Genomic DNA, 288,358 nt, shown 5'->3' with positions numbered 1-288,358 from the left:
ACTACTGATAGGGATAGTTAGCAAATGAAAGATATTAATAGAGAACAAACAATGTATTTACCTTGATAGTCATAATATACATAGCAGTTCATGACAAATTACAAAACTCCGCCATCTCTCTCCCCACATCCACCACTGCTGGCGGCTCACCTCCAACTGCGCAACGCTACGCGCTGTTAACAGCCCAGCTGCCCAACACTACAATGGCGAGTATTACAACAATGCAAAGCAGCCACAGACTGCACACAGCACAGCCAGTGATTTTCACACAGAGGTGGCGTTACCAATAAAAAACCTAAACAGCCTACTTACATAGCCCCCATGCTCCCCACCAAAAATTTTACAAATTGGTTTGGGCAGTGGCCAATACAGATTTGAAAAAATTTTTCATAATTACAATAACAAAGAAATCAAATGCACACACTTATTGATACAATGTTGGTCAAAAGCTAAAATTTTGTCACAGTTCATAAAGACAGTCCTGATCATTCATCATAATAGTAATTACAGTTTTTTTTCGCAAAGTCTCATTAGTAAAAGAAATTGCACACAGAAGTAGTGGATTTCCATGCAGTCTTGAAGAAGTAGTGTTGTCCTTCCAATGGAAAGACAGCGCTGACTCTCGACATGCAGACAGGTAATGGGCCACAACAGAGCAAACCCACAACAGAGTCATTCGAAGTAGGTCATCACAGAGCAGACCCACTGTAGTCCTGGCAGAGATTACGGTATTGGTGGGCCACCAGAGGTGCAGACCCACTGCAGTCCTTGTAGAAATAATGGTATTGGTGGATCATCAAAGATGTAGACCCACTGTAGTCCTTGTAGAGATAATGGTACTGGTGGGTCATCAAAGATGCAGACCCACTGTAGTCCATATAGAGACGGCCAACAGCCATCTGTTGCGACTGTGCAGGTGCACAATCACCATCGAAGAGTCTTGCGGAGAATATATCAAGTCCATAAACCATCACTTGTCCACTCACGAAATTTTTGGAATTGTCCTTAAAACCAGCATATGCTTTTATCCAGTCCCTTGCTGAATTATTAACACATGTGCAGACACTAACAGTCCCTACTTCTCACATATTGTCCATATACTATGACCAACAAAAACGTGTGCAGTGAAATGTAACTTACAAGTTACTTAATTTGATGAACTAGTGTCAATTACAATTTTATAACATAAGAATACAATAACAAAGATACAGAAAACATCATTAAAAATATAATAATACAGATAACATTTGTAGTAATACAGGCTTTACAAAACAATCGAAATAACATATACATCAGTGTTACAGGAATTATAAGTACCTACATAAAAGATCAGAATAACTTTTGAAACATCTACTTCATACATGAGCAACAAAACAGAACAGATAAATAATGTCTAAACATCTTTACAAAGTAAATAACATATTATTAATGCAAATTATATTTGAGGATAACAGTATTCCTCATCATAGTGAATGTAGCTTAGTATTAGAAGAGAAAAAAATTCTATGAAACAGTACACAGAGACAGGAAGAAAACAAATACACAAGGGTACACAAACACATAGGGGGATAACACAAAAGGAAAGGACAGGGTTTGTTTTCAGTGTAGCATTTGGTACTGCAGTATTTTGCGAAGAAAACCTTTTTTGTTCTTGGAGATCTCCCTTCGTTCATCATTATTCCCAAAAAGTCCTATCTATACCTCTTTTCTGTATTCTAACCATACTTCTTTCAAAATAATTATGGCTCATTGTACAATACTCATTTTGGCCCAAATCGTTTTCATATAACTTTCAATGCATTCTTTCCCTATTCTCCATAGTTAGGTTCTTATATAGTCTACCCCTCTTAAGCTAACTTAAATCTACTGAGCTCAGATGCTAAACTAAGGGATGAGGCAATGCAGCAGCACAAAACAATCAACACAAACATCAATGACAAAAAAAATGGAAAATTGCAAAGCAAGCTACAGTAAATCTAAATTACCAAGCAATGCAACATTACAACTAATATGAGCCAATGTGCAGCAACAAGAAAAATAAATCAGTAGTAAAACTAGCTTAACAGAGTAATACAAAGTGAAATTTAGTAGCACTATGCCTGCAAACAGCAGAAGCAAAGGTAATAAATTATATCTAAACATGACAAAGCTCAAGCAGAAAAATATTACAGTAAAAATGGCCATGACTAATACCTATGTCACATCTTAACACTAGAGTGATGCATCACGAGAACTTACACTAGCAGATAAGTTAGCAAATCGTAAAGAAATTATTTATGCAATTCCTGTGAAGGGAAATGTCTATTTATGTGCCCTCGTTTTCTTGGAAGTAGATCATTAATTTCTTATTGACTGGATCTGTAGGCATAAAATAACTATATTAGTACATATATTAAATTTTATTTTAACCAATGCTGCAGTGCAGCTAGAAACTATGTATTAAAGAAAAAGAGTAATCTCTCAACTAGAAAGACAATGGATGAAAAATGTTTCTCATCATTTCATTAGGCATTTTAGTAAATATCATACATTAAGAGCTCCACAGTATAATTATATGTTTTCAAGTTTGAGCGTGTCGTATTTGCGATGGTTTCTACAAAGGAATGTCGATAGCGAGGATAATGGCCTCCCTTTTTTTTTTCTTCCTGTGCTCTGAAAAGGCACGCGCTAATGGCTTTTTCTCCAGGCGTCTGACACAGCTGGGTGCCCACGACGCATTACGTGCAGGTGGTCACTTAATTTTCTTACGGAAATATTTACGACAGCAGTTTCCGCTACACTGGCAGTCTCATATAAAAAATTTCAGAGGTCGAGAATTTGCGTTGCAAATGTGTAGATACAAAATCTTATGAATATAACAGTGTCCAAAAAATTTTCGCCGGCATTGCGATACATTCACGCATTTACACACATTTCATAACTCTTAAAGTACGATTCTTGGTTTCCAACATCCTTTTTCGCAAGTCAGAGTCCCTAACCACTGTTAATTACTCCTTACCTTATTACACATATACATATTTGTCGTCGTAAAAATAACAACAAAACAACTCAGTCAACTCTCAGAATCGTCGTAGCTTCCTCCAATAATTTCAAAACCTAAAAAATTCTCTGCTCATGTCAAAAGTGTCATCTGCCTCAAACGCACTTTAAAAATCATGATCCCATACCAAATACATCATTCAAAGCTCTCATAGTATCACCATGGTTCTGAAAAAATATGAACAGTTCACAAAGTACAAACAACATACAATTTTGTAAGTGTGAAGTAATTACGTAAACGTCTGTCACTGATGTAGTAAAATAAATGTTTGTCTCTCTCAGGTAAATAATCAGATAGCTGTGTAATTCTGTGTTAGAGAAATATGGTACCGATGTGTAAAGTTGTATAAGCAAATACCATATTAGCTAGGGCTCCTTGTGCTTGCCAAACACATGGTACACAAAGTAAGCGTGTACCCCCCTGAGGATCAATGTAATTATACCCTCAGGTGTTACAGATTACACCAATGGAATGAAATGTATCACGGAAAAACTTTGTATCATTGTACTTCAAATATGTTTAAAAATAAATGTTTTAAGTATAAAATTAATCACTCAAATACGTGTCCTTTAGCGCTAAATGTGCGTCTTGTTGTAAGATAATTCTGTGGAAGTGTCGTAATTATCGTCCGCCGAAAGCTAAGTTCTGCAGAAGTCAATGTACTTACCCCATCATAAACGAAAGTGAAATGCTTTGTGTATAGATATCGTAGTTATTACGTGCATTACTGTGATCAAGAAAGTACTATACTGTAAAGTATTGTTGTGCTACGAAAAAGGCTCTCACATTGCAGCTTACTACTAAAACATGTTTTGCTTTCCAGAAGAATTCAGAAAAACTGTGCAGATATAAAACAGATACACCGCAAAAACAACATTGTAAATTGTCACTCATTAGTAGCGTCGTGATATAATCGTGTAGCTGTCAAAGAAACCAAATGCTAAGTCATCATTAATTCCACAGAAAGTACTTTAAATCCAGAATGTATTTTCAAGTAAACCAAAATGTTGCATTAAAATCTCATTAGCAGTACTGGTAAATGTTCTAAGTATGTGAGCCTTATAGTCATTACGTAAACGTGCAACTAACAAGCAAGAACGTACATACACAATAACACTGTGTCGTCTGTTCACAATAACAATGCATTCGTAATTTCTGTTTAAATAAGTTCTCTTGGTTCTTGACTGGATATTTAACTTCAAACATTGTTGCATATTAACAGATTCTAAGTCTGACAAAGCATACTAGTAATGTAAAGTGAAAAGTTATATGACAAAGACAAAGTTAAAAAGCAGATTATCTTTCAATAAACGGTTTTACATGTGAAATGTGGTGTAAACCTTTACTCTTCCTAGTACGCAGAGTTTCAACTTCAACACAATTATCATGTGGTATACGTCGGATTCTGTAAGGTCCATTGTAAACTAGAAAGAATTTGTGACTCAAGTGTTTCTTCTTATGTGACAATGAATGAGCTTTAATGAGAACTTTCTGACCAATATACAATTTCTTTGCATTTGCTTTACCGTGTAGTTTTCTCCTTTTGTCTGCTGCAGATTTTATATTTTTAAGAGCCAAATCAATTATGCCTTTGTGTCGAAGTTTACGTGTATTCGGGAAAAGTACAAGCTCTCTGATTCTGTTCGGTGGTTCTTCATTCTTTAGTACAAGAGTAGGTGGTAAAGCAGTGGAATCATGAGGCATTTCATTCAGCACGTTTTGAAATAAGTGTAAATATCTGTCCCAATGCTGATGCTTTCTGTGACAATAAAGTCTGCAAAGCTTATTGATTTCTTTCATAATCCGTTCAGACGGGTTACAATGTGGTGAGTACAATGAAATAAAAACAGGTTTGATTTTATGGTTGCGAAGCATGCGTGACCAAACAGCAGATCTGAATTGCGGTCCGTTATCTGAAATGACTTTACTAACGTGTCCAACTTCACGTAAGAAATTTTTAACAAAGGCGTTGGATACAGACCGTCCAGTGGCTTTACGTGACGGTGTGAAAGAAACAAATTTTGAAGTAAGTTCAACAGCGACTAGAACGTACAAAAATCCATTAGATGTTCTGACAAGCGGTCCCAAGAGATCAACAGCAGCAAATTCTTTTAATTTGGAAGGAATAATAGGAAACAACGGAGCACGATGTGAGACAGTAGATGGTTTCGCTTTTTGACAAAGTTTACAAATAGACAAGACTCTTCGAATTCTCTTTTCCATATTGTTAAAATAACAAGTCGTTCGAAGAATATGATAACATTTTCGTGGACCAAAATGTGCGTAGCTGAAATGAATGTACCAAATGAGATTATTAACAAAATCGTCTGGAATGCAAAGTACCCATAGCTTGTTATCAACAGTGGAGCGTTTGAACAGTATGTTGTTTCTAACCAGATAATAATGCCGAATCTGTGTGTGTGTCTTTTCACGCCATTTGCTCTTGATGTCTTTCCAAATCGGATCTTTATCTTGTTCATGAGCAATGTCCTTTAAAGACGTGGTGATGAAGTTTTCAAAGGCGACTTTCTGAATGTAAAGAATACTGAAATTTTTCTCGAGGTTGCCTTCTGTGTTACTTTTCTCAAGCCCAGCCGGTGCGCGTGACCAACGCCACCTAGGAACAAGGCCTCACATCGTGAGTCTAAGGAACCTGTGACGTCACGGGTAGGGGTCTGAGAAGCTAGGAACCGACTACCGACACACGTGATTCGTAGCGTTTCCATGTTGTACTTTGTGCTGTTCGTGAGTGGTTATTTGATCTATACTCAGTTACGATGCCCCGAAGCTGTTGTATGCCGAATTGCAGGGGCAATTACGATAATGGCTCTAAAGTCAGCGTATTTTATTTTCCATCTGACGAGAATTTAAGACGAAAATGGTTATCGGCTGTTCACAGACAAGACTGGACCCCGAGTAAGCACTCTGTTGTAAGTATCAGTGTATTTGTTTGGTTAGTGTGTCGTAGTTACTTGAAATGTAGTACAGCTGAACAAAATACAGTAAACAGAAGAACATATTTATAATCTCATACCTCGTTAATTTTCGTTATATGTTTTAAAGAGAACTGTATGCTTGTTTTTAGATATGTGAACTGCATTTCAACAAGGACGACATTTTAAGCAGTACCAGTATTATGACCCGAAAACTGGTATACTCTTGACAGCACCGTTGGATCGTCGACGCTTGAGAAAAGGTGAGTTACGAAACACGCTCTTAGTAAAGTACAGTGGCATAAGAACTATCTTTATTTCACTTATATGCTGTGAGATCGGTTTCATACTTAGTTATTAATTTTTTCAGATGCTATCCCATCGAAGTTGCCTGGATGCCCATCTTACTTGTCGAGTCATCAAACTGCAGTACGAGAGGACCCAGAAATTCGTAGGGGGCGTTTAGAAAATCGTGCTCTTCAAATTGCTATCCAAGAAAGTGTGGACACACATGCGAAAATGATTGATGCGATATCGTTTGATAGTTTAGAACAAATGAAAACAAAGTTGAGTGAATGTGAAAAGCACAGTAACTGGGTAGTGATAAACAAATCTGACAGTGTGAGACTAGTGTTACTAAAGCATAATCCTTACCCAAGAATTTTTTGCCACGTAGTTATAAGCAGTGGTTTATTACTCAGTGTCTTCAATAATGATATTGAAGTGAAATGTATTGGAAACATGAAATTTCCCATGAAAGTAAACAACATACAGGTGGTAAGTGATGTTCTTAAGAACATTTATCTTCTGTATAATAGTTCTGAGGCTCCTGTAGATAACATTTTGTCTTTAATTGACCAGTTATTGCAAAATTTATTAGAAAAGTTGCCAGGAAACGAAACTAAAATTACATTTTTGAAGGAACAGATTTCATTTTTGAAGTGCAGAAGTTCAACTCAATTTAGGTATGATACTAACTCTATGATAATGTGGTCATTAGTACATTCTATAAGCCCACATGCTTACAAATTTTTGAGGAACACTGACAGTTTTTCTATGCCTAGTCCTAACACCCTTTCAAGGCTTTGTAGTAAACTCTCAACAAATCCTGTCATTGAGCAACAGGGTCATCAGTTTATGAGCTACATCACAAATAAAGTAGGTACTTTATCCTCAGATGATAAAACTGTGCTCCTGTTGATGGATGAAATTCATCTGAAGTCTCAGCTTGATTACAAAGCTGGAAATGTTGTAGGATGTGCTTTTAACACTGAAAAATTTTTGTGTGCAACCAGCGCCTATGTTTTTATGGTTCAGAGCATGGAATCACCTTACAAGGATGTGGTATCTATTCTGCCAGTTCATACTATTCAGGGTGATGTTCTGTTCTCTTACATTAAAGCAGTCATTGTTAAATTAGAAGCAGTTGGATTTGAGGTGGTTGGTATAGTAGCAGACAATAATGCAATTAATAAGAAAGCAATGTCTAAGTTTTCTACTCCTCCAGATGTGAAAATAAAGTATGATCACCCTGTACAGTCTTCTCCAAATCGCCCATTGTATTATTTTGTGGACACTGTCCATATTTTGAAGTGTATCCGCAATAACTGGTTTAACCAAAAGGAGCAGATCTTGTGTTTTCCTGACTTCAGTGACAGTTTGAAGGGAGGTTTGTCTTCTGTTGGAGCACTGAAAGAATTGCACTTGATAGAAAAAGATGAACTATTGCAATATGGCAGTTCCTTAACTTTGAAGTCTCTATTTCCTAACTCAATTGAGTGCCAAAATGTCAAGTTAGTGTTGCGTATTTTCAGTGATACAACAGTTGTTGCTTTGGACACATTTGGTTCAAAGAAAGCAATTAGCAACTGGGAAAGTACTGCAACATTCATAAAAATAATAAATCGTTGGTGGGATATTGTAAATGTAAAAACATTACTCAAGGGACAGAGGTTAAGAAATATTTTCCAAGAACCTGTGAATAGTAAATCCCATCACATACAAGAATTCTTACAGTGCTTCATCTCATGGTTATGTTCTTGGGAAGAGTGTAGTGATGAAAGAAAACTTACTCGAGAGACACATAGCGCTTTGAAACACACAACTGCTGCTTTGATAGACTTCAGTGACTACTGGCTTTCTGAGAAAAACAGATCATATTTGCTGTTAGGAAAAGTACAGACAGACAGTTTAGAAGACAGGTTCGGCAAATACCGCCAGCTATGTGGGGGAAATTATCATGTTTCTCTAAGACAAGTTTTTGAAACTGAACAAAAACTAAGGGCACAGTCTATGTTTTCCCTTGTGCTTCGGTCGAAAGTAGTTGGGGATGTTGTTATTAAGACCACTGATATTTTTTCTACTCATACTCAAATTCAGGGATTAAAAGAAACATCAATACCAGAATTTTTAAATGTAGCAGTAGATGAAAATGATGTTGATGGAATAGATGAGAATACTTGGCCACTGTTGCATTACATAGCAGGTTACTGCTCACACCAAGCTATTAAAAAAACCATTGTGAATATTGTAAGGTATTCCTTACTACAGATGAAATGAAGCAGGGTGGTGATGATTTGATTATGGTAAAAGACAGAGGAGGGTTGACATATCCTGCAGATGATGTAGTAGTGTGTGTGACATATGTCTATTTAACTCTACAGAAAATTCTGAAAGACCAGGTAATTTTATTTTTAGAACAGGCAAATCAGAGAAATGTACTTGTGAAGGTAGCATCCCACAACATTCCCAGCAATCTTTTTTATGGGTTTCACTGTAAAAATAAACACTCAATTGATTCAGTCATGAATTGCATACTGTTTTGCTGTGCAAATATTTTGCTAAACAATTACACCAAGAGGAGAAATGATGTAACTACTGTTAAAAATGTAACTGCATACAAAAGATTGAAAAAATGTTAAATTATACTGTTTGGGGCTTGGGAAGATGATGTGAAATAAATGTTTATTTCTATTTCCTGTTTTTATTTCATGCACAGTATCCCATACATCTTGTTGGTAAATGTTATGTATTGGACCCCTTCTGCTCTCTTCGAAATGGTGCAGCCGTAAACACGAGGCTTTGCTACAGATTAATTTGTTACCACAAATTCTCTGTGAAACCCCAATCTCATAGAATTAGGGGAATAGTCTTTTCTGTTCATCAGTAAATATATAATTAATGCTGCTCCTGCTCTGTGGTTGACAAGTTTTTGTATATATTTTTGTCCAATCAGTAAATTAATTATTCTCACAAGGAGAACAATTCATTGCTAGTATTAGCATGCTAGTCTGCCATCATAAGTAAATATTAATCTGCAGAACAGGTCCAGTCTGTCAATACAACCAATATTTCGGGGAGGGGGGAGGACAATATATAACTTAAGCCATTCTTCATTTGAGAGAAATTGATAATGTTTTTGGAGTTTGGAATAGCAGTGCTTTTTTTCCTCTGGGACAACATTAAATAGTGAATAGTAAAAGAATTTAATTGTCATTTAGCTATTGCAGCAATAGACAGTCAAATTACAAATGTTTAAAAAGTATACAGCATGTATACAAAAATTACTTTACACAAATTAAAAAACAATGTTACAACAGATTTTCCATAAAGTAAAATATTCAAGCTAAAATGATTTGTGTAGTACATCTTAAATTGAAATCATTAAGGAAATTATGGTACACTCACCGAGCAGTTATCACTGTGATATTTACACTCATACATTCAAGTGAGTAGGGAGGATTTACTGATAACCAACTGTACTACTTGTGCTTGAATAAATCAAATAAAGCTTCTACCCATTCTAGAGGCAGTTTGTTGAACAGCTTCATACTCACTACATTGCTGTTCTATGATTTAGATAATCTGCAGTAAGGTATGTGAAGATGTACACTATTTCTAGTTCTGGCATTACTGAAGATTGGGATACCACTCATCTGCTTTCACAAATGGCACTATAGATGACATTTTAAATTTTTACAATGCTGTAATACCCATTGCCAATGATCAGTGTATCAAATGACAAGTATTTTAATTAAAAGATGGGGATCAGTATGTGGATGGGTGAATATAAATGGATCAGTTTGTACAGTAAAAAGTAATAATTGGTTCTTAAGATATGTCGTTACATGAAGCCGATGGGTGGTGTCCCATTCTTCAGATAAACCTCAGTTCCATGAGAGTGTAAATCCTGCCTAAGCTGGTATTCTGTTAAGTTAGTCTTTGTATACAGTAGAACAGTGAAAATGTGCAAATTTATAACAATTAATATTTTCAAGCTGATAAACAATGGCTTACAGTGGGCAAGTTTGTCAGAGTTTGTAATGATTCTAATGTGTGATTCCCATGTCAATTTATAATACCTAATAACTTAACACTACCTAGTCTTCTACTGGCAAATCTCTTAAACTAAGTAGTATGTAGAAGGTTCAGTGAAGTTTACACAAGTTTCTGTACGGTAATGTTTTCTTAAGTATAAAACTGTAGATGACTGCCAAATGAGGTATCTGTCATACGAAACTAGAATTTGACATAGATACAAGTCCCAGAGTACCTGCTTCGATAGATTGTCAGTCTTTCCAATTGCGGTACCTCATTTTAAATTAAATTATGCAAGGTGACATACACGGTGAAAATAGTGCTGTCAGAGTTATGGAATTAGAAATTCGCATTTTCAAAACGCGAGTGACGGAAATTAAAAAGTATTTTCACCTTTGGAGCTATAGTTTACGAAATTTGAACAATGTAATTCTCCTGTGAGAATGATTAGCGTTTGTTTACAGATTTGTGTATAAAGCAGTGAGTAGTCTACCAGGAAACTGTTTAATGTTTTCATATACGTGGCGTAGAGCCTAACAAGCCGCTCGGTATTTCGGACCCCTAGTCGTGACGTCACGAGTCGCGTTGTGAGGCCTTGTTCCTAGGTGGCGTTGGCGTGACAGCGCGTCCGCAACAATGTTCTCCTTGCCGGGAATGTAGACTATTGTGAAGCGGAATTCTTGCAGAAACAATGCCCAACGTTTTAACCTGTCATGATTTAATTTTGAAGACATAAGAAATAGTAATGCACGATGATCACTGTATTCTTTTACGTGCTTACCAGAAAGAAAGAAACGGAATTTGTTAAATGCTCAAACGATAGCTAAAGCTTCTAATTCAGTAACGGAATAATTTTTTTCAGATTTTGTTAGCACTCGGCTAGCAAAAGCAATGGTTTTCTGAACAGTAGTGTCATTTTCTGTGGCTTCTTGAAATAAATGGGCACCAAGACCGACTTTAGAAGAATCCGTGCTAAGGCAGAAATCTTGTGCCAGATCTGGATGAGCTAGTATTGGCGCGTTAAGTAGCGATTCTTTCAAAGAATTGAATTCCAACTGTGCTTGTTCGTCCCAGTTCCAAATAGTATTTTTTCCAGTGAGAGAACAAAGTTTTGATGTAACAAGAATTTGCATATTCAGAAAACGACGGTAAAAATTTACGAGACCTAGAAAACTGCGGACTTGTCTTTTTGTGGATGGAACTGGAATGGCTCTGATTGCTTCTAACTTTTCAGGATCTGGCTGAATGCCTTCAGAAGAAATAATATGTCCCAAAAACCTCACCTTTGACCTACCGAATTCAGACTTTTCCAAGTTAACTGTAATTCCAGATTCTGCAAAAATACGTAACAAACTGTTGAGGATGCGATTATGTTGTTCCCATGAAGCTTCTGCTATTAGAATGTCGTCCACATATAAGGTGATGTGACGTTTTAAGAACTCAGGTAATATGGAATTTAGCCCGCGAATGAATGCTGCTGAAGAAATGTTCAAACCAAAAGGAAGTTTCCGAAACTGATAATAAACGCCGAAACAAAGGAAAGCTGTGTATTTTCTACATTCTGGATGAAGTTCGATCTGAGATCAATGGAAGACAACACTTTTACACCATTAAAATTTTGAAGAAGTTCTTCCAACGTTTGCGCCCTGTCTGTTTCAGGAATAATGATAGTATTGATTTGTCTCGAATCTAAGACAAGCCTGATCGATCCATTTTTTTCCTCAACAACATGTAATGGATTGTTGTATGAGCTTACTGCAGGCTCAATAATGCCCTTGTCAAGCATAGATTGTATTTCTGTTCTAACACGGTCCCTATAATGTGCTGGAATTACATATGGTCTAACACAAAATTTAGTACGCTCACGAACACGAAATTGGTATTGACATCCCTTGATTGTTCCTGTTTCATGAATAAAAACTGTGGAATGTGCTTGTAAAATCTCAAAAAGGTCCTGCCTATCAGTGTCATTACAATTCTCAATTGTTTGAATTTTATTCTGAATTAACTCATTAATTTCAAATATGCCGTCGATATCATCCCTGTCAGTACTTGCAGAGTGATTGTTAGTGTCTAGTTCCATAGAAAATTCCGAACTGTTGTCCAACAGAAGGTAAAGCCGATTAATTTCTTCGTCATGGTTTGAGAGCCAATCTTCAAATATCAAAGCTATTGACTTACCTTCCTTCTCTAAACTTATTTCAGCATCGTGAAAGTTTAAGATTGCTTTGTATTCATTCAAAAAGTCTACTCCCAATATAATTTCCGTCGACAATAATGGAACAATAAGAAAGCTCATAGAGAAGCTGTGGCTTTGACAAAAGAATTCTAAGTTGGTTTGTTGGCGTACATCTACACTTTTTCCAAAGATTGCACCTTGTAATTTAATCTTACGTAACGGAAGTGTGGGACAATCGTTCGATTTGTTGCATTTGCTAAAGGCTGTTTCACTAATTACTGAAATGGGACTGACAGAGTCAAGTACTGCCGTAAATTTTACGTCATTTACTGTAATGTGAATCACAGGATATGCAATGTTGTTATGTTTTATGTCGTGTTCCTGGAGTAAGATGTCCCTAATGTCTTCCATTTTTACGTAATTACTAGCTACGGCAGCTGCGTCGTCAGTTTCATAAGTACGTTTTGTGGCTGCCAGCGGTATGAGTCATTGCCTATTGTGTCTTTGTTGGCGCGCGTCGCTATTGGGGTTTGGAGACCTAACTTCTACAAATTCACTTTGTCGAGAGGGCTCTGCTCTGTTTGAATCCCGCCAGTTCTGATGCAATTCAGGTCTGTCGTTACGATCATATCGTCTGTCGTCATGTCGGTAGATTCCATAGTTCCTTTCTTGTCGGTCACGTGGTGGAGAATTTCTCCCTGAATCTTAACTGCGCGCTGGACCGTTGCATCTGAAGTTATTCTGTCTCCCTTGATAATAATTATTTTGGTTCCCATATTGCCTGTTTCTCTGATTGTCTCTGTGATAGTCATTACCGCGGAGAGGTGATCTTTCCCTGTAATTATTACTACTCTGCCAACGATTGTCATACGGGTAGTGTCTGTTTTGGTCACGATTTGCGTTGTAAGAATAGACTTGTCGTGTCCAGTTATTGTTTCTGTCGTCACGGAATTGTGACGGATGTGACCTGTAGTGATTGTTTTCCTGTTTTCGTATCCCGCGACTGTCTGTGTCGATTTCTAATTCTTGTAACAGTCCCTGAAAAGCTTCAATGTCGTCTTTGCAACGTCCTGCTAAAATAATATGTCGCAAATGTTCAGGCAGTTTGATTAAGCAAATGCGGATGAGTTCTGAGGGGCTGTATGGGTTTGACAGGTACTGATTCTTGTGCAACATGTCTTCAAAATATTTCACAAGACTGGAAAATTCAGATTGCTCGAAATGTTTCATCATTATGATGCTATGTTTTAGTCGGTCTTGTGTAGCTTGAGACCAATATGCTGAGAGGAAGGCATGATAAAAATCTCCTTCACTGTGACAATCGTGAATGACCGATCGCATTCTTTCAGCTGGTTCATTCTCTAAGTAGCCACACATAAATTCTAATCTGTGCTCTAACGACCAGTTGGGAGGAAAACGATGAGAGAATTGGTGAAGCCAAGCTTGTGGATGAATGTCATTGCCAGAATTCTTAAATGTTTTGAATTTACGTGTAGTAATGAACAGCTTATAGTCAAAATCATCGTGTCGGCGAGTCGCATATCGGTCATTGTTACGTTGTTTCGGTGGTTCCATCTCAAAATTCTGTGTGCCTTGCCAATTTCTTTCATAATTTCCGAAGTGCCCTGAGTTATTATTTTGTGGTTGTTCCGTATTTCTAAGTCCCTCTTCCCGTATTGGAGCGCGTGTGTCCTCTGAAATACGTAATTCTTGTATTACCTGTGTCAGCTGATCTTGTACTTCCCGGATTTCTCTTTTGTGTTGCGTATTAATTTGATTTTGATTTTGTTTGAATTTCTTAATTTGTTCATACTCTTCTGTGTCAGTGATGGCTACAGGTCTTGTGTCATTCAGATCATCATCTACCTTTGTAGATAAGTTAGTGACCTGATCCGAAAGTTCGGCTACTTTCTCCGATAGTGAACACATTTCCTCAGTGTGTTTTTCTGAACCAAGTTTCAGAGTGTCCATTTGTGTTGAAATCGAATCTACTGTGTCCTTCAAGTTTTCCTGAGTTTTTGTAAGTTGCGTAACCGAATCGGTAGATGCAACTGAGTCAAATTTAGCTTGCAAGGTCTCATGATTTTCATGAACAATAGTTTGCAGTTCTTTTATGGCTGCTTCGTGATTCTGTAATGCATTTTCATGCCGCGAAAAAATAGGTTTAAAATGCTCACAAATTTGTGTTTTTACGTCATTACAGACTTTTTGACATTTCGATTCAATTTTATGTAACTCAGTAGTTAAATCTTCACGTGTTTGTTCAAGTGTGGTGTCTAACTTTTGAAGATTTTGTTCCATTGTGTCTAACTTTTCAAGCTTTTGCTGTGTTTGTCTCTGAATTTGTTCCATTGTGTCTAACTTTTGAAGCTTTTGCTGTGTTTGTCTCTGATTTTGTTCCATTGTGTCTAACTTTTGAAGCTTTTGCTGTGTTTGTCTCTGATTTTGTTCCATTGTGTCTAACTGTTGCTGTGTTTGTCTCTGGTGTTGTTCCATTGTGTCTAACTTTTCAAGCTTTTGGCCCATTTGTTGCATTAATTGTAATAACAATGCACTGGTGTCTGAAACATGTTCCTCAGTGCTTTTCGGCAGTGAATTTGCACCGGCAACATTCACATTTTGACAAGCGAAAAATGTGTCCTGACTCATTTGAGAAAACGGTGAGAACGCAAAACCTGAATCTACAGTATTTGCAAAATTGTGTCCTGTCATTTCGGATTCCTGAGGCGAGCTGTTGCCGAGCGATCGATCGATAACGCTTCCCTGTTCACTACCTGTTTCACTGTCTACGCCATTGTTTGCAGCCCGCTCCATTTCCCTATGCACAGTTACCAAATTACTACTTTGAACATTAGTTAATTCATTACTCGGTGGCGCTAACACACTGCTTTCGTCTTCACTGTCATTTCTCAGTTTACTTTGGAGCCTAGTATTACGTTTTTCACACGCCATTATTGTCACAATATTTCACACGATAACACAGAAAAACACAATTTGAAGAGCAACAATAAGAGAACACATTAACATAGCACTGAAAATAATATCTCGTTAATTGCAAGCGCAGCAGCGAAATACTTGGTGCACATTAACATACATGCCACAACAACAATGAAAGACTGCAACTACAAAGGAGATCCTCTCTACAATTACGCGCTAGCAATAAACAAAAGCTACACTAATTACACAAACTACAAGAAAAAATCGGAAGATTCCAGTGAGGTATCCTCGGCTAAGGGTCGACATATGAAACGTCCCCTTTGAAGAATTATACACGACTGTCCTTAACCTGACACACAATATTTTTAGTGCAACGCAATCTGACTTTCAAAATCCCTACAAAAGAATGGCCCTGACTAACATTAAACTATACCTTTCAGAAATCACTTACCTCACAAAAATCTTCGTTACTCGAACTACTGCAATACAGCGAGCGCCACTACTGCCAGCTAAATAAAAGATTCAAACTACGGAAGGCACTAACTACTGATAGGGATAGTTAGCAAATGAAAGATATTAATAGAGAACAAACAATCTATTTACCTTGATAGTCATAATATATATAGCAGTTCATGACAAATTACAAAAGTCCACCATTTCTCTCCCCACATCCACCACTGCTGGCGGCTCACCTCCAACTGCGCAACGCTACGCGCTGTTCACATCCAGCTGCCTAACACTACAATGGCGAGTATTACAACAATGCAAAGCAGCCACAGACTGCACACAGCACAGCCAGTGATTTTCACACAGAGGTGGCGTTACCAATAAAAAACCTAAACAGCCTACTTACAAATTGTGTATTACAGCACTGAGGATGGTCACTAAGTGACCGAAAATCGATTTTGCGGTTAATAAAACAAAAAAATACGACCAATGCTGTCTCTCCTTCTAAGTATATCCATTATCTGGTCGTGGTGCACAGGACACTCCATGGAGTCGCCAATCAATAGAATTTGACGTGCTTAGGGTGACCAGACGTCCGGATTAATCCGGACATGTCCTCTCATTTAGCTCATTGTCCGTGGTCCAGGCGGATTTTTACAGTGTCCGGCTTTTTCGCAAAGTTTAGCGTAATACAGTTACATTTAATATTCGTTCTGTTATATTGCTCTTTTCTTAAATACTTTAACTATTGGCACAGCCTTCGTGATGAACACACACGAAGGCCTCATTAGTAGGTGGCATCAGGATCGTGGATGTTATCGTCGATCGACCTATACGCGAATGCAAGTATCGATTATTTAAAATTTTCGTTTCGTATCTTCGCTTTGTGTTGGCTTGGCTTGCTGCAGTGCACGTGTGATTTGTGAGTGTAATTTTTAACCGAGTCAGTTACGTAAAATATTTGGCTAAGCCTAAACGAAAGTGTACATTTTCTGGTGTCCTTTCCTGCAAATAACCGGCTTTCACGAAAGGGTAAAATGAATTTGAAGAGGAATGTAAGATATGTGGAGCTGGAATGTACGTCTCAGTGGCCAATAAAGGTAAGAAATAACTCGACAGATTAACTGTCATGATTTTCTTTCATTGTTTCATAGTCATTCAATTTATTTGTATTCGGAAGGTTAAAGTGCAGTTTACATGTCGTCAACTGCTGCTTGAATTGTAGATGTTGGTAGCGGTGCGTCGAATGAAGGAAGGTGAATCGTCTTACGTTTTTCGCTTTGTAAACAATTCCGCGTATTTCACATAACAAAACAATTGACGCCACACTGTCACCACAATCAATGTTTTTGATTTAAAATAAAGAAAAATATTGTTCAGAGAATCACCACCTGACCACCAGTAACAATTAACTACTAGTTTTACCGGTAATTCCCGGCAGTCACGTGACTTGTCCAAAGCTGCAGTTGACCGTTTGATGCGTCCTCTTTTTTCTTCCTTTGTCCTCCTTTTTGAAGCTGTTTGTTCTCCTTTTTAAACAATTGTATCTGGTCACCCTACACATGCCGGTACATTAATAACCGGTGTAACCGCCAGAATGTTGAGTGAAAGCAAGGAAACGTGCATGCTTTGTGTTGTACAGATGCCGGATGTCAGTTTGTGGGATGGAGTTTCATGCCTGTTGCATCTGAACCGTCAATACAGGGACTGTTATAACTGTTTGCGGATGACGATGCAGTTTTCGACCGATACTGTCCCTTATGTGCACGACTGGAGTCAGATGTGGTGATCGAGCAGGCCAAGGCAACATGTCGACACTCTGTAGAGCATGTTGGATTACAACAGCGGTATCTAAGCGTTATCCTGTTGGAAAGTACCCTCCGGAGTGCTGTTCATGAATGATAGCGCAACAGGTCGACTCACCAGACTGACGAACAAATTTGCAGTTGGCGTGTTTGGGATGACCACGAGATTTCTCCTGTTGTCGTACGATATACCATTCAGGCGATAACTCCTGTTGTAGATGCTGTGTGACCATATAGTCTCGTGACCACCGCTGCCAGTAATCATGTGCAGTGGCTCCATCCTTACCAAGCCGAACTGCAGTATCACAAAAGGAACATCCAGTTACTCGTAGCCCTACCACACAACCTCGTTAAAACTCAGTGACGTGTTGATAAAGGCGTCTTTGTCGCCTTAAAGGCATTCTTGACTAACATCAACTCGCCACGCCTAATCTCAAAGGTATATAACTCTCACGACTGTTATAGCGGTTCTAGGCGCTTCAGTCCGGAACCACGCAGCTGCTACGGTCACAGGTTCGAATCCTGCCTCGGGCATGGATGAGTGTGATATCCTTAGGTTAGTTAGGTTTAAGAAGTTTTAAGTCTAGTGTTCCGATGACCTCAGATGTTAAGTCCCATAGTGGTCAGAGCCATTTGAACCATTTTTTTTTTTTTTTTTTGTTATAGTGTGTGTTTAAAGCGAACCTGATTTGCATCGTCATTGTCGCGCTACTAGCGTCACTCTTATGCGATTGGCGTGATATTCTCAACAGGCATCGTCTTTCAGATGTAGAAACACACCTACCAACTTTCGTTTATTTCGCACAACTCCTTCTCGGTGCTGCGATTATTTTCCGTCAGTGTATCTTAATCACGTTCTAAATACGTAATATGTTCGATAAAATTCTTGTCTTTCTAATTGTTTTGTGTACCGTATCTCCTCGAAATAATTTACAGAAAAGACGTTCAGAATATCTTCACCCAGGAAATCCTGTTTCCAACACCAGTTTAGATTTCTCTCAGTCAATTGCTGTGGGGTTTCTGCTTTCTTTGACGAATTGAAGAAATTTCGTTTAATCTGCCTCTATGAGTACTAGCCTTTTGCAAGGTACCCGACCCAGCACCTGTTGCATGCTGTTCCGTTCACAATGCTCGCTAGCAGGCTGGTTGAGACAGACCTGTATTCACCGACAGCAGCAGTTAATGTTGGGCTTGAAACCGTTTTCACGGGCAAGGTGTAAGCCTCAGTCTGCGATGGAGATTAGATTAGATTGGGTTAGATTAATTATTCATTCCATAGACCCGTAAAAAAGGGACTCTTCCTGGGTGTGGAACATGCCAGAAAACACATTACAAACTTGAGTTTCATTAATTTTAATGATCCTCAGTCAATAAACAGTAAAATTATGTACACGAATTAAATTTAAACTTCTAATATTTGCAGGTTTGATACTTACATCTGCTTTCATTAAATCCATCTTTCAGACGTTTGCTACTTTCTTGGCTATTACAACCAAGTATTGCCAAAAATTAAAGTAAATTATTGATTTCAGGGATCCTCAGTTAAGAATAGTCAGATTGTGTACAAGATGTAAAATTTAACTTCCACTATTTACAGACTTAAGACTTACATCTACTTTCCATACATCCATCATTCACACAGTAGGTAGTTACTCGGCTGTTACAACCAAGTATTGTCAAAAATTAAAGTATAATAAATGTTCATTAAAATGGTCTACTGCACGTGTTGAGAAACTCATGGATGGAATAGACGGAGTTGGCCACCAAAAATTCTTTTAAATTCTATTTAAATTGTGCCTTGTCTGAAACTAAACTCTTAATGCTTGCTGGTAACTTATTGAAAATATGCGCTGCTGAATACTGGACTCCCTTCTGGGCAAGAGTAACTGATTTTAAATCTTTGTGTATATTGTTCTTATTCCTAGTATTGATACTGTGTACTAAGTAGTTAGTAGGAAAAAGAGATGTAATATTTACAACAAACTTCATTAAGGAATAAATATACTGAGAAGCTGTGGTTAATATGCCCAATTCTTTGAATAGGTTTCGACATGATGTTCTTGGATTTACACTACTCGTTGCTCTTATTATACGCTTCTGTACTCTAAAACTTTTTTCTCTGTTTGTGGAGTTACCCCAAAATATGATACTATATGACATAGTGGAGTGAAAATAAGCTAAATATGCCAGTTTTTTTATATTTGTCTCTCCTATGTCTGACATCATTCACAATGCAAACACATACTTGTTTAGGCGGTTTAGCAGTTCGTTAGTGTGTTGCTCCCAACTGAATTTATTATCAAGTTGTAATCCCAAGAATTTTACACTCTCAACTTCTCCTATTTCCATGTCATCATATTTTATACACACACCAGAAGGAAATCTCTTGGAAGTTCTGAACTGCATATAGTGGGTCTTTTCAAAGTTTAATGGCAGTGAATTGGCTATGAACCACTTATTAATGTCAGTAAAAATTTGATTAGCTACCATTTCTAAATGCCTGTCCGATAGGATATTTTTGCGACCACTGCTCGTACACCGCGTTACGTAGCTGTGTGTGGTACACCACTCCTTGAAAAGAGACATGGGGCAATCAGCAGAGACACGTAATCAAATCGGGTAACTTATTCAAGCTGTGTGTGTGAGTATTGAATTGGGGACCTAGAAACGACGGAGAGGCTTCATCCCGCCGTAGCCCTCAGTGGTTCACGACCCCACAGCAGGCCACAGCAGTTCACCCACCTCACCGCCGCCCCACACCGAACCCAGGGTTATTGTGCGGTTCGGCCTCCAGTGAACCTCCCACCCCATTGGAACGACGAGTGTAACGCCAGTGTTTGCGTGGTAGAGTAATGATTGTGTACACGTACGAGGAGACAGTGTTGGTGCAGCAATTGCCGACATAGTGTAACTGAGGCGGAATGAGGGCAATCAACCCACACTCGCCGAGGCAGATGGAAAACCGCCTTAAGAACCGTCCACAGGCTGGCCGGCACACCGGACCTCGACACTAATCCGCCGGACGGACTTGTGCCGGGCACCGGCGCGCCTTCTCCCTCGGGAAGCAGCGTGTTAGACCGCGCGGCTAGCCGGACGGGCTATTCAAGGTGCGGTCATGTGCACGTCCGAAGACGATAGCTTCTTCCTTTCAGTACGTCACGTACCCATGTTGATCTATGCTATTACGTTTTTTGCAGTCAACCGGCTGTAACATATACACACCACTTTACTGCCGTGATTTCTGCTAGTGGTGGATAGTCATGTCACGCCAATGTAACAGTCCCACACCGTCTACCGTGCAAGAGTGAGTAGGAAACGAGAAGGTGCATTCTGCTCGCTGACTTGCCATTACAATTGCCACACCAAGAAGAAATGCAGATGATAAGCGGGTATTCATTGGACAAATATATTATATTGGAACTGACATGTGATTACATTTTCACGCAATTTGGGTGCACAGATCCTGAGAAATCAGTACCCAGAACAACCACCTCTGGCCGTAATAACGGCCTTGATACGCCTGGGCATTCAGTCAAACAGAGCTTGGATGGCGTGTACAGGTACAGCTGCCCATGCGGCTTCAACACGATACCACAGTTTATCAAAAGTAGTGACTGGCGTATCGTGATGAGCCAGTTGCTCGGCCATCATCGACCAGACGTTTTCAATTGCTGAGAGATCTGGAGAATGTCCTGGCCAGGCCAGCAGTCGAACATTTCCTGTATCCAAAAAGGCTCGTACAGGACCTGCAACATGCGGTCGTGCATTATCCTGCTGAAATGTAGACTTTCGAAGGGATCGAATGAAGGGTAGAGCGCCGGCCGAAGTGGCCGTGCGGTTAAAGGCGCTGCAGTCTGGAACCGCAAGACCGCTACGGTCGCAGGTTCGAATCCTGCCTCGGGCATGGATGTTTGTGATGTCCTTAGGTTAGTTAGGTTTAACTAGTTCTAAGTTCTAGGGGACTAATGACCTCAGCAGTTGAGTCCCATAGTGCTCAGAGCCATTTGAACCATTTTGAAGGGTAGAGCCATAGGTAGTAACACATCTGAAACGTAACGTCCACTGTTCAAATTGCCGTCAATGCGAACAAGAGGCGACCGAGACGTGTAACCAGTGGAACCCCATACCATCACGCCAGGTGATACACCGGTATGACGATGATGAATACACGCTTCCAATGTGCGTTCACCGCGAAGTCGCCAAACGCGGATGCGGCCATCACGATGCAGTAAACAGAACCTGGATTCATCCGAAAACGTGACGTTTTGCCATTTGTGCACCCAGGTTCGTCGTCGAGTACACCATCGCAACCGCTCCTTTCTGTGATGCAGCGTCAAGGTTAACCGCAGCCATGGTCTCCGGGCTGATAGTCCAAGCTCCTGCAAACGTCGTCGAACTGTTCGTGCAGATGGTTGTTGTTTTGCAAACGTCCCCATCTGTTGACTCAGGGATCGAGACGTGGCTGCGCGATCCGTTACAGCCGTGCGGATAAGATGCTTTTCATCTCGACTGCTAGTGATACAAGGTCGTTGGGGTCCAGCACGGCGTTCCGTATTACCCTCCTGAACCCACCGATTCCATATTCTGCTAACAGTCACTGGATCCCGACCAACGCGAGCAGCAGTGTCTCTATACGATAAACCGCAATCGCGATAGGCTACGATCCGACCTTTATCAAAGTCGGAAACGTGATGGTACGCATTTTTCCTCCTTACACGAGGCATCACAACAATGTTTCACCAGGCAACGACGGTCAACTGCTGTTTGTGTATGAGAAATCGGTTGGAAACTTTCCTCATGTCAGCACGTTGTAGGTGTCGCCACCGGCGCCAACCTTGTGTGAATGCTCTGAAAAGCTAATCATTTGCATATCACAGCATCTTCTTCCTGTCGTTTAAATTTCGCGTCTGTAGCACGTCATCTTCGTGGTGTAGCAATTTTAATGGCCAGTAGTGTACAACGGATGCCTACGTAGGAGGGCAACGGGGTCCATGATATCTCTGCAGTTTTCTTTCGCCAGCCAACGATGCGGAGACGTGCTGTTCGATAATAAACGTCTGCTTGATCCTGTACAGAACACCGCAGGTGACCTCCTCCTAAAACATGAGAAATCACCAACTTTTGTCAGACTGTTTTGAGGATCATTCCATGAACATCGTTTGCGTGGCTTCTGAGGTCACATGACCCTGACTTTAATCCTATTGATCACGCCGCTGTGTAAGGTTTCCCAGCTTTGGACTCAGTTCTGACCAGTCAGAGAGAGCTGTGGTTGATGGATGTGTGGTTATGACTCAAGATGGCTGCTCTACGCCTTCTTTGTCTCTTGGAATCTGTGCATTGATAGGTCACAACCGATATCATTAGGATCAGGAGTTTTACGTCCAACTTGGTAGGACCGAAAATTGTGTTTCTCATGTGTGCACACCCTCTGTGTTTCTCTCTTTAAGCGTAGTCAAAATGTCGGCACGTAAAACTTTTTTGATGGTACTGTCAAATCGGCGGGAAACACTGAGTAACCTTTCTCAAAAGATTTCTATTCAACGGTTCTACGTTTTGACCATTCTTCAATACGAAATTCTTCCAGTTTCTCGCAGATTACTGTGTGATGTTCAACGTTAGATGCATGAGATTTCTATGTAATTTATCTGTATATGAAATACTGAATGAGGTCGTATTCAACCTTAAGAGATCGTGTTTAACTGCTGAGCAGTACTGACTGACTATTGGTTGGCCCTGTTCTGTCAGACGCGTCACAGTTCGTAGTAATTGATGGAAAGTCATCGAGTAAAACAGAAGTGATTTCTGGCATTCCCAATGTAGTGTTAAGAGGCCCTTTGTTGTTCCCTATCATTAACGATTTTGGAGACAATATGGGCAGCAGTCTTCGGTTGTTTGTAGATGACGCTGTCGTTTATCGACTAATAAAGTCATCGGAAGACCAAAACAAACTGCAAAACTATTTAGAAAAAATATCTGAATGGTGCAAAAAGTGGCAGTTGACCTTAAATAACGAAAAGTGTGAGACCATCCACATGAGTGCTAAAAGGAACTTGTTAAACTTCGGCTACACGATAAATCAGTCTGATCTAAAAGCCGTAAATTCAACTAAATACCTAGGTATTACAATTACGAACAACTTAAATTGGAAGGAACACACAGGAAATGTGCCTACACTACGCTTGTCCGACCTCTTTTATAATTCTGCTGTGGGGTGTGGGATCCTTACCAGATAGGACTGACGAAGTACATCGAAAAAGTTCAAAGAAAAGCTGCAAGTTTTGTATTATCGCGAAATATGGGAGAGAGTGTCACAGAAATGATACAGGATTTGGGATGGACATCATTAAAAGAAAGGCGTTTTTCGTTGCCACATAATCTTCTCACGGAATTCCAATCACAACTTTCTCCCCTGAATGCGAAAATATTTTGTTGACACCGATTTACATAGGGAGGAACGATCACCAAGATAAAATAAGGGAAATCAGAGCTTGTACGGAAGGGTATAGGTGTTCATCCTTTCCGCGCGCTATACGAGATTGGAATAATAGAGAATTATGAAGGTGGTGAAAGGTGGCTACACTGAGTCACAGCGCCAGAGATTGCGCCAAAGAGTTTTATTCCGCCGCCTCCACTGGCAGTGCTTGTTCAGAAGTTGTCGTGGGCAGTGCTTGCTGAGAGGATGTCGATAGCTGTACTAGTTAAGGCCATGTCGTGTGCAGTTGTTTTGATGGGCTAGACAGCAGATGTTGTTCGAATGGAGATGTTGTAATGATCAGAGTGTATTTTTCGTCAATATATATGAAGTTAAAAACATTTTTTTATTTTTTTTTAAATTTCCTAACTAACAATGCCTCTTGGTCACAGGTTCAGTCAACAAAGCATCTGGCTTGGTTTCATGTATTATAGTGTAATTCTGGTTTCTATGTGCACAATGTGAACAGTTAACTACTAAATGTGTCAATACTGAAACTCGAGTCGCGGCACTTACGGAAGACGTAAATAAACAGAAAGAACAAATAGGTGACTTATCGGAAAGAGTTGAGGAGATTTCAGATAAATTGACAAGTCTTAGTTTAAATGGGGACAGAGATTCAGATGATACAGCTCCATTGCCATTTGCAGAAACCGAAGAGTACCAGAACATAAATAAACATGTTGAAAATCAGGGAAAATTTAATGAACGCGTTAAAAGGAAATTTGAGGCGTTACGAAAGCAAGTCAAACAAACTGAAAGCGAAATCGTAGGAAAAGACAGTAGAAGAAATTTAGAATCACAGATAGCAGAGGGTTTTGAAGAAAATAATTTGTTGCATTTACGGGATGCAACAAGAGAGCGCCAGGCGCGCGAACTTAACAATAATTGACATTCGGACTGGGACAGACGCGGTAGGTCTTTGTCGCCATGAGGCGAAAACTATGACTATAAACACCTTTTAACTGTTCGGAAATTTAAGATTTTTCGCAATTGTAAGAATGACATACATCCATGTTCATGGTTGGATCAATTTATACACGCACTTCCACCAAATTGGCCAATAAGTCACAAACTGGAATTTATGTGCGGCTATTTAAGTCCTCAGGGGATTCACTACACTAAGTGAATATGTGCCGTAGCGTGCACAGGGCCCCGAGCTGTAGTGGTGCTATTTCCCTTTTAGTTTTCTGCACCGCTGCCTACTCTTTTACTATCCTTTGAATCTATCAAAAGAACTCTTCAACTATCAATCTATCTACAGAGTCGGTAAAGAATAACCGGATATGACTATTTTAACCAAAAGTGATTTCGGAAATTACCATTTGGACTTACTATATCTTCTGCAGCATTCATTCGTAGTTTAAACAAAATTTTACCTGTTTATCTTCGTGACAATATTACCTCATATGCTGACGATATTCTTATTGCTAAACGTTCTTGGAGCGAGCATAACAAAATTTTGGATTCATTATTACGTATTTTTGCAAGAGTTGGCATTACAATGAACTTGGAAAAATCTGAATTTGGTCGTTCTCAGGTGAAATTTCTTGGTCATATTATTTCTACAGAAGGTATTCTTCCTGATCCAGAGAAACTAGACGCTATTCGTAATTATGCTGTTCCTACTACAAAACGTGATGTTCATAGTTTCCTTGGTGTCTGTAATTTTCTTAGACTCCTTGTTAGACTGGACAATTTGGCCACACCTCGTTTATGTGAACTATCTGGAAAGAATTCTAATTGGTGCTGGGATGAGGAAGCTCAATCAGAATTTGAACAACTTCGTGATGCTTTAGTTGCTGCTCCACTTCTTTCACATCCGGATTTATCTAAAGATTTTTGTTTGGGGACGGACTCATCATACAAAGGCCTAGGTGCCCATTTATTTCAAGAGATAGAAGAAAACGGCGTTGTAGTACAGAAAACTATTGCATTTGGAAGTCGTGTTCTCTCTAAATCAGAAAAGAATTATTCGATTACGGAACTTGAAGCCTTGGCTGTTGTTTGGGCTTTCACAAAATTTCGCATATTTTTGTATGGCAGACATACTAAGGTTTACACCGATCATCGAGCTCTGGAATTTCTTATGTCAACAAAATTAACTCATGGAAGATTGTCACGATGGACGCTGTATCTACAGGAATTTGACTTTAGTATTGTTTACATACAGGTTTCTTCAAATATTATTGCTGATGCTTTATCACGTGCACCTATGGGTTTGAAACAAAGTGCTGAGGAGGACTGCAAGGAAAACAATTATTGTTTGATGTATATTCAAAGTGTTGCGTTTGAAAATTTTATTTCGTCTTCGCTTCAGGACATCACTAAGGAGCAAAATAAGGATCCAATCTGGAAGGACATTAAGGAGAAGTGGAGGAGAAAGGAAAGCATAGCGATTATACAGTATTATTTAGTTCGCAATGATATTCTTTTTAAACTAAAATCGGTCGACAGCTCTGTTTGGTTAGTTTGCATTCCTGATGAGTGGGTTAATAAATTGATTTAATATACACATTTCAGTTATGCACACTTTGGTCCCAGAAAATGCTTTCATAAATTAGGAGAAAATTGCTACTTCAGTAATATGGAAAAACGTATTCGATCTGTTCTTGCCAAATCCAAGTTATGTCAAAAGGCTAAGCCGCCAACTATTTCTCACAGAGCACCGTTGTTTCCTATCATTCCAGCGAAATTAAAGGAGATGGCTGCAGTCGATTTGTTCGGTCCAGTGGTTCGTTCTACTAATGGTTTTGCGTACATTTTGGTAGCAGTGGAATTGACATCAAAATATGTGTGTTTTACACCTTTACGCAAAGCAACAGCTCGTTCAGTATCTAACGCTTTCATCAAACATTTTCTTAAAGAAGTGGGTCATGTTGATAAGGATATATCAGATAATGGATCACAGTTTCGCTCTAAAATTTGGCTTCGTACTCTACGGCGTCATAAGATTAAACCAATTTTCATTTCACTTTTTCACCCTCAATCTAACGCTTCAGAGAGGTGGATGAAGGAAATAAATACATTGTGTCGACTTTATTGTCATCAGAATCACAGAACATGGGATCAGTATCTTCATATTTTTCAAAACATTCTGAATGAACTCCCTAATGATTCAACTTCTTTACCACCTATATTGATATTAAAAAATAAAGCACCGACAAATCGCATTTCTGAAATCGTTCCTTTTCCGCCTTCACGGAAACTGCGGCACTCTGAAGTTGTCAACCTGGCTCTACAAAATATTGCATCTGCGGCTGCTAGAAGAGAGAAATCAGCTAAACGTCCTGGTCGTTTAAAAACCTTGTCAGTTGGTCAAAAGGTGTTAATTAAGTCTCATCGTCTGTCTCACAAAGGAAAAGGCTTGGTTCAAATGGCTCTGAGCACTATGGGACTCAACTTCTGAGGTCATTAGTCCCCTAGAACTTAGAACTAGTTAAACCTAAGGACATCACAAACATCCATGCCCGAGGCAGGATTCGAACCTGCGACCGTAGCGGTCCTGCGGTTCCAGACTGCAGCGCCTTTAACCGCACGGCCACTTCGGCCGGCCGGAATAGGCTTGTGTCGCAAATTTTTTCTGCTTTTTAACGGTCCGTATAGAGGCCGCAAAATTATTCATGATAACACTGTTGAAGTAGAAACTCTTAAATCTCGACGCTCCAAGGGAATACATCATATATCGAACGTTAAAATTTTTGTGGAATGACATACTTTTGAGAAACTAACAGTTTTACGTAAACCCACGGTGAGTACAAGAATGTCGCGCCGTGTTCCGGCGGCGGCACATACTCAAAGCAACAGTCAAGTCTGCGCAACGCACAAGGCAGTCGCTGACTGCAAACAACTACTTCCTACCTCACGCGTACCTACAGCTGATCGAGCGCTCAGTGCGAATGCACTGACAGCCGTAAACAAATACACAGTCTAATTTCTCTGATTAAATTCAGTATAAAGCTATAGTGACTTGATAAATTATGTTATTAACGTTCAGTATTTTTCAGGATACGGTTGTATAAAATATTTAAGACCTTCAGGTAAATTCTGTGTGTGTCCGACGTTAAGAGGACTTGCTATCGAGAAAATTTTCAGGAAGAATGTAATTTCGAAGAAGAAACTAATGAACTAAAAAGGTAACTATTAACTGAGTTTATTTTTGAGGTAACATATTTCCATTTAGGTACGTACTTTAGACGTAATTTGCTGCTCGCGATTACGTGATTTATACTTTGTGTTAACTGATTTTGACAATGATTGATTAATGAACAGGGTTGTTACTTATGTATATTATGCATCGCTTGGCTGCTCTGCTTTTTCACTGATGTCACATTTTTTTATTATGTGCCTGCTGTGCCTATTTATTTAAATTATAATTGTCACCTGATTAGTCGTGCTGATAAGGTTATGTATATAAGTCATACTTCGTGATTTATCTGCTTGCGCCTTCATATTTACTTATTAAGATTACATATGAACATTTATTTGCTTATGCTGATATGATGCTAATGACCTGTTTATTATGTAAGATATATATTTGCTGCTTTGCATATGGATTGCATATTTACACATTTCTGTTTTGTTGTCATAACTACTCTTTAATCTGGTATATAGAAATCCTGATATACTGTGTACGAACATGGAGTTTACGTCACACTATCGTATTAATTATAGATTGTTCGCTTGGCAGAGCCTCGTTGTAGGGCTACATCCACTTGTTGACATTCTGTTCTCTACTGGTATATTTACTCGCTATTGGATGTTTTGCTTACGCTCAGTGCTTTATATTTTAAGATAAGAAAATGAACTGCTGTAATTCTACAAACGACATTGGTACAAAAAAACTCCATTGAAGTCACATGAGCTGGAGGTTTTATGGAAGCTGTATAAATTTATGTTACTAGGAAGGAAGCTAACGACATGACATACCAACACTAGGTTTAGACCATTGACAGTTATTACACTGCATTCTTCGTGAGCAATTGAAATAGCAAGTGACACTTGACACAAGAAATACTCCACATGTTTGCTTCTGTTTTGCCATGATTCTTGAAGTGGTGTACACACTGTGAAATATTACGATCATTCACACTCTGTACTCGTACTTACTTACTGAAAGTTATTCAAACTAAAGGCTGTTAGAGGTCATGTATGCATTTCTTACATTTAATGATGGACAAGGTAACCAAAATATATTTTATAATTCATAATGAGTAGAAGATATGGGTCAGGTGGATTACACAGAGGTTGTTTGTGGACATTGGGTCTTCGGATTGTAAGGCATGATGAATTGAAGTTTACACTAGGATTTTATCTGTACTTGTTCGAGAAGACTGACTAGAGGAAAGAGTTGTTATGGAAGTGAAATGATATTGGCGATAAGGTTTATATGTATCGACGTATTGAAGAGGTATTATTGAGGTATTGAGATTGTGTGAAGTTGATGATTATTGGAGTTTTGGTGGACAAGAGGTAAGGTAAATGACATTGATGATGAGGTTTATATGTATTGACGTAAGAGGTATTATTGAAGTATTAAGATTATGTGATGCTGATGATTATTGGAGTTTTGGTGGATAAGAGGTAAAGTAAGCGAGGAGCATATTTTTTTGTTGGTTTATATGGAACAAGGAGGATGAAGATGGCAGACTAGAACACTCAAGTAGAAGGAAGATTGTCTACACACATACTTTGTTAAATCAATGAGCAGTATATACTTTTTTCTTTTTGGAGGGAGGAAGTATTTGCATATCTTGGCACACTGACAGTTGTTCAGCAACCGTACATTTGATTTGGCTTGGCAAACATTGGTCTTGACATGATGACTATGACATTGACTAACTATTATTGACTGTTATACACTGCTGCCACTATTACTTGATACACATGCCGAACATCAAATTTTTGACAGAATTGCATTTACACAGTTAACACTATTCAATTACACAGTAGTACATAATGTGGATGAAAGATGAGTGAGTGTGTTTTGTGTGTTTTCCTTTCCTAATCCCAAATAATTGGTACCGACCTATCTCCTAAATATTATTTTACTTGTTTGTTGTGGCTTGCACTGACACCCATAAATGTTATAGGTTTACTGTTATTTGTGTATTGTAATAGTTAATATGACAATTATCTGATATCATTTGTGTGCTTGTTATAATTTGTATGTTTAGTGTAAGAGCATTGAGAATAATTTTGTATAAGCAATTGTGTGTGCATTCAAACTGTTGTTCATGCCTGCACCTGTTCAACATTAATGGGTGCCACTTAGAAATGTTTAATTTCTGCTGATGAACACTGATGAACTGTCTGGTTAGTGATAGTGAATATTATGGACTGTTACCTGCACTTGTTCAACATGATGGGTGCCACTTGGAAATGTTTAATTTCTGCTGATGAACTCTGATGAACTGTCTAATTAGTGACAGTGAATATTATGGACTGTTACCTGCACCTGTTCAACATTACTGGGTGCCACTAATGGAACTGCTACTACTGATGATGTCACTTGTTGCTGTCTGCACCTGTTCAACATTGCTGGGTGCCACTGATGGAACTGCTTCTACTAACATAATGTCACTTGTTGGTGTCTGCACCTGTTCAACATTGCTGGGTGCCACTGATGGAACTGCTTCTACTGACATAATGTCACTTGTTGCTGTCTGCACCTGTTCAACATTTCTGCCTGCCACTAATGGAACTGCTTCTACTGAAATGATGTCACTTGTTGCTGTCTGCACCTGTTCAACATTGCTGCGTGCCACTGATGGAACTGCTTCTACTGACATAATGTCACTTGTTGGTGTCTGCACCTGTTCAACATTGCTGGGTGCCACTGATGGAACTGCTTCTACTGACCTAATGTCACTTGTTGGTGTCTGCACCTGTTCAACATTGCTGGGTGCCACTAATGGAACTGCTTCTACTGAAATGATGTCACTTGTTGCTGTCTGCACCTGTCAACATTACTGGGTGCCGTTTATGGAACTGTTTCTACTGAAATGATGTCACTTGTTGGTGTCTGCGCCTGCTCGCCATTTTTGGGTGTCACTGTTGGAGCTGTTTAATTACTGCTGATGAAATGTTATGAGACTGCTATTTGCACCTGTTGACCATTGCTGGGTGCTACTGTTGGAACTGTCAACTACTCTGAGGAGTGCTACTTGTTTATTGAACTATTGAAAAGATTTTATGTGAATATTTGTATAAACTGTTTTTTTTGTATATTTACTGTTTGTGAAATGTTATGAGACTCTTACCTACACCTATTTGTCATTGCTGGTGCCATTGATTGAATGATACTTGTGTAAACTATTATATAAAATCACATGTATGCAAGCATTTGTATTCCTTACTGTATTTTATATATTAGGTTATTGAAGGGTTAGTGCAAAGCCAAAATTTATTTAGTTATGTGGTATTTACTTATTAATATTACCTTTTATATTTGTCTGTATTTTTTTTTGACGAATTTGGTGGTATTTTCACCACCAATGCTGGCAACAATACCATCAAATTCCAGCCCGTGGAGGAGGGGCATATGAATGGTGGCTACACTGAGTCACAGCGCGAGAGATTGCGCCAAAGAGTTTTATTCCGCCGCCTCCACTGGCAGTGCTTGTTCAGAAGTTGTCGTGGGCAGTGCTTGCTGAGAGGATGTCGATAGCTGTACTAGTTAAGGCCATGTCGTGTGCAGTTGTTTTGATGGGCTAGACAGCAGATGTTGTTCGAATGGAGATGTTGTAATGATCAGAGTGTATTTTTCGTCAATATATATGAAGGTAAAAACATTTTTTTATTTTTTTTTTATTTCCTAACTAACAATGCCTCTTGGTCACAGGTTCAGTCAACAAAGCATCTGGCTTGTGTTCATGTATTAGAGTGTAATTCTGGTTTCTATGTGCAATCATAGTATTTCTGTTTTTTTTTAATTACTTCATTGTAAATGGCGTTTATAGCATCTTGTCGTATGGAGGAAGAACCGTGCCATATGTGTACATTGAATCACACTTCCACACACAGAACAGTTACACTTGTGCTTTGTTGCGTAGCTTTTATAGTTGCCGGGGACTTAATTAATTAATTGTGTAACGGAAATTTCCTTTCTTTCTTTGTTGTTATTCTATGCAGTCAGATTGCGTGCTAATACTAGTCAGGGCCAACCGGTTACGAGACTTCGTAGCCGGACATACAGTTACTAAAAATATTTGCGTTCTAAATAATTAAGCCCCCATGCAGTGGTTCGATGAACCCTCTGCCAGGCACTTAAATGTGCTTTGCAGAGTATCTGTGTAGATGTAGATGTAGATGGTCTGCGCTTGTGAATAGTATCGAGAAACAAAACTTAAACCATAGTGAAATGCTGAAGTTGAAATAATGAAAGTGAATTTAATTAAATCCCAAAAGAAACTAGTTGTGCTGAAACTCAATACTGATGTACGTTATGAAAATTACGTAATATTAAGTGCAATGTCTAGCTTGAAATATCAACAAAATAAAATAGTGTTCATTGCGGTAGAAAATAATTGTTTAAGATTACCTTCACAGTTCACTGTAAATTAATCTGCTTACTTAGTACAACACCTGAAAATTCTGACCTTATACCGTTTGCTCACAAGAATGCAACGTGAGATCTAACCTCAAAGAAAAGTAGCTTACCTCTTGCTCAATATACTGTTTTGTGTCTCGGGTACCGACGTTCTCGAAAGCCAATTGAAATCAGCAAATGAAGCAACTGAAGAAAAGTAACCTACACGCTACTGAATTTGTCCTTGTTTGTCAAAAACAATCTGTGGCTGCGTGTGGCTTAAGGTGCAATCCACACAATACAAGACACTTAAAACGTCACTAAAAATGATGGAGGAGTGTTTTACTTCCAAAAAAAGCGTTCTTGAAAAATTAAACTCTGATTATTGTTAAAAAAGAGTGTACAACACAAGATGACTCTAACAATTACGAAATTCTTTCATTAAAAAAATTACTGACATTTAAACCAACTGTGTAATTTGTGACACAATGAAAGCAAAGAGATCAAATTAACACTCATTATGAATATTATTAGTTGTCTAAGAGACAAAGATTCCCTTCTATTAATAGTTCTGACAAACAAACATTTGTTTCTTGTGTGTGCACTGGTTATCTTGAAATATTCCTTCACATATCTTCTGTATCCATGCACTCAAGAAAATATCTTTACGAACGAGTTTTCATCTTCGTAATAAAGTATTTGAGCTAATTTCTCCCAGATTCATAAATATCATATCTCCTCTAAAACTCAACCGATCGCTAAGTGCCTCTAATAAGAATGCCCTAGCGCTGTACAACTGACTGCCGACCAAGCGCACTACATATTACATTAAACACAGGGTCAAGAATTTTATCCACTACTAGCGAGCGCGCTTATGCCTCTTTATCCCAGTGCAGTGAAGGTGGAATATTTACAATGGCAAAAAACATATGAAAACCTTACAACTGTACGTAGCCTTTTACAGAACAATGGCGGGATGGGTTGTATGGAACACCCTGTATGAGTATTTGAGAGACAACTACAAAATTTGAGGATTTTTGTTCATGTAACAATGATCTTATCGAATTTTAGTGTAATAATTGAAAGGACCTATTTTTGACTGATAATTATGACAGCCGCATCTGTAATGTACCTACATGCTCGAAAGATTTATGATGTTAGGTGCAGATTTGTGACGTTAGGAGCTTAATTATCGTATTAACGATAAGGAAAGTAAGCGATCTGCTATTTTTGTAGATGTTGCAGCCTGCTGCAGCTTAACATTCCATCAAAGCCTCCCCCCCTCCCCCTCTTCCCGCCCCACAAATACCAAACATATTCACTGTTTTTCTGTTCTCCTGCACGTGGTCGTGGAGAAGAACAGAGGTAGATACCGAGAGCTGGGTGGAAGGCAGCCTGTAACATACTGTACAGCTATAAATGCCAAACTTACTTGCCCCACTCTGTGGGAATCTCCCGCATCGTTAAACATAACCACAGAATTAAAAAACGTTGTGAATGCGGCACCTGATATGAAGGAAACCAAGAAAACATCAACTCCTATTCTGCCTCAGTTAGATAAAAGAAAGAAGAAAGATGAATGTCATGTGATTTCTTTTTCCAAGTAAATGATAAATATTTGTGAACAGCCCGTATGCGTGAATGAATTATTCATGTTTCTTGCAAGATTCCTCTGGAGATGATCTTACGTTTGTAAAAACGAAACATTAAATCTATTTTGGAAGTAAGAATTTGCTGGGAATTAAGTTTGTCGGGTTTTAAACGTGTATTATGTTAGGAAAGATTGGCAGCAAAATTAGTATTTATCTGCGGGCACATCGACGGCACGGCAGTTGAGAAATTGCGCGGTGTTGCGGGTACATGCCGAACGTACCAAGAATTCACCGACGCATTTCTCGGAACGTATTGGTCGCGCGAAATGAAAGACCGAATAAAACAGGAAATCATTTTGTGTCCAGATCTGGAGGCGTCATGATACAAGAGCCCCACGAAGCACTTTGAGGCTTTAATTAAAAAGAACCAGTTTCTTGATGTGCCACATAGTGACGGTGAAATAATTAAGTTCTGTTTCGCGAAACTGCCAAGCAACTACCAGCAAGTGCTTGTAGGAAAGTACGGATCGAATATCGAAACAGTCAAAAGCCTTCTGCCCGAGTGGGAGCTAATTTTTGAAAAAAGAAGGAGCACATGATCGAAGGAAAGGGCAAAATAACTATTACAATGTCGACTTTCGTGGAACACCGCGCAATAACAACATCCATCAGCGTGATGGAAGATCCGAGAGGCAGGACTATAAGAGACAAAATTGAGGACGGCAGAATTACTGGCAGAGGCAAAACGATACCCGCCAATACGACACGAACTGCAGGCGCAGAGATTCAGATGAACAACGGGATGAGTCAAGCGAAATACGTTGTCCGAACCCGAGTTCCAATCTCCAAAACAGAAACGGAGGGCGAGATTGACGCCAGGACCGTGCGGTTTAGGCTCGCGGAAAATCCGCACAAATACTCGGACAGAGCCGTGTACAAATGTTGAAATATGTGGACATATCAGAGTTGCTGCTCAGGGAGCAAGAGACTCCCACCAGAAAGGATCTCTATCCTATGATTACTGTGACAGTAGGGGGCGTACGACTACACGGAATTCTGTATAGTGGCAGTCATATAATCTCTGATGCAGCATTTCAAAGAGGCTCGTAGAAGGAAAGCTGGCCCACCTTGGCCATGAAAAAGACGAACATCAAGAGAGCGCTAGCAGAAAAATGCACTGAGGTCAACAAGCAGACGAGGTTAGAGTTTACATGTCAGGGGAACAGGCTAGAGACAAATTTCTTAGTCGTGCCGAATCTGTCCATCGACCTGATAGTAGGCATGGACATTCTAAATGAACGCCAAACTGACCTTGACACAGGGAGCGGAGAGATTGTGCTACGGAAAGACAAGATCTGTGATAGTCGCTACTTTTGGCTACATTGAAACAGCAAATAGTTTACACTTTCAGCCAGAAGGCGAATCCTTGTTTATAAAGAATGATTAATGTATAATAAGGCGTCGCATAGCGACGGTGGAATTTCCTAAATCATGTAATTCGTCGTCTTTGAGCGGCAATATAAACTGAGAAGAATACGGTTCAATATGCTATCTCTCACTATTTTGTTCGCTGGAGAACTAATAAAGACTTGAGCGCTAAACACTTGTATTATTTTTCTTAAGTAAGACGGACGCAGATTTGTGGCGTCTGATCGAATTTTTACTGTTATTGTTGTTGTTGTTGTGGTCGTCAGTCCTGAGACAGGTTTGATGCAGCTCTCCATACCACTCTATCCTGTGCAAGCTTCTTCATCTCCCAGTACGTACTGCAGCCTACATCCTTCTGAATCTGCTGAGTGTATTCATCTCTTGGTCTCCCTCTACGATTTTTACCCTCCACGCTGCCCTCCAGTACAAAATTGGTGATCCCTTGATGCCTCAGACATCAGCATCCTCTTCCTATCCTGCTACTTTTATCTGGCAGCGACAGAGCTGAACAGACCCCCTCTGCATCAGAACCCACCATGCTTAACCCTATAATGACCTCTTCACTGAATGGGAATTCTTGCAGGCTCTTACCTCTTCACATTACGTGGCCCCAGGCCCATATTCCAACCACACCCAGTTGATCTAACAATTGGACATTGCCCAGAGGCAATATCTACTCAGGGTCTTCAACTGCATTTGGCTCATGTTATCCCGTTACACGCAGGAAGAACACACGGTCTCTCGACAGCTAGTGCCCAATTACCCTCACCATCATACTTTGTGAACTACTCGAGAGGATGGTTAGCTTCCAATTATGTTGGGTACCCATACTTCTGTCTCTGTATCAGCGTGGCTTCCAGGGAGGACGATCTGCAATTGACCTTTTATTCAGGTTGGAAACAGCAATCCGACAGACTTTTGCTAACCACTGGCATCTTCTCACGGTCTTCTGTGAACTACAGAGGGAATACAACACATCTTGGCGCCATCACACTTTACATACTGTCCATGACTGTGGCTTCCGCAGCCCCCTTCCAAATTTTATCCTCGATTTTTTATCCAAGCGGATCTTCCACGTTGGAGTTGGCACTTCACTCATTACCCCTCGTATTCAGAAGAACAGCATCCCACAGGGTTCTGTGTTGCGTGAGAAACTCTTTGTCATGGAGATCAGTGAGCTTGCATCCTCTGTTACCCCAGCATTGTATGCTGACGATTTTTGCACATGGAGTAGCTCCCACTTGGTAGCGTCTGCTGAAGGCCGGCACCAAGGCGCCATCTGACGTGCCTCTGCATGGGACCTCTCCCATGGCTTCCAGCTTCCTCCTTCTATAACACGGATTATGCATTTTTGCTGCAGACCCACAGTACACCCCGATCCAGAACTTTATTTAGGTGAACAGCCTGTGGATTTTGGAGCACAGTCCTGTTTCTTGGGCCTTATTTTTGATAAAAAGCTGATATGGCTGCCACATCTTCGCTATCTGAAAACTACATGCATGCACAAACTTAATGCTCTCTAACTCCTGGCCCACACATCTTGGGTTGCAGGCTATGCAACTCTTCTCCATTTTTACTGTGCTCTGGTTTTGTCCTGACTAGATTCTGGTGGTCAGGTATGTGGCTCAGTGGCTCCTTTCACTCTGAAATTTGACCGTGTTCATCATTGTGGGATGTGTCTGGTTATTGGCGCCTTTCATGCTAGTCCCGTTGACAGTCTCCTCACAGAAGCGAGGATTCCCCATCTACAAATATCATGTAGCGTATCCTGTTTACTTACGCAATCACCATTCGATGATTCTCTGACCATCCCATGTACCATGTCCACTTTGTACACGATCTCCTGATACCCGCTCCTGGGTGGGATATTTGGCTGGAATAGGTCTCTGTCAGGATCTCCATTTCCACTCACCTGAATGTGCCCCATGTATTTCCTCCTGCACTCCGCTTTGGACAGTGCCTAGACCACACATTAGAACTGACCTATTCCAGGGTCCCAATGATTCTGTCACCCATATAGTCTTCTGGGGTCTTGTACGTTCCATCCTTACAGAGTTCCAATATCTTCTACAATGATGGCTCTAACATGATAGATAAGGCAGGATACCACAATGGAATTTTCACTCTGGAACAGAGTGTGCACTGGTATGAAACTTCCTGGCAGATAAAAACTGTGTGTCGGACCGAGACTTGCCCTTCACAGGCAACTGGTAGAGCACTTGCCCACAGTTTTAACCTGCCAGGAAGTTTCAAGGCGGGATACCTTTTCACGTCTCTTACTGGCTTAGAGCACCATTTACTGCCAGGATTGGGGCAAGGAGAGCTTCTGGCCAGTACCAGGCTCCTCTATTTTGTTGCTCAAGGGTCCTTCCACAGTGTTTTAATATGTACCAACTCAATGGGCAGCCCGCAGGCTATAGAACGATGCTAGTCCCGTCACCCTTTGGTGTCTGCTATCGATGACCATCTCTCTGCCTTGACTATGCCAGCTGTCCTGTTGTCTTCCTGTTGTTCCCTAGTCAAGTGGGCCTCCAGGGAATGAACTGGCTGACCGTTTGTTTAGAGAGGCAGGTACTTACCCTCATTCCCTTCCATCAATCCAGGTGCAGGTATGTGGATCCACATCAAATCTCTCTTTGCCCAAATGTGGAATGACATCTGGTGCACTACTTGTCTTGGTAATAAACTCTACACGATCAAAGAGACTACAGCTGTTTGACCCTCTACCTTGCACCCCTATCAGAAGGAGTCCATAGTCTTATGCCATCTACACATTGATCATGTCGGGCTCACTCATTGCATAGCAAACCACCCTCACATCTACACATTGATCATGTCAGGCTCACTCATTGCATAGCAAACCACCCTCACAATGTGACTGTGCAGACAGAGTGACAGTATCCCACATATTGGTGGAATGTCGCCTTCTTTTGACCCTTCATACTAAGTATAGCCTTCCAGATTCTTTGTCTTTAACACTGACAGATGTTTCACGGATGGTTCAACTGGTCCTCAGTTTCCTATGTGAAACTGGTTTTTATTTTCAGATATAAGGTTTTGCTTTACTTCTGGGGTAGGTTCAGAGTGGTTGTGGTCTCTCCTCATGTTTTCTTTGTCCGGGACCCATGACCACTTCCCCATGCGAAGACTGCTCTTTTATCCCTGTTTTTAAATTTGTTCTACTGCTTTATGCCTCCTGTTCTGTGTTTTTTTAACTTTTTCGTTTTATAGTTTGACAACTCTGACTGGATCTGTCCACTTTTAGCAGACTCTCACTCTTCTGCAGGTAACTTTGGTATCATTGGACTGATGACTTCCCCATTTGGTCCCATAACCCAACTCAGTCAATCAGTTAACCAATCCAGTACATCGTATTTGTCTAAAGCATAATTGAAAGCCTTATTGATGTTATATATCTTTTTATTATGATCTTCTATAGCACTATCATAAACTGTATTTCTTTTATTGAATTGCATTAGAATAATTTCGTATGCAGATTTTATAACATTATGAATTACCTCGAAGGGAACGATCTATTGATACGTAATCAGAATGGTTTCAGAAAACATCTTTCTTGTGCAACGCAGCTAGCTCTTTATTCGCACGAAGTAATGGCCGCTATCGACAGGGGATCTCAAGTTGATTCCATATTTCTACATTTCCGGAAAGCTTTTGACCCCATTCCTCACAAGTGACTTCTAATCAAGCTGCGGGCCTATGGGGTATCGCCTCAGTTGTGCGACTTGTAACACCTCCGTTTTTATCCCGACCCGATCTGATCGAAATTTTTTTTTTTTTTTTTTTTTTTGGTCATCAGTCTACTGACTGGTTTCATGCGGCCCGCCACGAATTCCTTTCCTGTGCTAACCTCTTCATCTCAGAGTAGCACTTGCAACCTACGTCCTCAATTATTTGCTTGACGTATTCCAATCTCTGTCTTCCTCTACAGTTTTTGCCCTCTACAGCTCCCTCTAGTACCATGGAAGTCATTCCATCATGTCTTAGCAGATGTCCTATCATCCTGTCCCTTCTCCTTATCAGTGTTTTCCACATATTCCTTTCCTCTCCGATTCTGCGTAGAACCTCCTCATTCCTTACCTTATCAGTCCACCTAATTTTCAACATTCGTCTATAGCACCACATCTCAAATGCTTCGATTCTCTTCTGTTCCGGTTTTCCCACAGTCCATGTTTCACTACCACACAATGCTGTACTCCAGACGTACATCCTCAGAAATTTCTTCCTCAAATTAAGGCCGGTATTTGATATTAGTAGACTTCTCTTGGCCAGAAATGCCTTTTTTGCCATAGCGAGTCTGGTTTTGATGTCCTCCTTGCTCCGTCCATCATTGGTTATTTTACTGCCTAGGTAGCAGAATTCCTTAACTTCATTGACTTCGTGACCATCAATCCTGATGTTAAGTTTCTCGCTGTTCTCATTTCTACTACTTCTCATTACCTTTGTCTTTCTCCGATTTACTCTCAAACCATACTGTGTACTCATTAGACTGTTCATTCCGTTCAGCAGATCATTTAATTCTTCTTCACTTTCACTCAGGATAGCAATGTCATCAGCGAATCATATCATTGATATCCTTTCACCTTGTATTTTAATTCCACTCCTGAACCTTTCTTTTATTTCCATCATTGCTTCCTCGATGTACAGATTGAAGAGTAGGGGCGAAAGGCTACAGCCTTGTCTTACACCCTTCTTAATATGAGCACTTCGTTCTTGATCGTCCACTCTTATTATTCCCTCTTGGTTGTTGTACATATTGTATATGACCCGTCTGTCCATATAGCTTACCCCTACTTTTTTCAGAATCTCGAACAGCTTGCAACATTTTATATTGTCGAACGCTTTTTCCAAGTCGACAAATCCTATGAAAGTGTCTTGATTTTTCTTTAGCCTTGCTTCCATTATTAGCCGTAACGTCAGAATTGCCTCTTTCGTCCCTTTACTTTTCCTAAAGCCAAACTGATCGTCACCTAGCGCATTCTCAATTTTCTTTTCCATTCTTCTGTATATTATTCTTGTAAGCACCTTTGATGCATGAGCTGTTAAGCTGATTGTGCGATAATTCTCGCACTTGTCAGGTCTTGCCATCTACGGAATTGTGTGGATCATGCTTTTCCGAAAGTCAGATGGTATATCGCCAGACTCATATATTCTACACACCAACGTGAATAGTCGTTTTGTTGCCACTTCCCCCAATGATTTTAGAAATTCTGATGGAATGTTATCTATCCCTTCTGCCTTATTTGACCGTAAGTCCTCCAAAGCTCTTTTAAATTCCGATTCTAATACTGGATCCCCTATCTCTTCTAAATCGACTCCTGTTTCTTCTTCTATCACATCAGACAAATCTTCACCCTCATAGAGGCTTTCAATGTATTCTTTCCACCTATCTGCTCTCTCCTCTGCATTTAACAGTGGAATTCCCGTTGCACTCTTAATGTTACCACCGTTGCTTTTAATGTCACCAAAGGTTGTTTTGACTTTCCTGTATGCTTAGTCTGTCCTTCCGACAATCATATCTTTTTCGATGTCTTCACGTTTTTCCGGCAGCCATTTCGTCTTAGCTTCCCTGCACTTCCTATTTATTTCATTCCTCAGCGACTTGTATTTCTGTATTCCTGATGTTCCCGGAACATGTTTGTACTTCCTCCTTCCATCAATCAACTGAAGTATTTCTTCTGTTACCCATGGTTTCTTCGCAGCTACCTTCTTTGTACCTATGTTTTCCTTCCCAACTTCTGTGATGGCCCTTTTTAGAGATGTCCATTCCTCATCAACTGTACTACCTACTGCGCTATTCCTTATTGCTGTATCTATAGCGTTAGAGAACTTCAAACGTATCTCGTCATTCCTTAGTACTTCCGTATCCCACTTCTTTGTGTATTGATTCTTCCTGACTAATGTCTTGAACTTCAGCCTTCTCTTCATCACTACTATATTGTGATCTGAGTCTATATCTGCTCCTGGGTATGCCTTACAATCCAGTATCTGATTTCGGAATCTCTGTTTGACCATGATATAATCTAATTGAAATCTTCCCGTATCTCCCGGCCTTTTCCAAGTATACCTCCTCCTCTTGTGATTCTTGAACAGGGTGTTCGCTATTACTAGCTGAAACTTGTCACAGAACTCAATTAGTCTTTCTCGTCTTTCATTCCTTGTCCCAAGCCCATATTCTCCTGTAACCTTTTCTTCTACTCCTTCCCCTACAACTGCATTCCAGTCGCCCATGACTATTAGATTTTCGTCCCCCTTTACATACTGCATTACCCTTTCAATATCCTCATACACTTTCTCTATCTGTTCATCTTCAGCTTGCGACGTCGGCATGTATACCTGAACTATCATTGTCGGTGTTGGTCTGCTGTCGATTCTGATTAGAACAACCCGGTCACTGAACTTTTCACAGTAACACACCCTCTGCCCTACCTTCCTATTCATAACGAATCCTACACCTGTTATACCATTTTCTGCTGCTGTTGATATTACCCGATACTCATCTGACCAGAAATCCTTGTCTTCCTTCCACTTCACTTCACTGACCCCTACTATATCTAGATTGAGCCTTTGCATTTGCCTTTTCGGATTTTCTAGTTTCCCTACCACGTTCAAGCTTCTGACATTCCACACCCTGACTCGTAGAACGTTATCCTTTCGTTGATTATTCAATCGTTTTCTCATGGTAACCTCCCCCTTGGCAGTCCCCTCCTGGAGATCCGAATGGGGGACTGTTCCAGAATCTTTTGCCAATGGAGAGATCATCATGATACTTCTTCAATTACAGGCCACATGTCCTGTGGATACACGTTACGTGTCTTTAATGCAGTGGTTTTCATTGCCTTCTGCATCCTCATGTCGTTGATCATTGCTGATTCTTCCGCCTTTGGGGGCAATTTCCCACCCCTAGGACAAGAGAGTGCCCTGAACCTCTATCCGCTTCTCCGCCCTCTTTGACAAGGCTGTTGGCAGAATGAGGCTGACTTCTTATGCCGGAAGTCTTCGCCCGCCAATGCTGATTATTTATCAAAATTTGAGCAGTGGCGGGGATTGAACCCGGGACCGAAGACGTTTTGATTATGAATCAAAGACGTTACCCCTAGACCATGGGCACCACGGGATCGAATAGCAGCCCAATATTTATTATTAACATGACTGTGAACCTAATGGAGCTGGTAATTGGAATTGACGGCTACGGAAGTTGTTACTTTCCAGTTCGTCCTGTTCAATACTATAATACTGAATGTATGGAAATAAGGAACACCAACACAGTTTTACTAATTACGAACTTATATTCTTCTCAAAACACAAAACAGAGACAGCCACTGCCTTCGTCATACATATCTAATTACGGCTAATCTCAGCACAGGGTTTCTTCATTTGCCATTATAGTCACACGCTATTCCATCACTGCCTCCAACACTAGAATCCAAGGTCAGGCCGGCGCGGTAGACGCGAAACTAAATATTGGCACTAGTAACGTCACTGATCACTTTTATAAAGATACTTCATCACTTTCCCGGTATTCATTTATTATTTAGGGGTCTAACCACGGCGATGGTGACACCCTTCTCGGTTAAAGACCCTGTATTCCAATAATGGCCTCCACAGACACACACACACCATTCCCGCCAACCCCTCTGGCGCATCTAGACACTCGCTCTCGCAACATGTAACAATCGATTGTTCGCCCTGTCGACCTGTGCCGAGTGCGAAGTTACAGTAAGGGCCTATGGACCCCTAACATCACCGCCCTAGAAGACTTCTTTGGAGCCTCTGGCATAAAAGAATTGCCAAAGAAATTAGATATTATTACATCTGAACAAAACACACAGTGTAAATAATTAATGAAACTATAATTTACCAAACAATCCCTTGACTCTGGTAGTGGGCTGCCTCTATAATAATATTCTACAAAAGATTATTACATCTCACAAACATGGCATTGTCCAAATCACAATTTTCCATCAAGCAGCAATAATCCTCTACAGTCCATATTGAATGTAACACACAACATATAATCAAAATTATTATGTGAACACATGACATATGAGTTATTATATTACAATTGAGTTGTTACAGGTTTTACAGCTTTTCTCAAGTAATTGTCGATATGAAATATGAAGCTCTATTTATAATACATCAGAAAATACAATGCAAATAAACATTCCCCTTTTTCAAATGTCCGATTAACAACTAAATGTTCCAAACATGTCTTACTCAACTACATCATGGAGCTTGAACACCCCATTTCAGACATTCGCCCTAATCGAATTCCACTTCCTCATCTGGGTTATCCCTGTTCACGTCTGAGTAGTACCTTTTTATGTTTTCCACATGCTCCTTACCATGCACCCTCTTTGTCCATGCATATTCCAACTCCACCGTGTTAGGATGCCCAATTTTTATAATCCTGTATGGTCTCTTATAAACTTGGTTGAATTTGTGTATTTCAGAGTTTATTTTCTTTGATTTTGCATGAACCTTTACTAGAACCAAGTCTCCCACTCGGTAAGTTATTGGTTTCACTAGCTTGTCGTGTCTTTCCTGTCTTTTACTATCCTTCTCCTTCACATTTAATTCCACTAGTTCCAATTTCCTTTCCCAGGTCAATGAACTTCCTGGTGGGTACACTAGCAACTCGCGAAAAATACTGTCGGGTTCTTGATTGAATAATACTTCACATGGTGCAAACCCTGTAGAATCATGCGGGAGGTGATTCCTGACCTGCTCAAATTCTTCCAAATATTCTTTCCATGAACCATGCTTCCTATGACAGTATGTTCGGCATAAATGGTTCAATTCCTCCATTGTTCGTTCTGCAGGGTTAGAAGCTGGCCTATACCTACAAATGGCAATTTGCTCTATTTTATGTTCATTAAGCATCTCTGTCCACTCCTTTGACCTAAATTGTGACCCATTATCACTGAAGATTCACTTAGGAATACACCCCTTTTGAAAATAGTCTTTCTCAAACTGGTTAATTATGGCTCTACTAGTGGCTTTCTTCAATGGGTAAAATTTTATATACTTGGGAACCAGATCTTCCACTACTAAGATTTGTGTGTAATTCCCTCGTGAGGCAGGAAGTGGCCCAAAGAGATCCACTGCTACTATGTCCATAATCGCTGTTGGTACAATTGGGTGCATATATCCTTTGTGTTGTACTGTAGTCGTTTTAGATTTTTGACAAGTATCACATATACTCAGTATCTTATCTATACGCCTTCCCATGTTGTTGAATGCACAATCTGACTTCACCTTTTCCAGACACTTTTTCGATCCATAATGCACATTACTATAGTGCGTATACCAAATTAATTTCTCTACCACATGCTCAGGCACACAGAGTTTCCAGTTCTCCTCACTCTTCTTGTTTCTTTTATAAAGTACCCCATTGTCAATATAATAAAATGTGCGAATTCTTTCTTCTCCTGCACACCTGTATTTGGTTTTAATTGTCTTCAATTTCTCGTCCTCGTTCTGTTCCCTGCACACATTCTTTAGGAACTTCCTTACTAATTCTTCATACTGTATTCCTTTCATCAGGTTAATTCTAGCTCCTCCTCCTTCCAGCCTGTCCGCCAACATTCCTATCGAGTCAGCTGGTAATCTTGACAAGGAATCACGTATTATATGGGTTGCTCCTGGCTCATAAATTATCTCGAAGTCATAGTCCTGTAGTGCCAGGGCCCACTGCGTTAGTCTGCTATGCCTCAATTTGCTTGTGGTCAGAAATGTAAGGGCCTTGTGGTCAGTCACCACTTTCACATGCCTCCCTGCCAAATAATAACGGAATCACTTAAACCCTTATATGATTGCCAATGCCTCCCTTTCAGTAATCGAATATTTCCTCTCCCAAGCATTAAACTCCTGCTACCAAACGCTATTGTTCTTACTCTTTCACCATTTCTGCTCCTCTCCATTTGGTACAAATGTATCCCCAGTCCATAGTCAGAGCTGTCTGCTCCTAAATAAAAGTCTTTGGAAAAATGTAGGTGGTACAATATGTCTGCACTATATAGTGCTTCCTTGATATTCTCAAACTCGGTTTGGCACTCTGCACTCCAATGCCACGGCATCCTCGCCTTGGTCAATTCCCTCATACTCGGGGCATTAAGTACGGACCCCTTAACAAATTTTCTATAAAACTCACAAACCCCAAAGAACGCTCGCAACTGCTTCTTACTATGGGGGGTCGGAAAATTTTAACAGCCTCCATTTTACTAGGATCAGTATAGATATCCTCCTCTGATATTATGTGGCACCAGAAATTTTATCTTTGATTTGCCAGATTCCGACTTGTCCAGGTTTACGGTTACCCCTGCAGTTTAAAAAGCTTCCAAGACTGCATCCAACCTATCCAAATGTTCTTCCCATGATTCACTTGCTATCAAAAGGTCATCCACATAAACAGTGACTTTCTTAAGTAACTTCTCGCCCAGTATCTTATCCATTGCTCTTATGAATTCAGACACTGACACATTAAGCCCAAATGGCAACACTCTAAATTGATAGCACCCCCCTCCATAAGTAAATGCTGTATACTGGCGGGACTCTGCGGCCAATGGTATTTGCCAGTAACCAGCAGTTAAGTCGATACTACTAAGCACCTATGCTCCTCGGAATTTTTGAATCAGTTCTTGTATAGTCTCAGGCTTGTTCTGCTCCAGCTCGATGATCTTCTTCACCGACCGTGCATCTAAAACTATCCTCACCATTCCATCCTTCTTGTCAACAACAAATAGGGGGTTGTTATATAGACTGTTGGCCCTTTCTATAACACCAAGGTCCATCATCCTCTGTATCTCCTCATCCACTGCTCTTCTTTTCGCCTGGGGAATGGAATACTGTTTTATATTGAACGCTTTATGGTTCTTTATCTTTAGCTTACACTCCACCCCTTTCATGATACCTGGCCGTTGAGGAAATACCTTACAACGCCTGTATAATACTGTGGCTAATTTCCTCTTAATCTCCTCATCTAGGTGTGTCATTTCCTCCAACTTTTTACTGATCTTATCCTCTTCATATCAATCCTCTCGTGCTAATCTCTCAAAGTACACCAACACTTCTTCTTCTAGTTCCTCTTCCCCATATACTACTGTGGGTTCCTCTTCATAACACAAACTTATCCTTTTAAATTCTTTCTCTTCTTTTATTGCACTACCCTCAGCAAACTTCAACTCCTTCTCTTCTCCCTTTCTTCCTTTGACCTTGATAGTACCTTCATCAAAATTCACTATCGCTTCAACTTCATTCAACCAATCTATTCCTAAAATAATTGATGTGTTCAGTCCAGCCACCACCAAAAATGTTGCTTCGTATTCTTCTCCCTCTATCTCAAAGATAATCAACACATGTTCTTTAATAGGTTTACTCCTTGCACCCAACGCATTCACAATTCTCACTCCACTCACTGGTAAACTAGGCAAGCTAATGTTTGCTTTCAGTACCTGTTCATATAGCCTCTTGGATATTGCACATGCTTCACTTCCTGTGTCAACTAATGCCTCAATATTCAGTCCACATAGCTTGATCCCTATGATGGGTAGTATGGGTTCTTTGGGAATCCTACTTCTTTCCTCCAGTAGATCTCCTCTTAGATCTTCACCATTGTCGTGTCTTAGTAGGTTTATTCTGGTCCTTGTAGCTCTCACTCCTGAACGGACCTCATCTGGAGTGTCATTCAGTTTCCCGTCTCTCCACCTCTTCTGTATGCACTGTGTCATTCACTCGCCTATCCCTTCCTCTCTTATGATCTCTCGGTTCTTCACTCCTTCTCCAATCATTTCTCCATTGGCATTCACCACCATGGTTCCTATATCTATGGCCACCACCTCTTCGTCTATAATTAGACGAATTATTAAAATGATTCCTTTGGTCACTACTTCCCTCTCGGTTTTGATGATTAGCTTGGTTGTGTTCCTGTGATCGAACAGATTCCAACTGTTCCAGTGTTTCCATCAAGGCCTCCCTATCTTTAATTAGGCTCCCGGATACAGTTTCTAGCATTCTCTGGCTCAATCTTCTTTTTATCGCTGATATCATTATGTCATCACTCAGGGGTTGTTCCAAGGTCTCGTTTAATTCCCACAAATGTTCGGAAAACTCTCTCAACGTTCCTCTCCATGTATTAAGTAACTTGCGGTGTATTAGGTCCTCAAGTGGTGCACACTGATGACTTTTGGACCAGTATTTCTTCAAGAATTCCCCTTCAAACTGATCGTAATTAGTAATCCCTTCCTTCTTCCTGACTCCCCAAATGAAGGCCTCACCATCCATCCTATCTATTGCAAATTGAATCTTGTCTGCGTCTTTGAAATGTGCTGGAAAAACTCCTTTTAACCATTTCATAAATATCGTTGGGTGCAACCCTCTTTCTGGTTTATACTTCTGCCCTGTATTGTTTTGGACATACCAACTATCACCACTCATCAAGGTAACGACTCTACCTTCCCCAACGGTTAAAGTTGCATAGCTAATTCGTTTATCAATTTCTTCTGTCTTGCTCTCCAATTGTTGCACTCCATGTTCTAATTGCCTGACCTCCATTCAGACCCTCTCGTTATCCTCTTCTCGTTGCACGGCTATAGCATTTTTCAGATTGACAGCCAGTTGGTTTTGCCTTTCTCCTATCCCCTTAACCGCATCATTGCGTTGTTTCTGCATCTGCATCACCTTGGCAATTTGATGATTGCAATTTGTTTCCACTTCGGTGATCCTTTCTTCCAATTCGGCTTTAGTTTCTTTAATATCGTCTTCTATCCGTTTTGTTAACTTTCCTTCCATCTCCTCCGCGTCTACCTGGACTTGGTCTATGCTCTTCTGTAGCTTACTCTCTCTCTCTCGTTGATGTCCATCTTCAGTCGTTCTTGTAACTCCTGCATTTCCTTCTTCAGATTATATTCTATCTTCCTTTGAGATGTTTTGATCTCTAGTGCTAGAGTTTCCTTAAATGATTTTTCTAAGCTTTCTTTGGTTTCTTGTAAATCTTCCTTTAATGATTTGAGGAACATTTCTTCCCTTTCTTTAGTTTCTTGTAAACCTTCCTTTAATGATTTGCAGAATGTTTCTTCCCTTTCTCTAGTTTCTTGTAAACCTTCCTTTAATAATTTGCGGAATATTTCTTCCCTTTCTCTAGTTTCTTCTAATTTCTCTTTTGTTGCCTTGGTTTCCTTTAGCAAGTCAGCTAACATCGACCGTATATCCTCACCCTCTGAAACTGGCTTATCTCTCGTCATTTGTCCCGGTGTCTCAGGATAACTAGTTGAATGTGCTAATGGGCTTTCTAATGACAATCCATAATCACTGATTCCTGAATCATCTCTGTCTTCCAGTCCTATCCCTTTCCTTTCAGCTACTCCCTCACAAACATGCTTATCTTCGGTAGACATGTTTGGTTTATTTTTAATGCACAGGCAAGTAATATAAAATAACCTCTCTTAACCGAAAACACACCTAATTCCCGCTAAACTAATCAAACAGTAACTGCAGTATCTTCAGTTAATCCCAAAATTGATACAATACATATGAGTACTGAACATAACGACTCTCAAAACCTAATAAATTCAAATATCAATTTTGACATACACAGTTTATGTAAAATGTTTTAAATAAGACAAATCACACCATTCATTAAATCTATAAATGTAAAATTTACAAAAACAATGAGCATATCTGTATAATCACTGTTTAGACAGCGCAGTATGCATAAATAAGCATGCCATATTTCAGAGTATCTTTCATAAAATTCTCTGAAATTACTGTAATTGGGCACTTTTCCTAAGGCAAAACACAGTTTGAAACTGTTTATTTATTGTGGAGATAGTATATTGCAATTTAATGTTATGCTAACCAATTGTCTTCACTCACCAACTGACGTTTGAAGTGGGCGTGGCGCTTTTGTGACGTGCTGCTGTACTGCCGCCGGAGCCGCGTGAAGTCGCACTGAAGATCTGTGGTGAGTCGTTGTAGTTCTCAGTCGGCTGCTCCGTGGCGTTGCAGGTGGGCGTAGTTTGTAGTTTGGCCGCTAGGTGCCGGGTTGGCGCTCAGTGTCTCGAAGTCGCACTGGTCGCTGTCCAGTGCAGTGCGTCTGCGTCTGACCTACTCCTTGCACAGGAAGTTGTGATGATGTGTGAAATCACCTTGCGAATCGAAGCTCTTTGGCACAGCTGCTGCACGGGTCTGCGTGATGTCATTCAACAATTGCGTCGCCACATAAGTAGTCGCCTGTATAACACTTTATGTGTCCAAGTGAAGTTGCTCGATTTTCATCATTCAAAAAGCAATTTCGGTCATAACATTACTATTAAACACTTCTGTAAAAGCTTTCGTGACGAATTCTTGGCTCGTTTTGTTGTGGTAATGTTCACACGTGTCTTTCTTTGGTGTTCACTTTTCACAGTTTTTCGCGCGGATTTACGCGTTTGCACATTATAACACAGTTTATCGACACTGCTACTCTTATCTAATATGGCGAAAAAACAGTTTATTCATAATCGTAAGATGCTATTACTTCGTATTGTTCGAGATGCACTGTTTCTTGTCGCGATTTTTAATTTTTCAAAACGTGGCATAGACATTGTCCACTGTCTACATTCGTTATGGTTACGCAGTTTTAACTGCGGTAATCATTTATAAGGTCCTACACATTGAAACACTGTTTTAAAGTTTCAATTTTGCATCTACCTATGCATATGTAACTTAATGAATTTATTGCCACAATTTTAAAGTGTACATACTGTCTTCATCCGAAATTGGAAAATATTTTCTCACGTTAAGCAAGATAAAATTACCTATTGTTCATTACTATTCGTCCGAAGATTGCACTTGTCCTGTCACGGTCGCCAAGGTGTAACACCTCCGTTTTTATCCCGACCTGATCTGATCGAATAGCAGCCCAATATTTATTATTAACATGACCGTGAACCTAATGGGGCTGGTAATGGGAATTGACTGCTATGGAAGTTGTTACTTTCCAGTTCGTCCTGTTCAATACTATAATACCGAATGTATGGTAATAAGGAACATCAACACAGTTTTTCTAATTACGAACTTATATTCTTCTCAAAACACAAAAAGGAGACAGCCACTGCCTTCGTCATACGTATCTAATTACGGCTAATCTCGGCACAGGGTCTCTTCATTTGCCATTATAGTCACACGCTATTCCATCACTGCCTCCAACACTAGAATCCAAGGTCAGGCCGGCGCGGTAGACGCGAAACTAAATATCGGCACTAGTAATGTCACTGATCACTTTTATAAAGATACTTCATCACTTCCCCGGTATTTATTTATTATTTAGGGGTCTAACCACGGCGATGGTGACGCCCTTCTCGGTTAAAGACCCTATATTCCAATAATGGCCTCCACACACACGCACACACACACACACACACACACACACACACACACACACACACCATTCCCGCCAACCCCTCTGGCGCATCTAGACACTTGCTCTCGCAACACGTTACAGTCGATTGTTCGCCCTATCGACCTGTGCCGAGTGCAAAGTTATAGTAAGGGCCTTCGTGATTTCCGGTCAGGAAGGTCGCAGTTCATAGTAATAGACGGCAAATCAGCGAGTAAAATTGAAGTGATATCAGGTGTTCCCTAGGGAAGCGTCTTGGGACCTCTGCTGTTCCTGATCTATATATATGACCTGGGTGACAATCTGAGCAGTTCTCTTAGGTTGTTTGCAGATGATGCTGTAACTTACCGTCTAGTAAGGTCATCCGAAGACCAGTATCAGTTGCAAAGCGATTTAGAAAAGATTGCTGTATGGTGCGGCAGGTGGCAGTTGATGCCAAATAACGAAAAGTGAGGTGATCCACAATTCTACAAGAATTTGCTGAAGGAAGAATTTCCCAAGTTACACAGAGAAGCAGCGAAGATTATTTCTATGTTTGGTTCTACTTGTGTATGTGAAAAGTTTTTTTCTGTTTTGTCTTGTACAAAAACTAGATTGCGTGCAAGTATTTCTAATTGTAATTTACAAAATTCTCTCAGAATTGCTGTCAGCCAATCTCTCGTTTCAGATCTTAGTAGCATAATTGCAAATAAAATAAATAGCACATAGGAAGATACATTTGTGTTGAAACCAAATTTAAAATTGTTACCATTACAGTTATTATATAAATCTCTCTTGTACCGGTACAACAAACTAAGCTCTCCACCTAGTGTACATTAGTATTTGGCAATGAGGAAGACAACAGGGTAAAAGCTTTGAAACAGGTCGAGACAGGCTGCGTGAGCGACACAAGCTAAGGAAGTGAGAGGCAGTGCTGTCGCGCAAAACCGAAGAGTGGGGGGTCTGCACCGTCGTCAACATAGTACAGCCGTCTTCTGCGCTCTGCACTGTGCGATGCACTGGTGCATGCACCTTGTGCGGCCCTGGTGTTGAGCATGGCAGGTTCAGATAATTGAATCTTACTCTTCCCACATTGACTGCTGAATTACTCAGTTACTTAATCATTGCTGATACACAACAATCATGCAAAAGTCTACATTTTACAATTGTCTTACCTTTGCAAGTGATACAGTTTGTATATCACAGAATAGTTGCGTAATTTCACAATGAAATTAGATACCTCACTTAAAATTACTTCATTATATATGAATATTCAAACTCATGTATATACACATAGTCTTACCTTAGTGCACAAGCTGTGCTGCTCTATGTATGTGCATTTGTCAGTATAGCTATAATGAACTTAGTAAGTGGATGACAAATCGAATATTTTGATACAGAGAATAACTTATGCATCAGTTGTAGTAATACAAGCAAAATAACTCTAATATGTTTTCTTTCACAAATATATTACCTCAAGAATTGGCATATATTAATGATTTAATTATTGTTGCAAACAGTAATTAGCATATTACTCCACAATCTATAACTAATGTATGTCTTAACTGTAATATTAACATGCTGTCCACCTGAAATGTATAAGGCAATTTTTCTTGATATTATTATGTGATTATTGTACATACACATGGATACTTATCACAGATTAGGTTAAATATTTAAAATCACAACAGTTGAATCTACTATTGTCTAATACAAGGCTAATTTATGTAGTATGCAATAATTTTTTAAAATAAACGTAATTAATCACAGAAATATTGCATATGGTTTCGGAAGTCAGCATGAATTTAATTGCCTTGTACCCTATGAATCCTTCATTTTATATTATATCCATATCTACTCCCCACTCAAACAGTGGAACGTATATGCTGTGGTTGGAATCTCTCTCTCTCTCTCTCTCTCTCTCTCTCTCTATCTCTGTACACACACACACACACACACACACACACACACACACACATTAACAGTAGTAGTAAGTGGGTAAATTCAAAACAATTGGTATGTTTTTAATACATAACCTTCTATACAAATTAATTACATAAAATTATATTATAAATACATTAACATAATATAATAATTAATTTAATTAATTCATAAAAAGATTATGCGTTACAAACATACCAAGTGCACTAAACGCACCCACTTACTACTATTTATAAAAATCCAAGCCAGTTTTGAGCGCACTAATTAAAATCCACAAAGAATGAAACAAAATTTTACTCAAAAATTGAGGCGATTTTGAGTCTACTAGCATTAACTGAAAACATTAGAGATGTGTTTTTATTCCTAATTAAAATCCATATTCAACGAAATAAAATTTTAGTTTAAAAATAATGGGAACTTTGAGCACACTAGAATTAATGTAAAAAGTAATTGGAGACACAAAATTATACAAAATTTCATCCAAACCTTTCGGTGCCTTCTGAAAGAAAACCTGGAAAGGTTTATTCCGGTGGCAGTCTCTTTATTGCATTACGTCATACAGCTTTTTTTTTGTTTTCCTGAATGTCACCGTTGGACTTTGACTTGGATGCTAACTGTTGTCCATCCATCTTCTTCCTTTATGCTGCCTTGGTCAGTACACATTGGCATGTACAGAGAAGGGCTGCTGAGAGCTGTGTTTCGTCTTCTTTCAGCTGAGCTCGTGCATTGGACGATATTAGCTGATAACAATAGTATTGACTGACCGAATCAATCCCTTAGCTATTCAGCTGTGCCTCATAGGGCAAGGAAATAACGTTCACAAAACGAGTATATAGTTGGTTTTTGAGGAAAGAAGTTGTTTCGAGAACAAAAAGATATCTCTGTTAGCGATTTATTGAACCAGGTCCAGCTGCTAAACCCATCCAGAAAATTGCGGTTTGATAGCATGGGGCAGCCTTCTGCTAGCACCAGACAGCGATAGAAACTTCAGCCAGTCGTCAGCCACTCTAGATACAGGAGCTACGCAACATTTCCTGCCAGCTGGTCTGCTGACTAGATCAATTTTCGTTAATTTCTCAGCCAAATGTTAACCGATTTTCAAAATTCAAACTGCTATCGTAATCTTCATAAAAGAGATATCCAGAAAAATAATAATAAATAAAACCGGAAATCATTAGATATTCAGTTTTTCAATTTAAAAATTCTCAGTTAATATTGTGTGTGGTGCATCAAATGTGAGCTGCTTCTTTCGATGTATGAATGTGGCACATCGTCTCACAATAGACCTCTGAGCAGTAACAATATTCTATATGTGAGTCATATTAATCATGTAGATAGGATAGTCCGTTACAAAAATAATTGGACCTATACTAACATAGCTCTTCGACTGCGTAACTCGCTTAAAACGAAGGAATGCATCACATGTCTTCATATCATTGTTTTTGTGGATCCAAATTCCACACTTCTTGAGGCAATATTTCATTCCTTCTATTTTTAATGCAAATGTTCTGAAGTTAAATATGATGGTTTAGTGACAAATAAACTGGCCCATTGTTGTTACAATTAGTTTGAATCACAAAAAAAACTAAATATGGCAGATCAAACTCTATTGAATTTTAGTAATTTGTGATACATAACTCGAAATTTAGCTTGTTACCTAAACTACCAACTTGTACAGTTTGCAATACATAGAAAAATATTGGAATTTGAGGATTTTTCAGTATAGTTTCTCATTGTTCAAGCTCATAATACAGTTCAATTTAAGAATAGGTACACGCATTTCGATAGCTCTACACTTTCACCTTCTTTTGCATGTGTATCTTTAATTCAACTCTGGCATTATTGTAGTCAGTCCATCTAAGAAGAGCATCTCCAGCACTGGAACTACAAGTAAAAATTACAGTAAGATCCCCCTCCAAAAAAATTTCTTTGTAGTGCCTACAGAAACAGCCAAGCATATTCAGTGGATAGAAAACTTCACCTCTCATAGTCTTTACTTTATCATTATTAAGTATGTGTTCTTCCATCCTTATTTTACTACTGAGATATGAAGTCAAGCACAACAAAGCTGATGATTAAAAAAAAGGAAGCTCTATTCTAGACATAACATTATTTGCTTTCTTTATGGTTGTAAAATCAAATAGCTCTAACACATAATTAACAACTGATTTTGTATTAGAGTTTTCATCATAAGTTCTACAGGGTATTACAAAAAGGTACGGCCAAACTTTTAGGAAACATTCCTCACACACAAATAAAGAAAAGATGTTATGTGGACATGTGTCTGGAAACGCTTAATTTCCATGTTATATCTCATTTTAGTTTCGTCAGTATGTACTGTACTTCCTCGATTCACCGCCAATTGGCCCAATCGAGGGAAGGTAATGTTGACTTCGGTGCTGGTGTTGACATGCGACTCATTGCTCTACAGTACTAGCGTCAAGCAAATCAGTACGTAGCATCAACAGGTTAGTGTTCATCACGAACGTGGTTTTGCAGTCAGTGCAATGTTTACAAATGCGGAGTTGGCAGATTCCCCTTTGATGTATGGATTAGCACGGGGGAATAGCCGTGGCGCGGTACGTTTGTATCGAGACAGATTTCCAGAACGAAGGTGTCCCGACAGGAAGACGTTTGAAACAATTGATCGGCGTCTTAGGGAGCACGGAACATTCCAGCCTATCACTCGCGACTGGGGAAGACCTAGAACGACGAGGACACCTGCAATGGACGAGGCAATTCTTCGTGCATTTGACGATAACCCCAATGTCAGCGTCAGAGAAGTTGCTGCTGTACAAGGTAACGTTGACCATGTCACTGTATGGAGAGTGCTACGGGAGAACCAGTTGTTTCCGTACCATGTACAGCGTGTGCAGGCACTATCAGCAGCTGATTGGCCCCCATGGGTACACTTCTGCGAATGGTTCATCCAACAATGTGTCAATCCTCATTTCAGTGCAAATGTTCTCTTTACGGATGAGGATTCATTCCAACGTGATCAAATTGTAAATTTTCACAATCAAAATGTGTGGACTGACGAGAATCCGCACGCAATTGTGCAATCACGTCATCAACACAGATTTTCTGTGAACGTTTGGGCAGGCATTGTTGGTGATGTCTTGATTGGGCCCCATGTTCTTTCACCTACGCTCAATGGAGCACGTTATCATGATTTCATATGGGATACTCTACCTGTGCTACTAGAACATGTGCCTTTACAAGTACGACACAACATGTGGTTCATGCAAGATGGAGCTCCTGCACATTTCAGTCAAAGTGTTCATACGCTTCTCAACAACAGATACGGTGACCGATGGATTGGTAGAGGCGGACCAATTCCATGGGCTCCACGCTCTACTGACCTCAACCCTCTTGACTTTCATTTATGGGGGCATTTGAAAGCTCTTGCCTACGCAACCCCGGTACCAAATGTAGAGACTCTTCGTGTTCGTATTGTGGACTGCTGTGATACAATACGCCGTTCTCCAGGGCTGCATCAGCGCATCAGGGATTCCATGGGACGGAGGGTGGATGCATGTATCCTCGTTAATGGAGGACATTTTGAACATTTCCTGTAACAAAGTGTTTGAAGTCACGCTGGTACATTCTGTTGCTGTGTGTTTCCATTCCATGAATAATGTGATTTGAAGAGAAGTAAAAAAATGAGCTCTAACATGTAAAGTATGCGTTTCCGGACACATGTCCACATAACATATTTTCTTTCTTTGTGTGCGAGGAATGTTTCCTGAAAGTTTGGCTGTACCTTTTTATAACACCCTGTATAACCTGTATCATCAGCTCCAATAATACTAAAGCTCATGTACAACTGAGTTTTATCAGGATGAAGCCATTTGTCTCCTATATTTATGTTAATATTTGTGTCTCTGTTAAGTATATTTAGATTCTTTTTTGATTTCCCATTCTCAGGCAATGAATAGAACTGATGGCTCTCTGTTTTGTTAACTATTGATTAAAGATAAAAATTTGTTAGACCATTTCTAAAATAACTGTTACAGAGGCACCATTGAAGTCAATCAAATCACAATTTTCTTCAGTTACAGTTAGATCTAATTCCTGTATAATATTAAAAAGTGGAATATATACAGCATAATGTGGTTCATGAGCTGTTGGTCCACCAAATTCAGCATTGGACTTGAATGAAGCAATAAGCCTAGTTTCTCAATGAAAATGATCAGTATGCTCCACAAACATTCCATCAGCTAGGTTAAAATTCATACTGATGAATTCAAACAGAATAAATTTAGGAACATCATTAGTAACGGTTTTTCAATAATTTGATTACTGAATTCAAACACACTTCTAATACTAAAGTTTATATCCATATATAATTATGTCACACTCAATAATAAATCTATTTAAAATTTCACACGATTTAATGTGATTATTTGGCTTTGTTGAATGAATAAATTTTTCCAAACTTTCCAAATTACATTGGAAAACAGGAATTTCTATCGTTTCTCCATCGTAATACAATTTATTATTTTTGTGCAATATATGGAGTTAAAAATGTATAAAACCCAACTACAGCAAATTATTTAATTTTTCTCACGCAAGTACAGTCAATCTTTTTTGAGAACAGATGAGTTACCACTCCACTGAAATAGTGACTCATGTAATGTTAATAAAATTTTATTTAATTATATGAAAACAGGTTGCAAACCAAAAATAAGAATTCCAGAGTGAAACCAGAAAATATGCATGGAAGGCTTTTACCTAAATTCTATTCCATATGCTGTAATAGCTACAAAGCTGAGGAAAAACAACATTAATGATTGATATTTATATTCTAGCTTCAGGATGGTTGAACTGGAATAAGAGAACTCACTTAAAGCTTATATCAACCACAACATCAAGAATTTGTAAAAATGTGTAAGAATGTGAAGATAAAAATAATGAGAAGATTACTATGTTTATCAAAAACATTGACGAAATTAGAGAACTAGATCTATATTTTACATTGGTGCTGTTGAGGAACAGCAGTCAAAAAACGTATAAACACTTTACAAAACTTTAAAAACACAAAATATTTTCGTCTTTTTAAAATTATTAAAACAAGCTATCGTATATTTCAGATTGTAATTTAAATACTGATATTTGCTGTTTTTTAATTTTAAAAATTATAAAAAACCTTTAAATGGCGGTCTTCATTTTACTAAATGTATGCAAAGAGTAGGTGGCGTTTACATCCATATACAATTACACCACTCTCAATCATAATTCTGTTTAACATTTCACCTGCTTAAATGCGTTTTCGAAAGAATGTGGAGTGAAGAGTTGAGGAGGAGGACCCAGAAAAGTGGTTTGGGATTGCGAACTGTAACACACACATGAAAGCAAGAAGAGACTTCTGTTAAAGATGGAAGGATGGGTGGATCTCTGGATGGGATTTCGAGGGCAGGTTGTGAGAGGCGATTAAATTTTTTTTGGAATTGGATGTGGAGCGCTTGTAGGTGTAACAGGTGGGGGAGGGGGGGAGGAGGTAGTAGGTGGATACAGAGAGCGAGGAGAGTTGCGTAGTATCATTTTTGGGGGAGTGTTAAAATTAAAGGTGTGGGTGTAAGGGGGTATAAATCCAGGTGACGTTGGAATAACAGGATTAGTCCTCAGATTAAGGCTGTTAGTTATGCAGCGTGTAGTTTTAGTCTATTGTGAAATTTTGTTTTCTTTGGACGGCCAGTGTTTCTATGTTGGTTTAGTTTGGTATAGCGTTTATTGGATAGGGCGGTCATAAATGGTTAGACAGAAACCATGAAGATGGACGTGGTGATGGATCCTGCAAGTAGTTCGTCCAGTAATTATTGCCTGCGTCTTGTAAAAATTGATTCTCAGGAGTCGCTAGTTGCACCAGAGAGTAAATTTATAATCTAATCCTGGTCAGCCTTAGTTTTCGTGCTACTGTTTACAGATTTGAAATAAAGTTCGACCTGCACTGTTAACCACTCATAGCAGGCCGAGCTAGTCATGCAAGACGTCAGCAAACAGAAGTCGTAGGCTGCTAGCGTCGCATTAACATGTCAGCTGCTACTCTATGCCCAGTGTACAACTACACTGTAAGGAAGTTCTGGAACTCCTTTATCCTGTGGCGTACTGAAGAGGTGGTTTTGGTTTCCAGCTCCAGTAAGGTTGCCCTCTGCCAAAGACGGCACCATCCCTTAACGTCTCTGGCAATCGCTGCATTGCAGATTCTGGTAGGAACGACACAGAAAACGCTACCATCAGCTCGAGGGCACAGAGGATGGCGAAGGGAAGTCGCTTGTCATTCTGCGAAAGGAAAACATACTTGTAAGTAGTGAGAATGAGAGACACGAACCACAGATACGTTTCCACGTGAATTAATACGGCTCTAAAACTCCCTTGACAACCATCCAACAGAAAGCATGCATCAGAATGAGATTACAAAACCTATTAACTGAGCGAAAAGGGGATTGCACCCCTGCACTATCCTCGTCCTGTTCCATGATCCGACCTATAGTCTGCTATGCCAGTGTTGCACTGATGTATTCTCCACCAACGTTCTATTACTCCCTCTAAATCGGTGAGCGTCATGCACCCTGTTCTCCCTTTCAACATCTACTTAGTTTCCCTCATTGTACCCTTTACCACCCTTATCAAATTCCCACCTCTCCTGCTACACAATGAGCACCTAAGCACATCCAACACTATCTGAAAACTCAACTTCAACATTCATATTATCTCGTCTCTAATTTGCAAACCTGGTACATCCTTGTACCGACATTCAGTGTGAACCATATAAACCTGAACTGCTTTATTGAGTCGTAACATTTGAACCTATAATGGGACACATTTACAATTTTGAGAGACAATATACAACATACATACATGCAGACATACAAGTTTCTCACAGCAAATGCTGGAAGTGCCCTTCACCAACATCGATGTACAACTGTATTCGTTTCACCATATTCCGCAGCATTCTGCGACGTGTATCCTCACCAGTGCTGTTTATTTCGTGACTCATGGCCACACGAACTTCTGCAGTTGTCCGTGGCCTGTTTCTGTAAATTCCGCCTTTAAGATATCCCCACACGAAAATATCTCGGGAGCCTGACGAGGGAGTGGGGGGGGGGGGGGGGGGAGGGGGGGAGGAGGGGATGTTGGTCAGGTGATCGGGGAGGGGCACAAATTTTTTGAGATCATCGATCACCATAGACACATGTTAAAAGTTGCATGGAAGCGCTAGACATGTGTCATGTTGCTCTATATTGTTGTAAAATACCTGTTTTGTTTCGACGTCATCCAGCTGCTCCACAAATGTATTGAAGATGCCCTTATAAACTGTAGAGTCTTCAGTCATATCAAGGAAAACGGGGACAACAATTCTGGAAGCTGACACACTCCAACCTTTTCATCATGCAGTGCTGTTTCGTGGACGATGTGGGGGTTAACACCAGCCCAGCGTCTACTGCTTCGTGTTTTGGTGTAACCTGGAAGATGCAACCATGCCTCATCTGTAAACTAAGTTATGGGGAAGCTGTTGAATTAGAAACCCCTGAAACCATCGGCAGTAACGCATTCCTTTCTGGTGATCTGTGTCTTGTATCGTTGCATCACGTGTGTGGTCGCAATGCTCTCTGACATGCACCATATGAAATGTTTGTCTCCTGGTTCCTTGGAGAGAACTTCTCTGCACATTATCAATAAATTCTACACTAAATGGTGGTCTATGTTTACAACCGTAACCGTTTAGCTCATCGGTTGCCAACAGCTTTTTTACACCTGATAAAATTGTTAGCTTTTCTGGAGCATCGCGAAATTTGAATTTTCTCTGGAGTGTCCGTCATGTCGTAATCAACGAGTTTGTCTTTCAGTGTGTTTTCACAATAACAACTCGCTCTCGAAGTGTGTACTCCATGTTCCAGCCAGTTAAAGACTGCGATCGAATCGCTAATTTGCTCGTTGTTGTCGCGCGACCCGAACTGTACACTCACAGACTCCACAATCCGTGACCAACGAGGCTACAAACGAAGTAACACGAGGCGAGAAAGCGCGGCGTTATACCGGACAAAGGACAACATGGGCAGGAACAACAGTCAACTTGGCAGAAACGGGCAGTACTTCTGGTTCTCTCAGCGCTACTGAGGTCATTAAGACAACTTCCCCGTATTTACGAGCTTTCCGAGGAAGTAGTTCATATTTATATGAATCACCCTGTATTTCACGACTACATGCCCCCCCCCCCCCCCCCCACATACGTTCCCAACCAAATTTCCTACCATTTCTCTCTCTCAGCAAACGAAATCTGCCCCGATATTTATCCGTCTATCCGTCCTAACAGCTATTACTCTTGCATACCTACACCACCCCATATGAAGGACGTGCCTTCTCCCTTCCCTCTCTATCTTTCCCTGTACCTTCTCCTCTTCATATTACAGCCATACCCACGCTTGATACTCCTCCTTGTTTGCGATCCCTCGTCCACTGCGTCCACTTCAATACATACTTACCCCCACAGATACTATCAAACGAACATTTATGCTTACAGCCATACCCTACAATTTTTTCCTGGTTCAAGTTCTTCAGCTTTTTGTGACGGTGCAGGTTACTTTTTAACATCTTTATCCGTCAGCAACGTCTATTAAATTTTTTTTTTTAATTTTTAGGGTTTCATGCCTCAACCTGTAAACACGGTAGTCTTATAGCCTTGCTTTGTCGTCTGTCTTTCTGTATGTCTGTCTGTCTATCTGTCCGACTGTCTACAACACTTTTTCTCAGGAACAAGTAGAAATATCAAGTTCAAATTTACGTCACGTATTAAAGTCTGCAATCCCTTTGTGGAGTGAAAATTTAAAGCTTCTTAGTCAATGCAATCAAAAGTTAAGGCCATATATATTACGTATTTTGATACTCGAAATCTCCCCCTTCAGAACGTATAGGGATATACCGTTGGCCTGTTGACCTAGAATAGCGAAATTTGGTAAGAAGCAAGGTTTCGCAGTACAAGCAATGAAAAAAAATCAGTCTGTCCGTCTGTTACCGGCTGGGGTGGTCGAGCGGTTCTACGCGCTACAGTCTGGAACCGAGCGACCGCTACGGTCGCAGGTTCGAATCCTGCCTCGGGCATGGATGTGTGTGATGTACTTAGGTTAGTTAGGTTTAAGTAGTTCTAAGTTCTAGGGGACTGATGACCTCAGAAGTTAAGTCCCATACTGCTCAGAGTCATTCGAACTACACTCCTGGAAATTGAAATAAGAACACCGTGAATTCATTGTCCCAGGAAGGGGAAACTTTATTGACACATTCCTGGGGTCAGATACATCACATGATCACACTGACAGAACCACAGGCACATAGACACAGGCAACAGAGCATGCACAATGTCGGCACTAGTACAGTGTATATCCACCTTTCGCAGCAATGCAGGCTGCTAATCTCCCATGGAGACGATCGTAGAGATGCTGGATGTAGTCCTGTGGAACGGCTTGCCATGCCATTTCCACCTGGCGCCTCAGTTGGACCAGCGTTCGTGCTGGACGTGCAGACCGCGTGAGACGACGCTTCATCCAGTCCCAAACATGCTCAATGGGGGACAGATCCAGAGATCTTGCTGGCCAGGGTAGTTGACTTACACCTTCTAGAGCACGTTGGGTGGCACGGGATACATGCGGACGTGCATTGTCCTGTTGGAACAGCAAGTTCCCTTGCCGGTCTAGGAATGGTAGAACGATGGGTTCGATGACGGTTTGGATGTACCGTGCACTATTCAGTGTCCCCTCGACGATCACCAGTGGTGTACGGCCAGTGTAGGAGATCGCTCCCCACACCATGATGCCGGGTGTTGGCCCTGTGTGCCTCGGTCGTATGCAGTCCTGATTGTGGCGCTCACCTGCACGGCGCCAAACACGCATACGACCATCATTGGCACCAAGGCAGAAGCGAATCTCATCGCTGAAGACGACACGTCTCCATTCGTCCCTCCATTCACGCCTGTCGCGACACCACTGGAGGCGGGCTGCACGATGTTGGGGCGTGAGCGGTAGACGGCCTAACGGTGTGCAAGACCGTAGCCCAGCTTCATGGAGACGGTTGCGAATGGTCCTCGCCGATACCCTAGGAGCAACAGTGTCCCTAATTTGCTGGGAAGTGGCGGTGCGGTCCCCTACGGCACTGCGTAGGATCCTGCGGTATGGCGTGCATCCGTGCGTCGCTGCGGTCCGGTCCCAGGTCGACGGGCACGTGCACCTTCTGCCGACCACTGGCGACAACATCGATGTACTGTGGAGACCTCACGCCCCACGTGTTGAGCAATTCGGCGGTACGTCCACCCGGCCTCCCGCATGCCCACTATACGCCCTCGCTCAAAGTCCGTCAACTGCACATACGGTTCACGTCCATGCTGTCGCGGCATGCTACCAGTGTTAAAGACTGCGATGGAGCTCCGTATGCCACGGCAAACTGGCTGACACTGACGGCGGCGGTGCACAAATGCTGCGCAGCTAGCGCCATTCGACGGCCAACACCGCGGTTCCTGGTGTGTCCGCTGTGCCGTGCGTGTGATCATTGCTTGTACAGCCCTCTCGCAGTGTCCGGAGCAAGTATGGTGGGTCTGACACACCGGTGTCAATGTGTTCTTTTTTCCATTTCCAGGAGTGTATTTTGTCCATCTGTTAGGACCCCTCTTTCTCCTGAACTGGTTGGTGTATCATATTCAAATTTATTTCACTGACTAATTGTAAGATCTATGGTTTCTTGGATCCGTAAATGATTTAAGCTTCTAAGTCAATGCAGTCAAAAGATTCGGCTATTCATGTCACATGTTTTGATACTGGTAAATTCATTCATCAAAGCCTATAAAGTACTTCTTGTTACTGTTGAATGACGAAATTTGGCAAGAATCAAGATTTCACAGTACAAGTAAAGTAAAAAAATCACAAAATTATTGAAGTGTAATTATATTACATAAAAATTTCCTTGGGTGTCGGGACAGTTCCATCAGACTGGACAAAAGCAGTAATCACACCAATCTTTAAACATGAAAACAGAAAAGATTGTAACAACTGCAGAGGTATCTCTTTAATCAGCGTTGTGGGTAAAATCTTCTCAGGTATTGCCGAAAGGAAAGTGCGAGTATTAGTTGAGGACCAATTGGATGAAAACCAGTGTGGGTTTAGGCCTCTTAGAGGTTGTCAGAACCAGATCTTTAGCTTACGGCAAATAATGGAGAAGTGTTATGAGTGGAACAGGGAATTGTATCTATGCTTCATAGATCTAGAAAAGGCATATGACCGTGTTCCTAGGAGGAAGTTATTGTTTGTTCTACGAGATTATGGAATAGGAGGCAAACTTTTGCAAGCAATTGAAGGTTTTTACATGGATAGTCAGGCAGCAGTTAGAGTTGACAGTAAATTGAGTTCATGGTTCAGAGTAGTTTCAGGGGTAAGACAAGGCTGCAACCTGTCTCCACTGTTGTTCATATCATTTATGGATCATATGTTGAAAACAATAGACTGGCTGGGTGAGATTAAGATGTGTGAACACAAAATAAGCAGTCTTGCATATGTGGATGACTTAGTTGTGATGGCAGATTCGATTGAAAGTTTGCAAAGTAATATTTCAGAGCTAGATCAGAAATGTAAGGACTATGGTATGAAGATTAGCATCTCCAAAACGAAAGTAATGGCAGTGGGAAAGAAATATAAACGGATTGAGTGCCAAATAGGAGGAACAAAGTTAGAACAGGTGGACGGTTTCAAGTACTTAGGATGCATATTCTCACAGGATGGCAACATAGTGAAAGAACTGGAAGCGAGGTGTAGCAAAGCTAATGCAGTGTGCGCTCAGCTACGATCTACTCTCTTCTGCAAGAAGGAAGTCAGTACCAAGACTAAGTTATCCGTGCACCGTTCAATCTTTCGACCAACTTTGTTGTATGGGAGCGAAAGCTGGGTGGATTCAGGTGACCTTATCAACAAGGTTGAGGTTACGGATATGAAAGTAGCTAAGATGATTGCAGGTACTAGTAGATGGGAAGAATGGCACGAGGCTGTACACAATGAGGAAATCAAAGAAAAACTGGGAATGAACTCTATAGATGTAGCAGTCAGAGCGGACAGGCTTAGATGGTGGGGTCATGTTACACGCATGGGAGAAGCAAGGTTACCCAAGAGACTGATGGATTCAGCAGTAGAGGGTAGGAGGAGTCGGGGCAGACCAAGGAGAAGGTACCTGGATTCGGTTAAGAATGATTTTGAAGTAATAGGTTTAACATCAGAAGAGGCATCTACATCTACATTTATACTCCGCAAGCCACCCAAAGGTGTGTGGCGGAGGGCACTTTACGTGCCACTGTCATTACCTCCCTTTCCTGTTCCAGTCGCGTATGGTTCGCGGGAAGAACGACTGTCTGAAAGCCTCCGTGCGCGCTCTAATCTCTCTAATTTTACATTCGTGATCTCCTCGGGAAGTATAAGTAGGGGGAAGCAATATATTCGATACCTCATCCACAAACGCACACTCTCGAAACCTGGCGATGAAGCTACACCGCGATGCAGAGCGCCTCTCTTGCAGAGTCTGCCACTTGAGTTTGCTAAACATCTCCGTAACGCTATCACGGTTACCAAATAACCCTGTGACGAAACGCGCCGCTCTTCTTTGGATCTTCTCTATCTCCTCCATCAACCCGATCTGGTACGGATCCCACACTGACGAGCAATACTCAAGTATAGGTCGAACGAGTGTTTTGTAAGCCACCTCTTTTGTTGATGGACTACATTTTCTAAGCACTCTCCCAATGAATCTCAACCTGGTACCCGCCTTACCAACAATTAATTTTATATGATCGTTCCACTTCAAATCGTTCCGCACGCATACTCCCAGATATTTTACAGAAGTAACTGCTACCAGTGTTTGTTCCGCTATCATATAATCATACGATAAAGGAGCCTTCTTTCTATGTATTCGCAATACATTACATTTGTCTATGTTAAGGGTCAGTTGCCACTCCCTGCACCAAGTGCCTATCCGCTGCAGATCTTCCTGCATTTCGCTACAATTTTCTAATGCTGCAACTTCTCTGTATACTACAGCATCATCCGCGAAAAGCCGCATGGAACTTCCGACACTATCTACTAGGTCATTTATATATACTGAGAAAAGCAATGGTCCCACAGCACTCCCCTGTGGCACGCCAGAGGTTACTTTAACGTCTGTAGACGTCTCTCCATTGATAACAACATGCTGTGTTCTGTTTGCTAAAAACTCTTCAATCCAGCCACACAGCTGGTCTGATATTCTGTAGGCTCTTACTTTGTTTATCAGGCGACAGTGCGGAACTGTATCGAACGCCTTCCGGAAGTCAAGAAAAATAGCATCTACCTGGGAGCCTGTATCTAATATTTTCTGGGTCTCATGAACAAATAAAGCGAGTTGGGTCTCACACGATCGCTGTTTCCGGAATCCATGTTGATTCCTACATAGTAGATTCTGAGTTTCCAAAAACGACATGATACTCGAGCAAAAAACATGTTCTAAAATTCTACAACAGATCGACGTCAGAGATATAGGTCTATAGTTTTTCGCATCTGCTCGACGACCCTTCTTGAAGACTGGGACTACCTGTGCTCTTTTGCAATCATTTGGAACCCTCCGTTCCTCTAGAGACTTGCGGTACACGGCTGTTAGAAAGGGGGTAAGTTCTTTGGCGTACTCTGTGTAGAATCGAATTGGTATCCCGTCAGGTCCAGTGGACTTTCCTCTGTTGAGTGATTCCAGTTGCTTTTCAATTCCTTGGACACTTATTTCGATGTCAGCCATTTCTTTGTTTGTGCGAGGATTTAGAGAAGGAACTGCAGTGCGGTCTTCCTCTGTGAAACAGCTTTGGAAAAAGGTGTTTAGTATTTCAGCTTTACGCGTGTCATACTCTGTTTCAATGCCATCATCATCCCGGAGTGTCTGGATATGCTGTTTCGAGCCACTTACTGATTTGTTAGCACTGAATAGGGGATCATGGAGGAATTTTATAAGGGGGCTATGCTCCAGACTGCACGCTGAAAGGCATAATCAGTCTTAAATGATGATGATGATGAAAAATTTCCTTTTCGGAATTATAACATAAATTCCATTCGTCATCCATCAGAAGCATAATACACAAACACTACTGCATGCAAACATAAAATGTAAGTTATACTTATGTTTTATAAGTAAATAAATTATAAGTAAATAAATATAAGTAACCCGAGGGGGAACCTGTTCCCCTACCAGGCGCGTCCCCAGGTGGCGGATAGGGGAAAGCTCTACAGATATGTAGGGTAGGTGGGAAATAAAATACCACCCGTGGACCAACACAGGACCAGAAATCCAAAGGCGACTGTCTCACATTGGGCGGTCTTTGGTCAGCGTCTGTTCCCCAGGTTAGGGGCGGCTGGGAAAAACCTCCAGGGCTAACAACCGTGGTTGTAAATTTGTGGCTCGAAGAGTCACCCTTTACATAACGCTATCAATCATGGAAGAGTGTAATGTGAAACAAATTACCCCAGGTGGACAATCCACCACACCAAGGTGCGCAAGCAGACTATCGGATTCTGGGGAGTCTGCAGCATTGCACAGAGATGAATCGGGACATGATAAGACATCAAGCAAATTGAAATGTAAAAAAACAAGTTACATAGCTACTTTCAATGTAAACTCTCTTTTAAAAACAGGAAAATTAAAACATCTTACAGATACCCTCAAACATCATAGAATACTCATAACATCACTACAAGAAACTCGATACATAGATGAAAACAATTTTGATTCCGGAGGTTTCAGAATATACAAAGGAAAGGTAGGCAAAAGAATAATGAAAAACACACCCCACCTCGGGACGGGCTTTATAATAGATAAAAGTATTTTAGACTCCATTATCAGCTTTCAATCACAATCGGAAAGACTCTCCACACTCACTTTTAAATCTGCTAATAGAGTATACACAATTGTGAATGCACATGCCCCCATAAATGAAGACAATAGGAAAAATAAGGAAAAGGTGGAACGTTTTTGGGAACAACTAGATGACGTGGTGCAAAAGATCCCAGACAAACACAACATCATACTTACGGGGGACTTCAATGCTCAAGTAGGAAAAGAGAAGAAATACAAAAATATTGTTGGAAACTACCCAGCGCACAATAGAACTAACCAAAATGGAGTCAGATTAGTAGAACTCTGCCAAGCGCATGGCTTGATCCTGAAATCCACAGCCTTTAAGAGACTACCCAGAAAACAGAAGACATGGACCTCACCAAACCCACACTTGGGTGAATTTCAACTTGATCATGTGGCGATAAAATGGAAACACCATACAGAAATACAAAATGTCAAAGTACTCAGAGGAGCAAACTTGGATTCTGATCACTATCTTTCTAAAATAAAACTCAAAATTATCCCCAAAAGGAAAGATAGAAACAGTAAACCCAAAAGCAGAAGATACGATCCAGAAAAGATAATGAATTCGAAGGAGTTTCCCCTCGCAACTCAAGATATAAGGAACCAAAATTGGGATCAAATGAAGGAAAGCCTACTAACCTAAGCTGAACAAATAGCACCTATAACCAAAATCAAAAAACACGCATGGTGGACAGAGGAATGTGACAAACTTATTGAGCAAAGAAAGAAAGCATGGCAACAGATGCAATCTCAGAAAAATGAATATAATAGGCAAAATTTCCTGAGTGTAAGAAAACTAGTGAGTAAAAACCTCAAAAGAATTAAAAAAGCACAAGAAGATCAACTCCTTTTGCAGATCAACGAAGACTTCAACAAAAACAAGACTAGGAGCTTTTACAGAACTTTTAAACAAAAAATAACCAAGTACAGCCCACCGACACTCCAATTACAAGATAAAAATGGTAATATTGCACACAACAACATGGATAATTGCAAAATTTTGAGGGAATATTTCAGAAACCTTCTCAACTGTAAAGAACCAATTGAAAAAATGGATTTCAGCAACTCAACTTCAACAAGTCCTAACTCAGAACCACCCACCGTCGAGGAACTACAATCAATCATTTTGAATCTCAAAAACTATAAGGCTTCGGGAGAGAACCAAATTACAGCTGAACTGTGGTAAAAAGGTCAATAGAAATGCCATAGAATCTCTCCAAAACATATTTGAAGAAATATGGAAAACAGAAAGAATTCCGGATGAATGGAAGATGGCCCTCATTCACCCAATTCATAAGAGGGGATCCAGAACAGACCCCAACAATTACAGAGGGATTTCGCTCCTTGACGTAACATACAAAATACTGTCTAAAGACCTTTTGAACAGAGCAGAACCCCAGCTAGATTGTCAACTTGGAGAATACCAGGCAGGCTTCAGGAAGGGAAGATCCTGCCCAGAACAAATTCTAAACCTCAAAAATCTTATGGCCTACCAAAAATCGAGAGCAAAAGCGTATGTCATCACATTCATTGACTTTCAAAAGGCGTACGACTCCATAGACAGGGAATCTCTAATCTCCATATTAAAAGAATTGAACCTAGACAATAAAACTACAAACCTAATTAGAGAAACCATCACCAACACATACTCCAAAATTAAATTTATTGGAGAACTCTCAGACCTATTTGAGATAAAAACTGGAGTACGACAAGGTGATGGACTCTCTCCATTGTTATTTAACTGTGCCCTAGAAAAAATAGTAAGAGAATGGAACAAGAAAATCAATAGTGGAATCCGACTAGGAACAAAAAACAAAGGCATCAAGGTTAATTGCCTAGCATTTGCAGATGATATGGCCCTACTAGCTGAAACATGGGAAGAAGCCAAAGAACAGATCCTCGAATTACAGAAACAAGCAGAGAAAATAGGCCTTAAAATTTCTTTTGAAAAAACCAAAATAATCACAAATATAAAAAAGCCAATGAAATATCTTAAAGTAAGAGACCAAAAGATCGAAATTGTTAAAGAATTCAAATATCTTGGTGAATGGATTAGCTGGAACGCCCTTGAGAAAAAAGCAATAGAATTAAGAAGAAACAAAGTTGAACTAGCCTTTCAGCTTACTAAAAATACTTATAATAAAAAGTCCCTCTCATGGAATTCAAAAATAAAACATTACAACACTGTCATTAAACCAGAAGCACTATATGCAGCTGAGACATTATCTATCACTAACCATGGCCCAATTGAAAGGCTAGAGATCAAAGAAAGAAAAATATTGAGAAAAATTTTAGGCCCCAAATTTCAAACTAATTCATACCAAAAATGAAACACTCTACAAAACCACAGAAAACTTTCGGATACAATGAGGAAAAGAAGAATTGAGTTTTATGGGCACATTCTCAGAATGAACCCAAATATACTTACAAAAAGAATGTTTGACTACTTCAGGAATAAAAAATCCAAACCAAATTGGTTTATCCAAACAGAGAAAGACTTAAGAGAACTACACATCACAGAAAAAATGCTCACAGACAGGACCGCAAAAATGATAAGCAAAGACAGAAAAGAGGGATTCCAGCTCCAAAATAGAAAGAAAAGAACGATTGTCATCTCGGATGAGGAAAGAAAAGCAAGATCAGAAAGAATGAAGCAGTACTGGGCGAAAAGAAAGGCACAGAACACACAGAAGTGATTGATTCAACGTACCCCAAAGTTGGGTGAAACGAAGAAGAAGAAGAAGAAATATAAGTAAATAATTATAAGTAAATAAAGTAAATGTGTAAGTAAATAAATTATAAGTAAATAAAACATATTTTATTAAATCTTCTGTATCTACATATACACTCCTGGAAATGGAAAAAAGAACACATTGACACCGGTGTGTCAGACCCACCATACTTGCTCCGGACACTGCGAGAGAGCTGTACAAGCAATGATCACACGCACGGCACAGCGGACACACCAGGAACCGCGGTGTTGGCCGTCGAATGGCGCTAGCTGCGCAGCATTTGTGAACCGCCGCCGTCAGTGTCAGCCAGTTTGCCGTGGCATACGGAGCTCCATCGCAGTCTTTAACACTGGTAGCATGCCGCGACAGCGTGGACGTGAACCGTATGTGCAGTTGACGGACTTTGAGAGAGGGCATATAGTGGGCATGCGGGAGGCCGGGTGGACGTACCGCCGAATTGCTCAACACGTGGGGCGTGAGGTCTCCACAGTACATCGATGTTGTCGCCAGTGGTCGGCGGAAGGTGCACGTGCCCGCCGACCTGGGACCGGACCGCGGCGACGCACGGATGCACGCCAAGACCGTAGGATCCTACGCAGTGCCGTAGGGGACCGCACCGCCACTTCCCAGCAAATTAGGGACACTGTTGCTCCTGGGGTATCGGCGAGGACCATTCGCAACCGTCTCCATGAAGCTGGGCTACGGTCCCGCACACCGTTAGGCCGTCTTCCGCTCACGCCCCAACATCGTGCAGCCCGCCTCCAGTGGTGTCGCGACAGGCGTGAATGGACGGACGAATGGAGACGTGTCGTCTTCAGCGATGAGATTCGCTTCTGCTTTGGTGCCAATGATGGTCGTATGCGTGTTTGGCGCCGTGCAGGTGAGCGCCACAATCACGACTGCATACGACCGAGGCACACAGGGCCAACACCCGGCATCATGGTGTGGGGAGCGATCTCCTACACTGGCCGTACACCACTGGTGATCGTCGAGGGGACACTGAATAGTGCACGGTCCATCGAAACCGTCATCGAACCCATCGTTCTACCATTCCTAGACCGGCAAGGGAACTTGCTGTTCCAACAGGACTATGCACGTCCGCATGTATCCCGTGCCACCCAACGTGCTCTAGAAGGTGTAAGTCAACTACCCTGGCCAGCAAGATCTCCGGATCTGTCCCCCATTGAGCATGTTTGGGACTGGATGAAGCGTCGTCTCACGCGGTCTGCACGTCCAGCACGAACGCTGGTCCAACTGAGGCGCCAGGTGGAAATGGCATGGCAAGCCGTTCCACAGGACTACATCCAGCATCCCTACGATCGTCTCCATGGGAGAATAGCAGCCTGCATTGCTGCGAAAGGTGGATATACACTGTACTAGTGCCGACATTGTGCATGCTCTGTTGCCTGTGTCTATGTGCCTGTGGTTCAGTCAGTGTGATCATGTGATGTATCTGAGCCCAGGAAAGTGTCAATAAAGTTTCCCCTTCCTGGGACAACGAATTCACGGTGTTCTTATTTCAATTTCCAGGAGTGTATAATATGAAGACCCCTGTTCGCTTCTCTTGGTATGTCCAGCCTAGAATGAGTAACTACTGTTGAGGTTTCGGCATGGTCTCAGAATTCCTGAGGCTCATATATGGTATGGCGGATAAGGTGGGCAGCAATCAGCGGTTGTTTTGCTGATGATGCTGTGGTGTACGGTAAGGTGTCGAATTTGAGTGACTATAGGAGGATATGAGATGATTTTGACAAAATTTCTGCTTGGTATCATGAATGGCAGTTGGCTCTAAATGAAGAAAAATGAGTTAATGGGGATGAGTAGAAAAAAAACTGTAATGTTCGGATACAGAATTAGAAGTGTCCTGCTTCAGACTGTTACTTCGCTTAAATATCTGGGCGTAAGGCTGCAGCAGGTACTGAGAGATGAAGAAGCTAGCACAGGATGCAGTAACATGGAGAGCTGCATCAAACCAGTCTCAGGACTGAAGACCACAACAACAACAACAACGTTGCCAAGCGATATGAAGTCGAATGAGTACTTGAGGATAGTAGAAGGGAAGGTGAATGGTCTACTTCGGTTTATTGGGCTAATTCCAGGAAAGTATCGTTCATTTGTAAAATAGACTGCATATAGGATGCTAGTGCAACCTATTCTTGAGTACTGCTCGAATGTTTGAGATCCATAACAGGTCGGCTTAAAGGAAGGTGTCCAAGAAATTCAGAGGCGAGTTGCTAGGTTTGTTTGTTACCTATAGCATCGAACAACACGCAAGTGTTACAGGGAAGCTTCGGGAACTCAAAAGGGAATGCCTCAAGGGAAGGCAACGTTCTTTTCGAGGGAGACTACTGAGGAAATTTAGAGGGCCAGCATTTTATCTGATTGCAGAACAATTCCGTTGCCTGCAACATACATTGTGCGTGAGGGCCACAAAGATAAGATACGATAAATTAGGATTTATACGGAGGCATATACCTACTCTTTTTTCCTCTCGTTCTATTTGGGAGTGGAAGAGGAAAGGAATTGACTAGTAGTGGCACAGGATATCCTCCGCCAAGCACCGTAATGCGGATTATGAGGTATCGATATAGAAGTAAAAAAAATGTTTTGCTATTTATCACGGTATATACACTCCTGGAAATGGAAAAAAGAACACATTGACACCGGTGTGTCAGACCCACCATACTTGCTCTGGACACTGCGAGAGGGCTGTACAAGCAATGATCACATGCACGGCACAGCGGACACACCAGGAACCGCGGTGTTGGCCGTCGAATGGCGCTAGCTGCGCAGCATTTGTGCACCGCCGCCGTCAGTGTCAGCCAGTTTGCCGTGGCATACGGAGCTCCATCGCAGTCTTTAACACTGGTAGCATGCCGCGACAGCGTGGACGTGAACCGTATGTGCAGTTGACGGACTTTGAGCGAGGGCGTATAGTGGGCATGCGGGAGGCCGGGTGGACGTACCGCCGAATTGCTCAACACGTGGGGCGTGAGGTCTCCACAGTACATCGATGTTGTCGCCAGTGGTCGGCGGAAGGTGCACGTGCCCGTCGACCTGGGACCGGACCGAAGCGACGCACGGATGCACGCCAAGACCGTAGGATCCCACGCAGTGCCGTAGGGGACCGCACCGCCATTTCCCAGCAAATTAGGGACACTGTTGCTCCTGGGGTATCGGCGAGGACCATTCGCAACCGTCTCCATGAAGCTGGGCTACGGTCCCGCACACCGTTAGGCCGTCTTCCGCTCACGCCCCAACATCGTGCAGCCCGCCTCCAGTGGTGTCGCGACAGGCGTGAATGGAGGGACGAATGGAGACGTGTCGTCTTCAGCGATGAGAGTCGCTTCTGCCTTGGTGCCAATGATGGTCGTATGCGTGTTTGGCGCCGTGCAGGTGAGCGCCACAATCACGACTGCATACGACCGAGGCACACAGGGCCAACACCCGGCATCATGGTGTGGGGAGCGATCTCCTACACTGGCCGTACACCACTGGTGATCGTCGAGGGGACACTGAATAGTGCACGGTCCATCGAAACCGTCATCGAACCCATCGTTCTACCATTCCTAGACCGGCAAGGGAACTTGCTGTTCCAACAGGACTATGCACGTCCGCATGTATCCCGTGCCACCCAACGTGCTCTAGAAGGTGTAAGTCAACTACCCTGGCCAGCAAGATCTCCGGATCTGTCCCCCATTGAGCATGTTTGGGACTGGATGAAGCGTCGTCTCACGCGGTCTGCACGTCCAGCACGAACGCTGGTCCAACTGAGGCGCCAGGTGGAAATGGCATGGCAAGCCGTTCCACAGGACTACATCCAGCATCTCTACGATCGTCTCCATGGGAGAACAGCCGCCTGCATTGCTGCGAAAGGTGGATATACACTGTACTAGTGCCGACATTGTGCATGCTCTGTTGCCTGTGTCTATGTGCCTGTGGTTCTGTCAGTGTGATCATGTGATGTATCTGACCCCAGGAATGTGTCAATAAAGTTTCCCCTTCCTGGGACAATGAATTCATGGTGTTCTTATTTCAATTTCCAGGAGTGTAGTTTCGATCTTACGCATATTTTAGACTTTTCAGCTATTCGTACCGCTGGCAGCCCAATGAGGAGAATGAAACAATGAATCTTTTTTATTCTGCAGACCATATTTCCTAAGACAAAGTGCGTCACAGAAAAGAACCAGAAAAGACATCTTAAAATCACCAGAAGTTGTTATTTTAACAATTTTTATTGTTTTCTACTAGTTTCGATCTCAAGTGATGGTCATGTTGACAAATATTATCAACATAACACGAGGAAATGGTTCAATGACATCAAAAGTATAGCGAGAACACAGAAGCTCCTATACCAGCGGTTCTCAACCTGGAGGTAATAACTCCCTGAGGGGTAAAATGAAATTTTCTGAGGGATAAAAAGTAAACGATTTGATTCTGTTTCAGTCACTAAACTAAATTATTTTCAAAAGATCATTACTATTATCACAACTTTGTAAGACTCTAATATTGATTATATAAGTCATCAATAACCACTTTTTTTCAATTAGTAGTACTAATGTGGTGGACGTTACAGGTTCCTCACGTGGTCTACCCACTACACACGTATGTTGTGCTTTGTCCTGTACATCGCTGATGATAAAAGAGAGACATATACGTAACCAACGATAAATATTTCAAGAAAATGTTCTCCAATTTAAAGGTAGAAACTGCAGTGATTCAGAAACTGCTTCATAACTCGCTTTGAAACAGATAAATGAATTAATTGACAGCACAACAAGCCAGTAACTATAAGTTGTGCACTATAGTGTTGTGCACAGTTTTATTATCATTTTTATAAGAGTGGTTAGATTCAAAGCATTAACAGCCTGAAGTCGTCCAAATCTGCCAGTTCAGAAGTAAGGAGCACAGCAATGAAGTGATTTAGGAACAGTAACTATAGTGCACACATTTGAACTTGTTTGATTTAAAATGGAGTTGCTGCGAGCAGGTCAAGAAAGTGCCACAATGGAAAGCGGCAATGGAGGGGGAGCATGCTTTGTAACAAGCGTCTGCACTCACTGTAAGTAGTTAGCTTTCCTTTTCTGAGAAGGAGTTGTGATGCACCGCGAATTCCTCACACATGCACATATGCACATACAAACACACATACACAAACTAAATATAATTCATCTTTTATCATTTTAAAAATAAAAGTGTTCCGAGAAAACTCTTTATTCTACACTTTAGTTAGGTGCTAAAGTTGATGATAAGGTTGGGTGTGGGGGAGGGGGCAGCAGATGGCAGGCCGTGGGGATGGTGGTACTAGCTAATGTCTGATTCCACTAAGAATGGTTAGAAATCTACATCTACATCTACATCCATACTTCGCAAGCCACCTGATGGTGTGTGGCGGAGGGTACCTTGAGTACCACTATCGGTTCTCCCCTCTATTCCAGTCTCTTATTGTTCGTGGAAAGAAAGATTGTCGGTATGCCTCTGTGTGGGCTCCAATATCTCTGATTTTATCCTCATGGTCTCTTCGCGAGATATACGTAGGAGGAAGCAATATACTGGTTGACTCCTCTGTGAAGGTATGTTCTCGAAAATTCAATAAAAGCCCGTACCGAGCTACTGAGCGTCTCTGCTGCAGAGTCTTCCGCTGGAGTTTATCTATCATCTCCGTAACGCTTTAGCGATTACTAAATGATCCTGTAACGAAGCGCGCTGCTCTCCGTTGGATCTTCTCTATCCCTTCTATCAACCCTATCTGGTACGGATCCCACACTGGTCGGCAGTATTCAAGCAGTGGGCGAACAAGTGTACTTTGTTTCGTATTACACTTCCTTAGGATTCTTCCAATGAATCTCAGTCTGGCATCTGCTTTATGGACGATTAATTTTGTATGGTCGTTCCATTTTAAATCACTCCTAATGCCTATTCCCAGATAATTTATGGAATTAACTGTTTCCAGTTGCTGACCTGTTATATTGTAGCTAAATGATAAGGATCTATCTTTCTGTTTTCGCAGCATATTACACTTGTCTACATTGAGATTCAATTGCCACTCCCTGCAGCATGCGTCAATTCGTTGCAGATCCTCCTGCATTTCAGTACAATTTTCCATTGTTACAGCCTCTCGATATACTACACCATCATCTGCAAAAAGCCGCAGTGATCTTCTGATGTTATCCACAAGGTCATTTATATACACTCCTGGAAATGGAAAAAAGAACACATTGACACCGGTGTGTCAGACCCACCATACTTGCTCTGGACACTGCGAGAGGGCTGTACAAGCAATGGTCACACGCACGGCACAGCGGACACACCAGGAACCGCGGTGTTGGCCGTCGAATGGCGCTAGCTGCGCAGCATTTGTGCACCGCCGCCGTCAGTGTCAGCCAGTTTGCCGTGGCATACGGAGCTCCATCGCAGTCTTTACCACTGGTAGCATGCCGCGACAGCGTGGACGTGAACCGTATGTGCAGTTGACGGACTTTGAGCGAGGGTGTATAGTGGGCATGCGGGAGGCCGGGTGGACGTACCGCCGAATTGCTCAACACGTGGGGCGTGAGGTCTCCACAGTACATCGATGTTGTCGCCAGTGGTCGGCGGAAGGTGCACGTGCCCGTCGACCTGGGACCGGACCGCAGCGACGCACGGATGCACGCCAAGACCGTAGGATCCTACGCAGTGCCGAAGGGGACCGCACCGCCACTTCCCAGCAAATTAGGGACACTGTTGCTCCTGGGGTATCGGCGAGGACCATTCGCAACCGTCTCCATGAAGCTGGGCTACGGTCCCGCACACCGTTAGGCCGTCTTCCGCTCACGCCCCAACATCGTGCAGCCCGCCTCCAGTTGTGTCGCGACAGGCGTGAATGAAGGGACGAATGGAGACGTGTCGTCTTCAGCGATGAGAGTCGCTTCTGCCTTGGTGCCAATGATGGTCGTATGCGTGTTTGGCCCCGTGCAGGTGAGCGCCACAATCACGACTGCATACGACCGAGGCACACAGGGCCAACACCTGGCATCATGGTGTGGGGAGCGATCTCCTACACTGGCCGTACACCACTGGTGATCGTCGAGGGGACACTGAATAGTGCACGGTACATCCAAACCGTCATCGAACTCATCGTTCTACCATTCCTAGACCGGCAAGGGAACTTGCTGTTCCAACAGGACTATGCACGTCCGCATGTATCCCGTGCCACCCAACGTGCTCTGGAAGTTGTAAGTCAACTACCCTGGCCAGCAAGATCTCCGGATCTGTCCCCCATTGAGCATGTTTGGGACTGGATGAAGCGTCGTCTCACGCGGTCTGCACGTCCAGCACGAACGCTGGTCCAACTGAGGCGCCAGGTGGAAATGGCATGGCAAGCCGTTCCACAGGACTACATCCAGCATCTCTACGATCGTCTCCATGGGAGAACAGCCGCCTGCATTGCTGCAAAAGGTGGATATACACTGTACTAGTGCCGACATTGTGCATGCTCTGTTGCCTGTGTCTATGTGCCTGTGGTTCTGTCAGTGTGATCATGTGATGTATCTGACCCCAGGAATGTGTCAATAAAGTTTCCCCTTCCTGGGACAATGAATTCACGGTGTTCTTATTTCAATTTCCAGGAGTGTATATTGTGAGTAGCAACTGTCCTACGACACTCCCCTGCGGCACACCTGAAATCACTCTTACTTCGGAAGACTTCTCGACATTGAGAATGACATGCTACGTCAAAGCGGTAGGTGGATCAAAACAAAATGTTCAGACACTATGTGACCAAAATGGTACTGCAACAGAGGATGACAGACTAAAGGCCGAAATACTAAACGTCTTTTTCCAAAGCTGTTTCACAGAGGAAGACTGCACTGTAGTTCGTTCTCTAGATAGTCGCACAGATGACAAAATGGTAGATATCGAAATAGATGACAGAGGGATAGAAAAACATCTAAAATTGCTCAAAAGAGGAAAGGCCGCTGGACCTGATGGGATACCAGTTCGATTTTACACAGAGTACGCGAAGGAACTTGCCCCCCTTCTTGCAACGGTGTACCGTAGGTCTCTAGAAGAGCGTAGCGTTCCAAACAATTGGAAAAGGGCACAGGTCATTCCCGTTTTCACGAAGGGTCGACGAACAGATGTGCAGAACTATAGACCTATACCTGTAACGTCGATCAGTTGTAGAATTTTGGAACACGTATTGTGTTCGAGTATAATGACTTTTCTGGAGACTAGAAATCTACTCTGTAGGACATTTTCTGTTATTAAAACAAATTTCAGAACAACACATTTTATTACACAAATCTGTACTCGTTACTACTCTGAACAAACATTAGACTTTATAGCGCAGTTCTGGAATAGAAGACAGTCACTTTAGTCTCAACAAAACTATGCCACAAACAATACGTTCTTTCTTTATATTGTTGTTTCTACCGATAGCATCTTCCTGTACAATGTTTTTGCCGCTACCCGGTATAAATTGAGAGCTTGTGAGTTTATGATAGCTAATCCTTAATAAAGTATGGGTTAAAGACGAAGAACCTACAATTTTAACAGCGATTAGGAGGAGCAATATTGTCTTCTCTAATTAAGAGGAAAACCCATGTATTTATTGTGCTAAAGTTGTGTGTTTGTTCCCAAGAAAAGTAATATAGAATGTCGCTTTCGATAAATCACACAGACTTCAGCGCTCACTTCCCTGTTAATTCTGAGTTACGAAAACATAAATTCAGAGACTTGACATCTAAATTGCCATTTTACAAAGTCTGTTGTGTTTTAGCGAAAAGAGAAAAGCCTTAAATTATGGGGAAGTAGTTAAAGATGCAATGATCAGTATCACGGAATCTCTGTTAGACAGTCACAAAGATAAATTTGCGCCTAGAACAGATTTCTAAAAATTTAGAATCTCAGTTATATCAGGACTTGAAAGAGTATGATTATTATTCACTTCTGTCTGATGGAAGCACAGAAATTTCCGATATAGGGGAGTCGTTTGTTTTTTAGGATGGTCTTTCATGATTTCGTGTTAAGAAGGAGTTTGTAAAAGTCTTGCCACTTCATGAGCGTGAGACATATTTAATACATTCCTGAAAGATGCGAGAGGTAGCCAAGTCTCCTGCCTAAACTTGTTGCTGTAACAACAGATGGGCTGCCCTCAAGGACTCGAAAGAGTAATGGATTTCTTGCTGCTTATGCTAAGGATGGTTCCAGAATTTCTAGTAACTCCTGTAGAGAAACTACAGCCGATGGGCAATAAAATTCTTTCGAGCTTCCAGCAGCAGCGAGCGGTTTAAAATCCACGAGCTTTCGGTCCAGTAATCCTCGGCCACTGTCAAGTGTTGACATTCTTTTGTTGCTTTTGTCGTCCTTCACATAGCCGCACTGCCTTCCGTGACGTCACATTTTCACTTATGAGCAGCGTCAAGGAAATATCGATCCAGCCTGACAGACTCACATTTAGATGACACATTAAGAACAGCTCGTTCCAGGTACACATCAGATGTTTCTGAACTTACAGCGATTGTGCAGTACTAAATTTCACGTTAATTATGTAAGTTGTAAATCCAAGCTATTTTAATTATAATTCTTTGAAATACTATTATAGTACTATACGTTTGTGTTAGCAGCAATTGCAGTAGAAATGCTAAAACAGCGACTATGCTCACGGCAGCAAAAGCCTCACCTTAGGCATGAGTTAAATGTGCTAAAACAATAAACACATAAGAAAGTTGGACAGCACTGATGTACACTGTTGTTCAATTTCTTGACATCAAATGAACAACTTATGAGTACCCCACGAAAGCAGCTCCGAATTACTGTCGGAAAACTGGTAAACATCGGAAAGCCACAAAATTGTTTACCAGTATACCGTTCACTTTTAAGTATGAGGCCAAGCCAGCCCGGTTAGCCGTGCATTCTAACACCTGGAGGATTAGTGTATATTGCTCCCTCCTACGTATATCTCGCGAAGAGATCACGAGGATAAAATCAAAGAGATTAGAGACCACACAGAGGCATAGCGACAATCTTTCTTTCCACGAACGAGACTGGAATAGAAGGGAGAACCGATAGAGGTACTCAAGGTACCCTCCGCCACACACCGTCAGGTGGCTTACGGAGTATGGATGTAGATGTAGATGTAGATGATTAACTAAGTGCCAGGGCCGGCACCACAACTATATAAGCAAAGTGGCGAAGAGAAATCCCGTAAAAGAAGCGAACAGTGCAATTCAAGTACATGTGTAAAGGAATGAAAGAACTACAAGTGTGTAGTGGTCGGGCTCATTAGCCGGAATCTGACTTTTCTTCGGAGAATTCGCCCTAGGAGGCAATATAAAGAAACTTAATAATTTTTTCTTATTGATAAATGTATAGATAATTATTCGACTCTCATACCGAAGATTCATTTGAAAAGTATTTAACACTGCCATGTTCCGTAGATCATTTTCGGGGTTATTTTATCGATATGATGTGGAACAAGTCAGATTACAAGATATATATACACACATGAATAGCTCTAATATTAATATTACTGAAATTTTTAGTTCTACACATGCAATTACATTTAGAGGTACTTTTTTTTTTTACCAGTTCAGAAACAGAAACTCGTCCATGAAATAAAAGGAGTTGTCCAAAAGGAATAATTTTAAGCTAGATTTAAAACTTGATCTGCTACCTGCCAGACACTTTATGTTGTTGGGAAAATGATCAAAGATTTTTGTTGCTGCATAATGTACTCCTTTTTGAGCAACTGACAGCTTCAATAACGGATAGGAAAGGTCATTTTTTCCTCTAGTGTTGTACATATGAACATCGCTGTTCTCACGAATTGAGTGAATTATTTATAAAGAATTTCATTAGCGAATATATATACTCTGATGGTGCAGTTAAAATACGTAACTCCTTGAATAGGTGCCCACATAACATCCTTGGGTGAACACCACTAATTGTTCTCACTGCTCTCTTTTGTGCAATCACCCCAGAAAACTATTCCATAAGACATTATCGAGTGGAAATATACAAAGTACGTTAGGAGGCTGATCTGTTTATTACCAAGACTAGTGATTATACGAAGAACGAAAGAAGATGAACTTAATTGCTTGAGAAGTCCAGTAATATGCTTCTTCCAGTTCAGATTGTCATCAATGTGAACACTGGAAATTTGGAGAAATCTACCCTCTTAACTGAACCCTGTTCATATGCTACATCAATTTTCGGTATGGCTCTGTTTGGTGTACTGAACTGGATATAGTGAGTTTTTTTCAAAATTAAGGGAGAGTCCATTTTCTGAGACTCACTTAATAATTCGTTGGAAGATATCCTTAACACTATTTTCAGCTGCTTTTTCTGGAGTGGGATCTATTATAACACTTGTGTCATCTGCAAAAAGTACTAGTTCTGCTTGCTGAATGTTAAGTGAGAGACCATTCACATGAATGAGGAACAGCAGATGACCCAAAATTGAACCCTGTGGGACTCCCTTTGTGATAACTCCCCATTCACTAGAATTTACAAACCTCCTAAGATTATTTGTGTTATTCAGCACAACTTTTTGCTTTCTGTTTGTTAAGTATGATTCAAACCAACTTCGTGTCTAGCCTTCAATTCCATAAAAACTGAGTTTTTCTAAGAGTGTGACATGATCCACACAGTCAAATGCCTTGGAAAGATCACAAAAAATACCAACTGGTGATAATTGGTTATTTAGGGCTTGTGCTATTTGATGGGTAAATGTGTAGATAGCATTCTCAGTCGAGTAACCCTTCCAGAATCTCAACTGTGACATGCTGAGTAAATTATTTTCACTTAAATGTGAGACTACTTCTGAATACATAACTTTTTCGAATATTTTAGAAAATGAAGTCAGCAATGAGACCGGTCTATAATTATTTAAGTCACTCTTGCCCTCTTTCTTATGAAGAGGTTTGACAATTGCACATTTCAATCTGTCTGGAAAAATTCCCTGTGTCAGCGAAACATTATATATATCACTAAGGACTCCATTTATTAAATTAGAACAACACTCCAATATTCTGTTAGAAACCCCACAACATCACATGATCTCATGTTTTTCAGAATATTTATAATTCCCTTAATTTCATTGGGGGGTGTTGGTCCTATTTCTAAAGGCCTAAAGTCCTGGGGAGTGACATTTTAATACATGAAACTTCTCATTCTGGATTTTAATACATTTTTTTTTGCTTCTTCAACTTTTACCCTATTTTTGCTGCTACATTCAGAAAGTGATTGTTCAAAGTACTTGCAACTTGTGAATTATAACTCAAAAGATCATCATTAAGCATTATTGCTACGGTATGCTGTGCATTGTCAGGCTGACCAGTCTCCCGTTTGACAATACTACATTCAGTTTTAATCTTATTATCCGCATTATTAATTTCTGTCAGAACATTACGTCAGCACATTACTTTTAATACTCAGTGGCTTAGTTTCCACAGTTGACCTTTACCTCTGTCGCAACGGCACTTCACACGAAATATTTATTACGCGACATTCATACTAACTCTCACTTCAAAATTATGAGACCAGCTGACTAAGTTTTTAACAACTGAACAGGGCGGTTACGCGTCACTCTTTACACCTCCTCAAGTGTCACTTTGAACTGACTACTAAAATGGATGGGTTAAGAACCCCTCATAGACCATTGTACGCCATTATTTTTGACTCCCTACGTACAGTCACTGTGGTATTACTTTGGAACTCCCGAGTGATTACTTCAACTGATTTCGTTGTACTCTTGAGGATTACACTCCGGAATGCTCGATGGTCACAGTTCGTCAGTACATGAGGTCTGATTAAGTCTGTCTGATTTCGGTTTAGCTGCGGTTGTCCATTCGTGTTTCCACTTCACATAATCAGGTGAAAGCCAGTGGATAGTCCGCCTTCTAAGTCACTGAGCTCTTCCGACAGTCCAATTCTGCTGTTCCTGCTTCTCTACTGACAACGCAGGACTCCCTGCCTCGTTTTATAATGGCACGTCAGCCTCTCATGACATCCAGTGGTCGATTCCGCTTTACAGAAGGGGGTCCTGATAGTTCAGATAGTGTACTTATGAGGAACTAATAGTGTACTTAGTGCTTCTTCGATCGTGTGCTCCAATTTTTTACAGTAAATCATGGAATTCCTTTAGATAAGCTAAATCATTATGGCTTGAGTGGGGCAGTACACAAATGGTTTAATTCATACTTAACTGGAAGAATGCAGAAAGTTGAAATAAGTGGTTCATGTAATGTTAAAACAACAGCTGATTCCTCAAACTGGAGGGCTATCAAGCACGGGGTCCCACAGGGTTTGGTCTTAGGTCCTTTACTGTTCTTGATATACATTAATGACTTACCATTCCACAATGATGAAGATGCTAAGTTAGTTCTTTTTGCTGATGATACAAGTATAGTAATAACATCCAAAAACCAAGAACTAAGCGATGTAATTTTAAATGATGTTTTTCACAAAATTATTAAGTGGTTCTCAGCAAACGGACTCGCTTTAAATTTTGATAAAACGCAGTATATACAGTTCCGTACAGTAAATGGCACAACTCCAGTAATAAATATAGACTTTGAACGGAAGTCTGTAGCTAAGGTAGAATTTTCAAATTTTTAGGTGTGTCCATTGATGAGAGGTTAAACTGGTCTGCTGAAATGTCTGAGTTCAGCTACGTATGCTATTAGGGTTATTGCAAATTTTGGTGATAAGAATCTCATTAAATTAGCTTACTGTGCCTACTTTCATTCACTGCTTTCGTATGGCATCATATTCTGGGGTAATTCATCGTTGGGTAGAAAAGTATTCATTGCTCAAAAACGTGTAATCAGAATAATTGCTGGAGCCCACCCACGGTCATCCTGCAGACATCTATTTAAGGATCTAGGGATCCTCACAGTAACCTCACAGTGTATACATTTACTTATGAAATTTGTTGTTAATAATCCAACCCAGTTCAAAAGTAATAGCAGTGTGCATAGCTATAACACCAGGACAAAGGATGATCTTCACTATGCATGATTAAATCTGACTTTGGCACAGAAAGGGGTAAATTGTGCTGCCACAAAAGTCTTTGGTCATCTACCAAACAGCATCAAAAGCCTGACAGATAGCCAACTAACATTTAAAAAATATTAAAAGAATTTCTAGATGACAACTCGTTCTACTCATTGGCTGAATCTTTAGACATAAATTAAGGAAAAAAAAAAACAACTTAAACATTAGTGTCATGCAATATTTTGTGTTATGTAATATCTAGTACAGACATCTTTTATTAACCTGACATGTTCCACATCATTACGAAGTGTTGTATTCATGATCTATGGAACAAGTATTAATCTAATCTAATCTATACTTCTGTACCATCCGAAACACCTCCCATGCAGCGTCTGCGACTGAACTTGGACGAAAAACCTCGTAATCGAGCAGTAAGGCTTATTTCCACCTACTGATGTGCAACGTCTTACATTTCACGTACCATCAGCGCCAGGTAGGGCAGGGAAGACATGGAAATTCCAGCAACGGCAAACTCGACACTCGTTGCAATCTGGCGGAGGCAGGTGGGGTGCAACTCGATGCTCTGCAGGTTTACCATGCCTACACCGGCGACGGCGCTGAACTGCATCAGCATGGTCGCCATCACGATGGCTACACCCGTGATGTGTTCTGTGCAGGAAGAGAAGTTTTGTGTGTTCAGTTCTGAGAGAGAGATATACGTTCACCCGCCAATAACAGAGCGAGCTAACATATTAACCTCTTCGTCATTCCCCTGGAAAGCGATTAAACAGGAACATCACACCCTTGCTCTAATACACTGGAAGACACATTATGTACGCCACATGTCTGTGAATTTTGCAAACTTTGTTTCAGCAGTTTTGTTTTTAGCTTTTTGTGTTGCTGTAGTTCGGATGCAGACATGTAAACCCAGCCTGGCACAGACCGACATAAGTGTGAAGAAAGAGCTGAGAACTACAGCCAGGCTGTAATTCACGATATGGGCAACTCTTTTGACACTTTACTTCATTTTGCTACAGTTTCCAGATGTACATTCATAATTTAATGATAACAATTGAAATTTGATCAGTATGGATTTGTTAATCAAATTTCAACTCTAAGATTCCTTTTTTTTTATTAAATGTTTGGATTCCTTTCTTGATATAATAATCTCATTTTAACCCAATTTGTTTCTACATTTACATTATATTCTGTCTGTGTTACTAGCAGTCATAGTGTTACACTTTGCAGCAGACTCTTTACTATAAAAGTTTAGGTTAGATCAGATGCACCATTTCACTTCTTCTCCATTTTTACTTCAACTGTTTCTGCTTTTTCTAAGTGTAACTACAGTTATTTAATCCTGTCAATAGCTCCAAACAGTCAGTATAAGGAAATAAAAGGTACCATAATTATCTTAAAATAAATAGTACGTTCATTGAACTATGGAGTTAATTTATAAGTATTCAACCTACAATTTTTTTATTATCTTTGTATCGCAACACATCAAGCAGTTTAACAAATTGTAGCAATAATGACTGGAAGATACTATCTTTAAATGTATATCTGACAAGTATTTGGTATATCATGAATAAATAAACCTATGATCGAATAATATAGGAATAATATAAATTCTGCAGAGATTCTACAGCATTTTCAGTATTTTAGATTAGGTACAAAAGCACTAATCATAACATTTATCTCTTGTAAACGTATTATCCAGTTCTTTAATATGTGATCACATTTTTTTGTTTCAGTACACACATTGATAATGTGTCTCTATAAACCTAACAACCTAGTGTGATACAACATATAATGTACATTTGCATCTTCAAACAACAAATTATATTTCTATTAAGAAGTATACCCTAAAATAAATTGGGTTCCAATTCTGAGATGTTATCTGATAAAGTTTATTGATTTTGAGTATGCTTCTCAGATAATTATTATAACAAGTTCAGTGGTGTAGTCCTTATTTTCAAACAGATGCATATTACAAGAAAACTTCATCTTATTATATGTGGGCATTCATCCTTGGTTACTAACAAAATGGTGCTTAACTTGTAAAATAGAGTAACTGTTATTCCTCTCTTCTATCTGAATTTCATACTGTTTCTTAAATAACCACTTTATGTATAATTATAATAAGCATTGTCAACAGCTTACAGCAGAAAGAAATTATAATTACTTGATTTTGTACATTTTCCAAGCAAGAGCTTTTGGATTGAATCCATGTTTCTGGACTTGAGTTTAATTATGAGCTGTGGATGGTCTCCACTTTCAGAACGGATTATATTTTGTAGCTGTATATAGTGCTTGCACCAAACAGTTACTTTAACCAATGGCATGTTCCTCTGATAATGTACTTGGAAATCATAGGGCTGATTATGGGTCATCAGGCTGGTAATTCGCCTTTGTCAGTTCGTGTAGATCGCGTTTCATTTACAGAGCTATCTGTGGGCCAACAACAGGCAACAAGCAGAAGTTGTGAGCCACTAAGACTGCCATCTAGCATCAGCAAACAATTTTTTCCATAATTGATATGGATTTTTTCTCTCATTTTTGTTCTTCCCCATTGTCGAAGTGGCTGAATATTGACACAGAGAGTACTTACACTCGCTTATGAGTTAGGTCAAATTTCAGCATATTTCTGTTTAGTTTACTATTGATCATATTGTCAGCATTTTTGGTATTCTTTTCGAGCTGATTAAATTTATGAATTAACTGTATAGCTGTACATTGTATTAATCAGCATATTTGAGTATTTTATGTGTCCAGTTAGGACAGTATATCGTTTTCGCACTTGTTGTATTGTATTCCTCATAAAATCTGCTATCCCATTCATGATCGATTCAATTACTTACAATGACTTATTGCTGTAAATAGGAAACTAAGTGCATTACCCCTTGCTCAAAGCAGAATAGTTTCCTACACTACACCATTAGGCCAAGGTGAATAAGCACCACACCAAATTTGCGTTGGGGATGGTATTCTAAACATTCGAGTGTGTAACAGCGTATATTAATCATCATCACATGTTACTGTACTTGGTCATTTATTACTGAATTTCGTCAGTGTCTAACAGGTGGTTATTAATTATGCCACAGTCTATGAGCAATGGGAAAAGAGACCATTCTTTTATGAAAATATGTCCACTGCTCTTTCAGTTTTACCCATCTCCAGTCTGTTAGTATCACTCCGTCATAGTCTCTACACAAGATGACTGTATGAGGTGCATTCAAGTTCTAAGGCCTCCGATTTTTTTTCTCCGGACTGGAAAGAAACATGCGCATTGTTTTAAAATGAGGCTGTGTTCATTGTCAATACGTCCCAGAGATGGCAGCACCGTACGGCAGGTGGAATTTTAGCGCCAGCGGCGAGAATGAGAACTGTTTTAAATACTTAAAATGGCGACGTTTTCCTTACTTGAACAGCGTGCAATCATTCGTTTTCTGAATTTGCGTGGTGTGAAACCAATTGAAATTCATCGACAGTTGAAGGAGACATGTGGTGATGGAGTTATAGATGTGTCGAAAGTGCGTTCGTGGGTGCGACAGTTTAATGAAGGCAGAACATCGTGTGACAACAAACCGAAACAATCTCGGGCTCGCACAAGCCAGTCTGACGACACGATCGAGAAAGTGGAGAGAATTGTTTTGAGGGATCGCCGAATGACGGTTGAACAGATCGCCTCCAGAGTTGGCATTTCTGTGGGTTCTGTGCACACAATCCTGCATGACGACCTGAAAATGCGAAAACTGTCATCCAGGGGGGTGCCACGAATGCTGACGGACGACCACACGGCTGCCTGTGTGGCACGTGGCCGAGCAATGTTGACGCGCAACGACAGCACGAATGGGACTTTCTTTTCGTCGGTTGTGACAATGGATGAGACGTGGATGCCATTTTTCAATCCAGAAACAAAGCGCCAGTCAGCTCAATGGAAGCACACAGATTCACCGCCACCAAAAAAATTTCGGGTAACCGCCAGTGCTGAAAAAATGATGGTGTCTATGTTCTGTATGTTCTGGGACAGCGAGGGCGTAATCCTTACCCATTGCGTTCCAAAGGGCACTACGGTAACAGATGCATCCTACGAAAATGTTTTGAAGAACAAATTCCTTCCTGCACTGCAACAAAAACGTCCGGGAAGGGCTGCGCATGTGCTGTTTCACCGAGACAACGCAGCCGCACATCGAGCTAACGTTACGCAACAGTTTCTTCGTGATAGCAACTTTGAAGTGATTCCTCATGCGCCCTACTCACCTGACCTGGCTCCTAGTGACTTTTGGATTTTTCCAACAATGAAAGACACTCTCCGTGGCCGCACATTCACCAGCTGTGCTGCTATTGTCTCAGCGATTTTCCAGTGGTCAAAACAGACTCCTAAAGAAGCCTTCGCCGCTGCCATGGAATCATGGCGTCAGCGTTGTGAAAATGTGTACGTCTGCAGGGCGATCACGTCGAGAAGTAACGCCAGTTTCATCGATTTCGGGTGAGTAGTTAATTAGAAAAAAAACGGAGGCCTTAGAACTTGAATGCACCTCGTATGTTGGCTTTGCTCCATTTCTACTGATTTCATTATTGACCCAGCTAGTTACCACAGCTCCCTTCTCTGACTGTTGGACAACTAACTGTGATCCCTTATGATTTTCATCCAATTTTTAGACAAAATACAGGCTAAATCAACAAAGACGCATGGGTGCAGCTCACCAGTCAGCAGGCAGAAGATGAGGAGACTGGCCAGTGCAGCCAACAGTGCACTCCCTACACTGGGCCAACGGCGACCGAACCTCGCCGCAAAGTAGTTCACCATGAAGTGGGCAGGCAGCTTGGCCGCCCCCTGCGCCACTATCCCCAGGAAAGGGTTCACGCTCAGTCGGCTCACGGCTATCACCAGTGAGTAGATAGCCAGCATGTGCACTGAACTAGTAACAGCCAGAAATGCGCACATTATTCCGTATCGTTCAAAGAGTCTCAACATGAACGGATTCCTTTAAGTGGGCTTACGATACATTCTTTACTGTGCAGTCTGTTTAAAAATTGTCATTAAGCGATGTTTGTACAAAAAATGAACTTAAATATACGATTTTACCATCGTCATACAAAGAAAATTATCAAGATTTTACACAGATGTTAGATGGATTTAATGGTTGGTCCACATATAGTATGACAGATGGATGGTCAGTCTGAAGCTCCTTTCTCAACAAGCCCTCTTGATCTGATGTTCTTAGTAGCTACAGTAACGTGGATTGTCAGTTCTATTAATTTAAGGGCATTCCATTTCCTGATATATACATTACATAAGTTCACAACCGAGTTCATCCTTCGCATCCAGACCATTTTCAGGAGTAACTGAAAATTGTGCTGTTGTGAAGCAACTTCAAGCATCCAGTGTGATGTATCCTTTGAACGTGGAGAAGCTAATAACCATCGGTTCTCACAGAGTGACATCGAAAGATGGAACCTCTACCTCGACATAGCCCCACTGGAAGAACTGGAAGAACTCGCATACTGAAAGACTGATCAGGTAACCCGTTGTCAGAAAGGGTTGTGTGCAGCTGATAACTGAATGGTTCATGAGCCTTGTAGATATACACAGTGTTTCACTAAATGTGTTTGCATCTGTAAGTTACGAAGTAACAGGCGACGGAAATACACTCCTGGAAATGGAAAAAAGAACACATTGACACCGGTGTGTCAGACCCACCATACTTGCTCCGGACACTGCGAGAGGGCTGCACAAGCAATGATCACACGCACGGCACAGCGGACACACCAGGAACCGCGGAGTTGGCCGTCGAATGGCGCTAGCTGCGCAGCATTTGTGCACCGCCGCCGTCAGTGTCAGCCAGTTTGCCGTGGCATACGGAGCTCCATCGCAGTCTTTAACACTGGTAGCATGCCGCAACAGCGTGGACGTGAACCGTATGTGCAGTTGACGGACTTTGAGCGAGGGCGTATAGTGGGCATGCGGGAGGCCGGGTGGACGTACCGCCGAATTGCTCAACACGTGGGGCGTGAGGTCTCCACAGTACATCGATGTTGTCGCCAGTGGTCGGCGGAAGGTGCACGTGCCCGTCGACCTGGGACCGGACCGCAGCGACGCACGGATGCACGCCAAGACCGTAGGATCCTACGCAGTGCCGTAGGGGACCGCACCGCCACTTCCCAGCAAATTAGGGACACTGTTGCTCCTGGGGTATCGGCGAGGACCATTCGCAACCGTCTCCATGAAGCTGGGCTACGGTCCCGCACACCGTTAGGCCGTCTTCCGCTCACGCCTCAACATCGTGCAGCCCGCCTCCAGTGGTGTCGCGACAGGCGTGAATGGAGGGACGAATGGAGACGTGTCGTCTTCAGCGATGAGAGTCGCTTCTGCCTTGGTGCCAATGATGGTCGTATGCGTGTTTGGCGCCGTGCAGGTGAGCGCCACAATCAGGACTGCATACGACCGAGGCACACAGGTCCAACACCCGGCATCATGGTGTGGGGAGCGATCTTCTACACTGGCCGTACACCACTGGTGATCGTCGAGGGGACACTGAATAGTGCACGGTACATCCAAACCGTCATCGAACCCATCGTTCTACCATTCCTAGACCGGCAAGGGAACTTGCTGTTCCAACAGGACAATGCACGTCCGCATGTATCCCGTGCCACCCAACGTGCTCTAGAAGGTGTAAGTCAACTACCCTGGCCAGCAAGATCTCCGGATCTGTCCCCCATTGAGCATGTTTGGGACTGGATGAAGCGTCGTCTCACGCGGTCTGCACGTCCAGCACGAACGCTGATCCAACTGAGGCGCAAGGTGGAAATGGCATGGCAAGCCGTTCCACAGGACTACATCCAGCATCTCTACGATCGTCTCCATGGGAGAATAGCAGCCTGCATTGCTGCGAAAGGTGGATATACACTGTACTAGTGCCGACATTGTGCATGCTCTGTTGCCTGTGTCTATGTGCCTGTGGTTCTGTCAGTGTGATCATGTGATGTATCTGACCCCAGGAATGTGTCAATAAAGTTTCCCCTTCCTGGGACAATGAATTCACGGTGTTCTTATTTCAATTTCCAGGAGTGTATTTACTGTGGTAGCTCACCATAAGAAACGTTACACTGTCTGCGGAGCTATGAACATAGTTTACTGTGTTATTTATCCAAAGACTTACAGCAAAAAGATACAATTTTTTAAATGGAACAATAGTTGTTTCTATCATGCACTTCAATCAGTAACACCAGCTGTGTATACATCAGTTTAAATTACACTCCTATCACTTTTAGTTTGGGAGCTACAACCCTTCAAAGTTTCAGGGGCAGATACCACACACGCTGCACATAATGCAATGCACCTTCTAAATATGGTGCGGCCGAGTTCTAACGTCGCTGGTGTCACGGGGCGAGAAGCTTCCTCGATGCGCTGTTAGACTGCCGACTGTCGCCGCACACAGCAGTTCGACCCACACAAACAAACGGGGCTCAATATACCACAGTTATTGATGTCGGATGAAGATGGCATACATGAACAACGGGTACGTTGACATGTTGCTGACGCTTGGCGAGTGCCGACACGATGCCACTGAAGCAGCCGTGGCGTACGTCGTAAGATATCCTGGGTGATGAGCACTGGCAGCCATTACGTTCTCACGTGCCGAACGACGACTTCGGGAAACTGGCAGCTTGGTAATGCGCCACAGTAACAGACGAAGAACTGCAAGAAGTGAGGAGACGGAGGTGTTTGTTTTAGCTGCAGTACACCAAGATCCTCATGTCAGCTTACGAGCCGTTGCTGCAGTCGCTGGCGTCAGTCTCACATCTGTGTGGCGCATTGTACACAGTCACAGGTTACACCCGTACCGCCTGTCACTGACCCCGGAGCTGCATGGGAACGATTTCCGTGCGAGAGTTACATTCTTTGGATGGACCATGCGTAATTTCACGCTGGAGTCTTTGCAAGGTGTTATTGTTCTCTGATGAGTCCACGTTCACAAATTATGGTGCAGTGAATCGCCATAACGTGCACTACTGGGCCGCAGACAATCCTCGGTGGGTGCGACCTGTCGACGGTCAACATACGTGGTCTATTAATGTACGGTGTGGAATCCTTGGGGATGAAATCATCGGTCCACACTACTTCCCAGGTACACTGACAGGTGAATTATATCGCACATTCATAGTCGACAGTTTGGGTGGTCTCCTTGAACATGTGTGTATGCACGAGGGTCCATATGCGGATGCAGCACGATGGTCACCCAGCCCATTCTGCGCGTGCTGTTGTGGAAGAACTAAACAATAGGTTTGCAGGAAGGTGGTTGGGCCGCCATGGCCCTCATTCATGGCCCGCAAGGTCGCCCGACTTAACACCATTAGATTTCTTTTTGTGGGGATATCTAAAGGATCGTGTTTATGTCACTGAGCCCACATCCCTAGATGATCTAAAACGGCGCATCGAGGACGCATGTTGCTCCATGACACCGGCGATGTTACATCTCGTCCGCAGATCCTTTAGAAGGCGCATTGCATTGTGCATTCACGAACATGGACACACATTTGAATATCTCATTTAAATCAACTTCCCACCTCCAGAACATCCATCACCCACCACATAGCCATGTATTATGTACAGCGTGTGGTTTCTGCCCCTGAAACTTTGAAGGGTTGTAGCTCCTAAACTAAAAGTGATAGGAATGTGGTTTAAATTGATGTATACACAGCTGGTGTTACTGATTCCAGTGCATGATAGAAACAACTATTGTTCCATTTAAAAAATTGTATCGTTTTGCTGTAACTCTTTGGATAATAACGCAATAAACTATGTGCGTAGCTCTGCAGACAGTGTAACGTGTCTTATGGCGAGCTACCACAATAAATATTTCCGTCTCCTATTACTTCGTAACTTACAGAGGCAAACACATTTAGTTGAACACCCTGTATAACTACGGCCAGATAAGCAGCGAGGCGAGACACTTCGCACCGAGATATCAACATGTCCACGTCAGTCATGCGTGCCCTGTGCTACGGATGACGTCAAAGCTAGGAAGACTTGCATGCGTTTCCGTAAAATTTGGAAGTGAACTAGCGAGGACGTACACCGTCTTGGATCGCTTAGATTTCATGGAAGTAACAGTCTCTGTGCCACGAACGATGTTGACCCCCCCAAATTCTATCAGTCCCTCCAGATCCTTGAGCGTCATGCACTCCGCCTCGCCTTCCGTATCTGCCTCCTGTCCCCCACGCGGATCCTCTATGATCTCATTCCTTTCCCCCATCTGCTCCTATTCCTCGAACATATCCGCATCCTCTACACCTCCCGCCGTCTTGAACCCCCTCACCCCCTGGTTGCTCCTCTCCTCTCCCGTCCCCGCCCCCTGCCACGTCTTCACCGTTGTGTCCCCCCTACCCTCCATCTCTACACCCTCCATCTCCTTTCCCAAGGTGGCTTCCATCAACTCCCCCTCCCGGATGATGCCCTCTCTCCCTCCATTTATCCTTCCTATCAACTCTGATCCTCAATCCCCCTCCTTTCCTCTGTCCTTTCCCTGGGCTCCCTCTTCCCCCCCCCCTTCCGTCCTGTTTTCTCCCCACTAAACCTCTCCCTACCTCCCTTCTCCCCCCCAGTCCTTTTGTATTCCCCTCCTCTGCCTACCCCACTCCCTGTCGCGTCTGTCCAGCGCCCCCCACCCCTCTTATGGGTCCTCATCCTCCTTCAGCTCCTTTCCCGGTTCCCCCCCTTCGCTTTTACTCTCCTTTCCCCCCTTTTTTGTTTTCCCATCTTCTGTCCAGTTTCCCCCCACCTGCTCTCGACTGTGGTGTCACATTTGCCAACTTTTTAGTGCAGTGTTCCAGTGACTATTCAGTGTTGTTTGTCTTCTCGTGTTGCGAACAAAAACCATGCTGTCGCTAGGTGTGAATTTTATGTCCTTTGCGAACAGAATCCAGACTGTCGCCGTGTTTTTTTAACTGTCTATTGTTTTCCCTGTCTGCTTCGTATGTATTTTTATTAGCGTCATCATCCATGTATTGTTGTTTTAAGTTCCACGATTTCTTTTCGCCTTGTTACTCTCTAAGTCTCCGATTTTATCGCCTGTTTTTTATTATTTGTTCTCTTGATCTTTGTCACAAAATCTGTCGGCTGAAGAGCGGCATACTAAGCTGCTGCCAGCCCGCCCCCTTCGGGGGGAATTGAAATTCAATAAATGAAAAGAAAAAAAAACGATGTTGACAAACCGTGTGCCATGGGGCGAGATTAATTTTCCACTTTCAAGGTGAGCAATCAACTTTTGTTGATTAGAAGTCAGAACGATAGACCATTTGACTTGGGACTGATGACCATAGATGTTAAGTCCCATAGTGCTCAGAGCCACCATTTGACTTGGAACTTCCTGTAGAAATAACCTCTGAACTGTTAATAGTGCTGTTTCTGATAGGAATATTCTTATTTTTACTAGTGATGTTATTATATTTTGTGTGTGTGAAGTTTTAAAGAACATACCAATCAGTTAGAACGCAAAACTTTTATTTGTAGTCATAGTGTCTGATCCTGCTGAGTAAATTGCAAGAAGGAACTTGTTTTCTTTCGGTGAGCTCGAAGAGTTGTGTGACCTTGCAGACTGGAAATTATGATCAGTATGCTTTCTGACTGAACGCAAAAACAGTTTTCAGGCTTTTTTAAACGGCGAAGGTAGGTGTAAAGCACCCACAGACAACTTAAGTGCTTAATATAACGAAGTAACGACAGTAAAGTCTATTTATCCACTACCCCAGCACTGCTCTGTGGACATTTATGTCCACATATGTAATTTTTTCTAGTTGTTCACTTTCTGCATCTCTGCTTCTAGTAGCAACGGCCATTCAGTTAGTTGGTTTTACCAAACAAATTATTAGATCGTTTGTAGTTGTTATTATTTGGAAGAAAGCAAGCACATGATCGTCTTTAGCACTTGAACTACACTGGCATACTGTCACAATCAAAGTACATCAAAACCAGAGAAAAACAATAAACTATTCAAAATTCAGCAACGTTATTTAAACCATTGATGAGTATGGGACGTATTTCAATTCTGCTATGAAAGCAGCTATACATTTAAATGACAGACACGCACCGCAAAAACCCTCACTTCATGGACTTGGCGAATTATTACCACAGGTTTGCACCAACATTTTCGGCAGTAGCACAAATATTCACTCATCCATTAAAAAAAGGGGTGAAGTATTACTGGTCATTGGAGTAGTTGCTGACGTTTTTGATAATTGAACATTGAGATAAGACTGAGGAATTATTGAAGCTGTCTGTCAGCTGTTTCCCAGTCAGCTAGAACACGTAGTCTCACCTGATAAACTGCTTCTGCCTTGACCGTGGCCGACAAAGGGCCCGATTTCATCTACCAGAGGTTTCTCACAGCTAAAAAGAACATTTGTAGGAGGTAACAGGGGAGTTATACTAACCAGAAAACATACAGATCACTTAAAAATTTAAATAAAATGTTCAAAAACCACACTGAAATCCGAGTTAGCCTGTTAGAAAATAATCATATCAAACCTGGCATGTAAATATCTGGCTCCAGGTCAATAAAGCAAGTGATTAAAATGAGTAAGTCCTTCAGCCCCTGTTTAGATAGAGTGCACTCAGAGTTATGTTAAAATGATAAGTAGCCGAGAGAACTGAGATGTCTGAATCCCAGGCAGGCGCAGTAAAAAATTACCTATAGCGAAATTTTACTTAGCGTTATCATGCTTCCAATTGGGATGCTAACAGTAGCATCATTATGATAATAACAACCGAAATACTTCTGACAATATTACTGATCAAAGCTCACCAACATGTGCTGTACGTTCCATAGCTGCTACGAAGCACAAGAAGCGTGTGCGCAGAGATGAAAATGTAGGAAACACCCTTGTTAGTGAGAATAACGACCTGCTCCAATCTACTGCAATGGTGCACAACTTCGAAGTGTCTTTCCATGAGTTTAATAAACACAAGAGATACATATAACAGAGATTTTAGTCACCAATAATATGAGTATGTTCTCCTTCACTAGTTAACAACAGTCTGCGAACGCTGGGGTAACTTCTCGATTCAGCGTCTGTAGAAATCACGTGGTTTTGAGGTGAAGTACCCATTGAGCCATGTCCGGAGCGAATTTTCATTGCTAAATGAAGTTCCTTGAGCGTTTCTCGGTAGAAAGCTGACAGGTGAAAATCTGAGGGTGCAAGATCACGCAAATAACGTGGACATGGAGTGACTTCTCAATCCATCTCCTGTATAGTGTTTTTGTCAGTCTAGCGGAATGCGGACAGGCCTCATCGTGGAGTAACATTGCTTCGCGCAGTCTTCCTGGTCATCGTTTTTGGATTGCGTCTGCAGCACATCTCAGCTGTTGACAGTAAATGTGAGCAGTAATGGTTATGCGGTGGGGAAGCAATTCGTAGTACACTACACCATCGCTATTCCACCGGCTGTGTAACCTCACCTTTTGTGGATGCGTGCAGGTCTTCGAAAGGGCCGCTGCTGCTTTGTCTGGTCTCAAACAATCCTTTCTTTTCCCCATGTTAGCATAAAGACAACATTTCTCATCAGTAACGATACAGGGTAGGGAAGGTCGTTGTTGTTCACGAGCCAGTAAATGACGAGCAAGCAGATATGCACATACGGCCCACCCGTTGATTGTTGTGATTTTAGCTTGAAACATTCGTTCGTTACCCATACATCCGATTGCAAATGTCGCACAATGGAGGAGATCACAATTCATAGCATTTGCCAGTTCTCGAGTACACCGACGTGGGGTATTGTATGCGTTTAAACGATTTTCATCAAACCCCGCATGTCTTCCTAAACGTGGATAATGTGAAAAAGATGAAAAAGATCCTGCTTAAAACTAGAAAACCATTTCATTACCGTGCTCTATCCAGTGGTATTGTCCCCACTGACGGAACAAATGGTTCTGGTTGCCTCCGCTGCTGTCACCCTCTATCGAATTCAGGCAGACTTGTAATGCCAGAAATGCATATCCTCCTATTTCCATCTATTGTACTATAAATTTTTTTCCTTATTTTGTTACCTGAAGATATGACGTTTCTCTGTCTTTGTATATTGTAATTGTTTTACTATTTGTATATATATATGCATTTATGTCGACGTATAATTGGGTTGTTTTGTAAATATTATTTGTATTTTTATGCTGGGTCTGGCCAGGGAAAACTATGCTATCGAACGACTACATCGATAGGTCGTGTGGAGAACCAAAGTGTTTAGGATCTTTGGTAGTGTTAACTCTGCCGCGTGGAGCGCGGACAGAGCAGAGGGAGTCTGGCTGGGGTGGTGCAGTGGAGCAGGTGTGTTGTGTGACGCTCCCGCGAGTTGCCGCGCTTTCGGGGTTTGGCAGCATGTAATTGCGCTCGACTTGCTGTGATAGTTTCTGACACGGTGGCGCGGACGGGAAGCATTAGCTGGCGCACATCAAGAGCCCGTTTCGCCTGGTGACCGTGTCGAGAAGGAGGCGCGCCAACATCCAGCTTCTGCAACAGCGACGGCTGACAATGAGTGACTGTCGCCACCTCCTCGATCGACGGCTTCAAACCTTCAACCAACCAACAAGGAAGACTGGAAGCACGTAAAGTTTTAGAACTGTATGGCAGACCTCAGCTTTTAAAATTGTTCCATTCTCAAAATTACAGCAACTTAGCATGAACCTTTGTTGCTCATTGTCCCAATTCCATTACCAAGCACGGTCCCTTCCCTTTCCGGAATGAACCCGAGTGTCGTTAAAATTCAAACGCCAGCATTAAAGTAATATGATTCCATTTCACTGCTTTAATTTCAAAGTTCAGTTAAAGTATTCATAGCTGGCTACAATATTTAGATTACACAAGCACAAATTAAGAGTGCGAGTTTTGTTACCATATTTTAGCTTACCTGTGACTGCAGCTCAGCTTGGTACGTACTAAATTTTACTATTGTTAATTGTTCAGAATCATTTAATTCAAGTTCAAAATTAAATCTCTTATTTCTAAATTGCATAGATTCAAGTAGCTTTTGAAATGATTGTTGAGGTAGCCCAAGACTAACCTCATTTTATTGAAGTTCATAGTGCTTCAGAACAAAGATCACTATTAATTCCAGTCACTAAATTAACTTTCAATTTCCCGGTTTTATTAATTCTTCTGCTAAATTAAGTCAGAGTGTAGCAAAATTTATTACTTCTGACAAACATTCAGCTTTCACACAACACGTGTCAAACTTCAGTTGCCACGCTTTTAGTGCTAATTATATGTGCATTAATCTTTCATTTTCAGTTATTATAGTAGTTGTCCATAGGACTGGCGACCGTAATTTTCCCCAAATCTCAAGTATCTAATTAACGCCAGTTAATTTTTAACGTAACGACCGCACATTTACTTTCTTTATTAACTTTACACTTTTTCAAAATTAATTTTCGTCAGTTTCATTTGCATTTTTCCTTTCATTTAGATGTAACCCTTTCCTCCCTCTTTACCGACAGATTAACTTCGGTGACGATAGCTTTTCCCAAATTTCCATTAGGTACACGCGGTTTAAATTTTACTGTCATTAAGGTCGATAAGTGAGCGGGAGGTTACAGACTATGTGGAAAATGTTGCCATTTCTCCACTTGGCACTCCATTTTCTAGCGTGCAGAGCACCACTCACTATCTCCAAATGGCAAAGTCATAATATGTAAACTCAAATAGGAACAGTGAACTACATCAACGAGACTACCGATACGCAAAAAAAATAAAAGAAAAATGTGAGATTATGCACCAGTCTAATAGAACTGCAGCTGATTGAGATGGTAAGCACCAATCTAATAATTTTTGTTAACTTGGGCGCTACACCAAGGTCAGCGGAAAGCAGACCCCGCAGTAGACCTAACTAAGGTGGCAGTTACGTTCTGAACAGCGAAGCACAGCCTCGTAGCTCAGAGGTTACTAGAGTTACTGGACAATTTTGAGAAAAGTGAGACGCCTCGGATGGTCTATTGTCCCTCATTTGCAAAGTATATGTGGCACAAATTTCAGAACAACGGTTTGGTCAGTCTTTGTGGATTTTCGCCGTCTTGCGAAATATCAAGAATAATTAATCTGGGGTTCGGAAAAATACTCCGCCCGCCCGAGACGACAATCCCCTGATTACGCAAGCCTTCGGTGTTCTCTAATTGCCGAGGAAATCGTTTGATGCCATTTATCTATCAATTAATTTCATCAACATTTGAAATAATAATCGTGTCAACCCAGGAGCTATGTCAATAGATACATAATTTTATGGACAATGTGGATTTTTCTTTGTCAGGAAACTGGACAGGGCTGCTGTCGTTCCTCTTGCACGTCTTTTGGTAGGTTAGGGAAAAATTTTGCCGAACAAGATGAAAGATGACGAAATAAATCTCGGGTGAACAGCCTGGTATGAGTTTGCATAGGACACAATATTTCGGCAATCGACCCCGTTGCCATCATCAGGTGCGCTGATGTACTGACCGGCGGTGGGCCGGCGCCAGGTATACAGGGTCAGTCACCTAACGTTACCGCTGGACATATTTCGTAAACCACTTCAAATACTGACGAACCGATTCCACAGATAGAACGTGAGGAGAAGGGCTAGTGTAATTGTTTAATACAAAGCATACAAAAATGCACGGAAGTATGTTTTTCAACACAAACCTACGTTTTTTTAAATGGAACCACTTTAGTTTTGTTAGCACATCTGAGCATATAAACAAATACGTAATCAGTGCCGTTTGTTGCATTGTAAAATGTTAATTACATCCGGAGATATTGTAACCTAAAGTTGACGCTTGAAACGTCCGACGTTCAGTTGCGTGTTGTAACAAACACTTCATTGCAGGGGCCCAAACAGCTGCAACATACATCGAGTTTCTACAGAATGATCTGCCAACGTTGCTCGAAAATGTCCCACTGGAAACGCGTCGACGTACGTGGTATCAGCATGATGGTGCACCTGCACATTCCGCAATTAACACTAGGCTGACCCTTGACAGGATGTTCGACGGGCGTTTCATAGGACGTGGAGGACGCATAAATTGGCCAGCCCGTTCTCCTGATCTTACACTTCAGGACTTCTTTCTGTGGGGTACATTAAAGGAGAATGTGTACCGTGATGTGCCTACAACCCGAGAGGATATGAAACAACGTATTGTGGAAGCCTGCGGCGACATTACACCAGATGTACTGCGGCGTGTACGACATTCATTACGCCAGAGATTGCAATTGTGTGCAGCAAATGATGGCCACCACATTGAACATCTATTGGCCTGACATGTCGGGACACACTCTATTCCACTCCGTAATTGAAAACGGAAACCACGTGTGTACGTGTACCTCACCCCTCATGGTAATGTACATGTGCGTCAGTGAAAAAGACCAATAAAAAGGTGTTAGCATGTGGACGTAATGTGCTGTTCCAGTCTCTTCTGTACCTAAGGTCCATCACCGTTCCCTTTGGATCCCTACGTAATTCGGTGCTCTCCGATACACACGATCGAACAGCGGAGGAGTGGTACTCAAGCGTCAACTTTAGGTTAAAATATCTCCGGATGTAATTAACATTTTACAATGCAACAAACGGCACTGATTACGTATTTGTTTACATGTTCAGATGTGCTAGCAAAACTAACGGGGTTCCATTTAAAAAAAAAACGTAGGTTTGTGTTAAAAACATACTTCCGTGCATTTTCTTATGGTTTGTATTAACCAATTACACTAGCCCCTCTCCTCACGTTCGGTCTGTGGAATCGGTTCGTCAGTATTTGATGTGGTTTACGAAATATATCCAGCGGTAATGTTACGTGACTCGCCCTGTATATAGGACAGTCTCCCTCCCGCTCCTCCGTCAGGCGCTTCCTATGCACACTCATACCAGGCTGTTCACCCGAGATTTATTTCGTCATAAAATACGCCAGGAGAAATTGAAGAATCACAATATCAAAGATGCATAGAGTCGATTGAAGTAGTTGTCAGCAACCGAATATGAAAAGGAGTCTGTTGAGTCATGTGGTGCGAGCAGCCATGTGCTAGGTTGTGTGTCAAGTCAGGAAGTGAATGGGGCGTAACATCTAGTCGCGTATATCTGCAGGGTTCTACATCTACATGTATACTCTCTAAATCACACTTAAGTGCCCGGCAGAGAGTTCAGCGAACCACCTTCACGATAATTCTCTATTATTCCACTCTCGAATAGCGCGTGGGAGAAACGAACAACTATATCTTTCCGTGTGAGCTCTGATTTACCTTATTTTACTATGATGATCGTTTCTCCCCTGTAGGTTGGCGTCAACGAACTATTTTCGCATTCAGATGAGAAAGTTGGTGATTGAAATTTCGTGAGAAGACCCCGCTGCAAAGAGAATGTTTTAATGATGTCAATCACAATTACTGTCTTACGTCCGTGACATTCTCTCCCATATGTCTCGATAATACGAAACGTGCTATCTTCCTTGAACTTTCTCGATATACTCCGTTAGTTCTATCTGCAGCAGTACTTCACAACAGGGCCTACAAGCGTTGTGCAGGCAGTCTCTTTAGTGGACCTTTTGCATCTTCTAAGTGTTGTGCAATAAAGCGTAGTCTTTGGTTCGTCTTCACCCGACATTTTCTATCTGTTACTTCCAGTTTAAGTTGTTCGTAATTGTAATTCTCAGGTATTTAGTTGAATTTACGGCCTTTAGATTTGATTAATTTATTGTGGAACCCAAGTTTAACAGATTAATTTTACCACTCGTGTGGATGACCTCATACTTTTCATTATTTAAGGTCAGTCGGTAATTTTCGCACCATACAGATCTAAATCGTTTTGAAATGTGATTTGATCTTCTGATGGCTTTACCAGACGATAAACGACAGAATCATCTGCAAACAACCTAAGAGGGCTGCTCAGAGGACCTATAACACTACCTCGGGGAATGCCAGAAATCACTTCTGTTTTACTCGATGAATTTCCGTCAGTTATTACTAACTTTGACCTCTCGGACAGGAAATCACGAATCCAGGCACATAACTGAAACGATATTCCATAAGCACGCAGTTTCATTACAAGCCGCATGTGAGGTACTGTTTCAAAAGCCTTCTGGAAATCTAGAAATACGGAATCAACTTGAAATCCCTTGCCAATAGCACTCAACACATCGTGTGAGTAAAAGAGCTGCTGGGGTGCTTTTAGGTATGGAGGCGCACTACCAAGGTTATAAAATGGATGAAGACATGTGCTCCCTCTCATTCGTTGCTCAGTCTAATCCCATTCCTTTCTCGTCCGTTTATCGTGGCTTATTAGTTCTTTATTAATATGAACACTGGCGTAACATAGTACAGCCATGCTACGAACAGCTTGCTCTAACCTCCATTACCTTGTCTGTCAGACTTGTACAGTTCAGCATTGCTATGAATTCTGTCATACCATGAGACTGTGGTATAGACGTTCGTCAGAGATAATCCACACACACCCGGCGTCGACGCTACGAGTTTCTGTCGCAAAACTGGTAAGCGTTACTGTTTATGCAGCTCCTATCAATGAATCTCAAGAATATCATGACTACTTAGTTGCCTCTGTAAGTTGATTTCCCTCGAGTGCATTTCAAATACGAACCTGTTCTTTGTTTCCTACAAAAGCATGGTAGGCATCTTTGTCTGCTGTCATCTTTTCTTCCATTTGAAAATGCTACAGGCTGAAGGAATAGAACTTTAATACTTTTTCAGTTCAAATATTTTCCGGTGTGCAACAGGGTTATTTTCATTGACTACGCAGCATAGTGGTTTAGTGGCTCCCATAATGGAAAGACTGCCTCAAATTTAATTTGTGTTGAAGAATATATCTAAGCTAAGTTAAAATTCCCTTAACTGTTTGTTACCCATAACCGTGCTGCCTCTCCGAGTACTACAGCACGTTTTGCATAAACACACACAGTACGATGAGAAGTCGAACGCTGCCACTGTCATGGTGACAGGAGAATTTTCTCTGGAGGTAAGAAATTACTTACCTGAAAGTCGGCAAAGGAGTGACAGTTAATGAAATACTAATCACACGAGTTATAGTTTGATTTTGAGGTGACTCATCGACCTGTTAAGGCCCATGAAAATTCCAATCGCCTGAGTCGGAAAATATGTATGGTACAATGTGCGAGTATCACTTTTGCAGAATGGCATAATGTGCAAGTTATTGATGTAGATAGCCAAGTGTACGCAACACAATCACAGTACCTTGGGCATGGAAGGTCATACATAAAGATATCAGTCTCGGACTTTGCATTGTGGTACCAGTCACGGGGTGAAATGAAGTTTATAAAAGAGGCGCATGATAATGTGTTGACCGGGCACTGAGCCTGTAGAACAACAATGTGGCATAAGCCGAACAGTACTGGTGGTGGACACACAGACAACACGTGTTGCAGTATGTGAACAATAGAAAAGATGCTGAGTAATCACGTCATCATAACTACTGGGGGTACTCTGGTACCTTACATAGGGACAGCGTACACTTTGAAGGCACACGAAGTTCTCAACATACGAGATAGTGTACAACCGCCAGATGCCATCACCATTTGAGCAAACCATTGGAGATAAAAACGGAGCATCAGTGCGTAATTTTGTGGAGACCCTACCAACACTGTGGCGCAAGTGCAAAAGGTACATTTCAGGGACCTAAAAGAGGAGGAGTGTTTGATACAACGAAATGCCAAGTTACCCAAGTACCGTGTAGGACACTGGACGATGTTGACTATCTCTTACATCCCGGACAGGAAAACGAAAAAGAAATTTAGGCCCATTGCCAGGACCAGCGCCAAGTAAAAGTTCGAGCTCCCAACTCGCACCACAATCGTCCACATTGATCGTATTCGATTCCTTCAGGGCGCGCCACATTCTTTACCATCTGTACAGGTGTCGGTCTCTAACTGGAGGAGGGTGAGATGGGAAGAGTAAGAAGGGGAACTGGCGTTACAAGGTGAGCGGGACACTCCCACTTCAGTGTATTCACTAAGATCGAGAAACAGACTGGCGTAAAGGAGGTAGGAGGGTGATAGGTGTTTCCCTTCTTTAGGTAACAATGGCGCCAAATGTGGCCGGAAGGAGTGTCGCGATACAGGTGATGTTACACCTCTGGAGTCACGGATGGATGGACGACCAAGGAATCCCGGTAGCAAAATGGCGTCGTGGTAGATCACTAGTGAACATTGAAACAGACGTTGAGCGGCTGCACATTTTCTGTCAGTCACCACGGACCGTGGGAGATGCGTGCCAGCCTGTCTAACGGGTTCTGTTAGGAGTGCTTGTAACACTACAACCTGTTACCTCACGTATATTTCAGCTCCTTGATTTCTCGAGTTCATTACCGTTTTTTGTAAATACATGTCTTGATGAATTTTGTTAATAATTAGTGTTTATCAAAATGTAATGTATTTTAATAGGACAAGTAAGAATTAGAGAAAGCTTTTGACAATGTTGATTGGAATACTCTCTTTCAAATTCTGAAGGTGGCAGGGGTAAAATACAGAGAGCGAAACGCTATTTACAATTTGTTCAGAAACCAGATGGCAGTTATAAGAATCGACGGGTATGAAAGGGAAGCAGTGGTTGGGAAGGGAGTGAGGCATGGTTGTAGCCTATCCCTGATGTTATTCAACGTCTATATTGAGCAAGCAATAAAGGACACAAAAGAAAAGTTCGGAGTAGGTATTAAAGTCCATGGAGAAGAAATAAAAACTTTGAGGTTTGCCGATGACATTGTAATTCTGTCAGAGACAGCAAAGGACTTGGAAGAGCAGTTGAACGGAATGGACAGTGTCTTGAAAGGACGATATAAGATTAACATCAACAAAAGCAAAACGAGGTTAATAGAATGTAGTCGAATTAAGTCGGGTGATGCTGAGGTAATTAGATTAGGAAATGAGACAGTTAAAGTAGTAAAGGAGTTTTGCTATTTGGGGAGCAAAATAACTGATGATGGTCGAAGTAGAGAGGATATAAAATGTAGACTGGCAATGGCAAGGAAAGCGTTTCTGAAGAAGAAAAATTTGTTAACATCGAGTATAGGTTTAAGTGTCAGGAAGTTGTTTCTGAAAGTGTTTGTATAGAGTGTAGCCATGTATGGAAGTGAAACATGGACGATAAATAGTTTAGACAAGAAGAGAATAGAAGCTTTCGAAATGTGGTGCTACAGAAGAATGCTGAAGATTAGATGGGTAGATCACATAACTAATGAGGAGGTATCGAATAGAATTGGGGAAAGAGGAGTTTGTGGCACAACTTGACTAGAAGAAGGGATCGGTTGGTAGGACATGTTCTGAGACATCGAGGGATCACCAATTTAGTATTGGAGGGCAGCGTGGAGGGTAAAAATCGTAGACGGAGACCAAGAGATGAATACACTAAGCAGATTTAGAAGGATGTAGGCTGCAGTAGGTACTGGGAGATGAAGAAGCTTCCACAGGATAGAGTAGCATGGAGAGCTGCATCAAACCAGTCTCAGGACTGAAGACCACAACAACAACAAGAATTATTCATGTCAAATCATTGTAAATACTTTGGCCATGTCAGGGAAGTTTTTATTGTATAAAGCACACAGAATATCTTTTGTGTAAAATTTTGTTTAAAACTAACATAGTTGGCGCGAGTGCATGCAGTCGCAGAGGTGAAGGGAGAGAAGTAGTTGCGAAACATCTATAGTGTGCAACAGATGTATGTGTTGAGGTGCAATTGTCAGAGTGTTTTGCATCGAAAATGGTGTTGTAAAATGTGGCAGGGCAAATTATATGTGGGCTTGCAGGTATGTGGGCACAGTATATGGTCACAAGAAGATTTTTGGAAGTAATGGAGAATATTGTGTGGGCATAATTTATTCTAACTGCTCGCTACTCAAGAAGAGCCTGTTGCCAGTAATGGACCTCATAACAATCACTATTTCGCACCACAAGCAACGCATCGCAAAGTGAGATCCAGCAGTGGTTTGTAGCTGTGTAATAGGTATGCTAGCGTCTTAGTAACTTTTTGGAACATTATACTATGTTTAGTCAAAGAACGAACTTGTGGAGAGAAACTTGATTGACCTGAGTGGCCATTGGCGAAAAGTGACAATTGGCACTAAACAAAGAAAAGTGCGGGGTCATCCACATGGGTACTAAAAGAAATCCGATAAATTTTGGACATACGATAAATCACACAAATCTAAGGGCTGTCAATACGACTAAATACCTAGGAATGACAATAACGAGCAACTTAAATTGGAAAGAGCACATAGATAATATTGTGGGGAAGGCGAAACAAAGACTACGTTTTGTTGGCAGAACACTTAGAAGATGCGACAAAGCCACTAGAGAGACAGCCTACATTACACTTGTCCGTCCTCTGCTGGAATATACCTGCGTGGTATGGGATCCTTACGAGGTAGGATTGGCGGAGGACATCGAAAAAGTGCAAAGAAGGGCAGCCTGTTTCGTGTTATCGCGCAATAGGGGTGAGAGTGTCACTGATATGATATGCCAGTTGGGATGGCAGTCACTAGTACAAAGGTGATTTTCTTTGCGGTGAGATCTATTTACGAAATTTCGATCACCAACTTTCTCTTCCGAATGCGAAAATATTGTGTTGACACCTACCTACGTAGGGAGAAATGATTATCATAACAAAATAAGTGAAATCAGAGCTCGAACGGAAAGATTTAGGTGTTCCTTTTCCCACTCGCCATTCGAGAGTGGAATGGTAGAGAAGTAGTATGAAAATGGTTCGATGAACCCTCTGCCAGGCACTTAAGTGTGAATTGCAGAGTAACCATGTAGATTTAGATGTAGATGTAGATGTCATTAACCGTTACCAGGGTTCTTCCTTTCACCATAAAAAGTCATAAGTGAAAGTAACAGTCAGAAGGAGAGAACTTTAATTAAATTTAAAGTTTATTTTCAACCGAGTGATTACTGTAATAAAAGACAGACGATAGTTCCTCATACAGTATTGCACAACTACTGCAGACAATCAGTTCAAATTAAAAGTGATTTTAATTGAAATTCAGTTTCTATGATAATAATATGCTGGCTCTCATGTAGTGAAAATAGCTTTAGAATTTTATATTGTAGGCGATATTATGTGCACGTGTCTACATAACTCTGGTAGTGAAAAATAGTTGTTGCGAGCAATGAAAGTTTTTACTGCATTTATTTGAAAAGCAGTCAGCTGTATTGATTATTATAGGTGATCATTATGGTAACTAACACCATTGCATTCCAAATTAACGTCTTTGCTGTTCATATCACACGTCTCTTATACATGTAAGCTTGCCCCGCCTCTGCATTCCACCACCACAAGTGCAGCACTGAAGTTAGAAGTTGTCATCCTGTGACACAACATAGTTCTGGTCGTCTTTGACCCTGAGTGGATTGCAAGGAAATTAGGAAGGTTTCATGTGTTTCATGACTTCTCTTGAAACAGGAAATTGGAGAGACTGCAGACAACGTGTGCCAGCCTTAAGCTTCTAGGTTCTAGTAGAACAAAGACGCGTCTTAAAGTTATTCTGTGAGTCACCTGGCAATGATGAGGAGTGTTATGTTCCTGACGAGGTTAAAGCTGGAGAAGATGCTGAGGAAGCCCCTCCTGTCTGTCTTGCTCTTGCCCACGGTCTGGATCACCTGCAGGGCGAACGGAGGCACCGTGGAGCCGTTGGTGGCTGCTATGCGACGCACAACGGCCAGCGCCTCCTGGTCGCGACCCCTGCACGCCAGCCAGCGTGGAGACTCGGGGAACCAACTGTCACAAAAAAAGTACAAGTCTCCTGTAAGTAGTGGTAGTAGTCCTAGCAGTAGTAGTAGTGGAGCATTTATCCACTGATCAGTTTTACAACAATATTACATGTGTCAGCTTAATACGTAGAGAAAACAGTGAAAACTTAATTTATATGTTCGGACATTTAAACCTTTACATTTCGAACTTGAGAATCATTTATCCATTGTGTAAAATTTCTTTGTTATGTTCATAGTCGAAAAAAAGTGAGCTCAATACGGAAACTAATGTTCCGTTATTTGTTCATACCTAATCATTAGACACACAAGAAACATTGCACATGGGAAAAATATATTATAAAACAAAGATTCTGTGACTTACCAAACGAGAAAGCGCTGGTAGATAGACACAATAAAAAACACACACAAATTTCAAGCTTTCGCAACCAACGGTTGCTTCATCAGGAAAGAGGGAAGGAGAGGGAAAGACGAAAGGATGTGGGTTTTAAGGGAGAGGGTAAGGACTCATTCCAATCCCGGGAGCGGAAAGACTTACCTTAGGGGGAAAAAGGGACAGGTATACGCTCGCACACACACACACACACACACACACACACACACACACACACACACACACACATACACACACACACACACACATATATATATATATATATATATATATATATATATATATATATATATATATATTCTCTCATTCACTAATTTTCATTGTACCTATGCACTTCAGTCTTTGTAACTCCGAAAAACTGAGTAGATATCCCTCAGTAACAAAATGTATGTTCACATGATGATGAAGTAGTGATAGGAACAACTGAATAAAAGCAATCGATTCAGTCTATTATTGGAAAACAATGCATTCCTTTTGGCCAGTGTTAAACGTTTATTGTTGACTACAGTCTGGTCGTCACCGTTATTGCCATTTCGATGTTTAACGTTTATTGAGTGCCGTTAAGTAACCATTAGTTCGGCTCTTATGCATGTTTATGAAGAGGCGTTTTCTTAATAGTGAACATTGTGTTTGGATCACAATTCTGATATTCTCAATGGCGTAAGGATGGAATAAACCAAATTACTGGATAGAAAATGATCCTCAAGGCAAACACAGTCGATTTAAAGTATCTGCACAGGATTCATATTCTGAATCTATATTAATTAAAGAAATTCAAAGAAAATAAGAAGTATTTCTCACAAAAACAGGCTTCCAACAGTGACAGTATATGTTTCGAAAGCAAGTGATGACGTCAATTTAAAAATTTTTATCTTATGTGCTTTATGTTCACATCACCTTAGCATTTACCGAAAAATGATGATTGGTGATCGGTGCAAACCAGCGGAAACAGAGAGACAAAGTTTCAATAAATGTAAATAAAAAAGTGATTGTTCAATTCATTCAACGTAAATTTACCATGTACTAACCATCCAAAACCAACCAAAAATCCATATTTAATGCCAATCAATAAATACCTTACTTTTCAAAATACTTCGTTTTTAGAAATATACTTGTCATTCACCTTTCCTTGAAATAAGGTGCCTTATTTTTCTCCAAAGAGATTGGCGAAACTAGTCATGATTCATCTGTAACCGAGAAGACTGAATAAGTATGCAAATGAAACCTCTCAAACTCAGACACTGAGTAAGAACATAAATATGACTGAGGTAACCATCAGAGATTCGTGTCTGTCGGTTGTCTCATATTAAGTGAAACGACTCAAGCATGGAGAGTGAGTGAAAACAATGATGTAGCTGATACGGCCACAGAGACTAGTTTCATTTGGTTGTTTCATTCGATTGAAACAAGCAACTGAACAAGAAAACAATGCATGTACCAAATGAGAATTACCTCTAGCCCTGTACAAATTTATGTACTATTTGATTGAGAATTTAAAGCTCTATCAATGACAACACATAAAATTAAACTAACCCAAAAATTGCTATAAAAATTACTGTCAGAAAAAGTTCACCTCGTTTCTAACCAATAGAAAATACTTTAGAAGGAGAGACAGCATTTGTAGTATTTTTTTTTTGTTTTATTAAACGCAAAATCGATTTTCGGTCACTTAGTGACCATCTTCAGTGCTGTAATATATAATTTAAATTGGTAGGCACTGGTGTCAACAAGCTTACAGCGATTTTGCGTTTAATAAAACAAAAAAAATACGACCAATGCTGTCTCTCCTTCCAAGTATACCCATTATATGGTCGTGGTGCACAGGACACTCCATGGAGTCGCCAATCAAGAAAATACTTTATTACGTTTTCATCAAAAGCTCTTATGCTATCTCCTAGAAAATTTATTTTCGGACGAAAGAAGCTTAAGATTGTCAATTTTCGCACGGAATTGGAAAGATGATAGGATTTTGCTCTGCACACATTTTTCCGCAGTCCCTTGCTTATTGAAGCCAGTCATACTCACATTTAGTTTGGACTGGCTGTTGTAACATTTAGCGCCAAAATTATTCACGTGAATTTTTATAGCACCGGTTTCTTAACACTCAATTTTTTGCTAGTGCATACTTTAGATAAACAATGACAAAAATTTAAGATACGAGAAAACAGCAAGGTGTATGCTTTTGAGTAGTTTATTATTTGTTGCACGAATCATTCAGCTTGCGATGTACTAAGCTATCAAGTAAGTTTATCCGTGTAATGCGGTCATTTCGTAAGTTTATATGAGTGATATGAACTATTTACATACTTTACAATCAGAAATTTCGGAAATTATTTGACTTGTTTTTATCATGTTTATGTTTGCTGCTATTTTGTGCACTGTATTAAGTATTTATGGTTATTTTTCAAATTTTTGCATTTACAATCTCATACATATGTGAATAAAATGTGTTTAACAATGTAGCCAAAAATAAAAAAACAATAAAGAAATTAAATAAAATTTTTAAAAATTTAAAAATGTAGAGCAAAATAATGAAAATAATCAAAAGTACAAAAAAATGAAAACCAAACAAAAAACTCCTGTGGGATATGACCCTGATTTGGTGGGGGTGAGGTTTGTACTCTGAGGATACAGTGGTATATACCGTACATGCTCAATCATACCAGGCAGGTAACTGTAGCGGAACCAGTCTAACAATACCTAACCAAGTAACATGGTTCGGAAGACAAAAAAAAACTGTTCTGGCAATGGCTGACGATTTTTCTAGATTTTGGGCAGAGGATCGGGGACTTTGACCTATAAATTATGAGATTCAGGTGTGCCAACAACTTGCAACTAAGAGAAATGACTGCAGAGAACTGGAAAAGAGTATGGTGCTTGAAATTTTATTTTAATATGTAAGCTTATTTCGGCTTTATTTTTTCATCAGTACACGTCCTGACATTTCAGATGGTCAATTGTCAACTCTGAGTAAATCATTATTGCTGTCTGTAGTTGCTGGTAAAATTATTTTCGACAACGTTTTAAAGTGGGTCGATAACTTGCTGTTTCATGTTTATTATAATACGTTTTTTACTATGTGACAACTGTAGGAATTCAAGTTTGACAGCTAGTTGTTTACTCAAAGATATAAAGAAAAAGAGATGATTTCGTTGGGCAAGTAGGATTAACTCGTAAAGAAGATAAGCCTTCTTTTGCATCTCTAACTCTTTCTAGGACATATTCTCCTTTTTGTGATAGGAGCATTTTTTTTTTCATTTTGGTAGAAAGTACACTACCAGAAATAAATTTATTACTCCAGAAAAGACGACGTAAACGTCGATCCGATGACGGCATATGCCGCCTGGGGGACAGTATATATAATGATAATGGTTTCAACGTCGTCCGCCAACAGACCGCATAGTGGCGTTTCTACCAGTGCGCCATCTGTGTCTACCTTTTAGTAGGGAATGCCCTCAGCCAGAAGGTTCACTGTGGTGCAAAAGTGTGAAGTGAACAGGCAACAATGTCACAGAGACGCATCTGTGCTTCCTTCAAGCTACTGAGCGATTTTGAAAGGGATCAAACTGGGGTCTTCCGAGTGGTGGGATGGTCCTTTCGGAGAATTGCCACACAAGTTGGATGTGCTGCGTCAGTTGCGCAAAGATGCTGGTATCTGTGGTCACGTGAACGTTATTACACCCGTTGATGAGGTTTTGTACATCCACACAGCACAGACGCCCTCCAGGGTCGTCATATTGTAAGGGCAGCAGTGGCAGATGGTACAGCTACCACAGCACAGATGAGAGGGCCTGGGAGCCACAGGTGTGAAGACGAACTGTCGCGAATCGGCTGTTATGGTTCAATTCTTTTATCTTAGCGGCTCGCGCATAGCCGCCCAGACGCGGGAGATTGCTGCGTTGCCAGTTGCACGCGCCAAGAGAAGCAGAGCCATAGTATAGTATAGTTCAGACTTACGTTTAGGGGGGAGCGCGCAGACGTAAAGCCACCACGGCCGCATTAACCCTTTCGCTGCTACAGAGACGTGATCCCCGCATTCCACGCTGTGCGCGATTTTGCCATCACTGCACTGCTCGCCTGTGCAGACACACGGTGTTCCGACTGCTTTGACACACTTATCATTCGATTTCACAAAAACTGTTTGGCCCAAAAATTTGATTTTTACACATCTTCTTGACTGATACCTTCCCCCCATAAATGGCTTAATTTTGTTTCGATGTTCAACACAGTTATTGTGCAGTATTGAATGTAGTAAACCATTGCACGAAATTTTGAAGAGTTTGCAGAGGTAAAAGTCCACAGCGTATACTTTCCGTATGGTCGATTTTAGTTGCCACTGGAAATTTCAAAAAATTACATTCAAACGAATAAAATTCATGAAGTAAGATACTTCGATATTGTTTTTAAATAAAGAAAATATTAAACACCAAACAAGGTTTGAACTCCCCACCTTCTGCTTAGCAGCCAAACACCTTAACCATTATGCTAATGCAACTCATCATCTAATAGACTTCCTTGAGGGCTGTAAAGCGTCACGCAAAATACCAACAAACACTGTTGGTATGACTATGAATTACCCACATTTCGTCGAAGTACATCAGGAAATAAACAATTACCGCTGTTCTTTATTGCGAAAAAGCGGTTAGTGAGAATGAATTTCCTTGAATCGCCTAAATTAGGAGGCTTTTTGATTGTTAGGTTTAATTAATTAATAGAATATGAAGCAATTGGTATGAAGAATGCTTTTTCCAAACATTCTTTCATAGAAAGTCTGCTATCAAGACATTGCTTTTGTTCAATTACTTTAAATAAAGTTTCTAAAACTGAAGACACTCATCCGTGCTCTGCACTGCACTCGAGCTCTGGCAATGTCGTTCTCTGTTCATTGGATGACTGTGTTTCGTGACGTCAGATGCGCAGAACGAACCTAAATTCGGCCGCCGTCGTAAATGACGCGCACTTTAGCAGTGGGACTGCAGACACACACAACTCCAGCCCGTCTTCCACTCGGCCCCTGGCATCGACGTGCACGGCTCGACTGGTACTGTCAAAGGTTCACTTTGAAGATGGAGTGGTGCGTCGCGGTTTCCAGAGATGAATGTAGATCCTGCCAGCACGCAAGTGATTTGCATTCGTCCAAGACAGACTGGCACCATCCCAGGGCTTATGGTCTGCGCTGCAATTACCTACAACTGACATTCACCTTTGGTGTTTATGCTGGGGATGTTAACCAGCGATCGTTTTTGGAGAATGTTGTTAGACCCATTCTTCTGCCGTTTTTGCAACAGGAAGGCGATGCTTTTCCAAGAGGATAATGCTCGGTCACTTACTGCCAGCGAAACTCCGTGTGCTCTGCAAGGCATGCGGCAACTTCTCTGGCCAGCACTATCTCTGGACTTACTTCTGATGGGGCACGTGTGGCGTACGAGGAGAAAAGAAGTGACTCGTCAGCCGACAACTCTTACAGAAGTACGTGAACAGGTCGAGCAGGCGTGGCATAACGTATCCCAGGACAGTATTCGCCATCTGTACGATCGACTGGATGCCGAGTCAGCACCTGCATTGCCGCCTGCGGAATCTGCACCACATACTAATATCGGTGCTTCAGCATAGGCCGGTACCTGGTATCTCAGAACCGTTTTGCTGTTGATCTGTAAATGTAATAGTTTCATAGTCTGCATATGCACTGTTGCAACAATGAATCTTGAGTGACTTGGAAATCTCTAAAAGGATGTACTATTTTGTTCCAGCAGTGTACATTGTAGAGTGAAGTAGGTATTTATTATTAATTTAAGTTATATGAGGGTATTTCGGAAAGTAAAGATACACCGTACGCCAGAGGAACAGAAGAGTTTTGGCGAGCAAATTGGCAACACTGGTGTTAACCTTGAACCGTTAGTTTCTCCTTGCGGTCGTTCGGCAGTTGAACGTTGCTTCTGGTTGGAGTAGGTCGTGTTTAAAATGGCTGGCGTTACTTCTCGACGTAATCGCCCTGCAGACGTACACATTTTTCACAACGCTGACGCCATGATTCCATGGCAGTGGCGAAGGCTTCTTTAGGAGTCTGTTTTGACCACTGGAAAATCGCTGAGGCAATAGCAGCACGGCTGGTGAATGTGCGGCCACGGACAGTGTCTTTAATTGTTGGAAAAAGCCAAAAGTCACTAGGAGTCAGGTCAGGTGAGTAGGGAGCATGAGGAATCACTTCAAAGTTGTTATCACGAAGAAACTGTTGCGTAATGTTAGCTCGATGTGCGGGTGTGTTGTCTTGGTGAAACAGCACACGCGCAGCCCTTCCCAGACTTTTTTGTTGCAGTGCAGGAAGGAATTTGTTCTTCAAAACAATTTCGTAGGATGCACCTGTTACCGTAGTGCCCTTTGGAACGCAATGGGTAAGGATTACGCCCTCGCTGTCCCAGAACATGGACACCATCATTTTTTCAGCACTGGCGGTTACCCGAAATTTTTTTGGTGGCGGTGAATCTGTGTGCTTCCATTGAGCTGACTGGCGCTTTGTTTCTGGATTGAAAAATGGCATCCACGTCTCATCCATTGTCGCAACCGACGAAAAGATAGTCCCATTCATGCTGTCATTGCGCGTCAACATTGCTTGGCAACATGCCACACGGGCAGCCGTGTGGTCGTCCGTCAGCATTCGTGGCACCCACCTGGATGACTCTTTTCGCATTTTCAGGTCGTCATGCAGGATTGTGTGCACAGAACCGACAGAAATGCCAACTCTGGAGGCGATCTGTTCAACAGTCATTCGGCGATCCCCCAAAACAATTCTCTCCATTTTATCGATCGTGTCGTCAGACCGGCTTGTGCGAGCCCGAGGTTGTTTCGGTTTGTTGTCACACGATGTTCTGCCTTCATTAAACTGTCGCACCCACGAACACACTTTCGACACATCGATAACTCCATCACCACATATCTCCTTCAACTGTCAATGAATTTCAATTGGTTTCACACCACGCAAATTCAGAAAACGAATTTTTGCATGCTGTTCAAGTAAGGAAAATGTCGCCATTTTAAGTAAAATTCCATCTGCCGTATGGTGCTGCCATCTCTGGGACGTATTGACAATGAATGCGGCCTCATTTTAAAACAATGCGCAAATAGTCCGGAGAAAAAAAATGGGACGTATTGGACCATCCACCATACAGCCCGGACCTTGTGCCCACCGACTTCCTTGTCTCCCATTACCTAAAGTCACATCTTGGTGGAAAATCATTCCACGACGATGAAGAGATCAAAGATGAAGTTGAAATGTGGTTCTAACAACAGGCGAGAACCTTCTATGACTGTGGGATACAAAAGCTTGTGCACTGACTTAACAAATGTTCGGATAAGGGGGGTGATTATGTCGAAAAATAACAAATAATCCAGTTAATAAGATGTAACTGATGTTTTCTAAATAAATTTTCTATTTAAGGACTGCGAGCCATTGTATCTTTACTTTTCGAAATGCCCTCGTATTTTACAAATGTTTGCTCTATGTTGTCTAAACCACACGTTACAATATAGTACGAATTATTTAAGAAATACACTGTAACAGTCATTTGAAAATTTTGAAGGTTGTCCTGTGATGATGGATAGAGCTGTTATTGTGATAATTCAAAATTTATGCTCAGTATGCTTTATCAAGTGATACTCTTATGACACATTAAAGTACTCAACTTTTTGAACTAACCATTAAAGAGGCCCATGTTGTATCGTTCTTATACTTAACACAGTATGAAACTTGTCTTTTTGTTTTGTGCACTTAATCCTGAAAAGTAGGATTCCATCTTAGAGACTGAGTGTATGTGGAATGTTTGTGTGTCCACAGGGCACTGTGTATCAAAATTAGGTTCTTATTTTGTGCATTTAATCCTGAAAAAGGGACTCCATCTCTCAGGATTGAGTGTATACGGCATTTTTGTGTTTCTACAGGGTACTGCACACTACACACTCATCACAGAACTCCGCAGTAGTAAGATTCTGATGCTATTCTCTCTTAAATTAATTAAACTCATTCAAATTAGATGAATAAATCGTTGAGGAAGACACCAGTGTTAACACAATGACACGAAAGTAACTGAGAGTGAACCAAGTGCAGAACATGCAATGTAATGAATATGTGGTGAAAAATGAAAATCTCTTAAAGAACTCGAACTTGGATTTACTGCTCATAACGGCGACTGTATTCTCTTTGCTAGTATCTTCGAGTGAATTCTCTGCTCCGACTTACAGTCAGCTTAAAATATTTTATGCTTGTAGTGTAATCATACGTACATGTAGCGGATCATTGTGGCTCATATTTGTGGAGTTTTGAGGCCGGAAGAGCTTAAGGGCAGTGTTTATGGGCCTCGGATGCTGCATTTGCTAATACCATTATCATGGCATGGTTTTTGGCCCTATAAAAATATAATTTCGACGCCAAGAAGATATGTAACAGGGCGAGGCCAACAGTATTGCTGTGATTCCATCGCTGCCTGGTTACCAGTCACCAGAACAACCAGCCTTCCACTAAATTGTTTATATTTGGCATTCTGTAAATGGACCAGGTACTTGTGAAATTTGGTTGATTTTATAATAGTAATTGTGGTGTTGCTAAAAACTCTATCGTACACCCGTGATTATCCCAAATCACAGACCTGGACAGGAATCCTATACTAGCGAATTTAAGTTCAGGTGTCCTGATTTATTATGAGAAAGTGGGTCAGATTGAATTTAATGATATGTTGTCATGTGTAAAGCCAATAATACTTTTGAGTAGGTAAAAAGACTGCTTATCAAAGTGCATTTGTTATTTAAAGAGTTATAGTTTGTTATGCTTTATTAAATTAATAATTAATGATAACAATACTTTCCATTTCTCATACATGCTGGTGTGGTTTGGCTAATGAGCATGGTTCTTCAAACTATGAAAGTTTAAGGGTCCTAGGGTACTAGGCTAGCTAGTTAATGAAGCAATGCAAAGGCTTGCTTCAGAGCCAGTGTAGCTAGACCTGCATTCTGTTTGGTTGCTTCAAACTGAGTTTAAGAAAGAAATATTTACTATGTTATCTACTCTAATGCAAGTTGGTTATAGCACAGGCATAGAGACCCCGTACTAAGCGATGAAGTTATTGATTACGATCATTAGCAGACCCCCTGATTTAAATTCAGAATCATTTCAAGCTTTTCCCTGGTTTTATGAACTGTTACAGCTGGTTCATTTAAGGTACATGTTATTGAGAGGCATACGCAACTATTATCTCATTGGCCATTTTCTTGTTAGTAGCACATTTATCTGCAAGGTTGGGTTACTGTGTTGTAGTAGGAACAGATGTAACGAAAGACTTTCGTGTGTGTGTCAACGAAGGTTAGGTTAGCCTTGTGCTTTATCATTTTGCTTGACACAAGAAACGCTAATTAGGCTAGCGACCGCTCTTAATATGTAGTGTTACAACCTTTGTGCTGGGAGAACGTCTGTTCCTGATCCACCGTTTACTATTGGTTATACTCTGCTGGAGTGTTTCGGAAACGAATCCCAGTTTGATTGTTCTGTTTCTATTATTTTATCTCAGGGTCAACTTATCAAAAATTCCTCGCAGAGGTATAACGTTAGCAGCGATTGCCGTTATAGGTCGTCGGTGGAAGCGTTAAAGTAGGAATTGAAAATAAATTAGACGTAACTGTGGGAAGATGCTTTGGTGACGTGTTCTGTGATCATTGTGTTAACGTATATCCATCGTGCACCGCTTTAAGGACTTCATAAACTGTAGCAGATGCCTGTCTCTCTGAGACATACCAAATCACATCCTTTGGGAAGTAGTATGCTGGAATGGGTGGAAGTTACGTCAACATCATTGCTGACACATATGTATCAGTCTCATGTCTATAAGGATGAGCTGAATGATTATGTTCAAAGCAGTAAGAGACCTAAAGAAGTTACCAAACAAGTTCATTCAGAAAAAAGTGAATTTTACAGCAGCTTCAGCAAATCAGATGATGTCCTTATATGGAACCCCTGTTGCAAAACTTTTACCTACGTCACAATGAAGAAGATCCTCCAAAGGGTGGCTTCCCTCTTCGTACAGCTGCTTTTGACTGAGCCTAGTCAAGGGCACGATATTAACAAAGACACTCCTCAAGACGATCTTCACATGGGTCAATGGATAACATTCTAGCAACAAATCGTAGATACTGAACCTGTTTTAGGATGCCAATGGGATATTTCAGAAGCGCATCGCGCTGGTCACCGATACGCTACCTGAACCTCACAGATAGTTTACGATAGATATTTCGCCTGTCATACGGACAGAAGAGTGACAGAGCCGATGGAGAAAAGGCCATCAAAGACAGCAGAAGAGAGCTGACTAAACTTGAGAAATCAGAATCTACACCTGTCAGGGCCAATATAAACAACAGCGCTTAATATTGCTCCGCGTGCCATTACTGCTGGATACCTTATCGGTAAACGTGCCGTTTGGAACTGACGTTTGGAACAAACACTTATTCGTAGGGCCACACACTGGGGTCAGACACCCGCTCCTTTGGACACCGCCTACCGAGGTGGCTGGAATCTGATGGATCGCTGAACCAGTAAGTAACGCTACATCCGCAATCCGCCAGGACCGAGTACGTTGTTTTCGATGGTGAGTATTCATCGGAGGAGAGGGTATCATCTGGAGTGCCCCAGGGAAGTGTGGTAGGTGCGCTGTTGTTTTCTATCTACACAAATGATCTTTTGGATAGGGTGGATAGCAATGTGCGGCTGTTTGCTGATGATGCTGTGGTGTACGGGAAGGTGTCGTCGTTGAGTGAAACCCAGCTCGCGCTGTTCGTCCACGAGACTCAGACGGCCATAGACACGGGTTCCCGGGTAGATGCCGTGTTTCTTGACTTCCGCAAGGCGTTCGATACAGTTCCCCACAGTCGTTTAATGAACAAAGTAAGAGTATATGGACTATCAGACCAATTGTGTGATTGGATTGAAGAGTTCCTAGATAACAGAACGCAGCATGTCATTCTCAATGGAGAGAAGTCTTCCGAAGTAAGAGTGATTTCAAGTGTGCCGCAGGGGAGTGTCATAGGACCGTTGCTATTCACAATATACATCAATGACCTTGTGGATGACATCGGAAGTCCACTGAGGCGTTTTGCGGATGATGCTGTGGTATATCGAGAGGTTGTAACAATGGAAAATTGTACTGAAATGCAGGAGGATCTGAAGCGAATTGACGCATGGTGCAGAGAATGGCAATTGAATCTCAATGTAGACAAGTGTAATGTGCTGCGAATACATAGAAAGAAAGATCCCTTATCATTTAGCTACAATATAGCAGGTCAGCAACTGGAAGCAGTTAATTCCATAACTTATCTGGGAGTACGCTTTAGGAGTGATTTAAAATGGAATAATCATATAAAGTTGATCGTCGGTAAAGCAGATGCCACACTGAGATTCATTGGAAGAATCCTAAGGAAATGCAATCCGAAAACAAAGGAAGTAGGTTACAGTACGCATGTTCGCCCACTGCTTGAATACTGATCAGCAGTGTGGGATCCGTACTAGATAGGGTTGATAGAAGAGATAGAGAAGATCCAACGGAGAGCAGCGCGCTTCGTTACAGGATCATTTAGTAATCGCGAAAGCGTTACGGAGATGATAGATAAACTCCAGTGGAAGACTCTGCACGAGAGACGCTCAGTAGCTCGGTACGGGCTTTTCTTGAAGTTTCGAGAACATACCTTCTCCGAGGAGTCAAGTAGTATATTGCTCCCTCCTAAGTGTATCTCGAGAAGAGACCATGAGGATAAAAATAAAGAGATCAGAGCCCACACAGAGGCTTACCGGCAGTTTTTCTTTCCACGAACAATACGAGACTGGAATAGAAGGGAGAACCGATAGAGGTACTCAAAGTACCCACCGCCACACACCGTCAGGTGGCTTGCGAAGTATGGATGTAGATGTAGATGTAGATGAGTGGCTGTAGGAGGATACAAGATGACTTGGACAGGATTTGTGATTGGTGTAAAGAATGGCAGGTAACTCTAAATATAGATAAATGTAAATTAATGCAGATGAATAGGAAAAAGAATCCCGTGATTTTTGAATACTCCATTAGTAGTGTAGCGCTTGACACAGTCACGTCGATTAAATATTTGGGCGTAACATTGCAGAGCGATATGAAGTGGGACAAGCACGTAATGGTAGTTGTGGGGAAGGCGGATAGTCGTCTTCGGTTCATTGGTAGAATTGTGGGAAGATGTGGTTCATCTGTAAAGGAGACCGCTTATAAAACACTAATACGACCTATTCTTGAGTACTGCCCGAGCGTTTGGGATCCCTATCAGGTCGGATTGAGGGAGGACATAGAAGCAATTCAGAGGCGGGCTGCTAGATTTGTTACTGGTAGGTTTGATCATCACGCGAGTGTTACGCGAATGCTTCAGGAACTCGGGTGGGAGTCTCTAGAGGAAAGGAGGCGTTCTGTTCGTGAACCGCTGCTGAAGAAATTTAGAGAACCAGCATTTGAGGCTGACAGCAGTACAATTTTACTGCCGCCAAGTTACATTTCGCGGAAAGACCACAAAGATAAGATAAGAGAGATTAGGGCTCGTACAGAGGCATATAGGCAGTCATTTTTCCCTCGTTCTGTTTGGGAGTGGAACAGGGAGAGAAGATGCTAGTTGTGGTACGAGGTACCCTCCGCCACGCACCGTATGGTGGATTGCGGAGTATGCATGTAGATGTAGATGTAGAATACTCGTTCAGGGCAGTTTTGGCCCATCAAACAAAACTTCGCACTTGTTGCCTAGGCACCTCACGTCTACGCCAGCCAGACAAACGGTATTTGAAATCATATAGACTATGTAGTGTGACGTGTTTTCGGTCACACTGCTACCTATGATGTAAATATTTCTTTTAAAATATAATTAAATGGTTTTTACTCATTACAAACTGTGAAATATTTACAAAATGTTAATATTTTGTGTTTCATATTGAAAGAACGGGTACCGGAGTGACACCTTCAGCGAACATCAGCGACTGCTGGAAGATTCCAATTTCCACCATTATTAACGTAATTGTAAAAATGAACATATGAAAAAGATGTATAATTAAACTACTACAACGTTCAGTTGCCATTTTTATTTCGTCCTAAAATCTTATTTGTCGTATGACCCAACATGGATCACGAAAGCAATACGCTGTGTGTGACTGAGTTTATAATACTGCAAATATGAAAACAAATATTTTATCTTGGAAATGTGAAGAAGTGAAATGGTGTGAAAAACGTATTTCTCCAAATTTCCGGTTTTTGTATTGGAGAATAGTAAAACGCAAAAAGTGAAATAACGGTGTTTTTATAGGTTACTTAGTGAGATACATAAAGTTATGATACATAAAACCAAAGACCATAAGGTAGGGTTTGTCGTCTGCTTATTAAGGAAATATCTGAAACATAAAATACTTGACAAAGATTAAAATATTATAAATTTTGTTTAAAGAAATGAAAGGTCGTGTATCTGTGCTGACTGAATCAGAGAATACAAATTATCAATTTAAATTGAACAACATCTCTGGGATTGATTATAAAACACATCACTGGTCGACGCTGTAGTACCGAAGAGAAACCATTATTCTGAGGCTTTTTCTTACATCGCCGTACAAATTGCGAAACTGTTTGAATTCGAATAACAAATATTCTCGGCAAGCAACCGCTAACGAAGAGATATTATACACACTCTATATATGGCTATGTAACCAAATGTATCTGCAAGAGACATGATGTTTATAACTAACCAGCATACAGTCACGTAAAACGAAGCGTATCGTGGTAACAATCAAGTAACCTATCCCAGGAAAGAAATTGGCCCAGATGGCATTCATAACCCAGCTCATTCATGTATCATTAGAATATTTTACAAATATCAAGAATTCTGTCCTCAAACACTACAGTTTCCTTGCGCACTGGAATGTGGCCAAGGTCCTGATGTTCAGGAAAGCAGGAAAATGTAACTCTCTCCCACAAAATTACTCACTCATCATCCAGCTGAGCTCTTCCAGCAGAGTTGTTGAGTAAATAATTCAGGAGCGCCTCACATGGCACTGCATCAACAATGAAGTGCTGAGCCCAGCGGAATTCCAATTCCAGAATCACCACGCCACAACACAATTTCTCCGTGTAATAGAACGCATAACACACGACAACGACAAAAAAAGGAATAGCAGCATTGTTTTCCTAGACCGCCGAATGTATTTGCCAAACAGCTTCATATGATAATTGAACGGCACTAGAATTCCGCTCGGTTTCATAGATTCATGCACTCATGCCTCGCTGACAGAAGTTTCCAGGGATTCGAAGTAAACAGTCAATACTGCATGGTAAACAGGCGGGAGCACCTCGACGAAGTATACTGGAGTCCCACGTGTTAAGCCTCCACAACGACGTGATGGTAGCCATACACACCGATGACGTAACTATCCTGGCACAATACTAGACATTATCAAACATCATCTCAGCCTACAGACAGCATTGAAAACTCTCAGGCTTTGGCTGGAGAAATGATGAGTTTAGTAAGTGGAAGTTAATTATATTCACAAGCAGATCCTTCCCCCTCCCCCCCCCCCCCAATCCTCCCCATTGCACAACCACAGACAGTGTAGATAAATTACATTAGACACATACAGGGTGTCCAGAAAAGGGCTCCCTGATTTCAAAATTAATTATCTCGAAAACAAAGATCGATAGAGGAATGCAGTAAACGGTATGTTTATTGTGAAATCTGTAAGAAGTTTATACAGCAGTTTCAAATAATAGTTACAAAAGCTGCTAACAGATGGCGCTGTACGCTGTACAGCTCATATCAGCATACATAAGTGAAATAATCGTACGAAAACAATCTTTGCAAACAATCACATCACAATGTTTTCAAAATGTTCACCATTGGCACTACAGAGGTGGCGGAAACGATGAATGAAATTCGCCATCACATTTCGTAGTGTCTCAACCGAAATGGATTCACATGCCACAGAGATCGCCGATTCAAGCTCGTCCAGCGTGGCGGGATGCTTCGGGTAGACCATGTCTTTCACTGTGCCCCACAAAAAAAAAGTCACAGGGAGTCAAATCCGGCGAATATGGAGGCCAATCCATGCCTGCACCAGTAAATTTGGGATATCCCAAAGCAATGACTCGATTCCCGAAGTATTCCTCAAGAAAGCGAAACACTTGTCCGGTCCGATGTGGTCGGGCTCCATCTTGCATAAACCATTCAGTACGTGGTCGATCCTCTAACGCTTGCTGTGTGGCGACAAATTGTTCCAAAATTGCAACGTAACGTGCACCAGTGACCGTTTCTCGAATGAAAAAAGGGCCAATAATGCATCTGCTGCATACTGTAGCCCACACAGTAACTTTAGGAGAATACGGGGGTTTCGCTTCACACCAATATGGCTTTTCGGAACCCCAAAATCGCCAGTTCTGCTTATTCACGAATCCATTCAGGTGGAAGTGTGCTTCATCTGTAAACCAGATGCAGACAACATCAAATCCTTCACTATCAATCATTGTGAGCATCTGATTAGCAAAGGCAAGCCTTTGTTGCACAGCTCGTACGGGTATGGCCTGGTGCGTTTGAATTTTGAATGGAAACATGTGTAGGCTCTTTCTTCAGTATTTTCTGCGTGCTGGAACGCTTCAAACCAGTCTCAGATACAATTCTACGGACGGATGACATTGGATTTCGCTGAATAATTCCAGAAACTGTGGCGATATTTTCAGGCGTAACTGCGGTTTCCTTGCGGCCAACATGCCGCACTAGATCATCAGTTACGCTGCCTGTTCGTCGAAATTTTGCGAAGAGCGTACGAATGATTTTCGCATCGGGTGCATTAAAGCACATTAAATCGTGCTTGAAAACTTCGCCTTGTTGCCGTAGGACTCTCTTCTAACCTGTGGTACTCTAGCACCAGAAAAACGCGTTGTTCAGTGGAGTACATGGTTTTAATCTCTTCCTTCGGTACGCTAATCTCCTTTCACGTTTCAATAGTTGAACTGATCGCTCTGGGCTTCGGATCACTATTTATACCTGGCATTACGTATGACGATTACAGCGCCATCTGTTAGCAGCTTTTGTAACTATTATTTCAAACTGCTGTATAAACTTCTTACAGCTTTCACAATAAACATACCGTTTACTGCATTCCTCTATTTGATCTTTGTTTTCGAGATATTTAATTTTGAAATCAGGGAGTCCTTTTCTAAACACCCTGTATTTCTCTGTAAGAATTAGCTGCCTCGTCGGCGTTTAGTTGCACTGCGGGGCTGCGGGGGGGGGGGGGGGGGGGGGGGGGGGCTGAAACCAGAGCTCAAGTCAGACTTTTCTAATTCTACAGAATGCTCAACAGCCAAAGTATATTGAATAGGGGTGTGGCTAGTACTTCTATATAACTCTCATTACATGGCTGATGACGTACGCAACAGCAGCCTGGGAAACCCAACACCAACAGATCTTCGACCCCTGCACATTATTAATTGTGAACAATATCCCACGACACAACCAATGCTCCACGTATCTCGCTACGTGCTTTCTACACACTTCGCTCGTAAAACTCATCTCCTGGCGAACTTCGGCTCGGCTCGTTGACAAGACACGCTGACTAAACACAACCTGTATATATTCGTCGTCCGTTGTTCATTTAGGTCAAAAACATAAAATTTTAATATTCATTGTAACTTTACGCATCCTCATGTATCGTTTATTTTGCGTGCATTACCTGAAGAAGAAGAACAGCGCAAAACAACTGAGGGCGGCAAACGGGATGGAGTAGTTCCAATTGGGCAGCGCCCAAGACACCAGACCAGCAAGCATCACTCCAGCGGCCATGCTGCAGGATCCGTAGCAGTTGATCACAGTGCGGTGCTTGATGTCAGTTAGCTCCACGCCTGAAACACGAGAAAACGTCATCATGTGCTTTCAGTCTTCGGTATCAAATAACACAGACTTCACTTCAAAGATGTTCCTGTGACGTTTCGATAATTTACTTGCGGGACAGACACCATAGCAGTATGTATGGTTCCACAATAACTAACTTTTAATGAAAGCCTAAAACTGCAAACGAGAAGAATTTACTTAGGCAAGGGCACCTGTTCTTCGCCGATTGTACTAAGAATGTTATTCACATTGAAACTATTATTTCGTTTGCAGCCTGTTGCCGTCAGTTTTCAGGAGTTTTGGTTTATTTCTTGACATGTAACATCGGTCACATGTGCGATATATTTCTAAGTCAGCTGACTTATAAATCACATATAATATCAAGGAAATTATGGCTAATAGACTGACCATTTACGAGACTGGCTTTTACATTGCACTTAATCTGCATTTAAAGATACAAGGGCAGGCCACTGTAGCGTGGCAAGTTGTTCCGAGCGAACCGGTGTTTTAGGATAGCTTGCTGTACATAACTTCGGGGGCTATCATCTAGCGGCCTACCCAGGAGAGACACGTGCATGTAACAGTGCCTGCCGTGGGAAAGCTATTCAATGTCTCTTACTGAACGCGTACATTCACCACCTATAAGAATCTAAATAAAGGATAGTAGTTTTTGTGTAATCGCTTTCAAAATTTGTATACTGCACTTTGTTATTAATAGAAAGGTGGTGTGTAAATCTCAGCTTTATAGCGGGCATATTTTTGGAGACAGAAAAATTTACTTTAAAGTTAGAAAAACTACACTTAACCTTTAAAAATAACGCTGGGGTCCAGCGGACCCCACCCTTTCCTTTTTAAGTTATTTCTCTTTGAAGACAGAAGGTAGGGATATTTCACTCCTATGTAAATCCTGTTTACGTTTGACTTTCATCAGCTTGTACTAACAAAATGGCAGAAAATTTACGTGATAGGCCAGACTTAATTCTAGCTTTGTTAGAAGCAAGTGAGGAAGAAGATTGAGAAAGCCTATTTGTTGATGATACTGATTCCGATCCAGATGTCGTTCTTAAAGATGACGATTTAGATGATGAACTGGTTGCTAGTGAACCTAATGATGCGCTGAATAGTGGTGAGCCTCGTGAAATAGAAAATGAAGTTAGTCAACAAGATGGTGAAGAAGATGATAACAGTGAAAATGAGGAACACCAACGAAATAGACATCTGATTCAAGGTAGGAACAAAAAGACGCCATATATTTGGTCCGCCAAAGAGCCAGTACGCCGTGGAAGAGCTGCAGAAAGAAACCTGGTAACGCATTTACTTGGTACTAAGAAAGCTGCTAAAGAGGTGGGAACACCTGAAAATGCTTGGAAGCTTCTAATTGAGGATGCGATGCTAGAAGAGATAACCATGCGAACTAATGAAGAAATAGGCAAGTATGTAACATTGTAAGGCAGTCATATCAGCGGAATACATGTAAAAACGAAATGATTGCGTACATAGGGCTTTTGTACTTGGCTGGTGTGCGCAAAGATTCAAAAAGTAATTTAGAAGAACTTTGGTCAACTGAGTTGGGGTTTTCTATTTACAGAGCTACTATGTCCTTACCTCGATTTCGCTTTATAAGTACTTGCTTCTGCTTTGATGACAAAGTCACTAGGCAAGAGAGAATAAGAGATGATGGTTTGGCTGCGATACGATATTTGTGGGACACTTTTGTGGAACACTGTCGTGCTTATTGCACACCATTTCAGCACTGCGCCATTGATGAACAACTTCTAAGCTTTCGTGGTCGATTTGGATTCAGGGTATACATGAAATCAAAAAAAGGCAGGTATGGCTTGAAAGTAGTTATGCTGAATGATTGTAAGACCAGTTACATGTAAAACGCAATTCCTTACATTGGAAAAGCAGAAACACTGAACAGTGAACCAGTACCCATGTATTACGTGAGAAAGCTATCTGAGCCAATATAAGGGACAAATCGTAATATTACGACAGACAACTGGTTCACGTCCGTCCCGTTGTTCAACAAAATGCTTGTCGACCACAAACTAACAATGGTTGGAACAATGAGGGCTAACATAACTGAGATACCTGCAAAATTTTTGCAATCTAAACCTAAAGGAGAATCGTTATTCGCTTTCGACCATAACAAGACCTTAGTTTCCCATAGCCCAAAAGAGAATAAAAATGTTATTTTGCTCTCGACAATGCATCACAATGCAAATGTAGATGCGGAGACCAAGAAACCCGAAATAGTTCTTGTCTATAACTCAACTAAAGGAGGGACTGATACTTTTGACAAATTGTGCCATGGTTACAGTGTCAGCCAGAGAACGAAACGTTGGCCGTTAAGACTTTTTTCGGGATGATGGATGAATGTGTCGTCAACTCTATGGTTTTGTACCTTTTGAATGCAAAAAATCCTAAACTCAGCCAAAGGAAGTATTTGTAGATATTGGCAAAGAACTTGATAAAACCATGGCTCTATCAACAACTGGAAATTCTACGATCCAGAGAGGAATCAAACTTGCTATTCGAGGAATAGTGCAGATTCCAGCAGAACGTCAAGTTGCAAATGACGGCGAGCCACCCAGAAAACAAAGCTGCTCCTTCTGCCCTCGAGCAAGAGATCGGAAAAGGAGACTCCTCTGTTCATCACACCGATCTGATGTGTATGAGGAACATCGTGCAATGGTTTGCAGAGATTGTACGGAGTAGAAAAAGGACACAAACCACTTCAAGGCAAATAATCAATTTTTCCTACATTTTTCACTTAATGGTTAATTAATTTTGTTAGAATTTAATAATCTAGAAATTTATTTAATATTATGTGAAATATATGTAGTTTATAGTGTGTAAATAAAAGTCCTGCTAACAGATTTAATTAGTTTTCAATTTATACCTATTTTATAAGAGCCTATGGCTGTGATGTAAGAGGATTTGGGTAATTTTCATAGTAAAAAGTATCTTTTTTGTGTGGTATTATAAGAAAATCTTTAAATGCTTTCACTTTTTCAAAAACACTAAGTTATTCTACTTTTTGTGTACTTTCTGAAAATATAAGTAGATTCAATCCAGTTTTTAAAATTTCAAATTTCATTTATTTTTTTGGAAATCAATATGTTTTAGTAAATAAGAATGTGACATCTTTTGAAAATTGCCACTAAAATTCGAAAAGATAAGTTTTCCAACCAAAAATTGTTTCAGCACGATTAAATGTTCATGAGAAATACGTAAACAAAATATTTTCAAAAATTTCAAAACTGTGATAAATATAAGAAGAAATACATTGGGGTCCATGACACCCCAAGGTTATGTTTGTGTATATTCTAATAAGTGTTATATTTAAAGGTTAAGAAAGGAAATTCACCTGGGAACAATTATGACTTGTTTTTGGTTGTCAATTGAAATACTCACCTGAAGTATCTGGCTATAGAATCGTTTAATTGAAATTTAATTTAAAAATTTCAAATACCTTACAATTCTTGTAGTATGAAATCTAGAACAACTTCAGAAAGAACTATTAAAAATCAATATTTATTTTATTATGTGTTACGTGAACCGGTGAGTAAATGAGAGTGTGTACGTGGGACATTCGTCAGATTTCAATATTACATTGTATACCGTCTTAAGTAACGTGGAAGAGTTACACAAGCCTGTTGTGAGAAAATGATCCTGGGGATTTATCCCCTTTGCTGATGACGTATGTCTAGGTGTGATTGCTATTGTAACAGAGCAGACAGAAAGTCAGCTGGAGTAAAATCTGTATCTAAAGAATATTTACAGAATTATAGTCTTTTCGTTTTCGTTTATTAAACATTACTATAATATTTGTATGTCAGATTGACGCAAATGCGTCTGTTTATAACGATTGGTGCAGACCAGTTATGGCCCAAGTATGATCACCAGCGAGTATTCTGATTGGCAGTCAATATGGTGAGCCAATCAGAGTTGAGACGGTTACCGCTGGTTACCTGATTGTTATACTGGGAGGGAGGATGGAAGAAGGAAGTCGCTCGCTAGCTTTGAACGTGGACGGTCATGTTACTAGTGCCAGTAAAATTAATGTGTAAGATGAAGAATTACTTAGTGTTTGAGTTATTGGTGAGCTAAGTCGACAGCAGTTGTTGAGGACTGCTTGGCGAAATTTCAGAGGTTTTGACTAAATCTGTTGGACAGATATTCGCGTGTGAAATATTGGCCTTCATAGAATCTGCGTGGCGTGTTTCAGTATCCAACTACTGTGCATTTTTGTCGATCAGTTTTTTTCTTAGAAATCCACGAGAAGGACCGAATGTAATAACTCTTATTAGTGGTGAAATTATTGACTGTGAAAAAGTTGTTTAATTTGGGTCGGGTTTGGACAGATTTCTGGCTGCTGTGCGTGTGAAATTTGTGTATGAATCGTGAACTGGAAGGAAATAGCAATAGCCAATAGTTTAAATATGGACTGAACAGTACCTTTTCTTTGGTTACCAAGGGCAAAATAAGCATTATTGTGAGGAAATTCCGGACATTATTTTCCAGAAGCCAATCCATTTTCTTACTGCCTGATAAAGTTGCACGACAGTATTTCTACACATCTTTCTTTCATATCTAGAGTTCCGCGGCCTCAGTAATTGTAGATATTAGGTGGCGCTTTTTATCGACACTGATTTTACATCATCTTGTAAGTACCTACGTTGCCGAGTGACTGGACATTGAGCAGACGCCGTTCTGAGGTAGGTGAATTTTAATTTGTAGACAACCACGAGTAGACACGAGAAATTAAACCGCGACACGCCGCAGCCACGACATTCGTAACGTGGTGTATTTCAAAGTTTGTATACTTTCAGTAGTTCATTAGGACAACGTAATGTGTAAATAGTAAGGCGTACTACTTAGACAATTCCGAGAAAACTGCAAGAGACGGCTTACGCGTTAGTGATGTCCCCGTGCGCAGCCACCCTGAACATGATATGACGGTGGTCATGTGGTCTGCATTCAAGCTCCGTCATCGGTTAATCAGTGGACCGAACCCCGCATGTTTTTTTAAACAGTAGTCATATTATTTCATACATGTTGTTGTTGTGGTCTTCAATCCTGAGACTGGTTTGATGCAGCTCTCCATGCTACTCTATCCTGTGCAAGCTTCTTCATCTCCCAGTACCTACTGCAACCTACATCCTTCTGAATCTGTTTAGTCTATTCATCTCTTGGTCTCCCTCTACGATTTTTACCCTATACGCTGCCCTCCTGGTGATCCCTTGATGCCTCAGAACATGTCCTACCAACCGATCCCTTCTTCAAGTTAAGTTGTCCCACAAACTTTTCTTCTCCCCAATCCTATTCAATACCTCCTCATCAGTTATATGATCTACCCATCTAATCTTCAGCATTCTTCCGTAGCACCACATTTCGAAAGCTTCTATTCTCTTCTTGTCCAAACTAGTTATCGTCCATGTTTCACTTCCATACATGGCTACACTCCATACAAATACTTTCAGAAACGACTTCCTGACACTTAAATCAATACTCGATGTTAACAAATTTCTCTTCTTCACAAACGCTTTCCTTGCCATTGCCAATCTACATTTGATACCTTCTCTACTTCGACCATCATCAGTTATTTTGCTCCCCAAATAGCAAAACTCCTTTACTACTTTAAGTGTCTCATTTCCTAATCTAATTCCCTCAGCATCACCCGACCTAATTCGACTACATACCATTATCCTCGTTTTGCTTTTGTTGATGTTCATCTTATACCCTCCTTTCATGACACTGTCCATTCCGTTCAACTGCTCTTCCAAGTCCTTTGCTGTCTCCGGTAGAATTACAATGTCATCGACACACCTCAAAGTTATTATTTCTTCTCCATGGATTTTAATACCTACTCCGAATTTTTCTTTTATTTCCTTCACTGCTTGCTCAATATACAGATTGAATAACATCGGGGATAGGCTACAACCCCGTCACATTCCCTTCCCAACCACTGCTTCCCTTTCATGCCCCTCGACTCTTATAACTGCCATTTGGTTTCTGTGCAAATTGTAAATAGCCTTTCCCTCCCTGTATTTTACCCTTGCCACCTTCAGAATTTGAAAGACAGTATTCCTGGCAACATTGACAGAAGCTTTCACTAAGTCTACAAATGCTAGAAACGTAGGTTTGCCTTTCCTTAATCTAGCTTCTAAGATAAACCGTAGGGTCAGTATTGCCTCACATGTTCCAATACTTTTACGGAATCCAAACTGATCTTCCCCAAGGTCGGCTTCTACTAGTTTTTGCATTCGTCTGTAAAGAATTCGCGTTAGTATTTTGCAGCCGTGACTTATTAAACTGATAGTTCGGTAATTTTCACATCTGTCAACACCTGCTTTCTATGGGATTGGAATTATTATATTCTTCTTGAAGTCTGAGGGTATTTCGCCTGTCTCATACATCTTGCTCACCAGATGGTAGAGTTTTGTCAGGACTGGCCCTCCCAAGGCCGTCAGTAGTTCTAATGTAATGTTGTCTACTCCCAGGGCCTTGTTTCGACTCAGGTCTTTCAGTGCTCTGTCAAACTCTTCACGCAGTATCATATTTCCCATTTCATCTTCATCTACATCCTCTTCCATTTCCATAATATTGTCCTCAAGTACATCGCCCTTGTATAGACCCTCTATATACTCCTTCCACCTTTCAGCTTTCCCTTCTTTGCTTAGAACTGTTTTTCCATCTGAGCTCTTGATACTCATACAAGTGGTTCTCTTTTCTCCAAGGGTCTCTTTAATTTTTCTGTAGGCAGTATCTATCTTACCCTTCGTGAGATAAGCCTCTACATCCTTACATTTATCCTCTAGCCATCCCTGCTTAGCCATTTTGCACTTCCTGTCGATCTCATTTTTGAGACGTTTGTATTCCTTTTTGCCTGCTTCATTTACTGCATTTTTGTATTTTCTCCTTTCATCAATTAAATTCAATATTTCTTCTGTTACCCAAGGATTTCTACTAGCCCTCGTCTTTTTACCTACTTGATCCTCTTCTGCCTTCACTACTTCATGCCTCAAAGCTACCCATTCTTCTTCTACTGTATTTCTTCCCCCCATTCTGACCATTTGTTCCCTTATGCTCTCCCTGAAACTTTGTACAACCTCTGGTTTAGTCAGTTTACCCAGGTCCCATCTCCATGCTCCGATCTGTAGAACGCCAGTTTTCTTTCTCCTGATAACGATGTCCTTTTGAGTAGTCCCCACCCGGAGATCCGAATGGGGGACCATTTTACCTCTGGAATATTTTACCCAAGAGGACGCCATCATCATTAACCATACAGTAAAGCTGCATGCCCTCGGGAAAAATTACGGCTGTATTTTCCCCTTGCTTTCAACCGTTCGCAGTACCAGCACAGTAAGGACGGTTTGGTTAGTGTTACAAGACCAGATCAGTCAATCATCCAGACTGTTGCCCCTGCAACTACTGAAAAGGCTGCTGCCCCTCTTCAGGAACCACGTGTTTGTCTGTCCTCTCAACAGACACCCCTCCGTTGTGGTTGCACCTACGGTACGGCTATCTGTATTGCTGAGGCACACAAGCCTCCCCACCAATGGCAAGGTCCATGGTTCATGGGGGGAAGATCACAACCTTTATGGTCTTTAATAATAGAAAAACTTTCAATCATTAACTATTCCTTCTCAGAACAGCCGCACTCGATTGAAAGCCACAGTAGAAAAACCGATAGCCTTTCATCCATTAAGTGCATGGTCATATAATCATAAATTAACTGGAGGGGGGGGGGAGGGGGGTGTTTCACCTTGGCTCCCGTAACAAGGACAGTTGCAATCTTCGGATCCAAACAATGATTTATTAACCACCATTTCTGGTTTCAGTGGAAAGATATTGACATTTATCGGACGATTTTAGTGCAAGACTGATCCGGTATTGTCGTTACCGTGACTAAAATTAGAGTGTTTCAACTAGGAACAGTGTAATATAACGTATTTATGGTGAAACTAGAATTCGCGGGAACGAAACACATTATTTGGACAATACAGTGCAAAGGTGACCGAGATACAGCAAACAATTTGTTTTTTATGAGTTTAAGTGACAAAAGCAGAGTTAATAAACAACATATTGAAGTATGGACACGAAAACCTGCGTGAATTACTGTAAAATTCATACTCTATAAAGGCGCGTTTGTGCATAATCGCGAGTGAAACAGCCAAAATTCCGTTACGAAAGTGTCAGGAACATGATCTCGGGTGACTTTGTATCCGAAATTATCTTTTAAGTGGTATAAATCGCTTAATTTGATGTGGACCTTTAAACTGTTACCTCATTTCCGAGTGTCGACTGTGGCGTAATTGTTGGATGACGTCACCCAGATTCTGTGAGCGGGTAGCCAAAGCATATGAAGCACTGAAGAAGGTCCACATGCAACGACAGCAAGGATTTCGATAGTTGAGGTGTACCACACTGACCCCCAGCGGAGCCAAGTGGCTGAAGTAGAAACAACCACGGCGCTGAGTACGACATCTAGTGGCGAACCCACGAAGTATACGACGCCTGCGCCACCTATTCGCCGATCAACGAAATACGTGAAAGCAGCCCCATCCCGTCGCCAAGCGCGGAACTACGAGACTGCGTCAGCGCGATTCGACGCGAGTTTCGCTTTGCACACGGCACCACACCAGCTACAGCAACGCCACGCCTGACAGCCGCCTCGCCGGAGGAGCCAGCGCCAACATGACTAGCAGCGCGACTTCAAACGTCGAAACATAGCGACTTCGACGAGCGTCGAGGGGTGAGTGAGGACGATTTGCTGGCGCGAGATTATTTAATACTGCACTATCCTCAGAGCGCGGAAAGAACTTAAAACTAAATTAGTCAGTTGCAGAAAATATAAAAATAATTTTTTTTTAACATTTCTTTGCGAATTTGCTCTGAAGCATGGTATGCTAATATGCGTGTGTTTTCATACTGTACAGCAAAGAATAGTGTCTCATTTGTATTATTTATTGTAAACTACATGTTTAAGTTGTGTGTAGTTACTTCGCAATTTTGTGTATAAATGCAGTCATTGATATTTGATCCGGGTAGGTTTTTTGTAATTTATGGTGTTCAATGGAGAGGTCTATTTTGCCAGCCTGGCTTAATCTAGTACAGTCAATGATTATTTAGTTATTAGTTAATTAGTGAGTGTTTGGGTTACTAGGAGGTCATTTTATTTTCTTGTCTGTGCATAGTGAATAGTTTAGAATGGATCCTGAACTGAAAGAAAAGGTTGGGAAGAAAGTAGTTAGAAAAATGGAGATAGGGCAGGAGGACAAGGATGAGTTGGGAATTGGTAATAGTGAAATGTCAATGGACAGTCCATTGGGTCATTGAACTGGTTACCCCGAGACACCAGTAAAACCAATTAGAAAGGAACTGAGTCTAGAGGATGGAGAATCACAGTCAATAATATTCAAGATGCTCCAAGTAATCAACAAGCACATGGAAGAGATGTCTAAAGGAAATGATGAAATCAAGAAAGGAAATGAAGAAATCAAGAAATAAAACAAAGAAATCAAGAGATGTCCCAAGAAAACTTAAGGAAAGAACTGCAGGAATTCCAGGAACAGATGCGAATAACTCTTAAGGAGAGAGATGACAAGCTGCAGGTGAAGGTAGATCGACTCCAAGAAGAGATGAGGGATATGAAGGCAGAGATAAGTGGAAAAGCTGAGGGAGACGTCAAGGGCATCAAAACTGAACTGGAAGGGAGAATACAAAAATTTGAAACACACCAACACCAACAGATTAAAGATGTGGTACAAATACAACAGCAGTGCTAAGTTAATATTGGTAAATTGGGAAATGGGCAAGTGAAATTGGAGGATGCTGTGGAACATATAATCACAAATGAGATCAAACAGCTGCAGGAGGGCGTCCAACAGCTAGAAACTAAATTGGAAGAGATTGATAGGAAGATAAATAGTGCCACCTTAACAGTAGGGGAGGGCAAGGTCGTTACATTAGTGAACGCTGATAATTGGTACACCCAGACCCACATTCGCAATAGACAGAATGGAGGGTGAAGCTTTCACCTGGGGTGTCAGAAAGAAAGAAGAAGTTACCAGTTACAGTCAATTTGAGGAAGAGTTTTTAAAGAAGTACTGGTCCAAAAGTCACCAGTGTGCAACACTTGAAGATTTACTGCATCGCAAGTCCCTTAATATATGCAGAGGTACCTTGAGAGAATTTGCTGAGCATCTATTGGAATCGAATGAAACATAGAGCAACCATTGAATGACGACATAATGATATCAGCAATTAAAAGGATGTTAAGTCGCAGGATGCAAGAAAACTTATCCGGAAACCTGATTAAAGATAAAGATACTTTAATGGAAGTATTGGAACAATTAGAAACTATTCGTGCACAGGAAAACAACCAGATGGGTGATCAGAACCAAGATGGAAACAATTACCATCAAAGTCATTTTAATGGCCCGCCAAATTACAGAGGTAGAGGTGGGGGTAATAGATATAGGAACCGTGGCAATGCTCGATAGTTTTACCACAATAATGGGAGAGATGATGATGACAGGAGTTATGAGAGGGGAGAAGATAGACAAAGGGATCATGACGTACGAATTGAAGAAATAAGAGACCCAGTGAACTAAACAAGGTGTGGGGAGCCAGCAACTCTTTTGCTGGTATACCAAGTGGCGACTGGTACACTCCCAGCTGGGTGAGACTTTATTTCTTATTTCAGCTTTCACTCCTCTACCATCTTTCTCTATCCTTAGGTTAAGAAGTTAGTGTGAAGTAGTTAAAATAGGTAGTGGTCATCCAAATGATACAGTCAGGAACCATGTAGCAAATTCATACTTGACTTAAAATATGGATAAGTAGTTACTGTTGCTGTAGAGAGTGAGGTGTCAAAGAATCAATAAGTTAAAAATCAGTTTAGTGTCAGTACATTACAAAATTAATAGTGCCAGAAGTAATAAAATGAGAACCAGATGAGAAAGCCAATGTTAATAAAATGTGGTGGGAAGCTAATTGGTCAAATAAGAGTTTGTGTAATTTTATGGAGTTGTTTTATGAGGCATGGAAAGGTCAAGCAATTGTAAGAGAACTGAAGTAATGTATCAGCTTGTAAATAGGAAGGCATATAAAGAAACAAATACATGATGAGATACTTGCTCGAATAAATGATGTGAAATATGATATACGGAGAGGCCAAGGAGCCTGGAGTAGTATTTTTATGTAGTTATTGCAGCGAATATGGGGGGTTGATATAGGTTGAAGGTATGTATCTATATATTTGCAGTTGAAGTTGCTGTTAAGTTGAGGGAGTTCTGGGTAATGAACTGTATTGAGTATGAGATGTTTGAAGTATGTCATTTAGCACATGAGCAACATCTGTTTGCAAGTTATTTGTAGGTATACATGTTGATCTGAAGTATGCTGATAAAACAGAAAGGGTAACTCATGAGTAATCCAATTAGCTATCAGAGTCAAGTCAATTATAGTTATACATGGCCAAGCTTTAGAAGCAGAATTCTGGCACTGTGTAATGAATAATAAATATCCATATAGCAGATTTGGATTAATGTCAATATAACATGAAATATTGTACCTCTCATCTGAGCATTAGTGATAACAATTCACACATGACAGTATAAATGTTTGGAAAAATGGAATGATTAGTAATTTAAAATTTTTCATTGGGTGACCACATTAGTTCTAGCTATGTAAATAGTTATGCAAGACATATTTAGTGCCATAATGGAGCATTTAAGATTTCTGAATCAATCTGTAGAGGCATGACGAATTGTAAAATAAGTGCTATATTTAGTTCTCATATTCAATTTCGCTTGCGTTAAAGACTCAAATGAGTAAGTTGTGAATTTCTTCCTTAACTTTCATGTGTGTTGACTAAGTGAGTTATAAGTTAGTGTGATAGTAGTATGGATGGCAGGAACCCCACTGAAAGGATGGCATACCAAAGGGGTAGCTGGCATTCAACTAGTTTGTCTTCTTGTCTTTGCTGTTGCAAGCTATAACAGATGAACCAGTAACAAATATGTAGTCAACGGTCCATACAAACCTTTCAAAGTGAAGATTATTGTTAATTGAATGTAAGACAAAGTTTGTAAAAATATTTGCCATGCTGTGTTAATTAAGATAGGCTACAAAGAAGGTTTTTAGGACGAGGATGTAAGGGATCCGTGATCCCACGAATATAGATGCTAGTATCCGACAGTCAGGTCGATAGTAGACAGAGGAGTCGATTGTTGAGCACTGCAGGAGGCAGTGAGACTAGTTTCGAGTGAGGAGTGGTACTGGAGAGATGGGCAAGAATGGCGGTCAAGTGAGTAGTAACCGGTAAATTCACCAGTGTATGAAAAATGAGCGCGTTCCCCTGACCATTGTGGGGTGGACCCTCATCAATACCGATTCGCGAGTAGTATGAAACCAAAAACGACAAATGCCGAAATACGTGTTTTGTGTCAACCGCGTCAGCCAGAAACAACCATGGATTGCAGTGAGGATTGTTGTGAATGTTAACCATCAACATTGCGTGTGACGAAGTACTTGAAATCAGCAACCAATAAAAGATATCACTGTAATTAGACATATAAAGGCGAAGGTAGCAACTGCCTCAGAATTTGTGTGTTAGTAGAAAATACATATCAGTTTGTACATTGCAACCCTTATGGTCTTTAATATAGACAAACATTCAATCATTAACTATTCCGTCTCAGAACAGCCGCACGTGGTTGAAATACCCCTGAAGCCACAGCAGAAAAACCGATAGCCTTTCATCCATTAAGCACATGGTCATAAATTATAATAATTGACTGTTTGGCGGCTTTGGTAAATCACACAAAACCCAATTGGACATAACAGGGGGGTGTTTCAAGAGCGATCGACGAATGTAAAGTGCCTTGCAACGTTTAATCGCAAGAACCCTCCATGCACAGTGGACAACCTCAGTCGAAGAGTGCGACACTTCGATGACATCACAACATTTAGTGTTATTCAGTAATAGACTTTGATTTCACAGATTTGCAAATGAGTTACTGTCATACTTATTGCCTTTATTTTTGCAGCTGCTAGGTTTGCAGTGCACTGTAAAGTTAGTATTTTTGGTCCAAAAAGTTTATTCTTTTACTCAGTGATCTCGTGGAAAGTAACTCTATAGACGTTAACACAGGTTTAGGTGATTTTTGGGTATTTTATCTGCTGTGGGGCCCCAGGAACATCTGGTTTTTGCACCAGACGTACCTAATATGGAGATGCTGCTTAAACGTATTATGGAAACCTTCAAAACAATTCAACACCATTTGTTGCTGTTTGAGTAGATGTGACAGAACATTATCTGATGAGTATATATGTGTGTAGAAAAAGATGAAGTATATCGTCAAAAAAAATTTTGGGATTCAGACTTGAGAACTTTGTAAGAGGTTCTTTCATATAGCATTTTCGAATATCTTCGGCGGAAAAAAATGCAACACTATCAAGGACAAGGTCATTTTATTCACAAGTGAGGTGACAGGTAGTTCACCATTGTTGGACTGTGTGCCAATATGGTAACAAATTCAGACCAAATGAAACACACATAACACAATAAAGGGTGTACATACAGTTGTGTCAGTACACAGTTTACACCCTCTGGTGGCAATGCAACCGTCTATTCTCGCACGCAAACGATCATTAAGGTGTTGAATAGCGTCCAGCGACAGACTGCATCTAGCATTTTGCGGCTTTTGTTGCAGTTTGGCAATAGTTCTAGCTGTCCCTGGAGAAAGAATAAGTTCCAGTATGGTCCTTACATGGCGACAGATCGTGTAACCTTGCTGGCCAGAGAAGTTGTTTTGCACCACTAGAAGCACGTTGCGCGACAGCAGCCATATGAGGCCGTGCATTGTCCTGCTGGAAAACCGTGTCACCCTTCTGTCGAGGAAATGGCAGAAGCACATGAATAGTAGCCTGTCTAGTGTAGCGGACAATGGTTACTTTACCCTGCAGAAACAACAAGTGTGACCGCGAGCTTTACTAGTGTCTGCCACACCACCAAGTCTGGAACAGGACATGTGTGTTGTGGAGAATGCACTCAGAAATAGGCAGCTAACCAGGTCTATGCCATACTCCATCACCCACACAGTCAGTACCTATTCTCATCGTTAAAGACGACAGAGTCCCAATTTATCTTATTTAATATATTTAATGGTATGTCTAGGGCCCCCGTCGGGCAGACCATTCCCGGGGTGCCGGTCTTTCAATCTGACGCCACTTCGCCGACCTGCAATTGATGAGAATGATAGGATGATGATGAGGACAGCACAACACCCAGCCCCTGGGCGGAGAAAATTCCCGGCCCAGCCGGGAATCGAACCCGGGTCCAGAGGATTGACAATCCGTCACACTGACCCTTCAGCTACCCGGGGCGGACAGAGTGCCAATCATCTCTCCAGTCATCTCTCCCGGGACACAAGAGTAGCCATGCTTGGAGTGTCATGGTGTCAGTGGTAGCATGGCTAAAGGCAACTGTGACCTTAATCCAGCTGCAAGCAGACGGTTGCCACTGAGCCCTCAGGAGACACCATTGCAACATGTGTCTGGATTTCAGCCCTCGATGATGTTCGGTTGTGCACTGCAGCTCCCTCCTGCCGGAGGTTCGAGTCCTCCCTCGGGCATGAGTGTGTGTGTTGTTCTTACCATAAGTTAGTTTGAAGTAGTGTGCAAGTCTAGGGACCGATGACCTCAGCAGTTTGGTCCCTTAGGAATTCACACACATTTGAACATTTTTGCACCACAACTCGCGTAATGCGTCTATTTTGTCATGTGTCTGTCCTGTGCAGATGTACAAAACCCGGTCTACAGGTGGGGGAATGTTGCCCAGACCACTGTTGAAAACATCCACACACCATAGGCACATTGTACCCATAGTGTCCAGCAGTACATGTATACGTCCATCCAGCTTCCCACATCCTGAAAATGAGACACTGTTCAATTGGCTGAAGCCGTTCAAAAGGAGTACGTACTCGTTGGTGGAGTGTGGTTATGCCGTATGAAGAAGGTTGCGAACACTACTCAGCTGTAAACTGAACACAGTTACTGCCTGCAGAGCCAAAACTCAGCACTATCTGATTGTCGAATACCGTGACAGATGACTCACTAATACTACACCCCATTAGTACGCACAAATTATACCATAGTTGCGCTGAACGTAGACCTTGAGAGTGTTGCATTTTTTTGCTCAGGCATTTGAAGTTCATACAGAGCTTCTCCCAGTTTCTGGAGTGAGTACAATGCCCCAATTTTTATAAAGGTTTCCCGGTACTGCTCAGGTTGCTGCGAAAGTTACTCAGCTTTTTCTAACACTCACCAACAGACAAGACCGATTCCACCATGGGCCCAGTTGCGGCTGACACGAGGGATGCTGCCAGGATGAAGAGCGGCAGCACGTGTGGAGCGAGGACGACCAGCACTCTGCTGACCACGTGGGCTGACAGGCACAGCAGCTGCTGGGGGCGTCTGCCGTACCTGTCGGCAGCAAGAGTCAGCTCAACCCGTGTGTCGAGGTCCTGGGCAGTCCAGCTAGCAGATACACTCCCACGATTATGCGCTGCCACTTATTAAACGAAATACTCCATTTATTTGTTGATGGGCTTTGTAGTTGGGACAGAAAATAGCAGAAAATGGAGTAGCCGAGACCTTAGACTGTTTATGAGTGACTGTCAACACTTTCGGCTCTAATCCCATATGCCAAAGGGGCGCGTGTGTGTCGTCCGTGTGGACGGCGCCCGTATCCCGTAAGGGCGCAGCTTTTCAAATGGTTCAAATGGCTCTGAGCACTATGGGGCTTAACATCTGAGATCATCAGTCCCCTACACATAGAACTACTTAAACCTAACTGACCTAAGGACATCACACACATCCATGCCCGACGCAGGATTCGAACCTGCGACCGTAGCAGCAGCGCGGTGCCGGACTGAAGCGCCTAGAACCTCTCGGTCACAGCGGCCGGCGCGCAGCTTTTACATTTGCTGGAATGTGCTTTCCCATGTGCTCCAAGACTTTCGACTTATGATAGCTGTGGCAGTTCGTATTTTGCCTTCTTGATGCAGCCGACATAAGTATGCATGTAAACTCTCGTGAAGAAATGAAGAACAGAAATGTCTTCCAACGAGCTTGAAAGCAAGGAAGCTAAAGTTTCTGCCTTTTCCCTTCTTTTTATTTTTGGAAAAGTGTAAGAACACTAGAGCCAAACATCATCGTAATCTAACATAGACAAGACTGGTATAAACTGTGTCAACCAGATTTACAGCTACTACCCAGTTGCGAGAAGCACAATGAAGTGGCGAAAAAACCCTTCTTTCCCGTTTCCCTAACGTCTACTGTGAATGCTTTTATTTTGTACACGGATGTCACCAAGCAGAAGGTACCTCTAGTGGAACTTGTAAAAAGGAAGTTAGTATGGACTTGTTAGCTGCGGGAGCAGACATTCGATCACTGGAACCAACAGCAGCCTCTAGCCTGGATAGAAATTTTGGTCATCTTCTTCCAGAACAACAAAGGAAACGCCACGTACTACTTTAAAAGTCGCTTTGGCAAAGGAAAGAAAGAGTCTGGGAAGCGGATAACGAAAGAAACCAGAATGTCATACAAAGACTGCAGAGTCTGACTTCGTGTACAACAACGTGTGTAAATTACATATGAATTACAAGTCATCATTTTTTGTCATTGCATATGAAGTAAATATGCAGTTGTGATGTTAATTTTTTTATTTTTATTTGTGACATGATATAAAAGTTTTTCGAGAGTGGGGGGAGGGGGAATTTTTTTTTGTTCTTGGCAACATTAATATACCAGTGCTAACGCGAACGTATATACATAAAACGAAGCCTATTTCCTGATCTCTAATGGTTCAAAATGGCTCTGAGCACTATGGGACTTAACATCTGTGGTCATCAGTCCCCTAGAACTTAGAACTACTTAAACCTAACTAACCTAAGGACATCACACACATCCATGCCCGAGGCAGGATTCGAACCTGCGACCGTAGCAGTCGCGCGGATCCGGACTGAGTGCCTAGAACCGCGAGACCACCGCGGCCGGCGATCTCTAATGGGTGGGGTATAAAATGACATATGTATGTGAGTCTCTTTACGTTTACATCCAAAACATCAGGTCACCTACGCTGTCGAAGAGGATAGGTATCAGAGTTGAATGTGTTAAACCTAGTTACGAAATGCCATCCATGAGGCAAAACATGTTTGTGAAGAACGAAGAAGAGCTGAAATGGTTCAGGGGATGAGGCATGTGACCCTTTTCATAAACAAGATACTGTTGATGATAAAATAACGCGAATATCTCTTCTTTGTCAGTCTATTCGATTTACTCACTATCCGTCCTCGACAATACGGTCAGCAGCTCACGGGCTTGCGCTTCGCGATGCTGTCTCTCGATCACGGGCCCTGTGTCGATTCCTGGCCAGGTCGGGGATTTCCTCCACTGGGGACTGGGTGCGCGTGAGTTGCCCTCATAATTATTTCATCATCAGTGATGTGCGAGTCGCGGAAGTTGAGTGAAAAAAAAAAAAAAGTACATGAACTCTGGCGGGCCAACTTCCCGGGATGAGACCTCCGTCCAACAGTGCTACACGCACATTTCATTTCATTTCAAAGAAACACACGGAACACACAATGGAGTCAACATCTGCAGTTGCGCTGATGGGATGGCCCAAAGCACTATGACCACCTGTTTAATAGTATGATTATCACTCTTTGGAACGCATACATCAGCAATTCTGCATGGCATGAATTTGCCCGATAGTGTACCAAATATTCTCCACCGAGCTCGTGCTAATTTTGTGGCCAAGGTATCAAAATGAGTTCACAATCGTGCTCCTCAAACCACTGTAGCTTGATTCTGGCCTTGTAACACGGGACAGTTAGCGTGGTGGAAGATGTCGCCGCCGTCAGGGAAGACATTAAAGATGAAGGAATACAGGTCTTCCACAGCAATAAACACACAATCCACATCTGCAGTGGCACCTTCAACAGAGCCATAGGACGGACGAAAACCCAGTTCAATGTCCGCTGTAACATAATACTGCCTCCACCGACCTGCGTCCATCGGACGGTAAGTTGGGGATATTTTTGGAGTAACTTGGGAACCCAACAAGGTCGTCTGCTGGAGGTTCAACAACTTGCGGTAAACGGTGTGCTCAGAAACAAGTGTGCCTGCACCACCATTATGATCTGTCTTCAGATCTGCGACAGATCGCTGCCCATTCTGCGTAATGGGCAAACTTCCGACCTTCGTGTTCCGCAATGAGGTATGGACGTTCAATCCCTTCTCGCCTGCTCGTGGTTTCGCAGTCGTTCATCCATTTTCCGTAGATACGACAGTAGCAAGCGAACAGCAGACCAGCTTCACCGAGATGTTCGTTCCCAGGCGCAGCTTCATAACGGTTTGTACTTTGTGAGCGACGTATCTCAGTGTATCCTCCAATTTGCGTCCTAATATCGTGGCCGACCTCCTTTAGCCCGGCGTAGTAGTGCAACTCGACACAGTATGGGCTCAACAAGTCGTTCGAAGTCCCCTTCAGAGATACTGAGCTATGCTGCCTCTATAGCTGTCCATAATTACGGAATTGTGTTGCTGGTGCAGGATCTTGTACGCACACTGACCTCTCTATTATGTTCCATAAATGTTCGAAGGGATTCATGTCGTAAGATCTTGGTGGACAAATCACTCACTCGAATTGTGTGGAATGCTCTTCAAGCCAATCACAGACAACTGTTTCCCAGCGACTGACGTATTGCCATCCATAAAAACTCTATCGTTGTTTCCGAACATGAAGTACACGAATGGCTGCAAATAGTCTCCAAGTAGACGAACATAACCGTTTCCAGTCAGTGATCGGTTCAGTTGGACCAGAGGTCCCAAGCCCATTCTATATAAACACAGCCTATAACGTCATGGAGCCACTACCATTTGCACAGTGCATTGTTGACAAATTGGGTCTATGGGTCGCAGGGTCCGGGCACACTCGACCGCTACGATCAGCTCTTACTACCCCAAATCAGGACTCATCTGACCGAGCCAGGGGTTTCCAGTCGTCTAGGGTTCAACCAATATGGTCACCTGCCCAGGAGAGGCGCTGGAGGCGATGTTGTGATGCTAGCAAGGGCTCTCACATTGCTAGTCTGCTGCCTTAGGCTGTCCTACGTGAGCGACAGAAGCACGCGACAGCGAGCGACAGCTTAAGGCGACGAAACACAACAGCAGGTATAGTTACGGAAGTGCCTACGTGAGCAACATCTGTGTCGCTGCCTGTCTCCCGCTGCAACTGGTGACATTTGAATTCAAACGTGTTTGAATCTTGTCACTGCAGCACGCGCAACACAGAGCGATAGGCACGTGTCTTCTTGGCAAAGCAGTCGAGCGGACGCGACGGCAGCTATGAATTACTTATCATCCGATTTTAAGAAAACTATTCGGTGAAAAACTCTGATTCTTCCGCAACCTATAGCTTGATATCCTTAAATGATAAAGGTCAGAATCTATTTTCGTTATTCGTCATAGTTACATGTTCTGCACGAAATTGAGTACATGGCTGCACGTAATTTTTAAGAATTTGCAGAGGTAAGAATCACATTGTGTAGACTTTCCGTATAGTTCATTTAAGGCCATACATTATCGCATATGAAATGTAACCAATACATCTCAATTGTGTTTAAAGTTGAGACCGCAATGATACCTCTTTTCATTCTTGAGATATTGGTTGTTATATCCCTGGTTTCCTGCGCTTTGGGAATCTAATGGTTGTAAAAATCGACGTATCTCATAAAAGGTCCAAGATATCGAAACGACAAATTCTGGAAATGGCAGCACGCAGAAAGGACTATTTTATCATATGATTAACACTCAATACGTTTTTGTAAACGCGTGAGCAGAGCTAAAACAAGACTCCCTATAACTTACACCATGAGGTTTTGTCCAAATTTTCATAGCCAAACAAAGAGAGTGAAACAGGTAAACGGGGTATCAAAGTGACCAGCATGAGGTCTAGTTTGGCATGAAAATATTTAACTGCTTGAATATAATGAGGGTAATGAACGAAGACTTAATTAATAAGCTGAGGAAAAATTGAAATCTTTCACGAAAAGCTACTATAAATGAAGTGTCAAAAATGACATCTGTTCAAGACCTAGCTATTTTGCACATAAAAAGACACATTGGGGCGGTATTAAAATGTCTAAAAGACTTCCTTCGAATCAAGTACGTTAGGAAGGCAAACGAGGAGTCAGTAAGATCATGCTTTCTGAATAAAACTTGAAATTCAAAAGTGGAAGTAATCAGTCAGATATTTTATGAAATGATTTATGTAAAAGAAATAAGCAGGCCTAGGTCAGAGAAACGTTCTACGTGCCTTTGAATGATGCTCGAAATCATGAACAGAAGACAAGGTGCTCCAAACGTTTCTCTAATATTTTTTATTTCATACTTTTAGACAAATCATTACACAAAACGTTTGACTTTCTTTTCAAAAACTTTGTAAGCTATACTTTTACAAACTATTTAGTGTAGTTGAAACGCTTGGCCTTAACACTGACTGCTGATGAATTACGTTCGCAACATCAAATATCTTTAAAATTTCATGGTTCATTGTAATTTATTAGGAATTAAAAGTGTGTGATAAACTGGTGTAGGTGTGAAGATAAGTTCTTTGGCAAGACCTTAAAAATATTCTTAGCGATGCAGTGTAAACAGTTTACATAAAACATAGTACACAAAATCGTAACTGAATCAGTAAAAATATAAAAACGTCCAGGTATCGAACCCAGAACCTTTTCCTCACATGTGATTATGAACTGTCTACGCTACCCCTACAGCTAGCTGTTGTTAACTGGTGTCAATCTGTGTACTTATGTTGGAATTTAGTGTAGTTAATCATGTAATAGCCATTCGTCCGCATTTATTGGCTGTTAAAAGGTGTTGATCATGTAAAAAAAAAAAACATTCATATTTAATTTATTGATGAGTAGTCAAATGCTCCTCTGCTCATTCACGTGTATTCGAAGAACTTGTCTGGCGATCTTCGTAGTTGACGATACTTACGAAATTCTCCATGGAGATTCCTCTATTTGTAAATTTCATGCACAGCATTCCTTTTCACTTTATTTTCTTAAGCATACCTAATTCTGTAGCCTTACTCTCCAGCTGCAGTATTCCGCAGTTTAGGGACGCCGTTTTATAGAAACAGCTGGTTGGCTCTAAGCAGCCATCTTGTAGCGCGACATGGTCGCTCGCACGCAGGACACCCAAGGTTGTCGCCCGACGTTACTGCTTGTCGCTGGAGTGTCGCGTATCCAGAAGTCGCTCGCCTCTGTCGCTCACGTAGGACACAGCCTTAGCCGATTATTGCCTGATTTCACCGCACTGTCTCAATGGATACTTTCGTCGTGCGCCCCACATTGATTTCTGTGGTTATTTCACGCAGTGTTGCTTGTCTTTTAGCACTGGCAACTCTACACAAACACCGCTTCTCTCGGTCATTAAGTGAAGGACGTCGGCCACTGTGTTATTCTTGTTGAGAGATGATGTCAGAAATTAGGTATCTCGGCGCACTCATGGCACTGTGCATCTTGGAATATTGTATTCCCTAACGATTTCCGTAATGGAGTGACCCAAGTGTCTGTCTCCAACTTCCATTCCTGTTTTAAAGTCTATTAATTCCCGCCGTGAGGCCATAATCACGTCGGACAACTTTTCACACAATCACTTGAGAACAAATGACAGCTCCACCAAAGTACTGCCCTTTTAAACCTTGCATACGCGATGCTACTGTCATCTGTGCGTGTCAAGTCAGTATATATACAAGGGGCTCCAAAACGTGTGTTACACATTATTATCGCAGATCAAGTAGCTTTCATTGAATGCTACACTACACTCCGAAGCGAGTCAGATAAATGACAGTATTCTTCAACATTGTCACTAAATCTCTGCAAATAACAACCGGAACATTTTACCAATCGTTCAGTTCTTCGACGACAGAAATCCGCTCCTTGTTCACGAAGTCATTCTAGAACCGCTGGTGAACGTTCTCACACTTGAAAGGTCTGTTTCCCCCAGGAATCCTTTCAGCTTGCTGAAAAGATGGAAATGGTATTGTGCGAGATCTTGACTTCCTGGTCAGCATAACGCACGTCTGTTCGGCCATGGCCAAATTTTTATCGTCATTTCACTGCTGCAGAAAGCGACATTGCTTGTAGTCCATACACCGCCAGAATATCGCAATGAATCTGTACGCAATTTAGGCGTTCTGCGCACGAGATTCTTGCTCCTTCCTGACCATGGAACTTTGGAGTACATTTCTAGATTCCAGAATGAGATTTTCACTCTGCAGCGGAGTGTGCGCTGATATGAAACTTCCTGGCAGATTAAAAGTGTGTGCCCGAGCGAGACTCAAACTCGGGACCTTTGCCTTTCGTGGGCAAGTGCTCTACCATCTCAGCTACCGAAGCACGACTCACGCCCGGTACTCACAGTTTTACTTCTGCCAGTACCTCGTCTCCTACCTTCCAAACTTGACAAGGTACTGGCAGAAGTAAAGCTGTGAGTACCGGACGTGAGTCGTGCTTCGGTAGCTGAGATGGTAGAGCACTTGCCCGCGAAAGGCAAAGGTCCCGAGATCGAGTCTCGGTCGGGCACACAGTTTTAATCTGCCAGGAAGTTACATTTCTAGATGTCGCTTCATATACGAGGGTGAGTCAAATGAAAACCTTAAATTTGTAATAACAAATCGAAAATTTCACGCCGTTATCCTGTAAGTTGGTAAGCGTGTTACAAACAGCGTGCAGATTGGCCTGGAGGTGGCAGCATAGTGCAGATGCTCACATACCGTCACAGTATCACGATAAAGATGGCCGCCCCCCTTGCGACTTGCACCAGGGAAGAACAGCGTTCTGTTATTCGGTTTCTGCGTAGTGAAGGTGTGAAACCTATTGAAATTCATCGACGAATGAAGGTTCGCTACAGTAATGCATGTTTGTCACAGCAGCAATTCTACAAATGGAGTAGGAAGTTCGCAAATGGTGTGACTTCAGTGGAAGATACTCCTCGTCCAGGTCAGGCACAACGAGTTGTGACTCCACAGGATATTGCAGCAGTTGAAGCCATAGTGAAGGAAGACCGCCGAGTGACACTGATTGACGCAATGGGGGGAAAGAAGTTCCGTTCTGATGAAGAGGTACGCCACGCGGTACATGAGTGGTTGCGCAGACTACCAAAAGAATTTTTTTCTAAAGGAAGTTATGCACTTTGTAAGCGCTGGAGGACTTGCATTGAGCGTGGGGGAGATCATGTTGAAAAGTGATACAACTTTGTACCACTTCTGCACAATAAATAATATTTAAAAAAATATTAAGGTTTTCATTTGATCCGCCATCGTAACTTGCACGCTGTGATGCACCTGTTATCTGTACCGGAGCACAATGGTCACTACAGGAAACCCGGAACATAACACAAAAATGGAAGGGACCCGTGGTCTAGGGGTAGCGTCTTTGATTTATAATCAAAACGTCTTCGGTTCCGGGTTCGATCCCTACCACTGCCTAAATTTTGATAAATAATCGGCATTGGCAGCCGAAGACTTCCGGCATAAGAAGTCAGCCTCATTCTGCCAACGGCCTTGTCAAAGAGGGTGGAGGAGCGGATAGAGGTTCAGGGCACTCTCTTGTCCTAGGGGTGGGAAATTGCCCCTAAAGGCGGAAGAATCGGCAATGATCAACGACATGAGGATGCAGAAGGCAATGGAAACCATTGCATTAAAGACACGTAATGTGTATCCACAGGACATGTGGCCTGTAATTGAAGAAGTGTCATGATGATCTCTCCATTGGCAAAAGATTCCGGAATAGTCCCCCATTCGGATCTCTGGGAGGGGACTGCCAAGGGGGAGGTTACCATGAGAAAAAGATTGAATAATCAACGAAAGGATAACGTTCTACGAGTCGGGGCGTGGAATGTCAGAAGCTTGAATGTGGTAGGGAAACTAGAAAATCTGAAAAGGGAAATGCAAAGGCTCAATCTAGATATAGTAGGGGTCAGTGAAGTGAAGTGGAAGGAAGACAAGGATTTCTGGTCAGATGAGTATCGGGTAATATCAACAGCAGCAGAAAATGGTATAACAGGTGTAGGATTCGTTATGAATAGGAAGGTAGGGCAGAGGGTGTGTTACTGTGAACAGTTCAGTGACTGGGTTGTTCTAATCAGAATCGACAGCAGACCAACACCGACAATGATAGTTCAGGTATACATGCCGACGTCGCAAGCTGAAGATGAACAGATAGAGATATTGTATGAGGATATTGAAAGGGTAATGCAGAATGTTAAGGGGGACGAAAATCTAATAGTAATGGGCGGCTGGAATGCAGTTGTAGGTGAGGGAGTAGAAGAAAAGATTACAGGAGAATATGGGCTTGGGACAAGAAATGAAAGAGGAGAAAGGTTAACTGAGTTCTGTAACAAGTTTCAGCTAGTAATAGCGAATACCCTGTTCAAGAATCACAAGAGGAGGAGGTATACTTGGAAAAGGCCGGGAGATACGGGAAGATTTCAATTAGATTACGTCATGGTCAGACAGAGATTCCGAAATCAGATACTGGATTGTAAGGCGTACCCAGGAGCAGATATAGACTCAGATCACAATATAGTAGTGATGAAGAGTAGGCTGAAGTTCAAGACATTAGTCAGGAAGAATCAATACGCAATGAAGTGGGATACGGAAATACTAAGGAATGACGAGATACGTTTGAAGTTCTCTAACGCTATAGATACAGCAATAAGGAATAGCGCAGTAGGCAGTACAGTTGAAGAGGAATGGACATCTCTAAAAAGGGCCATCACAGAAGTTGGGAAGGAAAACATAGGTACAAATAAGGTAGCTGCGAAGAAACCATGGGTAACAGAAGAAATACTTCAGTTGATTGATGAAAGGAGCAAGTACAAACATGTTCCGGCAAAATCAGGAATACAGAAATACAAGTCGCTGAGGAATGAAATAAATAGGAAGTGCAGGGAAGCTAAGACGAAATGGCTGCAGGAAAAATGTGAAGACAGCGAAAAAGATATGATTGTCGGAAGGACAGACTAAGCATACAGGAAAGTCAAAACAACCTTTGGTGACATTAAAAGCAATGGTGGTAACATTAAGAGTGCAACGGGAATTCCACTGTTAAATGCAGAGGAGAGAGCAGATAGGTGGAAAGAATACATTGAAAGCCTCTATGAGGGTGAAGATTTGTCTGATGTGATAGAAGAAGAAGCAGGAGTCGATTTAGAAGAGGTAGGTGATCCAGTATTAGAATCTGAATTTAAAAGAGCTTTGGAGGACTTACGGTCAAATAAGGTAGAAGGGATAGATAACATATCATCAGAATTTCTAAAATCATTGGGGGAAGTGGCAACAAAACGACTATTCACGTTAGTGTGTAGAATATATGAGTCTGGCGATATACCATCTGACTTTCGGAAAAGCATCATCCACACAATTACGAAGACGGCAAGAGCTGTCAAGTGCGAGAATTATCGCACAAACAGCTTAACAGCTCATGCATCGAAGCTGCTTACAAGAATAATATACAGAAGAATGGAAAAGAAAATTGAGAATGCGCTGGGTGACGATCAGTTTGGCTTTAGGAAAAGTAAAGGGACGAGAGAGGCAATTCTGACGTTACGGCTAATAATGGAAGCAAGGCTAAAGAAAAATCAAGACACTGTCATAGGATTTGTCGACCTGGAAAAAGCGTTCGACAATATAAAATGGTGCAAGCTGTTCGAGATTCTGAGAAAAGTAGGGGTAAGCTATAGGGAGAGACGGGTCATATACAATATGTACAACAACCAAGTGGGAATAATAAGAGTGCACGATCAAGAACGAAGTGCTCGTATTAAGAAGGGTGTAAGACAAGGCTGTAGCCTTTCGCCCCTACTCTTCAATCTGTACATCGAGGAAGCAATGATGGAAATAAAAGAAAGGTTCAGGAGTGGAATTAAAATACAAGGTGAAAGGATATCAATGATACGATTCGCTGATGATATTGCTATCCTGAGTGAAGGTGAAGAAGAATTAAATGATCTGATGAACGGAATGAACAGTCTAATGAGTACACAGTATGGTTTGAGAGTAAATCGGAGAAAGACGAAGGTAATGAGAAGTAGTAGAAATGAGAACAGCGAGAAACTTAACATCAGGATTGATGGTCACGAAGTCAGTGAAGTTAAGGAATTCTGCTACCTAGGCAGTAAAATAACCAATGACGGACGGAGCAAGGAGGACATCAAAAGCAGACTCGCTATGGCAAAAAAGGCATTTCTGACCAAGAGAAGTCTACTAATATCAAATACCGTCCTTAATTTGAGGAAGAAATTTCTGAGGATGTATGTCTGGAGTACAGCATTGTATGGTAGTGAAACATGGACTGTGGGAAAACCGGAACAGAAGACAATCGAAGCATTTGAGATGTGGTGCTATGGACGAATGCTGAAAATTAGGTGGACTAATAAGGTAAGGAATGAGGAGGTTGTACGCAGAATCGGAGAGGAAAGGAATATGTGTAAAGGGAGAAGGGACAGGATGATAGGACTTCTGCTAAGACATGAGGGAATGACTTCCATGGTACTAGAGGGAGCTGTAGAGGGCACAGAGATTGGAATACGTCAAGCAAATAATTGAGGACGTAGGTTGCAAGTGCTACTCTGAGAGGAAGAGGTTAGCACAGGAAAGGAATTCGTGGCGGGCCGCATCAAACCAGTCAGTAGACTGATGACCAAAAAAAAAAAAAACCTCTCTTCTGACTGTGTGCCACTCTTGTTGCGCATTAGTCTTAGCGTGAGGCGACATGTGTATCTCTTCTTCTGAAGTCCCCATGTGCTCTCCTTACAGCTTCAAGTGTCGCCACAGGGCGGCATTCAGTGTCGTGGTGGGTGGTGGTCGTAACTGTTGGCTAATCACTGTAGGTTCAACCCGTGATGGGTTATCTCTCTACATCTCGTTCTTCTTTATCTTTTGTCATTAACCAATAGCGTTACACTGAGGTGACAAAAGTATTGGGATAGCGGTATGCACATGTAGAGATGGCAGTAGAATGGCGTACACAACGTATGAAAGGTCAGTGCATCGCCGGAGCTGTCATTTGTACTCGGGTGATCCGTGTGAAAAGGTTTCCGAACGGATTATGGCCGTACAACGGGAATTAACAGACTTTGAACGCGGAATGGTGATGCTGCCGAGACGTATGAGACATGGCACTTCGGATATCGCTAGAGCATTCAATATTACGAGATCCGCAGTGCCAAAAGTGTACCGAGGGCACCAAATTTCAGGCACTACCTCTCACCGAGGAGAATGCAGTGGCCGACGGCTTTCACCTAACGACCGAGCGGTGTTTGCGTAGAGTTGTCAGTGCTAAAAGGAGAGCAACACTGCGTGAGATAACCACAGAAATCAATGTCGGATGTACGACGAACGTATCCCTAAGGACAGGCCGGCGAAATTTGATGTTAATGGGCTTTGGCAGCAGACGACCGAGGTGAGTCTTTGCTAACAGGGCGACATCTGTGCAGTGCCTCTCCTGGGGTCGTGACAATATCAGTCAGACCCCAGACGACTGCAGAAAACAGTGGCTTGGTCAGAAGAGTCCCGATTTCAGTTGGTAAGAGCTGACGCCAGGGTTTGAGTGGGGCGCAGACCCCATGAAGCCATGGACGCAAGTTTCAACAAGCTACTGGTGCCTCCATAACGGTGCGGGCTGGAATGAAGTGTATCCTCTGGTCCAGTTAAACTTTGACTGGAAATTTTTATGTACGGCTACTTGGACACCACCTGCAACCGTTCATGGACTTCATGTTCCCAAACAAAAATGGAATTTTTATGGACGACAATGAGCCATGTCAGCGGGCCACAATTGTTCGAGATTCCTTTTCAGAACATTCTGGACAATTCGAGCGAATGATGTGGCCAGCCAGGTCGCCCGACACGAATCCCATTGAACATTTAAGGGGTTTAATCGAGAGGTCACTGCGTGCAGAAAATCCTTGCACCAGCAACGCTTTGACAATTTTGGCGGGCTGTGGAGGCAGCACAGCTGAGAATTTTTGTAGGGGACTTTCAGCGACTTGTTGAGTCCTTGCCATGTCGAGATGCCCCACTACGTCTGTGAAAAGAAGGTCTGAGTCGATCTATCTTAGGGGGATCCCATAACTTTTATCACCTAAGTGTGCAATATCTATTGGCATTAAACTCGTCACTCGCATTAGCTACAAGCCACAGAATGCTGTGGACAGATATATCTGTAGAACCCAGTGAGAGCGAGCATACCATGGACGGACATATGCGTCACACCCACTTGCGCACACCCTTCGGCCATAGAACTGAGCTATAGAGTGATATACAGTTCAACGTGAACCCTCGAACCACAGTGCAACTACGCATATTTCGCATATGCAAATCACTTCCGAATGTGAAAAGTATCAGATAAATTTTGTGGGATTGACTAGGTGCCAAACCCATGACCTTTGGATCAGTAGTATAGCTCTCGAACACTGAGCCACCAAACCACATATGTGGATATTAATACCGTATTAATACTGTTAAATTAACATTAGGTGATAATATCATGGATTGTGTAATAACAGTATACATTTCAAGGTTAAAAATTGTCACCTGAAGTGAAATTAATGTCGAATATGCTAGTAATTGCAATGTTTTAAGTCTCTGGAACCTCCTCATCAGGCTATCGACCAGCGCTGCCCCCGACACCCACTGGTCGTGACTATCCAGATCTCCATTCCGACCTCCATCAAGATGGATGGTCGGTCGTCTTTGTCTGGACCCCAGGTCACGTTGGGATCCCAGTGAACGAATATGCTGACCTGTTGGCCAAGTTAGCCACCAGAACAACGACTTTGGAGTTTAAAGGTTCAGAACTTGGCCTGCAGTCGACTCTCCACCATCAGCTGAGCACCGCTTGGTGTGCCCTGCTTTCTCCGAACAAACTGCAAGAAATAAGCCACCGTTCCATGTGGCACTCTTCCCTTCGTGCTTCTCACAGAGAATATGCCATTCTCTGCCAGCTTCACATTGGCCCCACTTGGCTGACCCACAGCCACAGCCTACAACATGAGGATTCACCCCACTGTCGCTGTGGTGCCAATCTGATGGGTGTCCACATCCTTCTGGAACGCTCTAAACTGGCCACTGTACCGTCAAACCCTAAACCTGCAGATACGCTGCCTCTGGTGCTAGTGGATGACGTCAGAGTGGCTGGTCTGGTTTCACATTTTACCCATAAAGTTGGTTTCTACTCCTCTCTGTGAGGGAGGGCACAATGGCATCGTCAGTCACTTGAGGGTTGGAGGGGTACCCCCTCTCCTGCTCCGACCCAGGGGATGGTCGGTGATCCAGCCTGGCTTTTGCCCTTCTCACCTTTCAAGTTCTTATTCTTTTACTCATATATCGTTGGTTTACTGTCTCGTTGGTGCTATTGTCTTCTCTGATGTTTTATAAACTTGCCTGTTTTGCTAGTTTTTATTGTGATAATGGGGGGAGAGGAAACGCCAGTCGCATGCAGAGGGTGCACCTCCTGCATGACATGTTTTGGGTGCCTCCAGCAGTTTTCTGAGTGGAGCAACATACCCACATTCTCCCGATTACCTGTCACTGACTTCTGCTTGCTTCTACTCGTATCTTTTGGTTTTATTGATCCTCAGTTACAACAGGTCCATCAGGGTTTGCCTTCTGCGTCCTTCCACTCTGAGGACACTTCCCGGCTTGACACATATAGGATGGAGCGACTGATAGCCATGTAGTTTGGTCTCTTAAACCCCACCAATCCTACAGACAAGGGACATCAGAGTAATAAGTAAAAATAGTAACTCGGTTTACTATAAAAATCTCTTTCAGGAATTAAAGTTTATACTAATATCATGGAGCACATTTAATAACCTTTTATCCATATTAAGAAAACATCAGTTGGTAGTCCCCTAAAGTTTTGGTTATGATTATGGAGCATCATCAAACTTGACGTTAAATATAGCAGGAAAAAACCAATGGAAAACTCAGAATAATATTTTCTTCCTGGGAATAAAAATGTGCTGTAAACTGCTCGAGGAAAATAAGAGGACAAATAAGACCAATAAATTTGTGAAATACATCTTACATCGTTACGATATATATTACATTTTCCTATACAACTGAATACTAATTGGTAGAAATGTGTCATAAATTAATAGTAAAAAATTGATTCGAGAACACACTTTCACAATGTAATACATCGTACTGCAGTATCTTAATCTTAGGTCAATTACGTGTAACATTAATCTACTTTCAGCTCCTTGAACTCAATATTTACTATAGAAAAGTATGAAAGACAGGTGCGTGTGTATGTCTGTGTGTACAAAAGTCATAAAATTTTTAAACAAGTAAACCCTTAAGTACCTTTGTCTTCTATGTAAGAATAAAATTAGCTTTCGGTTTCCTCTTTTTGCTAAGATAAGTATCTAGTACCACTTTAAAAAGTATCCATGGAGCATAAACAAGTAACTAACTTCACCACAGAGCCTAGAGAAAAAGATACAATGGGAAAGTACAGTGTAATGCACGTGACATATAGGAATACATCGATAATAATAATAATAATGCACTCTTATTATATTGACTGAAACGGTAGTGATATGTGAAATGTACTACGTATCTGTCGCTATTGAAAAACCAATCATAAATTCTAAAAATAATTTAACTTCTTATACAGGGTGTTACAAAAATGTACGGCCAAACTTTCAGGAAACATTCCTCACACACAAAGAAAGAAAATATGTTATGTGGACATGTGTCCGGAAACGCTTACTTTCCATGTTACAGCTCATTTTATTACTTCTCTTCAAATCACATTAATCATGGAATGGAAACACACAGCAACAGAACGTACCAGCGTGACTTCAAACATTTTGTTACAGGAAATGTTCAAAATGTCTTCCGTTAGCGAGGATACATGCATCCACCCTCCGTCGCATGGAATCCCTGATGCGCTGATGCAGCCCTGGAGAATGGCGTATTGTATCACAGCCATCCACAATACGAGCACGAAGAGTCTCTACATTTGGTACCGGGGTTGCGTAGGCAAGAGCTTTCAAATGCTCCCATAAATGAAAGTCAAGAGGGTTGAGGTCAGGAGAGCGTGGAGGCCACGGAATTGGTCCGCCTCTACCAATCCATCGGTCACCGAATCTGTTGTTGAGAAGCGTACGAACACTTCGACTGAAATGTGCAGGAGCTCCATCGTACATGAACCACATGTTGTGTCGTAATTGAAAAGGCACATGTTGTAGCAGCACAGGTAGAGTATCCCGTATGAAATCATGATAACGTGCTCCATTGTGCGTAGGTGGAAGAACATGGGGCCCTATCGAGACATCACCAACAATGCCTGCCCAAACGTTCACAGAAAATCTGTGTTGATGACGCGATTGCACAATTGCGTGCGGATTCTCGTCAGCCCACACACGATGATTGTGAAAATTTACAATTTGATCACGTTGGAATGAAGCCTCATCCGTAAAGAGAACATTTGCACTGAAATGAGGATTGACACATTGTTGGATGAACCATTCGCAGAAGTGTACCCGTGGAGGCCAATCAGCAGCTGATAGTGCCTGCACACGCTGTACATGGTACGGAAACAACTGGTTCTCCCGTAGCACTCTCCATACAGTGACGTGGTCAACGTTACCTTGTACAGCAGCAACTTCTCTGACGCTGACATTATGGTTATCGTCAACTGCACGAAGAATTGCCTCGTCCATTGCAGGTGTCCTCGTCGTTGTAGGTCTTCCCCAGTCGCGAGTCATAGGCTGGAATGTTCCGTGCTCCCTAAGACGCCGATCAATTGCTTCGAACGTCTTCCTGTCGGGACACCTTCGTTCTGGAAATCTGTCTCGATACAAACGTACCGCGCCACGGCTATTGCCCCGTGCTAATCCATACATCAAACGGGCATCTGCCAACTCCGCATTTGTAAACATTGCACTGACCGCAAAACCACGTTCGTGATGAACACTAACCTGTTGATGTTACGTACTGATGTGCTTGATGCTAGTACTGTAGAGCAATGAGTCGCATGTCAACACAAGCACCGAAGTCAATATTACCTTCCTTCAACTGGGCCAACTGGCGGTGAATCGAGGAAGTACAGTACGTACTGACGAAACTAAAATGAGATATAACATGAAAATTGAGCGTATCCGGACACATGTCAACATAAAAATCTTTTCTTTAGTTTGTGTGTGAGGAATGTTTCCTGAAAGTTTGGGCGTACCTTTTTGTAACACCCTGTATACTGAAAATAATAAGTATGTCTTTTCATGGTGGATGAAACCAGTAATAAAAAAAAATAGCTACGCACATGTCGCCTATGTAGCCAAACAGTAACCCCAGGGCCACTCCAATAATCTGAGAGTAGAACAAGACGTCATTGACGGCCTGCCGGTTGTCGCAGACCCAGTTCATCTGTGACGTCACCGTCAGGGAGAACCACGTGTCGTCATACTCCCAGCCGTGCTGGCACTTCACAGGTTCCCTGCTGCCGCCGAAGTCAGTCACATCACTCCGGTTGTACATCAGGCACTTGCTGAACGAGGCTCCTTCCCTGTAACAAGCAGGACATAACTTAGGGCGTAAAAGAGGAGCCCACAGCTTACTCATGTGACGCGAAAACAGTGATGATGAGGCGCCATACTCCGAGGAAAGTAGGGAAAGATGCAGGAGACCCGCGCTGATGACTAGGTAAGGCGCTAAAGGAGGTGGTTTGCCATTGCCTTCCTCCAACAGTAATGTGTATGAATGATAATGATGAAGACGACACAACAACACCCAGTCATCTCGAGGCAGGGAAAATCCCTGACCCCGCCGGGCATCGAACCCGGGAGCCCGTGCGCGAGAAGCGAGAACGCTACCGCAAGACCACGAGCTGCGGACCGAAAAGAGTGGAAAAATAAATATACGAAATAATTACATCCAGACAAGAAGAGAGATTCTTGATATTACTGAAGAACTTTTCGTCGTGTCATATTAACACGCTATTGTTTTGCGACCTACAGTTGTCTGTTTACGCTGTGAAATGCACAAAATGTTTTGAACACCAGTACATGCAAAAATGTAAATTTGGACAGAGATAGGCTCTAGCTTGGGTCCAGCCACTAGCAACTGAACATATTTCCTAAGTACACAAAGTCTCAATATTAATAGTGATTTTTTTTTCAGTCCTCGTACACGACGTTTCTAAGGGAGCTTAAGAACACGCTTGTAGTAAATGGTCATTCCCCTGTGGTTGAGTTGATGGAGCAGGTTCAAATTCTTCGCAGCGCAAGCAATCGGAATTCGAATCATAATCGCGGACTAACGCGCCACGAGAAATAGTGCCTTTGCAGTGGGTGCAGTATCATTTCTTCTGCACGAATGTAGGTATCTGGCGGACGACATGAAATTTCTGACTCGGTGTGCGGACAGATGTCTGAGAAAAGTTATAACAGGAATTACTGGAGCAACAAATGTATTTTATGTACGGACCTAGAAGGGAGATGTTACGTCACGAAGCATCGTTCCAATATACAGGATGGTCCATTGATAGTGACCGGGCCAAATATCTCACGAACTAAGCATCAAAAGAAAAAACTACAAAGAACGAAACTCGTCTAGCTTTAAGGGAGAAACCAGATGGCGCTATGTTTGGCCCTCTAGACGGCGCTGCAATAGATCAAACGGATATCAACTGCGTTTTTTAAAATAGGAACCCCCATTTTTTATTACATATTCGTGCAGTACGTAAAGAAGTATGAGTAAACACTCCACTTTTTTCCCTTTGTAATAGTGACAAACGTACAAGTACGTGGTACCACGTAACATTCCACCAGTGCAGACGGTATTTGCTTCGTCATACATTATCCGTGTTAAAATGGACCATTTACCAATTGCGGAAATGGTCGATATGGTGTTGATGTATGGCTATTGTGATCAAAATGCCCAACGGGCATGTGCTATGTATGCTGCTCGGTATCCTAGACGACATCATCCAAGTGTCCGCACCGTTCTCCGGATAGTTACGTTATTTAAGGAAACAGGAAGTGTTCAGCCACATGTGAAACGTCAACCACGACCTGCAACAAATGATGATGCCCAAGTAAGTGTTTTAGCTGCTGTCGCGGATAATCCGCACGTCAGCAACAGACAAATTGCGCGAGAATCGGGAATCTCAAAAACGTCGGTGTTGAGAATGCTACATCAACATCGACTGCACCCGTACCATATTTCTATGCACCGGGAATTGCATGGCGATAACTTTGACCGTCGTGTACAGTTCTACCACTGGGCACAAGAGAAATTACGGGACGATGACAGATTCTTTGCACGCGTTCTATTTAGCGACGAAGCGTCATTCACCAACAGCGGTAACGTAAACCGGCATAATATGCACTATTGGGCAACGGAAAATCCACGATGGCTGCGACAAGTGGAACATCAGCGACCTTGGCGGGTTAATGTATGGTGCGGCATTATGGTAGGAAGGATAATTGGTCCCCATTTTATGGATGGCAATCTAAATGGTGCAATGTATGCTGATTTCCTACGTAATGTTCTACCGATGTTGCTACAAGAGGTTGCACTGCATGACAGAATGGCGATGATCTTCCAACATGATGAATGTCCGGCACATAGCTCGCGTGCGGTGAAGCGGTATTGAATAGTATACTTCATGACAGGTGGATTGGTCGTCGAAGCACCATACCGTGGCCCGCACGTTGACAGGATATGACGTTGCCGGATTTCTTTCTATGGGGAAAGTTGAAGGATATTTGCCATCGTGATCCACCGATAACGCCTGGCAACATGCGTCAGCGCATTGTCAATGCATGTGCGAACATTACGGAAGGCGAACTACTCGCTGTTGAGAGGAATGTCGTTACATGTATTGCCAAAAGCATTGAGGTTGACGGACATAATTTTGAGCATTTATTGCATTAATGTGGTATTTACAGGTAATCGCGCTGTAACAGCATGTGTTCTCAGAAATGACAAGTTCACAAAGGTACATGTATCACATTGGAACAACCGAAATAAAATGTTCAAACGTACTTGCGTTCTGTATTTTAATCTAAAAAACCTACCTGTTATCAACTGTTCGTCTAAAATTGTGAGCGATACGTTTGTGACTCTTACAGCGCCATCTATCACAAATCGAAAAAAGTGGTCCAAGTAAAACATTCATATTTCTTTACGTACGACAGGAATATGTAATAAAAATGGGGGTTCCTATTTAAAAATACGCAGTTGACATCCGTTTGACCTATGGCAGCGCCATCTAGCGGGCCAACCATAGCGCCATCTGGTTTCCCCCTTCAAGCTAGACAAGTTTCATTCTTTGTAGTTTTTTCGTTTGACGCTTATTTCGTGAGATATTTGGCCCGGTCACGATCAGTGGACCACCCTCTATATCAGACGGTGGAGGTGAAACTTCCTGGCAGATTAAAACTGTGTGCCCGACCGAGAGTCGAACTCGGGACCTTTGCCTTTCGCGGGCAAGTGCTCTACCAACTGAGCTACCCAAGTACGACTCACGCCCGGTACTCACAGCTGTACTTCTGCCAGTATATCGTCTCCTACCTTCCAAACTTTACAGAAGCTAAACCTCATTCTGGAGACGGTGGAGGTGCTCATCAGGCAACAAGTGTTAAATGATCAAACGTTTATTCCGTTCGAAAATGGTGTAAATGATCAACATCAGTATGGGGTTCGACACCCATGGACCCGAAGACACACTTGTATTCATTGTGTCGTGGAAGCAAACTGTCTCCTAAAGGTACATTGGGGAACGTCTTGTCATGCCTGAAATTCAAGGTGGGTCATTCATAAAAGTTGCCGGCTAGAGACTGTCGTGAAGTGTACGTCTTCCTATCACGCTCGAGACGTGATCTGTAGGCGGCAAGCCGGCCTCTGTGGCCGAGCGGTTCTAAGCGCTTCAGTTCGGAACCGCGCTGCAGCTACGGTCGCAGGTTCGAATCCTGCTGCGGGCATGGATGTGTGTGATATCCTTAGGTTGGTTAGGTTTAAGTGGTTCTAAGTCTACGGGACTGATGACCTCAGATGTTAAGTCTCTTAGTGCTCAGAGCCATTTGATCCCACTGGGATACAATAAAATGATTAACAGCTCGAGCATACAGGATAAGTCTTCCGTCGTTCTTACGGTAATAACTGGATGTATCGGATTGCAATATTCGCTATCTGTTTCTCAATTATATCATGAATTGTGGTGTATATCGTTCCCTAGCAGTACAGACTACAAACCCCACACGTTATTCTAACCACTTCTTCTTGAGCAGTGAATACTTTTTGCCTGAGTGTTGAGTTACCCCAAAATAGTATTCCGTATGATATCATAGAGTGAAGGTATGCAAAGAATATTAGCTAGCTAATTTTTATATCCTCTAACTTAGCAATTATTCTGATAGCACAAGTTGATAAACCTAGTCGCTTTAGGAGATACAAAATATGAATTTTCTAATTAAGATCCTTGTCTAGATGTACACCCAAAAACTTAGTATGCTCTACCCTGGCTACTGACTTCTGCTGATGTGTTATACTTATTGAAGGAACTGCATTCCTTGCAGTAGAAAATCGGGTGTACTGTGTTTCTTCAAAGTTCAGAGCAAGCCCATTCGCAGAAAACCAATCAATAACTTTTCCAAAGACGTTATTTGTATCATTTTCTATTGGATATTTTTTACTAGTAATGATGCTTGTATCATCAGTAAACAATTTCTGTTTAGTCTCTCTTTTCAGATCAAGAACAGAAGGCGACCCGTGATCGAGCCCTGTTGAAGACCTGAAGTAATTTCACCCTAGTTAGATGAAAGGGGAAGCTTCCTTAAATTACTTAAACCAAATAAAGAAACTTTTTGCCTCCTGTTCTGTAGGTATGACTTAAACCACTCATATGCTGTTCCATTTATGCCATAGAATTGTAATTTCTGTACTGGACAGTGAAATTGTATATTGCTGTCTCAGTGGAACAGCATTTTTGAAATGCAAAATGTGATTTACTAAGTATCCCATTACTGCTGAAGTTGCTAACCACTCTTGAGTACATTACTTTCTCAACAATTTTTTAAAATGCTGTGAACAAGGATAATGGCTGGTAATTATTGACGTGAGGTGTCTCATTTTTTGTAGAGAGGCTAGACTATGGCATATGTTAGCCCGTTTGGGAAAATACCAAGCCTTTTTTGAAAACTGTTTGGTGTTACATCTATTAATTTTATTTGGGGCAACAGTGTTCAAAAAGGGATATAAATTTTATAAATTTATCAAGAAATATGTTGTATATATCACTGGCAATTGGTTCATAATACACATCTCCCCAATTAACATTTCTTAAACTTTCTCTGAAGTGTGCTATAGATACCGGATTGACCAGCCTTACACTTTTAATTAGTTTCTGAACTGTATACCCTGCTAATTTTTGTAAGTTAATCAGTTGTGCATCATGGCCCAACAATACGTTTATCACAGGGAGAGCATGTGTTAGTTTTACATCCTCTTGTTGCACAAATACATTATCTATTAGAGTGCTACTGTCTTGAGCTATACATGTAGAGAAATTGATCACTGATTCTAAGCTATCCGTCATTAATAACACTTGTAGTTCACTTTTACTATCACAACTGCTGAGAAAGTTTAGACTGAAATTATCACAGATTAATAACTTCTTCTTTTTGTCTGACAGACAGCGTAATAGGGAGTCAAACTACTTTATGGATAGCTGCCATTCTCCTAATGGTGACCTGTATGCTGTTGCTAATAACAACAGTACATTATCTAGCTGCAGTTTACATGCACAAACTTCAAAGTGCTAATCGACTCAAAAATTGCTTACTTCTACAGTTTTGTACTTATCCCCTTGTTTTGTGTAAATGGCAACTCCTCCTTTATCTATGCTCGATCTGCAAGTGTAAGATGCTAAATTACACCCATTTATACTGACACTTTCCATCCCCACAGTTACATGGTGTTCAGACAGACAAAGAATATCAACCTCATTCTTATTTTTAAGATCATCTAAACTCACTAACAGCTCATCTATTTTATTTTTTATTCCCCTGATATTTTTATGAAGTAAATTGACACTACCCTTAGCTTTATCCCTATTTACTGTTAATGACGCTTCTTTTATTCTATTTTTCTTGATTATTGTCTGTCTGGACATTGGCATCAACCTAGAAAACCTGTCTGCCTGTTCCCATTAACCACAGGGATCATCTCTTGTGTGACTGTGCACCCCCCCCCCCCCCCTCCCTTACAGTTTCTGCTAACAGAGAAACTAACTTACCTTTCCCCTTCCTATTTAGGTGCAGGCCATGTGTTGTGTATCCCCCCCTAGCAACAACATCAACTGGAAGAACACTCATGTGGGACTTTGCCAGTGTCTGGCACATCCTGTTCAGCTCAGTGTTTACACGCCTTACAGCAGTGTTTACCTATGGCCGATCATGGCGCTGAAAGACCTCCACAAACACCACATCTGTGTGCCCAGTTCCTTGTCCTACTTTGTCCAGGTTGAAAGGTCCCTGTTGGATTCCTTTCATGTTAATTTTTTTAAAACTGTTGTCATTTATGGCATCATTCCACTTCTAAATTTACTGTGGTGTTTCTGACTATCTGGGAGGAGACTGAGCAGTGGAACGTGTTACTTTTACACATAATCAAGAATGATCTGTCACACCACTACACTTTAAAACACAGTTTATATGTAATTCATGTCACACAGCCTCATACGGAACCTACATGCGCTTTGTTTTACATACTGTATATGATAAGATACTGTCATCCCCCTTCCCTTCTGTGTGAAATCATGAATGAACGCTAGAGAACAGTAGGACCAACGTCGGAACAGGTAGCTACGCTTTCTAAAAACAAAGAGGTTTCTATTCTTAGTATGGTCCTGTTCGTCCCTTGTCATGTTGGTATAGGAAGCTGCATCTCTGGTCACTTCCGTTTTGTATCTAGAAGCACCCTTGGTAGGGGCCCACGGCAGTCAGTCCGTGGTGAGCGTCTGAAGTGGTAAGATCTCGGGCTAAGCACGTCTCTGCTAAGTCCGTAGGACAATGGATTTCTTAAGTTCAGCATAACTGAAAATTTAATCACCTTTATTTCAGGTTTAGATCTAAAATATCTAACGTTATCTTCAATTGCAACGCAATGTAATTCGAGTGTGAGGTTCAGAATATCTTCCAGTAGTTGCTTTGTCACTACTTTGTGAGTAAAGTGGAACCACGTGTGGATGATCTGTAACTCTAACTAAGATCATCAATCTTAAATGCCAATGTGCGTGAGATTATAACGTCTCGTCTTCACAATATTTTTCAATATAGCAACTTTTCTTTATGTTCAGCCCACATGGGGTGTACTTTGTGAGACCAGTACCACGTGCTTATACAATTGTTTGACCCATCAGGTTAATAGTAAGGCGATAGTAACCAGTTCGAGATTTTTCTTTTGTAATTTGTGGTTCGATGTAATTTATTATAATTATCAAAATTATTGTGGAGTTACACTCTTTGTGTAAACCAAGTTGACCACGTGAAGCATGTAGTGTAATCATCAAAGTAGCCCTCAGCTATTCTTTTCGCAAAGATTTCACATCGAGTTAGTATGAATTTAGTATACCTATGTGTGGTAATTTCATGACGGACAGGATTGTGCTACGAACGTAACTTCTTTGGGTGAAAATTGAATCGGTTGGTTGTGGTTAATTTCCTCTTGCATATGTTTCAACGTTCTTCGTGTGTTATTTTATGAATGTAGTGTTGTATGCAGTCTCCCAATCTTGGCTCCATATTTGATGTGTTCCGTAAGATTACAAACTCACATTTTCACAATCCTAAATAAGGCACCAGTTTAGTTATGAATCAAGTTTAATATGCAGAAATTTTAACGGGACAATGATCAATGTTGAAATAAATATCCAAATATAAACTGATTTATTTCTTTATATTTAAATTCTCTTTTTATGTATATATATCACCGGTTGTCGTAAGATGACTACTAAAAGATTTTAATTAGTGTTAGTCTGCTTGGGAATTTGGTAAGCTAGACTGGGTACCTGGTGAAACAATGGCTCAATAATTCAAGGTTGGCTCCCCCAGATAGCTAACAGCTTTTAACCCGCTTTTATTGTTGAATATCAGGACCTCTTTCAGAACAACTTAATGCATCAACATTAAAAGGTCACTCCTAATACCATATCCTAGATTCATAGCGAAGCTGTTTCCTGCTCCCCCAACTATACTTACGTGATCTTCCTTCTCAAAGTCCCTGCATACCTTACCTAAGTTTTCTCTTGCCTGGTTAAGGCTAGCACTTGGTTTCACAAAACTTAAGATCTGGTACACTTTACCTAATTTCTCCTAGAACTGCTGGCCTACATCCCTCCCATGACTGCTACCTAAAAGTAGAGTTCTTCTTTTCCTACTCTTATTTGATCCAGACCTGCCATTTTTCTTTAAGCTAATATTCTGCTTCAACCTACTTCCAGTTACATACCAGTTCAGATAGTAAGTCAAATTGATTTGCTAACGGAATTTCTAAAGTTTTTTGAACAGTTTCCCTTTTCCACCATTTGCTTGCTACCTTTTCCCAGCACTCCATCTCGTTTTTCTTCCTAAGCCTACATAATTACAAACCGGCGTTTTCTAATTCATCCTTAAGGGCACAAATCTTTGCCTCCTGTTCAGCGTTTTTTCTGTCCTTTCTACATAACCTAGATTGTCATGGAAGAGCCTCATTATCTAGCCCTGTTTCCTCGCCGCTACATTCGCCCCAATTAAACCACAATCTACTGTCTTCACAGAACACCCCTCCTTCAGGTTTCTACGGCAACCACTACATTGGTCACAAATGCTTTGATAGAAAAACTTGCACAAACGATTTACACAAAATTTACACAAAAGCAGAGAATAACTTGGCACAAGATCACTGAAATTGCGTAGCCTGTACTAATACGTAACTAAACGCTAATGTAAACAAACTTTTAAACTTACTTTCGAAAGTTCTAATTGACTACCTACACTTTTAATTTAACTTTGAACCGCCAGGTCTAGTGAAAAAAAAAAAGTACCTACACTCACCCGCAATTTACGCCTAAAATGTAAACAAAACTAACGACTATCGGCCTTTACAAAATACTTTCTTGTCGATCTAAATACGCTCAGAAAAGCGAAACCTTCAATAGATAGCTTAGCGAAGAAGTAAATGCACTAGTCTAAAATGTAATATTAAGTAAATTAACTCTTACGTCAATATTAATCCCGTAACTTAGCGAGAGCTTCGTGGACGTGCTTCTGTCAAAGATAATACACTCTAGCGTCATTTTGTTCTGTTCTTCCTCCAATAACGTTAATATACGATAAACAATTACTGATTATGGACAACAATGTCTAGCCATATTCTGCTTTCATATCGATATTTTGTTTCGACTTGGATTGTTCTATGGGCCTTGATAATAGATTTTCTCGAAATACCCGCATGCCACTCGCAAAGTCGTTGCGTCAACACCGCCCCTTAGCGTTATCTTTTTCCTTATCAACCTGACCGACTGGTGCGTGTCTGAAGGTTTCGCGTCAACAGAATGATAAAAAAAGGAAAGTAACTGAAAACGTACTTCTTGACATTTTGTAACAGATAGTTCGTTTCCTCATGAAGAGGTTCCCGACTGCCCACTGCGTGACATGGTGCAATGTTTAGCACATTGTGGTTGCATTTGAAAGGACGGAAGTTCAGATAGCCGGATCTTGGAAAAAGATAAAAACGAACCGTTTTCGCTTTCCGTGCGAGCTGTGTTTTCCCTTATTTTATTACTACGATCGTTTCTCCCTATAAAGGTCGGCGTCAACAAAATATTTTTGCAATCGGAGGAGAAAGTTGGCGATTGAAATTTCGTGAGAAGATTCCACCGCAACGACAAACGACTTTGTTTTAATGGTGTCCATCCCAAATCCTGTGTCACGTCCGTGACAGTCTTTCGCCTATTTCGTGCTACTACAAAACGTGCTGCTCTGTACTGACCTTTCTCGATGCACTCCGTGAGTCCTATCTGGTATGTGTCCCACACCGTGCAGCAGTACTCCAAAAGAGGACGGACAAGCGTAGTGTAGGCAGCCTCTTTAGGAGATGTGTTCCATCTTCTAAGTGTCCTGTCAATAAAACGCAACGTTTGGTTTGCCTTCCCTACAACATTTTCTATGTATTCCTTCCAATTTAAATTGTTCGTAATTCAAACTCCTACATATTTAGTTGAATTTACGGCCTTTAGATTTGACTGATTTGTCGTATAACCGAAGTTTAACGGATTCCTTTTAGCGCTCATGTGGATGACCTCACACTTTTCGTTATTTAGGGTTGACTGCCAATTTTTGCACCAAGTGCATATCTTCTCTACATCGTTGTTGCAATCTGTTTTGATCTGATGAGCGTACTAGACGATAAACGACAGTGTCATCTGCAAACAACCTAAGACAGCTGCTCAGATTGTCTCCTAAATAGTTAATATAGATAAGGGACTGCAGAGGGCCTATAACGATACCTTGGGGAACGCCAGAAGTCATTTACCACGACCTGTGAACTCTCTGACAGTAAATCACGAATCCAGTCACATAAATATTCCATAAGGAGGCAGTTTCGCTAAAGGCCGCTTATGTTGCTCATCTTCAAAAGCCAGTTTGGAAATCTGGATATACAGAACCAATTTGAAATTTCTTGTCAATAGCACTCAACACTTGTGTGAAAAGAGCTAGTTGTGTTTCACAACAACGATGTTTTTTAAATCCGTGTTGACTGTGTGTCAATAGACCATTCTCTTCGAGATAACTCATGATGTTCGAACACAACGTTGTTGTTGTTGTGGTCTTCAGTCCAACGACTGATTTGATGCAACTCTCCAAGCTACTCTATTCTGTTCAAGTCCATTCATCTCAGAGTAACTACCACAACCTACACCCTTCTGAATCTGCTTACTGTATCCATCTCTTTGTCTCCCTCTACGGTTTTTACCACCCATGGTTCCTTCCAGTATTAAACTGGTGAGCCCTTAATGCCTCAGAACGTGTCCTGCCAACCGATCCCATATTCTAGTCAGGTTGTGCCACAAATTTCTCTTCTCACCAATTCTATTCAGTACCTCCTCATTAGTTACGTGATCTACCCATCTAATCTTCAACATTCTTCTGTAGCACCACATTTCAGAAGCTTCTATTCTCTTCTTGTCTAAACTGTTTATCGTCCATATATCAGTTCCATATATGGCTACACTCTATACACATACTTTCAGTATGGACTTCCTGACACTTAAATCTATACTCGATGTAAACAAATTTCTCTTCTTCAGAAACGCTTTCCTTGCCATTGCCAGTCTACATTTTATATCCTCTCTACTTCGACCATCCTCAGTTATTTTGCTTCCCAAATAGCAAAACTCCTCTACTATTTTAAATTTTAAGTGTATCGTTTCCTAATCTAACTCCCTCATCGTCGCCTGATTTAAATCGACTACATTCCATTATCCTCACTTTGCTTTTGTTGATGTTCATGTTATACCCTGTTTTCAAGATACTGTCCATTCCCTGCAACTGCTTTTCCAAGTGCTTTTCTGTCTCTGACAGAATTACAATGTCATCAGAGAAGCCTCAGAGTTTTTATTTATTCTCCCTGGACTTTAATTCCTAGTCCAGTTTTTTCTTTTGTTTCCTTTACTGCTTGCTCAATATACAGACAGAATAACATCGAGGATAGGCTACAACCCTGCCTCAATCCCCTCTCAACTACTGCTTCCCTTTCGTGCCCCTCGACTCTTATAACTGCCATCTCGTTTTTCTGCAACCCTCTTACAGCACAAAAGTGCGTGATTATGTTCGCATGCCAAAATTTTTTATGAGGAAGGCGGAACGACGGTTGAGGCAGCTGGTTCCCCACATCTTCTGACAGAGTCTTCTAAAGAGGAACATAACAGAATCTTTCGTGTTCCAACATGAGTATTCCTGCACTGGCACCCTTTTTTCCCCTGCTACAACTAGGTGTGCTGCTCATACAAAACCATTGCTCTAAGGCAGCGAAACTTTGATAGTTCAGTGATATGCTTCAACAAATTTTTATACTTTGACACATACAAACAACAAATAAGTTAACACAAAATCATTTGATTTACTTTTTTTTTGTTCTTTGCGCATCGATCGTAATTCATCAAAAACGCTCGGCTTATGATGTGTACCTTAAAAAAGAAAAAAAGTATTTCACTTAGCTTGGAATCTTCCCAGTTTTATATAATTTTTGGCAGTCATTTTAAGTTCTTTTTAGCTATTTTAAGACTCTTTTTGGTCTATCTTTGTCATTGCAGTAACACTTTGCGCATATTTGTACAAGCGCGAAGTGCCTTTTATACAGAGACAACAGATCATTTAGTTTTATTGGTGAAGAAATACTGGTTAAAAGCATCGTCTAGTGACCTCAGAACCATTATGATGGTGCTAGACCCTTGACATGTGTTCACTACGTCATTCAAAACTACATTTGTGCCTCACGTCGGATATTATGCACAATGTACACGTGTAAGTACGTAACTATGACCCTCTGTATCCCACAAACTGTCTGTCATACTGAACAATGTTTCGAGGTTCCCCGACATCATCATCTTCAGAACATATGATGAAAATTTCGACGAACTGTCATTAATACGTGTTACTGAAGTTTCTCTGCCACAACTCGTACTTTTGGTACCGAAAAATCATGGTTTATTGGGATTATCTCAGGAAGTGCCCATGAACAAATGGTCCTTTTATAAGCTGCCTTACATCCATCCTGGACCAGACTGAATGCAGAAGAACCAACCGCTCAGTTTGTCTGGACTGGAGGAAGTGTGTAATGTTTTAATTTGATGATGTGCTGCAGAATAGTTTTATATGCAGCAGAAAGACTTAACCCGGTAAGAACAGGAGTACGTAAGAGACTAGAACTGACGGAACGAAAAACTCTCAGGAGGACAGTGGGACCTCGAAGAACAAAAGGCACATCCTCAGAATGGGTCAGGGGAGGTTAACACAGCAAATAATACAGTTTCTGGTGAGCAAGAGAACCAAAGTACACCGAATCCAAGAGGTGCAAAGGTATCTAGAAGAAATGCGAATGTAGGAATCAGGGAAATACAATAGAGTAATTTTTAAGTAAAAAATGCAGGCTTTCACAGGTTTAGAGAACAGAACTAGACACAGAACAGAATCATCATGGGCGGAAGAACGAAGAAAGATGCAAAGTACGCGAATGAAAGAATATTGGACAAGGAGAAAGATCAGAAGAAACGAAACAGAAGCGAATCAACGTGGTCCTCAAATGGCCAAAACGAAAATAAGAAGGAGAAGCTAGTGCTTGGCCGTCCTTCCTATAGGTATACAAGTCGTCACTAGGCCAAGAACTATCGAGAACGCTTGACCCCTTATCTCTGTGATCAACAGAACCCGAGGCATGACTCTCTGAAAAACACTAGCTGTCATGCACGGACTGATTTATATCTTTTATGTGGACAGTGCATCCCACATTATCGTGTTGTACTGTTATAATATATATGAGTCTTCACCAGATATTTGTGGTCGTCATTGTGTGTATGCTCCCTGAACTGCAGTCAATTAGTAGATAAACAATTTCAGGATCAAACTTTAGTTGGTGGTTGCAGCATCAATAGAACAAGTGCAGACAGGAAACAGGTGTGTGAGGTCTAGACACTCGGCCCATGTGCATGTGTTACGTAACGTTGAGTGTAGTCGTATGGGGGATTTTGTGTGTTTAACTCCACACCCCACCCACCCACCAACCCACCCCCACTTCCGTCCCAGGCCCCTGGCACAATGCTTAACGTTAAAGCCAACAATACCTCTAAACCCTACATACAGTGTTTCGAGGACTAGTATTAACTGACGAATCTAGGAATATACTGCACCCACTACGTATGTTGGACTTCGAAGACAAAAGAAAACTAACTAATGAGACAACTTAGCAAACATTTTCCCGTCAATGGAAAACGATAATATCTTAAGACTTTTACAACCTGAAGTGTCCTCTGCCGTGCACTTTATAGTGGTTTGCAGAGTATGGATACTGATATAGATTCTGTTCATCGGTTTTTTTTACTGTGAGTTTCTCGGTAAAGACAAGCTTTAAAAAGGTGCAGTTTTCACAGTCTGTTCAATGTAAAAACTGATAGAAGTTTCTGCGTAACAATACCAATAGTCAAATCTCAATAACCATTCGAATTGTCATAAAAATTATAACAATTAAAAAGTCAAGAATGACGAGGTGTTTCCAAAATCCACATAGCTGTTTGAAGGCACTTTATTCCCAACTATCGGTTTCACGTCAGTATAGACGCATTTCAAGTTTATCTTTCAAGAATACGAACCACTGAGTGAAATTTTGAAATTATAGAAATAAAGCACATTAATACAGATGTGTGGCTTTTGGAAATACCCTTACAATCTTGACTTTTCAACTGTCATAATTTTTGTGATAATTTGAGTGATTACTAAGTGTTATTGTTATTATTATAAACAATGTCTCTGACGTGTGATTGCCCTCCCCATAAAGTGCTTTCTAATACAAATTTTTCCTGGAGCCCCCTTCGTAATGAGTAGTCTAAACTGCTTTTCAGTACTGGCAGTGCTTACTTTTGTGCGTACGGTGGTCAGACATCTTTAAGTTTGGATCTGTCGTTGCCTTTAAAATGTGTCCTACAGTCGTAACTTCGCTCGATTTTCTGATGATGTTTCTCCAAGATCTGACAGTGAATGTAGTTGCACGCTTTGCACATATCCCGTATTATAGGTAAGCAAGTTGCGCTATCTGTTTATTATTTTTCAAATTGGAAGTACAACAATTTCTGTTTTCGCTACATTTTGTGAATGGTAAATCAAGATTGGTCTTTGCTATCTTTTTTCATCTTATGCTGTACACACATGTATAACAAGCTGTACTTACTGAGTTTCAACTTCCATTGAAGTACTAGGCAGTTGTAGTAGATCAAAGCCAAAATTATGAATGAAAACACACTGAATGCTGGTGTAATATTCTACAATATTTCTTGTTTATTTTCCAGATTTTCGGCTGTTACGTGATCTACAGGTACACAGACAAGTATGTGGTGCAGTGAAGTTTTGTTCGAGCAAATATTTTGAACTAGTTCATTTACAGAGTATCTCCATTTCCAGAGTTAGAAATATTAACGTTAGATTTTAGGATTAAAACAACAGGTTTTATTTCAGTGTAAATGCGATGACAGATTATTTAACTAATATAATATATGTGATACATTAATTAATGGACCGTTTACAAATTACAACAGTTGTTCACAGAAGAAAATAAACTGAACAATACATATTCGAAAGATGTGGCTGAACAAAATAAATTTTTCTTTAATAATTCCCAAATTACAAACAGATAAGATAGAGTAGAGAAAATAAGCAGGTAAGTGAAGCAGCTGTGATTATACAACATGTTTTTTCTTTCACAAGAAAACAAATTATCTAACCGAAACAGAGGAAAGTGGAACATGCGAGTAAGGGGAGGGGGGGGGGGGGGGGAAGGGGGGTAATTTGCAACATGGCCTGGCTGGGATTATGAGAAGTATCTGCAGTCTGAAGTGGCGAGTAAGGGAACTGCATCTGGTCATTCAGTACTAAGCTTAGGCTGATGGATACATGTTTATTCATTCCAAATTATTTCGAGATAGTTCGTCTTCCTTCCTTTATTTTATCTTAGTTAAATAATCTTACATAGCATTTACACTGAAACAATCCCTCTTGTTTTATTCTTAAACCTGACGTTTACATTTTACATGTCTGGAAATGGAGATACTCTCTAGATGCACTAGTTTAAAATATATGATGCAACAAAATTTCACTGCAGCACATACTTATCTTTGAACCTGACAGTTGCATAAGAGCCGAAAATCGGTTTGTGAAAAAATAATAAATAATGTAGAATTTTACATCAGTGTTGTGGGTGTTTTTATTCATACTGTATAAAACATTCTACCAGAACCGATCAATGAAAGCTAAAACATTTACCACTACAAACCTCGGTATGGTGAGGTTCTTCCACTCCTCAACTGAAAGGTTGGAAAGCTCCCTGCCAGGGACGTAGCACCAGTGATCTGGAGTCTGCATAGCCAGGTAGAACATGTTGACGCTCATCAGGTCGAAGCATGAGGCAAAGCAAACGAAGACGATGTTCAGCCTCGTCTGGAACTTCCCCCGGGACCCAATGGCGTCCAGGACCTCCTCGAATGCTGGAGCAGCCTTTGTTTTTGTACTGCATTCTGGGATTCCAGTCCTCTCCTGAAAATGAACAACCATGCAGCGGTGTTACTATCGCCCTCAGTGACAGGGAAATGTAATGAGTCCCCAGGAAAGCAGCAGACATTTGCTTTTTGTTTGTATTGCTAGCCGGTGGAGAATGTGGGCAACAGTTTTATATCTCTATAGAATTATCTAGTTCTGTTTCCAGTGACCAACAGCAGCAAAGTTACAAGTTTCATTGTCAGTAGCGAGCCTAATTTATAACTGTACATTGTCTGATGTGGCAAAAGTAGCTAATTTCTTTTGACAATATTTTAATGAGTTTTATTTATTTATGTCTGTGTATGATCACTCAGTCCATCCTGTTTGCTGCCTTCTTTTACAATTCTTCGTTTTCTTATTTGTTAGATTCAATTCTTATATGCTTGTGACTCACTCTTGTCAATATTGGGTGTTTGAGGTATTATTAGTATGTCCAGTAGCTGATGATCGATTGAGACGGAGCTGTAACGAGGTACGATTTAATGGTAGACTAATGATGGATTCTAGAGAGGGATAAGTTGCTACTGGTCAATTTTTCCACTGTCAGGATGCATCAGTCACGTGACATAGCCTGCGTTCGACTCGTATACAGCCACGTGTTCTGTATATGATTTAAAGCGCTGTCTACTTGCGACTGTTAACGGTAAACCTGTCAGTCATCAATATACTTTGAGATGAACAGGATGCATTTGGGGGGAAAAGCACGACTTTCGCCTTGGCGCCGCGAGGTATTTCAGCGAGGCTTGTGGCTGGGGCTACACGGGCCGCGAGACTGTCAGTGTAGTAGCTCTACCTCAGAGTTTGTGATTGTATATCGATGAGAATGCCGTCTTTTAGGATGACGATTTCCCCCACTACTGTGATCCTTTTCTTTCCCTCAGCTGTTATAGCGTGTTTTGGCTTTGGTTAGGGCGATTTTTTTTTTAGTAGGTGTGTGTAGTGGTCTCTGACATCAAACAGGGATATGCTATACTCTTGCAGGTAATACACTTTTTTTAAATTCATTTCTGTCCAACACCAGGATCTAGTCAGTTGGACGTTTTTACCCTAGCTTGTAGGTGTTGGGTAGAGTTTGAGTGTTTCTGTCGCTGGTTTCGAGTGGTATAAATCTTTTTTATGCTGTGCATACATTTGTGTAATTATGGCGGATCTTTGTGATTAATTACGCAATTAGGATAGATATTTGAGTAAGTTTGGTGTGGTATCACGAATTTTGTTTCCAGCAGGATAACGCAAGCTTTATGGTATAGTGTAGTGGGACGCGAAATTGAAGCGTCACCCATCCACCAGTGTCAGCCCAGTTTGCAGGTGAATATAAGTTTAATTTACTGTTTTGTTTATGTATTTTTGTAATATTTGTAATGGCTGTGAATTGTCTAAAGTTTTGTGTTTATTTTTTATGTTTCATGTACGGAGAGGGCGGCACAATGAACGGAGACAGCATCTTCGCTGCCGGGACCAGAGAGAAAATTGCTGGCCACTATACGTCGCGGGTCGACAGCCAAAGAGCAACAAAAGATCCTGAATCCGAGTTGTTGCGTCGTGCTTCTAAAAATTGAAAAACTGAGAATTTGTAATGTCTCTACAACAATGACGTCACAGAAAGTTTAATCATGTTGTAAATGTTCAGTTCTGTCTTGTGAAGGCTCATGTTCACGTCTATATGTAGGAAGATAATAAACTAGTGGATGCTACAAAAGTTTAAATACGTGTTCCGAGAATTTATTTATGAAGAATTACGTTAAGTAATTTATTTGACAAGATTATTAATTTTTGACAGCGTTCATCGCGAGTGTGATTCTTGAAAGTTTATTCAATGTGGTTCTAATATTTATTAAAGCAGATCACTTGCATTAATATAATTTCTGAGGAGAAACAAACGACATTTAAATTGAAAAAGTTTGCGCAAACCAATTGGACTGAGTAACGTAATTCTGCGCATACGACTCAAATGACGATGTTTTACAGTTTCGTTCAAGAACCATTCAGAGACAATTTAAAAAAGAATTTAAATAATTTTGAAGTGTGTTGCAACTGACGTAGGTGACGGAGTCTGCACATGGTCATATGTCAAAAGAAAATCATTTATACAAAACTTACGACGTTACACCACAATAGTTACTTTTTGCGATTTTAAGCCTTCCTTGTGCAGCGCTATGCATGTTGTTGTTGTTGTGGTCTTCAGTCCTGAGACTGGTCTGATGCAGCTCTCTATGCTACTCTATCCTGTGCAAGCTGCTTCATCTCCCAATACCTACTGCAACCTACATCCTTCTGAATCTGCTTAGTGCATTCATCTCTTGGTCTCCCTCTACGATTTTTACGCTGCCCTCCAGTACTAAATTGGTGATACCTTGATGCCTCAGAACATGTCCTACCAACCGATCCCTTCTTCTCGTCAAGTTGTGCCACAAACTTCTCTTCTCCGCAATTCCATTCAATACCTCCTCATTAGTTATATGATCTACCCATATAATCTTCAGCATTCTTCTGTAGCACCACATTTCGAAAGCTTCTATTCTCTTCTTGTCCAAACTATTTATCGTCCATGTTTCACTTCCATACATGTCTACGCTCCATACAAATACTTTCAGAAACGCGTTCCTGACACTTAAATCTATACTCAATGTTAACAAATTTCTCTTCTTCAGAAACTCTTTCCTTGCCATTGCCAGTCTACATTTTATATCCTCTCTACTTCGACCATGCGCTATGCATATAGTTGTGAAATTAGGACCGATCTTTGTGATTAATTAAGTAATTAGGATGGATAATTGAGTCAGCTTGCCAAGCAAAATAAATGAAGTACACTAACTTAACTTTCCTCTACCGCATGTAGACAGTTTATATGTGTTAGGGGGTGGACTTAGGATTTACATCCAGTAGAATCAGGGTTCAAGTGGCTGGCAAGTTGCATTTTTTTACTTGCACTGAGTGTTTGTGCATTGAATTATTTTCAGGTGTTTGAATGCATTATTTCAGTGATCTACGAGTAGTTTGCATGTCTGCATGGTGTGTACTGGATTATTTGAGTAACTTACGAGTTGTTTGCGTCTCTGCATATCAGCATAATGCATTATTTAAAATTAGTTTCCAGGTCTGTAAACTGTATATTGTGATCCCAAGCACTTCAGTGTGAGTGTTTTGCATCAACATAATAAATAAATAAATTAGGTGAAATCTGTGGCTAAATAAATTGTTCAAAAAATAAATAAAGTACGCTCCTTCCTCTCTCCAACAGCCCAGAACAGGCTGATCCCTTTTTCACATCAATTCCCCCCCCTCCCCCCCTCTAGACCACTGGCAGGGTGAGTTTTTGTACCAGCATAATAAATAAACTGGGTGACATCCGTCCCTCAATGTGTGTAGGAAATATGGTTGGTTGACCTTGAAAAGTAGTTGAAACTAGGTATCTTACCTATATGATGGTGGTACTGCCTCTAATTGTTTAAATAAAAACTTATGTCCAGAGCATAATGAGAGCATGTAATAGAGCTACTAAAACACGGACCACCAGTATCTCAGCCTCTTGTGGCGGTAACACGACACTAATGCTGTGGGTAGATAATAAATTTAAAGAAATTTTATCAAAGTTAAACAAATTTAAGCAAATTTAAACAAATTTATAAAAAATTTTATTTGAATTGAATGAGCAGTCTCCAGTGGGGCGACACCATATTATCTTCCCTCAGCTGCAGGGGTAAGCTCTTATAGCAAAATTCACGCCCTTTTTCCAAGAGGATGGCGAAAACACTTGATAGTGGTACTTGTTCTAATTGTTTAAATAAAGATTCATGTGCAGTTCCTAGGAAGAAGCGACTTAGGTTAGTGGAGGTAACCCATGTGCCCTTACTTTCCCACCATTTTCTTAGGTTAGTAGAGGCAGCCCAACTGACCTATCTGCCTGCCAAAAGCTGCCATTTTCGATAACAGTACTTGCATCATCAGCTGACGTCATGTGACGTCACGTACTTGCTTCACGGCCGCCATCTTGGATAACGGTACTTCGGGGTGACGCCGCCCTTGGGGTAATGACGCCCTTCCGCCGTCTTGGATAATGACACTTTGGGGTAGAAACCGCCTTGCCCCACTACTGACGTCTCCTGCTGCGCCTCTGCTGGGTTCATGACCATATGAGTTGGACACCAGGCGATTGGAAAACCGTGGCCTGGTCAGATGAGTCCCAATTTCACAAGTAGTTAATGGTAGGTTTTGAGTGACTTAGACCACACGAAGCCATGGATGAAGTTGTTAACAAGGCACTGTGTAAGCTGCTGGTGGCTCCATAACGGTGTGGGCTGTGTTTACATGTAAAGTACTGGTTCCTCTGGTACAACTGAATCAATCTTTGATAGGAAATGATTATGTTCGGCTACTTGGAGATCAGTTGCAGCCATTTATGGACTTTATGTTCCCAAACGATAATGGAATATTTATAGATCACAGATTCCTTCTCGTTGGGCCACAACTGTTCGCCATTTGCTTGAAGAGCATTCTGGACAACTCGAGCAAATGATTCAGCCACCCAGATCAAAATATTTCAAATGTGTGTGAAATCTTATGGCACTAAACTGCTAAGGTCATCAGTCCCTGAGCTTACACACTACTTAACCTAAATTATCCTAAGGACAAACACACACACCCTTGCCCGAGGGAGGACTCGAACCTCCGCCGGAACCAGCCGCACAGTCCATGACTACAGCGCCTGATTCAGAATGGTTCAAATGGCTCTGAGCACTATGGGACTTAACTTCTAAGGTCATCAGTCCCCTAGAACTTAGAACTAATTAAACCTAACTAACGTAAGGACATCACACACATCCATGCCCGAGGCAGGATTCGAACCTGCGACCGCAGCTGTCGCGCGGTTCCAGACTATAGCGCCTAGAACCGCTCGGCCACCCGGCCGGCACAGCACCTGAGACCACTCGGCTAATCCCGCGCGGCCCACCCAGATCGCCCGACATGAATTCCATCGAACATTTGTAGGACACAATCGGGAGGTCAGTTCGTGCACACAATCCTGCGAAGTCAACATTTTTGCAATTATGGACGGCTACGGAGGTAGCATGGCTCAGCTGGACTTGTTGAGTCCATGCCACGTCTAGTTCTTGCAACATGCTGGGCAGAAAGAGGTCCGACACCATGTTAGGAGGTATCTTATGACCTTTGTCACCTCAGTGAAAACACCCTGTGACCACCCCAGTTGCTAGCGTGCAACCAAGGTACCTTTGTACACCAACTACTTTTCTGTGGTAGGATGTTCGCTTCCTGCCAACTTGTATGTTGGTGAACACAACTATATAGAAACTTACGTTAAAAACACAAAAACAGATAACTTGAAGTGGTATATCAAGACAAGTGACCACATTTGACGCTGCGCTTGATAAATTTGTGGATGAAGAGTGGCATATTGTGAGAACTCACTCTTGCCTGTAAGGGGCGAGGGAATGTAAAACAGGAGACAGGAACAAACTATGAATAATAATTGCGAAAACAGTCGATAAGTCCTACACAAAATAAGTATCAAGAAACGAACAAAACCAGTGGACATTATAAATGAGGACCGATTGGTTCTAAAACAGGCAGCTTGTTTTGTAATATCCCGAAATAGCGGGAAGAGCGTCCTGGATATGATGAGCTAGGCCGGCAGTCATTAAAACACAAGCTTTTTACAGAAGCTATATCTACATCCTCTTCTACGCAAATACTCAGAAAGCCACCGTACGGTGCTAGGGGGAGGGTACCCTGTGTAATCATTTCCTTTCCTGTTCCACTCGTAAATAGAGCGAGGGAAAAACGACTGTTTATATGCCTTCATACGAGCCCTAATTTCTCGTATCTATCTTCGTAGTCCATCATCAGCAACTTTTGAATTTCGTTATTAAACCATGGTGGAAGTTTCCCATCCTTTATCCACTTACTAGGCACATAATTCCCGAGACCAGGATTTACAATCTGCTTGAACTTTCCTCATAATTCCTCTTCGTCGCTCTTGCTGGAACTAAGTGACATCAGTTCATCCTCTAAGTGAGATGCTAACAACATCTTATCTGCTCTATATAACAGAAACGCTCTCCTAGCCGTCTTGACTGTTTTATTAACTTTTGTAGCCATAGCTGCTAAAATGGCATCATGAACGCTATCCCTGTTTCTATCCTGATCAACTTTTTCCTCCGAAAGCGGAAATATTTTGTTGATGGCGTAGGGAAAAATGACTATCTACATCCACGTGACTACTCTCTAGCTCACATTTAAGTGCCTGGCAGGGGGCGTAGTAAAATACGAGAAAAATAAGAGAAAAAATGAGATCGCTCAGAAAGATTTAGTTCTTCATTTTTCCCGCGTTGTATTCGAGAGAGGAACGGTCGAGAAATAGTCTGGAAGAGGCTTTGTGAACTGTAGAGCAGTTCCGTAGACGCAGATGTAGCCCTCCGTATGTCTTGCAGACTACGTGGCCATTGAAGTTAAAGGCGTACATAATAACACGCATTACCATAAAAATGGGTTGCCGAAAAATGAAATTGATTTTGTGAATAAAGAAGTAGATAGCGTAGGAAGTTCCATGCGGCTTTTCGCGGATGATGTTGTAGTATACAGAGAAGTTGCAGCATTAGAAAATTGTAGCGAAATGCAGGAAGATCTGCAGCGGATAGGCACTTGGTGCATGGAGTGGCAACTGCCCCTTAACACAGACAAATGTAGTGTATTGCGAATACATAGAAAGAAGGATCCTTTATTGTATGATTATATGATAGCGGAACAAACACTGGTAGCAGTTACTTCTGTAAAATATCTGGGAGTATGCGTGCGGAACGATTTGAAGTGGAATGATCTTATAAAATTAATTGTTGGTAAGGCGGGTACCAGGTTGAGATTCATTGGGAGAGTGCTTAGAAAATGTAGTCCATCAACAAAGGAGGTGGCTTACAAAACACTCGTTCGACCTATACTTGAGTATTGCTCATCAGTGTGGGATCCGTACCAGATCGGTTTGACGGAGGAGATAGAGAAGATCCAAAGAAGAGCGGCGCGTTTCGTCACAGGGTTATTTGGTAAGCGTGATAGCGTTACGGAGATGTTAAGCAAACTCAAGTGGCAGACTCTGCAAGAGAGGCGCTCTGCATCGCGGTGTAGCTTGCTCGCCAGGTTTCGAGAGGGTGCGTTTCTGGATGAGGTATCGAATAAATTGCTTCCCCCTACTTATACCTCCCGAGGAGATCACGAATGTAAAATTAGAGAGATTAGAGCGCGCACGGAGGCTTTCAGACAGTCGTTCTTCCCGCGAACCATACGCGACTGGAACAGGAAAGGGAGGTAATGACAGTGGCACGTAAAGTGCCCTCCGCCACACACCGTTGGGTGGTTGGTTGGTTTGGGGGATTAAAGGGACCAGACTGCTATGGTCTTCGGTCCCCCGTTGGGTGGCTTGCGGAGTATAAATGTAGATGTAGATGTAGATGAAGTCTTAGTTGCAACGTAGGTGGTACAGTGGTTTGCTTTTTCAAAGCAACCATCCCAGCATTTGCCTTAGGAGTTTTAGAGAAACCGCAGAAAACTTAAAATCCTAACCTTCGTTCATCCATAGTTGAAATGGAAGACAGTGGGAAGTCAGCTGTTATAAATTTATATTAAAAATGAAGAAATTCCTCCAGCTGTATTTAAGGAATCGATTTATTTTGGCAACTAGTTACAACGTTGAAACTAGTTGCCAAAATAAAATCGACACCTTAAATACAGCTGGAGCAATTTCTTCATTTTTAATATACAATCTTAACAGCTGTATTTGACCATGGTCCTCCAATACTCGAAGAAGAAAGGAAGATCTGGGTTTAACATCTCGTCGACGGTGAGGCCATTAGAGACGGACGGCACGTTCAGATTGAGAACGGGTGGGGAAGGGAATTATGGTATTCACCACTATTAAATCTCCGCGCCGACCAGCAGCGCGCTCCATTACGCGCGGCCAAAAAATGCATCGTCGGCCGCACTTGTCCTTGCACCGCCCCCTACTAACATCACAGGTCGGTTTCGCGTGAGCGCGCGCGATTGGTCACCCATAACACTCAGCGATTGGCCGCCCACACTGTACCGCGACCCCAGCCGCCGGCTCGGTTAACTATGGAGCCTCATTTAATGCAGCAACTGACGTCTTCAAGTGAGTTCTCACCGCGCTATGTTCTACTCTACAACTTTGAAGTGCTACACTGCAGTGGACCTGCTGTTCGATACAGATTTGGCTGCGCTCTGGACTTGGAATCGGAATGCTACACTGGAAGTTGGACTCGAATGTTCACTAGGCCTAGTACGTCGACGGGATTCTGATTTCCGCTGGAAGTCTGCTTTTCGCTTGCACTCCCTGGACATTGGTATAACCGCCATAGTTTTATGTAATTTTCGATGAAGTGTTCATCTACAACTTGGCGCCCAGTAGAAAAGTTATTTGCATCAGTGCAGTGTCAATAAGTCGAGAATGGTGATATATTTATCGTGTTATTCCTAGTTATAACACAATAAAATGGCGATGGGCCAGGAACCACCTACACTGGAAGCTCTACTCACGCAACTTACTCATCAGCAGAACGAGAACCAAAAGCATCTAATGAAAAAGTCCTTGCAGACAAACAAAAACCACAAGAAGCGAAATGTAGTGTGAGGAGGGCTATGCGAGCGGCGTTCAATGAACTCGAAAGTAAACTTCTATGTACTGACTTGGCAGAAAATCCTAAGAAATTTTGGTCTTATGTCAAAGCGGTAGGTGGATCAAAACAAAATGTCCAGACACTCTGTGATCAAAATGGTACTGAAACGGAGGACGACAGACTAAAGGCCGAAATACTAAATGTCTTTTTCCAAAGCTGTTTCACAGAGGAAGGCTGCACTGTAGTTCCTTCTCTATATGGACGCACAGATGACAAAATGGTATACATCGAAATAGATGACAGAGGGATAGAAAAACAATTAAAATCGCTCAAAAGAGGAAAGGACGCTGGACCTGATGGGATACCAGTTCGATTTTACACAGACTACGCGAAGGAACTTGCCCCCCTTCTTGCAGTGGTGTACCGTAGGTCTCTAGAAGAGCGTAGCGTTCCAAAACATTGGAAAAGGGCACACGTCATCCCCGTTTTCAAGAAGGGACGTCGAACAGATGTGCGGAACTATTGAAAGGTGGCTACACTGAGTCACAGCGCCAGAGATTGCGACAAAGATTATTATTCCGCCGCCTCCAATGGGCGCTGTAGTAGTTCAGAGGGTGTCGAGGGCAGTTGTTGTTCTGTTGGGATGAGAGAGTAGACGATCTGAGTGTTGTACTGTTTGGTTGGTGTAATGTATAGATGGAAGAAGATGCAACTGTCAGAATATATTTGAGAAAGGAGATGGGCTTTTAATTTATGATGCTGGTGTAATGGAATATTTTCGTCAATATGTAATGAGGTAAAAAGGTATTATAGTTTTCTTTAATAACAATCCCTCTTGCTCACAGTCAACAAAGCATCTGGCTCGTGTTCATTTATTAGACTTGTAATTCTGGTTTCTATGTGTAATTGTAGTATTTCTGGTTTTTCAATTAGTTCATTGTAAATGGTGTTTAAAATATTTTGCCGTATTGAGAAAGAACCGAGCCAGATACATGTACATTGAGTCACACTACCACACAGTGAACGGTTACACTTGTGCTTCGTTCTTTCGTTGCTTTTATAGTTGCAGGGGACTTAATTAATCAATTGTGTTAATGGAAATTCCTTGTCATTCTTTATTTTTATTTTATACAGTCAGATTGCGTGCTAATACTAGTCAGGGCCAACCGGTTACGAGACTTAGTAACCGGTCATACAGCTAGTAAAATTATTGCATTTATTCATTAATATTAGTCTTTTCTTTTTAATTAGGCCCCCATGCACGTGGCGACCGCTGCTTCGGATCGTCCCTTGGAATTCTTTTCATAGTAAAAATAGTAGACAGTAGTATTGTTGTAGTCTATATTGCAAGTGTAGAATTTGTAATTGAACATTTATAGTTGTCTTGTCATTCTTCTAATGGTATTTTTGTAGATTTTAATCTTTGATGTATCGTATAAAGGTTTGACAATTTTGTGCAATTGTGAAGGTTTTAATTGTTCGTTAATCGTGTTTGTCAAGAAGCATTTCGTGTGAATGGTATTGTTGGTGATGAAGTGTTATATTGTGTGTAATTTTCGTATACTGACGAGTTTTGTATGTTTTGTAAATGATTACGCAATCGATGAAAAAGGTAAGAATGATGGATAGTCAGAATAACGAATTTGTTAACATGGCGAACTCGCCAACACAGGAGAACAGTATGGTGAATAATAAAGTAGAAACCAATTTAATAAGCCGGGAAAATAGTCCGGAACCAGTTCAAATTTTTTCACAATTGAAAAATTTTTAGAATACGAGATTAACGTTAGAAGATTCTGGAATAGTATCGAACACAGATAGCTTTACGGCTATGACGAAGGAAGTTAGTTTTATGGTAAATGTTAGGAGCGAAAAGAATTTCGAACCACTTAATATGGAGCAGCTGATGAGTGCAATATTAAATTTGGGATCACAAATAGGAACAATTAAAACTGATATGGGAACAATGAAAACACAGTTAGGATCTGAATTTAAAACAGAGATGGGAACAATGGCAACACGGTTAGACTCACGAATAGGGACATGTTTTGAAAACATGAGAGATGAATTAAAGAAAGAAATTAGAGAAGAAGTAGAACCGATTTTGAATGCTCACAATAACAGATTAACTTCAATAGAAAATAGACAAAAGGAACAGGATAGAGAACAGGAAGAAAGAGATCGCGTGATAGTACAAAAATTTTCAGAGTTAAATTTACAGCGTACACACGATACGGAAGAAATATTTGAAACAATCGAGGAATCCGTACCAAATGGCAAAATAAATAACCTAAAACAACAATATGAACAGTTAACTACTAAATGTGTCAATACTGAAACCCGAGTCGCGACACTTACGGAAGACATAAATAAACAGAAAGAACAAATAGGTGACTTAACGGAAAAGGTTGAGGAGATTTCGGATAAATTGACAAATCTTAGTTTAAATGGGAACAGAGATTCAGATGATACAGCTCCATTGCCATTTGCAGGAACAGAAGAGTACGAGAATATAGATAAACATGTTGAAAATCAGGGCAAATTTAATGAACGCGTTAAAAGGGAATTTGAGGCTTTACGAAAGCAAGTTACACAAATTGAAAGCGAAATCGTAGGAAAAGACAGTAAAAGAAATTTAGAATCACCGATAGCGGGGGGTTTTGAAGAAAGTAATTTATTTCATTTACGAGATGCAACAAGAGAGCGCCATGCTCGCGAACTTGACAATAATCGACATTCCGACTGGGACAGACGCGGTAGGTCTTTGTCGCCACGAGGCGAAAACTTCGACTATAAACACTTTTTAACTGTTCGGAAATTTAAGTTCTTTCGCAATTCTAATAATGACATACATCCATGTTCATGGTTAGATCAATTTATGTACGCACTTCCGCCAAATTGGCCACTGAGTCACAAACTGGAACTTATGTGTGGATATTTAGAAAACGAACCGGCGACGCGCATGCGCGCACTTATTAGAGATTTTCATAATTTAAATGATTTTTATCATGCATTTCTATCGGCATATTGGTCAGAAAACACGGAAGACAGAGTCAAACATAGTCTTATTATGCAGTGTAATTTTAAACAGTCTGAGTTCCGCACGCCGGCAGAATACTTTGAAGACGTGATTCAAAAGAATCAATTCCTTTCCAATCCTAATAGCCCGACTGAACTGTTTAACTAAGCTGCCACAATCGATAAGATACATTGTTTTAGCCGGAAGATGTAAAGACGACATTGAAACTTTTAAGACTTTGCTGCAAGAACTTGAGTATGACGACGACGATGTAACTTCTTGTAATTTTTTCAGTAACGGTAACCACAATAGATTTTCAGAGAAAAGCGATAATGATCGGAACGGACGTTATAACGTTAATTTCGGAAATGAGAGACGAAACAGACAGGACAATAAATACCAGCCTTATGACAATATCAGACGTTCTAACAGAAATTTCAGAGGCAATTATAATAACAGAAATTCTTACCGGAATGATCAATCATACGGAAACAGTAATCGGTATCATCAAGACAGAAACTATTCATACAATAATGGAAATTCTTACTACAGAAATAACCAGGGTAGTAGCCCTAACAAGAATTTCAAAAGTGACAGTCGAAATTACACATGAAGTAGTCATGCAGATAGCCATGAAAATAGAAATTTTAATAACAGACACAACCAAGAATTTACATCTAACAGACAGGAAGGACCTAATTGGCATCCTCCACGTGACAGAAATTCAGAGACACAAGTGCAAATCGTAGAAAATGATCCGCGAAGTGACGCGAATAATCAAAGACGTGACACAAACAATCGACAATGACTTGTAGCTTCGGCTTCTGGCAGCAATACAGACGGTTCAGAAAGTAATGACACTACGACTTTACACTACGTACGCTTGGAAGACATGAGAGATATTTTGCTAGACGAAAAGGAAAACAATGTAGACACATTTTTACATTCTGTTATTGAAGTATGTGTGAGTAAGAATAAGATCACTGCGGTTTTAGATTCTGGGAGCTCACTGAATTTTATTAGTGAATTAGGTTTTCGTATATGTGTAAGAACTATTGCTTATCCTGTATTACCTGTTTCTAAAACCACAATTCGAGGAGCTATTTCTGGAAAAAGTGTGGAAGTCAAACAACAGACCAACATAAATTTCATTTGTCAAGGATATGAATTTTCTGCTAATTTTATTATTGTTCCATTACTCAATACACAAATTATATTAGGTATGGAGTTTCTTAACACATATAAAGCAATTTTAAACTTTAAGGAAGGAAGTGTGAACTTGAATGTTGCCGGAATGCCGAGGTGTTTGAAATTTTTCGAGTGAGTAACGAAATCTGAATCAGACACAAATTTTTTAAGGTTTCTTACTTCTGGTGTTTTCGCTGAGTATTATGACGACTATGTGTTCATTCATGACAACGACAATAGATACAGAGACGCGATGGATGATATGATTAATAGTGAAGAATTAATTAATGAAAAGGTTAACAAAGCTGAAGTGACAGATGACGTTGCAAGAGAAAAATTACACCACATTTTGACTTCACATACTACAGTATTTAGTCATCACACAGGAACTATACAAGGCTTACAATATTTATTTAAAGTAAAAGAACACACACACCATTTTGGGGAAAAACATACGCTATTCCTGTGGTTTATAGAGACAAGGTTAAGAAAGAACTTCAATCCATGTTAGATCAAGGCATTGTTGAGCCAGCTGTCAGTCCTTATACCAGCCCATTACATGTCGTTCTTAAAAAGGATGGGTCAATTCGTTTGGTTCTGGATTCCAGACTGATAAATAATATCATCATTCCTGAAACTGACGGTCCACAAAATTTAGATGAACTTCTTCAACATTTCCATGGAATTAAAGTTTTATCCACAATTGATCTCCGTGCAAGTTTTTGGCAAATTGAACTCCACCCTGACTGTTGAAAATACACTGCCTTTTTAGCCTTTGGTACCTGTTATCAATTTCGGAAATTACCATTTGGACTTACTGTATCTTCAGCAGCATTTATTCTTGGTTTAAATGAAATTTTACCTGTTTATCTTCGTAACAGTATTACTTCATATGTTGACGATATTCTTATTGCTAAACGTTCTTGGAGTGAGCATAACAGAATTTTGGATTCGTATTTTTGCAAGAGTTGGCATTACAGTGAACTTGGGAAAATCTGAATTTGGTCGTTCTCAGGTGAAATTTCTTGGTCACATTATTTCCTGATCCAGAGATACTAGACGCTATTCGTAATTATGCTGTTCCTACTACTAAACGTGGTGTTTGTAATTTCCTTGGTGTCTGTAATTTTCTTAGATGCTTTGTTAGATTGGACAATTTGGCCATACCTCGTTTATGTGAACTTTCTGGAAAGGATTCTAATTGGTGTTGGGATGAGGAAGCTCAATTAGAACTTTGTTTGGCGATGGACTCATCATACAAAGGCCTAGGTGCGCACTTATTTCAAGAGATAGAAGAAAACAACGTTGTAGTACAGAAAACTATTGCATTTGGAAGTCGTGTTCTCCCTAAATCAGAAAAGAATTATTCGATCACAGAACATGAAGCTATGGCTGTTGTTTGGGCTTTCACAAAATTTCGCATCTTTTTGTATGGCAGACATACTAAGGTTTACACAGATCATCGAGCTCTGGAATTTCTTATGTCAACTAAATTAACACATGGAAGATTATCACGAAGGGCACTGTATCTACAGGAATTTGATTTTAGTATTGTTTATATCCAGGGTTCTTCTAATATTATTGCTGATGCTTTATTACATGCACCTATGGGTTTGAAACAAAGTGCTGAGGAAGACTGCAAAGAAAACAATTATTGTCTGATGTATATTCAAGGTGTTGCGTTTGAAAATTTCATTTCGTCTTCGCTCCAGGACATCGCTAAGGAAGCAAAACAAGGATCCAATCTGGAAGGACATTAAGAAGAAGTGGAGGAGAAGGGGAAGCGTAGTGATTAGACAGTATTATTTAGTTCGTAATGATGTTCTTTCTAAAAGAAATTCGGTTGACAACTCTGTTTGGTTAGTTTCCATTTCTGATGAGAGGGTTAATAAATTGATTTGGTATACACATTTCAGCTATGCACACTTTGGTCCATGAAAATGCTTTCATAAATTACGAGAAAATTGCTACTTCAGTAATATGGAAAAACGTATTCGATTTGTTCTTGCTAAATGCAAATTATGTCAAACGGCTAAGCCGCCAACTATTTCTCACAGAGCACTGTTGTTTCCTATCATTCCAGCGAGATTAAAGGAAATGGCTGCAGTCGATTTGTTCAGTCCAGTGGTTTGTTCTACTAATGGTTTTGCGTACATTATGGTAGTAGTGGAAATGACATCAAAATATGTGTGTTTTACACCTTTACGCAAAGCAACAACTCGTTCAGTATCTAATGCTTTCATCAAACATTTTCTTAAAGAAGTGGGACATGTTGATAAAGTTATATCAGATAATGGATCACAGTTTCGCTCTAAAATTTGGCTTCATACTCTACGGCGTTGTAAGATTAAACCAATTTTCATTTCACTTTTTCACCCTCAATCTAACCCGTCAGGGAGATGGATGAAGGAAATTAATAAATTGTGTCGTCTTTATTGTCATCATAATCACAGAACGTTGGATCAGTATCTTCATATTTTTCAAAACATTCTGAACGAACTCCGTAATGATTCAACTTCTTTACCGCCTATATTGATATTAAAAAATAAAGCACCGACAAATCGTATTTCTGAAATATTTCCTTTTCCACCTACTCGGAAACTGCGGCATTCTGAAGTTGTCAACCTGGCACTACAAAATATTGCATCTGCGGTTGCTAGAAGAGAGAAATCATCTAAACGTCGTGGTCGTTTAAAAACTTTGTCAGTTGGTCAAAAGGTGTTAATTAAGTCTCATCATTTGTCTCACAAAAGAAAAGGCTTGTGTCGCAAATTTTTTCTGCCTTATAGCGGTCCATATATAGTTCGCAAAATTATTCATGATAACACTGTTGAAGTAGAAACTCATAAATCACGGCGCTCTAAGGCAATACATCATATATCGAACGTTAAAATTTTTGTGGAATGACATACTTTTGAGAAAATAAACAGTTACACGTAAACATGCAGAGAACACAGGGATACCGCGCCGTGTTCTAGCGGCAGCGCATACACAAAGCGACAGTCAGTCCGCGCGCCGCAGAAGGGAACCGTTGACCGCAAACAATTACTTCCTACGTCACGACTACCTACAGCTAATCGATCGCTCAGTGCGAATGCACTGACAGCCGTAGACAAATACACAGTCTAATTACTCCGGTTAAATTCAGTATATGGCTATAGTGACTTGATAACTTGTGATATTAATGTTCAGTTTTCACAGGATACATTTGTATAAATCTTTAAGAATTACAGGTAAATTCCGTGCGTGTCCGACATTAAGAAGACCTGCTATCGAGAAAATTTCAGGAAGAATGTAATTTTGAGGAAGAAAGTAATAAACTAAAAAGGTAACTATTAATTGAGTTTATTTTTCAGGTAACATAAGTCTACTTAAGTATGTACTTTATACGTAATTCGCTGCTCGCGATTACCTGATTTATACTTTGTGTTAAATTTTATGCTCTATGAATTTACTTGTGCAGCGACATGCTTGCGTACATTTGCTGATTTTGACAATGTTTTATTAATGAACAAGGTTGTTACTTGTGTGTATTTTGCAACACAAGGCTGCTATTCTCATTCACTGATGTCATATATTTCATTATGTGCCTGATGTGCCTATTTATTTAAATTATATTTGTCATCTCCCCCCCCATGAACCATGGACCTTGCCATTGGTGGGGAGGCTTGTGTGCCTCAGCGATACAGATAGCCGTACCGTAGGTGCAACCACAACGGAGGGGTATCTGTTGAGAGGCCAGACAAACGTGTGGTTCCTAAAGAGGGGCAGCAGCCTTTTCAGTAGTTGCAGGGGCAACAGTCTGGATGATTGACTGATATGGCCCTGTAACACTAACCAAAACAGCCTTGCTGTGCTGCTACTGCGAATGGCTGAAAGCAAGGGAAAACTACAGCCGTAATTTTTCCCGAGGGCATGCAGCTTTACTGTATGATTAAACGATGATGGCGTCCTCTTGGGTAAAATATTCTTGAGGTAAAATAGTCCCCCATTCGGATCTCCGGGCGGGGACTACTCAAGAGGATGTCGTTATCAGAACAAAGAAAACTGGCATTCTACGGATCGGAGCGTGGAATGTCAAATCGCTTAATCGGGTAGGTAGGTTAGAAAATTTAAAAAGGGAAATGGATAGGTTAAAGTTAGATATAGTGGGAATTAGTGAAGTTCGGTGGCAGGAGGAACAAGACTTTTGGTCAAGTGAATACAGGGCTATAAATACAAAATCAAATAGGGGTACTGCAGGATTAGCTTTAATAATAAATAAAAAAAATAGGAGTGCGAGTAAGCTAGTGCAAACAGCACAGGGAACGCATTATTGTGGCGAAGTTAGACACGAAGCCCATGCCTACTACAGTAGTACAAGTTTATATGCCAACTAGCTGTGCAGATTATGAAGAAATTGATGAAATGTATGATATAAAAGAAATTATTCAGGTAGTGAAGGGAGACGAAAATTTAATAGTCATGGGTGACTGGAATTCGACAGTAGGAAAAGGAAGAGAAGAAAACGTAGTAGGTGATAATGGATTGGGGCCAAGAAATGAAATAGGAAGCGGCCTGGTAGAATTTTGCACAGAGCATAACTTAATCATAGCTAAGACTTCGTTCAAGAATCACGAAAGAAGGTTGTATACATGGAAGAGGCCTGGAGATACAAGAAGGTTTCAGATAGACTATATAATGGTAAGACAGAGATTTAGGAACCAGATTTTAAATTATTAGACATTTCCAGGGGCAGATGTGGACTCTGGCCACAATTTATTGGTTGTTACCTGTGGATTAAAACTGAAGAAACTGCAAAAAGGTGGGAATTTATGGAGATGGACCTGGATAAACTGAAAGAACCAGAGGTTGTACAGAGTTTCAGGGAGAGCATAAGGGAACAATTGACAGGAATGGGGGAAAGAAATACAGTAGAAGAAGAATGGGTAGCTTTGAGGGATGAAGTAGTGAAGGCAGCAGAGGATCAAGTAGGTAAAAAGACGAGGGGTAGTAGGAATCCTTGGGTAACAGAAGAGGTATTGAATTTAATTGATGAAAGGAGAAAATACAAAAATGCAGTAAGTGAAGCAGGCAAAAAGTAATACAAACGTCTCAAGAATGAGATTGACAGGAACTGCAAAATGGCTAAGCAGGGATGGCTAGAGGACAAATGTAAGGCTGTAGAGGCTTATCTCTCGAGGGGTAAGATAGATACTGCCTACAGTAAAATTAAAGAGCCTGTATCTAATATTTTCTGGGTCTCATGAACAAACAAAGCGAGTTGGGTCTCACACAATCGCTGTTCCCAAAGTCCATGTTGATTCCTACAGAGTAGATTCTGGGTTTCCAGAAATGACATGATACCCTAGCAAAAAACATGTTCTAAAATTCTACAACAGATCGATGTCAGAGATATGGGGGTATAGCCAAATGACGGTCCTCTTCTGAAGTCACACGTGGTCGTCCCTGCACTGGTCTTTGGGACACAGTTTCGGTCTTTATAAACTGCCGCCACAACCGAGAAACAACAGAACGATTCACACTAAGTCATCGGGTCACATCATATTGCGACTGTCCTGCCTCCATTCTCTCTGTGTTTCTCCACCGCAGAGAGTCTGGTAGGCATCTTCTCTGCGCCATACTGCACAGTCTGTGACTGTGTACATAGCGATTGTGGATGTGGGACTAGCCGGCGAACACTACCTCGTTTCACAGGTGCCCTGATGTCGTCACTGGCATTGTAAGAAAATGTAGGCCCTACAGCCGTCCTTATGATCTTATTTATTGTGTGGCTACCAGATTCGGCGCATCAGTGCGCCACCTTCAGAGCTTAGTTGATGCTGAAGGTCTTATCAGCGTCAACTAAGTTCTGAGGGTGGCGCTGTGATGCGCTGGAACTGGTAGCTTGTAATGCCGGAAATGCATATCCTCCTATTTCCATCTATTGCAGGTCGTGTGGAGAACCAAAGTGTTTAGGATCTTTGGTAGTGTGAACTCTGCCGCGTGGAGTGCGGGCAGAGCAGGGGACTGGCTGGAGTAGGGCAGTGGAGCAGGTGTGTTGTGTGACGCTCCCGCGAGTTGCCACACTTTCGGGGTTTGGCAGTATGTAATTGCACTCGACTTGCTATGACAGTTTCCGGCACGGTGTCGCAGACGGGAAGCATTAGCTGGCGCACATCAAGAGCCCGTTTCGCCTGGTGACCGTGTCGAGAAGAAGGCGCGCCAACATTCAGCTTCTGCAACAGCGACGACCGACAATTAGTGATTGTCGCCACCTCCTCGACCGACGACTTCAAACCTTCAATCAACCAACAAGGAAGACTGAAAGCACATAAAGTTTTAGAACTGTATGGCGGAACTCAGCTTTTCAAACTGTTCCATTTGCATCACTAAAATACAGCAACTTAGCATGAACCTTGGTTGCTCATTGTCCCAATTGCATTACCAAGCAGGGTCCCTTCCCTTTCGAAATGAACCCAAGTGTCGTTGAAATTCAAACGCCAGCATTAAAGTAATATCGTTCCATTTCACTGCTTTAATTTCAAAGTTCAGTTAAAGTATTCATAGCTGGCTACAATATTTAAGTTACACACACAAATTAAGAGTGCGAGTTTTGTTACCATATTTTAGCTTACCTGTGACTGCAGCTCAGCTTGGTATGTACTAAATTTTACTATTGTTAATTGTTCTGAATCATTTAATGCAAGTTCAAAGTTAAATCTCTTGTTTCTAAATTGCGTAGATTCAAATAGCTTTTGAGATGATTGTTGAGGTAGCCCAAGACTAACCTTATTTTATTTTATTTCCTGGTGCTTCAGAAACTAAGTTCACTATTAATTTCAGTCACTAAATTAACTTTCAATTTTCCGGTTTTATTAATTCTTTTGCTAAATTAAGTCAGAGTGTAGCGAAGTTTATTACTCCTGACAAACATCCAGTTTTCACACAACAGTTGTCAGCCTTCAGTTGCCACGCTTTTAGTGCTAATTATATGTGCATTAACCTGTCTTTTTCAGTTATTATAGTAGTTGTCCATAGGATTGCCGACGGTAATTTTCCCCAAATCTCAAATATCTAATTAACGCCAGTTAATTGTTAACGTAACGACCGCACATCACTCTTTTTCAAAATTAATTTCCACCAATTTCATTTGAATTTTTCCTTTCATTTAGATGTAACCCTTTCCTCCCTCTTTACCGACAGATTAACTTCGGTGATGATTGCTATTACCATTAGGTACACGCGGTTTAATTTTTCAGTGTCATTAAGGTCGATAAGTGAGGGGGAGGTTACAAGCTACACAGTAAATAAGATCATAAGGACGGCTGTAGGGGCTCCATTTTCTTATAATAGTGAACGGCCATGGAGACCAAGATCTCCAGTGAAAAGGACGGACATACAAAAACCCATCGAAGACATGGTTGTCCATTGACCGGAATGCCATCTTCTGAGCAGAATAAGATCGTGCGGGCATCTGGTTGACAGTTTGTATCATTATATTGAGAAATAGACGCGGGAGGGGGAATAACGGTTTGTCGCGTTAATTTTGGACACAAATGTAAATTAAAAATATCTACCACAAGGACCACTCCTTGCTCCATTTCTCTTCAGCTTCTACGAAGCAGACATCCCAAAAACAAAATCAAGGAAGTTAGGTTACGCCGACGACTGGGTACTTGCAACAAGGTTCAAAAATGATTCAAATGGCTCTGAGCACTATGCGACTTAACTTCTGAGGTCATCAGTCGCCTAGAACTTAGAACTACTTAAACCTAACTAACCTAAGGGCATCACACACATCCATGCCCGAGGCAGGATTCGAACCTGCGACCGTAGCGGTCACGCGGTTCCAGACTGAAGCGCCTAGAACCGCACGGCCACACCGGCCGGCACTTGCAACAAGGTGTAGCTATCAGGAGACCTAGTTGTACTGTGAAAGAACTTTCCCAAATGGTGAGTCCAATGAAATGCCACCAAAGCAGAGAATTCCCGCTTTCACCTAAATAGTAAATTCGCCGGAACAAAACTCAACGTATAATTTGAAAACACTATACACTTGCAGTACAACACCTAAGTATCTTGGGGTATATCCCCAGATAGACCCCTCTCTTTTAGAAATCACCTATCAAAACCAACTAAAAAACTGGAAACAATACACAACTTCATCCAAAAGATGTGTATTACAACCTGGGGAGCATCGGCATACACCCTACGTTTCTCTGCTCTGAGGCCAGTTTTCTCACGTGCTGATTTTGCTGCCCCAGTTTGTCCATATGCTCAAAAAACAGACGTCTAGCTAAACAACAGCATGAGGATGATTTCTGGTGTCATCAGATCAACACCTACAGAATGGCCACTAGTATTAAGCCACATTCCACCCCGTCAACTACGACGCATAAGTGCTCTCATGAACGAGTAAAAAAAACCTCGGCGACAGTAAAAAATCTACCAGTCCATCAAGATACTGATGACGCAAACCACAACTGACTTTGCTCTAGAGTATTAGAATAAAATAGAAAAGATCCCTGTGAAAGATGAGGTCCACCTTACCAAAATCATGGACGCAGGATTGGACTAGAGAAAAAAAGAAAATACTGCGCCGTGTATCATTCAAGAACAACAGGGATTTGACTTGCCACGCAGAACATGGCCAATGCTAAACAGGGTTAGAACTTAGCATGGGAGATGTGTATATTTTTTTCGGAAACTGCGTAAGTAGCCATGCCTTCTTGTGACTGCGGAGAACCACAGACCGTCGTCAGACACATCACAGAAGAATTCCCCACAAGATCACACTACGGCAAACTTCGTGCTGGCGACTCTATAGAGTGGACAGTTTACATAAATGCTCTAGATGTTTTAGATTTTACTAGGATATATTAGGCTGTGTATTCTATGAACTTATTTATTTTTTCAATGTGTCAAAAGCGATACGATAAATAAATAATGTCACAGAAAGAAATTCAGGTTCTCTCAAATTTGTATGATAAGCTAGGATGAGAATCCTGCGAGAAAAATCGGAAACGTGCTTACTGTCATCGTCACACATCTCGCGTTGTTATGATGAGAAAAGGACGAGAGAGATGTGGGCGCTTAGGGAGGCATATAGACAGTCATTTCTGCCTCGCTCAATACGCAAATCGAAAAGGACTGGAAGCTGTTAATGTTGCTACCAGGTATGTTGGCCACACGCTGTTAGTGGCTTACAGGCTATAGAGGCTGAGGAATATAAATATATTTTTGGAAATACGCGGAAAACTACAAATCAGATTAAAAAAGTTTGGAATGAAAGTTGTTCACATACAGTGACACGGTACTCGATCCCCTGCCCCCCTCCAAGAGGTGTTTAAACACGCATCAGATCAGGATCCCAGGAGGTAGAAAGGATGTTATCCTAAAACCTTCAATAAGAAACCGGTTTTGTAGCAAAAAAGACTTGATTCTCCGAAACACAATTACTTGGTCCACATTTTTGGTGTAATTTCTTTCATATATGATCCTCGACTTCCTTTAGTTAACGCGGATTATTCACTTACCAATAACGCCTATTATGCCTATTCATTTGGCGATTTGTTTCATCAGAGGAAAGTATATGTGAACGAAAATCTACATAGGCTGCTAGTTGTTATTGTATCCAACTGCAAATCTTCAAGCGGTTTTGAAAGCTGTCCCCATGTAGTTCTTATGCAACGATAAGTGATGCCAATCGAATCTGTGCTCAAGCAGTATTTGCAGAACACTTATTTGCGAAATTCCTGAATATAGTGCGATTTGTACAGAAGTAAAGTATTTTTGCTATAAAAGCCGGTTTCACATTAAAGATTTGAAAATAATTGCATTTCTAACCACCTGGGACCATAATCTGACGTGTATTTCTTGAGATGTTACCACTTTTCAACGGCTTTTCACCCATTTTGACTTTAGTCGATTACAGCGCCATCTGTCACGTCACACCCTTGGAGGTGGGGCACGAGGGTCGAGTTTGGAGTCATTGGATGTCACTCTTCGAGACGAACAGCTTGTATTAGAAAATTTTTCTTTTTAATCCTGACCGTGTGCGATTATGTAAACACGTAATGGAGGATGCGTTTGGTGTATTCTACGTGGGTAGACGTTCCACAGTACCTCCAATGTTTGCAGTTCGCCGTTGCCGATGTCTTTCCCCATCCCTGCGAAGAGACGTCTGTTCAAGGGAGTCGCACACACACTGCGACGGCTTGTGAAGCAAGAGACCGACGTTACGCACCTCTGAACTGCTGTGGTACTCCTTATCTGCTGGCGTCACCTACAGTACGAAAATAACGCAATTGATAAAATACGAGTTTAACGGATATAGCAGTCACGAGTGGAGGAATGTGGGGTGTAACTAACAATCTGGCAAGTCAACGGGATAATTTATGGCCCAAAGCACTATGATAACATCTGAGGTCATCAGTCCCCTAGACTTAGAACTAATTAAGCCTAACCAACCTAAGGACATCACACACATCCATGCCCGAGGCGGGATTCGAACCTGCGACCGTAGCAGCAGCGCGCTTCCAGACTGAAGCTCGTAGAACCGCTCGGCCACAGCGGCCGGCGGACGATTTATGGTCATTTGTGTTTTCTTTTAGAAGTTCCTTACGCTGTAACCACAGATGGTTGTGAGCCTAACATTTTCCGAAGAGAGTGTTGGGAGTCGCCTAAAAACTGCATTCAGGCTGGCCAGTGTACTAGCTGACAGTCCCTTTAGTCCGCCACGTGGATTCGACGAGCGTCTCGCTCATCCGCCAGCCTCGTTATAGTCCGTGAGACGAGTGATTGGTAGTGACAGTTCCGGCGGGCAGACGGCGCTGTTGCCGAACGTGGCTCACAGCACGCGGCGCCCTGTCTGCTACACGCATTCTCTAGCAGCAGAAATAAAAGCGACACAAAATACAAGTCGTATTGGCACGCCTGAATTTATTTAAAGTTGATGCTTGAAATATATTAACTCGAAAACTGATAAGAGCTATTTAGTACAAGTATCTAAGATGCTGAAACATAATAAAGTTATTTGTTAAACTTCACAACTGAAATGAAAACTATTTTCGCAAGTTGTTGAACATTAGCAGTTTTGGTTTCCATTGTTAAGTATTAGCATTATTAATTTGTTCTACTACAAGCTACAGAATAATTGGTCAGTGTATTAAGAGTTATAATCTGAAGAAAGTACTCACAATATGATGATCTGGTTGTAGATCGATAGCAAACTCCCTCCTTACATTCCTGAATACGTTGTAGTTACTGTAATGGAAAAACACCACTCACATCACTGTCAGAATCTGATTTGACATTGTCTTCCTCAGCACTACTCGAACTATCACTGCTCTCTCCTAGATGTATAATTAAATTTTCGATGCATTCTTCCACAACCCCTTCGGTTTTGGCCGCCTCTCTGATGGCACTTGCAGTTCTGTTTACAATTTTAGCCCACGTCTCGCTTGTCACTTTATTGATAGCTGCTGGAAGGAGAGTTTCCACTTCAGAGATCGTGAATTTTTTTATTGTTTGCAGCAATGTAACTTTTTATCTGAGCCCACACTCCTTCAATTGCATTGAAGTGACAGTGGTATGGATGAAGCCGAGCGATTTCATGCCCGTGCCTTTTAGCAATCTCGTCAATTACATATGTTGGAAATTGGGGTTTCTTTTGTGCCACAATTTCGAGCAGTTCCGCCTTCCTTAAATCTTCTCTGAAATCTACTTTTCGCCGTTTCAACCACTGAATGATATCGTCTTTTTTTGTTGCCAAGGTTGGTGCCTTATCGTGAACAACGGAATGATAAGGCGCATTGTCCATAACAATCACTGATGGACTTGTCAGATTCGTCATAAGCGATGTCTCGAACCATTCTTGAAATACTACACTGATCATTCCTTCATGGTAATCTCCCGTCTTTTTTGACCGAAACATTTTCAAGCAGTTTGGCACAAAACCTTTAGATGTACCTGCATGTAAGACAATAATACGCCCTCCTTTGCCAACAGGCACTGCCATTGTCCCCTCGGGCGTTCCATCATTCCAGCCTCTACGTAAAGAATGGCTGGCATTGACCCAAGTTTCATCTACCCACACTATACTTTCGAATTCCACACCCATGATCCTGCGCAGAAATCTGCACCGCCATGCAACTACGTCTGTCCTTTCCATTAATATTTTGCGTCCGTTAAACCGTGAATAACTGAAGCCTATGTCTTTCAACACTGTACGCAATGAAAATTTGCTCCCTTTAAAAAGATCGTCTTTCTGAAGCGACACCAGTAATTTAGATAGAGTGGGATGTTCCTTTCTCTTATAATAGCTGTATATATGACGACGAATAGCGTCTTTCTGAAAATCGTCCAAAGCTGTCACCTGCTTATTTCTCGGTCGCTTCTTTCCTGGTGTGTGCAGCTTTGTTGTGCCACTCTCGTCACAATCTACACTATACTGTTCTTTCCCTATCTTTACAACAGTGTTCTTACTTATTTTCAATGCTGCTGCAGTTCTCTTCACAACCTGAACAACAGGAATTAAGGGCCCACCTTTGTCCTTTTCTTTCTCAAAGTAATCCCTCACAGAGCACACGAATTCACGGGCCTGGGTGTGTAGCACACTTTTCTTCCTCCGTTTCACTTCTTGTGTTGGGCTGGTACTACCCGCCGCACTAGATATTGTTTACAACGAAACATAAACAAAGAAACACTAAAAACAACAAAAACGAAATAAACTGCGAATTCAACTTCAGACAAACGACGAACGACCGCACCGCCTGCACGCGAGACACTGGTAAGTTTCATAAGCGCGCGCGGCCGGGTTCCAGAGCGGCAACGTGGCCCTTGCTACCCGCTCAAAGTCAGGCCGCCATTGGCTGCCTGCCTGCGGTCGCTAGGCAACGGAAAGACGCTACCGAGCTGTCAATACCAAAGACTCGTCTCCCAGACTATAGGTAGTGTCCTGCGAGATCCTCTACAAGGCATATTGTCGTCCTCAAAACTTACATTGTTGTCTGGGAACAGGAAGCCCATAAATGGCAGCATATAGTCTCCAAGTGGCCGAACATAACCATTTCCAGTCAACGATAAGTTCAGTTTGACCAGAGGACGCACTCCATCCCACGTAAACACAGCCCACACCATTACGGAGCTACCACCAGCCTGCACAGTGTATTCTCGACAACTTGGCTCCATGGCTTCGTAGGGTGTACGGCACACTCGAACCGTACCATCCGCTCTTACCAAACGAAATTGGAACTCATCTGACCAGGCCACGGTTTACAGTCGTCTGGGGTCCAACCGATATGGTCACGCGCCCAGGACAGGCGCTGCAGTCGATGTTGTGCGGTCGTCCGTTGTCATGGCCCAACAACGAAAAATTTCGCCGCACTGTACGTTCTCGTTATGTCCCATATTGATACCTGCCGTTATTTCGTGCCTGTCTGTTGGCACTCACAACTCTGTGCAAACGCAGCATGCCCGAAATTTGCTGCTCTCGGCACACTCTACACACTGTGGATCTCGGAATACTGAATTCCCTAATTATTTCCGAAATGGATCGTCTGAAGCTTCCATTCCAGTGCCAAGTCTGCTAATTCCCGTCGTGCGGCCATACTCACGTCGGAATCCTTTTCACATGAATCATCCGAATACAAATGACAGCTCCACCAAAGCACTGCCCTTTTCTACTTTTCTTACGCGGCACTACCACCGTATATGCATATCACTATCCCATGACTTCCGTCACCTCTGTATACTGTACATTTACATGTTACTTCTACAGTTAAAAATATGAATTACATGTTTTCATCCGTAAGACAATGCCAGACTCCATAAAAGCAGTTCTGCAGCAGGTAGGATGTCACAGATGTTTTAAAGGTACATCATTGGGACAGAGATTTTACATATCTACGTAATTTGTTATACAGTTTTCTTCCTCCACGATATACACTTGATACGCACAACGTGGTGTTGGAAAGACTGGCAAGAAATGTTACTGTTTGACCTGCTACAGCAATCGTGAACAGTTCTATTTTGAGGAAAACTGTATCTTTTCCGCAGCATAGATTTTTAACATGCGTAACTATCTCCAATATATCACCTCAGGAGAAGGTTTAATATTTTTGAATTCTTAAAAAAAGGTTTACGTTGTTTTCTGCTGCTGGCTTCTTTCATTATTCTTACAGTTGCCTTTTTTTCATGAAAGCAGTTTTGGTCTGGTTTACATTCCCTAGAATATGATCCCTTACTTCTGTAATGAATGTACACGAACAAAGTATACATCCCTAACTGTTTGAGCATTAGTGGAGTAGCAAAAAATTCTTCATAAACAGCACGTTTTTGCTACTGGCACTGATGTAATACAACTTTGAATCGTATCTGTGTAGAGCAAAGGCCTCTACGGTACGAAGTAACTGTTAATACAATGTTGTTGTTATGGCCTTCAGTCCAGAGACTGGTTTGATGCAGGTCTCCATGCTACTCAATCCTGCGCAAGCTTCTTCATCTCCCAGTACCTACTGCAACCTACATCCTTCTGAGTCTGCTTAGTGTACTCATATCTTGGTCTCCCTCTACGACTTTTACCCATCACATTGCTTCATTTACTGCATTTTTGTATTTCCTCCTTTCATCAATTAAATTCAATATTTCATCAGTTACCCAAGGATTTCTACTAGCCCTCGTCCTTTTACCTACTCGATCCTCTGCTGCTGCCTTCACTATTCCGTCTCTCAAAGCTTCCCATTCTTCTTCTACTGTATTTCTTTCTCCCATTCTTGTCAATCGTTCCTTAATGCTCTCCTTTAAACTCTCCGTAACCTCTGCTTGTGTCAGCTTATCCATGTCCCATCTCCTTAAATTCTCACCTTTTTGCAGTTTCTTCAGTTTTAATCTACTGTTCACAACCAATAAATTGTGGTCAGAGTTCGCATCTGCCCCTGGAAATGTCTTAAAATTTAAAAGCTGGTTCCTAAATCTCTGTCTTACCATTACACAATCTATCTGAAACCTTCCAGTATGACCAGGCCTCTTCCATGTATTAAGTCCCATAGTGCTCAGAGCCATTAGCCGTCTTCCATGTACACAACATTCTTTCATGATTCTTGAACCAAGTGTTAGCTATGATTAAGTTATGCTCTGTGCAAAATTCTACCAGGCGGCTTCCTCTTTCATTCCCTACCCCCATTCCATATTCACCTACTACGTTTCCTTCTCTTCCTTTTGCTACTATCGAATTCCATTCACCCATGACCATTAAATTTTCGTCTCCCTTCACTATCTGAATAATTTCTTTTATCTTATGATACATTTCATCTATCTCTTCGTCATTCCTATTCTTTTATTCATTATTAAACCTACTCCTGCATTACCTCTATTTGATTTTGTGTTTATAACCCTGTATTCACGTGATCAGAAGTCTTGTACCTCCTGCCACCGAACTTCACTAATTCCCACTATATCTAACTGTAACCTATCGATATCCCTTTTTAAATTTTCAGTCGGAGACAGAATGAGGAAGACACTATAAATGCAAGTCTGTGATTGTTGCACCTGTTGTACGGGCAGTGTGGGGCCTTGCATTGTCATGTTGCAAAAGGACACCCGCTGACAGCAATCCAAGTCGCTTTGATTTGATTGCAGGCCGCAGATGATTTTTTAGGAGATCTGTGTACGATGCACTGGTGACAGTGGTCCCTCTAGGCATGTAATGCTCCAAAATGACGCCTTTTTCGTCCCAAAACAGAGTCAGCATAACCTCCCCTGCCGATGGTTCTGTTCGAAACTTCTTTGGTTTTGGTGATGAGGAATGGCGCCATTCCTTGCTCGCTCTCTTCGTTTCCGGATGATGGAAGTGAACCCAGGTTTCGTCCCCAGTAACGATTATTGTAAGGAAGCCATTACCTTCTCGTTCAAAGCGCCGAAGAAGTTCTTCACAAGCATCAACACGTCGTTCTCTCATTTCAGGAGGCAGCTGCTGGCACTTTGTGAAACTGGAGCACATCATGCACAATGTGGTGTGCTGACCCATGCTGCAATGTCATTCAGTGTCGCTCGGCGGTTTTCCTTCACTATGGGTTCAGCTGCTGCAATGTTCTGTGGGGTCACAACTCGTTGTGCCTGACCTGGACGAAGAGCATCTTCCATTGAAGTCACACCATTTGCGAACTTCCTACTCCATTCATAGACATGCTGCTGTGACAAACATGCATCTCCGTACTGAACCTTCATTCGTCGATGAATTTCAGTAGGTTTCACACCTTCACTATGCAAAAACCGAATAACAGAACGCTGTTCTTCCCTGGTGCAAGTCGCAAGTGGGGGCGGCCATCTTTATACTGATACTGCGACGGTATGTGTGCATCTGCACTATGCTGCCACCTACAGACCATTCTGCACGCTGTTTGTAGCACGCTTACCAACTTACAGGATAACGGCGCGAAATTTCGATTTGTAATTACAAAGTTAAGGTTTTCATTTGACCCACCCTCGTACTTTGTCGTCCATACGGGAGTCTGTGCGATGGCCAACTGACGGTGCGTTTCTACGATTCTCCTTTGTGAACGATTTCTTGAACGTGAAATCTAAAACTTCGGCGTTCGTTTTGCTGTCTTCAATTGCCGCACCAGAATGGTCAACAAAGATCTTTTGCTAAGATGTGACGGTGGTAGTTATTGTATGCTTCGCATATAGATCTTCTCACAGACGCACTAATCTCTGCTAACCTTCGCTTGTCGTCATTTATGCGTTCCCTTTTGAACCGAGAGTGCAACGACCTCTGCTTTCTCAGCATCTACTGAATTTCGTTACTAAATCATGCTGGGTCTCTTCCATGCTTTATCCACTTGCTAGACACATAACTCTCCAGACCACGACTTACAATCTGCTTAAACTTTGCCTATAATTTCTCTACATCCAACTTACTGGAACTAAGTGATGCCAATTCACCGTCTAAGCGAGGCGTTAGTAACTGCTTTATCTGCTCTATCTAATTTAAGAGACAATCTGAGCACCCCGCTTAAAATGTTTACAGATGATGCTGCCATTTACCGTCTCGTAGAATCATCAGGAGATCAGAACCAATTGCAAAACGACATAGCCAAGATATCTGTATGGTGCGAAAAGTGGCAGTTGACTGTAAATAATGCGAAGTGTTAGGTCATTCACTCGAATACTGTAAGTAATTTCGGATACGCGATAAGTCGCACAAATCTAAAGACTGCCAATTGAACTAAATACCTAGATATTACATTTACATAACAGATCTACTAGACAGTTGTCGACACTATGCTTGTGCGGTCTCTTCTGAATGTTATTGCGCGGTATGGGATCTTTACCAGACAGAGGTCGCGGGGGACATCGAAAAATGTCGAAGAAGGGTAGCGAATTAGGCGAGATAGTGATACGGATATGGTACGAGAGTGGTGGTACACATCAAAACAATGGCGTTTTTTCGCTGCCAAATCTCTTCTCTGAATGTATAAATATTTTGTTGACCCCCATATTCATAGGGAAAAATAACTATCGTAATAAAATAAGAGAAATCAGAACTTGCACGGAAAACTTTAAGCGTTCGTTTTTCCCGCGCGCTGTTGGAGAGTGGAACGAAAGAGAAATAGTCTGGAGGTATTTCGACAAACCCTCTGTCAGGCAGGTAAGTGTGAATTGCAGAGAAGTCATGTTGATGTAGATTAATGACGTAACTGATGTGCTATCAAGATAAGCGGGTAGGTAGCAACACCAACAGTGCTGCAGCTAATTAAGGGTACAGTTGTGTAGCGTGATTTCGTGTTTTCAGTCAGTTATAAACAGTCTAGAACTGACTTCGTCAACTGAGAATTGGCAAAAAAGCTGTTTGTATTCTGCAAAAAAATATACAGGGTGGTCCATTGATAATGACCACGCCAAATATCTCACGAAACAAACGTCAAACGAAAAAACTACAAAGAACGAAACTTGTCTAGCTTGAAGGGGGAAACCAGATGGCGCTATGGTTGGCCCACTAGATGGCGCTGCCATAGGTCAAGCGGATATCAACTGCGTATTTTAAATAGGAACCCCCATTTTTTATGACATATTCGTGCAGTACGGAAAGAAATACGAATGTTTTAGTTGGACCACATTTTCCGTTTTGTAATTTAAAAAAAACGCAGTTGATATCCGTTTGACCTATGGCAGCTACATCTAGCGGGCCAACCATAGCGCCATCTGGTTTCCCCCTTCAAGCTAGACAAGTTTCGTTCTTTGTAGTTTTTTCGTTTGACGCTTATTTCGTGAGATATTTGGATGATTGATTGACCTGGCCTTGTAACACTAACCAAAGCGGCCTTGCTGTGCTGGTACTGCGAACGCCTGAAAGCAAGGGGAAACTATAGCCGTAACTTTTCTCGAGGGCATACAGCTTTGCTGTATGATTAAATGATGATGGCGTCCTCTTGGGTAACGTCTAGAGGGTTGGATCCCCTCCTTCGAAAGCGTCAGATTGCAAAGCCTGGGCTACTCTCAGGGTGGAATCTCCGTCTTCGAAGATTGTGTCTGTCCGCCCGCCCGCCCGCCCGCCCGCCCGCCGCTTGCTGCTGTAGCTGTTCGTCCGTCCGTCCGCCTGCTTGCTCGCTGTCCATCGCCGTCGCCGTAACCGCCGCCGCCGCCGCCGCCGCCGCCGCCGCTGCTGTCCGTCCGTCTGTTCGCCGCCGCCGCCGCCGCCGCCGCCTGCTGCCCGTCCGTCTGTCAGTCGCCGTTCGTCCGCAATGAGTGCTCCCACCTCCACTGTCATCTACACCTCCCCCTCCCCCTCTCCCACAGTCACTTCCTGGAGTGCCGCGCCTGGCCTCCCTCCTCACACCTCCCCTCCCCTTCCCTCACTTACCCATCCCCCTATCTCCTCCCCTGCTGTATACCCACACCTCTACACCCTTCCTCCAGCCTCCACACCCTCAACAGCTCCCACTACTACCCCCGCCCTCATGTACGCCTCTGTTGCCGCCTCTGCTGCCGCCCCCCAGGTGGTTGGCTTCCCCTCTCTCACCCACCCCGTCACTTTGTCGTCTGCATCTCCCGCACGCATCGCGTCGCGCCGAGCCACCGTCGCCACCGCTGAACCGGCTGCTTCTCCCGGCGCCTCCACTACGCCACAGGGATCTGCCACCCATCACCTCCCTCTCCTCCCCGTTCCTCTCCCCTCCTCCCAGCCTCCAGTCTCCAAAAAACCCCAAAAGCGCGTCATTTCCGACTCTTCTCCCGCCACTTCCCACAAAAAGTCAACACCACCTCCCCCTCCCCCTGCCGTCTCCACGGACACCACCCCTCCTCCTGCCTCCCATACCTCGGTCCCCACCCTCCACACCTTTGTCTTGTCAACTCCCGATCCTAAGTTCCTCGACGCTCGTACCCTCACCGTGGAGATACGAAAGTACTTACCTGGTGCTCCCATTTCCCGACTCATTCCCCGCAGGGACTCGGTCCTTATCGACTCCCCGTCCCCATCCTTTCACACGGACCTCCTGCGAAAACTCCCACGAGTTATGTTTGGCCCTCACGCCTCTCTGACACCCTTCTTTTCCGCTTCCACTCCTTGTCAGCCCCAGCCTCCCCGTCGCCCCCCCACCTACACCGCTGTGATCACTGAGCTCAGCCCGGTGATCACAGAGGATGAAGTGTTGGCAGAACTGAACTCCCACCAGGACTTGGAAATCCGCTCTGCCCACCGAATCCACAATGCCTCTGGTCCCACCTACCTCATGCGGGTGATCTCTGAGTCCGCCCCATACATTGACCATCTCCTCACCCAGGGTGCCCTGATATACCACTGTCGCTACCCTGTCGAATCCTCCAAATCCCCTCCTCAATCCTACCATTGCCAGCGGTGCCTGATGTACAATGACCACCTGACTCCCAACTGCAAAAACCCCCCCACCTGTCCCCATTGCAAGGCCTCCCACTTTCTTAAGAACTGCCCCAACCTCGCTGCTCCTCCTTCCTGTAATACCTGCAAATGGCCCCCATCCCACCTATTCCCACAAGTGTAAAGCTAAACCCCCTCCAGCCACCTCTGAGCTTACAGTCCCAGTTTCTCCCGTCGATCCCCCTGTTCATCCCAACAATTCCCTCTGTTCACCCCTCACAGCCGAGGACATCATCCGGTTCCTTACCACTGTACTCCAAAACATTCACCATTTTCAGTGCCCCCACACCTTCCGACAAATCTCCCTTGCTGCTTGCTCCGTTTTCCACCAGAACACCTTTGCCACCTACTCCCACAACCAAGCCCACTTCACCTTCACCCGCCTCAAAACCCTAGTTTAAGTCTCTTCCCTTCCCTCTCTTCCCCCCCTCCTTCCCGCCATGGCGCGGCACAAGTATCGCATCCTCTTCCAGAACATTCGCTCCTTCCGCTCTGACAAATACCTCCTCATGCACACCCTCTCCCACCACCAGGTCGACACCTTCCTCTTGAACGAAACCTTTCTCCAGCCCCACCATTCTATCCGCACCTCTCCCTATATCCTCCACCGCACTGACGCTCCTGGTCCTCGTACGCAGGGTGGAGTTGCGATTGGCCACCTTAAGCATATCCCCGTCCTGCCACAACCTCTCCTCAATGACCCCACTGAACACCTTATCCTTAGCGTCTTCTTCCCCTACCTCACCATTACCTGTGCCACCATCTATGTCCGCTCCACTGCTCCTCTTCCTTATGACTTCATCTCACACATTTACTGCGCCTTCTCCACCTATGTGATTGCCGCCGACTTCAACATCCATAGCCGCACTCCTGCTGCCCTTCGGCGGTGGCATCAGTTCCTCTCCACAATCCAAGGTGACCTTGTTCCCCTTCCCCAGCACACCCGACCCGAAAGTGACACCACCCCCGATGTTGTCATTGCCTCCGCCAACCTCCTTGGGCGTATCGCTGTCGCCGTCCTTGACCCCACAGGTAGCGATCACCTCCCTGTCTTTCTCACCATAACGTCTGCTCATTGCCCCCCTCCGGTTCCGCAACCTGCACCCCGTCCCAATGTCGTCCATGATTATCACCGTGCCAACTGGGATGCCTACCGGGACTCCATCTCCACCCAGGTCGAAAGCCACCCTCTTACCTATCGCCATCCTGACGACATCATCCACGCCTTGTCCTTCCTTCAGAAGGTAATTACTGACACTGTGGAGGCCCATGTTCCTACTAAAATCATCCACCCACACCGTCCCACTCTCCCTCCGTGGGCTGTCCTCCTCCTCCGTGAATCCCGCCGCCTCTATTGCTCCTTCCTGTGCATTCGTGACAGGGATACACTCCAATGCCACCGGCAAATACAGCGACATGTACGGAACCTTATTACAGCAACGAAACGCCGAGACTGGCGCCAGACCCGTCGCACGACTCAACACCACCCTCCCTATCAACTCCTCCAAGTACTGGTCCGCCTTCCATCACCTTACTGGTTCCCTTTCCACTCCCCACTACCCCCTTCTCCGTAACGATCGCCCCCTTCCTGACAACCTCAGTAAGGCCAACCACTTCGCTTCCCACCTTTCCGAGGTCTTCTCCATCCACGATGATCCCCACTTTGATTATTCTCTTTTCCCCACCATCATGGAATGTGCCAATACCTCGCTCGGTCCACTTGCTCCTAGTCTCCAGTACTTGGGGCAGTTGCCCCCCCTCCAACATCAACACTCCCATCACAGCACAAGACATTAAACTTATCCTCCGGTCCAAACGCAACATGGCCCCTGGTCACGACTGTGTCACCTACCTTCGAGAAAGCCCCTATTCCTTCCTCACTGTCCTCACCCATGTCTATAATGTCATTCTGTCTACTGGTTTCTACCCTGACCTTTGGAAGACCTCCCGCATCCTCTTATTCCTCAAACCCAACAAACCCCCTTCTGCCACCTCTTCCTATCGTCCCATCTGCCTCACCTCCGTCTTCAGTAAGGTCCTTGAATCTATCCTCTCCCACCATATCCATCAGCACCTTGCTCAACACCACCTCCTCCCCCTTACCCAGTGTGGCTTCTGACCTTCCTTCTCTGCTGAAGACCAACTCCTCAACCTTGTTCACCTTCTGTCCCTCCAGCTCAACTCCCGTCGCTCTGCCATTTCTGTTTCCGTTGACCTCCAAAATGCCTATGACCGTGTATGGCATCCCGGCCTCCTCTTTAAACTCCAAACCTACGCCCTGCCTATCAATTTTGTCTCTCTGGTCGCTTCCTTCCTCTCGCACCGTCCTTCCTATGACACCCTCCACAACACCAACTCCCGTATCTTCTATCCCACGGCTGGCATCCCCCAGGGTTCTGTCCTCTCCCCTCTCCTTTATCTCTTGTACACAGGTGATATGCCCAAGCCACCCCCACCAGTCCACCTTCTCCAGTGTGCTGATGACACTGCCTTCCTGGCTCTCTATCCTACCCTTCAACAGTCTCAACGTACCCTCCAAACCCACCTTAACCAGTTCACCACTTGGTGTAACCAGTGGTTCCTCCATCTCAACCCCTCCAAAACCCAGGCAATCATCATAGGCCGCACCACTCGCTCCTTTCGCCTCCATGATTTCTACCTCACCCTTTATGGTCGTCCTATCCAGCTCACCCCCACCCTGAAATACCTTGGCCTCACCCTCAACCGACACCTCACCTGGACCCCTCATCTCCAGACCATCCAGCAGAAAACCCATTCCCACCTCCGCCTTCTGAAACTCCTGTCTGGCCGGACATGGGGATTGCATCCTTCTACCATCCTCCACACCCACAAATCCCTCATCCGTCCAATCCTCTGTTATGCCGGCATTGCCTGGATCTCCGCCCCCACCCGCTTTTACAAGGTCCTCCAAATCCTTGAACGCCATGCGCTCCACCTTGCCTTCCGTATCCGCCTTCCTTCCTCCACACAGCTCCTGTATGAACTGATCCCCTTCCCCCACCTCCTCCTGTTCCTCCAACATCTCCGCATCCTTTACATTGTCCGCAGGCTTGAGTCCCCCCACCCTCTGGTTTCCTCCTTCCTCTCTACCCCACGCCCGTTGCCACGTCTCTATCGCTGTATCCCTCCCTCTCCACCTCCACACCCTCCATCTCCTTCATCAGGGCAATTTCCAACGCCTCCCCCTCCCGGATGACGAACTTGGCCGTGACATCTACCCTTCCTTCCAACTATAATCTGGCCTTGTTCCTCCCCCCTCCCCAGGGCTCCCTTTTTCCCTTTTCCCTCCTTCTCCCAGAGCGGATTTTCCTCCTTCCCCCCCCCCCCCCTGAGACCCTGCACCCCATACTTGCCTCTTTCCTTCCCACATCCCTCCCTACCTGGCCCTCTTCAGCGCGCTCCCCGCTCATCTCCCCCATCTCTCCCCCTTCCTCCCTTCTCCCTCCTCTCCTTGCGACTGGCAGATCCTCTGTTTTGATCATCGTCAGTGTGCCACATCAGTGTTGTGTTCAGTGCTGTTTCTCCTGTACATCACGAGGTGTGATTTTAATTGTGTACTGCCTTGAGGTTCACCGTCAGTGTTTGTTATGTGCTACACCATCCGTCGATACCTTTCGTGCTCCAGTCATACTGTGCCTTGTGTTCTTTAAATTGTTGCAGTGTGTGGCTTTTTGTGTGTGCTACTATTAAACAGTTTTAACAGTTTTTTTATCTCCATTTTATGGTCACCCCCGTTTTTTGTCTATTGCCTTCCATGATGTTCCCCCTTTTTTATATCTATGTTCACCATTTTCTCTCCTTTGTTCTTTTTAAATGTCTTCTATTGTTTGTTCTATGTCTTTCGACTGAAGAGCAACGCATATGCTCCTGCCAGCCCGCCCCGATGGGGAATTAAAATACAATAAAGAAAAAAAAATCTTGGGTAAAATATTCCAGAGGTAAAATAGTGCCTCATTCAGATCTCCGGGTGGGAACTACTCAAAAGGACGTCGTTATCAGGAGAAAGAAAACTGGCGTTCTACGGATCGGAGTGTAGAATGTCAGATCCCTTAATCAGGCAGGTAGGTTAGAAAATTTAAAAAGGGAAATGGATAGGTTAAAGTTAGATATAGCGGGAATTAGTGAAGTTTGGTGGCAGGAGGAACAAGGCTTTTGGTCAGGTGAATACAGGGTTATAAATACAAAATCAAATAGGGGTATTGCTGGAGTAGGTTTAATAATGAATAAAAAAATAGGAGTGCAGGTAAGCTACTACAAAAAGCATAGTGAACCCATTATTGTGGCCAAGATAGACACGAAGCCCACGCCTACTACAGTAGTAAAAGTTCATATGTCAACTAGCTCTGCAGATGATCAAGAAATTATGGAAATGTGTGATGAGATAAAAGAAATTATTCAGGTAGTGAAGGGAGATGAAAATTTAATATTCATGGGTGACTGGACTTCGACAATAGGAAAAGGAAGAGACGGAAACGTAGTAGGTTAATATGGATTGGGGCTAAGAAATGCAAGAGGAAGCCACCTGGTAGAATTTTGCACAGAGCATAACTTAATCATAGCTAACACTTGGTTCAAGAATCATGTAAGAAGGTTGTATACATGGAAGAAACTTGGAGATACTAGAAGGTTTCGCATAGATTATATAATTGTAAGACAGAGATTTAGGAACCAGGTTTTAAATTGTAAGACATTTCCAGGGGCAGATGTGGACTCTGGTCACAATCTATTGGTTATGAACTGTAGATTAAAACTGAAGAAACTGCAAAAATGTGGGAATTTAAGGAGATGGGACCTGGATAAACTGAAAGAACGAGAGGTTGTACAGATTTTCAGGTAGAGCATAAGAGAACAATTGACAGGAATGGGGGAAAGAAATACATTAGAAGAAGAATGGGTAGCTTTGAGGGATGAAATAGTGAAGGCAGCAGAGGATCAAATAGGTAAAAAGACGAGAGCCAGTAGAAACCATTGAGTAACAGAAGAAATATTGAATTTCATTGATGAAAGGAGAAAATATAAAAATGCAGTAAATAAAGCAGACAAAAAAGAATACAACCATCTCAAAAATGAGATCTACAGGAAGTGCAAAATGGCTAAGCAGGGATGGCTAGAGGACAAATGTAAGGATGTAGAGGCTTATCTCACTAGGGGTAAGATAGATACTGCCTATAGGAAAATTAAAGAGACCTTTGAAGAAATGAGAACCACTTGCATGAATATCAAGAGCTCAGATGGAAACCCAGTTCTAAGCAAAGAAGGGAAAGCAGAAAGGTGGAAGGAGTATATAGAGGGTCTATACAAGGGCGATGTACTTGAGGACAATATTATGGAAATGGAAGAGAATGTAGATGAAGATGAAGTGGGAGATATGATACTGCGTGAAGAGTTTGACAGAGCCCTGAAAGACCTAAGTCAAAACAAGGCCCCCGGAGTAGACAACATTCCATTATAACTACTGACAGCCTTGGGAGAGCCAGTCCTGACAATACTCTACCATCTGGTGAGCAAGATGTATAAGACAGGCGAAATATCCTCAGACTTCAAGAAGAATATAATAATTCCAATCCCAAAGAAAGCAGGTGATGACAGATGTGAAAATTACCGAACTATCAGTTTAATAAGTCACAGCTGCAAAATACTGACGCGAATTATTCACAGACGAATGGAAAAACCGATAGAAGCCGACCTCAGGGAAGATCAGTGTGGATTCCGTAGAAATGTTGGAACACGTGAGGCAATACTGACCCTACGACTTATCTTAGAGAAAAGATTAAGGAAAGGCAAACCTACGTTTCTAGCATTTGTAGACTTAGAGAAAGCTTTTGACAATGCTGACTGGAATACTCTCTTTCAAATTCTAAAGGTGGCATTGGTAAAATACAGGGGGGAAAGGATATTTACAAACTGGAAAAGAAAGCAGTTGGCAGTTATAAGAGTCGAGGGGTATGAAAGGGAAGCAGTGGTTGGGAACGGAGTGAGACATGGTTATAGCCTCTCCCCGATGCTACTCAATCTGTATATTGAGCAAGCAATAAAGGAAACAAAAGAAAAATTCGGGGTAGGTATTAAAATCCATGGAGAAGAAATAAAAACTTTGAGTATCGCCGATGACATTGTAATTCTGTCAGAGACAGCAAAGGACTTGGAAGAGCAGTTGAATGGATGGACAGTGTCTTGACAGGTGGGTATAAGATGAACGTCAACAAAAACAAAACGAGGATAATGGAATGTAGTCGAATTAAGTCAGGTGATGTTGAGGGAACTAGATTAGGAAATGAGACACTTAAAGTAGTAAAGGAGATTTGCTATATGGGGTGGCAAAATAACTGATGATGGTCGAAGTAGAGAGGATAAAAAATGTAGAGTGGCAATGGCAAGGAAAGCGTTTCTGAAGAAGAGGAATTTGTTGATATCGAGTATAGATTTCAGTGTCAGGAAGTCGTTTCTGAAAGTATTTGTATGGAGCATAGCCATGAATGGAAGTGAAACATGGACGATAAATAGTTTAGATAAGAAGAGAATAGAAGCTTTCGGTGCTACAGAAGAATGCTGAAGATTAGATGGGTAGATCACGTAACTAATGAGGAGGTATTCAACAGGATTGGGGAGAAGAGGAGTGTGTGGCACAACTTGACCATAAGAAGGGATCGGTTGGTAGGACATGTTCTGATGCATCAAGTGATCACCAATTTAGTACTGGAGGGCAGTGTGGAGGGTAAAAATCGTAGAGGGAGACCAAGAGATGAATACACTATGCAGATTCAGAAGGATGTAGGTTGCCGTAGGTACTGGGAGATAAAGAAGCTTGCACAGGATAGAGTAGCATGGAGAGCTGCATCAAACCAGTCTCAGGACTAATGGCCACATCAACAACATTTGGCCTGGTCACATCAATGGACCACCCTATATATATATATATATATATATATATATATATATATATATATATATATATGAGATAAGCTTTCACTGAAGAATGTCTGGAATAATGGTAGCCGTTTTACTAGGGATGCAATTCAGCTTTTATGTTGTTTCTGTAATGTGGTATGCTGAATGATATCATACCCATGTTCTGGACATTAACAATCCTGTGCTGGTATTGTACGCGAAGAGGTAGGGTGCGCTGACAAATACTCTCAGTTCCTTACGCTGGCCGCCACCAACTGTTTCTAAAATGAAAGGAACGTTAGTGAGAAAATACGTGAGTAGACCAGATGCAAAAGCCGCTAACTGTATGATAAGCGAAACTGAGATAATCGCGTAAAACTCGTCGCATCCAGACCATTAAAGTTAAAGACTTAATTTCTTTTCTAAAAAATAAGTAAAAAAGTAATTAATTACACGGTATTAAGGGTTGAAATCTGCGATTTTGTTTAGTATATAAAAATCTTAAATGAAATATTGACTTAGCAGTTTTTGCATCCGATTTATGCAGCCAGCGGGTTCTGCAAACGTATCGATCCAATTAGAAAATAAACGTTCGATTCCAAAACTCGCTATACGGTGATACGTTAAGAATGATAAAGAGATGGAGTTTAATTATTGCGAACATAAACAGAATAGGTTTTATTTCAAAGAGAAGTCTGAAAATTCTACAAAATTGGCATATAAAAATAGGAAGGCGACATTATTTTACCAGGATAAACTGACTTACTTAACATCTAAAATAGAAAAGATATGAAGGTTTAACATTAGGTTTTTTTCTCAAAAAAATTCGCCATCACGTTTTTGGCACCACAAGATATTGTAGAAAATAAAATTAGCTCCAAATTGCATCTTACTAAACACTGACAAAATTTTAGAAAGTAATAAAATTGGCCGGAAGTTCATTCTGAATTAAGACAGCGACAAGAAATTCTAGAAAATGAAATTAGCTGAAAATTACTTTTAAGTGAGATCGACCTCAACACTGCCCATCGACTCACCATCGCTTCCAGCATCTTCAGATGTTTGGCAGCGGCTCTAGAAGTGCCTTCTTGTTCGCCCAACACATCAGTGTAGAATTTGAGTTTGTCGTTGGTCGCCCAGTCTTCAGCAAAGTGGAGCTCCAAAAGTTTTTTGACGTCTTCGAGTTTGGCTTCTGAAAGTTTTTACAGCAGCTGTGATTGGTGTTGCGCCGTTTCCTTTGCCGAAATTTTTTCCACTCTTCAGGATGATCTTTCCGTCTCCAGCTTCAAAATTGTAGAAGGGCCCTCCATGGGCTAGATAAAACTTCTTGTTTTTGCTTTTGGTGAATGCAATTTTTTTGGGTTTTTTAATCTGGAAATGCCAGTTACCAGTAACTTGGAAGGCCAAGTATGTCATAACAATTAGTGTCAACACAGTATTCATTGCATAACGTTACTTTAGTAATACTTTTCATGTTTTTACCTTTCTGCTTTGTAAACATTTCTTTTGCTCTGATCAAGGTGCCTCTTTCTTTTCCAGGATGGACTGTCACCCTCGGTCTCGTTCTTCTCATTTGCAACAACGACGATGGATTCGACTTCTTGCAGAATTCCTACTGTTTCAATTACTCCCACATCGTTTGTACCATCTTCTGCATGTGAACCATTCACAACATCACTTTTTTTTTTTCAAAACACTTACGCAAATACCTCAACAAACACTCCACCGAGCAGCTGAACTGTGCTTAGCGGTATATACACTACTGGCCATTAAAATTGCTACACCACGAAAATGACGTGCTACAGACGCGAAATTTAACCGACAGGAAGAAAATACTGTGATATGCAAAAGATTAGCTTTTCAGTGCATTCACACAAGGTTGGCGCCGGTGGCGACACCTACAACGTTCTGACAAGAGGAAAGATTCCAACCGATTTCTCATACACAAACAGCAGTTGACCGGCGTTGCCTGGTGAAACGTTGTTGTGATGCCTCGTGTAAGGAGGAGAAATGCGTACCATCACGTTTCCGACTTTGATAAAGGATTGCGGTTTATCGTATCGCGACATTGCTGCTCGCGTTGGTCGAGATCCAATGACTGTTAGCAGAATATGGAATTTGTGGGTTCAGGAGGGTAATACGGAACGATGTGCTGCATACCAATGGCCTCGTATTACTAGCAGTCGAGATGACATGCATCTTATCGCATGGTTGTAACGGATCGTGCAGCCACGTCTCGATCCCTGAGTCAACATATGGGGACGTTTGCAAGACAACAACCATCTGCACGAACAGTTCGACGACGTTTGCAGCAGCATGGACTATCAGCTCGGAGACCCTTGATGCTGCATCAGAGACAGGAGCGCCTGCGATGGTGTACTCAACGACAACGTGGGTTGAAGAATGGCAAAACGTTATTTTTTCGGATAAATCCAGGTTCTGTTTACAGCATCATGATGGTCGCATCCGTGTTTGGCGACATCGCGGTGAACGCACATTGGAAGCGTGTATTCGTCATCGCCATACTGGTGTATCACACGGCGTGATGGTATGGGGTGCCATGGGTTACACGTCTCGGTCACCTCTTGTTCGCATTGATGGCACTTTGAACAGTGGACGTTACATTTCAGATGTGTTACGAACCGTGGCTCTACCCTTCATTCGATCCCTGCGAAACCCTACATTTCAGCAGGATAATGCACGACCGCATGTTGCAGGTCCTGTACGGGCCATTCTGGATACAGAAAATGTTCGACTGCTGCCCTGGCCAGCACATTCTCCAGATCTCTCACCAACTGAAAACGTCTGGTCAATGGTGGCCGAGTAACTGGCTCGTCACAATACGCCAGACAGAACTCTTGATGAACTGTGGTATCGTGTTGAAGCTGCATGGGCAGCTGTACCTGTATACCCCATCCAAGCTCTGTTTGACTCAATGCCCAGGCGTATCAAGGCCGTTATTACGGCCAGAGGTGGTTGTTCAGGGTACTGATTTCTCAGGATCTATGCAGCCAAATTGCGTGAAAATGTAATCACGTGGCAGTTCTAGTATAATATATTTGTCCAATGAATACCCATTTATCATCTGCATTTCTTCTTGGTGTAGCAATTTTAATGGCCAGTAGTTTATTTCGACAACGCATCGGCAGCGAGAGCTTCATTGTTGTGTAGGCGTTCGCTGCACCGCAGCCAACCTAACTCTGAATAAGAAAAACATCCTTTCGAATCGTAAGAACCTGAAGGTAGCTTTGAATGTTTAGACTGGTAAGTCTGCTGTCAGTTGGCATTCTTTGCATCCGGACATGGCACGGCGACGGCCTTGCCTATTGAACTTCTCTTGCTAACGTTGCACATTTAGTGGGCTTTGCACCCGAAGACACCGTTCAGTTTGCGGCTTTTGCAACCGAACACTGTTTTATACAGCCAATTTCAACTGTTTATAGCGGGATTTGCACCCTGAAACCCGTTCCGTCGTGTCGGCGCAGAAAAAATCTGTACGGTAGTGTGCTCAACTCAAAATCGACAAAAATGCATTTAGCGGCTTAGGAACCTAACCGACTCAAAAGTCTTCGTGGCTTAGCAACACCTTTTCTGGTCTAATAATTAGACGTTTGCTACTATCGCGCGCTTGTTCCCCCAGTTTCAGATTAACACGGGTGTTATCAGCTGCATTGTTTTCCGACGAACGTCAACGTATTTGGGACTGGTGTCCCAGTTAAGTTGTTTTTTGCAGATATGAAATATCGCAGTATGCTCAGTAAGCAGCCAAGAAGGGCTGTCCTAGGCGCACAGGTCGACTTTGTAAGCGAGTGTGCGTATCTTCTGTGCACAGAACTGTCTTCAGGAATGGAGAAACATATCCAAAACGGCGAACTGCAAGCTTTAGAGGTACTGTTTAACGTTTTTATCCTCTGTGTTTAATATCTGTCTATTCATAGCAGCATCGAATACATCTTTTATCTGGTACACTCATTTGTACCATTTGCTAATGGTCTAGTGAAGCAGGGGATACAACTCGTCGGCCTTGACCAATGACATCATACATTACTCATAGATAATAATGTCTTCACTTTCAGCCATAGATAATAAAACAGTTCTGTGCTCTGGATAAGTGCTATCATTGTACATTAAAATAACTGAATGTGAATTTAAAAGAGAACGCTACATATTACTCAAAATATTCTTCGTATGCATTTATTTAAATAATTGGTTGTTTGCGATTCATTTGGTACTTAATTTCATTCTTAGTGATATTGAGGTAATTTGGAACATTAGTTTCTTATTTTAGGACAATTTTTAGTATCTCATTTTCGTTTGTAGGTATGGATTTATCTGTTCCGATGAACCTGGATGATTTGAGAGAGGCTATGGGCGTAGACATGTTGGCCACGATTTGTTTTTTACAAATGTGTGGTCTCGTTGCCGAGTATGTTCGATGTCGTGAGTGCGGCGAACATATGCGCCTCACAAGTGTATTTCGTCGCCGTATTCACGACTTATCTGTATGGCGCTTCAGCAATGATCGGTTGTGACGGTCCATTTGACGAGGGACATGATTCGAAAAATCTAAGTTCGCCTTGAGATACCCCTTCATTTTCCACAAGAAATAATATGGTACAAACACGCGATATGCTTAACGTGAAAATACTACTTGCCTTGATATATGTCAACTGTATTTTTCGTCTCTCGTATTCCTTTGTTTCTGAACAGTCTTGTCAGCTCTTTCATCTGTGTAATAAACGCTCTCTGCCCAATTCTGACGTCATTGGTCAAAGCCGACGGGTTGTATCCCCTGCTTCACTAGACCCTTTGTTAAAGACATGCTCTCAACTGTTCATTTAAATGTGATAAAGTTTAATTTCTTTATGTTAATACAGAGGTCACCATACGAATCACTTACAACAATAATTGGTGGCATTGCCACGATGCGGCCGTACTTCGAAATAATTAATGACGCACCTGACACTTTTGTAGGCCTTATACAATTTGAAAAATCTCGATTAATATCCCTACTGGTTTTTAAAGGTAGGTTCTTACGCTATTGTCCATGCATTTGCACTACACTTAAAATCAGTTCTACCATATCTTTAAGGACTCACAGCCTGACAGATTCACTTTTCATGATTAACGTTCAAGTTCGTTTGGAAATAATACACCATCAGTGCTTTGTAGCTGTACCACATTATTTTGGGTCCTCATTATGAATTGCACCTGTGCCTAGTCAGAATTTATAATACGCACTTTCACTTTTGCACTTCACAGTTTTCTTGAAAACAGAGACTACATTAAGAAACACTCATGCAATTGAAACCCAATATCTGTCTCTGTATTAATCCATATACATCCGTTATCACCTGGCATAGTGGATTCACTGCTTTTGAAACTGCCTCCAATAGTTGCCAACACACTGTTACCTTTCACTCCAGACTGGTTGGTTTAGGGTTATAAACCCATAGCAACCGCTCCACTGGACATACAATCAAGCAAACATAACAACTGAACAGACAAGCTCGTCAATATAACGTGAAACATCCGCCATGTGAAGTTTATTACAATAACAACAGGGCTAGAGAAATTATTTTACTGGCAATTATTCTAAATGATGAAGACTTTTAACTTGACATCGGCTCTGATTGTCAATGAGGACGAGATATTAGACGTTGCCGACTGAATCAGTCTGAGACAGCATCATCTGTATGAGAACTACTTGCAGCTTACGTGTATCACAGTCCCCCCGACAGTTATGCAAATACTGTGTGTCTAGAACTCTATTTCAGTCACTAGTAACGAAGTATGACAATGCACACAAGTGTGTGTACAGATTTTCTAAGTTTGTCTTTGTCTGAAAGCTATCAGCATTTAAAAGTGTGACTAGCAACACTGAAATCACATACAGAATAAGCAATTATTTCGCAGTAACTTATTACTACAGCGGTGTAAGCACCAGTCAGGGACCAAAGCCAGCATCGTGCTTGCTGACACCTGCTGACTCAAGCATTTGCTCCATATCAGCTACTCTGCAGCTGTGGCCCAGGAGCTAGGGTAGTAACCGGCGTTTTGAGACATTTCGATTGTACTTGGCATGGAGCATGTGTGACCTCAACCGCAATAAGAACTTTTGACACTCCACTCCTTTTCACGTTTGTCAGACATCAGCAAAAACACCCTGTGAGTGCATTAGCGTCTATAGAATAAATGATTAGGGTTAGAAATGGACCCTCATTCTATGACAGAGCACATCTGTGTTTACCTGTACACAATTTGTTTAATTTCAGAATTTTTGTCAAGAAGTACACGAATTTACATATGTGGTGACATGACAATGTTAGGACAGTTGTCAAGATAACGCATTACGTCCTGTTTAGCCGAAATTACACTGAACACAACAATATCAATCTTAAATAGAATGTTCTCTACAAGCTGAAGTTGGCCAATATTACAACAAATCATCCGATTCCGGTTCTAAGTTCGGTACTATTTAGGATGACAAGTCTAGGGAGGATGGTTAGCTTTTGTGACAAGATGAGCAAAAGATTACTCAAGGCTGCTCGAGTTCACAGTGAAGGCAAGCCAGTGAACCAACGAGTTTACACCTCTGCTACCAGCATTTACCTTAGCTGCGATGAACTGTCGACTGGAGGGCTGCTCTCGCCCTCTGAAAATCCTGTAAAAAAGCTACTCAAAATCTTTACTGATCTTATCAGCAGAAACTGTCCTATGTTTCTCGTTAGGCGAGAAAACATACATTCATCCGTAATCTGGAAATATGACGATATAAAGATGCACAGATGGAGCAGCGTGTATACTACAATGCCCTCTCAGTTCTCGCAAGAACAGTTAACTACGTGGCTGCTTCGTTTCTCCGCTATCGGAACTCAACGACTCTTCAGCTAATTTCTAGCTGAATGTCAGCCGAAGTGAACGCAGTGATCACACAAAATTCCTCTTTTGTCGCCGAGCATAATGCGCCCTGTTCTACACTTGACACTGGTTCAGAGGAGAGTCCTCGAAGTGTTTGGCCTAGTGTCTTTTGTAGCAAACTTTCCCCCACCTGTGTCCTTTTGTGTTTAACGTCACGGCTTTTTCAAACCAATGGGAGCGTTCCTTTCATCTTGTGGAAATTACCTCTGCCAATCGCCAGGGGCCTACTTTTAAACTGCATCGCTATTTCGCCTCTTTCTACTCCTTCCGAGTTTATGCCAGCCAATCGGACATTTTGTGCCCACTCCTGATGCCTAAAAGTTACCCGCGTACATCATGAGCGCACCAAGGGCATTTCACGTGATCCAACCGCATCGCTGGTCTGTTTGCCCACATCTTGAAATTCCCCCGGGCAGTTTTCTGAAGAATTTTTCCTTAGCAAACAGCACTGGCCCGCTACCTCCTCTCCTCGATGTATCACTCAGCGTATTCTTTGTCCTCTTCACCACAGGTCACCAATCCCTTTTTAAAAGCGTTCCGTTGTACTCGGCCGTGATGGCACAACTCGCTTCTGCCCCCAAATTAAAACGTTTCCTCCAGGAGGTTTTTTCACCTTTTACTCACTGACATGCAGGATTTGGGTTCGGTGTGTTAATACCATCGAATCAAGTGTCATCCCTTTACATTACATACTGTACATTTTAATAGGCAAATCTGCTCATTATCGCCGAAGTATATCAGGGAAATACTCTACTTGTTGCGACATATAAAATCTCTCATGTAAGATGCAAAACTGACATTCATTCAGTCTGCCACCTTGCATATCCTCCTCCTTCCATGATCAATTTTGCACTGGGTCAATAAACAGTTGAGTTTTCAACTGCTGACTGTAGCAATTATTATATATTAGTATTGACCAACACTCTATTTTAATATGGCATAATCAAATAGTTGTTCTTTAAGTCTCTTTTTCATTATATTTTCCACCACAAATGTTTTTCTGTCTACTACTGATCTGAGCACCAAAGTAATGTTTTTCCAAAATGTAACATGTTTTTTACTAATTTTCAGATTTAATACAATTATTTAAATAATATGAAGCCTTTTCTTTCTATCTCATAGTTGAATATATTTTAAATTTAAACAAATTAGAGATTACCTACAAATTTTTACCACTCATAATTTTTAACTTTGAGACTCTTTTCTTTTGCCATCATGACTTATGTTAAATGATGATGGACTTGTATTGAAGTTGAGGGAACCTTCACTTAAAATTATCCTCCCCTTTTTTCAATATGTATGTCTGATTCTCAACCTCAGTCAATAATAATTCAAGAAAGTTTCATCTCTTACAATAATTTCTTAATTTATGTTATACTTAACAGCACCCTTCTCATAACATTCCAGGCACAATCCCATTCACCAACATATTTATATTCTCCCAAAAATCTTAAACTTATGCATTATAACTTTACAGATGAATTAAATTATTGCTTGACTCTTACAAACATTAAATTACTAATCCTACTAATTACCTTATAAATATTAAATCTACATAACCTATATTTTAACAAACACATTACATACTAGAATCTTAGCTTCCAAAGAAAATATCAACATTTGGTTTTCTTAACTTAGATGTGTTGTAAAATATGAAACACAAGAAAATATTATTGATCTGTCAAGATTAAAAAAATCTTAAAAGTATTGTTAACAAAAATCTGTCTTTCACACAAAACTCTTCAAAAATTAAATACTTTTAAACAACAACAAACTTCGTGTGTTCATAAAAATTTTCTTTTTTCAGTTTAATCTGCCACTAGTCTGTCACAGACTGTCCTTTCTCATATATCTTCAACATGGTTCATTGAAGTCGTCATTGTACTGCAATGTGTCTCCTCTGAGCATGGAATGGCGGTTGGCAGAGAGAAAGATTGCAGAAGGTTTTAGTGTGTTGTGCATGCTTGGTTGTCTTTGTTCTATTCCACATGTACTCATGGCGAAATTATATTAGATATCTATTATTAGCAGCATAAACTTATGTTCTTCGTCAATCCTCGAATCTTTATGTCAATCCATCGTTGATTAATTCATCCCCTGTTTTCTACACGAATAGTCATCTTCCATCTCTTGGTGCGACATTCGAAAGTGTTACAATTTTCCATAACGAATATCGGACATTTGTATTGCTATAACAGTTACAATTGCATTCTTTTTGTAGTTGGATGCAACAATGGTCTTGTATGGGAAGGGATTTAGAAAGGTTTCTTGACTTCGTCTGCTCCAGGTCTTCTTTCTTCCTAATCTTCTGTGTTGAATCTTCTTTTCTTATTGCATCTTGCTGTCTTCTCACTTGGGCCTTCGATCCTCTCTGGACTGGGAATTAGCATTTAAGACATGCTTAACCTCATTGTTGTATAAGTCATCCTTATGGTATTTTCTTTCAAATCGTTGTGTATCCTTTATTGTATCAGGTACATTGGGATAGAATGAGATTTTCCCTCTGCAGCGGAGTGTGCGCTGATATGAAACTTCCTGGCAGATTAAAACTGTGTGCCCGACCGAGACTTGAACTCGGGACTTTTGCCTTTCGCGGGCAAGTGCTCTACCAACTGAGCTACCGTAGCACGACTCACGCTCGGTACTCACAGCCTTACTTCTGCCAGTACCTCGTCTCCTACCTTCCAAACTTTACAGAAGCTCTCCTGCGAACCTTGCAGAACTAGCACTCCTGAAAGAAAGGATATTGCGGAGACATGGCTTAGCCGCAGCCTGGGGGATGTTTCCAGAATGAGATTTTCACTCTGCAGCGGAGTGTGCGCTGATATGAAACTTCCTGGCAGATTAAAACTGTGTGCCTGACCGAGACTCGAACTCGGGACCTTTGCCTTTCGCGGGCAAGTGCTCTACCAACTGAGCTACCGAAGCACGACTCACGCCCGGTACTCACAGCCTTACTTCTGCCAGTACCTCGTCTCCTACCTTCCAAACTTTACAGAAGCTCTCCTGCAAACCTTGCAGAACTAGCACTCCTGAAAGAAAGGATATTGCGGAGACATGGCTTAGCCACAGCCTGGGGGATGTTTCCAGAATGAGATTTTCACTCTGCAGCGGAGTGTGCGCTGATATGAAACTTCCTGGCAGATTAAAACTGTGTGCCCGACCGAGACTCGAACTCGGGACCTTTGCCTTTCACGGGCAAGTGCTCTACCAACTGAGCTACCGAAGCACGACTCACGCCCGGTACTCACAGCTTTACTTCTGCCAGTACCTCGTCTCCTACCTTCCAAACTTTACAGAAGCTCTCCTGCAAACCTTGCAGAACTAGCATTCCTGAAAGAAAGGATATTGCGGAGACATGGCTTACCCACAGCCTGGGGGATGTTTCCAGAATGAGATTTTCACTCTGCAGCGGAGTGTGCGCTGATATGAAACTTCCTGGCAGGAAAGCTTCTGTAAAGTTTGGAAGGTAGGAGACGAGGTACTGGCAGAAGTAAGGCTGTGAGTACCGGGCGTGAGTCGTGCTTCGGTAGCTCAGTTGGTAGAGCACTTGTCCGTGAAAGGCAAAGGTTCCGAGTTCGAGTCTCGGTAGGGCACACAGTTTTAATCTGCCAGGAAGTTACATTGGGATAGATTGGACAGCCTTCCATCGTTCTCTTGCCTACTCTCATGAGTGTTCAGGGAATGTTCCGTAGTCACTGGCTTCCATATGGTATGACGATAGTTTCAGACATTCTGTATCTTGAGTTACAGAAATGAGCCTCTTCTTCTTGCAGTGAATTCAAACACTCGTTCTTGCTTGATGCAACGTGTCCGCCTCAATTCCGTTTTGGTGGACAGCCATCATATCTCCTTATGCAGCTCTAAACTGTTTGTGACAGTAGTTCTAGAAACCTATCACTTTTGCAAAACTGTTGTTATGAAGATCGCATGTGACTTTCACATGCATAATGATCGCGTCGTGGTACATATTGCCCATATCCAGGATGCCTCGTAGACCCACTTACTTTTGACCAGGTGTGTTATCCTCTCAGACTGTTGCTTCTGACGAGGCATTTCCTTTCGTCATCTCGAAAGCTGATGTGCCAGGCACCCACACTCACTGTTCCTTCCTCTCATGCCTAACTGCTCTACTCAGTTCTGCTGTCGATCTGACCGGAATGATGATGCATCGTGCTTGAGGATGTCATGTATAATACAACATTGTGCACACTTTTGTCCATCTTACATCGCCAAATTTCTATAATTTACGTGGTATTATTACCTGTCTTATCACAAGCCTTTCTCCCTTACAATACATTACAAGTATGAAGGCTTTCACGACCGGATGACATATCTTCTGGTAAACCTTCCGGGATGTAAGGTCGTGGTCCATGAAACTCTTCAGCTCCTAACGTTTCGTCCAGAGCTGTGCTGGACATCTTCAGAGGGGTGTTTCTCCTCCGGTGACCTCAGTCGGCAAGACTCACTGGAGGAGAAACACCCCTCTGAAGATGTCCAGCGCAGCTCTGGACGAAACGTTAGGAGCTGAAGAGTTTCATGGACCACGACCTTACATCCCGGAAGGTTTACCAGAAGATAATACATTACAAGCTTTACAAAAACTAAACGACTAAGAGACTTTACAAAAATTCTTTACTTAAACTATACATAGGATTCTACTTGTTATACTCTTCTTTATATCTTTTTTACTATATCAACATCTATCCCCATTGTATATGTACAATTCTTTTCTATTAATATAAAGGTTATGGTTTTCTCATCTTCATCACTATGGACAGTAAGAGGAAAATTGATGGTGATGACGTTTAATGTATTAGTAGCTTTGTTTTTTCTTTTTTTTAAACTACAGGTACATCATATTATCAAAACTCCGCACCTTGACTCCGACTCCAGCGTCTTTTTCTCTGCAGTCTCTTCTTTTCGGCATAAGCTGTAACAGAACTTCAAAATAAAATATTCGTCACTCTTTTTCAAAACTTTCTGCACTGTCCAATTCTATGATTTTAGTGTTTATTTTTCTCACTTGTAGTTATCCCTGTCTCCTTCTTCTAAACAATAAACTTTTATGTTACTTTCTCCCCTATCCTACTCTTCCTTATTGAAATTTTCCCTGTGTTAAACTCACATCCCTCTGTCTACATCCTTCCAAGAAATAACATGTTTCTTGCTTTCCTTAATAATTCGATTCTCTTTTTATAGCAAGTTCTGGTACCTTCCACAAATCATAAATGCTTCTCATTTTTCCCCACACTATCTCCTCAACTAAACGTTCACCATCTGTGACGGAACAAACCACAAATTATATTTCCTTCTTACCTAATTCTTTACTTCCTTCCTAATTCTTGGCTTCCTTTAATCAACAACAAAAAAAATCAACTTCTTTCTACTTCACACTACATTTTAAGAGAGAATCTACTTCTATTTCGTCAAACTATCCACATGCTAATTTCTATCTTTCTCCTTTCTTTTTACTCATCCCCCATAACATCTTTCCTCTGTAGAAGAGTTACTTTAGTTCTTACTTTATTGTTCTTCCTTCACAAGTATCCTTTTGATATACTGAGAAAGTTAACTAATTTACTTTATTGAGATAAGTACAATTTAAAAATTTTTTATCTGTTGCATTTTCTTAGCTTCCCAACTCTTTGACTTCAAGATTTTGCTCTTATTGGAATCCGGATATTTGCTACAACTAATTTTTCTTGTGGAGTTAATATTTGCTGTTTTACCCTTTATACAATTTCAAGTGACTCACATGCAGCAAGCCCAATGATTTTCCTGTTTTGGGTTAATCAATTCGACTACAGTGTCATGAACCACTTCACTTACTTCCATAGGGTCTTTATATACTGAAAAAAACTTGTGGCTTTGATGTTTTTTCTTGCTAGAGATGGTAGGTTTTCACAAGTACTTTTTGTCCTAATGAAAATACTCGTGAAGTAGCCATCTTGTCAGCTCGGTTCTTTCTATTTAATTCCCCAGCCTTCAAATTGGTCAATGCCAATTTTACTAGATGTTGATGTTGTACTCTGGGTACTGGTGGGAATTTAATTATTTCCTGGATTTTATTTGGTGCTGGCTTATTTTTCAGAACACTTATTGGAGGCAATAATGTACTGCTATGTGGCATTTCGTTTACCACACCTTGGAAGTCAGACAAATGTCTATACCACGTATTATGCTGCTTACTACAATACAAACGTTCCCAGATCCTTCATCGTTCGTTCGGCTCGGTTGGCGCTTGACATATATTTGAAAATAGAAATAGGTTCGATTTTATGCCGTCGCAGAGTGTTTTGCCATTGCGCTGAACGATATCGTGGTCCATTGTCTGACAGCATTTTATCGACGCGACCAACCTGTCGAAGGAAATTTTGTGTCAGTGCCTTGCTTATATTGTTCCCAGTTTCTTTCTTCAAGTGAGTAAACGTAACATATTTCGACGTTAATTCTAGGACCACGAAAATGAATACATGACCTCTCTATGTACAAGGCAATTGACCCATGACATCTGTTGCTGCTATGTGTCTCAGTTTCTCTGGAATAATACGGAACATTGGTGGTCTCGTTTGAAAAGTTACATGTTTAGCTGTCTGGTATTTCTTACATCTAGCCAGAACTTGTCTGATTCTTCGCACCATATTTGCAAAGTGACAAGACATCGTTAATTTAAAAAAGAAATCTTAGGACCAAAATGACTGTTACTCAAATGAGTATGCCAAATATACTTATTTATCAGAACCTGTGGTATACATGCAACCCGTAAACTTGTATCTGTATTACATCTATGGAGTAAGACAGTGTCCTTTATGAGACAGAATTGTCTAACGGCCCGTGATTAACCATGGCGAGATCCGGGTCTTTATTTTGTTCGCTACCTAACTGTTTTAAGGTTTTGGTGACGTAATTTTCAAATAGCACATTTTTCAAGTAATACATTGCTACTTGCTCTTCTTCTGTATTACTCACTCTGCTTTCGTTAACTCGTTCCAGCAATCTGGAGAGGATATCAGCTATGATGTTTGATGGTCCAGGCACGTAGGTGATACGAAAATCATATTCCTGCAACGTTAACATCCATCGGCCTAATCTTCCTGGCAATAGTTTTGCACTTAAGATAAATTCTAGTGCCTTATGGTCACTAAACGCATTGGTTTTTGGACCAAACAGGAAGTATCTGAATCTACGAAACCTCCATACTACTGCCAAGTCCTCTAACTCTGTGATCGAGTATTTTTTTTCGCATTTAATCAGTACTCGACTAGCGAAAGCTATCGTCTTCTTCATATTGTTGAAAGACTACCACATCCAAGCCTGTCTTGCCACTGTCGGTCGCCATACAGAATTCCCTCGTCAAATCGGAATGCGCTAAAATTGGTGCCTTTGCCAGTGACTTTTTTAGTTGTTGAAACTCCTGCTTGGGCATTCCACACCCAGGACATCTTTTTACTAGCTAACACACATAAACGTGGGTATCAAGGGATTCTACCCAAATGAACCTTTTGTAGAAGTTAATGAGTCCCAAGAAGCCACGTAACGTCTTTCTGTTGTATGAAGTGCCTATATTCTGTATTGCTTGCAGTTTGCTAGGGTTTGGTTCAATTCCCTGTCCAGGAATAATATGGCCTAAAAACTTAACCTTTTTATTTCCAAAACTGGACTTCATTATGTTCACAGTTACTCCATATTCTTTTAATGTCCTTAGCAACTTATTGAGCTCCTCATTATGAAGGTTCCATGATGGTTCAGCTACTAATATGTCACCTCATAACAGGTGAGACATTATTGGAGCTCTTTATCCAATACACTTCCTAAACTTCTCATAAAGGCAGCAGAGGATATATTCAGTTCCTTTTGAATTGCTAACTTCGTCCAAATGCGATAAAAGCCATATACTTTCTACATTCAGGTGTTATTTCTATTTGCCAAAAACTAGCCCTCAGACCAAGGGAAGATAAAATCTTAACCCCGAAGAACTTTTTCAGAAGCTCTTCCAATTTTTCTGGGCTATTGGTCTCAGGAATGATAACGGAATTTATCTGTCTTGCATCAATGACCAACCTAATACTTCCATACTTCTTATCCACAATTTGCAAAGGACTGTTGTATGTCGAGGTTGAAGTTTAAATAATGTCAGCTAGCATCCTGTGTAATTCTAAAAATACTTGTCTTCGGTAACACAGTGGAGTAGTGTAAGGCGGTACTCTAAACGGCTTGTAACCTCTAACCTTGAATTCGTACTGAGAATTTTTAGTGGCACAGGGTTTTGGTAGAAACACCTCAGCATTTTGCAGTAATACTCCTTATAATTCGGCTTTGTCTGTATCTGAAATATCCCTTATCTGTCGTAACTTATTGTCTATTTCTTCATAAATTTCCACCATTACTTCGTCATCCGCAGGTATCGTTTCTTTCGCCCACATAGACTGTGAATGTCCCTCCTCCGACTGATACAGAGCATGGTCAGTTGTGTGTAAGCACCTGGCATCTCTTCATGTCTGAGTTTTTCTTCAAGAGTAAGACCTACCTTCCCAAGCGTCATATACCCTTCGTCCATATTGAATGCGACACAAATTTGACACATGAAATCGGCTCCAATGACTATGAGCACAGATAGTTTCAGCACAGTTATCATGTTCGCTTCTCTTTCATGCCCTTGACAGGAAAAAGTTACATGCGTTTGCCTAGTAATCACCGCTGACGCACCCATAATCGGTCCTTTAACACTGGTAGCGCCTGTTAAGCATTACATTTCTCAAAAAGTTCTTCCGAAATCGCCGTAATTTCGATTCCCGTGTCAAGGATGGCATCTACAATACTGCCACCTGTCTAGCCCAAACGATCAGTTGCACCTCATGAGGAGCCTTAGTTTCATTTTCATGCATTAACGCCTCCTCTATCGAGTCATATTTAACCTGTCAATGTGTTGGGCCTGCATTTCCAATTGGTTTGCTACAGTCACTTTATTCTCCTTATTACTCTTAACAACTGTCATCTGAATGTTCGGGGATGAAGTTATTTGCCCATATTCTTTATAAAACGCCTCTGTGATCTCTTTATACATTCCTGTCCTATATATATAACTTGGGTATCAATACTAGTATTGCCAATGGCGCATTATCCTCTTGGCATACCATTTCTCTCTCGCTTTCGTACAAATGAACTACATCCTCCACAATTTGGTTATCATCAGTTTTTGTACAGCTACATACATTAACTGTTGACAACTCTTGTTCCTCATCCTCGGACGATTCCCAGTCCATTGTCTCCCAGTATACTGGTATTTGTATCTGATCACTCCCTAAACCGTTCTCGCTTCCCACGCACGGGTTCCCGGGTTCGATTCCCGGCGGGGTCAGGGATTTTCTCTGCCTCGTGATGACTGGGTGTTGTGTGATGTCCTTAGGTTAGTTACGTTTAAGTAGTTCTAAGTTCTAGGGGACTGATGACCATAGATGTTAAGTCCCATAGTGCTCAGAGCCATTTGAACCAACTCCCTAAAGCTACTTCAGAATCTTGTTGATCAAAGCCTAGTCTATTTACATATTTAATTATAAAACCAACTTCATTTGCCGACTGAATCTCTTGTGACTGGTCTTCGTGCCGTTCATCTCGTCAATTCTGTTTTTTTTACTGGCGTTTGGTGGCCTCAACTCGACTTCTTGTACCGGTTCATCTCGTGTATGTTGTCCTGCTAAACTCTGATTCTCCCAAACTTTCTGCTTTCTAGGCATTCCAGTTTCACCCGAATAATTTGGGTTTTGTGGTGGAAAACCTCTAAGCCTTCCTGCTTCGTTTGCTTGGTGATCATATCACGAATTATAGTTACCACCATAATTTCTGGACCAAATCCATTATTGTAATCCCTAGCTCACCAAAACCATAGTTATTGTTTGACCTCTGTGAGTTGCCAAAACCATAGCTATTATTATCCCATGGGCGATTAGTATTCTTCCCATAACGATTACCTTCCCGAACATTATTACTGTAATTGTAAACATTATTAAAGGCCAATTGGTTGCTCTTATTCCCCGTTCCATTGGTTTCTCTCACTGCACATTGTTTCTTCGTGTCATCTTCACTGAAGATGAATTCAAGTTCTCGTAAAATGCCTTTAAATACGTGTATATGATCTCCTGGTCCACCAACCGATGATTGCTGATAACGCAAGGCTAACTTCATTGTGCACATATGTGTCAGTAGTATTGGAACAAGGGTGATTTTGGCACAAAGGACCATTATCCAAGATGACGACGATGACGTCATCCCATATGGCGGCCGTGACGTCATTCAAGATGGCAGATTTTGGAGGGAAGTTTGAATTTTGATGGGAAAGTGCCACGCCTCTCTCCTCCAGAAAAATGGCGCAAAGTTCAAATTCCAATATGATAGTGTATCACACCCCATCTATCTCTACTAAGCAAAGAAAATGGGGGGAAAAAGGTACTTGTCTTTACTATGGAACCAATATCAAGCATGTGTGTTCTCTACTGGGTCTGTACTCCAACTGACTTAGTTCATATCGTCGCCAGCAGAGAGCGCCACCATGACGTCATCCAAGATTGTGGATTTTGGCGGGAAGATACGACACTTGGACTACCTCGACTAACCTAATCCCCCTCCCCCCCAGAAAATGGTGGGAAGTTCAAATTCCCGTACTACAATGGCGAGAAAAACGAACTTGTCTTTATTAATTAACCAATTTCAAGCAAATGTGCTTGCCACTGAGTCTGGACTGCAACTGGCTTAGTTCATATCCGTGCCATCAGGGGTCGCCACTGTGATGCGGCGCGAGAGAGAAAGCTGACGACCTTGAGTCATCTCCTGACGTCACAGGCCCGTGAGCGGCCGAGCACTCCTTCCATACACGGTCTAGTCATAGTGTTTTGTAAATATTCTAACAGTCACATCCCGCATCTAACGTATGAATTACCCAAGTACTTAATTCTATTTCACTTTTAAAGTACCACTTCGATATTCAATGAACAAATGACAAGTTTCACATTTTCCCACTAGGGGCGCTGTGGTCCTTCATGACGTACGACCGCCCCCCCCCCCCCCGCCCCTAGGATGCGGCTTTCCTATTCGCTACTGCACTATTTACTTGACTCTACGTGATAGAACCTATATAAACCAGACCACAACCCAACTCGCCCTCACTCTGCTCCTATACTTGATCCAGTGCGTTTATCGTCATTAGAAAACTTTCGATATGAAGCGATCAGGATCCGCCAGCAACACCGACAGTGCCCGTGGAAGCAGCAAACGATCCCACTTAGAGGAAGTTCCATTACCTGGTAAGTACATTTTCAGTGTTCCGATATCAGTACTCTTTAACTCTGTGTATGAGTGCTACATCTGTTTTCGACCTCTCTATATAAGGATAGTGCATGTTCAGTGTTTCTATATTGCATGTTATATCCGTTTTTGGCCGCTCTCTATAAATATGGCTGTGTATTTTAATGGATTTTGTGTGTTCTCTGTTATGAGTTATATCCATATTAGAGTGCTCTCTATAAAGATTGAGCTTAGTCATGTTGTGTGTCTCTATGTTCTGTGTTGTGTCTGTTTTGGACCATGTGTCGTTTAACAGATTATATGTTTGTGTGTCTATGTGTTATATCTGTTTTGGACCGCAATCTATACAGAATGCTGTGTCATTTAGCAGATTGTATGTTTGCGGTACGTGTTATATCTGTTTTGGACCGCATTCTATACAGAATGCTGTGTCATTTAACAGATTCTTTGTTTGTGTGTCTCTATCTTATAACTGTTTTGTAGCGCATTCTACCCAGACTGATGTGTCACTTAACAGATTTTGTCTTATTGTTATATTTGTTTTGTAGTGCTCTATATAAATGTTTCATTTCTTTCATTTTTTGCCTATATGTACTGGTCTGCTGATTTCTGCACATTTTTCTTTCCATACTCGATATTATCCTCTCTCTTTTCCATCAGCTGTGCGGGATTAGCCGAGCGGTCTAAGGCATTGCAGTCACGGATTGTGCGGCTGGTCCCGGCGGAGGTTCGAGTCCTCCCTCGGCCATGGGTGTGTGTGTTTGTCCTTAGGGTAATTTAGGTTAAGTAGTGTGTAAGCTTAGGGACTGATGACATTAGCAGTTAAGTCCCATAAGATTTCACACACATTTGAACATTTTTTTTTCTTTCCATCTTTCTAGATTTCATCCCTCAAATGCTTGCTGCTGTAGACCAGCAGCTCGAGGTGGAGAGGGTGCAAGCACAGCTCGAATGTAAGTACATTTCTAATAAAAACGTAGTTCTTAGATCAAAATAAGTTCATCTAATATATATATATATATATATATATATATATATATATATATGTGTGTGTGTGTGTGTGTGTGTGTGTGTATACAAACAGAAAACGGGTATGTACATATATATATATATATATATATATATATATATATATATATATGTACATACCCGTTTTCTGTTTGTATATATTCAGTCTTCAAGTTCTTGTCTTTTCTTTGTAGATGTTACTGATTCTGTGCACAGGGAGGGGTGTACCATCAAAGGGTACAAGGTGACAGTGTTCAAACGATGTCTGCTCCAGGGGACACCCAGTTTTTAGAGGAGGAGGAGGAAGAGGAACTTGACCTGCCCGACTGGTTTGGGGACCTTGTTGAATGTGGCAATGAGTTACTCAAATCATGGAGCCAGAGCGGAGAAGGTGAATACTTTTGAACATTAACATTACTGCAAATAATTACCATTATTTACTCTCATTATTATTATTTATCGCTCTTTTAAATCTAAATCATTAAAGTATTTTTTCTTCTTATTTACGTTACAGGTATATCACACGGCGTAGTCCGTGTACCTAGAGCAGTGGTTGCAGGGGCGGGAATCCAGGGCGCACAGCCACAAAGACAAGCGGCGCCTTGTATAGCCCCAATCAGGGCTGCACGAGAAGTGGCGGAAGGCGTGCAAGCTCCGCCCCCAGCACCGCCGCAGCCCCTCTGGCGTACGTGGGCAATTCAAGCGGTTGGTCACGACCGAGGAGAAGAACAACAGCCCCCCGCCCCCACCACTGGCAGGTAGCAGCAGTAGCAACGCACACTGCGGGCCGTCGCCATAGCTCGGTCTGTCAAGTCAGCTGTCACTGCCTCCTGCTTCTCTTACTGAACCAGCTCGCTGCCGTTGTCTGCACAAGGTACGCGTTCCTACACGTATACCCCTCCCTGCAAATGATGACAAGGCACCTTTGCCAGCCCCATCCTCTACTGGATGGACCCCTAGCTGTAGTAGTAGTAATAGTAATTTTTCTGTCGCTAGCGGCAGTTCTCTCTCCTGTCCAATCGATAATGAATTCGAGCAGAATAACGGCATGATGACCCCCTTAGAGTACTCAGCAGTAGCTAGGGCTTTTGAGGGGCGAATCTCATTCACCAGAATTGAGAATCCGGGTGGGAGGTATCGCGACCTGTCGGGTTTTTAGAAGCATGCCTCCCTGTCTTGTAGACGGAGCTCGTCAAAGTGCTACAAGATTCGGGATTTTACGCCATTACATGCAGCCCAGTTTCATGCTGCGAACTGAGTCACTCACCTAAACATCAAGTTGAGGCGGAGACAACGACTCTACACTGTGTATGGGGTGATAATGACGTTATTTCTCGGAGCACATCGATTGCTGAGTGATACTGAGAATCCACCTTGAGCACCATTATCGCCCGATTTTCCGAGATGGAAGTAAATGGGTCCTCTAAAGCGCTCAGCAATATACCACACCTCAACATACGTATACATGTCTCTGATCCAATAAATGGAGGGTCCAGTTATATTAAACTCCCTAACGACATTGCTAATAAGCACGCATGCATTGTAAGATGTCGTGGTCTCCTGACCTTCATTGCTTACATATTCCGCCCTCACAATCATATTCCGCACATCAAGACACTTCATTCGAACCCAAACTCGATAAGATAAAGTCAGTGTTGTATGAATTCATGAACACGATATGCAAATAACAAGTAAGTGCACCGTGGTTGAAATACTTGAGGCTGGCATACACACACATATTCAAGACACTACGGTCGCGGGGGCTTGCTTTTAGTTCAGGAGATGTAAACCGCATGCCAGGGGGCCGGTCCCTTCAGAGGACGACTCAGCCTATCTATGTCGGCCGGTGACTGCCCGTAGAGCAGACAGGGTTGGCCCGTGTGAAAAGGGGGAACGTCCCCATGTTCGGCTTAAAAGCAAATTCCGCTACATTGTGTGGGAGCGGCCAGCCTACACTTTCTTTACACATAGCACGCAGTTTCAGAGATTTTCACAGGGAGACAGCAAACGCCAAACGCCAATGCTACGGTTTTCCGGATTGGTCGCCTTAAACTAAATGTCATTCTCCCATTTTAGAAGAGCAATGCTGATTGGCAGACGATATTTCTGATGCATTGAGCTGAAGGAGTAATGGAAGAGACCAAAAGATATACCCCTTCACGTCTGGCGTGGAGAGGGGCCGTTCCGTTGTCGCTCTTGGAGCGAGAACATGTAACAAGAGCGTGCGCGCTCGTACGTGTATTCAAAGAGCAAGGAACAAGTCTCTCCTCAGTACTTCACTGGGAGAGCACCTCTGTCGAGAGAGAATCGGAGTGCGACTCTATAGTGAGTCCTTGCGATTAAGCGTTGCTCACTGTGTTGGCCGCCATACTTATTGTGCAGTGTGAATGGACAGAGATATAGTTAAACGCCTGCGAGCGAATTTTTGAGTGGCATCATGGTGGACTGGTTATCTGACCAGTGTACCAGGCCAATAGTTAGACTAGAGGCGAATAGGAGTCCTCGACTTCAAGGCATAGGGAGAGTTTGATTGGCGAAGGTCAGTCTAGGTAGAATGAGAGTTATCTTATTTGTCAGCAGCGAGCGGCGCAGACAGCAGACATCGCAGCTTACGGTATTGTGCACTATAACTATTGCGAGCCCCATATTTCCTCCACGACAGTACCCTTCACTGCATTTCACACGCAGCAGCCTCAACCATATCTAGCAACATTATGACAGATAATTTTTCAAGTTGAGTAGGTGTGGCTCTCAGCTATTCTGCCAAGTCAATAACAATTTTAAAGTTTGTATAGAAATTTCATTAGCGAATCCTATCCTTGAGAGGTAACTTCACATTCCGAAAAGAACCAGGATATAACTTATTCAATCCATAACTAAAAGTGCCATTGTGATTTCTCAGAAGTTTTGCAAACTAAATAATAGTTTTCGTTAGTTTCATGTTTTTCTTACACTGACTAGCACTATTCCAGTACCCAAGTATCCCACTAGTTATGTAAGAAATTTTGTGAATTTTTGTGTCTTTTCCTTACAGCGGACGACTCCAGAAGATATTTATTGCTGAAAGTTTTTCAGGCATTTCTGTTTAGAGCGTAGGAGCGTCTGTCTGAGTTCTGTAGTAGTGTGGGGGGAGCCATAGGGTAAAGGGTACATCTCAGATTAATCCGTTGCGCAGAATAACAGAATATCAAAGCCACGCTCACAGCATTAATGTTCAAAATCAGTATGATAATGTTTGTTTTGCATGGTCAGTCTTGGCTTGTCAGAGAAATTACAAGAAAAATCCCAAGCGTCCGGGAAGTTACAATGTCAAAGATATTAAGAGACAGTATAACTTTGATGGACTAGAGTTCCCTGTCAAGATCCAGGAACTACATAAGTTGGAGGCTCAGAATACCAGAATATCGGCTCACGTTTATGGCCTGGAGAAGAAGGACAAGTCAGATGAACTGGACAATCATACAATAGTAGGCCCCCTCCATTTCTCAAAATCTGCAGGTGAGCGAGAGTTCCGTGTAAACATGCTGCTCTTCTCTGAAAGTGATAATTATCACTATGTCTGGATCAAAGACATGTCCCGACTCTTTTGTTCCCAGTTTTTGGTGTAAAATGGTGTAAAAAGCATATTTGTTTAAGGTGTTTGAACTATTTTTCTTCTGAAGAGTTATTAGCAACACATTCATTAGATTGTGCTTCCAAGGACCTGGTACGTGTGATTATGCCCACTGAGGAAAATAACTTCATTAAATTTCACAATGCTTACCACCAGCAGCGATGTTCTTTTATTGTGTACGCCGATTTTGAATGCTTGCTGGCTCCTATTACTCGTTGTGAAGGGAACCCCTAGCCTCACACACAAATTTCACACAAAAACGCATACCGCATGCGGCAGCATTCCAAGTTGTATGTGGATATGATTCTAAACTTAACCGCTGTCAGTCTTATGTAGGGAACGATCCAGCAGTTTGGGTTCTCACTGAGCTTGAAAAACTTCCATGGGAAGTTGACAGGCTCTACAGCACCAACATTCCCATGACCAAATCAAAGGAAGATGATGAATTGTATGAAAAGGCGGTTAATTGTCGTATTTGTGGGCTGGCCTTAATAGAAAAGCGGAAACTCCTTGTAGAGACCACTGTCATCTTACAGGTAAGTTCTGCGGTGCAGCTCACAGCGCATGCAACTTGAAGTATCAGTTACCTAGACGCATAGCCGTCTTTTTCTCATAATTTGAGCGGGTATGACGCTCATTTTCTCGTTGAGCACTTGGCTAAGTTCGGTATGAAGAATGATCAGGTCAGCGTCCTCCCTGAGAGTGTTCAGAAGTACATTTCTTTTTCAAAACGAATGACGCCAAAAATTACGCACCGCTTCCTTGACCCTTTACGCTTTGTGCAGACTTCACTCCAGAAACTGGTTGAGACTTTACTTCAGAATGATATGCATATCACACGATCTGCATTTCTCGATGAGGAAAAGTTCCAACTTGCGACTAGGAAAGGAGTTTTCCCATATGAGTACGTTGATAGTATGGCAAAACTCAATGAAACCAGGCTTCCCGACATATCTGCTTTTACAAGTCCTCTTACAGGCTATGCCATAACCACCGCAGATTATGAGCATGTCATGAATGTCTGGCGGGAATTCAACATCCCAACTGTAGGAGAATATTCAAGGTTATATATGGACATGGACGTGCGTTTGCTTGCAGGTGTTTTCGAAAAGTTGCGGAGTGTATGTATGACCACGTACTCTCTGGACCCTGCCTTTTATTACACAGCATCTGGGTTGTCCTGGGACGCTATGCTCAAAAAAATGGGCCGCAGCATTGAACTTTTGACTGATCCTGCAATGCTTCTATTTTTTGAGTGAGGGATCTGTGGTGGACTTCGTCAATGTGTTCACAGGCACGCCAAGGCAAATAACCCACAGATGGGTGTCGAGTTCAACGCATCCTTGATTCTAGTTACATTTCGTACTTAGATGTTAACAACTTATACAGGCACGCCATGATGCAACCGTTGCCGGTTGGTGGGTTTAGGTGGCTATCCAAAGACCAATTGAAGGGATTAGGTGGACAAATAACGGGTCTTGCAGCTGATTCTGATGTAGGGTATGTGCTTGAGGCAGACATTGCATACCCTAATAATTTGCATGGAGAGACAAGCGACTTGCCGTTATGTCCAGAACAACAAATTCCACGAGGAAGCACCATCCCTAAATTGTTGGCTATTGTTGGTGATAAGCAGAGGTATATCATTCATTGTCATAACCTCCAGCAGTGCCTCAGATTAGAGATGAAGCTTGTTAGAGTCACCTGGGCAATCTCCTTCAAGCAATCCCCATGGTTGAAGGAGTATATTGAACTAAATACCGAAAAGAGGGCGGTCGCGAGTAATGATTTTGAAAAAGACTTTTATAAATTAATGAATAATTCCATTTTCGGGAAAACTATGCAGAATGTGCGAAATGAACGCGATATTGTGATTAAAACCACATGGGAAGGGCATTATGGCGTGAGAAAATGTATACCAAGGCCAAATATAAGTGGGCCACAATCTTCAATGAAAACTTTGTCAGCCGGCCGGTGTGGCCGAGCGGTTCTAGGCGCTTCAGTCTGGAACTGCGCGACCGCTACAGTCGCAGGTTCGAATCCTGCCGCAGGCAGGATGTCCTTAGGTTAGCTAGGTTTAAGTAGTTCTAAGGTCTAAGGGACTGATGACCTAAGATGTTAAGTCCCATAGTCCTCAGAGCCATTAGAAAACTTTGTTGCTGTGGAGATGTCGAAGACTGCAGTAGCGTTTATGAAGCCCATCTATTTGGGGATGTGCATACTGGATATCTCCAAATTCTACATGTACCGATTCCACTATGAGTTTGCGACACCTCATTTCGTCGAACCCAAGTTACTTTATATGGATACAGACAGCTTTATCTACTCGATCATGAACTGCAATCCATATGAAGTAATTAGGTGCAATGGTAAAGAATTCGACACGTATTCTTATGGCACCTATAATCCTTATCGTATTGTCCCTCAGAACAAGAAGGTTATCGGTCTCAAAGACGACTCGAATGGTTTACCAATTGAAGAGTTTGTGGAATTGAGGTCCAAAATGCATGCATATCGTATAATGGAAGGGGGTACTCAGAGGTGGGCAAAGAGTGTTAGATGCATGGCATCTCGTGTTGTTATGGTCAAGGATTATTTGCAATGCCTGTATGGTCACAGTGTTCAAGGCACTCATCCACACATGGTTCAGCAAACTAGCATTCGATCAAGAGGTCACGAGGTGTACACTGTGCTACAGTCTAAAGTCAGATTGTATCCTCATGACGATAAAAGAGTCATTTGTGAGGATGGGGTGGAAACCCTCCCATACTCACACTATTTACTTGAAATGGAAGTAGTGGGGGACTCTGGTTGATTGATAGACAGGGAATGAGCGTGTGAATGTGGTGAATGGGGGCTATGCATGGAAATAGTATGGCTCTTTTATCATAGTGTAAATACTGGATGAGAGTGTTGTGTGGTGTGTATCACTTTGTGTACTTCCACGTGTGAGTGTGCAAATGAGTGTGGGAGGCTTTGTTACGTTTATTTGTGTGTAAATATATTAATTATTTTTTGAATGAAAATGATAAAAATGAAAAATTTAAAAACTCAAGAAAATATTTATGTAAATATTTTTTGACCAGTATTAATATGTAATATATGAACAAAAGATAAATTTTCCTACTTGACTTGTACCTTCTACATGAAGAAAAAAAAATAAACTTTTCGCATTTCATATGTGTTTCCATGTGAGTGGTTACAGAGATTAGATTTTAGTTTCTAAGTTTCACCTACTGCTAGCCATCCAATCAGAACTAGTTATAAGTATGTGAGTTCCACCAATTAGATTTTTTGTATATGTTCACTTGCTTGTTGTAGTGGAAAAATGTTTAGAGCCATCGACTTCAATGAAATATATATATATATGTTCACCTCATTCTTGAAGTGGAAAATGTTTAGAGCCACTTACTTCTGAGAAATATATTTTCAATTGCTCGTGGTAGTGGAAAATATAAAATGTTTTAGAACCACCCACTTGAAGTAACTAAGTTTGAGTTTCGTTTAAAGTGTTTTCTTTTTTTGGGTGGAATTTCACTAGCGGTAGTATTTACCTTGTAAGATAGTGTAATTAGGTTGTAGTACCTCTGCATTAGTTGTAACATTATATATATATATATATATATCGGATGATCAAAAAGTCAGTGTAAATTTGAAAACTTAATAAACCATGGAATAAGGTAGATAGAGAGGTAAAAATTGGCACACATGCTTGGAATGACATGGGGTTTTATTAGAACAAAAAAAAGCAAAGTTCACAAAATGTCCAACAGATGGGGCTGAGCAGCAAAACGTCAGTGACTGCGCATGACAATCGTGTTACAGAATCGCATCATCCCCAGCCTGGCTTATAAACACCTGCTGGAACATACGATATTTATGCAGGTTGGCACTCCACCCCATATTGTTAGATGCATGAAAGATCTCTTGCGTCGTTTGGTGATGATCGTGTGCTCAGCCGCCACTTTCGTCATGCTTGGTCTCCCAGGTCCCCAGACCTCAGTCCCTGCAATTATTGGCTTTGGAGTTACCTGAAGTCGCAAGTGTATCGTGATCAACCGACATCTCTAGGGATGCTGAAAGACAACATCCGACGACAATGCCTCACCATAACTCTGGACATGCTTTACAGTGCTGTTCGCAACATTATTCCTCGTCTACAGCTATCGTTGAGGAATGATGGTGGAAATATTGAGCATTTCCTGCAAAGAACATCATCTTTGCTTTGTCTTACTTTGTTATGCTAATTATTGCTATTCTGATCAGATGAAGCGCCATCTGTCGGACATTATTTGAACGTTTGTATTTTTTGGTTGTAATAAAACTCCATGTCATTCCAAGCATGTTTGTCAATCTGTACCTCTCTATCTACATTATTCCGTGATTTATTCAGTTTTCAAATTTATACTGACTTTTTGATCACCCAGTATATATATATATATATATATATATATATATATATATATATATATATATATATATATATAAGGAGAATGCTTATATTTCTGAATAATGTAAAACGTTGAACACGTATCTTCAAACAGCATAAGGTTGATATTTTTCGTCAAAAACCAATCATGTATCTGTAAACTCATATAGAAATGAGAAAACTGAATCATCTCACTGTAAATTAATATTTGGCAAACACTGTTAAAAAAAATTCTGAATTCCATGATAAATTCACTTATTTTATTGTAAAAATGTAGAATTTTGTTATTATTCACCCCTCAATCACCATCACTCTTTTTATCAAAAAAAATTATTAATTAATTCCAAAACGTAATGTACTTTGTGGATATCCCTCGTAGATGATTGTCTCCTTGTGATCAAATACTCGGAGCACTCGCACCAAATCTTTATAAGAAATGCCAGGGTCATCCCAGTGAATTCCATGATAGAAGTGTGTTAACCTGCACCTCTACATGTTTTAATGCACTTCACATCCTTGAATGGTTTCGGCCATGCAACCCTTGATGCAAATGTTCCTATTATTCCATCACTTTGTGTAAATGCTGTTAATGCACAGTCTTTAATTATGAATCACCTGCTTTCATCGTAGTAAAATCCTTGAACGTCAGCTACGATCCCCAAACCTTGGGGTAACATCGTGATCTGCCTTAGAGCTAGCAGAGCGCCTATTAATTTATACAATTCGTTGCACTACACCAGTGATAGGGCAGTAGTTAACAACACAATCATGTAGAACTAGAGCATATGCTGCAGTGTGATCTGGGGAGTTTGTTGAAGATTCAAATTCAATCCGTACATCTACAGGCCCTGTTTTAATTATCTCATTCTGTTTTGAACAGTCAATCACGATTATTGGTGCTAGCTTCTTGAAGCTCTATGGGCTGAGTCGGCATCCTTCATTTTCAACGCCTTCATAGTAAGATGCTCGGAATCTCGCATACATGTCAAATGCCAGACTGTATACACTGCTGTCCCACCGTGGATGTAGATTCTCGTATGGGTAGTATTCGGAATTCAGGTAGACTCTGGCTTTAGTTAACTTGCAGTAGTCAACTTCAGTTGAGTCCTTTGATACATTCCCACGCCTATGAGTTTGAAATGCGATTATGATGAACTGCGGTGCTTCCAACTGTACTGATGTTTTAATAGCCTAAGTATGAGTTCATGCTGTAGGTAGAACTATTCAAAGAGTTCCCAGGATCGATAGGTTAGTGGTACATAGATGCCGGCATTCAGAACTTTTAAAAGCTTCAAGCCTTCCTCGTCAACAACAGTGATGTGAGGCATTTTCCATACTACAGGGTGTTACAAAAAGGTACGGCCAAACTTTCAGGAAACATTCCTCACACACAAAGAAAGAAAATATGTTATGTGGACATGTGTCCGGAAACGCTTACTTTCCATATTAGAGTTCATTTTATTACTTCTCTTCAAATCACATACAGTCTGGCAACAGAACGTACCAGCATGACTTCAAACACTTTGTTATAGGAAATGTTCAAAATGTCCTCCGTTAGCGAGGATACATGCATCCACCCTCCGTCGCATGGAATCCCTGATGCGCTGATGCAGCCCTGCAGAATGGCGTATTGTATCACAGCCGTCCACAATACGAGCACGAGGAGTCTCTACATTTGGTACCGGGGTTGCGTAGACAAGAGCTTTCAAATGACCCCATAAATGAAAGTCAAGAGGGTTGAGGTCAGGAGAGCGTGGAGGCCACGGAATTGGTCCGCCTCTACCAATCCATCGGTCACCGAATCTGTTGTTGAGAAGCGCACGAACACTTCGACTGAAATGTGCAGGAGCTCCATCGTGCATGAACCACATGTTGTGTCGTACTTGTAAAGGCACATGTTCTAGCAGCACAGGTAGAGTATCCCACATGAAATCATGATAACGTGCTCCATTGAGCGTAGATGGAAGAAACTAAAATGAGCTCTAACATCTCTCTACAATTACGCGCCAGAAATAAACAAAATCTACACTAATTACACAAAGTACAAGAAAAAATCAGAAGATTCCCGTCAGGTATCCTCGGCTAAGGGTCGACATATGAAACGTCCCCTTAGAAAAATTGTACAGGACTGTGCTTATCCTGACACACAATATTTTTAGCGCAACGCAATCTGACTTTCAGAAATCCCTACAAAAGAATGGCCCTGACTAACATTAACCTATACGTTTCACAAATCACTTACCTCACAAAAATCTTGGTTACTCGAACTACTGCAATACAGCTAGCACCACTACTGCCAGCTAAATAAAAGATTCAAACTACGGAAGGCACTAACTACTGATAGGGATAGTTAGCAAATGAAAGATATTAATCGAGAATAAACAATGTATTTACCTTAATAGTCATAATATATATAGCGGTTCATGACAAATTACAAAACTCCGCCATCTCTCTCCCCACATCCACCACTGCTGGCGGCTCACCTCCAACTGCGCAACGCTACGCGCTGTTAACAGCCAGCTGCCCAACACTACAATGGCGAGTATTACAACAATGCAAAGCAGCCACAGACTGCACACAGCACAGCCAGTGATTTTCATACAGAGGTGGCGTTACCAATAAAAAAACCTAAACAGCCTACTTACAAAGCGTTTCCGGACACATGTCCGCATAACACCTTTTCTTTATTTGTGTGTGAGGAATGTTTCCTGAAAGTTTGGCCGTACCTTTTTGTAACACCCTGTATACTATTAATCTTAATTTGAACATTGTCTGCAGCTGTTTGAAAGAATGAATTTGCGTCACTTGCACTCCGCACCAAAATAAGCTCCAGTTTAGCGTTCATAATAATTCGCTGCACGTCCTGAAAATAAGCCATAAGCATTTTTAGCGGCAGGCATGCGGTAAATCGGCTGTATCGCCCCTCACCATCTGGCGCATCTATAAACCATCCCGCATTTCAAAGCTGTTTGAATCAGAGGCCGAGGGTGAAACGTACATCTTAAGGTTTGACGTTATGCCGACATTGCGTGTGCAATCGATGTCGATACCGTTAAGTTCCTAACGTATCTCTTGAAACAGGAATGCCAGAGCATTTCACGTGAGCTTCGAGAGAGTCACCGCAGTGCCATCAGCTTTCTTAAATGTACAGCCCAGATACAGGAAACTCTTGAAGGCATTGTTACGGCCTCCTGATGCTGGATAACAATTCTAATTTCATCATTTTTGTTAAATGTGCTTGAAGCGTAGGGTTTGTGTGAGTGGTATTCATGATGTATAATTCGATCATCATACTCTGCTGACTGAGTCACGTTGAGCGACGTCATTTTGCGGTTTGAAACCTGCTGAAATAAGGAATTCGTAATTAAGGTGTGTTGTCACCTTGCACTTCTGCGATACACTGATCGTTTGTGAGCTCCGTGTGCTAGCTTTATACCTTACTCCCATCTCGCCTTAGATGCAAGCGTACAATGATCTCTTCTCCTCAAAAGTTAACAAGCTGATTACACAGGTCAACAATATGCAGTTATAGCGTTTGTGGGGGCTTGCACTATTTTATACCCACTACCGACTGTAGGGAAGAATCCATAAATTGAGTGAATCAACTTATCGTTGAAGAATGAGTTTGTGGCAATATTGCACTCAATGTGGATTGTGCTGACTGGAAGTATATCTACAGCTTCTGCATCTACATCTTCATGGATACTCTGCAAATCACATTTAAGTGCCTGGCAGAGGGTTCATCGAACCACCTTCACTATTCTCTGTTATTCCAGTCTCGTATAGCGCGCGGGAAGAATGAACACCTATATCTTTCTGTGCGAGCTCTGATTTCCCTTATTTTATCTTGCTGATGGTTCCTCCCTATGGAAGTCGGTGTCAACAAAATATTTTCAAATTCGGAGGAGAAAGTTGGTGGTTGGAATTTCGTGAGAAGATTCCGTCGCAACGAAAAACGCCTTTCTTTTAATGATGTCCATCCCAAATCCTGTATCATTTCTGTGACACTCTCCCCCATATTTCGCGATAATACAAAATGTGCTGCCTTTCTTGGAACTTTTTCGGTGTACTCAGTCAGTCCTATCTGGTAAGAATCTTGATCCGATGCGTAAAATTTACTGGCGTCCTTCACCAAAACACGATCCTTTGCAAAACCTAGCAATGGACCTATTGAATCTCTCTGTCTAAAGTGGGTCGTAGCACTCTCTGTCCGTATTTCAGATTTAAGGGTATTAATGTTTGCCCTTAGTTCAATACCTTTTCCTGACTGTTTTAAGACTTCGCTCAAATCATCAATATCGTAGGCACCAGGTTGTATTTGTGGAATCTCCTTCCGACCGTCAATTTCGAGATGCAGTTTATTGTTGCTCTTTGTGATATTTGGAATGCTGTTATACGTCTCCAGACCAATCAGAGCAATATTCGAGTCCCCTGCACTTAAATCAATCGGCGGAAAGTAATTTGCACGTAGTACTGATCGTCACTCTTTTAAAGTCAGAGTGTACGACATTGCATCTAAACATCAAATGATGGGCGTGCGTTCAATGATGGCTCTTTTATATGTGTAGATGTTCACACACCGGTTCTAACGAGGAGAGGAGAAAGCGCGTATTACAGACTTCTCAGCCGGCCGGAGTGGCCGAGTGGTTCTAGGCGCTTCAGTCTGGAACCGCGAGACCGCTACGGTCGCAGGTTCGAATCCTGCCTCGGGCATGAATGTGTGTGATGTCCTTGGGTTAGTTAGGTTTAAATAGTTCTAAGTTCTGAGGGACTGATGACATCAGATGTTAAGTCCCATAGAGCTCAGAGCCATATGAACCATTTGAACCAGACTTCTCACTGCTCGGTCTAAATATAGCACGCATTCCAGAGGTTCGCTGATGCGGGCGAAGGCTAATTTTCAATGACTGTGATGAGTAACATAACGCAGAGATGCCCACACAGGTATGTGTTAAAGTTCTGATATCGCCGGAAATTGTAGAAGACATGTCTTTTGCTGGTGAAATAGCATTGTAATTCTTCAGGCCGCTGTAAATCCCCAAATGAATCGAAATATTGTACTGTATTTGCACTTTTCTTAACATACGCCACCCAATGGATCCCTGCTTTTAGGTTGCTCATTCAGTAAAGGTTGTATAATGGTTGTGTATTTAGAGTTTTGCGGGTTTCTCAGTGTTCTGTCAGGATTTTTATGCAGCTTAGTCAATTGTAGTATTTCACCATACACTTTGCAATCATTGCTAGCGTATTTTAAGTTTTTTTAGGGCCTTATGAAGATTAGATTCATTAAGCCAGGTGTTCTTTTAAGCTCTGTATCCCCGATGCGTATTGTGCTATAGGATAGAGCTATAGTTTGAGAGCCTAGCATGTACGGTCTCTCCCTGCTGACACCAAATGTTCTATTTATCTTACCCGTCCCATACTGGTTGGTGAATTCTTCGACTGAATCATTGTCACGCGAAGCCATCTTACTGACAGATTCGGTAACAACTTTAAAAGCTTCTCTTAGTGTTTGCTCGCGATCCATATGTTCCAACCTCAGCAAACGTAATTTTTCTCGAACTGCTTTGCGCGCCTGAATGACTTTACGCTTTGTCGAAATCTCGGAGCATACTAATCAGAGCTCTGCATATCACGCGGTTTTATACACTCCTGGAAATTGAAATAAGAACACCGTGAATTCATTGTTCCAGGAAGGGGAAACTTTATTGACACATTCCTGGGGTCAGATACATCACATGATCACACTGACAGAACCACAGGCACATAGACACAGGCAACAGAGCATGCACAATGCCGGCACTAGTACAGTGTATATCCACCTTTCGCAGCAATGCAGGCTGCTATTCTCCCATGGAGACGATCGTAGAGATGCTGGATGTAGTCCTGTGGAACGGCTTGCCATGCCATTTCCACCTGGCTCCTCAGTTGGACCAGCGTTCGTGCTGGACGTGCAGACCGCGTGAGACGACGCTTCATCCAGTCCCAAACATGCTCAATGGGGGACAGATCCGGAGATCTTGCTGGCCAGGGTAGTTGACTTACACCTTCCAGAGCACGTTGGGTGGCACGGGATACATGCGGACGTGCATTGTCCTGTTGGAACAGCAAGTTTCCTTGCCGATCTAGGAATGGTAGAACGATGGGTTCGATGACGGTTTGGATGTACCGTGCACTATTCAGTGTCCCCTCGACGATCACCAGTGGTGTACGGCCAGTGTAGGAGATCGCTCCCCACACCATGATGCCGGGTGTTGGCCCTGTGTGCCTCGGTCGTATGCAGTCCTGATTGTGGCGCTCACCTGCACGGCGCCAAACACGCATACGACCATCATTGGCACCAAGGCAGAAGCGACTCTCATCGCTGAAGACGACACGTCTCCATTCGTCCCTCCATTCACGCCTGTCGCGACACCACTGGAGGCGGGCTGCACGATGTTGGGGCGTGAGTGGAAGACGGCCTAACGGTGTGCGGGACCGTAGCCCAGCTTCATGGAGACGGTTGCGAATGGTCCTCGCCGATACCCCAGGAGCAACAGTGTCCCTAATTTGCTGGGAAGTGGCGGTGCGGTCCCCTACGGCACTGTGTAGGATCCTACAGTCTTGGCGTGCATCCGTGCGTCGCTGCGGTCCGGTCCCAGGTCGACGGGCACGTGCACCTTCCGCCGACCACTGGCGACAACATCGATGTGCTGTGGAGACCTCACGCCCCACGTGTTGAGCAATTCGGCGGTACGTCCACCCGGCCTCCCGCATGCCCACTATACGCCCTCGCTCAAAGTCCGTCAACTGCACATACGGTTCACGTCCACGCTGTCGCGGCATGCTACCAGTGTTAAAGACTGCGATGGAGCTCCGTATACCACGGCAAACTGGCTGACACTGACGGCGGCGGTGCACAAATGCTGCGCAGCTAGCGCCATTCGACGGCCAACACCGCGGTTCCTGGTGTGTCCGCTGTGCCGTGCGTGTGATCATTGCTTGTACAGCCCTCTCGCAGTGTCCGGAGCAAGTTGGTGGTTCTGACACACCGGTGTCTATGTGTTCTTTTTTCCATTTTCAGGAGTGTATATGCTTTGTTGTTGTTCTTCTTCTTGTTTGTTACATCTCCTTCTTCAATAGCAACAACCTCACCTTCTATCTTCCCCTCAATTGCGCTAATTCTATTCTCTAGCCGATTTGGTTAAGGGCAAGAAATTCCTGAGTGTCCTTTAATTCCCAAACAACCTTACTCAGTCTTCCCTCAAGACTCTTAAATTTCATATCGTTGTACATGCGAGCATTCTGTCTATACACACCTAACCTCTCAGACTGAGCATCCGCCATGCGTGCGAATTTGTCCATGGTGTAGTGTCTACTGACGCAGTCAGCTATTTTGCACGTTTATATATGGACAAATTCCTGGAAGTTGCAGCTATACCTACCGTCATTCAGTTTACGGCTTTTATCAATATCGAGAAACCCATATTGTGAGTGGTTCCAACAATCAGCGCATATCTTTACAAATTCATTGTATGACATGTCGGTCCCTACATGAGCCTGGTAAATGTGTTTTAAATTGAGATTGTCTTGTTTGAAGGCTATAATGAGGTTGGCGTTATCCCTCACCAACTGTTTTGAGATACTGGAATACGTCTGAGTCAGATAAAATACGTCAACACCCATATGACGACCAGAGCAGAAATATCTACGGATTTGATCCTGCTTTTCAACAGCCACATTGTCAAATATGAAGACAGTGTTAGGCTTTACCTCTTCAGATGGGGGGATGCCGCAGCTTTCACTGAATGCTCTGCATGTTACACCATCTACCCCATCTAATATTTTCTGCAGTAACTGGTACTTGGGTTGAAAGAGTGTATTGGAGACGACGAAAAGGTGCTCGAAGTAGACTCTGTCTATGTGCATTAACAGAGCCATGAGGACATTTGTCTTACCACAGTTGGAAGGGCCTACAATTATCGCTGTATGCTGTCAGGAAGGAGTGGTCCATTCTTCCTCTTATTATTGGTCTCCTGGTCTTGGTCATCATCACAGGACCAGTTACCTACAACAAAGTCCTTGCAGCGAGGGTCTTCACCCAGCCTGCCATGATACCTACTGTGTTAGGTACTGGCGTGCAATAGGCTTTTATATGATGAATAATATATGTGTGTAGCCACTATAGTGCGGGCACCTTACCAACTGAGCTACAATGGCTACACGATAGAATGAACTCCAAGTGGTATATTTAAAGGAAGAGTGTGACATACATTAACGTATACATACATAAATGTATACTAACGTGGATTAACGTATGTGACATCTTTGTCTAGAGAAATAAAAAAAACAAAGAGAAATTTAAGATTATAAATGTATTTATTTATTCAAGATATACAATTATGATCAGCATGGAAAACAATAAGTTCATTCTTTTTTAAACAGTGAGGGAGTACTGTATTTCGAAAATGGCTGCTTCTTATATCCCTCAAATTCAGCAAGTATATCTCGTAATGTTATAGGCGCATTGCAATAGCCTTGTATTCCGTCAGTAAATTTGAGTTCAACATTTTCAACACCTAGTCGAGGAATAGCACAAGAATTCGGCACTGCAGTTACATAGGTACTAAAACAATTATCCATATCTTCTATGTGAATGTTACATGTGTGAAGCCAGTTAATGATGTCACTGTATACAGTTGAACATATGGGCGCTATCTATTTAGTCTCTCTATTGTACTAGTTACTTCCATGTCTAGATTGAATAATTATCAATAGTCGAGTGCTGCATGAAAATACTATGACCCTCAGCACTTTTAATTCTTAGTGTAGCATCGTCATACATTGATAGAATACTCACAGTCAGACTGTCATAGTACGTGTCCTGATAGAAGTGGGATGGAGCATATTCGATAGTCATATGCTTCTTGATGTATGTTTTTACACGACAGAGTTCATCTCACTCATAGTCAGAAAACCTAACTTTAATATTTTTGCTTACATTTTCGAGCACTAACACAGTTGACAGGCTACCGCCATGTGAAATTTCAAGGCCTGCATGAGGACGCTTGAACCATTAACTGTTAACACATAGCATGAGGCGAACAGTAAAGCTTGGTGCACTGGGGATCGGTATCTTCTCATCCACAACATCCACACCAGCGTGTTTAGCATGCTGTTCTTGCACTGATGGTTGAACATCTCTTGTGTGATGATCAATGGACGGCGCGTACGAAGGAGTCCAGTACTGTGAAGCTGCCTCAAACGCAGTCTCTGGCACTGACATTAGCACCTCGTTATGCTGCTCCAGCATGCTGAGAAGCTGTACTACAGGATCCTGCGTCGAAGAGTCTGAGGTCACCACGTGTGAGGGCCCCGGCAGGTTGGAACCTGCTGATTCTGACATTACGGGTGAAGCTAGTGGGCAGAGAAGAATATTCATAAGCATAATATGCTGCTGCTACAGAAATAATAATAATAATAATAATTTTGGGAAATAGATATTGGTTACTTACTTTTCTGCTGCTTCCTCCTATTCTGGTGCTGCTACTGCTGCTGCTGTGGTGACTGACGCTTCATCTTAACTGACTGACTGACCTGAACAGAGATCGAGCAGCTGCTCAGTCCTCCTCCTATACCATCCACCTACGTCATCATGATGCCATGTTCATATTGGCTAAATCGTGTGATCACATGACCTATCGAAGCGCCCTCTAGCTGTAAGCTCGTGAACTAGATCAGTTCTTTGGTCTGCTGGATTGGAGGCAGGCGTCTCTTGTGGGCTGGGAGCTTACATGGTGCTTTTAGAAAAGGCAGACAGTTCGAACAATAGTAGATGTTTCCATGAGATGGGTGATGTATCTTTAATGCATCTCGCTGCAACACATTTTTTTGCAGGACCGTATTCACCCTCATCATATGTTCAAGCATTAATGCGCGCTTCCATTCCGCATGTAGGAGGCTATGGGGGCAGTCCTCGGCTGTATGCTTACAAACAACATAGCTGTTAAACTCATCCCACTCAAACACCAACAACTCATCAATAGAACACATTCGGCACAGTCATGAGGATGAGGTGGTGGGCAGCTGATCTTAAATGGTATATATGGAGTATACGAATATGCTTAGACCGAAGTGAATTGACATCAACTGGACGTCTCTTCTGTTTTGGGAGAGTGAATGCTTCATGATGAATATCTCGGCAGTTTTTGCATGAGCATGAGCATGTGCTGGTTACAATATGCATCCTGGCTCCATCCCTCTGCATTGCCGAAATCTGCTGAACAGAATTCTTGTACTTATTCCTCCTACACTCCTCCATTATCATACACTTCCATACGAGATTTAGTGAACTGTGGCTACAGTCCTCCCTCGAATGTCTACATGTTATGCAGCTATTGAAAGCTGCTCTATCCTTCACATTCATCTCGATGATAGAACATATGACAACAGCTCAGCAAAGACTGATGGTGCACCACCAATTCTGGTCATCTGAGTGGCGAAAAAAAAAATGGCCGCCATCTTGGATAATGGTACTCACGTCATCAGCTGACATCAAGACAGCGTCCTCTGTGTACCAAGCCACGTTGTGGATACACTGGGTGCGGCCATCCTGAATAGTGGTACTTACGTCATGGTCTGATGTCACGATGGTGCTCTGCTGGAGACGATATGAACTAAGTCAGTCGGCGTACAGACCCAGTGAAGAACACACGTACTTGAAATTCGTTACATAATAAAGACACGTCCTTTTTCCCGCCATTTTCTTTGCTTAGTAGTGATATGTGGGGTGTGACGCATTATCATGTTGGAATTTGAACTTCGCGCCATTTTTATGAGGAGGGGGGCGTGGCACTTTCCCGCCAAAATTCGAACTTCCAGCCAAAATCCGCCATCTTGACTGGCGTCACGACCGCTATCTTGGATGACGTCATCGCCGCCATCTTGGATGACGTCATCGCCACCATCTTGCATAAAGGTACTTTGTGCCAAAATCACCCTTGTTCCAATACTGTCAGTTCCCCATCACTGTACGGATTCTCTAAACACTGATTCTTTTTCGTCATTTCCTCAAGAAATCTAACTGGCTTCTTTTCTTCCGAATTTTCAAATGACTCCTTCTGCAACAATTCATACTTTATCCTATTTTGGGTTTCCGTGGACCAGTATCGCTCCAAGAATGCAGACTTAAATTGTTCACACCACTGACAGTTTGCAGCGACTCTTTGTATGGTTTCCGCTATTGCGCCTTCCATATGAGCAGCAAATGAAATCAAGTTTGTCCCTAAGTGCCCATTGCTCTGGTAAACCGATTTGGAATTGATGTATAAACGTGCGGGGGTGTAATCTGTTGCCGTTTCCTCTGTAATGTGGGAATTTTCTGACTGTCAAGAATTGATCATTGTCAAATTTTTCTATTGCACCATATGGCGTTTATGTTTTCGCAACATTTTCCGTTCCCTTCAACTGCATCATGTTTCCTTTATTCATTCTACCCATTTGGATCCTGAGGCGACATATTTTTGACCACCACCTAGCATCGCATCTACGCAGTGGTGTGCAGTTAACTAGACCGTACCGTTCCTCACGTATCAGACTGGCAGATACATTTAAATTTCCCGTTACTGGCTCAGTGTTTTGTCTTTGTACTTGCTTCATATTGCCCTGCGGTATATGGTCTGTTGTATTGTAACTTGTAAATTGAGAATTTGGTATGTGTGGCGCAGTGAAATTCTTTGTTATCGCGTCATTCACGTACGTTCGGAGGGTCGGCTGCCGTTCTGTTGCCATGCGCGCAGTTATCGCTTCTCGCATCATTACCTGCTGTGACACACTTTTCCTGCTTGGCTTACCTGTCTCAACTGTTCGCCTACAATTTGCTTCTGTTTCGGATCGGAAAATACTGACGCAAGATCTTGTGGGCATACAAGTGGAATCTCATGACTTTTTTGTGTTTCCGCATCTGACACGGACGATTGCATAACGGACTTGGTAACCTCTGGATTTTTTTCCACCACTATATAGGATGGTACTACCAATTCCGTCATCTCCCTACTGCTTTCTGTACGGTTCTCGATACATTGTTTCAGTTCTGTACCAAGCTGTTCATACTGCTGCTTATTTTTCGAGACGAAGTTTACAATGCGTGTATAAAATCTTTTTAACGCGGCTCGCGTGACACATTTTCTGACATTGAGTTCTTCCACGATTTGTGGCGCCCTACCAGACGCCTTATGTGCTAAATTATCAACTATTTGGTTGACATTAGGCACTGAATCCTGCAACTGGCCAATGTCAGTAGGCTTTTTTTTCTGATCGGCCATAAGCGATTGAACTAGTTCGCACGATTCTCTCCCCTCTTTCCGATTATCAATAAACTGTTCATTAACTTCTGTTCGTATCTTTTTCTAATGTTTGCGGACTTTTTCGAACCCCGCATTGGTTTCAAATTTGAGACCATTTAAAGCAACATTTGTTTCTGTTTTTAAATCTGCTAATCCTGCATTTATTTCTGTTTTTAAGTATGCTAACCCTGCATTTGTATCTGTTTTTAAATTCACCGTTCCTGTTTTTAAGTTCGCCGTTTCGGTTTTTAAGTCTGGTAACCCTGCATTAGTTTGCTCGACAACAACAGTGAGTTGCTTCAACATTGCGAACACACTATCAGAATCTTCGCCATCGTCATCTGTCACCATTTGGTGTAAATTTTGCCATTCGCGTCTTTCACGTGACGCCTCACCGACTTCTGTGCATAGTGCTGACGCACTTACACACATTCTTTCCGTAGGAAACTGTCCCGTTTGATTCAGAATTACAACATTTGGTTCAACATACCCAAGTTGCACGTCCTCTTATTTTGTGTCCGAACCATTAGATCCGTCATCTGTTTTGTACGGTCGCAATTTGAGATACTGATCGCGAAACTGCCACCATTCCTTATGCATTGCCAATTCATGCGCGGTTTCGTGATCCTATTAAGATCTTCAGTTTGTCCTATATAATATGATCTACGTCCTTCCGCCATCTCAGACCGTCTAACCTCTGTCTTTCACGATTTGCGCGAGCCTGAGCTCTAGTCAACATGACGTTATATGACCAGACACATCTCCAAAATGTCACAGAAAGTCTCTTTTGCGTTTAACATATCATTAGTAACGCCATTCACTGTTATTGGGTATTCAAACCAACTCAACAACGCCCTGAATAACTTTGCACGTGCCATAAATGTCATACACAAACTACTTTTACACAAACCACAAAAATTTTTGTTTACTCGTTAATACAACTTTTCTGCTCCGTGGATCACACATTAACAGTAATCTGACCACTATGCAGACACATACATTGAGTACCCTTGTCACTTTTATGTTTCTCAAAATAAAAATTGTTTTCTCAATATCAAGTTCTAATTACTCTTTCTAATTTGACTAATTGCCATCCTAGCAGACCAACTGCCATCCTGGCAGGGTCGCCATTTTTTGACACTTCACTACAATCCACATTTGTCAGACATCAGCAAAAATACCCTGTGTGTGCATTAGCATCTATAGAATAAATGACTGGTGTTAGGGGTGGACCCTTACTCTATGACAGAGCACATCGGTCTTTAGCTGTAAACAATTTGTTTAATTTCAGAATTTTTGTCAAAGAAGTACACGAATTTACATATAATGTGACAGGACAATGTTAGGACAGTTGTCAAGATAACGGATTACGTCCTGTTTAGGCGAAATTACACTGAATACAACAATATAAAACTTAAATAGAAGGTTCCCTACAAGCTGGAGTTGGCCAATATTACGACAAATCATCCGATTCTGGTTCTAAGTTCGGTACTACTATCATGACAATCAAGTCTACGAAGGATGGTTAGTTTTTGTGACAACATTAGCAAGAGATTACTCAAGGTTGCTCGAGTTCACAGTGGATACAAGCCGGTGAACCTAGAAGTTTACGCCTCTGCCAGTGGCATTTACCTTAGCTGCGATGAGCTGTCAGCTCCAGATCTGCTCTCGCCCTCTGAAAATCCTGTAAAAAAGCTACTCAAAGTCTTTACTGATTTTATCAGCAGAAAGTGTCCTATGTTTCTTCTTAGGCGAGAGAACATGCACTCATCCCTAGTCTGGAAATATGGCGATATACACATGCACAGACGGAGCAGCGTGTATACTACAATGTCCTCTCAGTTCTCGCAAGAACAATTAACTATGTGGCTGTTTCGTTTCGCCGCTTTCGGAACTCAACGACTCTTCAGATAATTTCTAGTTGAATGTCAGCTGAAGTGAACACAGTGTTCACACTAAATGTTTCTTTTGGCGCCATACAGAGCATGATGCGCCCTGTTCTACACTCGATGCTGGTTCAGAGGAGAGTGCCCAAAGATTTTGGGCTAGTGTCTTTCATAGCAAACTGTGCCCCACCTGTGTCCTTTCGTGTTTCATGTCACGACTTTTTCAGACCAATGGGAGTGTTCCTTTTATCTTGTGGAAACTACCTCTGCCAATCGCCAGGGGCCTACTTTTAAACTGCGTCGTTATTTCGTCCCTTTCTACTCCTTCTGAGTTTATTCCAGCCAATCAGACATTTTGCTCCTGCTTAAAAGTTACACGCATACATAACGAGCATACCACGGGCATTTCACACGATCACCTGCATCGCTGGCCTGTTTGTATCCATCTGGAAATTCCCCAACGCAGTTTTCTAAAGAATTTCTCCGTAGCAAGCAGCACTGGCCCGCTACCCAATCTCCTCGAAGTATTGCTCGGCGCATTCTTCGTCGCCCTCGCCACAGGTCGCCAACTCCTTTTTAAAAGCGTTCCGTTCTACTCAGGCTGTGATGGCATAACTCACGTCTGCCCCCAAACTAAAATGTTTCCTCCAGCAGCTTTTTCACCTTTTGCTCATTGACATGAAGGATTTGTGTTTGGCGTGTTAATACTGTCGAATCGAGTGTCATCCTTTTGCATTACATACTGTACATTTTAATAGGCAAATCTGCTCATTATCGCCGAAGTATGTCAGGGTAATACTCATCTACTTGTTACGACATATAAAATCTCTCGTTTAAGGTGCAAAATTGGCATTCATTCAATGTGCCACCTTACAAACTGCCTTGCTGTGTATAAAAGTGGGCTTTCCGCCCTCTGTGGACATGTGACCACTACTGGACTTCAAATAGGCGTCTGCTGTGTGTCGGCTTCTGCTGCGAGTTCTCCAACAATTTTTTGCCGTCTCTATGGGACCACCAGCTGGAGGTTCAGCCCCAGCCTGGATGGGCTGGGTGTCAGACTAACGTTGTCTCAGCTCTGAAGTAAAGGGGTCTGCCAGCACCAGCCCCTGGTATGAGAGTCGATCCAAGGCAATGCAGCTGTCAACCATTGGGATGAGTATTGGCTGTTTCTTATCACAACTATGAGAACAGCAGTACCACCTTTTGACATAGCTGTGGAGACAAACGATCTGCAGCTAGGAAGGTAGCCACCATGCCATAATCACGAAAGCACTATCACTGGCGCATCATTGTATGACTCTTCCAGCCTGGGTCACCACCTGCCTGTGCTGCTCACCTCCTGTGGATGCTGGATCTGCACCTGTCCAACTGTAGTAATCAGTCAATAAATTATTTCTCGCCATTGGCAGCCTCCATCCTCTGCACCTACTCTCCACCTCAACTAGAGATTCACTCACCCGCACCTATGCGCGGGACATATTCTTTAGAAGTGATGTCAACAGATATTTTGAGGTTGAAATGATAACACTGACAATGGCAGTGCAGCAGCAGCATTCTGCAAAAACGTACAAGTAAGTCCCAACTTCAAGTTTTTTACTGTTGTGAACCAGTGTAGTTGTTCCCACCTTTGCTTTTTTTCTTTTGTGTAGTGTATTGTACAATTCTGGTAGCAACAGGCTAGAAAAATGGCGGTAAGTGAAAAAGCATCAACTCAGGAAACAGTTCAGCACTTACTGGATCAATTACGTCAAACACAAGCTGATAATATGGATGCATGTAGGTAGATAGAAGGCTAAGGAAGGAAAGAAGGGAGCAGTGAATTCCTAATATATCCCCACAACTGTCTTGTCTACATGTGACAAATGCACGTGCTATCATACCTCTATGATAATCATTTTAATTCTGGTGACCATTGTCTCTGTAGTGTCTTGTTTTCACTAATCCCTCTATCTTTAATGACACTGTCCATAAAGTAAGGTTTTTTTGTAGTCAGAACATCGATAATTTTTGTTTCCTGTCTTGGCTGTGGTTCGAGACAGGTATAAAGAAATGATTCTTCATGTGAAGTTTTGTGTTTAGTGCTGCTAATACATGCATTGCCTATGCGTCCATGTTATGAAAAGTAAATCACCTCAGTAGTGAGATAAGGGTGGCACAAGAGCAATTTTGATGTCAGATTGATAAGCTAATTAATTAAATTGGTCAATTAATAGCCTATCCCCACTCCACCACCAGATGATGTTATGTGTTTTCCCCATACAGCACGCAGCTCCCTGCACCTTCCACCTCCCCATGCCTCCCCCTCCCCCATCTGCCCAGTTGGTGGGAATTTCGAATTTTGGTGGGAATTTAAAAAATGATAGGAATTTCAGAAATGGTCCCCTAAGGTTATGCTGCCCTCAAGTGCACTCTCCACCAAGGAATGGGCAAGAAATTAAAAATAATGGATGCCCTTTCTGGGACTCAGATCCCAGATTTCTGGACAGAAGGCCCAAGTGCACACCCCAACACAGGGAACTGTCCAGATGCAGGAGTGAAGGGTAGGTTAGTGTACTTTATTTATTTTTATTGGAAAACTGAAGTAGAGAATGGCCCTAATTATATAATTTATCTTCAAGTTCGGTCCTAATTACATAACTATATGCATAGAGAAAGAGTGCCTAAACTCGCAATACAGTTCCAAAAATTGACAATTCCATACAACTGCTGGGAAAAGTATTTCAAAATACCACTAGAAACTAGCGACAGGCATACTCAAATTCTACCATTCACCTACAAGCTGGCGGGAAAATCTTTATTTTTGATGGGAAATATGTCATATTACGAGATGCTGGTGTTGGACAGAGAGGACTTAAATAACTGTATTATCTGTAAGCATACAGCTGAGGACTGTGTCTATCGTGTTTGACACCAGTTGGACAGAGAGGCCTTTAATAAGTGTATTACCTGTAAGCATACAGCTGAGGACTGTGTCTACCGGTGTTTGAAATCAGAGTCCACTAGACGCCTCCTCCTGCATTGCTCGACAATCACCCTGCACCCCAAGCAATCGAAATTCAGGAAAGCCAATATGCACTACCACAAATGATGGAAAATGCTTCACTGTTCTAATTACACCTCGAAATTGTCATAAAAAAACCAGTACTCATAACCATGAGTCATAATGCAACACATGTACTGGGGACTGAGGAAAATCGTCATCCCAAAAGACTGCACCAAGAAAGAGGAGCGTCAGCTGAATGTGCATTCATCTTTTTGCTACCCATAGCTTCCTGCCATATCTGTTGGCAGAGTCTTGAGTCCAGTGCAACCCCATTGTGTATGTGGTTGCATGGTCCAGGCAGCCACTCTGCACTAACAGAGCTGACAAACACAAGAAGCCATCATGTCCCTGAACAAAGTGAGACAAACGATGGCCACCCTGAGTGCAACTTGTTTGTCTAAAATGTAGTCGCACTGTCCCACCACCCCAAACCAGACCTCAGCTACCTTGGGCGACAACACACTTGGGACCCACCTCCCACCTGCAACTGCATGCCATTCTGTCATGGAGAATGCACTTGTTTAATGTCAATGCACCTTCTATAAACGAACAGCAATTAAAAACAAGAAAACATTATCATGACATTAACAAATGTCTTATTTCCATGAAAATAGGCGCAGTTCATTTTCTTTTAGTTTTATGAGCAAAATCGATATAGATTTCATATTCAGCTGCAGGGTACAATTCTCATCTCTCTCTCCTAACACTTCCCATCATTTTGCGACATCTAGCGAAGCAAAAAAGAACAACAGCATGGCGCTGATTTCAAATCACAAAGCAAGCAACAACAAGAAGCTGTAATTCAAGAGGACATTGTTCTTTTGTATATGCATAATGAAGCAATGGAAAAGAAAGGCAAAGGAGTAAAGAAATTCGAAGAAATTATTAATAAATATAATAATCCATTATCATCTAATTTCGATATAGAAGAATCACTTAAACAATCAAAAATCAAACACTTCAATTGTGTTTTTATGACTGATGAATTACTAAGTCGTTCTAGAAAATATGAATATGAATTAGTTAATATAGATAATCTGATCATGTTGGTTCTCATTGGATTTGTTATTATAAGAATAAAGATATAAAATTTGTTTTTGATTCATTTGGAGCTAATACAATAACTAAACTAGTTAATTATTTGGGAAAAAAGATGCGTACTACAATGCTGAGAAAATACAAACTTTTGATGAAGTAATTTGCAGTCACTTATGTTTTTTTAAACTATTATTTGATAATTTTCAATTTAATGATCTTTTGAGTTTAATAAACTGACATTTTTGTAAATAAGATCAATAGTGATTTACATTTTCATCCAAAAATTAATAATCAATTTCAGAGTTTGAAGATTTTCAACTAAAAATCAAAGATTTTAAATCATTAATGGCTCTAAAAATGAATAATGTAATTAAACAATTTCAGAAAGAATTTATGCTAGTTTTAAAGTGACTAGATGTTATATTGGGTTTAAAGGTAGAAGAATTTCGAATGTAAATGACCCAATTGATGCAAAGCATGTAGTGAACAAATATTTACAGAATGATTTTCAGATGTTGTTATAAGACCTGAAAATATTAGTATTTTTACATGGTTGAATAATTATGACAGTTAAACTAATCTAACTAATTACTTTACAAAAAAGGGAAGTAGAAAAAGCTTTTTCATATTATTACTCAAAAACATTTTACTCCATACTTAAATGAATTAGGTAGTCTTAAAGATAAATTGCATGATAAACTAATAATAGAATTTACATTTGTTACAGGAGGGGAACAAAAAACACACATTTTCAAGTATAAGTTTATTTTTTTTTTAAATTGTTGTTATTGGTCGAAATATAAATACAGAATTATCTTTTAATGATTTTGATATTACAGAAAGTGTTTGCTAAAATCTTCATAAAATAACTTCTACTAATCAGTCAATAATTGCAAATAAGTCAAGTTTTCTGACTGTAAGATTGAAAGATTCTGTTAAAACTGTTCCAGTTGGTGTAAAGAAATTATATTTGATGACGTACTTTAAATCTTATTAAATTTTTACTCTATTTAAATGTACACTCACACTCTTCACAGCGATCACATTTATTGTTTGAAATGTAAAAAATTTACTGATACTCATAATCCTCATACACACCACTTAAAATGGATGACAGATGTTTGAAGGTCTTTGCACAGTATGTAAAACTAAAGAGAGAAAGTTTGTTAAAAAAATTTGTAGGTGAAGGGGGTAACAAGTCGCTAGTCCATAATATTCATGCACAAAGCATTGATGAATTACATAAACCCGTGAGAAAAATTTTAAATGAAGAAATGTAATTTCTCTCAGTATTGCTGATCTATGGCAGACCTATCTAGTCAAAATGGATTCTGGCAAATTGAAAGGAATGTCGAAGATAAATTGGGGACATTAACATTTATTGACCATTATCAACATCTTTTCTAAATTTTCTTGTGCTATCCAAGTTAAAAATAAAACAGGTAAGAATGCTGTTGATGCTTTTGAAAAAATATTCTAGACAACCAAAAAATTTACAGATGGATAATGAAGAAGAATTCTATAATAAAGATTTTGAAGAATTGATGAAGAAATACAACATTAATTGTTATTCAACTATTACAGAAGTAAAAACAGCTGTTGCTGAAAGATTTAACAAAACACTTCAAGAAAAAATGTTTAAGAAATTTAGTCTTTAAGGAAATTATAAATGGGTTGACCTTAGTTTCGAAATTAATTAATGAATAGAATAACACAAAACATTAAACTATAAAAATGAAATGAATGGAAGTTAATTAAAAGAACTATAAGATAGGTATTGAATCTGTCACTCATACTAATCCAGTCACATACAAAATGAAAGATAGGGAACTATTTTTATAAGCAAGAGCTACAGAAAACAAAATATCCAGATGTTTATCTAGTTGAACAAGTTTTGAAAAAGAAAGAGGATAAAGTATATGTTAAATGCCTAGGTTTTGATAATTCACACAATATTTCGATAAATAAAGAGAATGTAATTCCAAATGATACTGGTTAAACTAATATGATTGGTTACTAATAATCTTCATTTTTCAGGTTTTTACAAATCTAATAAAAATTATTTTTAAGAAATGGTGAGCTGAAATAACCTACAAGTCTGTGAACTGAAAGTTGGAGCAAAAGAAAATAGTGAAACTGATTAGGAATACATATCTGAACATTATGAATTTCCTGAAGATTATATGAGAGACTTTCAGGACAAGTTAGATTGGGATATTTTCTCGCATATTAAAAAACTGACTGAAGATTTTATCAGTGAATTTCATGATAAATTAGATTGCGGAGATATATCATCTAATCAAAAATTAATGGTTGATTGTATTACAGAATTTAAAGATAAAGTATATTGGAGAGGTATATCATACGCACCAGAATCGACTGAAGATTTTATGAGAGAATTTCAGGATAATTAGATTGGGATGTAATATCATCTAACCAAGTATTGTCTGAAGATTTTATGGAAGAATTTCAAGATAAACTTATATGGGAAACAGTTTTAAAATATCAATATGTATCAGATTCACTCTTGCAAAAAATGTTAATCCATATGAACTATATGAACTAATCGAACAACCTGACGATATTGAATGTTCTATATATTTAAGTAATGAAAATCATCATTTGTAAAATCAAAGTGTAATCATATTTTTCATAAAGACTGTATTGCTGAATGGTCAAAGAGGAGAAATAATTGTCCATTATGTAGAAGTGATATTAAAATAAAACTTAAATTTATTATATGTCTGATGATGATTAAATTAAATTGTAAATGAAAATAACTTTATGGATTTAGAGTAATTTTTTCATTAACCAATTCTTCTTGAGTGTAATTATTAAAAATATTAATATAGATATGCCAGCAAATAATTCTTAAAGTTTCTTTCATTCTTTGGTCTACATTTATTGAATTGGGATTGCAGCTAATTCTTAATATTTCTTCACAATTTGGGTGTCTGACTTCGATTGTGTATAACTGTTTTTGTAAATTTGTTTGTTGTGTTCTAATTACTTAATAAGTATATTCACATTCATCATGGAATAATTTTGAAAGATCGAATGTTGGTCTTACATTAATGTTGACAGTTGGTGTAACTACATGTGGTTGAATTTCTCTAATTGTTTCGCCTTTCTCATTATTCTTTGTCTTGATTTTTGAATGTCTTCTCTTATTTTCTCCAGAACACACATAGCTACTTTGATAGCAGTTTGTAAATATTCAATTTGTATTTGTAAATCTTCAATTTGTTCTTGTAAATTTTCAACTGTTGACTGCAGTTTATATACAGCATGTTCTTTAATTGATAGTAAAAATTCATCACAAACCCAGTCTTGGAAATCTTCTGCTAATCTCATTGTTTATTTCATAGTCAGAGTGTAGAGACCTGGTTCACTAATAAAGACAGCATGTGGTTGCATGTTTCAACGGTGTAACCAGAAGGTACACTCCAGTTCCTTCTAATTTTTGATACACTTTTCACTAACATTATCATGTAAAGCTTTTCTAGAATTCGAATACTGCAAAATATCTCATACATCCTTTGCTTTAAACCATGGATTATTCTTTTCATCAATAATCACAAACACTTGCTAGTTGTTGAATACATCTATAATTGACTCAATTTAAGAGAAAACATTTTTATTAAGAAAAAATATTTCATATTATTTTAAGTGTATATAAATGAAGATATTTTGCTACTGCTGTTCATGAAAATGGTAGTAGCCAATGAAAGGAACAAAGCAGGTTAATTTTTAATTGATTTTGGTTATTTGGATATTCCATCAACAACTGAAATAACTCAGATGAGTATTGATCTATTAAGAGATTCATTAATGTTATTTCAACTAACATACAATCTTGAAATAATTGTGAGTTAAGTGAAGATTTTATGAATCGACCTTTAAGTGGCATATAAGATTCTTTTGGTGGATATAGAACTAATATTTATAAATCGAATAAAAAGAATGTAAAATGGTTCTATAAAGGAGCAACTAACCAAGTATTAGAAATGACAGAAAAAGCATTAAATTTATGGCAAAAATATACCGATATTAAATGTCGCCTCAATAACAATAATGTTGATATTTTAATTTCAAATAAAGGAGGATTCCATAAAACCGAAATATATAGTCCTCATTGTTGTAGAAGGAATAACTCGAGAGGTATAGTAAATTAAATAAAGCTGATGTAATTAGATTTATTAAAAGATGTTTACACCTAACGTGGGTTCTGTCCTTAAGGACACTCCTTGGAAACAATTACTCTATCATAAAACTGGAAATGATGATGATGTTTTCCAAACTAAAGAGGAAAAACCATTCAAAGAAATATTTCCATTTTCCACTAATGTGTTTGTGAAACAAAAACTAAAGAGGAAAAATCATTGAAACAAATATATCAATTTTCTACTGATGTGCTTGCAAAACAAAAAACTAGAACTAATAAAGAAATATTATTTCCATTTTATACTAATTTATTTTAGAAACCTGGAGACAGAAATATAGCTATAGTTTATGTAGTTGATACTCCACTTAAAAACACATTATAAACTACTAATTTTGAAAATAATATAAACACAACAGATCCTGACCATTTCTTGACTGCAGTAAAATTGAAAATTATGGAAATTTTAAGAGAGAATCTAAAAATACATCATGGATTTAAAATAACCTTAAAACTTTTTTGTGAGTACCAAATGCAGACTGACAGAAAGATTATCGAATTTCAGTTCCAGACAGAGACCTGTAGGATCACAAATGAAAGAGTGATAAATAAAAAATGTAAAATGGGTAAACAAAATATTTTGTCAGGAATGGGTGATTTTTAAGCTCATGGATCATGATGTATAATAAATAGATTTATTGGTTTGCAATTAGGAATAAATGGGTATATTCCATTGAGAGGATCAACTTACTTTGAATTATCAGATGAAATAAAAAATAAAAAAGCATGTATTAATGTTAAAAATAATGACCAAAAATATTTTATGAGCTATAAATCTGCATTGAATCATGTACATAAACATTCAGAAACAGTAACAAAATATAAAATTTTGGTCTTGATCTTGATCAGAAACCGAAAAGTATTGAGTTTCCCATAGTGGTTGATCATATTCCAAAACTACAGAGTGGAATTAAAGTATCTATCAATGTCCATTCATTTGATGAAAAATATCAAGTGTATCCATTAAAAATAACGAAAAGTAACAGACAGAAAGATCTCCTTTTGTTTAAGAGTGAAAATAATTCACACTACTGTTACATCAAAAATTTATCTCTGCTTGTCTCCAGTCAAATTACTAAAGACAAAGCAACAAAATTTTTTTCTGATTTATGTTTACACCATATCGTTAGTAAAGAAAAGTTAGATAATCACACATCAAGCTGTTTAATTACCAAATCATTAAAAGTAGAAATGCCAGAGAAAGGATCATATGTTAATAATAAAAATTATCAACATACACAGAAACTTTCATTTGTTATTTATGCTGATTTTGAAAGTTTACGATTGGAGATGGACACTGAATCCAGAATATCCATATACAATGGAATATCAAAAACATGAACCAAGTGTGGTCTGTTATTATATCAAGTATGTTAATAGACATTATAAAGATCATGTTGCTTACAGGGGATGAAATAGCCATAAGAAATTTATTGAATGCATGAAAAATAGGTTAATGAAGTTGGAAGAATTTATTCTGAAATTGTAGAAATGAGTCCATTAACTACTGAAGGACAATCAAGACATAATAAATCTAAAGTTCGTACATTGTGTGGATGTCATTATACAAGAAATAATAAAAGGTTCAACATCATGATCATTTGAGTGGAAAATATATAAATCCATGATGTAATAATTGTAATTTACAGTTAAAACATCCGAGTTTTGTACCAATTTATTTACATAATTTATCTATGTATGATTGTCATTTTTTGTGAAAGAAGTTGGGTATGATAAGAAAGAGATAGATTTAACAGCCAACAATGAGGATAGATATATTAGTTTTGGTAGAAGGCCAGAATGTTTGAAATGAGAGTTAGTGAAACATTTAAATTTATGGCTTCTTCACTTGACAAACTTTTATCAAATTTGAAGAGAGATTAAATGAAAGATATAAAGAATTTTTTAAAGCAGAATTATGCGATTTAGTGATCAGAAAAGGTGTAGATCCATATGCTTACATGGATTCTTGGAAGAAATTTGAAGAAATACAATTACTAACAAAAGAAGAATTTTACAATGAATTGAATGACTGTGAAATACGTTAAGAAGACTATAAACGTGCAAGATTGGTTTGGAACCATTTTAATAAGAAAAATCCTGGTGAATATCATGATCTGTATCTTAAAACTGATGTACTATTATCAGCTGATGTTTTTCAAAATTTTAGAAAAAGTTGTATAAAAGCATATGATTTAGATCCATCTTGGTATTTTACTGCACCCATTTCATCTTGGGATGAAATGCTGAGAATGACCAAACAACCACTTGATTTATTACATGGTTGTGATACGATTTTGGTTGAAAAAGGAATAAGAGGAGGAATATCACAATGTTGTAAAAGGTATGTTAAAGAAAATAATAAATATATGATAGACTATTAAAAGTGGTGGCTCATGTTTTTACTGGTTACTATCCCTTGCTGTGAGGGCTGTAATGTTGACTTTTTTTCTAAACCAGCAATGCAACACACAGACCACTACTTCCAACATATCAAGTGGATTTAGTGCTCACGTACTCACACTGAGTCATGAACACTTCCCAGTTTATCAATGGGGGATAATTGAAAATTATTGTTACTATTATCGGTACCATGTGTGGAATGGTTGTGCCAGGTGTATGCTATTGAATCTTTATCCTATCATTAAAGGCGAGGGACCTGCATGACCTTATAGTAACTGCTGTCATGAGAATAGTTCTGCATTATTCTACTGTGACATTAAGAGTGATTTCATGTAATGAAAGGGAGAATGTAAACATTAAAGGACTCATTTATTTAACAGTTGAATATGGCACAATTATACAATCAAATGGGGGCAGGGGGAAGAAAGAATTGAGTTCAGCATCCTGTCTCAACGTGCATTCGTAATAAGCCATGATGGCAGGAGAAAAGAAATTTTAGGAACGATCGCCATATTATCAAATGGATTTCAATTTGCTAAAGAAGGGGTTGCAGGAATGCCAAGACCACCACCATGAATCAGCCAAAGACTAAGAAAGACGCTACTGGGGGTGAATCGCTAGGAAGCCCCCTGAACTAAAGGAATAAAACCAGCAAGACGCAAAACTATTCATACAGGCGATACTAGATAACTTTGGCTCGCAGTCCGACTATGTTAACGAAACATGAAGGGGCGCCAGACAATCACCATGTGGCGTATGACAAAGGGCACAAATTTTCAAGTTAGGGAGACCTAAATTCTGAGAACTGAAAGAGCTACTGCCAGACAAAGCGGAAAAGTGAGCACCAAAGTATACATTTTAGTGCCGAACTGCAAGCTACTGTGACTAACCAACACATTGTGCACATTATGCCCAACTGGACAGGGAAAACCTATAGTCTTATAACCTGGACAAATTGCACAAACCGTAATTTAAGGAACGCACATCTGTAAAATGACCTATAAGGTTCCCCCTGGGCCGCAGGGCGCAAAGCTACAGTGCACGTCGGAACTCATGCTTACTGAAACTTCATGTTCTGAAAGTAGCACCTCCAGGCTCAGGCACGGTCATACTGGAACTGACCACTGCCCCTTTGTCCACTATCCACCAACAGAGGGCGGTTGGAGGGCATGTGAACTGGCCAATCAGAGCGCCCAAATCTGACAGGGAGGCCACCTCGCGACGTTAAAATCGAACAGAAATAGCAGTTACGAGGTTGGTAAGGCAGGTTGGGGAACTGAGAACAGGAGAAACTTTGGCCACTACTGAAGTTCAAACGACACCACGTGCTACCCTGGCGATCGCAAAAAGTATGGGAAACGGGAAGCCATCATGGCTGCTAGGAAGACTGCTGCCCTCACCCATAAATAAAGAAAATTCCTAACTCCAAGCTCCTCTCACAGATCAGTGTGAGACAAACCGTAAACATCGCCAAATAAATTAGACAACCCATAGAAATTATTAACAGGGCCTGAATTATTTTATTACCAGATACCAGAATGCTGGGATTAGAAATATGAAATACGTGCACTGAATGGTGAATGAAGTGCACTTCTTTCACTCTGATGTGAAAAAGATATGAAATTATTTAGCATATTTAGATGCAAATAATTTATATTGTTATGCAATGAAACAATATTTACCATACACTGAATTTGAATAGGATGAACCAAATAATTTTGATTGGCCTGAAGACCTGAGTGCGAAGTGCGATTGCACAGATATAAGTGAAATTTCAGATACTGCTAAAATGGGATAAATTTTCGAAGTAGATCTAGAATATCTGAAGGAGCTGCATGGTTTACATAAAGATTTACCACTCGCAATAAAATTGTGCCATGAGCTAAAGAAAGCAAACTGCCAACTACTCTGGAAAAAGAAATAAGTATGTAGTTCACTACAGAAACCTGAAACAATACCTATCTCTACGAATGAAGATAACAAAAATTTAAACAGTCTGATTGGTTGACGAAATAGAGTTGAATAAACAAATGAGGATGAAATCGAAGAATGATTTTGAAAAATATTTCTACAAATTGATGAATAATTCTGTGTTTGGTAAGACAATGGAAAATATAACAAACAGAGTGGATGTAAAATTAGTATCAGATGGAGAAAATTTAAAGGATTAACTATATTTAATGAAAATCTTGTTACCATTCATATGAACAAGAGAAAAATCACATTTAAAAACCCATTTACTTTGGAATCAGTATACTTGATTTATCTAAAGATTTGATGTACGATTTTCAATTGAATAATGAAACCAAAATATGGAGAAAATTTTGAGTTGTGTTATCAAGATACAAACAGTTATATCTACAAAATACAAACTGAAGATTTTTATGAAGAAATGAAATCGATGATTGATTACTTTGATGCAAGTGATTATTCAGCAGAAAATATTTATGGAATTCTACAAGTAAACAAAAAAGTTTTAGGAAAAATGACACATGAATGCAATAGAAGAATAATGGAAGAATTCTGCAGCTTAAGAGCAAAAATGTATGCTTATAAAGTTGCTGATAAAATGGAGAAAAAATATAAAGGAGTTAATAAATGTGTTCTTAAAATAGAATAAGCTTAGAAGATTGCAAAGATTGTTTGTCAAACAAAAGAGGACATTACAGAAAAATCAATATGATTCGAAGTGAAAGACTTGAAATTTACACAGTCGAAATAAGCAAGAAATCATTGAGTTCATATGATGATAACAGATATGCTTTGGAAAATAAAATATATACACTATCATATGGATTTCACAAATTATAAAAATCTAAATAAATTTTTTTCTGTATAAATGAAAGTCTAATCATGAAGTTCAACAATGTAAGTGTCTTGAAAGAGATTAAAAATCTAAGTGAGCTAGAGGTAAATGTTTTATATAATGTTACTGGATGTGAATATTTAAATGCTAGATATGGAGAAAAAACTTGTATAGGGCTTAATAATGATTTTAAAATTTTTTACCAGGTAGATATTCTAAATTAATTACTGACTGGGATCTTCAACTTTTTTAAGATGAACTAATGAAATTGAGTTACAAAGGAATGAAGAAACTTAAAAACAAAAATAATAAATTTCATGATCTGGAATTCATTATGCAAAATTTTTCCTATTATATTTTATATTCTTTAACCGGACATACCAAACAGCTAAAGCAATGTGGTGAGTGTCTAGAGAAAAAGAATATTAATGAATTTTATAAAGACAAATACAGAAAAGGTGGATACTGTAGAATGTGTAAGGAATGTTGTAGAGTATATCAGAAAAATTAAGTTACTTGTGAATGCACTAGAACATTCTCAAAACCATTTACAAACTGCTGTTCATAAAAATCTTATGGTTATTAAAAGAGAAAGTCATTAATTTTAATTCATTTTATTTATTTTCTTATGTTCACCTTTTATAAAAATTAGATTAAATTTATTTTCTTACATTCACCTTTTGTAAACAAATATAATAAATTTCTTTTTCTTAGGTTCACCTTTAATATGAAATAATTATTTTAGAGTGAGTTAGGCCTGAAAATGTGAGTGAAAGTAGTAGAAAAGGCGGGTTTTAGATCACTAGCTCACTTTTTCGCGATACACACATTGTGAGCCAGAGAGAGGGCTAGTGGGCCAGAACCCGCCTTTTCTAGCTACTTCTGTTGCGTTAATGTGCCTCTGAGTGATGGTGTGTATGGTCACAACATTGGAACTAATGGTAACTTGTTGTTCCAGGCCATATTCTGTGTAATTGTACAAGAATTCTCAGTCATAAATTGAGTTATCAAATTGAAATTGTAACATTGTCTATCTCAAAGGCAAGGCACCCTTTATAGATGAGCATGTCCTAGTCATTGCATTAACAGAAGCTTATGTTTCACTCTTTTAATTTCCAAGTAATTTAAGAAGTGTTAAGCTTGTAAATTGGATGTATAGTTGGTTTCACAGAATGTTAATACTGCCTAAATCCTAGGGATTCTAGTCTGTTGCCTTATTTGGGCAGACTGCTGCCCTCTTGTGATGTGTGTTGGCAAGGTAGTTTTGACAGCAGACGACGCATTCCTGTTTCCTGGGCCCAGAGGAGAAACATGTTTCATTTCTGCTGCAGCGACACTTCCATTGTTGCACGACATCTAGGTTGGTCCACAATCTGGTGCCTTTACAAGCTGCATGTGTTGGCTCAAGTGAAGTAAATTTGATTGTTTAATACATGCCAGAGCCGAGTGTCACCAATTAATCAGGATCTCTTAATATATCCATTATTGTGGATTTAGTAAGCACATAAGCTTCGAAGCGTGTTCTGCAAGCCCGAAGTTCCTCATCGCCATACCTGCTCTTTAAATACTCGTTTAAACCTAGCTCCCTTATCGCTATTTCTGGAGCATGTTAAGTTTTAAAGTCTTTCACTTATGAGTAAGAACTGTTGAGGTTTCCTTTTTAACCACAGTCATTGGCTAACTCCACTCTTTGTAAAACTTGCCTGCTTGTTGTCTATTGGCTGTGATAGCCGCCTGCTCTACTTGCCAGCTTATCTTGTATTTTGAGGATTGTATATTTACTTAAGGGCCATTGTAAATGTTTCTGCTGGTGTGTACCAGTTGGAGTTACATAAAATTGCATGTTTTTCCACCTTATCTTGCATTCTGGGGGACTGAATATTTATTTGATGGTCATTGTCAATGTTTCTGTTGGTGTGTATCCGCTGGGAGTCACATTTTAAATTGTATGTCTTCCAGCTTTGCTTGTATTTTTGGGAATTGTATATTTTCTGCTTAAGGAATTTTATTAAGGCTTATAGACTGTTAAGAGCTTTCCAACAACCACAATCATTTGTATGACTTGTTACCCTATCTGTATTTTGGATTTGAACTATTTGTTTAACTTGTTGTCCATCCTTGGGCGTTGTTAGTACTTTTAGTGACAGTCATTTGTGATTCACTTTACTGATAAATTTCAGTTTGTTGAATCTGCTTGCGGTCACACCTTCTTACTTGTATTTGGGGACTGTATATTCCTGGTTTCAAGCCCTGTTCTTAGTGATGTAAATTGTTAAATTTTGTTATTAATGAATTGATCCTGATCAAGTACTTTAAATTACTGTGAGCATTGTTATTCTTTTAGCAAGATTTTTAATTTGTAATTATAATAATTGTTGCTTATTTAAATATCATAAATCGGATTCAGTATTTAAAAAAAAATCATCAGACTCTTCCTTTATCTTCTTTACACCTGTATGACTGTAGCATATTTCCCAAATAAAACTTTATGATATGTAATAAATTCCACATGTATCTCCTCCAAACCAAAGGGCACCTCACAATACTCTGGTTTTTCACACATACATTTAACCTTTTTCTGTTTCGGCTTTGCATTGATGCTAAAACAAAGGTACTGTTCCAGATCATCAATACGTACAGTATGCAGATGTATAAAGTTTACAACGTCATTGTATGCAGATTCTATGCTTAGCAACTACTGGCTCAGTCTCTCCAGAGCAAGGCATCGTACAGCTTCATAACTGTGGCATGTGGTAGACAAACACAAATGTCATCCGATTTCACACATAGTATAGAGTCATAAAACACTGTTGTATAGATACTGTCACACAAGTAAGACAAATGTCCGGTGGGGTACAAGTTAGATAACTCTCTGTCGTCATCTGTTGATTGATATAGCTCTCTGCACGACATATTTCGTCCCAGTCGAACTTAGAAATAGGCATTTTAACACCTTTTGATGCATTTTCAATTCCTACCCTCACACACAAGGCCCAGTCATGATGTGCTTCTACACCCACATTTACACGCTTCGTTTCACTACGCATTAAATTGTATGTTGAAATGAAAAGCTTGAGCACACTTTGTACTTCATTATCCACGGCATCTGCACTCTATCCTTGCACTACCACATGTATGTTCTGGTCGAATGGATCAGATGTCAGTGACCAACACTGCCCTTCATCTTTTTGTTTAGACCCACCAGCAATACTTGAGACGTTGGAAAACAGACTGGGCGCCTTCATCACACAAATCGATCAGTGGGACGGGCAATAATAGCTCCTTGTCCTGCTCCAGCATGTGGGCAACGTGCGTTACAGGATCCCACATGGTCGCTACGGGTTCGGAAATGCTGCAGGTTGGTGCTGGTGCAGGTCCAGAAGTTGGTGCAGGACTCAATAAAATGTTGGCTGAGGTTGCTGCGAATCCTGATGTGACAGATGTCGTCGTGTTGGCAGCCACCCCTGCATGCCTTGGCAGGTCAAAGGCTACTGCTTAACAAGGAGGAGGAAGTGTCACATACAGACCAAGACATGAAACAACCAATAATAATGCTAATTATAGACAAAGATGTAATATGCAGTACTTACTTTCCCACTTTTTCCTGTTCTGCAGGGCTGTGCTGGATCTCGATTGCTGCTGCTGATACTTTGTGGTTCTTGTTCTTCTGCTGCTGCTGGCTGACTGACACTGAGGCTGCGGAGCTGTTGAGCCTGCCTTATTTCGATGACATCGCCAGATACTGCGGTAATATTGGCTGAAGCCTGTTATGTGACCAGATTCGACATTCCTATTGGTTTCCACCCCTTTTTCTGGTCCACCATCTTGCATTACATTGTGGGAGGGAAGGGAGAGGGGTGAGGGGAATGAGCAGAGCTAGCAGCGCCCTCTGGTGATGGTGTTGAGAACTAGATCAGTTGGTACATGGACACCAAGGTCAAAACACAAAATTTGACATCTCCGACAATAAATTTGAATTTCCCGCCATTTCGATTTTACCACCAAAATTTCAATATCCCACTATGTCTAGGGGTTGGGTGGAGTGGGGCGAGGGAAGGGGTGGGAGAAGAGACATGTGCTGGCTGGGGAAAACCCATGATGTCATAATGGAGTGATGGTAATTATTTGAACAGTTTAATGAATTTGCATAATTAAATTGATACCAATTTGATATCAAAATTGCTCCTAGGCACCATTACCCCACTACTAAAGTGTAGGGGCTTGAAATCAAGAAGAAGGGGGTGACAGAGGAAGAATTCCGAAAGTTAAAAATAGCTTTACTGCGAAATAAACTCAAGGGAGTAACCAAAATAATGGACAGTGCTGCTGAAAATACACAACTATTCACATCTGTGAAATAAAAATTGCCTGATAACCAACATTGAGAACCGTGTAGCTCCAAACCATGTAGTGTAGTATAGCTGGATCCTTCTTGATATGCTGCCGACAGCGTTCTCATGATGCTGCTACTCATACTTGGTCATCTATGGGGACGTGTATTACATGTTACCCATATTACTCGATCGACTTTTTCACTTCCTTGACGCAAGTTGCAAACCTCTGCTGCTAGAGGGCTCTGAATTGTAGCGTGTAATATGCTGGTGTGTAACGTAACTAAGTCGGGGTACTGCGAGGCTCAGAAAATTGAAAGCCTGAATACAGAGTGTTCGCTCACGCATCGAGCGCCCTCTCTGTCAGCGTAACAATGCCAGACCACACACAAGCGCTGAAATATCTGCAACAATCCGTCGCCTTGGGTTAACTGTCATTGATCATCTTCGATACAATCCTGATTTCGCCACATCCGATTTTCAAACATTTCCAAAACTTAAGGAGCAGCTTCGATGCATTCACTTTAATAATGACAAAACAGTGCAAGCAGAGGCGAGGTTGCGACTCCGTCAACAAAGCCAAACGTTCCACAGCGATGCTATCACCAGACTGGTGCCTCTATGGCAGAAATGTGTTTGCATTTAGCCAGGGCGACTATGTTGAGAGGTAAGTATGTAAGCATGGAGAAGAATGACGTATAATGTTAATGAAGTTTGTTTTGTTTAAAAGTCTTTAAGAGTTTCCGCATAAAAAAATTCGGAGGCATTAGTTTTGCAGCACGATCTCGTAGGGTTCCAGCGATACACGTCACATGTCTCTGCTGGTTCCAAGAATGGTTGGTCAGGTTAATATGAGGAAATGCCACAAGCCATTCTGTTCAGTTCAAGCCTACCTACTAGAAGAAGGCGTTCAAGAGGTGAGTGCATTACCTTTGTGAGAGACATAGACATGGCCAATATGTTGGCTGCAGGGCTGAACAATACAATGAAGCGCCCTGTACCAATCCTTCGCAGCCATGAAATTATGCTCGGTGTAAAGGAGAAGAGTCTGTCATTTGTGCATGGTACTGCCCCCCCGCCCCCCATGAACCATAGACCATGCCATTGGTGGGGAGGCTTGCGTGCCTCAGTGATACAGATAGCCGTACCGTAGGTGCAACCACAACGGAGGGGTATCTGTTGAGAAGCCAGACAAACGTATGGTTCCTGAAGAGGGGCAGCAGCCTTTACAGTAGTTGCAGGGGCAACAGTCTAGATGACTGACTGATCTGGCCTTGTAACACTAACCAAAACGGCCTTGCTGTGCTGGTACTGCGAACGGCTGAAAGCAAGGGGAAACTACGGCTGTAATTTGTCCCGAGGGCATGCAGCTTTACTGTATGGATAAATGATGATGGCGTTCTCTTGGGTAAAATATTCTGGAGGTAAAATACTCCCCCATTCGGATCTACAGGTGGGAACTACTCAGGAGGACGTCGTTATCAGGAGAAAGAAAACTGGCGTTCTATGGATGGGAGCGTGGAATGTCAGATCCCTTAATCGGGCAGGTAGGTTAGAAAATTTAAAAAGGAAAATGGATAGGTTAAAGTTGGATAAAGTGGGAATTAGTGACGTTCGGTGGCAGGAGGAACAAGACTTTTGGTCAGGTGAATACGGGGTTATAAATACAAAATCAAATAGGGGTAATGCAGGAGTAGGTTTAATAATGAATAAAACAATAGGAATGCGGGTAAGCTACTAAGCTACTACAAACAACACAGCTAATGCATTGTTGTGGCCAAGATAGACACAAAGCCCACACCTAGTACAGTAGTACAAGTTTATATGCCAACTAGCTCTGCAGATGACGAAGAAATTGAAGAAATGTATGATGAAATAAAAGAAATTATTCAGATAGTGAAGGGAGATGAAAATTTAATAGTCATGAGTGACTGGAATTCGGTAGTAGGAAAAGGGAGAGAAGGAAACGTAGTAGGTGAATATGGTTTGGGGCTAAGAAATGAAAGAGGGAGCCGCCTGGTAGAATTTTGCACAGAGCATAACTTAATCACAGCTAACTCTTGGTTCAAGAATCATGTAAGAAGGTTTTATACATGAAAGAGGCCTCGAGATACTGACAGGTTTCAGATAGATTATATAATGGTAAGACAGAGATTTAGGAACCATGTTTTAAATTGTAATACATTTCCAGGGGCAGTTGTAGACTCTGACCACAATCTATTGGTTATGAACTGTAGATTAAAACTGAAGAAACTGGAAAAAGGTGGGAATTTAAGGAGATGGGAACTGGATAAACTGACTAAACCACAGGTTGTACAGAGTTTCAGGGAGAGCGTAGGGGAACAATTGACAAGAATGAGGGAAAGAAATACAGTAGAAGAAGGATGGGTAGCTTTAAGGGTTGAAGTAGTGAAGGCAGCAGATGATCAAGTAGGTAAAAAGACGAGGGCTAGTAGAATCCTTGGGTAACAGAAGAAATATTGAATTTAATTGACGAAAGGAGAAAATATAAAATTGCAGTAAATGAAGCAGGCAAAAAGGAATACAAACGTCTCAAAAATGAGATCGACAGAAATGCAAAATGGCTAAGCAGGCATGGTTAGAGGACAAATGTAAGGATGTAGAGACTTATCTCATTAGGAGTAAGATAGATACTACCTACAGGAAAATTAAAGAGACCTTTGGAGAAAAGAGAACCACTTGTATGAATATCAAGAGCTCAGATGGAAACCCAGTTCTAAGCAAGGAAGGGAGAGCAGAAAAGTGGAAGGAGTATATAGAGGGTCTACACAAGGGCGATGTACTTGAGGGCAATGTTACAGAAATGGAAGAGGATGTAGATGAAGGTGAAATGGGAGATATGATACTGCGTGAAGAGTTTGATAGAGCACTCAAAGACCTAAGTCGAAACAAGGCCCCAGGAGTAGATAACATTCCATTAGAACTACTGACAGCCTTGGGAGAGCCAGCCCTGACAATACTGTAATATCTGGTGAGCAAAATGTATGAGACAGGCAAAATACCCTCAGACTTCAAGAAGAATATTGGAACACATGAGGCATTACTGACCCTACGACTTATCTTAGAAGCTAGATTAAGAAAAGGCAAACCTACGTTTCTAGCATCTGTAGACTTAGAGAAAGCTTTTGGCATTGTTGACTGGAACACTCTCTTTCAAATTCTGAAGGTTGCAGGGGTAAAATACAGGAAGCGAAAGGCTATTTACTTTAAGGTTCGCCGACGACATTGTAATTCTGTCAGAGACAGCAAAGGACTTGGAAAAGCAGTTGAACGGAATGGACAGTGTCTTGAAAGGAGGATATAAGATGAACATCAACAAAACAAAACGAGGATAATGGAATGTAGCCGAATTAAGTCGGATGGTGCTAGGAAATGAGACACTTAAAGTAGTAAAGTATTTTTGATATTTGGGGAGCAAAATAACTGATGATGGTCGAAGTAGAGAGGATATAAAATGTAGACAGGCAATGGCAAGGAAAGCGTTTCTGAAGAAGAGAAATTTGTTAACATCGAGTATCGATTTAAGTGTCAGGAAGTCGTTTCTGAAAGTATTTGTATGGAGTGTAGCCATGTTTGGAAGTGAAACATGGATGATAAATAGTTTGGACAAGAAGAGAATAAAAGCTTTCGAAATGCGGTGCTACAGAAGAATGCTGAAGATTAGATGGGTACATCACATAACTAATGAGGAGGTACTGAATGGGACTGGGGAGAAGAGGAGTTTGTGGCACAACTTGACGAGAAGAAGGGATCGGTTGGTAGGCCATGTTCTGATGCATCAAGGGATCACCAATTTAGTATTGGAGGGCAGCGTGGAGGGTAAAAATCGAAGAGGGAGACCAGGAGATGAATACACCAAGCAGATTCAGAAGGATGTAGGTTGCAGTAGGTACTGGGAGATGAAGGAGCTTGCACAGTGTAGAGTAGCATGGAGAGCTGCATCAAACTAGTCTCAGGACTGAAGACCACAAGAACACTGGCCTAAAACAAGATTGATCTACCCTTGGTAGCTGGTCGTATCCAAATTCGTCTATGACCTGCGACAACCATCAGGCATCTGAGGAATCCTACGCTAAAGGCACCAAACAGTGTTTAAGCCACTTCCTTTCTTCCAGAACTGCTAGTCCCACTAGGAATGGAGATGAGCTTCTATGAAGTTTGGAAAGCATGTGAAGGATATCAGCACAAGTGATTTACGAGTTCGAGTTCTAGTTCGGCAAAAAGGAAAATTACAAATCCTACACTCATCAGTGAAGAGAACCCAACACCATTGACTCCGGTTGTTCCACTGCCCACTTTCTGCACCACAGTGCTAGGAGGAAGGGGGCTGTTAATTTATTTCTGTTAAATTTGACTCTGTCTTGCTGTGGTTCTAAAATGGGTCATTATATTGTATAAATTATATCTTTATTTCAGTATGACACTGAATATATTATATTATGCACCTATAGTTACATTCTGCAACATTATTAACAGAAAAATCTAGAAATGAAAGAATACAAGAAGAGTGAAATGGCAAAAATCAACACCACCACAGGAGCCTCTGCTGCTATTCTGTTACAATAACAATCAGCAATCCTGGACTTGCTCAAGAGTGCTGACCATGCAATTCTCTGCATCTGTGTTTATACCTGAGCTACACTAATGCCAAATAATCATCCGTGGTTCAGCAGCACTTAAGTCTTTGTATTACCATTGTGGTTCCTAACAAGGGAACCTCCTCGTTGCACCCCTCTCATATTTAGTTATAAGTTGGCACAGTGGATAGGCCTTGAAAAACTGAACACAGATCAATCGAGAAAACAGGAAGAAGTTGTGTGGAACTATGAAAAAAATAAGCAAAGTATACAAACTGAGTAGTCCATGTGCAAGATAAGCAACGTTAAGGATACTGTGACTGCAGCAGCGGCGTGGTCCCGTGGTTAGCGTGAGCAACTCCAGAATGGGAGGTTCTTGGTTCAAATATTCCCTCGAGTGAAAAATTTACTTTCTTTATTTTCGCAAAGTTATGATCTGTCCGTTCGTTCATTGACGTCTCTGTTCACTGTAATAAGTTTAGCGTCTGTGTTTTGCGACAGCACCGCAAAACCGTGCGATTAGTAGACCAAAGGACGTGCCTCTTCAATGGGAACCGAAAACATTTGATCGCAAGATCATAGGTCAACCGATTCCTCCACAGGAAAAAACGTCTGATATATTCTATAGTACACTGGTGACGGCATGTGCGGAATATGTTGTCGACCCACCTAATTTGTACACTTGGCGAATGGGTAAAAAGTTTCTTCGACCTTGCCCGATTTAGGTTTTCTCGTGGATGTGATAATCACTCCCAAAAAAGTGATGAAAACATAAGAGTTTGCCACATGAACTGCAACAAATGAATGCAACAGTTTCACAGTCGCACAGTTTTCTCTGTGCTCTGTCAAAACATATGTTTTTAACGTTTTCAAATTTTTCCGTGTGTAGACCGTCAAATCCTACATATGTCCAAGAATATCTGAACATGTCCTGGAATTTTGGAGAGCGAAGTTGATTATGTGTGAGTGCCTGAACTTTGATAATTATCTGAAAATAAAAAATTAAGCTTTTCACTCGAGGGAAGACTTGAACCAAGGACTTCTCATTCCGCAGCTGCTCACGCTAACAACGGGACCACGGCGTTCATGAGCTCATATTCTCCTTGATGTTACCTATCTTGCACATGGACTACTCAGTTTGTATATTTTGGTTATTTTTTTATAGTTCCACACAACTTCTTCCTGTTTTCTCGATTGATCTGTGTTCAGTTTTTCAAGGCCTATCCACTGTGCCAACTTATAACTAAATCTGAGGGGGGTGCGAAGGGGAGGTTCCCTTGTAAGTATAGATGTTTGTAATGCGAAATTTAAGCAATTGTGAACTCTGAATGAAATCATAACATCTGTATTTCAGAACTATTCATCAGCGTTCCTTATCGACCCATCATCATCGTCTCTTTCTGAACTTAGAAAGACTGATGACCTCCCCTCTACCCTTGCTGAATTCCTTCTCGAGACAGTTCTACTGCTGCAGTTCTTTTTGTACACAGATGCCCCAAATATGTTTGATCTTGACCCACTTGATTACCGGACCTACTGCCCCGTACTTGGGCATCAGTATCCCTACATTCCCTATTGTAAGACTCATATCGTTGTACTCCTGATATTCTTTGGTGGCAGAGTTAAGTAACTTCCATCCTTCAATACCCTGATCAATTCTGTCCAAGTTACAATGATCCATTCCGTTCCCGCTTTCTGTTAGGTGTTAGTTACAATGAAGCATCGCATCTTCAGGTGCCCCTAGTTCTCCACAGTCACGTAGAGCTGGTATCTCTCTCCCTTCTCTGTGTAGGTGGCAGGGTTAAGGACCATGTCCAGTACTGAAGCGCACCATTCACTTAGAGTGGTTATCCAGGCGTGTTCGTAGTATGTCTTTGCAACTTGGAAAAAAGTGTACACACACGCCTAGCCGTGATCGCATCGCTCCAGCCACGTGGGTAAAGGGGGAAGGAGGATAGCACTACTGTTTATAGATTCCAAGAGACCAAAATTATTATGCGGAGGTAGCCGTGTATCATCTGGTTCGTCGGTGTTCTCCTAGCTTGTAACGTAGCAGCCACGTTATGTAGTAACGTGTAAACGTATCCTCCTATATTTTTCTTTTTACTTACATTTGATAATAATAGTAATAACTAAACGCGTCACCAAAACTTAAAGAGAAGAATTTCACGTCAATTATAAGGCGATGTGAAATAATCTATTTACTATGTACCCCAATTAAAGTAAGAGGGGTAGTGGAAAAAACACTATTCAGGTAGACGATTGAAAACTGTACATGGAAGGCGGTAAGTTGCTTAAAGTAGGAATGCGAGTGTGAAGTACCTTGAAGTTATACGGCGTAGCGTTTGCGGGGGTACTCAGAAAACGTCTCGAATGTTCTAGAAGGATCTTCGCAAAGGTGGATCTTCCCGTCAGCTTAAAAGCAAACGGAACGGCTATGCCGAAGGGGAATCCCGTAACGGTTTGCTGTGGAATGGATCAAAATATCGCACAAAGACATAAAATAGACCCAGAAGTGATTAACCTTCAGGTCTGGAACTACTTTTTTTGTAATTGTGATCTAAGGAATGTGACAGAGAAAATACCTAATGGGTCAGATTCCTCTGTTTCAGTTCATATACACTGATTCATTTTCAAAAGTGGATACATCTTCTGTGACTCACGGGTGTGAAAGCGTATGTTCGGTAGAGGGGACACAAGCTAAGGAGTTGGCATGATCAGAAGATGCAGTCGTTAGGGAGCTGTCTGAGAGGCAGGTCATGTAGATGAACGCTCAACAAAAATGTTCATTTTGTGATGCATTACAGTACTGTCGGAGTGCTATCGCTTTTCGGACACTGCTCCGAGTGTCCAAACCAGTATTTAAGTAGCGACAGGTTGTTCCACAAATATTACACACATAAGGTGTACGATTAAGAAGTGACTCTGAATGTTTGTACAAGTATCATTTACAGCTGTGACGATTATTAGAACGGCGGTAGGGCCGCGTTCTCAAGTCATTACGCAGTCTCAACATGACAGGCGAATGATTTCGGCGCATGGCTTGACGCTTGCGAGATTTCTCATGTTTGTTTCTTCAAGGTTCAGCCACGCAGATGGCCGACTGCTCGCGTGATACAAACGTTGAACTCCGTTCATTTACTCTGTTTTTCACGCGCGTATGAGAAAGGGTATAGTTTAGGATCATTATTGAAAACCCGTGTGGCAGTGCAGAATTGATTAATGTAAGTGAAAGTTTCTTTACATATTGTTTCTCGATGCTCCGAGGATGTTAAACTACCAAGTGCTTGAGACAGATTTATGGAGTTCTAGAAATGACTGATATGAGTGAAGATTCTCTTGGTAGTGAGTATGTAGCGATTTCAATTGTTTCTCGACGCCATTGACACTAGTCACTGTCTTATTCGTCTTTTCAGTGTCTTGTCTACTGCGAAAAATACAGCAGCTCCTTTTCCGATGAGCATGTTCTTTCGATACACACTCAGTTACTGGTTTAACTGGTTCTCTTGTACACTCATGCTCTGAAAAAACAGAACACCTTGAAGGATTAGAGGTAGGACATTCGCATTCATAGGACATGTACATTAATATGTTCTGCAGAAATGATTAGCACTTCAGACACCTCGGTTCAGCATGTGTCCTGTTGCCTGGTAGGCACAGGGTCCGCCATGGGCCCTGACAACTTGTTCCATGCATATTGGCATCGACGCCTAAAAGGCGCGAATGGCGTCCTGTGGTGTAGCCATCCATGGCGCATTCACCTGGTTCCAAAGTTCATATGTGGTGGTTGCCATTGGGTCAGGGCGCTACACCTGTCGTTTAACTGTGCCCCAGACATTCTCGTTTGGCGTCATTCTGATGATGTGGTGCGCCAGAGGAGAATTCTGGCATCCTGTGACACAAACAAGGCATGTGTTCTAGCAGCAATCTGTGGTCATGTATTGTCTTGCCAAAAAATGAAGTCTGCATGTTGTGTGGAAAGGGTATGGCCACAGGTTGCAGGATGTCATTCACATAGGTCACGCTGGTCACAGTGCCCTGGACAGACACAAACTGTGATTTGTGGTTGTATCCAATAGCGCCCCACACCATAAGGCCTTGAGTTGGCACTTTTCCTGTATCTGCGGCGAACCAAAATGCGGTCATCATTTTCAAACAAAAAGAACTTGAATTCGTCTGAAAACACTATCTGATACCACTCCTGTCCCCAGTGACGGCATTCCATACACCACTGCCGTCTAGCATGTTTCTACACATTCGCCAAAGGTAGGCGGAAAAGTGGACGACGCGCACGTAACCCATAAACTGCGACAGGCTGCCACCCCTGGTGTGTTCTTGAGCCGTGGTAAAAAAATTGCTGTTTTGAAGAGCGCGCCGCAGCATGTTGTGTGAAGCAGTCGCCCTCCGTTTCTGGCGGTGGCGCCGCTGTGGTAATCGCAGCTTTGGTGTCTCCCTCTGGTGAGAAAGCGGAAAGGTTGCCTGTTCACGTGCATTTAAGGGGTGCTATTAGCTCGGCAGGGGTCAGTCGGAGTGAGGCTAGGTCAGTCTCGCGTCGCCAGTTGCTGGTCTGTCTCTCGTTCGCATTTTTTGCGGCAGTTAGTGTCTGTCTGTCGTCGGAGTGCGAGTATGTCTGTCGTTTGAATCAGACTTTAAAGCCAGAAAATGAGAGTCTTGCCGCTCCGCCAGTAACAGAACTCAGCTAGCGGTCGCCCGGTGTGGGCTAAATTCCTGCACCTGAGTCTGCGCGTTAGGCCGCCAGTCTGCTCGAGTTGCTCGGGCAACGGTCATTGGCGGTTGGATCGGTCAGTTGGTCGGTCGCGCACTGAGACACGAGATGACTTGTCCACCTTGAGCGTCAGTGCATGTGAGGTCCCCACGTGAGTCCAGTGGGCAGCGCCGCATAGAAAGGGGTAGTGGCTCCGCGGTTCACACGAGAGCAACATGAGCGAAACCACGACATCAGTCTTGCCGGGGCGAGCTGCGACGCTGTGAGACGGGAGATTGGCGCGCCTTCCTGCGTCCGTTGAAGCGGCTGGTAGCGGACGGTTCGGGAGAGCATTGGGGGTGCAGCGCCAGGTCTTCGCCAGAAATCGCAGTTTATTAGAAGTTAAGTGATTGGAGATATGTTGTTTCATTTACTTGTTAAATTCTACTTGTTTTCTTGGTGAGGTCACCAGCCCCTTTGTTTTGGGGTCGTCCCACCATTCTTCTCCGGTTGCCCACCCGCAGGAAGGTGGTTATTTGTGAATTAGGTGGTCCGTTTTTCCCTTGTGGAATTGGGGACGTTTAGAGCAATCTGCAGTTCGGGTTGTTTAGTAACCCCCCCCCCCCCCCCCCCGTGTCAATCTGCCTAAAGGCCGAATTCTTGAAATATGTTTTTATCTTGCCTATCATCTTGCGAGGTGGTATATGTGTAATGTAGAGCATGTTGTACATTTTATGTAAGTCTGCATTTTATAGGTTTTATTTAAATAGTCATTTTAGGTTATAAGGTTGCCACCATTCCACTGTAAGAGTCCTTAAAAAAATGCACTTTCGGCGGCAAATAATTTGTGTGTTGTACCATTTACATCCCACTTACGGCATGCATAGTTTACGTGTTCGTGTGAGTTGTTAAAAATTTTTTAGTTTAAAGTAATCTGGTGTGTTGCAGATTTGCACCAGTGTACTCTTTCAGAGTCCACCCTTCGTGGTCTCACGGTAGCGTTCTCGCTTCCCGAGCAGTGTGTCCCGGGTTCGATTCCCGGCGGGGTCTGGGATTTTCCCTGCCTCGAGATGACTGGGTGTTGTTGTGTCGTCTTCATCACGATCATTCATCCCCATTACGGTCGGAGGAAGGCAACGGCAAACCACCTCCATTAGGACCTTGCCTAGTAAGGCGGTGCGGGTCTCCGGCATCGTTACCCTACGCTCTGTAAAGAAGCATGGGACTTCATTTCCATTTCCATTCTTTCAGAGGTTGTTCTGAGCGGTCGTGACTACGGCCGTGTTGAAAGGGAGCAGGCAAGCTTCTCAGCCCGAATGCTCATACTGTTAATATTGTTCTTTCTGTCTCTAAATAAAATTGTAACTTGATATTTCGAGGGTGCTTTTTTGCTTATAATTTTATATCTGTTTTTGAAAAAGCTTTTAGGAATAAAATTCACATTTTAAGAAAAGATTTTGAAAGTAAATTCATGGTTCAGTTCTGTTCCACGGTTGCGCCAGAGCTGGGGAGGACGCAGATCTGTCCTGAAATGCCATTCAGATGAGGCGTCGATTTTGTCTGAGGGTGGTCTGGGTGGTACGACCTGATCATCTCGTCGTGCTCTGAGGTGTTCCGTGAACCATTCTGCACACACCCATTGCACTGCCGAAACACTTTGTCCCACACGATCAGCAATTTCGCGGACGGAAGCATCGCATTCTCTCACGCCAATAATGCGCCCTCTTTCAAAACCACTGATTTGTCGGTACGGGTCCCGCATATGTCTGCTAGGCATGCTGGACATGTGCTTAAGTCACACTGATCCACTTCCTTCTGTTATTGCATATTTTACTGGTAGGTGGTGTTGCGCTGTGACATCGATGTCGACCTAGAACCCACAGGCCAACGTGATTCAAAAGCTAATCATTTCTGTAGAACATTCTAATGTACAGGTGCATAAGAACTTCCTATCTCTCGTCGTTCAAGGTAGTCGGTTTTTTCTGAACATTGGTGTACCTCTAGTAGAAAACAGTATTTTTGGGAATATTCACTTTTTTCATTTGTTTTACTAGTTTTTCACTGCAGATATTTTTCACCTATTACTCACAGTGTAGTCAGCAGAAATTAACAGGGTTTTAGTGATTTGCGATAGCAACTACCTGAAGCCAAACCCCTCCAAAACACAAGTGTGTGCATTCCACTTATGGAACAAAGATGCATGGAGTATAACATCCACGATATATATATTTTTTATTACGAGTGGAATATGAACGTGTGGATAATATTTATTCAGTTATGTAATTATTTCTTAAAAAGATGATAATTATGTAAAGCAGAGACGATATTTGTCTCACATTCTTTGTTAATCTATGTCATTCTTTTCTTTTGTTTTGTACCCTTTCGTCTTCTTCTGATGTACATTGCAAGACATGAATCGATTTGAGCTCTGTTAAATGAAAAACATTTAATGTAAAATTATTATACTTTTATGTTCATTTGCTGATAAAAACAAATAGAGCCAAATACGTTAAAACTGTTTATGATTAATTATTGAAAATTCACTTCCTGTTTTAGTTATAATTTTGTATTAATTGTTTTATTATAGCTGCAAGAAGCACAGCCATCATTAGTTGCGCTTATATAGCAACTTCGTCTGTACTTCTAGTTGAAAATAGCATGGGTTAGAGTTAAACTAATTTGCAAAAAGTTTAATAATTTTTTTATTGGTGGCATCAATTTAAATGATTTAAATGATTTATTGGGAAAAGGAAAATCTTTTGTTGGCCACCATCTTAACTTTTATTACAGTGAAAAAATTTAAATTACTTGAAACTGCAAACTTTCAATATTCCGATGTGTAAAAAATAAGTGTGCACCAGTGGTACTGAACTCTGTTTATAAAAGAAAAAAATTAATCAAATCCGACTGCATTTTCTAAGAACCGTGCTGATGGTATTTATTGTTGAACAAGACTTCATTGCTTATGTACGTGGCCAAAATTAAACTACGTATGAATCACGGAGAAAAATATTTCTGGTAGCATACGTCAGTGTTGTGTGCGGGTGGTATTCTGTGGTTCCCTTTCGTGATCAATTTGCTAAGAATAATTAAATCCATCGAAGACAAAAATTATAAAAGCTCTGATGTACGATCTGTAATTTTAGTGAGATGAGCACAGCTGCCAGTCAACATCATTACACTACATCAGGTGGAATTCTTGTGCAATATGAACAAAATAATTATCCAGGAGAAGTTGTAGTTTGAATAATGCATTATTCATGTGTATAATATTGTTAGTATCATTTACAAAATGAAATCAATGCAACTGCTAAATAGCAGAGTGAATTCAAACCACAGAATACCATAGAGTATCGTATCATCCATATTCATTGCACTTGTCGATGTTGATGATACACAAAAACCGCCACAGGAGGAAACTGATAATAACCAGGAGTGGTCAACAGCTGACCCACTGTGACACCCCAAAGGACCTCGGAGTGAACTTGGACCGGTCCCTCACCTTCAAGGACCACTGTACAGATACAAAAATGAAAGTCAGTGCGAGTAACAACATTATTAGGAAACGGACCAGCAACAACTGGGGAGCACGCCCACAGGTCCTCCGCACATCTGCCCTCACTTTGTGCTTCTCCGCAGCTGAATATGCAGCACCTGTATGGCAGAGCTCCAGCCATGCCAAACAGGTAAATATTGCCCTAAATGAAACAGGACGAATTGTAACTGGCTGCTTGCGGGCAACCACTGTTGACAAAATCCACCACCTCATCGGTGTAGCACCTCCAGACATCCGAAGGAGAACAGCAGCTGAAGAAGCAGGAGACGGATCATACCCCCTGTTTGGATGCAAACATAAAACACTGAGACTCAAGTCGATAAAACGTTTTCTCCAGACAACGCAACCAATCTGGACATTACCTGCAGACCATAGTATACAACTCTGGTGTAGCTCATCATCAGAGAAATATTGGGACAACCCCAAGGAAGAACTTGTTACAGGTCATCATCTGCCACATACAACATGGAAGGTACTCAATAGACTGAGAACTGGAGTACATCGGTGCAAGGAGAACATGAAGAAATGGGGATACATCTTAGGGGACGAACTATGTGATTGTGGTGAACCCCAAGACCATCAGCACCTACTCAACTGCAGGAAACTGTTGGAACCTGTATCCATGGACGATCTGATTATCGCCAATGATAAGGCAGTCTGTGCAGCGGAATTCTGGGCAGCACATGGAATATAAATACGCACATATTCACTGTAATACTTTTAATATATATGTATGATATGTTATGTTCTGGACACATATAAATAAAGTCGTTTACTTGAGACATTCGGTATGTGGCAGTTTCTTCTTTTGAAAGAGTTAATTGTATTCCTAATTTCTTTGGAAGAGCAGCAATTATTGCGATTTGAATGCATTTATGGGCTGTTGCTTCTTGCACGAATTATATAGTTTTATCCCTAGGGCTGTTCACCCCAGTATGCTGACCTGTGTGGAGAAAGTGACCATAAACATGTTGGCTACCTGTCTGCTATGACTTACTGCGTGGCTATTTTCTTTAATGACTAAATCTTCACAGACCTTCGCTGATTTTCCAGTTTCTTTTTCAACTATTCCAGTGAAGGTCTACATTTAGTTTTTTTTATCTGAGTAATTAAGCGATGTTACTGCACTGTGCGTTTTTTATTTTTTCATCCCTTTATTTACTACAGAAAAATATTTCATGAAGTCAGCCACACATGTTCGCTTGTCCTAACAATTTCATACAATTCCTTTGCCCTTTCCTATTGCTTTCTTAATCCAAAACATTTATATATTATTAGTACCACATTTGTTTCTTTGGAAGGTAGCTGCTAAGGATTCATAAGGTCCATGAAGAAAGACAGTACATAAATTTTAAATTTTAAATTTATCATACATAATTTCAGTCAACCTCCCATTGTGGCGACCTAAAACTTCATGATGTCTGGTTTTTGATGACTCTCTCTTCCAAGGCGCCACTTCATTGTGATCAGAAAATTTCATTGTGATCAGACAAGGTGTTCACTGTGGCTCGTTGTGCAGTGTGGTAGGTGTCATTCATTACTAAATAATAAATGTGTTGTCTATGTTCCACAATTCTCTTGAGTAAATCAACAATAGAATGCAGGTTATAAGTAATCTGCAGCGTTTACCATATATGAGAATTCCAGATACATGCGACTAATTTATAGTCTTACATGTTTAACATATGGATTTCTCTAATTATGTGAGGCTGAGATAGGTATCATCCATCAACTTCCATTTGACACCCTGGATCATGCACACACCGAATAAATTCATTAACTTTGTTTTACAAACCTATAATAAGATAATTGGAACAATTGTATTTTCCGTATGAGCTTCATTTAGCTTGACCTCTTTCAAAGCACCCAGCCTGACTGAGGTGTTTAGCCTAAATAAGGGTCACACTCCACAGGTATACAACAGGAATTTTACCATAAAGCATTTTAATAGACGATTTTAGCGTAACCTTCTTACACTGTGATGAGACGCTGTCCACAACTGCTAGTCCAGACCTGCTCTTCTACCTCTAAATCTATACTCTGAAAACCAGTGTGAACTGAATGGCAGAGGGCACTTCCCACTGTAACAGTTACTAGGGCTTCTTAATGTTCCACTAACGGATTGAGCACATGAAGGATGAATGCTTATACGCCTCTGTGTGTGCTGCAATTAATCCAGTCTTGTCATCGTGAACCTACAGGAGGGATATGTAGAAGAATGTAATATGTTCCCAGATTCGTCATTTAAAGCTGATTCTTGAAACTCTGAAAGTTGAACGTATGCTTTCTCGGGATAGTTTGTGTCTATCTTCAAGCATATACCAGTTCAGGCTCTTCAGTATCTCTGTGATACTTTCCCACGAAAGACAGACAAAGTAGAGACCATTCGTGCTGCCCTTCTGTGAAAACCTCCAACATCTCCTGTTAGTCCTGTTTGGTAT

General features: G+C 41.4%; 1 protein-coding gene and 1 non-coding gene across 2 annotated transcripts; both read right to left on the bottom strand.

Annotated features, from left to right (window-relative positions):
* Positions 1 to 58,813: 58,813 nt before the first annotated feature.
* Positions 58,814 to 197,159, bottom strand: LOC124606822 (solute carrier family 22 member 7-like). Its single transcript, XM_047138891.1, has 9 exons — positions 197,054 to 197,159; positions 173,835 to 174,094; positions 158,077 to 158,319; positions 140,991 to 141,148; positions 125,490 to 125,658; positions 108,134 to 108,355; positions 89,318 to 89,532; positions 85,089 to 85,276; positions 58,814 to 59,276 (listed from the first exon to the last, which is right to left on the bottom strand). The coding sequence occupies exons 1-9, from the start codon at positions 197,093 to 197,095 to the stop codon at positions 59,088 to 59,090; spliced, it is 1,686 nt and encodes a 561-aa protein (XP_046994847.1). The 5' UTR covers positions 197,096 to 197,159; the 3' UTR covers positions 58,814 to 59,087.
* Positions 197,160 to 223,810: 26,651 nt separating this feature from the next.
* Positions 223,811 to 223,885, bottom strand: Trnas-uga. Its single transcript has one exon. It is a non-coding gene; the product is annotated as a tRNA-Ser (tRNA).
* Positions 223,886 to 288,358: the final 64,473 nt, after the last annotated feature.

Source organism: Schistocerca americana, chromosome 3, assembly GCF_021461395.2.
Source record: "Schistocerca americana isolate TAMUIC-IGC-003095 chromosome 3, iqSchAmer2.1, whole genome shotgun sequence".
Lineage (NCBI taxonomy): Eukaryota > Metazoa > Arthropoda > Insecta > Orthoptera > Acrididae > Schistocerca > Schistocerca americana.
Note: the sequence above shows the minus strand (reverse complement) of the source record. Positions and strands in the feature narration are given on the sequence as shown.

What these genes read in the sequence shown, in the direction of transcription:
- LOC124606822 (XM_047138891.1), bottom strand. Translation starts at nt 197,095, where the DNA reads ATGGGGAAAGACATCGGCAACGGCGAACTGCAAACATTGGAG. An exon ending in TTTGGCTACATAGGCGACAT is followed by an intron (nt 141,149 to 158,076) that starts GTGCGTAGCTAT and finishes TGCTGCCGACAG; the next exon opens with GTACGGCAGACGCCCCCAGC. An exon ending in TGCCCTACCTGGCGCTGATG is followed by an intron (nt 59,277 to 85,088) that starts GTACGTGAAATG and finishes TTCCTTTCGCAG; the next exon opens with AATGACAAGCGACTTCCCTT.